The sequence below is a fragment of the Dipodomys spectabilis genome, unplaced genomic scaffold (assembly GCF_019054845.1).
Source record: "Dipodomys spectabilis isolate Male_0828 unplaced genomic scaffold, ASM1905484v1 ptg000096l, whole genome shotgun sequence".
NCBI lineage: Eukaryota > Metazoa > Chordata > Mammalia > Rodentia > Heteromyidae > Dipodomys > Dipodomys spectabilis.
This window is the reverse complement of record NW_024870773.1, coordinates 2,487,166-2,772,247: the sequence shown is the minus strand read 5'-3', so window position 1 is coordinate 2,772,247 and position 285,082 is coordinate 2,487,166. Positions and strand designations below refer to the sequence as shown.

The 285,082-nt window shown below is 47.8% G+C and overlaps 8 protein-coding genes across 10 annotated transcripts; 3 read left to right on the top strand and 5 right to left on the bottom strand.

Moving 5' to 3' along the window:
• The first annotated feature begins 53,449 nt into the window (after positions 1–53,449).
• Positions 53,450–69,500, top strand: Rab4a (RAB4A, member RAS oncogene family). Its single transcript, XM_042686040.1, has 8 exons — positions 53,450–53,557; positions 59,867–59,947; positions 60,136–60,250; positions 61,658–61,720; positions 63,160–63,314; positions 65,686–65,781; positions 68,134–68,262; positions 68,693–69,500. The coding sequence occupies exons 1-7, from the start codon at positions 53,527–53,529 to the stop codon at positions 68,247–68,249; spliced, it is 657 nt and encodes a 218-aa protein (XP_042541974.1). The 5' UTR covers positions 53,450–53,526; the 3' UTR covers positions 68,250–68,262; positions 68,693–69,500.
• Positions 69,501–78,593: 9,093 nt separating this feature from the next.
• LOC122113130 (centriole, cilia and spindle associated protein) lies at positions 78,594–96,692 on the bottom strand. Its single transcript, XM_042686078.1, has 3 exons — positions 96,297–96,692; positions 81,251–81,555; positions 78,594–80,252 (listed from the first exon to the last, which is right to left on the bottom strand). Exons 1-3 carry the CDS (start codon positions 96,625–96,627, stop codon positions 80,079–80,081), a joined length of 810 nt encoding a protein of 269 aa, XP_042542012.1. The 5' UTR covers positions 96,628–96,692; the 3' UTR covers positions 78,594–80,078.
• Positions 96,693–113,921: 17,229 nt separating this feature from the next.
• On the bottom strand, positions 113,922–116,349 carry Acta1 (actin alpha 1, skeletal muscle). Its single transcript, XM_042686017.1, has 6 exons — positions 116,209–116,349; positions 115,513–115,837; positions 115,189–115,350; positions 114,663–114,854; positions 114,236–114,417; positions 113,922–114,104 (listed from the first exon to the last, which is right to left on the bottom strand). Exons 1-6 carry the CDS (start codon positions 116,335–116,337, stop codon positions 113,961–113,963), a joined length of 1,134 nt encoding a protein of 377 aa, XP_042541951.1. The 5' UTR covers positions 116,338–116,349; the 3' UTR covers positions 113,922–113,960.
• A 6,581-nt stretch (positions 116,350–122,930) lies between these two features.
• On the bottom strand, positions 122,931–169,576 carry Nup133 (nucleoporin 133). The gene is made up of 26 exons (XM_042685934.1): positions 169,327–169,576; positions 164,952–165,070; positions 163,495–163,598; positions 162,460–162,567; positions 160,860–160,994; positions 159,544–159,714; positions 156,787–156,942; positions 156,271–156,341; positions 153,486–153,633; positions 152,365–152,512; positions 151,400–151,557; positions 149,748–149,839; positions 146,653–146,816; positions 144,855–144,949; positions 141,607–141,831; positions 137,963–138,085; positions 136,930–137,029; positions 135,980–136,231; positions 135,106–135,239; positions 132,139–132,297; positions 129,638–129,773; positions 128,699–128,817; positions 128,154–128,234; positions 127,438–127,502; positions 124,305–124,393; positions 122,931–123,119 (listed from the first exon to the last, which is right to left on the bottom strand). Exons 1-26 carry the CDS (start codon positions 169,506–169,508, stop codon positions 122,989–122,991), a joined length of 3,465 nt encoding a protein of 1,154 aa, XP_042541868.1. The 5' UTR covers positions 169,509–169,576; the 3' UTR covers positions 122,931–122,988.
• Positions 169,577–171,817: 2,241 nt separating this feature from the next.
• Abcb10 (ATP binding cassette subfamily B member 10) lies at positions 171,818–197,589 on the bottom strand. The gene is made up of 13 exons (XM_042686192.1): positions 197,157–197,589; positions 192,273–192,473; positions 191,280–191,482; positions 187,376–187,510; positions 185,846–185,992; positions 184,464–184,599; positions 181,696–181,791; positions 180,352–180,561; positions 178,646–178,725; positions 176,841–177,021; positions 174,834–174,877; positions 173,509–173,543; positions 171,818–172,868 (listed from the first exon to the last, which is right to left on the bottom strand). The coding sequence occupies exons 1-13, from the start codon at positions 197,587–197,589 to the stop codon at positions 172,637–172,639; spliced, it is 2,133 nt and encodes a 710-aa protein (XP_042542126.1). The 3' UTR covers positions 171,818–172,636.
• Positions 197,590–204,471: 6,882 nt separating this feature from the next.
• Taf5l (TATA-box binding protein associated factor 5 like) lies at positions 204,472–227,254 on the bottom strand. Of its 2 annotated transcripts, none has more exons than XM_042686259.1 (5): positions 227,041–227,254; positions 222,503–222,647; positions 220,179–220,283; positions 213,351–214,075; positions 204,472–206,410 (listed from the first exon to the last, which is right to left on the bottom strand). In XM_042686259.1, exons 2-5 carry the CDS (start codon positions 222,642–222,644, stop codon positions 205,613–205,615), a joined length of 1,770 nt encoding a protein of 589 aa, XP_042542193.1. In that variant the 5' UTR covers positions 222,645–222,647; positions 227,041–227,254; the 3' UTR covers positions 204,472–205,612. The 2 variants fall into 2 exon arrangements, with proteins under 2 accessions (XP_042542193.1, XP_042542194.1); XM_042686260.1 differs by lacking the exon at positions 227,041–227,254 and adding an exon at positions 226,661–226,750.
• On the top strand, positions 226,116–227,882 carry LOC122113221 (translation initiation factor IF-2-like). Its single transcript, XM_042686191.1, has 4 exons — positions 226,116–226,171; positions 226,616–226,812; positions 227,139–227,379; positions 227,438–227,882. The coding sequence occupies exons 1-4, from the start codon at positions 226,116–226,118 to the stop codon at positions 227,880–227,882; spliced, it is 939 nt and encodes a 312-aa protein (XP_042542125.1).
• On the top strand, positions 227,359–251,290 carry Urb2 (URB2 ribosome biogenesis homolog). Of its 2 annotated transcripts, none has more exons than XM_042686176.1 (10): positions 227,359–227,379; positions 228,746–228,884; positions 230,634–230,810; positions 233,161–236,488; positions 240,054–240,214; positions 241,958–242,068; positions 243,864–244,106; positions 245,065–245,152; positions 248,014–248,153; positions 250,890–251,290. In XM_042686176.1, the coding sequence occupies exons 2-10, from the start codon at positions 228,759–228,761 to the stop codon at positions 251,085–251,087; spliced, it is 4,572 nt and encodes a 1,523-aa protein (XP_042542110.1). In that variant the 5' UTR covers positions 227,359–227,379; positions 228,746–228,758; the 3' UTR covers positions 251,088–251,290. The 2 variants fall into 2 exon arrangements, with proteins under 2 accessions (XP_042542110.1, XP_042542109.1); XM_042686175.1 differs by lacking the exon at positions 227,359–227,379 and adding an exon at positions 227,717–227,946.
• Positions 251,291–285,082: the final 33,792 nt, after the last annotated feature.

The window sequence follows — 285,082 nt, the reverse complement described above, 5'->3', positions numbered from 1 at the left end:
CTGACCCTTGGCCTTGAAGGCCTGTCCGCTTTCTGGAACTCTCCCAGTTGGTGGAACCTCTAGCAGCATGCTTGTCTCTAACTTTCCACAGACTTCTTTCTCCAGCCTTGGCTCTCCCCCTCTTCCCTCCATCTTTCTACTTCCACGGGGCTGCTGCCCTGCCCATCACTGCTGCTCCTGGGTTTTCAATGAGGGTGATGGCCGCTGCCAGCTCCACTTCTGCGGCCACTCGGTGGCCACCTCTGCCATCTCGCCTTCATCTTTAAGCTCAGTCTTCCATTCATGGTTAAGATCAAACAAAGACAAGAAAAAAGCCTTCAAAGCAAGACCAGTGTAACAATGCCAGGAGCAGCACAGGAGAATGTCTAGCTGATGAGAAATGCTAGCCAACCAGGCAGAAAAGGGGCGTGGCAAGTGTGTTTGCATCAATAGCAGCACAATTCTTCATGGAAATGAACAACTGTATTCACACCAACCACAAGCCTTCTGCTGGACCAGCAGGGACAGTGCTCCCCCTCAGGTTGGGTAAAAAGATTGGCTGAGGCTTGTCATGGCAAAAGGCCCATCCCAAGTTGTTTGAAACATAGTGCCTTCTGGAACCAGAGCTGTGCCTCAGCCGTGGCAGCTGAGGTAGCTTCCTCACAGGCCTCCCTGGAATGTTCTAAGCACCTGGACTGACTTTAGGGCAGGTTCATCAGCTGCCAGTGTCAGCCCTCTTCCACTCGGGGAAACCAGACACCAAGGAAGAGTCTAACAACAGTCAATTAGGTATCAAATTGCCCTGGCCCCAACATCTTAGCTTATTTTAAATAAAAATATACGTTAAAGGGGACACTTTGAATATATGTCTATCCTTTTAATATTGATAGTGGTTTTATAGTATTTTAGCTGTGCTCTATTCTTCACCAAACAGCCCTGGAGAAAGTTAGGTTGTTTCATTTGTCTACAAGTAGCATCTGGAGCTTTCCAGCTTCTGTGTGTAAAACTGGGTTTATTTGGTGATTTCTATTTCAGAGACAATTGGGTTCAAAAATTTTTTAAGTGATAAAAAATGAGAGACCTCTATCCTCTAAGGAAGTCCTAAAACTGGTAGGAAAGCACAAAGGTGAGAAACCTTCTATTTCCAGACAGGCCTTGGAGCTCTGAGCACAGTCCAAGCCAGCCAGCTTGCTCAGCAAGCACAGTCTGTTCAAAAGAGAAGCCATGGCTGGAGCAGAAGCTCCGCCCATTTCCTCTGAGTAGCACAGTGCTTGTACAAGTTAAGCAGTCAGGAAGGCAATTCCTAGATTGCTCAAGTCAGTGAGGGGCCAATGAATGAGGCAGGCAGGTATTAAAGGATAGTAGATAACTGGGAGTTAGCAGAGGACAGCTTCTACTACCAATACTACTGACAACCGATGGCCAAGACCTTGATAGCGCTTACTGTCATCAAAATTCACCAAGAACATCACTTCATTTGTGTTCACCACAGACAAGAAATCAGGACCACACAGGCTTCATTCACCACCAACATGGCACCGTGGCATGAAGCACCAGGATCACCATGACACAGCATGCAACCAGCAAGCCGGGCAGCCTCTCCACAGAGCAGGAGGGGCCTTCTCTTACCCACACTGAGAAATGATAAAGCCTGCAGACAGTACCCTGAAGTTATTAGACGTGACTGGGGTTGACTGGATCTCTTCCCCCAGCCTGCTCTATGCCCTGTCCCCAAACTCCCCTCCCTGTCAAACTTGTCCAGTCTTTACAGCCAGTGACTCATTCTGGGCTGTGGCCAACACTGCCCTACACAGACTTCACATAAGCTCTTTCTCTCATTAAAACATAAACATTGTGCAGGACAAGGTGTCCATCCAACATCTGCACGGTTTGTCCCTTTGGAAGTGCTCTTGCTGGTGACCAGACTTCCAGTGTCTACTGAAAAGGCCCTCCTTAGAAACCTCTGATGAAGTCAGCACCTCTGGTGGCAGCTGAGAAGAATGAAGGCTGAGAGTTTGATGACGCCACCCAGAGCATCTCAGACTGTGGCACGCAGGAGGGCTTCCACTCATGGATGATTCAGTCTCAACTAGGAGGTTTAATTTTAGGATGGAGCTGAGTTCAAGGGCAAACTCACCTGCTAACTCAACTTTGGAATGAAGGTTCCTTTGCCAGGTATCCATCCTGAGGCCAAGCCAGGCTTCACATGTAGAGTGTACCCCCAGCAAGACCCAGACCTGAGAGCAGGGACCATAGCCTCCCAGCAGACTGGCCTGCTCCCACCAAGAAGAGTCAGCAAAGATGGGAGGATAATGAAATTCTTCACCCCGATTACTAAAAGCAGAATGAAAATGAGCTATCAGGGAGGGGGAGGCCAAGAGGACTTGTATGTATGACTCCATACACACAGAAGGATGGCAGTTACTCCACATGTTGTTCCTGGATGTTTGCTTGGTTAAGCGTGGCTGTTTTCTTAGCCCAAGAGGATTCTTCTCTTTGGTTGTAGGTCCTGCACACATCTCCAGGGGTCCCTGAGAGCTTCTCAAAGCTACGGAAGCCATGGTTGTAGTCTATGAATCACAGGGAGAGGAGAGAGAGGGAAGGTGGGGAGGTTTGACTGACTTAAAGGTCAGAACAAATTCCACAAGTTTCTAATATTATGTAGTTCTAAAACTACTTCTATGGGCTCAATACTGTGTTTCCTCAAAATATGCATGTAGAAACCCTGCCCCAAGGTTAGGAGGGAGGGTCTTGTGGGGTGCAGGGGTCTCAAGGGTAGCACCTAGGGATGGTTATGAAAATCTCCAGAGAGCCCCCCTGCCTCCTTTCCCTGCATGAGGATGCAGACAGGAGATACTATTAAGAACCAATGAACTGACCCTTGTCAGACACAAGACCTGCCATGCCATGATTTTAGATGACCAGCCTCCAGAACTAGGACCCCTGCAGGCTCAGGCTCTGGGTAGCAGCAGCACAAATCAATCCATGACACATTGGCAAGTAGATGCATTTTTTCCTGGTGTCCTCACAGTCACCCCCATGTATTTGTGCCTTAATCTCTTCTACTAGGAGCCCCAGTTACATGGGAGCAGGGACCACCCACATGCATTTCAACAAGCACTCTGAAGATCCCCTCCAAACAGAGACACCCACTTGAGCTGCAGAGGATCCAATGACTCATACTAAGCCCTCTCTAGGCTAAGTTCTCATCCACAGAATGATCCTTCACAAAGGGATCCTACCCCAAAGAACAGTCTCTCTCGGGACGCCATCCCATCTGGACCCCTTTCTCCTGCCACTCCTGCCTGTGACCAGAGACTTTGGACATTTTCTGGGGTCCTTCAACCACCCAAGGAAAAATTTGAAGGTACTTGCTTTCCTGAGGTGAAGGGTAAGTCACTCTGCTAGTTCCCGTTCTGTTGCCAGTGTTCACTATGAAATAACTGCCATGAGAAAGGATGTTCTCCTGAGCTAACAAGGTCTGGCTAACAAGGTCTTTACCCCTTCTTAACAAGCCCTTATCTCTGATGTTGAAATACCACAATCACAGAGGACAGAAAGAAGAAGGGAGAAGCAGGGAACTTGCCTTATCTCCAGGCATTGAGAGACATTTCCACAGCACACAGAGAGCACTAAGCTCACCAGGAAACACCATCTGCTCATGAAAGCACCAGGACTATAGGAGCATGCAAGTATGGAGGACCTGCTGTGCCATGCCCAGGACCTGCTCTGCACATGCTGAGGACATCCTGTGCACTAGGTGAGGACATGCTGTGTACACACTGAGGATGTGCTGTGTGCATGCTGAGGACGTGCTGTGTGCATGAGGAAGATGTGCTGTGTACATGCTGAGGATGTGCTATGTACATGCTGAGGACATGCTGTGTGCATGCTGAGGATGTGCTGTGTGCATGCTGAGGACGTGGTGTGTGCATGCTGAGGAGGTGCTGTGTGCATGCTGAGGATGTGCTGTGTACATGCTGAGGACGTGCTGTGTACATGCTGATGATGTGCTGTGTGCATGCTGAGGACGTGCTATGCACATGAGGAAGATGTGCTGTGTACATGCTGAGGACGTGCTATGCGCATGCTGAGTATGTGTTGTGCACATGCTGAGGATGTGCTGTGTGCATGCTGAGGACCTGCTGTGTACATGCTGATGATGTGCTGTGTGCACGCTGAGGATGTGCTGTGTGCATGCTGAGGATGTGCTGTGTGCATGCTGAGGATGTGCTGTGTGCATGCTGAGGATGTGCTGTGTACATGCTGAGGACCTGCTGTGTGCATGCTGAGGATGTGCTGTGTACATGCTGAGGACCTGCTGTGTGCATGCTGAGGACGTGTTGTGTGCATGCTGATGATGTGCTGAGTGCATGCTGAGGACGTGCTGCGTGCATGCTGAGGAGGTGCTGTGTGCATGCTGAGGACGTGGTGTGTGCATGCTGAGGACGTGGTGTGTGCATGCTGAGGACGTGCTGTGTGCATGCTGAGGACGTGCTGTGTGCATGCTGAGGATGTGCTGTGTACATGCTGAGGACCTGCTATGCACATGCTGAGGACTTGCTGTGTGCATGCTGAGGAACTGCTGTGTACACACAAAGGATGTACTGTGTGCATGCTGAGGAAGTGCTGTGTACACACTGAGGATGTGCTACGCACATGCTGAGGATGGGCTGTGTGCATGCTGAGGACTTGCTGTGTGCATGAGGAAGATGTGCTGTGTACATGCTGAGGATGTGCTGTGTGCATGCTGAGGAGGTGCTGTGTGCATGCTGAGGACGTGGTGTGTGCATGCTGAGGATGTGCTGTGTACATGCTGAGGATGTGCTGTGTGCGTGCGGAGGATGTGTTGTGTGCATGCTGAGCATGTGCTGTGTGCATGCTGAGGACGTGCTGTGTGCATGCTGAGGACGTGCTGTGTACATGCTGATGATGTGCTGTGTGCATGCTGAGGAGGTGCTGTGTGCATGCTGATGATGTGCTGTGTGCACGCTGAGGACGTGCTGTGTACATGCTGATGATGTGCTGTGTGCACGCTGAGGAGGTGCTGTGTGCATGCTGAGGATGTGCTGTGTACATGCTGATGTGATGTGTGCATGCTGAGCATGTGCTGTGTATATGCTGATGATGTGCTTGCTGTGCGCATGCTGAGGACATGCTATGTGCATGCTGAGCATGTGCTGTGTGCATGCTGAGGATGTACTGTGTAAATGCTGAGCATGTGCTGTGTGCATGCTGATGATGTGCTGTGTGCATGCTGAGGACATGCTGTGTGCGTGCTGAGGATGTGTTGTGTACATGCTGAGGATGTGCTGTGTGCATGTTGTGGCAGAAGTCTCCTGTCCTTAAGACATTCTCTTTGACCTAGACAGAGGTCCTCACCACAGAGGAGCACCATTCAGTGATTTAATATTTTATTGAATCACAAAGTACTCCTGTGAATGCCTACAGAGTTAATAGTTTTATCTATGACTACATAATAATTCTATATATGACTCCTTGAGGAGTCATAGCATGCACATGAGAAATTACAGGTAAAACCTGTGAGAGTTTTGGGGAAGGTACACACAAGCAGTGAGTCTGGATTCTGTAAGAGTTCTGATATGAGAAGATCACAGAGCCTTGCATACAAAGCAAGGTTCATAGCAAGAGAGTGAGCAAACACAAGGTGCTGAGGCTGGAGTTCATTGGATGTCCACTGCTTCCAAAACTCCCATGTATGTTTCCTGCCATCATAATAAATTAGCACCAATAATGACATAGGATTATCATGTATTCTTTGGCTCCATTCAAATTCCAGAAATGTCTAAATGGCAAACGAATACTGAGTCATAATTATGTATCATCAGTCTCCATTGGGAGACAGCTTATCAGTTTTTGATTATAATACCTTAATATCACAGGGTGTTTATTTTATGTCATATCCTTCAGTGTGGATTTTCCTGGCATTTCCTACATGTAGTTTCAGATGGAGTCACTCTGGTGAGAATAGCACAGGAGCTTTCTTCTTATATCATGCCAGGCAACCCAGAATTTCTGTTAATAAGGAATGAGATTGAAATAATAATAAGATTCATTCCCCAAATAAGAGCCCAGGACCTGATAGATGCACTGATGAATCTACCAGAACTTTAAAGAAGAAATAATACCAGTGCTTCTCACCCTACTCCATTAAATAGAGAGGGGAAAAATGTTATCAAACTTACTCTAGTAGTCTAGTATTATTAAACCAGGTAAGTATATAACAAAAAAGAAAACAATAGAACAATTTTCTTGCAAAACAGAATTCCACAATACCTTAAAAAGAGCAAATTGATTCCACTCCAGGGATTCAAGTATTTTACATATGCAAGTCAATAAACATAATATAGCACATAAACAGAACGAAAGGCAAAAATTGCATTCTTGTCTCAAAAGAATCAGAAAGGACCTTGACAAAACAGTGTGTTCTGAAGATGACCACCACTTCATTCCTGTCTCGTGGCTCAGCCAGGGCTTCATCATCTCATTTTACTGGTGTCAATAGCTAGAACCAGAGAGGTCAAACTGCCTTCCCATTACACATCTACTAAGAGGGAGCCTGAAGATCACGAGGTGTTCTGGGCAGTCAGGTTGTGAGGCCCTAATCTAGGCCCATGGGCTGGAAGAGCTAGAGAGGCTGCATCTCCTGAGGTTGTGTGTATAGGGCTGGGTCTCCTGAGGCTGTGTGTACCTCATAAGACTCTGACCAAAATGTAATAAAGAACCACTACAAGCTACAAGGGGTGCTGCACTCAAATGCCAAACACTGACCTGTGGGTCCATTTCTGTCATCTGAAAAGCCATCAGTACTTCTGAAGAAAGAGGAAGGATCAAGAAGAGAAGGCTACATGAAAATGCAGAAGGCACAGTTGTGCCCACCACATAATACTGACAATACTGAGTACTTACTTGTGTTCTCCTTGCTGAAGGCCCAGCAGCCATGAAGACAACAGACCTGTCTCCTCCCTCCTGCACATGGCTGCCAGCAGCTCTATAACAGCGATCTGTGAGCTGTTGGGTGGGGATGGGTGGGCCAGGAGATGGGTGAGTGTTGAAACCCCACCAGGCAGCCCCTCTGTCCTCCTGCAGAGTGAGCGAATAAGCCTGGCATATGTCACAGAGGCTACATCCAGAACTCAGCGGAGGCTAGCACTGAGGACGCAAGGCAGGAGTGCAGGGCCTGCTAGGACGGGGAAGCCTGTGTATGAAACTCAGGGTAAGCACTCACCATGGGCCCGACACAGGTGGACTGACAGACCTGGGAGCCCTGCAGTTGCCACATCCATGCCTTTGGGTGGCCACTCAGTTCTCGTGGTGCAGGTCACGCAGGTTGAGGGGACAAGAAGGGAGTGTGCTCGCTGCGGAAGATTTGGGAAGCAGAATGTGAACAGAATGGTGCAGACCCAGAGACCCTGTTGTGGCCAGGAGCAGGAAAGCAGTGGCTGTCCGAAGCTGCCAGGCGGTGGGCACCCTCCTTTCCTTTGGCTGCTCAGCAGGGGGTGTGTGTGTGGTTTTCCTTTGACCTCTGACCCACCGTTTGTGAGGCTTCCCTTAAAAGAGAAGTGCCATCAGTGCACCACAGGGGTTCCTGTGGTGGAGGGCTCCTATTTGCACAGACCTGAAGCCTGGGGCCTGTCAGACGCTGGCGCACACCTGGGGGTCAGGGAAGGGGCAGGAGTGGGGAGGCATTTGTCACCTTCCAGCAGAGGGTCTGTTTTCACTCAGCGTGTGTGAGGTCATTATCCAGCAGCCTGGCACAGGACAGCAGGCTCCTGACATGATGAAGGACAAGCTCCCGAGGAAAACAAGTTGGAATGAAGGCTCCTCATCGTCCCAGCAAGCTACAACTCCAGCTGCATGTGATGAGCTACACAGAAAGTATCAGGACGCTACGTGAGCCGAGAAGCAGCCCTGTGCTAGGCTAGCAGGTAGCCCAGAGGCTAGCCTCACCAATGCCATGTGCTGTCCCTGCCTGTGACCTTGTCCTGTGACATTCAGCATAGGTTACAGTCCCATGTCATTTAACACTGGGGAAAATTTCTGAGATATCCATCTCTGGGCAAACAGCCTAGAATGATCCACACGAACCTGCGCAGTACAGTGGCTCGCTGGCTAGCCACATCTTCTCATTACAGTACTTCCGTAGCTCACTTAGCAGCTGTCAGTGCAACACCACTGGAGGCCACTGTTTTGGAACAGGCTTCTGAGTCCCCACAGACCAGAATAAAAGTCAACATGAGGCACCCATGCTAAAGTTCCACATCACCGAACAAAGTGCATTTTTATCTGATCTGCCAACACATTGGGACAAATGAAAGGTAACAGCCAACTTTTCCAGACTTCAGTTGGCAAGAAAATGAAGTTTCCTCTGCCCAGTCCTTCAGCAGAGCTACAGCCCGAAGCAGCAGTAGGCTGACCAGTCCATTCTCTGTCCCCTTCCTTCCAGTCCCCACCACAGAAGGAAGCTCACTCTGAAATGACCGCTTTGCTTTCTGTGCTTTGTTTCTGCTTTCTTTGACCCTTCTCTGGCTGCACAACCACCTCTCTGCTTGGCCATCAGAACCGTTCTTCTATTCTGTGGAACACGATGTTACCATAGTCTGGAATCACAAAGAAAGCCACTAAGATCTGTAAGTCATTTGTGTTTGCCCCTTGGGGCCCTCCATTCTTACCCAGCCTACCCAGCACAGAGACTGTCACCCTAGCAAAATAACATGGCCATGCCAAGCTCCTCCTGAGAACCTGCAGTGATTCTCACCAGCCTGCAGGGCTTTCTAAGTCCTGAGCCAAGGGGCTTCAAGAAGACAGTCCCCTCCCTCCCGAGGCTGCTGGTTTCTGCCTGCTTCACACCTGTTCCCTGCACTCTGCACTTGCAGGTGAGAACCATTGCCTGGAAGATTTCAGCCCCACCAAGGAGCCTGCAGAGAAGACCTCACCCACTGCACAGGCCGGAGGCCATGGCTCAGGTCAGGACCCCACAGGCTGGGGATATCTACCCTGGTGTCCATGAGCACACCCTAGATGATGTGGAGTCTGGACATCACTCCTTTAAGATTAGCTCATGAAAAGCATTATCCACGCAGAAAAATGTTGCTGGCACTGCAAAAATAATGCAAAAATGATGTAATATGTTTTTAGTTCCAATCAAACCACTTTTTTCCTCATCTGTTTTAAATTATCTGTCTTAGCCCTGGAGTGACCTGCTCTGGTCATGAAGCAGAGCTGGGCTGACAGGAGGCGGGGCGGGGGCGTTGCCTCCTGCAGCCATCATCGCCATGTCACATCGTCAGGACCAGTCTTCCTGGCCGCTGGAGTAGCCACCAGCTGGACCCACAGGGCACTGGGCAGCCTGTGTCAGAAATGCTGAGACACTCTGATGGGGAGGTGGAGCCAGTCTCCTCTACTCCCTCCAGGGCCGGGAGCACAGAGATGGCATGAAGAAGAAGGAAAGAATAAAATGTGACTCTCTAAGCCTGCGGTGCAGAAGCTAGGGTAAAGAGAATGTGGAGAACTCAGGACTGCCCCCACCACAGCTTGGCACCATGCTGCAAGACTCTCCAGCCCTGCAAGAGCACTGTGTCCGTGAGAGAAATCAAGGCACAGCTAGAGGCCAACTTTGTCTGCTAGGACAGTGCCAGGCACTCAGTGTCCACAAACAGAATCCACAGCCCAGAATCCAGGAAGGAAGCCTTGCAAGAAGTGACTCATGAATTAACTCTCAAGGGATTAGCAAAACTGAAAGATACAGGCACATAAAGTACAGTAAGGGGGCTGGGAAGGTGGCTCAGTAGTAGAGTGCTTGCCTTGCATGCTTGAGGCCCTGGGTTCGATTCCTCAGCACCACATAAGCAAAAAGAAAAAAGCTGGAAGTGACGCTGCGGCTCAAGTGGTAGAGCGCTAGCCTTGAGCTGAAAAGCTGAGGGACAGCGCCCAGGCCCAGAGTTCAGGCCCCATGACCGGACCCAAAAAAAAAGAAAAAAACTACAGTAAGAAAAGCCCAGAGGTTCTGAGGAATGCATCTTTTCACTGCCACAACAGGGGCCAGAGATGGGCTTATACTGCAGACATCCCGTCTCACAACTTGGAGGCTGAGCGCTGAGGTGGAGGCATCAAGGGCGGCTCCTCCTGAGTCCTCGGCCCTTGGCTTGCAGACAGCACGTTTCCTGTGTCCTCATGTGGTCATCCCTCTGTGTGTCTGTGTCCTAGCAGCCCTCCCCCCAACTTAATCACCTCTTTGGAGAGCCTGGTGCCACCATCTTCTGAGGCCTGGGGCTCAGGCATCTGGAGACACAGGTTGCACAGGTCCTTTGGCCTCACAAGGTACAGGGGGCCCAGGTTTCCCTGTGGACAGCAGTGACTAGAAGAGCTCAAAGGTCAAATGTAGATCTACATCTGACCATTGTCCAGACCTGGGAACATTGTCCAGACCTGAACAGTGCCCTCGGGGGGTTGTTGTGAATGCAAACTGAGCATGATTCTAAAGCAAATAGTGTCCTAGTAATTGACAGTCCACCAGGTGGGTGCAAGAGCCAGTGTGAAGGCAGCAAATAAGCAAAGGCCAGATACCCGCTGCTACCCAGGAAAGACAGCAATGGACTCAAACCAAGACCCCAGCCAGCACTGGGTACCTTCTCTTCTGAATGCCTCTCAGCAATTGCCATACAAAGTACATGGTCCTCCTGCTCTGCACATTCCAGTATGATGAGTAGCAAAGCCTTCCACCCCGACGGGCAGACAGTGGAGCGCCTGTGCCATTGCAGGCTGTACAGTGCACTCCAGTGGTCTAGACTTGTGGGAAGGTGCTAAATGCTTGTCTGCTTGTAGATGCTGATTTTGCTCCAGGTTCAACTAGTACCACCAAAAGAAGAAAGGAGGAGGAGGAGGAAGAGGAAAAAAGGGGAGGAAAGGAGAAAAGGAGGGAGTGAAGGAGGGAGGGAGGGAAGGAGAGAGGGAGGAAGGAAAGGAGCAAAATCTCGATGTCAAAGCCACCTTATCCAGACCCCTCCTGAGTATGTTCTAACGGCTCACCACACCTGAGTCTGTCTGACTACAAAAGGCTTCATGCAATCTGAGAAGAGGTGGCGGGGAGGCAGCCTCCTACCATCAACAGAGCACCCAGACCCCCAGGGACCATGCACAGGGTATCACCAGAACCGTCCACTCTCTACAGTCACTCCCAGGGCAGGAGGCAGGCTGAGACTCCCTTACACAGATGAAAAGTCTGAATGATCAGGACTAACAACACAGAAGCAGCCCATCCCTATGAAAATACACAGGTGAGTCTAATCCCTCACCCTCAGCAGAGGCACACATGCCAGACAGGGGTGTGGAGAAGCACATAGAGCTGTCCACATACCACCATGCTGGGCCGGTGGGCACCCTGTGTGTACTCAGCGACACTGGCAAGGACAGAGGAGTATAAGAGTTTCCTGGAGGGCCCAGGCAGTAAAGATTTTAAACCACACAGTCTTGGTTCCAACTACTGGATTGAGTCCTGAGGCATGTTTGAATTCCAATAAAACTACAAACAAAAAAAACAACAACAAAAAAAAACCGTGGGCCTGCCTTGTCTTATGCTAAGGCAGGTCACTTGTACTGTGCCTTAGGAATTCCTCCTGAGGCCCCGCAGAATGGAAGACTGCCTCGTTTGGTCCCCCTACCTCATCTAATCAGAGCTAGGTGGGGAGGGTGGACTACTGAGACTATGCCGAGCCAATCAGGGTGGAGAGACAGCTGTGGGCATCCAAAGGGGTCACAAAGAGCCAGATGGCCTCTGCCTCCTCTTAGCCCTTCCTGTGGGCGCTCTCATTTGCTGTGAGGGAAGACTTCCAAGAGGCCACAAAACTGTGAGGAACATCCAACTCATGGGAGGACCATGTCAAACAGCCATCCAACCAGCCAGCACAGCACAAGCTCTGTTCGTGTGCAGGTCAGAGCTTTCAGGGTGCTTGCTTCTGGCCAATTGAGACCCAAACATCCTGGGTCAGAGACCAGCCAGCTCATCTCTGGCCTTCCAAATTCCTGAGCTGCAGAATGTGTGAGGACAACAAAAGGCTATTGTATTAGGCAATGAATTTGGGTGTGAGCTTCCTGGAAAGCAATAGGTAGTTGGGCAGTTAGGAAAGGGCGTCTCCATTTCAGCATCATACAGATGATATGGCTGGCCTTGTTAGCAGGCCAGTACCTGCCCCAGGGGAGGCCATGGAGGTCCCAGTGAAGAAGGCTACCTTCAGAGAATTTGGAGCCATTTGCTGCAAGGAAAGAATCTAGGTTCTTCTTAGTTAATGTTAATTCACAGAGCCGTCTTAAGTTATTTATAGAAGACATCTCAATTTTTCCAGCTAGATCTGAAGTGACCAGAAGCTGAGAAGTATATTGTTCTCTGCAGCCCAGCCCAGAGCCCGTGGCTCCTCCCAGACCCCTCAGGAAGAAACAGTGAGGGCCGCTACTTGTCTCTGCCCACTGCTGCTGACCAGAAGAGCAACTGGCTGTTTAGATCAGGAAATGGGCAAAGCCAACATGTGGTCAGGAGGCCTAAGTTCAAACCAGGCTCCTAGCAACTACCACCTCCCAGGCCTGTCAAGAATCCACTTCTTTAAGCCTCCTTACAGCCTAAAAAAGGTGAGTTGTTTTGGCATTCAAATGAAGAGATAAAGGTAAAAAAAGCTTTATGAGTTAAAATCACCATGCAAATAAAAATGAAGCCTTATTTACCTGTTGGGTACATTTGAATAAGTTGCATTGTCTCTGGCCTCTGTGAAATGGGGATAACAGCATGGATTGCTTCTTGCCAGGATTATTGCAATAACTTCCTAACTGTTCTTCTTATTTCTATTTTTGTGCTTTTAAAAAACATTCTTCATGGAGCAGCTGGGCCATCTTTTTAATATGTAAATCAAGCCACATCCTTCTGTTAAAAATCCTCCAGTAACTTTATGCTTAAAGCAAATGCTAAATTCTAGCTTCCCAGAACCTGTGCAGCCCCCTACCATATGGCCTGGTCCACCACTCTGACCTTGGCCCTTTGGTCTCTGTCCTGAACTCCCTCTGACCTTAACACACTACAAAGTTTGTCTGTGTGCTGCCACACGAGGCACAAATGCAAGAAGCACATGGTAAGTGGGACCCCACTGGCCCATAAACCAAAAAGCACTGTGTGGCCAGCAGGAGTTTCTAAGGTGGAAACATCAAAGACGTGGAAATCTGACCCTTGACCAGCCCTTACTTCAACTCATACATAGTAACAATCCATGCATGGGAAATACAGTCATCTGCAGGAGAGGTGCTAGAGGACCCACTCCCTGACCTTGAGCACAGGGGCAAAAGTTTGGATAGTGGGTGGGATATCCCATAGTCCAAAGGGGAGAAAATGGCATCCCTCTCACTATGCACTTTGGCATGAATACTGAGAACACTTTGACTGCAAGGCCACTCAGTTAAAACTTCCAGCCAACAAACTGGACTCAGATGTATGCATCTCAATGGGAAAGAAAAAGGCAACATGACACCTCAAAGGTCAACTACACCACAGCAACAGACACTAAAGATAGTGAAAGGAAGAAAGTCCAAACAAGGCACTCAAAAACATGATTATTGGAATGATCAATTAAAGAAAAGTAAGAATGTGTAAAAAGCTGAATATGAATGAAGGGCCAAATGAAGTAAGAAAACAATGCAGAATATGAAAGAGGAATTCAGTAAAGATACAGAAATGCTGAAATAGTCAAACTGAAATTCTGGAAGTGAAATTTTCAATTAGTCAAATAAAAATGTCAATGGAGCCAGGCACTGGTGGCTCATGCCTGTAATCCTAGCTACTCAGGAGGCTGACATCTGAGGATCATAGTTCAAATTCAGCCAGGGCAGGAAAGTCTGTGAGACTCTAATCTCCAATTAACCACCAGAAAACCAGAAGTGGAGCTGTGGCTCAAAGTGGTAGAATGCTAGCCTTGAGCAAAAGAGCTCAAGGACAGTTCCCAGGCCCTCAGTCCATGCCCCATGACCTACAAAAAAAAAGTCAATGAAAAGTCTCTTCAATAGAGTAGATCAAATTTAGGACAGAGTATCAGGACTAAAGGACAAAAGAAATGTGTTAGAACATTTAAATAAAGAAACAGAAAAAGATTAAAAAATACACATGGAACATTCAAGACCTCTGGATACTATTAAGAGACCAAACTTATGAAATATGGGCATGAGAGGGGAAGAGGTTCAAGTTAAATGAATAAAAACATATCCAATAAAATAATAGGAGAAACATTCTCCCGATTTCCAAATCTTGAGGAAGGAATAGCATTTGGGTATGAGAGGCTGATAGGTCACTCCGCAGCCCATACCAGAAAAGAATCACTCTGAGTCACTCCAGAGTCCCTTAAAGGACAGGATGCAGCTCAGAAATGCCCTGATCTACAACTTAAGGGCCTTCCATGGAGAACAATGGTCTGTGCACTGGTCCTGAGGGTTCAGTAGTGGTCTCAGGAGGTCTGCCCGACAGACATGGCCAAGTGTTGTCTAACCCTAGGCCCATGCAGTTCCAAGGGGAGCCAATTATAACCCATCACTCATCTAATCCTCAAACCATGCACTACCCCTCCAGTCTCTGTGTCCTCCACAGACAATGCTTACAAGGAAACTATGTAGGGTCAGCCTGGCATGTGACTGATCACAAGGGGAAATGGCACACCTTCCCTCTTGTCAGTCATCAGTGTATATGAGAGGACAAGAGAGTTGTCCATTCAGATATGAGTGTACACTTACAAACAGACATCCCAGAGGGAGGCCCCTGAGCCTCACAGGCTTTGGTATTAGATGAGCAAGCATTCCTATCCAGTTCCTGCCACCTGCTCTCTGGGTAATGCTGGACAAAAGTCTTGTCTCTTTGTCAGAAAAACAGAGCTATTCAGTCATGAAAAAGAAGGAAATTGGCCTTCTCTCCAGCTCCTCTATGGTTATGTTCCCAGGAAGCCTCAATAGGAGGCAGCCACCATGGCCTATAAAAGGCCCAGCCCAGAGCAGCTGCACCTGCAGCAGACACAGCTGTATCAGAAGGAGCCAGGGCTGGTGCCCTGGCCTCAGACGTAAGGCCTGTCTTCCAGGACCACGTTGCTTTCCAGAATTTGATGGAAAGTGTCTGCAGACATGGGAGTGATTCGAGTCATCTTGAGGTCACCGGGTTTGTCCTCTGGTCTCCATGATGACTCAGTTACTTGGCTGGCTTTATTTCTAGATACTGGCATGAAGCGCAGCCCACAGAGCTGTAGGTCCCATCGATAGCCAGTGGGAGTGGTTGGGCTTGAGCTCCCCTTACCCAAGCCTGGGCCTGACAGCTCTGCGGCTGCCTCCCTGGTTCCTGAGTGCAGAGTGGGTGAACAAACAACACTACGTTTTCTCACAGGAATGCATTGTTAGTGTACCTGGATTCCATATCAGCCTACAAGATCCAGTATCCTGCCAGAACAGCATTAGAGCCCAGCCCAAACATGTTTGTCCGCATGTGCCCTTAGAACCAGGAACTGCTGGAGGCTCTGAGCTCCTCCATGCACCCCAGAAGCTTAGGCAGCAGGAGCTCCCAAACTCAGCCTAAGCTTGTAGAGCCTGGTCCTCTAGGGGCTCAAGTGATGCCTCTGCTGCTTGTCTGAGGATTTCTCAGTGGGAACAAGGAATAGAACTCAGAGCTTACAGCAGAGTTCTGGACAAGTTATGCATTCCAGGAAAGGTGTAGACTGGCAGGAGGGCAGAAACCGAGAGATGAGATGGTCACTAGTCATCACTATACTGAGGAGTTTTAGCTTTGGGAGAGAAGCAGGGCATGGACAAGACCTGACCAAGACCTAGTTGTGGCCATGAAACCTGCTGAAAGAGAATTTCGAGGACTTCTTTGCTCCTCAACTTGCCTCTTGTTGGCTTAGACCATCTCTAGCCAGCAGCCACTCCATTGTGGTTGAGCAGAAAAGCAGACGCTGACATCAAAGAGCACAAGATATAAACTAGTCCAGCTCAGGGCTGGCAGGTTTTGCTGGACTCCCCCCCGAGGGAACTACCAAGCCCCAGGCCACTGGACACATATCTGACAAGGGTGTGGGGTGGGGCCCTGCTTCCCTCTAATCTCCCACCCTGACTGTGTCAAACAATGGAGCCCAGACAAGCACTGCACAGAGCTCACAAGCCTCAAGATGCAGCTCAGATGCACAGTCTAAAGTGTAGGTTAGAACCAGAATCCTAACCGAAAAAAAATAAGCATGAAACAAAAGAAAAGAAAATGCTAATGCAAACCATTTCAGTTGTTAACTTAAGGCTGTTCAACCCCAAACATTACTAATGGAAAAGCCAAGATTAAAATGGGCCCTTTGGGAGCAGAGTAGAAGGGAGGGATTCCCAGAAATGGATGGAGGCTGCATCACATTAACATTTTGAGGATGTAGAAGGAAAAAATGGTCCCCAGGGTTTCCATGACCTCTGACAAAAGGGGCTTGGAGTGCACAGCCCCTCCTCTCTGTGATTCCAAGCTCCAGGGGTTCCGTTTCTCCCACTTGCTTCCTTTCCTTTGTTTCTTGGTAGCGTGGGACAGTGTGAAAAGTGGGAGGCACATGCTAGTGAGGAAGGGCTGGAGAAAGAGGGAAGACTTCAGGGTAAGCAAGGGGCAGCCAAGCACCCTGACCCTGAGGAGGACAGGCTCAGAACCGGTCAGTAAAGCCAAGGCACCACGATCGTGGGCCTTTCAGAGCAGTGGCTGCATTCTCACTATACTTCATGTGGAAGCCATTGGTACAAATGCCCAGACTGGGCAGTGAGCTGGGCTGGAAAGCTTGCAAAGCTGTGGGAGTTTGGACCTGAAAGTGAATGTGCTAACACAGAACTATTCTTTTTCTCAGGGAGTTCATATCCCAAAGATGGGCAGCTCCCTAGAAAACTGCCCTTACCCACAATTCAGTCCCAACAGGACAGATGCGAGCTGCCTGGTGCACACGGCAGGACAGACTGCCACTCTGGAGCCAAGGGAGAAACTTGATTTGGAGAGAAGGAGCATACAGCATCCTGAAAACACTGAGCTTGAGAGAGTCTGTGGACACTGGGTGGCCAAGGGCTTCAGGTGGCCACGGATTCATAAACCGTGGCACCCCAGACTCAGAAAGGAGACAAGAGCAATGGAGCCCAGACGCAGATAGGCCAGATAGCACTAAGAGGAGGAGCTTCCAGGCGGAGCAGGAAGCATCAACAAAGAAGCCAAGGGTGCTTGTGTCTGATGCACTGGCCCAGGCGTTCAGAGTACCTCAGCCCAAACATCCAAAGTGGCTCATTTTGTTCTGGGATTTGGACAGTTTGGGATTTCAGATCACTGACTTCTGTTCAGAATCTGAAAGACTCAGGTCTGTAACACGAGTCCCAAGCATCCTGAGTAAGAACACCCTGTTCTGTGTCCCCTGTAGCCCACCCATTCACTGAGGGTAAATCACCCCCAGACAGGAAGGATGCCAGGAGGGTCTATAAGTCCTGAGAGGGGCTCAATCCACCAGTCACAAACACCTCCCAGACGCACAGGGACTGCTGCCAGCTAGTTGAGGCCCGAACTCTTGTCTGGAGACATGATACAAGAAGTCCTCTCAAGTCAGAAATCAAGCTCTGCAGGCAGACAGCTTTTCTGAGTGAGTCTTTTCCAGACTGCTTCGAACTAGAACTTGAGGCGAAAGGGCGCCAGTGATCATCACAGCTTCTTGGGGAGTTTGCGTGAAAGTAGAGAGTTTATATGAGAGGTCTGGAGGGAGAGGGTTGCATAGCAGCAATGGGGACCATCATCTCTGAGCAAAGGTCAAACAGGAGACTCACACGAGCCCTCTGCTTGCTGGCTTGTCCTAAGTCACAGGCCCGCTTGGACAAGCCTCAGTGGTGGACGCCCCATCTTGAGCTCCCCAACCTCCCACCGAGGGTTTGAAATACACCTGTGGGCATACAGATTCTGAAAGAGACCTTAGCGTGTCAGTGGCTGCTTGGATGCTGTTCAGGCTGACGAGGCTGTGTTGGCACAGCAGATCCCTGGGTGTGGCCCTCTAGGACATGCAGCCATGGAAGCAGGCTGAGGTCTTCCTCCTGTTCTGCTTTTCTACCCTCTACACCCTGCAAAACCTTGGAAGGCCTTTCTGCATGTGTCCACTCTGTATCTAGCAGAGGCGTTTTGTGCATACTTTCTTTCTGAAAAATCAGAAAGACATAAAACCCATGTCTTCCCCCTCATCTACCAGGGCCACCTGCAGCAGAAGGCTCGGAGCCCATTCCTTGCTTAGGTCAGGAGAGCGTGATGGGAAAGACATTCCTCCCAGCGTTCAGCAGGCATCACCCCGCCTTGCTTCACAGATGCATGGACAGAGCCCACTGGGAGGTAAGGTGCTCCAGACTCAGCTGCAGGTGTCACTCTGTGGGTTGTCAGCACAGGCAGCTCCCGCTATGCTGCCAGCCCAGGTCTGCCTTGGTCCCATGCCCACACTGCAAACCTAGCAAAGTAGGGATCCGACTTCTCCCAACCCAGGCTCACTGACCTGCGGCTGTGGAAGGCCTCCACTAACACACCACAGCCGCCCACAGGCACCTCGGGCCAGCCAGAGGTCTGCCACAGAAACTGGCTGTGGGGCTCAAGGCAAGCTCCCAGAGGGAAAGTCTCTGCCACTAGAGACTTTGCAGGCAGCCACTGGATGGGTTCCCACCTGCTCACAGGAATAACTGGGTTCCCCTCATGCCCTCATTCAGCCCCGGGCCAGCAGAGGGACTCCTGCTTGGCTGGACTGCTGCATTTTCAGTTCACATTTCCTCCACAGACACTGCAATGCACTTAAAAGCAGAAAATAAAACAACATAAACCACAACCCAAATAAGCAAGTTTGTTAGCCTTTGGAAAGGACGGGTGCCCCTTTCTATGCTGCTCACATTTTGTGCCAGTGTTCATAGGCTCGGGCCTTTGGGAGCCCGTCCTGTCTAGCGATGCTGGGGGTTCTCAGCAATGCTGCTGTAGAGCGCACTATAGTCCAGGCGTCCCTTTGCAGGCCGGCACATCATCAGGGGGATGCTACATCCTTTGGACCTGTGTTCTGAAATGCAGTGTGTGATGAAAACAGACACTGGGCAGAGGGTGCAGGCCCACTGCAGAAGGCCCAGAAAGCCAGGGCCAGGCAGGAGAAGAATGAGGGGAGGCCTGAGGAGGACATGGAGGCTCAGAGGGGTCAGGGCCAGCCAGCTCTGTATCACCCAGTTTGAATTACTGCAGGGATCTGGGCCCTGGGACTGTCTGTCACCAGGCTGTGAGGTGGCAGTCAGGGGTCAGAGACCACAGTGCAGCAGCCCAGTGTGGAGGAGGGCTAGCTCCGCACTGGCCGGCTTATGTGGGGAAAGTGTTTGGAGAACACATCCAGACCACCTCTGAGACCATCCAGTCAGCAAGGTGCAGGGGTCAGAACCTCAGGATACAGGAGACAAGGAGCCACTGACACAGGTACTGCTGCTCCCAAGGGCAGCATAGCCTGGCCTCCTGCTCCTGAAAGGGTGGGCTGGGACCTAGGCAGAGGAGGAGCCTGGGCACAGGAGGGGCTGCCCTTGCCAGCCTCAGAGTTCAGCACAGAGGGTTCCTCCCTAGTCCTCCTCCATGCCCCTCAGTGCTCCGCAGTGCTCCCTAATATTCTCTATCCTCCCTAGTGCTCCTAATGCACCCCAGTCCTCCTCCATGCCCTGGAGTGCTCCCCATCCTCCAGTGTTTCTGACTATTCCCCAGTTCTCCTCTGTGCTCCCCAGTGCTACTTAGGATTCCTGAGTGCTCATGAGTATGTCTCAGGCCTCAGTGCTCCAGAAAGTGCACACTGCTCTGTGTTCTCTGGTGCTCCTCTCTCCAAGGGTGGCCTGACTCAGACGCAGCTGGTCCAACACTAGACACCCCTAGGCTCATACTTGCACCTGTGCCCCACAGAGTTCACACAGCGTGACCCCATCTGGGAGTGTGCATCCCGCGTGTAACTTCATGTCCTTAACACTTCCCACATTACCAGAACTCCTTGTGAAAGGCACTAGCCTACAGAGCCGCCCACCTGTGTCTTGGTTCTGTGCCAGTCCCCAGGAGGGGGAAGGGCAACCAAAGAACCCAAAGCTCTCCTCTTCCTGATGCTGCACAGAGGTCCTCACATCTGCAGCAGGGCGGCTTCAGGACCTCTCAGACCCCACAATCCAAGGGTGCTCAAGCCTCAGATAAAACAGCACAGGATTTGCATATAACCTGTGCACCTCTAGAGCAACACATGGAAATACTATGCAAATAGTTGCTAAACTGTGTTTTCATGTGTATTGCCTTTTGTTACTGTATCGTCACCTTTTAATGTTCGAGTACTTTTTCGTCTGTGGCTGGCTGCATGCAGAATGCTGGTGTCCGGGTGCTAAGTGCAGACACATCTAATGAAGCAGGATTCAGAGCCAACTGCTGAAGATGGCAGCAGTCCAATAAAGCTTCATTTGCAAAAGTAGATTTGGCCGCTATTCAGAGCTTGTGCCCGCCCCCCCCCCCATCCCCACTGTGATCTATAACACTAAAAAAAAAAAAACCAGTGAGGCTGCTCTGCAAACACAGCCAAGGTCCTGCTCCAAGCCCTCTTTGTCAACAGTGCGGATGCCCCTGTCCTGCAGAGCAAAGCCCGCACCAGCTGAGACCTCTGTGCCTCACTCAGGGAACCCCGTGGCCAGGGGAAGAGGGCTGGGAACACTAAGCCAGTCCTGGGGACAGCCAGAGAGCAGAGGGCAGCTAAGTCCTGGCAGCTGCTCAGAGAGGAAATCAGTTTTCTGGTCTTTCTCCAGAGAAGTGTATGGATAATAAACAGATCAAAGCCAATTAAAACAGGAAGAAAGAGCTGGCTCTGTCCCAGTGATGAGCTGGGCAAGATATTCTAACTGGAAACCCCTGCTAGCAGTGGGGGGGAGGGGGCAACAGCCCTCTGGGACCCTGAGTGGGAGGAGGCGGAGGAGGAGGCATAGTCCACTGGGACCTGAGTGGGAGGGGGAGGAGGCACAGCCCACTGGGAGCTGAGGGGAGAGTGGGGAAGGGGGAGGCTCAGCCCCCTGGGACCCTGAGCAGGGCTGCCCTTCGCAGGAAAGCAACAGAGGGGAGCACCCTCCGGACTCTGTTTCTGGGAAGGACTCCACAGTCTTGTTTCCTTGAAACTTTCAGGAAAATCAGTTTCCACGGAGTAAGAGAATGACAGGAATAAGAGGGCGGGAAGACCCAAGGGCAAACTCCCCTATCATTTCTCCAGTGCTATTGAGACCATTATTAAGACCTAATGAGGCTTATTTTTTTTTAATTTATTATGAATTTGGACCAGATCTACCATCTCAAAGTAACTGAGAAGGAAACAAAGATTTGAGATGACCTGTCTAAATCTTACAGCAGGGTGAAGGGCTGGGGTTGAACCCAAGAACTCAAGCTGTGAATGAGGTGCGATATTTTATAATATAATATAGCCACACAAGAATGCATTGCATAATTAAAACACACACACAGTGAGAGACGGCGTACTTCGTTTCAGGGACTCCATAAATGTAGACGCCTGAGATCTGCGTGGCAGGCCCTCATCTTGGAGACAGGAAGAGATGCTGCTGCACTGTGAGCTCAGAAGCTATCTGCTGGCAGAATTCCTTCTGCCTTGGGGGACACTCGGGTTTTCACCTACGTTGCCCCAATTCCATTGATTTAAGTGGCAATCTTATCTGGAACACCTCACAGAAGCATCTAGACAGTTACTGGCCAATCCCCTGTATCCAGAGGCTCACAAATGGACACATGAGCTGGCGGTCTCATTTCCCACCCCAGCAACTGCATTGCCTGAGCTCACTGGAACCCCCTGGGACCTGCTGAGTCTGAGTCTGAGTCCACTGAGGATGGGAAGGGCTAGAAGCACAACAGGACCATGGCCTCTCCTGAAGCTGAGTACACACCCCAGCCACCACTCCAAACTGAGCATGGTACGCCATGAGTACACACACTGCAGTCACCACTCCAAACTGAGCATGATGAACCATACAGATCTATTTCTATCAGTATCAAATTCACAGTATTTTTCTTGGCCCCTATGTACTAAAAAAAAAAAAAAAAAGGAACACAGAAAAGGATCCAAGGTCAAAGCCCAGGGCTTCAGAGCTCAGGCAACCCCTGCTCTACAGCACAGTGGCTGACCAGACAGGTGTGTGTATTTAGTGAGTTTTTACCCAGGTAAGACAAGCTAATTGTCATCTGGCCCAGGTGGCTGGTGAGTCTGCCTGATAAGACTGTGGGAAAACCTGCTGCTCACCATGGGACTTTCAAGAATAAAAAAAAAAAAAAAATGTTCACTAGGATGAGACCCAGAAGATGGCTCAGTTAAAACAAAACCAGGCGCTAAGATTCCCAGGGTAACCGAGCACCGTAAGTGCCAAGAGACCCAGGCCTCCCACTCACCTCACTGAATCTGTTAGAAAGGTTCCAGATGGTGATCTAACAGCTCTGCTCATAGAGCGATTCCTTGAAGGGTCCACTGGAACTGATCTCTGCTCTCTGGTCTGAGGGCTCTGTGGAAGCCCTGATGTCAGGCCAGTCTTCATTTAGTTTCGTTCGTTTAGATTTGTTCATTTAGCTTTATTGTTGCTTTTTGTTTTTTAAGACAGGCTCTTGCTATGTCACCCAGGCTAGCCTCAAACTCAAAATCCTCTTACTTTTATCCCCAAATTCTAGGATTACAGGTAGGTGCCACCACACTCTTTGCCCTTAGGTTCAGACAAGGAAATGCCTGGCCAGCCTCCCCAAGGAGGAGGGAACAGCCCTTTCAAAAATGCCCAAGATGTACCGTGCCCTGCTGGGGAAGCCAGTAGCCAGGCACGGGAAGGGAGACTCCAATCACTGGTGCCCCTCTGGACAGGCAAGGCTGAGTCCAGGAGGGAAACGTGGACAGATCTGGGGAGTGCCTGGGTAAGCAGAGAGGAGGAGGCCAGAGGGAAAGAGCACTCAAGAACTCGACTGGATGGGCATGGGCGGGGCTGCAGACAGAAGGAGCTGCTGACAGAAGGGGCTGGGGCTCAGCTCTGCTTTTTTTGGCCACCCAAACTCAGCAGCATATGGAAGGATTTTACTTCTTCTCAAATGTTAATGCTAATTTTGAAATCCTTCTAACAAGACATAACTCCATAATAGGAGAACATGCAGATTGATTGCTACCCAAGCACGGTTTTCAGAAGTGGCACCCGCATGTTCTCTGCTATGCTGTACTAATGGGTGCCTGGGGCTACCTCGGCTGTCCAAGCTTAGCCCCCAGCTCAACCTAAGTCTTCACACCTATATCCAAACACTGAGAGGTTAAAGGTCACCCTAGACCAGGGAGGAAACCAAATGGCAATGTCTTTTGACCATTGGGACCCCCCCCCAGAGTAATTCCCAATAAGTGCCAAGCAGCAGTGGGGGGGAACCTCGTAAACTGGACCTTGGTCCCCACAAATCGCACTGGACGTTCTCCTGGGTGTCAGCGTCGCATGCAGGGAAGGAGTGAAACCTGGACAGACCTTGTCAGAGCCTCAGGCCTCAGGGTGCGCTTTGACTCCCTCAGTGTTCTCCTTCTGTGGTAGAGTGGCTGCCCAGTAGACCGGAAGAGCCCTGCCGACGTGGCTCTTGTGCCCCACTCTGGGCCTCCTCCTCCAGCCAGGTTTGTGACCACAGCCTGCAGAGTGTCCCCCTGCCGCCAGGCCTCCGCGCACTCCTCTTCCCAATCACACTTGCAAGCGAGGGGTGAGCCCATGCCCACAGCATTCAGTGCCCAACTTGGGCACAGAGTTACTGACCAGGATCAGCAGACTGCACAGCCATCGTTAAGACCAGCATCCACAGAAACAGCCTTCAGCAGAATGGGAAGCTGAGACACCTGCTCTCCAGAGGCTGACAAGAAACAAACCCTCTCCAGCCTCCTCCGTCTCTAGAGACCAAGACACGAGGCATCAGCCAAAGCACGTGTCCCCACACAGCATCTCCTGCTCTGGATGCCAGCGAGGGGCTTCCCTGTTCCTACCCACACTCTGCCCTAGGGAGTCCCCATCCCGATTCCAGACACTGCCTTCGTAATCTTGAAAAGAAAAGGATGTTACAGTGAAGGCATAAAGATCACCCCTGTGTAGCCCATCTTCAGCTATCCACATCTGCAGTGGGTTCCTGAAAAGGAGTGCCAGCTCAGGACCTTAATGACACCTGAAATATTGAGCCCATATGCAGAAATGTCTCAAAGCCAGAGCTCAATCTTCTTGATCCTGCACTAACTCCTGGCAAGTAGCTACTGCTGCTCAGCTACAGGCCTGACCTCAAGGTGCATTCTTAGACTGCCCCACAGATGCTGGGCCGTGCGGGGCTGAGTCGCAGCTGCTTTTCCCTTGTCCTCAGCTTCAGTTTGCCGCTTGTCTGCCTTCTTGCTCGGGTCTCTGCCAGTTCTCCAGCCCCAGCCTCTTCCCCCAGCCAGTTCTTCAGCCTAGTCCTTTGTCGCCAGCCTAAGCTCTGACCCAACCAGTTCTGCAGCCCAGGCCTCTGCCCCTGCTCAGCTCTACAGGTCCTCTTCAACACATCCCAAACCTAACCCTGTCTCCTCAACTCCAGATCTTTAGGTCTATAAAAACCCACAGTGGGCTCTCTACTGTCTCCTGTTCACTCTCGGTTCAGCCTGGCTACTGTGGGAGCAGAAGAGGTCATGGAGCAAGGCTGAAGCAAGCTCCAGACAGCTGAGTCTGATGCCACTTCCCCTTGGGACCGGCTCAGTAATTGTCAAAGCACTGCACATAGTGACCTTTGTCATTTACTCTTCCACAGTCCTGGGAATGGACATGAATACTTATTTTATGGTAAAGAAATGAAAGCTCAGAGAAACTGAGGAATGTGTTCCACGTGGCAGAGTGTGAACTTGAACCCAGGTCTGCTGCTGTGGTCTTCTGCTCTGTTCTGTGCACAGAGTGGCCCTGCTGTGGGAGGCAGGGCAGTACAGCACAGAGGGCAAAGCCAGGTACACAAACTCTCTGTGATGACCCCACACTTTGCTCTGGTGTGGGCCCAGGGACCAGATAAAGAGAATCAACTTTCCCACATGACCTCTGCAACCCATGAGAAGGGACCACAGCCAGGGGCAAGAAGCCAGAGTAGCTCACACTGACTCCTGGCAAGGACACGTCACCTGCTGGGGAGCTGCTGAGGCAAAGACCCAGCTGGAGAGGCCCAGGTGATGTGTCTCAGAAGGTGACCTACATCTGCCAACATCAGGGAATATAGGAAAGCCATCAAATGCAGACGCCAAGGCCAGGCTGGCACCAGCACACCAGGTTAGAGATCCTGGAAGGTGAGTAGAAGGGTCCCAGCAGTAACTTTCTTTAATACCCTATTTGTTTTAAAGAAGTGTAATAAGGCTGTCCAGAGAGAGAGAGCTAACAAGATAGGCTGGTGCAATACTGAGCAGAAAGTAGAGCTCCCTGACAAGCTCACACAAACAGCTCCCTACGGTCAGCACCCAAACCAGAGTGCTGCATCTGCCACAACCAACCCACCCATTGTCACCACCCACAGCCTGTGGTTTTCCACGAGGGTCTTGTGATACAAGCCGTACAAATGCCTTAATTACTCCAGATCATCATTGGAATGCCATACAGAGCTTCATGTCCTGAAACCCTCCGTGCTTTGCCTGTTCACCCCACACTTCCTCTGGCCTCTGGCAGGCATGGGTTTTTCTCTATCAACACAGTTCTGCCTTTTCTAGAATGCTACAGAGTTGGAATCATATAGGGTGCAAACTTTTCAAATCACTTCTTTCTCTTGGTACTATACATCCAAAATTTCTCCATATTCATATCCATAGTATTGTAAGATAAATCCAATCAGCACGATACAGAAAAGCCACATTTGGAGGGGTCAAATTGGGAGTCTTTATTAGAAAGCTGGCATCTGCAGATGGACTCCTGTCGCAAAGACCTCCAGCCCCGGGAATACACTTAACACTGTTAGAAAACTGAGCCATGCGAGCAGGAGAGGAAAGAGCAGAAAAACAATACCAACAACCCATATCAACCCCAGTGGAGAGCCGAAGTGTGACGCCATGTTGACCAGAGGAGAGCCAGGAGACAGGACACAGCTCACGAGGCCTGGCATAATGGTGTCTGAGCTGGTCTGACCCTAAAATAAGGTGAGGTCAAGGGGCAGGGTCACAGGAAACTGGAGTCTCCCAAGTTCAAGGCACAAGACTGACAGGTCCAGTAATCTATCATCCAAGTCCTCACCCCTGCCTCTCCAAAGTTGGCATGGCCATTACCTGGAAGGTGGGACTTCCTCTTTCTCCACCATGAAGACAAGATAGCACCAGTTAAACCCAATTCCCTATCCAGCAAATGACCAAGATGGCACTGGTTAGACCCAGCATCCCAGCTTCAATAGCTGGGTTCATTTCTTTGTATCACACATAATATTACATTGTTTGGATGTACTACAGTTCATTTATCCATTCATCTACTGAAGAGCATCTTGGTTACTTCTGAAATTTGGCCATTATAAATAAATTCATGTTATCTGGGCACCAGTGGCTCACACCTCTAATCCTAATTAGGAAGTTGAGATCTGAGGATTGTGGTTCAAAGCTAGCCAGGGTAAGAAAGTCCATGAGACTCTTATCTCCAATTAACCACCTAAAACCTGGAAGTAGAGTTGTGGCTCAAAGTGGCAGAGGACTAGCCTTAAACAAAAAAGCTCAAAGGACAGCCCCTGGGCCCTGAAGTCAAGCCCTACAAATGACATAGATAGATAGATAGATAGATAGATAGATAGATAGATAGATAGATAGATAGATAGATAGATAGATAGATAGATAAATTCAGGTTAAATATTCATATTCAGGTTTTTGTGTGAACATGAGTTTTGTTTTGTTTTTTTTTTTTTGGTTGGTTGTGGGGCCTGAACTCTGGGCCTGGACGCTGTCCCTCAGCTCTTCAGCTAAAGGCTAGCACCCTACCACTTGAGCCACAATACCACTTCCGGCTTTTTCTGCTTATATGGTGCTAAGGAATCGAACCCAGGGCCTCATGTATGCAAGGCAAGCACTCTACCACTGAGCCACCTTCCCAGCCCCGAAAATGAGTTTTTAATCCCTTTGGGGAATCCCAAGGGATATAACTGCTGGATCATATGATGAGAGTCTGTGTAGGTTAATAAAAATCTGCCGGATGGTCATCCACAGTGGCTGCTCTATTTTGTATCCATGAACAAGAGACCCTTTGCTCCAGATCCTCCCCAGCACTGGGTGTTGTCACTGTGCTGGATTGTGTTCATTCTATAAAGTGTGTAGTGGAATCTTGTTTTATTCTCCAATTTCTGATAACACATGAAGTGGAGCATTCTTTCATATGCTTTTTCCTTTCTGAACATATTACTAGTGAAGTGTCTGTCCAACACTTTTAGACATTGTTTCATTGAGTTGTTCATATCCTTACTGCTGAATCTTAGGAGTTCTTCATATACATTCACACACGCAAACACATACACACACACGTGTGTGTATGTGTGTGTGTGTGTGTGTGTGTGTGCGCGTGTGTGTGTATGTGTGTGTGTGTGTGTGTGTGTGTGTATTTGCCAGTCCTGGGGCTTGAACTCTTGGTCTGGGCACTGTCCCTGAGCTTCTTTTGCTCAAGGCTAGCACTCTACCACTTGAGCTACAGCTCCACTTCTGGCTTTTTCTGTTTATGTGGTACTGAGGAACCAGCCCAACCCAGCCCAACAATATTATCTTTATTTCTTAAAACTTAGAGTAAGCAAAATTCCATTGTGTACATATACATTTTCTTCATCTATTCATCCACTGAGAAATGTTTTATATACATATATATAAATTTGCTCAGCCATAGAAAGAGTGATATTGTACCATTTGTAAAGAAATGGAAAGATTTGGAAATCATATTAGGTAAAGTAAACCCAGAGAAACAAAGTCAGTATGGCTTCCTTCATATATGGTAGCTAGAATGAGTGCATCAATCGACAAGTGAACACATTGGGTGGTATGCAAGTAGTCTCAAATGTATTAATGAAATAGGGTAAATTCAAGAGAGAACTCAAATAGTGTAATTCCTTAGAAAGGCAAAGTCCAAGTTCAGCAAAATAAAACACCAGGAAATGGATACTTACGGGGAGGGGGGGGGGGGGGGTGGAGGGTAAGAGGAAATGAGTAGACAAAAGAAGAAGAGAAGAGGAGCATGCAGTCAAGAATTCAACTTATACAGTACAAAATTAAGAAAAGTAAGGGAAATGTTGGGCCAGGCGGGTGGATAAGAATATTGAGAGAGATGATACTGACCAATGCACTGCATTTATAAACTGCTTTGTTAAATGGCAGCTTTTGTACAATTACTTAAAGATGTGGGAAAATACCTCAGATTCGTTTTTCAGATGCTTTTTTTTGTCCATGTATTTGAAGAAAACACCTGGCTCCTCCTTCCTGCTTTCCGTTGCCGTCCCTTCTGCCTGTCTCTTCTCTCGGGCGCTAGCCGGGGGCTGCTGGCTGCTCCTGCCTTCACTGCTGTGGAGCTGCATGCTTTTGTGAATCTTGGGCCTGGTTCTGGCTTTATTTGTGCCATGGGCAAAACTAATTCCTTCTTTCTGGGAGTTGCGGCATGCTCTGGAATGTTTGGAGGGATGACAGCCATAGGACAGGCGTTGGCCTGGCATACGAGGGTCCCTGTGGCCAAGGCGATGCAAGCAGGACAACAGAGAAACACAAGATCCTTTCCTTTTCTTTCAGCCATGTCTGAGCTGGGAGAATTCTAGTCAGAATAAAAACAATCCCAATCCACCCTGTTATCTCTATTTCTCCCAACTATCTTGAGTAACTCCAGGGCCTGGCTAGGGCTGGGATACAATAGGGGGCCCAGAGCCTGCCACCCCCTGATGTTTCCTCCCTCCTCCACCGCCTGAAGGGTCACCCTGACACCACATGCCCAGGTGGCCCTGGTTCCAGGGAGGACTCTGACACTCTACCTTTGGTTTCCTAGCCTTCTGTTTCCACTTCAGGCAGCTCCCATATCTGCATGAAGAGATGAGCAGATGTGGCCTGCAGCCCCCACATCTGCATGAAGAGATGAGCGGATACGGCCTGCAGCCCCCACATCTGCATGAAGAGATGAGCGGATGGGGCCTGCAGCAACATCTGCATGAAGATATGAGTGGATGCGGCCTGCAGCCCCTACATCTGCATGAAGAGATGAGTGGATGCGGCCTGCAGCCCCCACATCTGCATGAAGAGATGAGCGATGGGGCCTGCAGCCCCCACATCTGCATGAAGAGATGAGCGGATGCGGCCTGCAGCCCCCACATCTGCATGAAGAGATGAGTGGATGCGGCCTGCAGCCCCCACATCTGCATGAAGAGATGAGCGGATGCGGCCTGCAGCCCCCACATCTGCATGAAGAGATGAGTGGATGCGGCCTGCAGCCCCCACATCTGCATGAAGAGATGAGCGGATGCGGCCTGCAGCCCCCACATCTGCATGAAGATATGAGCGGATGCGGCCTGCAGCCCCCACATCTGCATGAAGAGATGAGTGGATGCGGCCTGCAGCCCCCACATCTGCATGAAGAGATGAGCGTATGGAGCCTGCAGCCCCCACATCTGCATGAAGAGATGAGCAGATGCGGCCTGCAGCCCCCACATCTGCATGAAGAGATGAGCGGATGCGGCCTGCAGCCCCCACATCTGCATGAAGAGATGAGCGTATGGAGCCTGCAGCCCCCACATCTGCATGAAGAGATGAGCGGATGCGGCCTGCTGCCCCCACATTTGCTCACCATGCCTGCAGCTGCCAACTCTCTGGAAACTATAATGACTACGATCTCCTACTGTTCCTTCCTGCTCCCTTCCCCTCCACATACTTGAAGGTCATCCAATTCTCATGGTCCCTCCTGGACTTCCTAGAATATTCCGCAAACACTTGCAGGTTAGAATGGGAGGGTCTAATGGCTTTTCTGTCCCACGAGTAAAAACCTGGCCAGGCTTGCCCCTGAGTTTCACTAAGAAGGACACATGGGGACACATTGGCGTACAAGGACCCTGCTGCACAGAAACAGCCACTGGCCCAGATCTAAGGGTGGAGGGAATCAGAAGAGCTTTATAAAGGACACAAAGCCACTAGGATGAAGATCCCAGCCAGAAAACAAGGTAAGACTAGGAGAGGGGCCATCCCTATAGGGAAGTCCCCACTGGTGACATGTTAGTAGAGTGAAAATCTGGGGGAGATGCGGGGCCAACTATTGGAGTGCTGAGGTCGGGGGTTATGTGGTACTACCAGCTGCACAGGCCTACAGCCAGCAGTATCACTTTTCAGCACTGGAGTGTGGCCTGTGTGTCACAGTGCCTGGGTGATACCAGGGTACTCCCCCTCCTGCTAAATCTCCCTTTGTAGCTCTCAGAGTTCAGGACATGCTTAGAAGTCTCTGGAGACAGCCTGGAGATGGATCTGTCACCTTTGACAACACAACTAGATGCAAGCATTTATTGAACATCTATAGTAGACAAAGGCAATCTGCAGGCTGTGGCGCCCTGTCAACCTCTCTAGGGGACAGGGATGTCTGTGTCTTACATCTAGATGTTCATGGGGTACTTTAGGAAGCACAGGGCTTGTGCTGTGTTGCAGCCTAGTCTTTGCAGGGAGTGAAGCCCCAGGAGGAAATCCACATTCTGAATCCGTGAATGCTCCCAGCCTTCCTGCTGCCGCCTACCCCTTCTCCCCAGGCACCCACAGCACTGGTGGCTCCTTCCCTGCCCATGGCTCACCTACAAGCTTCATTTCACTGTATGGTCACTGTCTCCCCAGCTTTCCTTGGGTAGACATGGGTAGAGTGACTATATTGCAGATTGTGTTACCAGGAAGCATCTTTGACATACAGAGGACTCTTTATTCTCTTCAGTTGAGCACTCCAGGTTTACCTTAAACCTTTCTGTTTTGCTTATTAAGTCAGACCTCACCAGTCCTGATGACAGCCCACACAGGAGACCATCTGGGAGCTAGAGCTCCAAGAGCTGTCGCCAATGCAGGCCTGGGAGCTAGAGCTCTGGGAGCTGTCACCAAGGCAGGCCTGGGCTGTCTGCAGTCTCTCTGATGCTGTTACCATGTAGAGATACTAGGACATAGGAATGCCTGAGCACCCACAGCTGGCTTGGGGGGGTGGGGTGGAGCAGGGCAGGAAGCAGCTTCCATTGTACAGTGCAGCTCCTAGACACCAAGTTTTGTGTGGGCAGAGTTGGCTGTGTGTGATTCTGCCTGTCTGGGCAGCCCCAGGTCCTCTGTTTTGGGCTGCGTGGCAATCCTACGGCCCCCTGCCCTGCTGGGGATCACACACGCTTAACTGGACAGGACTGTCCTAATAAGTGAGGGTGGGGATTCGGCCAATTCCAGTTGGCCCTCAGAACGATGGACATTTCACTAAAAGGAGTTTCAAAAGGTGGAGTGTACCTGTGCCAGCCTTGAAACTTCTGATTTTAGCCTTTCAGGTAATTTCAAATTACTTGAATGTTTTAGTGTTTTAGTTCTATCTGTAACACCTCATTTGCATGTAAGAGTCTAGGTAAAGGCTACACAGCCACAGTAGAAATCCTGTCGTGAGCTGGAATTCCCCTTTTACAGAGCTTCAGTCATGGTGGCCATGCCTGTGAGCCCCGCACTCTGGAGACTGTGAGTTCTGAGCCAGCCGAGGTGACATGGTGAGACCCTGTTTCACACACACACACACACACACACACACACACACACTCACATACACATATACACCACACACACACACCAACAAGGGCCAGCACCTTGGAGTTGTGGGATCCCTGCCTCCCAGTCCAGGGTCCCTTGCCCTGGATGGACCATGCATGGTACAGGCAGAGATCTCGGCATTTGCCAAGAATAGGGTTCCTGATAGGAAACTGAGGCAGAGCACTCAGCCTAGACACCCTGAACTTGGACTCTTGTCCCTTCCCTGACCTTCCGCTAGCAGACCACACCCTGCAGGAGCCGAGCTGTCCATGGTAGGGCCTGTGGGTTGATGGTCATGTGAGGGCCGGTGGCAGCGAAGGCCTGTGAGCTGAGCCAGCTTGGTCTCTCCTTGGAGATGTTCAGAGTTCACTTCACAAGTGTCTATATAGACAGTGGGCTGTTGCCAGTGCAAATGAATTTTTAGAACTTCGTTTACTCTCACCTTTCAAAAGCACATGCACCTAATGTGTGTGCAAATGTGCATGTGTGAATGATTCAAATGAGAGCAGCTTGTCAGTGGCCTGGTGACTTTGAGAGAAATCTCCAGGTGTGAGATTAGCCTAAGGATGACCAGGGTGGAGTCATGAGTATAAAGTGAGGCCGCCTGGAAAAGAGAAAGGCAGGGCCACAGCTTCTGAGAGCTGAGAGACTGCTGGGGAGAAGCCTGGAGGTAAACTGGCTGATTGTGGGAGGCCATGGGAAGAGGTGTGGATTGCAACCTGTGCTTGGAGCAATAAGTGTATGACTTAGAGAAAGTAATGATGCAATCTGCGTTCTAGAAAGCCTGGGGCTCCTGGGTATGCCGTGGGCAGCACAAGGTGGACATGGGTCCCGTTTTCAGGTGGTGCTGTGGTGCTCGCCTGCAGACACACCAAAACAGGTCAGTCCTCTGTGAGTGGTAGCTGGGGGAAGGGAGCACACCTGCCTCTAGCCAAGTTCCCACAAACCTTGTGGAAAGAGGAAACACACTTATGGGTGAGGCCAGGGCACCTGAGTGGAGCACTTGCTCCATTGTCCGGAGGTAACTGGCTCTGGCTCCCGGGAGCCTCTCTGTTTACTTGTTTCATCCTTGCTGGTCCCCAGATTAGAGCCCTGGATGAGAGATATGCTGCTCATCCTGCTCGTACTCACAGTTTGGAACCCTTTGACACCCTGTTTAAACCATGAGCCCTGTGAACTGTGAGATTAGAACCTTGACTATCTGGATGGCATGGCGATGCCCAGAGACACCAGGGAAGGATGGCTAAGGGACACTGAAATGGGAGGGGCAGGACCCTGTCTCCAGTCTGCTTCCAACCATACCCACAGATATGGCCTTGTCTCGTGGAAAGGAAAGGCATTTGTATAAACTGGGCTTTCAGAAAAAAACTCCAATGTAATTTGGAAAGTCAGAAAGGACAAGAGCACGTGGCGATGGCTGGCACCACACTCCCGCACAGTCCTGGCCCGGTCCTGGTCTTTCTCAACACCTAGGTCTGGGATAAGGGCTTCTTCTTCTTCTTCCCCAATCAATCTATTCGAGATGTGACCCAGGTCTCTGTCTCATCACCTGTCAAAGATTCCTCACAGTTCATTTCTAGGATGGTGACATATTCCTTGGGACAGACAGGACCCACAGACTTTCTTTCCTAACCACTAGAAACAAGAGAATATGGGACCGCTCAGCCCCAGATTCACAGGTGTCAAGGAGGCCACCTCCACTCTCTGCATGTCACAGGGACCAGCCAGAGGAGCAAAGACCCCATCCCAGGCCCACTGATGGGTGCCAGAACCGCATGTCCTAGTGAAGCATCCCACAGGACAAGGCTGCAGAAAAGGCTTCTCCGTCGAAAGTGGCTCTGAGAAACCACAGAATGTAGAGCTCTCCAGCTCTGCTCCCTCAGGAAGCCACAGTATCTGCATTCTAGCTTCCATGTTTGCAGGAGTCATTCCCTCCCATTTCCCAAAACTCAGGAAAGAGTGTCTCGTAACTCACTACTTTACAAAGTAACAGTATAAGGTAAGTAGAAACAATTCATACCTGGCATAAAACATCAGTAAGTTATTTAAAAAGTTAGGCACAGATTGGGAAAGGATCTTTACCAGCTATACATCAATAAATGCCTAATATCCTGAACATACAAGGATCTTAAGAAGCCAAACCCCTCAAAAACTAGTAACCTAATCAATAAGCCAGGTGCTGGTGAGTCATGCCTGTAATCCCAGCTACTCAGGAGGCTGAGATCTGAGGCTCCAAGTTCAAAGCCAGCCCAAGCAGCAGTCCCTAAGATTCTTATCTCCAATTAACCACCAGAAAACCAGAAGTGTTGCTATGGCTCCAAGAGTAGAACACTAGCCTTGAGCAAAAGAGCTCATAAACAGCACCTAGGCCCTGAATTCAAGCTCCACAACTGACTAAATAAAGAAAAATAATAATAAATGGGTAAAGGAACTCAATAGAAGAGAAGGAGGAGGAGGAGGAGGAAAGGAGGAGGAGGAAAAAGAGGAGGAAAAGGGGAGGAGGAAGAAGAGGAGGAAGAGGAGGAGGAGGAGATGATAGCCCATGGAACATGTGAGGAAATGCTCACCATCCCTAGTTATAAAGGAAATGCAAATCAAAACATTGAGATTCCATCTTATTCTGGTTAAATCGGCCAGCGTGGAGAATTTGAACCATAACAAATTCTGGTGGGGATGCAGAAGAGAGGAGCATGGAGGGGAAGGAACTCTTATTATACTTTTGGTGGGAATGTAAACTAGCACAACTGCTCTGTAAGGAGGCTTCCTCAAGAAACTAAACATGGAAGTGGTGCTGTGGTTCAAAGTAGTGGAGTGCTAGCCTTGAACAAAAGAGCTCAGGGATAGCACCCAGGCCCTGAGTTCAAGCCCCAGGACTGGCAAAAAAAAAAAACCTAAGCATGGAACTGACCCAACTGTACCACTTTTGGGCATCTACCCAGAGCATTACAAGTCTGGGTACCATAAGGACACTTGCACACCCATGTTCACTGCTGCACTATTCACAATAGCTAAGTCATGGAAACAGCCCAGATGCTCTAAAATAGATGAGTGGATCAAAAAATATATACAATATATTCACTCATTAGGAAGAATAATATGTCATTTTCTGGGATATGGATGAAACTAGAAATAATTATATTAAGTGAAATGTCAGGCTCAGGGAGACAAACAGCACACTTTCTCTCACACATGGATGCTAGATCTAAAATAGAAACATAAACGATGCTCTACGCATACACACACAAGCTGACTAAAGAAGAGTACACTTAGGGGAAGAATCCAAAGGTATAACTTCTCTGAATAATTAATGTACTGTTTACCAGAAAAAAAAATACCAGGAAGTGGAAGCAGGTCTTGGGAGAAGAGCAGGAGGGTGGGCAAATGTAGACATTGAATTCAATGTCCTCATGTAAAGAACGAACTATGTAACTTGAGGGTAGAGATGGAAGAGGAAAACGGGAAGAATGATTGGAAGGGAAGACACTGATCAAGAAGCATTGCACTCATAATCCCACTTACAGAATTGTAACCCCAGTGTACAACTACTTAATCATAATAATTTTAAAAAGAAAATACAGTTAAGCATATATGAACAATAACAGACACACATCAGCCTCACTTCCTATGGGTACACAACTGTGTTGTGGGCTTATTGCCAACTTGTGGCCTCCTGAGCCTCAGGCAGAAGCCCTGGTCTGTCCAGACATGTCCCTGTGTCACCAGGCATTGTCATCTTCCCACCTGTGTGCCCTGAACTGGTACAGACTAGTCTGGGTCAGTCTCATTTCCTCCCAGCACTCAGCTCAGCCTCTCCCTGCCCCCCTCGCCTGGTTCTTGGGGACAGACTGGCGTCAGAAGCTGTTCAGAACTTTGTTGTCCCAGCTCAAAGTTCAGCTGTTGCAGTACAGGATCTTCCATAAACCCATGGCATTGTCTAAGCTGGATGGCACGCTAGTGGAGCCTGTGGCCTGCAGGAAAAAAAGGCCTGTGCGCCCCATGTGTGCATTTCCAGGAGTCTCTTAGGACCATCCACCCCTAGAGGATGCCACTCGGACCCTGTCAGTCTCAGGAAGCATGGTCCCATGCAGTCGGGAGTCATTTCCTCTTATTTCCAAAGCACAGGAAGGAACTGGTTTGTAAAATAACCATCTACCATGGCAAGGGACTAGGAACTACCTATAAATCCTGGCAACCTTAGAAAAGGCTCCACTTCATGTCACTAAGAAGCTATGTGTCCTCTGACCACAGGTAAGCAGGGAGGGCCTACCATTTCTCAGGCCAAACTCTGCAGGCTGAGCAGGTGGAGGTGAGTGCTGCCTTCCCATAATCCAGGCTCCATGGCACCTTCTAGAAGTTGCACTATAGCATAGCCCAACAGAGGCAACAGGAAGCAACAGGTCTGGTGGAGCAACTTGTTTAATCTCTCATTTCTGTGCCTCAGTTCACTCAGAAAAACATACCAAGCAGATCCATGAGACCATTCACAGGGGAAGTGCCTGCACAGTGTATGAGGAAAACCATCAACCAGTGAACACAGCACACTTCCTGGAGAGGAGACAGCCCGTGGGCGCCTCCAGGTCTCTGACAAGAATCCAGGCTCCCTGATAAGCGTTTTGTTGACAAAGATTGGTCTTTACACTCAGCTGCCAAAATTAGAAGCTATGCTTTGTTCTCTGTCACAATAACCCTGGTGCTTAATCACCAACCACACAGCAGGGGAAAGTATCCTCCAAGTGTGGAGGTCACTGAACAAGGAGGGAACACTCATTCCCAAAACCCTTCTGTCCAGAGACTGTTTTCCAGACTTGAGTGGAAAATCTGCTGTCAAGAGAGGAAATGACCCCAGGGAAAGAGGAGCAAGCTTGGCCTAGGAAGTCACTCCAAAGGGATGGACAGAAAAATAGAGGGGAGGGAGACAGGTGGGCAGAATCAGACAGAAGAGGGGAGATAGAGAGAAACAGCTGTAGGGAGATGGAGAGAGACAGAGCTGTAAGGAGAAGAATGGAAAGAGAGGACTGGTGGTGGGCAGAGTGTCAGGGAGACAGGTCAAGCTCCTGGGCTCCATAGAGAAAAAACTCTCACCCCTGGGTTCAGTCAGTAACAGCACTAGATCCTGTAGGGTCCTGCTGTTTGTGGACTGGATCCTGAAGGGCCCTGCTGTTTGTGGACTGGATAGGCAACCCCAGAAACCCCTAAATGATCCACATAACTTCTGTAGGTGGAAATTTCTGCCTTTGGACTCCTGCTGCTCAGGACTGTCTCTCAGCAGGGAAGTGAGTGGTAGCTGTCCTCAGAGGAGCGGCTGATGCCCGCCCCCTGCTGGCTGCCCACAGGAGATGAGCCACCCTGCTGACCGTGCTGGCCACCATGCACGCTTGTGCGGCCCATGCTGGAGGCCATGGCTCGGGGAGTGCAGTGCCTGGAACACACAGTCCTGGAGGTGTGAGAGGAAGGAAGAAGGGAGAATCAGCCTGAAGTGGCAGGCAGAGTGGTTAACACGGCCTAAGCTAAAAATGCAAAGAAGCAAGAGATCCTTGACTACTGTGAGAACCACAGGAAATGTTACATGAACACAGAAATTGTTAACAATGTAACATTCGCAACTCATCAAGTGTCAGGCACTGTTGGAAGGCACTTTGCTAATTCACTGGCTCTCCGCAGCAAGCCTAGGGTCTATTGTTCCTCAGCTAGGGAAAATGTGGCACAGAGATGCAAAGTAGCAGAGGTAGATAGTGGTGAGCGAAGGCGTGCATGCAGGAGACAGATTACATCATGTAGCCTCTGCCTGGGTGATGTGCAATATGACGTTGTCCCAGGAGCAAGGAGTGCCTGGTTGTCTAGGGCCTTCTTTATCCCTCCTCCTTGGGAACCAAGGACTGTTATGTCCACGGAGGTGCAGAGGAAATCCAGACCTCTGGGGTGGAGTTTCTGCGGCCCGCACCTGGAGCAGGAGCCCTGTCCAAGCCATGCACAGACATGGCTCATCCTGGAACTGACCGTGTGGGACATTTCACTGTAACTCATTTGTCTGGGTTTTAACAGGAACTTGACTTTCCATGAAGGACAAGGGATGGTGGCAGAGTGTCAGACACCTAAATCTTACTCCAGTCAGCAGAGGAGGCATTTCTCCTCCTGCTCTCTCTGGCGAGGGTCTCTGTGCTGCCCGGCTGCCTGAGGCCAGGGAGCTCAGGGCAGAGATCGGTCAGAGGCCCCATGTCCAGGCGCTGGCACGCTTTGGAAGGCCCCCAGGGTGCCAGGGCCAGGTCCCCAGCCAGCTGGAAGGAGACGCAGCTGTCCTGGAGCAGAGTGAACAGGATCCAGGGGATGAGTTAGGACCTTGAAACTGAAAATGCCCTGGGGACTGCAGCCACAGAGGACCAAGCTTCTGCCTCCAGAGAACCAAGCTGATCATTGGGCAGAGCCAGTGCTGGGCAGGGCTGAGCTAAGGCCGGGGACAGGCAGGGACACGGTGTGCCAGGCACCTTCCACTAACAAAGCACAGGGGCCGAGGAAGAACAAGGCAGCCTTGTCCCTGACACACTGAGCCCCATTGTTTCACCTGGCACAACAGAATTTACTCTATTGGAATCTCCTTGTCACCACCGCTGTCAAGTCAAGTTTCTCCAGACGAGGAGCCCCAAGCATTCTGTGGGGCCCCGAATTTCCTGCAGAGCCCCGCGTGCTCTGTGGCTCTGCTGGAAGAATCCTAGAGCTGCAGCAGAATCTCAGCTACTCACAGCCAGCAAGGCAGGTGGCCACAACCTCCACCCACCCCCTTAAGGGAGACTCTTTCCACTCTTCTGAGCAGTGTAGGAAGAGGTCCCAAGACCAGCCAGCAGGGGGGCAGTTGGTGTATGAACACCCGTCTAGGGCAGATGACAGCAGGCCCCTCCCTCCTGTTAATGCAGGAGCTCATTGGACTTCAGCGGTGATAACTGCCCCGCCCGGGCACTCTCCACTGCTTCCCAGACACTACCAGCCGCTGCTTAGAAAATATACCAACTTAAATAGCACCCCAAATGGAAACAGAGACTTAGGAAAAGACAAGTGGAAAAACAGCTCAAGAGGCCTTATTCTATTGTTAGACTCCAAAGTCAATACCTGCCACTCCAAGCAGAATAAATGCTAAATAACTTTAAGACACAAATTCTTCTTCAAACAAATTCTACCACCACTTGAAACCTGCTGGACAAGAGGAATTTTCCAGTTACCCAGGGCTCTGAGTACCCATTATTTTTCTCTCTGTCATCACATGTCAGACCAAACACTTGAAGTCTGTCCTTTGTAAAAACAGAAAAGGAAGAGGAGGAGGAAGAAGAAGAGCAGGAGGAGGAGCAGCAGCAACAGCCCCATCATACCAGAAAAGCTTAATTTTATTTAGGAACACCAAAGTAGCTGGCTCTCCATATGGTAGCTACAGTCAAAGGCACAGAAACACAAAACAGATAAACCTGGAATCAGCCGGGAAATGAAACCAGGCTGGCTAGAAGCTCAGAAGCTTGGAAGGAAGTAGTGTGAAGTAAAAGGAAGCTCGAAGGTGATTTCTGCTCTCATCAGAACTGCATTACTTCACAGCGGATGTCCAGGTGAGCATGCAGGTGTCAGATGCTGTCCAGTAAGTACTTAACATTCTCCCACTCTGAGCCTGGCATTGTTGGAATCAAGAATTTACCTTTGTATTATCTTGGCTTTCCAAGACACAGATCACTCTTAACGTGTGCATGACTCTTTCTTTTCATTTCTTGAGATATAAAAGATTCTGTCCTGAGCAGGAAGGCCACGGACACACCGTGACCCACAGACCCAGCAGGACCAGCAGCTCAGTGCTGCAACAAAATTGCTCAACCAGAACCATGAACTCAACAATGCTATCCACCAGGAGCACAGCAGAGACCCAAACAAATCCTGCTTAGTCAGAGCACAGTGTTGAGGAGAGTGAAAAGAATTGTGTGTGGGAATGGTGACCTCCTAAGAGAAACAGGAGAGATGAGGACAAGACCCAGCCCCAGAAGCAGATGGTTTGCTCCTTTGGAATGTGTGATGGAACCCAGGTACCACAGGCCTGAAGCCATTCGGAGATCTGGTCACGAGAGGCCACGCTTCACCTGGACTGTCCAACGGCATCAGGCACAGCCTCTGTCTGTGTTCCTACACGTTACCAAAAGACAGTGCAAACCCCGTGCTCCATTGGTGCCCTTTCTTCTAGACAGCACAGAGGCTGAACGCCAACAAAGTGCTCCTTTTCCTCCTGAGTTTGCGTTTCAGAAACGGCTAGCACTTCCCATGGAAAGCCCTCCCTCTGTCTGAAAGACAGAAGCTGGCTGGGAAGTAGGGCTGAGCCACCCCATCACCTTCTGCCAGGAAGAGCTGCTATTTCTTTGGCAGTCATGAGAAGTTGGGAGCATCTGCTCAGACGCCATCTTCAATGTGGTTGTGTCAATACCTAAGACTCCCAGTCAGATGGCCTGGTCTCATGGTAAGTGTTAGGTTTACCCAAGAAAATGGCCCCTTTGTTTTCTCTCCATGCAAAATTGCATGTTCCCCTCCCTAGAAGTCCCTGTCCAGCACCTGTAACCACCAGGTAACTGGTCAGTGGCACCTGTGCATCAGTGAGGCCACCTCCTTAGACACTCTGGTCCCTCCTACTTCTCATGGTGAACCACATAATCTCTCCAACATCAGTCTGAGCTGCTCCCAGAAGCCACGGGGGTAGGGGGGGTGGGGGTGCTGGAAACCTCAAGAAGTAAGGCCTAGCTGGGGAGGTACCTCACCAGAGGCTGGCCTTGTCTTGTTCCTGGCTCTCTTCCCCCCTTCCCTTCCTCCTCCTCTTCCTCCTCCTCTTCCCTCTCTCCCTCCTTCCTTCCCTTCCTCATCCTTCTTCACCTCCACCCTCCTATTCCCCAGCCTACTTTCTGCCTGCCATGAGAACCACAGTGGATCCTTCTACCTCATGCTCCTACTACCATGATGTTCTGCCCAAGCACACAGCTCACTCTGACCCCAGAACATGACAGATGTGCATTCACCAAGGACACACCTCTGCACACTCACAGCAAGGTCAAACACAGGAAACAGCACAAAGAGCCATTAACACGTCCAGGCAGACCGCCTTGGGAATTAAAGAACTGATTACCCTGGGAAGGTCTGCAGGTTTATCTGCTGGGCAAGGTGCTTACATTTCACTAGAGCTCTTCTCTTCCTGCCTTTTAAAAGAGCAAATAAGCACATTAAAATGTACAAGCTCACCAACAGAGAGAGGGGGGCAGGGAGAGGGAGAGAGGGAGAGGGAGGGAGGGGAAGCAGGAGGAAGAGAGGGGAGGGAGGGAGGGCCGGAGGGAAGGAGAGAAGGAGGGAGGGAAGGAAAGAAGGAAGGAAGGAAAAAAGAAAGAAAGAAAGGAAGGAAGGAAGGGAAAGAGAAAGAAGGAAGGAAGGAAGGAAGGAAGGAAGGAAGGAAGGAAGGAAGGAAGGAAGGAAGAAGATACAATACTGATTTGAATCCAGCTCAGGTAGAACATAGTAATAGAAAAAAACGTTTTATCAAATTGTGGCAATGCAGATATTTAAATTTTCTGCTTTCTGTATATGTATATTTAAAAATGAACATCTGTCAATGCTGGAGTAAGAAGAGTAACACAGTTCACTGTATTTAATAACATGAAGAAGTCAGCTGAGAGCTGAATGAAGCCAGGCCAACACTGGGAGGAAGGCTGCCTGGCACAGCTTCTCATCTGCCCCTTGGATCTGCTCCATCCTCCTCCTGAGTGCCCTGCTCCAGCTCCTCCAGCCCTGAAAGTCTCCTTGGGGGAAACAGGCCAGGAGGAAGAGCTCTGATGTCCTTGTAGATGGCTGGAATGAGAACCTGCTCTGTCAGGGACCCAGTGCCGGCACCATTGCTCCATTATACAGTGCTCTCAAGACTCCTGTTCCAACTCCCACAAAATTAAGATAATGGTAATATTTATGATTATATTGTAGGGCTGATGTAATTATTGAAAGAGGGCTTAGGAAAGTGATTGATGACAGATAGATAGATAGATAGACAGATAGATAGATAGGCAGGTTACAGATAGAGTATTTAGAACGCCTGTCTCACTATAAATATTATATAAGTGAAAATGATGGTGGTCGTGTTAGTGGAGGTGGTGGAGGTGATGGTGTAGTGGTGGTAGATGGGTGGTGGTCATGGTAGTGGAGGAGGTGGTGGAGGTGATGGTGTAGTGGTGGTAGATGGGTGGTGGTCATGGTGGTGGAGGAGGTGGTGGAGGTGATGGTGTAGTGGTGGTAGATGGGTGGTGGTCATGGTAGTGGAGGAGGTGGTGGAGGTGATGATGTAGTGGTGGTAGATGGGCGGTGGTCATGGTAGGGGTGGAGGTGGTAGTGGAGGTGATGGTATAGTGGTGGTAGATTGGTGGTGGTCATGGTAGGGGTGGAGGTGGTAGTAGTAAGATGTGACAATGGTTCTGGGTGACTAAGATAAATGCCGCTTATTATTCTAAAGCATAGAGATGTGATCTAAGCCCGCCCAAAATACAGGGATAGTAAGTGAGTTTTAGGACTTCCCTTTGCCACATACACCTTTGATTTTGTCGCTTTACCCAGCTTACAGCTGAACATCACAGAGAAGACAGATGTTCATAGCCAATTCTGTACCCAACTCTTGTTACTTACCATCTAAAACTGGGTGGTGGGAAGGCACCAACTGCTCTAGAGTTTTTCTGGTTTTTACTTCCTGTTTCTAATTTCAGATCTGGTCCTTTTAATACTTTTTGCTTTTAATTTTTCTGTTTCCTCATCTATCTAAACTGCTTCATAGAACAATTTCAAACCCCCAGTAGTTGGAGTCCCAAAAGGAGTAAAAGGAAATAAAGAAAAATGATCTAAGGCCTAATGCTCAGGAATTTTCAAAGCTTATTTTTTTTTTTAAAAGCCACAAGTGGAGCTGGGAAGGTGGCTCAGTGGTAAGGTGCTTGCCTTGCATGCATGAGGCCCTGGGTTTGATTCCTCAGCACCACATAAGCAGAAAAAAGCTGGAAGTGGAGCTGGGCTCAAGTGGTAAAGAGCTAGCCATGAGCTGAAGAGCTGAGGGACAGCATCCAGGCCCAGAGTTCAGGCCCCACAACTGACAAAAAAAAAATCAGAAGTTCAGAGCAGGATGGACATGAGAATCACCTATCTGAGTGTGGTCAGACTGCTGAAAACTCAAAGATACTGTAAGGAAACCCAATCAGGAAGAACAAGCCTAATACAAGACTGGCTTCTACACAGAAGCATTGGGAGCCAGCCAGAAGCAAAGTGACATCTTCACAGCACTAGAAGGAAAACCTGCTGACCTAGAATTACAGGTTAAGAAAAGCCATCGTTCAAAATGAAAGCAACATAAATTTTTTTAAGCTTGCAAAAGCCGAGAAATGTATTGCAGGCATTCCTTCTCTACAGAAACGTGCAATCAAGTTCTTCAGGGAGAAGGGAAATGCTGCCAAATGGAAGAAGAAAAGTACCAGATATGGGAAGTATGTGGGTAAATATTTTCACATCTGGTGCCCTCCGATGTTCTTAGCAATCTAAAGCAGGGATACATCCTGCCTGCTATCTGCCTTTGTACACAGAAAGCTTTATTTATGTGTTACTTTCACTGCTTTGTGCTCCTGATAGGCTTGAACAGTGCAACAGAGGTTCTGTGGTCTCCAAAACCTGGACTGGATATCATCTGGATAATCTAGAGATTGTGCCCCCTCTGTTCTAAAGCAGAGACCCGCCATATGTGTTTACAACACAGCAGATACAGATTGTGTGGGCAGAACAGCACAAGGGATGGGAGGCAGGAATGAATACTGCATGAAGTATAGTTGTACCTGAAGATTGGCAGTGACAGGTCAAAGAAGTACATTATAGACCATAGAGAAACCTCTAACAATAAAAACAGAGTAAAGAGACATATCCAGTGAACCAAGACAAGAACTAAAATGCAACTCTATAAGTGCTCAAGCCAAGAGAAAAAAAGACAAAAGACAGCAGAAACTAGCGGGGAAATGTAAGATCTTACACTGACTCTTGCTGTATCACCAATCATGGTGAACACATGGTCTAAATATTATGAAGTCTTGAGGGGTGGTTCTTTTTTTAACCACAACAATCCCAAAATAGACCATATCTAGCTATACACTATAATAATTTTAGGGCTGGGAAGTTGGCTCAGTGGTAGAGTGCTTGTCTTACATGCCTGAGGCCCTTGGTTTGATTCCTCAGCACCACATAAGCAAAAAGAAAAAAGCTGGAAGTGGCGTTGTGGCTCAAGTGGTAGGGCACTAGCCTTGAGCTGAAGAGCTGAGGGACAGCGCTCAGGCCCAGAGTCTAGGCCCCACCACCAGACCAAAAAAAAAAAAAAAGAAAAGAATTTTACAGCCAGGTGCCAGTAGCTCATGCCTGTAATCCTAGCTACTCAGGAGGCTGAGATCTGAAGGTCATGGTTCAAAGCCAGCCCAGGCAGGAAAGTCCATGAGACTCTTATCTCCAATAAATCACTAGAAAACCGGAAGTGGCACTGTGGTTCAAATAGTAGAGCGCTCGCCTTGAGCTGAAGAGCTGAGGGACAGCGCCAAAGTATAGAGTTCAAGCCCCATGACCAACAAAAAAAAAAAAAACAAGAATTTTACTTTAAATGTAAACACATACATTAGTTGACAGTAGAAGGCTAGGGAAAGATAAATCATACAGACATAAGTTTAAAAAGTTGAAGAAGCAGTATTTGCAGCAAGCCTGGCAGATATCTGGAAAACCAACAGTGCTGGTAAGGATGGCGTTGCGTTGTAATAGCAAGTCAGCACTCCAAGAACACAGGACAAAGTTAAAAGTATGTGCCACCAACAACAGCCTTGAGATGCAGAAAGCAAACACTGACAGGGAAATGCAGCAGTGATTCTCACTGGACACTATGTTGAAAATGAACCATACAACCTGTGGGTAGGGACAGGAGGAAAAAAACTGGGAGAGGGTGAGGGAAGGGGTGACGTTGTCCAAAAAGAAATGTACTCATTGCATGACTTGCACAAGCTCTAACCCCTCTGTATGTCATGCTTATAATAAGAATACAAATATTTTTTAAAAACTGAAAGGGAGAAGAAATAATTGGGCTGTTCCAACATTTGTCTCTCAGTAGTTGATAAGTGCACAGAGTTGGTGAGGATGTAGAAATCTTCAACACCAGTGACAAGGTCCTACCATCCGACAAGTACAAACCCGTGTTCTCCACAGGTGCCCTGTCTCTGGGAGACTCCATGCTGGCCTGTAATCAGCCACCAATAGATGCTAAAGGAAGGGCTTCATGAGAAGTATTTTCTGATCAGAATAGGATTAAATTAGAAGTCAGCAGTAGAAATGATGCTGGCCTGTGTTATATGGAGTAGAAAAAAATTGTATTTCATTCACTGTGGATGGACGGTCAGTCAGCACGACCTTCTGAAGGTCAGCAGCTCCACATGCCAGGAGTGTAAGATGTGCATTCTTATCTAGCTGGCCCATGTGGAGAAGTTCCTGCTGAGGAAGTATCATGGGTGTGGCTAGAGGATTAGGTATCAGAATGTTCAGCACCGTGCTATGGCTATGGACAAAACATATTTTTGAAATAAATGTTTTATAGTAGTAGATTAAATAAATTTTGACATATTCCTGTAATAGACATTTGAAATATGTAGCAATTAAAATGTGTTACTGAAAATTACTACCAGACACTAGTGACTCACATCTGATGTGCTCGTTACTTGAGAGGCTGAGATCATTAGGACTGTAGTTTGAGGATGGCATGGGCAGAAGGAAAAGGCTCACAAGATTCCTCCTCAGTAAAGAGCTGGATGTAGTGGTACATTCCTGTTAGCTACCAGGATGACCAACAGAGGCAGGTGGCATCCCGGCCTACTTTGGGGCAGGAAGTGAAACTATCTCAAGAATAACAAGCAAACAGCAGGGACGGGTATGTGACTCTGAGGTAAAAGTGTCAGCTTAACAAGGCTCTGAGTTCAAAATCTAAGTACTACCAAAAATGTAGATAAATACTCGCATGAAAATGTTCATGAGATATTAATATGAAAGAAGCAGACTGTTAAGTAATAAGTGTAGTCTGTTCCATGAGCAAGTAGAAGCCTGTCGTTCCCTTCTCTCAGAGAACAGCAGCCCTGGCAAGTAAGCTGGCCTCTGGAGGTCACCCCACTGGGCCTTCCTGGACCCTCACCCTGGGTAGTTTCAGATTGCTGCACTTTGGGGTGAAGTGCTGTTAATCAGTAGCTAACCAAAACAAGAAGGGAGGAAACATGGATTCATATTGCTTTCATATATACCTCCTCTGTATGTCTGCCAGTGGCAAAAGCCAGGCCTGTGTTACAGGCCTGCTTGGGGCTCTGCTGTCAGAAAATGCCAGGCTCTGCTGTTAGCAAAATGCTCACACACATCACCCTCATCAGAATCCTAAGGCAGCAGAACACTTACTTTGCTATTTCTCCGTGGTGCAGTTCATAAACTGAGGCTCAAAGATAAAGAGATTGGAAGGATTTGTGCAAGGTGGCTGAAGTTTGGTTTCTGGTCAGCAGAAACCAAACCAATCCTTGCTCCTAACTCAGAATCTCTATGTTCTCTGCATCTCTCTTGCATTCACCTGCTGGGGCTACGGGAACAAAACAGCTTAAACAATAGGAATGTGGCCTTGCAGATCTGAAGGCTGACCTCCAAAGTCAAAGCATGGGCAGAACTGGCTCCTGTCAGGGATGGATGGCCCCCAGCCATTTTCCAGGCTTCTGCAGCTGCGGGAGACCCAGCACACTCCACTCCATACACAGATCCATCACTCCAGCCTACACTCCTGCCTTAACGCAGGGTCCCCCTCTGTGGCTCTTCCCACCTTAGGAAAACACAGGTCACCCTAATGATCACATCTTCCCTTCTTAATTACATCTGCAAAGACCCTCTCTCCAGATAAAGTCATTCTTTGGGAGGTACACAATCCAATCCACAACACTTTCATAAATTACATTCCTCTTCAGCCATGACAGAGGTGGGCAGATCCCTCCCTGCTAGCCCTGGATGGTTCAGGATAAATCACAGCCTGGAAAAGGCTCCTGCAAAAGCACAACCCTGGGCCAGCAGAGGGGGCCACAGGACCAGAAAAGTACCCATTTTTATCACGTTCCCTGGATAAATTCTCTCCTTAACTCTGTCTTTGAAATGGGGATCTTCAATTTTGATAATTTAGAGAGATTTGAAGATTTCCTAACTTCTGAATCCCAACGACTTTTTTGTTGTTTGATTTTGTTTTAACTGTATTTTTTTTTCAATTTGGTACCTGGGAAATCAAACCCAGGACACTGCACTTGGACACTGAGCTATGTCCCAGCCCCCAAACAGCTTTTAAATCCACCTTTCCAGGAGACTTTCTGGGGTTGCAGGGAGCTTGCCTCACTCATGGTCTAAGCTCCACTCTGAGCCCCATTCCAGTGAGGTCATGCATCCACCTGCTAACAGGTTGAAGAGTGATCAGCCAGCCTGGGGCAAAGGTCCAGCTCCATCCCTGGGAGTCCATTTCACACTGAGGCAGGGTGAGGGACATTCCAGGCCCACCTGAGTCACCCATAGGAACCTATGTGGTGGCCTTCATAGACCTTGGCTCCTGGGAGGAGCCCTGGTTCTCCTGTCTCCCATTCCAGGTTCTTTGGGCTGATGACCTGCACTTTCACTCATTCATTCCACAAACATTGCTTTCACCTAATATGTGTCTGACACTGGGGAAGGTACTAAGAGGAGGAAAAAGAGGAGCAAAGGCCAGATCTCCGCCCTCAGAGCATTTGTCGACAGCCAGAGACCATGTGCTCCTCACCTGGCCAGGTAACTCTATTAGAGAAGAAGGGCAAGGGTTAGAAGGAGAATCCGTGAGGTGAGCTGTAGGAAGGAAAGAAGCCATTCCAATGGGATGTGGGGTCCAAGAAGAACTATGACTCTCTCCAGTAAGGCATGGTCCCTGAATAAGGGACCACCCAGCCATCCCCACGGGCTCCTGGGGCAGGGTCCTGGCTGTTGAATCCTCCCGGAGAGAGAGATGAGGATTACAATGTGACCCCAATGTGCTTGCTGACCATGCACACTTGTCAGGATATATACAGCGCTTGTGTCAGTATTATCGGCCCTTCCTCTAAACCGGGAGCATGCCTGTATGGAGGAGTGCTGGGTGCTGGGGAGAAGGGAGAAAAGCAAAGCAGGGAAGGACAGGAGTGGCTGTTTGATGAAGATAATGAGGCAAACACAGAGCCAGAACACCAAGCTATGGGTGGGTACCAGGAACAGGAGCATTCAAGAAAGAGAAGGAGCATGCGCTAAGGTTCTGAGCCCAGAGACAGCTTGAAAGAAGAATCTCCATGAAACAGGTGCTTAAAAGCTGCTTTTCCGGGCTGGGAAGGTGGCTCAGTGGTAGAGCGCTTGCCTTGCATGCCTGAGGCCCTGGGTTCGATTCCTCAGTACCACATAAGCAAAAAGAAAAAAGCCGGAAGTGGCGCTGTGGCTCAAGTGGTAGAGCACTAGCCTTGAGCTGAAGAGCTGAGGGACAGCGCCCAGACCCAGAGTTCAGGCCCCACGACTGGACCCAAAAAAAAAAAGAAAAGAAAAGAAAAATAACATTGTATTTAAAAAAAAAAAAAAAAAAAAAGCTGCTTTTCCAAAAAGCACTGACTACGTACATGGTCCATGAATTCACTAAAAGCACTCACTATGTGTGTGGTGATTGAATTAACTCAGCAGGAGAAAAGCTTGACATCTCTGCCTCCATTTTGTGGGTCCTTTAATCATTCTCTGTACAGTCGCTCTGCATTCACCTTAGAATCTGGGACCACGCCTAAGAAACAACAGAGCTTCCACAGCACAGAGCACCCACCAGGCAGCAGAAGCTTGTTTTCTGCCTTCAAGTAACAGCCTCTCTGGAACCTCTCCCAAAACAAGGACTGAAACAATGATCCACCAAACTACATTTTGACCAGGAAGTCCCAGGGCCCCCAGCAGGTGCTCACCTTTCTGTGGTCCCTGTTACATGCAGGCTAAAACAGGAGGTGCAAGGCAGCCTCAAAACAAAAACAAAAACAAACACAACTTCTGCTGCTTGTGCACCCACTCAGCATCTGCATGGCCCTATGTTCAATCTCAGCACCGAAGAAAATTGTTCCAAGCCCACTAATCACAGTGACATACCAAGGAATTGTATTGAATTGACTGCTTTTGAAAACCACCAAAATATATCTTTAAAACAAGATCTGAAGGCACTGGGCACCTTCTAAGCAACTTATGTACAGTTCAGAACAAAGTTCAAACATAATTTACATGTCTCAAAGTAAATGTCTCCATGTCTGGCCTTCAACAAAATGTCAGCCAGCCAGCTTGTAAAGCAGGAAATTCTCCCATCGTGAGGAGAAAAGGCATCCAGGAGAAACTAGAGAACCACATTGCGTACACTGAAAGCTACCAGGGAGAGCAAGAACCAAGATGCACACGCTGAAGAGAGTCACAACAAGGAAAATCCAGAAAAGGCAAGTACAGTGCCCGGAAGAGCATGCACCATGGGAAACAGAAAACACTTAAAGGCAAAACTACAGGAATGACACACAAGTGAAGACTAACCAAAAGTGAGGAAAGCATCCATCTTCTAGGAAACAAAGTCAAGTGACCTAATACAATATACAGCGGAGTGGCTAGGAGAAGAGAGGAGGAGCGAAGAGTTTGAAGAAACAAGTGATGGTCAACAAAAAGTCCAAATCAGATGAACACTATAAACTTGAAGACTGACATTTGATGAAAACTAAGGACAAGGAGCATGAAGAAAAGCAGTCCAAGGAACAAGACAAACTACTTAAACTCAGTGAGAAAAAGAAAATCTTAAGAGCAGACAGAGATGAAAGCCGAACAACAGTAAACACTATCTTTTTATCAAAACTGAGCAAAAAAAAAATCATTTAAAAAGTTGGGATTAAGACCTTTTTAAGCATAGAAAACTGGAAGACTCTAACATATTCAGCTTCACGATTGGTTAAAGGAAGCCCCTTAGGCAGAATAAAATAACACCAGGAGCCCTGGTGTGAGACCATGTGGATAGTATAGGTTTGTTTTTTTCTTATTGCTTAAATCAGTTTAAAAGAACTGGCTGAAAACATGGTACATATATACAACACATCGAATATTATTCAATCTTAAAAAGACATCCTGGTGCATGTTGCAACACAGTTGAACCTTAAGGACATTGTTCTGGGTGATATAAACTCATCACAATAGGACAAATGCTGTCTGATTCTACTTACCTAACTTCCTTAGAATGGTTGGATTCAAGGCAGAAAGGAGAATGGGGTCTGCGGAGACTGGGAAGAGGGAGGGGGAAGTCAGTGTTAATGGATCAGATTCAGTTTTGCAGGACACAAGTTCTGGACATGGATGGTGGAGATGTAGCTGCAGCAATGCTGAGGTGGGAGATGTAGCTGCAGCAATGCTAGAGTGACAGGGAAATTAGCAAACATATCAAAATAATAATAGGAAAAAAAAACAGAGAAAATGAGAGAAGAGGTGACATCGTTCAAAAAGAAATGTAGAAGCCAGGTGCCAGTGGCTCACGCCTGTAATCCTAGCTATTCAGGAAGCTGAGATCTGAGGATCGCAGTTCAAAGCCAGCCCAAGCAGGAAAGTCAGTGAGATTCTTATCTCCAATTAACCACCAGAAAACTGGAAGTGGTGATGTGGCTCAAGGGGTAGACTGCTAGCCTCAGCCGAAGAGTTGAGAGACAGTGCCCAGGCCCAGAGTTCAAGACCCACAACCGACAAAAAAAAAAAAAAGAAAGAAATGTAGGGGCTGGGGAGGTGGCTCAGTGGTAGAGTGCTTGCCTAGCACGCATGAAACCCTGGAGTTGATTCCTCAGTACCACATATACAGAAAAAGCCAAAAGTGGCACTATCACTCAAGGGGTAGAGTGCTAGCCTTGAGCAAAAGAAGCTCAGGGACAGTGCCCAGGCCGAGTTCAAGCCCCAGGACTGGCAAAAAGAAAAAGAAAAAAAATGTACTCATGATCTATGTAATTGTAACCCCTCTGTACATCATCTCTAAGAAGAAGGAGGAGGAGGAGGAGAAGGGGGGAGGAAGGGGGAAGGGAGAAGGGAGAAGGGGAAGGGGAAGGGGAAGGGGAAGGGGAAGGAGAAGGAGAAGGAGGAGAAGGAGAAGGAGAAGGAGAAGGAGAAGGAGAAGGAGAAGAAAGAAGAAGAAGAAGAAGAAGAAGAAGAAGAAGAAGAAGAAGAAGAAGAAGAAGAAGAAGAAGAAGAAGAAGAAGAAGAAGAAGAAGAAGAAGAAGAAGAAGAAGAAGAAGAAGAAGAAGAAGAAAGAAGAAGCCGCCATTACTGCCACTGCCAGGTCCAGGAAACTGGACCTAGGATCAGGAAATGTCTGAAAAATTTCCACTAAAAGCCCTCCCAAGGACAATACAACGCAAATGTACTTAACGCCACTGAACTCTGCTCTCAAAGGTTGACAGGATACATTGTGTTAAGCCAGGCGCCGGTGGCTCACGCCTGTAATCCAGCTACTCAGGAGACTGAGGCCTGAGGATCACGGTTCAAAGCCAGCCCGGGCGGGAAAGTCCGTGAGACTCCTATCTCCAATAAACCACCAGAAAACCGGAAACTTCAGTGATAGAACCCTAACCTTGAGGGGAAAGCGCGAGGACGGCGCCCAAGTCCTGACTTCAAGCCCCAGCACAGAGACGATCACAAGGTGGGACAGTGCCCAGCACAGCAAAGCCCGGCGTCCGTGCCGGCCGGGGGGCGCTGCGCCTGAGCGCCTTCCGTGGACCACCTCCCTGGCGGGTGAGTCGGGACGAGGGAAGCGACGCCTCCTGAACTACGGAACCCAGAGCCGCCACCCCGCGACGTACGAAGAGCCAGACCTCCAGACCCGCGCGAGCCCCCGAGGAGGCGCCCGCCTCGCCTGCAGAGCGACGGGGAGCTGAGCTCCTCCGCTCCGCTCCCCTGGTCCGTGGGAGCCGCGCGAGCCCCAGCTCCACAGCAGCCGCACCCAGCCGGGTGTGATGCTCCGGACAGCTGGTTCCTGCGGCCGGACGCCCCGGAGCCCAGCCCGCCGCCCGGCCGGACGCCCCCGAGCAGGCGCGGGTTCATCGCATCGCCAGGACCACTCTGTCCGGTGGCAAATGGCAAACGGGCCGGAGGCCTCCGCAGTGCCCCACGAGCCCGCGAATGGGCATCGAGGTCCCAGCGGCCTGGGCGTTCGAGCACCACCGCGTGCTCAGAGCCCGCTCCTCTGGGCCCCCAGCGCCCCCTCCCAGCCGGGCTGAAGGGTCCCACGTCGTCCCCCCCCCAGCCGGGGTGAAGGGTCCCAGCGCCCCCCCAGCTGGGCTGAAGGCCCCCAGCACCCCTCCCCAGCTGGGCTGAAGGGTCCCACGTCGTCCCCCCCCCAGCCGGGGTGAAGGGTCCCAGCGCCCCCCCAGCTGGGCTGAAGGCCCCCAGCGCCCCCTCCCAGCCGGGCTGAAGGGTCCCACGTCGTCCCCCCCCCCAGCCGGGGTGAAGGGTCCCAGCGCCCCCCACCGAGCCGGGCTGAAGGGTCCCACGTCGTCCCCCCCCCAGCCGGGGTGAAGGGTCCCAGCGCCCCCCCAGCTGGGCTGAAGGCCCCCAGCGCCCCCTCCCAGCCGGGCTGAAGGGTCCCACGTCGTCCCCCCCCCAGCCGGGGTGAAGGGTCCCAGCGCCCCCCACCGAGCCGGGCTGAAGGGTCCCAGCGTCGTCCCCCCAGCCGGGCTGAAGGGTCCCAGCGTCGTCCCCCTCGCCCCCCACCCCCAGCCGACGCCTGTCTCTTTCTGCCCCGGACACGAGCTCGCCACGGAAGCGCTTTAATCAGGAGCAGTCGACTCTGCTCAGGAGCCTCAATCAAACCAAACGGAAGACAAAACAAGAAAGCAACCGACTCTGGGAGCCTTGGGCGAGAAGTGGATATAAAATAATTGTAGAAATTGGGATTCTTGCAGCGCTTCAGGAGCGGGCTGCTGAACCGTGCGAGCCGGGACGCCCATCTGCCCGCCCCGCCCCGCCCCGCCCCGCCCCGCCCGGCTCCCCTAGCCCCGCCTCCTCAGGCCCCTCCCCATCTCTTCAAGCCCCGCCCACCGCGTCTCCTCCAGCCCCACCCTCTCTTCCAGCCCCGCTCCTCCCACGACCCCGCCCCACCACCTCTAGCCCCGCCCACCCTTTCTCCCCCAGCCTCTCCCCTCCTAGTCCCTCCCCATCCCCACTAGCCCGCCCCACCCTCCCCTCTACTTCAGCTCCGCCCCTCTCCGTTTCCACTAGCCCCCCCTCAAGCCCCGCCCCTCCCTCCCAGCCCCTCCCCGTTTCCTCCAGCCCCCGCCCACCTGCCTCCTCCAGCCTCGCCCTTCTTCGACCCCTCCCCTCCCAGCCCCTCCCCGTCTCCTCCAGCCCCTCCCCTCCCAGCCCCTCCCCGTCCCCTCCAGCCCCTCCCACCCACCTCCAGCCCCGCCCCTCCGGCCCCTCCCGGCCTCCTCTAACCCCTCCTCCTCAGCCCCTCCCCACCGGGCCCGGCTCTCCAGGGCGCTGGGCCTGGCCGCGGGGCGGCCGTGCGCGTGCGCGGAGCTGAGTCCGGCTGGGCCGCAGCCCCGTGGCCCGCGCCAGCGGTGGGCATCGGACGGAGCCCGGACGGAGCCCGGCCGGGCCGCGACACCGTGGGATGGCGCAGACGGCCATGTCCGAGACCTACGGTAGACGGCTGGGCGCGGGATCCGGAGCGGGGCCGCGGGAGTCCCGGGAGGTCGGCGCCAGGGCGGGGACCGGGGTCGCGGGTCCTGGCCAGGCCTGGATTTCTGGGGGCCCGGGAACGAGCTGGGCTCTGGCGGTCTGGGTGTCCGTAGTTGGGCCGGGATCTGGGGGGGTCTGAGCTGGGCCTGGATCTCGGGGTGTCCGGGATACGGCCGGGTTCTCGGAGTGACTGGGACAGGGCCAGGGTCTCATGATGTCTGAGCTGGGCCGGGATCTAGGGGTGAGTGGGGCAGGGCCTGGATCTCGGGGTGTCCGGGATACGGCGCGGATCTCGGGGTGACTGGGGCAGGGCCGGGATCGCGAGGTATGGGGGGGGCAGGGCCGGGATCTGGGGTGTCTGAGCTGGGTCGGGATCTCGGGATATGGGGGGCAGGGCCTGGATCTCCGGGTGCCTGGAGCAGGGCCGGGATCTCGGGGTCCCGCCCGGCGCGGGGCCAGGCTGGGCCAGCGCTGTTTCAGGTTTTCTCCTGCGTTTGCCAGGTGTTCCAACCTTGTTTTCTCCGCGTCCTATTTAAAATCTCAGGGTCTGGGAGCTAGTGTGGGGACAGGGTACCCCTGGCACCTCTGTGGCCTGGGAGGAAGGCGTGGGCCATGCCTGCATGCCGGAGTGCTCTGCAGACACCCCTCTTTGCCTTTCCTGGCCCGGAATCTCTCTTTGCACTGGGATTACAATGAGTCGCAGACCGAGGAGGCCTCTCCCTTCCCAGGCCTCTGGCTTCACGGTTCTCCCTCTCCCCCATGGCTCTTACTCCTCCTCTCTGGCTTTTTAGCCTGATCTAGGTTGCATTATGGCTATTTATAAGCATACCTCCTTTTCGTGACCATAAAACTTGGAAGCTAAAGCCTGTTTTATCTTTGTTCTCCCAGCTTCGTGTGTGTGTGTGTGTGTGTGTGTGTGTGTGCGCGCATTTTATACATGAAGCTTCCCAGTACACGTACACGTGTGGGATTGCTTTTTCTTATCCCCTGCGTGGTAAGAATGACTCCTATCAGAGTTGAGACCCATCTGCTAGCTGGGTTTTAGGTGCATGTACATGTATCCTCAGGTTGGGACTTTGATCTGCAGGAAGGCTGCTTTGTGTTGGACCTCAGAACTGGGTGTGGTGAATCACTCCTATAATCCAAACTACTTGGGAGTCAAAGGTCCAGTGGATTGTGGTTCAGAGTCAAACCTGACAAAAAATTAGTAGGACTCCCATCTCAATAAGACAGGTGTGATGGTTCACAACTGTCACCCCAGTTACTTTGAGGCCTTCTGTAGGAAGATGGAGGTCTGATACCAGCCCCTGGCAAAAACAGGGAGTGCTACTTGGAAAGGAAAAAGGGTGTAGGACATGGCTCAAGTGCAGAATACCTGTGTAGCCAGCACAAAGCCCACAACCATACACACACACACACACACACACACACACACACACACACACACACACGAGCAGATCAGCCCCCTCTCTCCTTCCAGTCCTGTGTGCGGTTGGTACTATGATGCCAGGAGTGCTCCAAGCACTGTGGCTCTGGGAAGCCCACAGTCTAGAGAGGAGTGGAGTGTTAATCCAGTTGTGACACTAATGGTTGAATAATGAAAAACAAGGTGGGGGCTCGAGGGGGTTCTGAAGGAATGTGGTCTGCCCCAGACCCCTCAGGGAGGGTAGGGTCGGCAGGCAGAACTGCAGTAGCTTCCTGTGGGGTGTGGGTGGCCCCACAGCCAAGAAGGGGGGAGCAGCGGGGCCTTGGAAGCTTGGAATTTGAGAGGTAGGGTCCCCAGGAAGGGTGGGTGCTGAGCACACACTCCAGGTTCACCCCACCCTCCCACTCCCTCTGGTGACATGGGGCGTGACACCATGTCCACTCATGCAGAAGAGCTGGTGACTGTCGGAACCATAGTGTCCACCCTGCCAGTGACCTTCAAGTGGTCAGACACTTCTACGGAGAACCACAGTCATAAACGTCACTAGCAAAATATGCCCTTGAGCCATTTTTATTTTATTTCACATTTGCACTCCTTTCCTTTCACCTGCTTAAAGAACACTAAGGGTAGAAAGTCCAAGCAAGAGATCAGGTCAGGTCAGAGTTGAGCACCTAAACTTTCTTGCAGGAAATGTAATGCTGTAGGAGGCCTCAGACAAATATCACAGACCAACTAACTACTGATCATGAGGCTCTGGACATCACGTTCTTAGTTTATGGTGCCTTCCACATGTGCCTTTACCTTTACTAATTCTGAATCTCATCTTTTCTTTCAATGGAGAAAATTGAAGAGAACTTTTAAAAAAAAACCACAAACTAGTAAAAAAAAATAAAATAAAATAAAATAAACCCAATTAAGCAGACTTTCTACTTACTTTCCAGCCTTGGAAAGAATAAGTGAGCCAGGCACAGTGGCTCATGCCTGTAATCCTAGCTACTCAAGAGGTGGAGATCTGAGGATCGCAGCTTGAAGTGTATAAATATGTTCTCCAAGAACCATCGGAATAACAACAATAGACACAAAAATAAAGAATTGTCTCAGCAAGGCAAGATTTGCTTCTGCAGAAGAATGCACCACCAGCCAAAAACCTGGCCAGCAAGCACACAGAGCAGACAAGCTGTTCCATATTTATCTCTAACACAGCAGGCCCCACTCCTCTGCTCAGATTGGTTGAGCTCAGGTTCACAGTCTGCTGGTGATTGCCTAGTCTGAATAGCATAAAATGTATTGACATAAATAATAGTGCACAAGTAATCTCAAAATGTATTTGCACCCTCTGCTATTTCTTGAATAGTCTGAAGTGTGTCTTAATTCCATCTTGAAAAGAAACCAGTTTTAAGACAAAACCTTACATTTCAAAAATCCTTCCTTATCCCAAAGCATTTCCTCTTTTCCTTAACAAGAGCCTGGTCACTATCCAAAGCAGGAACTTTTAAGCAGCACCCTTTGATAAAAAACACATTTTTTTCTCACAGAAGGCCGGAAAGTCTGTGAGACTCATCTCCAAAAGCACCAAAAGCCAGAAGTGGATCTATGGTTCAAAATGATAGAGTACACAAAAGCTCAGGGACAGCACCCAGGCCATGAGTTCAAGCCCCAGGACTGGCATGGGGGGAAAAAAAGTGTATGACTATTGAAGCTGCCAGCCTACCAAAACCATGGCCATGACTGTCACCTTCACTTGTCATTGGCCACATTTGCCCAGCATTGGTCCTCAAAACAAAACAATCTGGTTCACTCCTTCCAGACATTTGCCTCATGCTTGGCTAAGGAATGTTTGCCTAACCTTTAAGTTCCTTTGTACTCTGGTGTCGTTCTCTTTTCTCATTGTCACTCCCGCAACAGCACTCCTGGACCTAGTCTTTCCTGTGACAGCATTCCTGGACATAGTCTTTCCCGTGACAGCACTCCTGGACCTAGTCTTTCCTGTGACAGCATTCCTGGACCTAGTCTTTCCCGTGACAGCACTCCTGGACCTAGTCTTTCCCGTGACAGCACTCCTGGACCTAGTCTTTCCCGTGACAGCACTCCTGGACCTAGTCTTTCCCATGACAGCACTCCTAGGCTCAGTCTTTCCTGTGACAGCAGGCTCAGTCTTTTGACTCTTTCTACTTAGGTGATCTGGACTAGAATTTCAGGAGTGATATTTAGATGGGATAAGGATGGATGCTATTCATAAGGTGCTAATAAATTATGAATGTGAGAACTATTTTAGAGAGAGGCTTATCATCATTTCATATATAAATTTTTAATCGCACAGAAGAGCAATTTGAGACTTAAGAGCCAAGCATGTCCTGTCTCATAACTGGGAATAGTATATCTAGAATGCATGTTTAGTGATGCCATGGTTTTCTCATTTACCTGCCCAGACCAGAGATGATGGGTGTGACCACCACATAAATGCATATCTGTGCATAGCCTGTGGTGCCTTTTACAGATGTCTCATCATTCAAGACCAGAGGAGAAGGCTCTTTGGGGAGCTGGGAGCAGCTTATCTTAGTAACCTTCTGTTCAGTGCTCTGAGCAGTCCTGAACACGGCTAGCCTCAGGAATGCTGAACCAGGCTTTGATTTGATTCTGTTCAAGAAGTAGTAGATCCTCTTAGGTACACAGTATGAAACAAAAGGCTAGAATAGGAACTGAGAATCTTGTATGTTCTTTATAGTAGAAATCAGAGTGTATTAGTATAAATGCAAGTCTAATTGAAATTCCTCTATTGATTGCCCTGTCCATACTAAAGAGGTCATACAGGCGATCTCTGGGCTTGAAAGTAAGGAAAAATCTCGGGGCTAGGAATGTGGCTTAGTAGAGTGCTTGCCTAGCATGCATGAAGCCCTGGGTTCAGTGCCCAGGCCCTGAGTTCAAGCCCCAGGACTCGCAAAAAAAGAAAAAGAAAAGAAGGAAGGAAGGAAGGAAGGAAGGAAGGAAGGAAGGAAGGAAGGAAGGAAGGAAGGAAGGAAGGAGGAAGGAAGGAAGGAAAGAAGGAAGGAAGGAAGGAAAACTCTGGAACCAACTCACCCAGGCCTCAGGCCTCAGCGGAGTGGGGCGGACCGCCCAATACTGTGCTGTAGACTTGGCTTCAAGGGCCATGTGAGGACCCATACTAGCCCACAGCCACAGCTCTGCTGTGAGCAGAGGACACGGACAGCTCATCTTTCTCAATGAGGGCGTTTTGCACAACGAGCCACAACATCTCAGCCAGACTTGGATGCTGCTGGAGATGAAGGACATTCACCTAGGGCATTGCTTGTGTTTGTAGGCACCCTCCTGCATCCTCTGCCCTGCCACCGTAAGCCCCTGGCAACCACGGACGGCTTGCATTTCCTGTAACTTTGTCATTTCAAGAATGCTACATTAGGGCTGGGAAGGTGGCTCAGTGGTAGAGCGCTTGCCTTGCATGCATGAGGCCCTGGGTTCGATTCCTCAGCACCACATAAAGAAAAAAGCCGGAAGTGGCACTGTGGCTCAAATGGTAGAGCGTTAGCCTTGAGCTGAAGAGCTGAGGGACAGCGCCCAGGCCCAGAGTTCAGGCCCCACGACTGGACCCCCCCAAAAAAAGAATGCTACATTAAGGGAAACGTGAAGTTGTGGTCTGAGGAAGCTGGCTTTCTCGCTCAGTATGCTTCCTATGAATTTAATTGCCTACAAACATTTGGAAATAATGAGAGACTGAATGGCTTGATGTCTGTGTGGCAGTGGTCATTCTGAGCACTGATGATGAGGCTGGGCCCGGGGCCAGTCGCTCTTGTGTCTTACCTGCAGGGAGGGAGGCCAGGGTCTGAGGAGCCTTACTCTGTTCCAGGAAACTATCTGGAGATTATACCTCACGGTCAAATGAGGGACTGCTGAGCAGGGCCTCACAGCCTCAGGAGCAGGGCAGCGTGGGCAGGGGTGGTAGATCAAGAGATGAACACAGCAGTTAGTCCAAGGGAGGGAGAGCTGGCTGTGCTGTTCCAGAATGAGCAGAACAAACATTGTAGGTGAAGACAAAGCGAAGCAAATTGCTGAGAACAGTGTGTGTCCCCAGTGCTGCTTTGTAGTGGAAATAAGACCCTGAATTAGCTATGTGATTGTGGGTGAAGAATTGAGTCAGACGTATTGCATGGAGCTGAACTTGGCCTGGGCTGCTGTTCCTACAGTGACCAATAAGGGAAAAGACCTTGACCCTGCAGGCCTGCAGCGCGGGCACTCACTCGTACCTGCATGCCTGCAGCTGGGAAACTCATACCTGCAGGTCTGCAGCACGGGAACTCACTCCTACCTGCAGATCTGCCATGCGAGAACTTGCATCCATTTCAGAGAAGAAGAGGGCTTCTTTCCTGTAAAAAATAACAGAATTTTCTATGCTGATTTTGCTTGCTGCTTTGTTTGAATAGTGGCTATTAGGCACAGTTTTATCCATGAGCAGTATTCAGCTTTCCAACTTCAAAAGAAGTTGTTCAACAGCACAGCTTGGGAAAAAAATCTCTGAATCAGGAATATAAATGAGATGTGAAGAAGTAAAGTCAATTTTATTGTTTTTACTCTTCTCTTATACTAACATAAGATTTCATTAAATTCAAGACTGGCTCCAGTGGGTAATGCATATAGTCCTGGCTAATCCAGAGGATCTTGGTTTGAAGCCAGCCCTTGCAGAAAAGTCTAAACAACCTGCAAAAAGCTGGGCTGAGAGCCTGGCTCAAGTCCCCTGCCCTGAGGTTAATCCTTGATTAAAAAAAAAAAAAAAAGAATAGATTTGTAGCACCCATTTTAAAGTTACATCTCACAATCTCTCTTTGTCTTTCAGATTTCTTGTTTAAGTTCTTGGTTATCGGAAATGCAGGAACTGGCAAATCTTGCTTACTTCACCAATTTATTGAAAAAAAATGTAAGTAATACCAAACGGCTACTTGTGTTTTCCTTGAAAGTGAATAATTTTGCCAGCATCTGACAAAAATGAGAAATGAATGGGTAAAGAAAGTTGACAGTGCCCTTGATTTTGTAATGTAACTTGTTGAACATGAGCCTGTTACCCTAATGTTGCAAAATTATATTCTTTGTTGTTTTCTTTTTTAGTCAAAGATGATTCAAATCATACAATAGGAGTGGAATTTGGTTCAAAGATAATAAATGTTGGTGGTAAATATGTAAAGTTACAAATATGGGACACAGCAGGACAAGAACGATTCAGGTAGACTCTTCTCTTAAGTTGATAAAGATATTGGAAATCAATGTATTCTCTCACTATGTAAAATGTCAAAGCCTTCCCCTGGACTAAGTTCAGACACCAGCCTGGTGAGCTGAGTGTGTACAGACACATCAGGAGTACTGGGCACACACTGCTTTTAGACTGAAGCCAGAACAAAGAACTGGTGCAAGTGTTTTTGTTTTCTACACTTTCTTTCTTTGTTTGTTTCCATTTCCTGGAGTTCATTAAGATAATTACTATTTTCTATGATCAGAGGCACAGAGGTCTTGCACCTTTGTGTGCCTCCCCTAAGAATGCCACCTTTGGTCTCACTGTATGTGAATGCCTAGAATCCTGTATCTTTTTTCTTTTTTTTTTTTTGTCAGTCCTGGAGCTTGAACTCTGGACTTGGGCGCTGTCCCTGTGCTCTTCAGCTCAAGGTGAGCACTCTACCGCTTGAGCCACAGCACCACTTCTGGTTTTCAGGTGGTTTATTGGAGATAAGAATCTCACGGACTTTCTTGCCCGGGCTGGCTTTGAACCTCAGATCTCAGCCTCCTGAGTAGCTAGGATTACAGGCCTGAGCCACCGGTGGCACCTGGCTGAGTCCTGTTATATTTAATTTAATCTGTGTGTGTGTGTGTGCGCATGCACACGTGGGCACACGCATGCACACATGCACCAATACTGAGACTTGGGCTCAGAGCCTTTTACTCTGGGTTGGCTTTTCCTGTGCAAGGCTGGCACTCTACCACTTGAGCCATGCCTCCACTTCCTATACTTTCTTTCTGAAGATGAATTTTTAAGGTGCTCCTCTGGGGATGTGTTCAGCTAACTGGACCACATTCTGTGGCCAATATGGATCCCAAGGACCTTCTCCCCCCTGTGCTTTTGTGACAGTGCAGGCAGAGCAAGGAGGGAAGGGGAGCATGCAGGGCAATGTGACTGGGGCGCCGGCTAGAGGCCAGGCAGCTCCTCTCTGGGTCCCCCCTTTGCCCTGAGCAAGGTGGGGAGCAGCACAGGGCACAGGAAAGTGGAGGCTTACAGAGAAGCCAGGAACTTACCCAGTGCCCTCCTAGCACGCGGGTCAGCCTCTGGTCACCACACACCTGGCCTCCCAGTGCCCTCCCAGCACACGGGAAAGCCTCTGTCCACTGGACACATCTCTGTCCACTCCAAGATGCCCTCACTTGAGAGGAAGCGTCCTGCTTGCTGCCACCTAGCATGGCCTTCTCCCCATCCTCACTGTGATACAACTTTTCCAGAAAACACATTGATGTCGATCTCTTGAGTCAGTTCTCAGTGCCCGTCCCTATGTTGTGGTTCATGAAGAAAATGAGGTTTTATGGGTGTGGAACACTGGAGGATCTTGACTGATTGAAAACAAAACCCACGTCATTCTTCCTCCAGGTCTGTGACAAGAAGCTACTACAGAGGAGCGGCCGGGGCACTCCTGGTCTACGACATCACCAGGTAAGCCAGCACGGTTGCTGAGGCCCCCGGGGGTCTGTGTCCCGCCATCTTGGTGAGAGTCCCTGTACATGTGTATTGTGTGGCTAGCGCCCTTTTGGTGATGTCTTGGAGGTTTTTAGTTAGTCCTAACCACCATTCTGCAAGGGAGAGACGTGCTTTGAAGCTGCGGGTAGACAGAGCACTCCTGCTTTTTTATACTTTATTCCATGCTGGGCACTTACCTTGAGGTCCACAGAGCTCTGTTATAGGAGCGGACCCAGGGGCTGAGGACACAGACGCTGGGCTTGTGTGGCTGGCTTCAGAGTCCAGCTCTGGTCACTGGTTCTGGGACCCCTGCTGGCTGGGCCTCAGCTGGATGGACTCAGTTTCCTCATCTGTAAGATCATCTGTAATAATCATGTTATTACCATAGCTAGCGGTACGCCATATTAGAACCATTATAACTGATGACCCTGGAGGCACCACAAGTCTCAGATGGTAGCTAGAAAGTGTACATGTCGGTGCCTGTCAGCAACATGTGACAGCTTGATGGAACTAATGAGTAATATTAAATGTCAAGCCTCGGCTGCTCTGGCCACATTTCCAACACTCCATGCCCCATGTGGCTGGTGACAATGGGACCAGCTTTCACACAAAGTGGGGTTCCTGCCCACGAGGAAATCCCACCCACAGTGCTGACCCAGATTTGTGACACTGTCCTGGAAACGTCTGGTCCTTCCTGGAGAGAGCTGTCCAGGAAGCAGGCGGCATATGGCTACCTTCTCCAGAGAGGTGGCCACTCCTGGCACCTGCCTCCTGCCCTTCCTCGAATGACAAGACTTGCTCAAGTATAAAGGCCTCTGCCATCACTTGTGCCTGTCTTAGACACAGGAGGCCATTCAGCAGGTCCTGCCAGAGTCAGTCCTGTAGTGGGCAAGCCCTGTCAGCCAGTCCTGTAGTAGACAGGCCACATCAGAGTCAGTGCTGTAGTGGACAAGCCACGTCAGGTCTGCCGAGCTGACACTGAGGCCTGCCTGGGCCCTGGCATCTGAGAGCCGGGTTGATGATCTGTCACTGAGCCCCACTGGAGCTGTGTGGAGCGAGCAAGGTGCCTGCACATGCACAGGCCTGCCAGGTGGCAGTGGTCAGCATTAGCACGTGTCCAGCACAGGCCTCAAGCACTCAGAGAGATCTGGGAACAGATAATGATTCCCTTCTTCTTTGGAACTCTGACTGGGCAGACAAAAGCAAAGCACCTGCCTTAGCATCATATTTTGCTGAAAAGGAAAGGACACACACCCAGCAGTATGGCCTATGTATGTTCAGGTTGCTGGTTTACCCCTGAGGCATTGCTGCCCTTCTAGGAGACATTGAAAGTCAGTGTGCATAGTGAGAATGACTGGAAAGAGTTGCTAGTTTATAAAATACATGTATTATTTCCACAATCTTATGTCACACAGCCGAGAAACCTACAATGCGCTTACTAATTGGTTAACAGATGCCAGAATGCTGGCCAGCCAGAGCATCGTGATTATCCTGTGCGGGAACAAGAAGGACCTGGACGGGGACCGGGAAGTCACCTTCCTCGAAGCCTCCAGGTTCGCACAGGAGAATGGCAAGTGACCTGCCTCTTATAGCTTCTGAAAGGGGAGATTTGGGGGCCAGGCATTTCGTTGGCTTTAAAACTCCTCCTGGTGTTTGGGGATTAAATTATATTAGAAAATGTGGAATTTCCATCATAAATTTAGGCTTATTGAGTGTATTTACATTACACTGCCTTGGGCCTACAAAGTTACTATACACCAGGTGCTGGTGGCTCACACCTGTAATCCTAGCTACTCAGGCTGAGATATGAGGATCACAGTTCAAAGTTAGCATAGGCAGGAACATCTATAAGATTCTTATCTCTAATAAACTATTCAGAAAAAGCTGGAAGTGGTGCTATGGCTCAATGGTAGAATGCTAGCCTTGAGCAAAAGAAACTCAGGGACAGCGTGTAGGCCCTAAGTTCAAGCCCCAGGACACCACGAACACACACACACACACACACACAGACATACACACGTGCACGCGCATACACACAATATACTGAAGAAAGCAAATGCATTAACATTCTTTAATGACTTTTCAGCCTAGAATCTCTGGATACAGAGGTCTTGGGACAGAGCAGTTTTTATGTAGTTTGAAACCAAATTGGTGAAATATTCACCTTAAATAGAAAGGAAAATAGTTGTATAAACTTGGATGGGCGGCTTTATTTTTCTCATGATGCCAGCCATTTGGTTGTACGTGACTTTGAAATTTTCATTTTCCATTCGGAATAGACATACTGCCACATAAAATAAGTGCTTGCTAGGGAGAGCAGAGTGATTTAAAATTCAGATGTCTTAAATAACTTTAGGAAGTAGAGGAGTGGCTGAAGGGATAGATTGTCAGTCTTGAATGGAAAAATTACCTAATTAGAGTGTGAGAGCCTGAGGGCAAGTACCAGTAACAGGACACAATAACAACAGCTTTCGTTCTGAAAGTACTCCAGAACTAGAATATAATAACGTCAGTTTTGATTGGACTCTGGGGTAGAATTGGATCTTTCTGCTCAACAGGTTTTCTGCTGACAGGAGAGTGGTCCATACCCCTACAGCTGTTTACATGGAGGCATTGCGAACAGAGCCAACACTCATGTGAGAGAGTTGGGAAGGGCTGCTTCTGCCAGGCAGGACTAGAGATCGGGAGGCTGTTCACCCCTGCTCTGGGGATGAAAGGAGAATTGGTTTTGTAAGGCTTCCTCATGTGCTGCATGGCAAATGGCATCACAGCCCCCCAGCAAGCGTGAATGCCATAGGTAGTACAGATCGTTGAGAGAAGGAAATTAGGGGCTGGAGGCATAGCTTGGTTGGTAAAATGCAAGCCAGTGAGCAAAAGTGTAGGGAGCAGGTTCAAGTCCTAGCCTTGGAACTAAAGAGAGAGAGAGAGAGAGAAGGACATTATGGCTGGATATAAATCAAGGCCTTAGATTGCCATTTCAGCTAGCCTCCTTCCTGACACGCACTGGCTTATGAAAGCCAGCCTTTCATCTTGTCCACAGGTTGGGCCAAGCACAAAGCAATAATTACTGATCAGAAAAGGTTATATTCCCTTTAGCGTTTCTTAGAACAAATTGAACGTTCACCAGCTTTGTGTTTATAAAAGATGGGAGCTGGGCACCAGTGGCTCAGGCCTAATACTATCTACTTGGGAGGCTAAAGTACAGAGCACTTTGGCTTGAAACCAGCCCAACTAGAAAAATCCACAAAACTCCATCTCCAAAATAAAAAAAATAAAACAGCAATATCCCAACTACCCAAAAGGTTTAGCTCTGATAATCAAAACCAGCCCAGGCAGACAAACCCAAGAGACTCAGCATCAATTAGCCAGCAAAAAAGCCAGAACTAGAGGCATGGTTCAAGTGGAAAATGCTAAATGTGATCAGAAAAACCCAACCAAAAGTATGAGGCCCTGAGGTAAAGCCCTACCACTAGCACAAAACAAACAAGACAGCATCAGGTGCTGGTGGCTCATGCCTGAAATTTACCTCCTGAGGAGACTGAGGACTGAGGATCATGGTTCAAAGCCAACCTAGTCAGGAAAGCCCATGAGACTCTTATCTCCAATTAACCACCAGAAAACTGAAAGTGGCAATGTGGATCAAGTGGTAGAGCACTAGCCCAGAGCAAAAGAAGTCAGAGACAGTGCCCAGACCCTGAGTTCAATCCCTACAACTGACTACAAAAAACAACAGCAGCAGCAAAAAGCCAAACTGCCTTAGGAGGTAGAACACCAGCCAGCCAACCAAGTCTGAGGCCCTGAGTTCAAACCTCCAGACCAGACAAGCCAGTGAGGAGAGGGTTTGGGGTGATGAATTCTAGTCTAAGAGAATGATAAACAGCCTCTTTGTAGTTAAAAATCTTGTAAACATGCCTCCATGTCTTGTTTGGTGTCCCCTTTAGAGCTGATGTTCCTAGAAACCAGCGCACTGACAGGAGAGAACGTAGAAGAAGCTTTTATGCAATGTGCAAGAAAAATACTTAACAAAATTGAATCAGGTAAAAAAAAAAAAGCCTTTTTCTGGACACTTTCATGTAGGTTTTCTGTGGTTTTCTGGCCATGTATGTTACCTTTGGCACTTTTCCCAGCAAAGCATACTCTCTCTGCACCTGCCAGTCTGAAGTTGAAGTGACAGGTTTGAGGGTCCTGTGCCCACTTGCCAGGACAGCTTCTACAAGGGACATGGGTTCACTGCCTAGGAAGAGAGCATCTGGGCTGGAGCCCATGGGGCAGGCTTACCCTGACAGCCACGTCATTGGGTGGTCAGTCAAGAAGGAAGAGCAGGTGGCTGGGCTGCCACAATGTTGATCCCGTTGAAATGGTCACCTTTGAGGCAGGGTCGGCTGGGCAAGGCTAGGGAGGGACTACGGCACTGGTTGCTGCAAGCTGGGTACCACGGCTGTGTGGTTGACAATAACTGTTGTTACACTAGCCAGCGGGCTTCAACTGACATCTCATTGTTGCTTCAGTGGGAATGTTTGTTGTCGGTCATCAGGCCTGAGCTCAGGACCTGGCCACTGTCACTGAGCTCTTTCACTCAAAGCTAGCACTCTGCCACTTTGAGCCACAGCCTCACTTTCAGTTTTGGGTTTTCTGGTGGCTCATTGGAGATCAGTCTCACAGAATTTCCTGCCTGAGCTAGCTTTGAACTGTGATCCTCAGATCTCAGCTTCCTGAGTCACTAGGATGACAGGTGTGAGCCACCAGCGCCCGGTTTCAGTGAGAATTTTTAAACAGTCTGTCAGTGGTCAGCTAACAGAGTATTACATGATTGTCACCCAGTAACTTGGATTTTTTACTTAAATGTTGCCACAAGTAAATGTGGGCATTTTAATGTCCTCACATATTTGAGCACCTCTGGAGGCAGTGCACCCCTGAGGTCCCATCAACTTAGGGGGCTGCCAGACCACTTGTGCCCAGGGGTGTGAGGCCAGCTGGGCTGGACCGGGAGACCCATCTCAACAACACGCAGCTGTTCGTTGCCACGTGTTATCAGAATGAGAAGTCACAACCTTTGCCCTTAAGAAACTTTCATGGGAGAGACAGAGTGCTGCGAGGAGGGCAGCCTTCCGCAGACAGAGGATGGAAGTCGCCCAGATAGGGCAAGTGTGAGGAAGAGAACAGCCCCGCAGGTGAGGGGCGCAGGGACACTGGGCGACAGCGGCCAGCCTGGGGAATGGAGATCACCTTCCAGGTCACATTTTCTCAGCCTGGCTGTGCGGCAGCCACTGGGTGTGTTGATAGTCCTGGTCCCCAGCAGCCCCTGGGTCGATGCTGCAGAATCGGTGGGGCTGGCAGGTCAGTGTTTCCGGACACTTCCACAACTGCTGTCCATGCAGGGGAAGCCTCTGAGAACAGGTAGGGGCTGGGGAGCCAGGCTGGCAGCTCTGTGAGGACCAACTACTGGGGGCAGGTGCATGGATCCTGGTATGACCAAGGAAAGCTTGGGCTGCCCTGTCTACCTAGGAGCATGATGAGCTGAACAAAGCTAGGCACTGGAGGCTGAGATCTGAGAATCACGGTTCAAAGCCAGCCCAGGCAGAAGAGCCCATGAGACCCTTATCTCCAGTTAACCAAAAAGCTCGTAGTGGAGCTATGGCTCAAGTGGTAGAACATTGGCCTTGAGCAAAAGTGCTCAGCGACAGCACCCAGGCCCTGAGTCCAAGCCCCAGGACAGATTAAGCTGAACCCAGGGAATGTGGTCCTCGAGGAGGGGCTGGTAGGGCTTGTCCCATTCTCCCAATCATGGCTGCACAGAAGAGCAATGTTCAGCGTGTACTAACAGAACTGCTTCTAGTGGGGGAACAATGTTCCGCTTTGTTTAATTTTACGTTGACTTTTTTGTGTATATATAACATATTCATATTATGAATGTATAAATGCAAACAATATGAAGAGTATGCAAGCCAGGCGCTGTTGGCTCACACCTGTAATCCTACTCAGGAAGCTGAGATCTGAGGGTGGCAGTCTGAAGGCAACCTGGGCAGGAAAGTCCATGAGATTCTCATCTCCAGTTAGCTGTGGCTCAAAGAGCAAAAAAGCTCAGGGATAGCACTCAGGCCCTAAGTTCAAACCGTACAATGGACCAAAAAAGAGTATGCAATAAAAGTCCCCCTCGATTGCTTGCTGCCCCCTCCGCCCCCCACCCCGCCCCAGCCTCGCAGACTCTTTGAAGTGGGATGGGTCACTGGTCCTGTGACTACCCCACCACCACCAGTGATACATAGCTCCCACACAAGCACAGGTTTGTGTTCTTCCTCTTTCCTCCGTGCCTGGTGCTCTGAATCTGCTAGTTTGGGGACCACAGCATTTGTGACCATTCTTGCTAAAAATGCTTGTGTGGTCCTCAGGTGAGCTGGACCCTGAGAGAATGGGCTCTGGCATCCAGTACGGCGATGCTGCCCTGAGACAGCTGCGGTCCCCCAGACGCACACAGGCCCCCAGTGCACAGGAATGCGGCTGCTAGGCCGCGACGCAAGGTGGGTGCCTGACTGAGGAGGAGGAGGAGGGCGGACAGGAAGCCGCCGGGACGGGAGAGGACAGTGTGAGCACGGGACTTACGCTGTGCAGGATGGGAAGGCAGGATGGGCAGCCTGGGCCAAGGATCTTAGGCTGGAACCCTCCTCCCTTCACGGAGGAGGCCTCCACGAATGGCTTCTTGCTAAAACCAACAAACTTTCCATTTAACTTTTCAAAGCTTCCTCTTTTCTATTTATTGCTATGGACTTCTTATAGTTAGCATTATCTAGCATGTGTAAGTAACCATTCAACAAGAGATGTTCATTAATTCAGGCTCCGGCTATCTATCTACATACATACATATGTATGTATGTATGTATATATATATATATATATATAATTTTGCAGTTACAACCATACAGAATTCTAATTGTTGCTAATGTTTTCCAGTTTCTACCATGGTATCAGGACATAGCTGCTGGAAGGTGAAGAATCTGATGTTTTTCCTGCCATCTTTTTCTACTCTGTGCAGTAGATCATTGTGAGGAAACAGCAATGCCCGCTGGAGGATGGCCCGGCCTCTGTGTAATAACTCTGACTCGATGGACAGTATCATCAGATGTGTACATGTGTGTGGAAACTCAGTGGACAATTCTACTAAACATGTTCATGTATGTAACCTGTATGTAGAACTCTGGCCGCACCTTCCCTCCCACCTGACATTTCCGTTGTAGCTCTGTTCCAAACACATCTTGCACATTTCCAAGGCATGTATCTGATATATGATAGGATAGAAAATTGCGCTAAATGTTTAATTTTTTTAATCACAGGAACTGAAATTGGTGAGTGAGGTGTGTTTTTTTTCTCAGCGTGTTGGTTATATTTATGACCTGATAGGTAAGGACTCTGGCACCACTAATCAGTGCACTACTTACTTAATTCTGCTTATTCCATTCTACACTGTTGGTGTGTTCCACACTCAAAACGCCAGATCAGTAGTCACTGGCTAGCATCCAAAATGCAATGGAAAGTGGGTTTCCTGTGAACTGTCTTATAAGCCAGCTGTAAGGAGACCACAGATCCTGTGTTGCACTGTGTCCTCCTTATCCTGTAACCAATAAACAAATGTTGCTGGACGCCAGACCTCAGTGCCTGCGATCAGTGATGTCCCCACCTCGGAGAAACAGACGGAAGTGGTTTGGTTTTGGACAATTCATGGAAAATGTATGAATACATCCTACAAAACATTACATTTTCAAAAACCTCTTAATGTCTCCTTTAGGAGAACTAATTTTCTAGGAAAAGGTTATAAAGGTCATTTAGACTTGAGATTATAGTTTTTTTAGATCCACACATGTGAAAATGAGAACATCATAGTTTGGGATCTACACTGAGTTGGTTGAAAACACAGCTTGCAGCTTCTTGAAGAGTTTTCGGGATCATTAAGAACATGGGTAACTGCTTAAAGACTCATGCTAAAATTCAATTTGTATTGTGGCATGGAGGATTATGGTTCACTTTCTTTCCCTTTTTTTTGGAAGAAATAATTAGAACTTTTAAACACCTATGAACTTTTTCTTTCTTTTTTTTTTGGGGCGGGGGGGAATCCGGTTGTGGGGCCTGAACTCTGGGCCTGGGTGCTGTCCCTCAGCTCTTCAGCTCAAGGCCTAGCGCTCTACTACTTGAGCTACAGTGCCACTTCTGGCTTTTTTCTTTTTGCTTATGTGGTGCTGAGGAATCGAACCCAGGGCCTCATGCATGCAAGGCAAGCGCTCTACCACTGAGCTAGCTTCCCAGCCCATGAACTTTTTCTTCTAGTACCAAGCACTGAGCTACATCACCAGCCTTTTTGTTTGCATTTTTGTTTTTGAGATAGAGTGTCACTAACTTTGTCCAGGCTGGCTTCAAAGTCCTGATCCTCCTGCCTTTACCCCCTAAGAAACTTGCGATTACAGGTATGTGCCACCACATCCTGCTACCTGAGAACTATGAATAACTTTGTCAGGTGAGTGTATTTCCTAATCTAGGTAAATACAGAGCCCAGCTTGTCACAATTGTTGCTTAGTTACCTCCCTAACTGTATTAGCAACTTTAAGAGTTGTTTTTAGATCTTTTTAAGAACATTAGACTAACTTTAAGTGAGACAGTGGCCAGGTTGTCCGCCTCACCTCAAATAAGAGGGTTAATTTTCCTGTCTGAAATAATGTAACCAGGACATGTTGATTGTTTTCTTTTAAAATAGCATTGTGGCCCTACATGAGTGGTTCACACCTGTGATCCTAGCTACTCAACTGAGATCTGAAGATCGGGATTCAAAGCCAGACCAGGCAGGCTAGTCCATGTGACTCTTACCTCCAGTTAATCAGCAAAAAAGCCAGAAGTGGAGCTGTGACACAAGTGGTAGAGCACAGGCCTTGACAAAAAAAAAACCAAACAAACAAACAAAAAACCACTTGGAAACAGCACCCAGGCCCTGAGCCCAAGCCCTAGCACCGGTGTGTGTGTGCGCGCACACACACACACACCCTCATGTGTTCTTCCAATTTCAGCTGTGGAGATTTTCAGGATCCAGACTGCAGCTGTGGCTTTGGGGCCCCTGTGCCTCCTGGCCACCTCAGGTGCTCACACCCCCCTCCTCTCTTGAGTGTCTCCACCTCTTCATACATAGTCATCGGAAATCTGCCGTTTCCCCCAAAATAGTTCAGCACACATATTTTAACTTTAGGAGTTCCCATACCATCAGGAGCCCACAAGGCCAAACTGATCTACATTGGAAAGGCAAGGTTCTCTTCTTTCATAACATACTGGGGTTTTTCCAACATGTGGCCAGTTGTGCTGGGCGGGCAGGCCATGGTTTCCACAGGAGAGAGAATGTGATGTTTGGCTTTCTGAGCATGACTCATTATGCTTAACCCAATGATTTCCAGTTTCATTCATTGCATGTGACATGACTTCAGTCTCCTTTATGGCTGAATAATTCTCCATCATGTATAAATGCTACATTGTACTTATCCATTCAGCTGTTGCTAAATACTCTTAATAGGCTGACTCCTTAGGTGAATATTAATTCACGGTGCTGCCACATACATGGGTGTTCAGGTCTCTGTAAGCAGCTGACTTTCATTCCTTCTGGTATATACCCAGAGGTGGTGCAGCAGTATCCTATGGTGGGTCTAATTTTAGTTTTTGAGGAAGCTCAGTACAGATTTCCCTCCTGGCTGGACTAGTTCACATTCCCACCAGCTATGTACGTGGGTCCCTAGTCAGCATTTGTTGTTTTCTTGCTGGTTGCATTCCGACTGGGATGATGCAGAATCTTAGCGTAGTTTTAATTTGCATTTCCCTGCCGGATGAAGATGTGGAACATTATTTCATATAGTTGTTGTCCTTTTGGACTTCTTCTCTTGAAAGGTATCTGTTCGGATCATCTGCTCATTTTATTTTGCATCCTAGGTTTGAGAGAGTTGAATGTGTGCTGTGTGGATCTGTGTTTCTTGGGAGTTCTGGCGTGGGTCATGGCACCTCCACAGTAGGAGCCAGCATGTGTGAACGTGTATGGTCTGTCCTAGAGAGACCTTCTCTCCGGGATCAGGGAGCTTCAACCGCACAAGGAGCTGCTGGGAGCTCCACTGAGGACCCATGAAGGACCCACCAGGCCTCACAGGAACCAGTGGGACTCAAGTTGGACCCATACAAGGCTGCGCCAAGCCCACGGCCAGTCTGCTGTGCAGTGTGGTATGAGGAGTCAGTGCTGCTCCTCAGCTTTGCCAGTCTCTCGGGCACCACCACAGCCAAGTCCCTGTGGTGAGCCCACAGAGTGAGGGTTAAAGAGTGAAGATGAGTGACAGCCATGTCCTCACAGGACTGACCGAAGGAGTGGCAGGTGTTTATTTTCCTACCCTGACTTCAAGATTACATAACTTCACCTAAAACTGGCTCTGTGATCTACTGAGTTGGAGAGCATGTCTTCATCTACTTCCCAAGCTTTACCCCATCCTGGTTACTCCTGTACATTAGAGATCCGCTGTGAGGTCTCAGAGCCTCCCCCTGTCCTAGGTACTCCTGTACATTAGAGATGTGCTGTGAGGTTTCAGAGCCTCACCCTGTTCTAGGTACTCCTGTACATTAGGGATCTGCTGTGAGGTCTCAGCCTCACCCCGTCCTAGGTACTCCTGTACATTAGAGGTTCTGCTGTGAGGTCTCAGAGCCTCACCCTGTCCTAGGTACTTCTGTACATTAGGGATCTGCTGTGAGGTCTCAGCCTCACCCCATCCTAGGTACTCCTGTACATTACGTGATCTGCCATGAGCCTCAGAGCCTCACCTTTTTTTTTTTTTTTCACAAGAAGGAGTATTTCCAATTAAAAACAATAACTTTAGTGCTAAATTGTGAAAACTAGGAATATTGTTACAACCTGCAACTCTGATGATGGGTTTCGGTAGGTTGACACTATTGCACATTGGAAGTGTATAAATGGGAAGTGTGCTGCCTTCACTGTGTTTCCACACCAGGCGTCTCTGGGGCTGTGCGTCTTTCCAGCTGAGCCTTCTCACCTGGCATCCCTGGAGCAGCATGACTATGTGTTCAGTACTCCTGAAATCCTTGCTGCCTTTTCCTCTTCCTCACTTTCTCCCTTTCAGAGTATCTGGAGGCAGATGACCAGGCTCTGTCCTGTGTTGTGTATAACTTATTTGTCATGCTCACATGGATGGATTGGGGAAAATTCCAGAGCACAGCTGCTAATTCAAAGACACTCGACCTTTTAATAAAGTTAAAGCTGACTTGCCCTATATAGACCTTGTACCAACTTATACTCCACACTGTCCAGCTATTTAAATCCACAGCTTTTTTGTAGTGGTTTAATTAAGCATTTGTCTTCGTTAAATGTTAGCTGTCAGTCCATGGTAACTGAGAAGGCAGCGTTCTCTCCTGAAGAAGACTACGTCCACGAAGCATTAATGACACCAGACTCCTGGGGGTGTCACTGCCACAGAAGTGAGAGTCAGTGGAACTTGGGTTGTTTTAAAAACACCTGTGGTCAGTGTGACTAGAGAACCACAGCCTGGAACCAGCAGCAAAAGGCTTTTCTCTCTGAAGAGAGGATGTCCACGTGCGTGTGCATGTGTGTGCGTTTCAAACACATTAGGCTCACACCAGCGAAATGGCCATCCCCACAGCCACTTGTCTCACTTCTGCACTGGAGCCACAGGCTCCGACGCCCCTGCAGAAGTTTGTGAGGCAGACTCAGGTGTCACCTGACCCTTCCCTGATTTAACAATAGGCAACACCATCCTCTGGGCCTGGGCGCTGCCCCTCAGCTCTTCAGCTCAAGGCTAGCGCTCTACCACTTGAGCCACAGCGCCACTTCCAGCTTTTTTCTTTTTGTTTATGTGGTGCTGAGGAATTGAACCCAGGGCCTCATGCATGCAAGGCAAGCACTCTACCACTGAGCCACCTTCCCAGCCCGACACTACCATCCTTATACGTCCTTATACCATCCTCCACCCTGCTGCACTCGGAGTGCCTTCTTAGTCTTCTTGAATGTTCTGTGGAGACATGTCTCCTTTAACCAAATCCTTATAGGTTAATAACTGACTCATTTCCATTTCTCTCCCAAGATGGTCCAAGGCGGTTTGGTTAATGGCGCCATTGCTAATTTCTCAGTCTTTCTCCTATTTTCCCTACATTTGTTAGAAAGCCTTTTCTTCCAATTCCTGTACATAGTAAAGAGCCAGCTTGTACAACAAATGTGCAATATTGGGGTTTTTCCCCTTTGTGCTGGTCCTAGGGCTTGAACTCAGGGCTTGGGTCCTGTCCCTGAGCTTTTTTTGCTCAAGTCTTAGTACCACTTGAGCCACAGCTCTGCTATCCAATTTTGGTGGTTAATTGGAGATAATGAGTCTCAGAGACTTTCCTGCCCAGACTGGCTTTGAACCATGATCTTCAGATCTCAGCCTCCTGTGTAACTAGGATTACAAGCATGAGTCTTTAGCACCCAGCTTGCAAGACCTTGATGAAAACTTCAAGACCTCACAGAAATAAATGTTAAGAAGCCAGGCACCAGTGGCTCACATCTGTAATTCTAGCTTCTTAGGAGGCTGAGAACTGAGGATCATGGTTCAAAGCCAAAAAAGTCCTCAAGACCCTGTCTCTAAACCAGCAAAAAGCAGGGCTAGAGACATGAAAGTTCAAGTGAGTAGACCATCAGCTGAGCAAGCCCTAAATTCAAACTCTAGCACTACCAAAAAAGAAAAAGAAATACAGGGAATCCAGCCTAAATGGAGATATGGTACAGTGGGGGATTAAAAAGAGCCAGTTTTATAAAGACATCAATCCTCTAGAATTATTCAGTAAATCCAACACAGCTTAACAAAACTCAAAAATGAAATGTTCAAATAGTGCATATAAAAAGAAAATAGGCGAGAAAAGGGAAAAAGAAGTGGGCATGGAGAGACTGGCCCTGCCAAATATGAAAGTATAACACAAAACGAGTAAGGTGAAATAGAGGAAGGCTCAGGCACAAGCCAACACAGCAGAGTGGCAGACACCTCCCAGGTCTCGGGGAGGGGTGGAAAGAACTAGCTGGAGTTGCACTTTTCTGGTTTTGTATTCAGCTTTAGTGATTTCTATTTCACCTTCATCATTCTTTTTTTGTAGTACTGAAGTTTGAACTCCGGACTTTGTATCTGCTAGGCTAGCACTCTACCACTTGAACTGTTTCTCTAGCTCTGCCTATTACTGGTTATTTTGGAGATGGAGTCTAGCAACCTTTTCTATATAGGCCGGCCTCTAACCACAATCCTCTGGAACTCAGCCTCCTGAGTAGCTAGCATTATAGGTGTGAGCCACCAGTTCCCAGCTTCTTCCTTTATTCTGCTAGAGGTGAGTTTACTGCAGCTGCCCTTTTCCAGAATTACGGATCCGAAACCTTTTTTCCTAGTAAAGATTCCTATGTGATAAAAATTTTTTCCACACTACTTTATCACTGCCCACAAATACTAAATTTATGATGTAACTTCATTTCACTTTGGAACATTTTCTAATTTCTTTTGAGACTTTTTCTTGTCAACTCATGAATATGTTATTTCCAAATAACATTACCAGTTACTGGTTTCTACTTTAATTCCGTCATGGTCAGAAACATACCTGATCTGCCTGCCTTCGATGACTTGAGCTTGTTAAGGTCTACGCAGCAGGGTGTGGTCCGGCCTCTGACAACAGTGCTCACACGAAGCCTGTTTCCAGGTGTGCCTGATGATTCGTCCTGACTCCCCTCCGTGTATTTTGCAGTCTTGGTCTTCATTTCAGAAGCCATGTCAGCTGGCCCACAGGGCTGCTGTTCCTGTTGAAACCCCACCCATTGCTGGCAGGGAACATTTGCTCAGCTCTGCCTATGGACAGGACACTCACACACCAGAGGTCCTGGAAAGGCCCCCGCATCTGTGTCCTGAAGTCAAACAGGGTGATCCGAGGTGCGCATTCTTGGTAAACTCACCCCCTACTTTTCTCTTGTTTTTGTTTTTTTGGTCCAGTCATGGGGCCTGAACTCAGGGCCTGGGCGCTGTCCCTCAGCTCTTCAGCTCAAGGCTAGCGCTCTACCACTTGAGCCACAGCGCCACTTCCGGCTTTTTTCTTTTTGCTTATGTGGTATTGAGGAATCGAACCCAGGGCCTCAGGCATGCAAGGCAAGCGCTCTACCACTGAGCCACCTTTCCAGCCCCCCTACTTTTCTCTTGAGTTAGGGTCTTGGTAACTTTACCCAGGATGGCATTCAACTTGGTATCCTCTCTGGCTCTTAAGTAGCTGGGATTATAGACATATGCCACCAAGCTTGGCTGTGAACTGACACTTCTTAATATACAATAATCCCAATTCACCAAGAAAGCATTCAATAGAAGGTTGATATATTTGCATTTTGGCTTATCTTGGTTCCATATTTTGCTTCTCTGCCTTCCTTTAACTGCAGTCTTTTTGAGTTGAGCTTTTACTTCTTTTTTTGTGCTGGTCTTAGGGCTTAGACTCAGACCCGGGTGCTATCCCTGAACTTCTTTTTGCTTAAGGTTAGCACTCTATCACTTGAGCCACAGCTCCACTTCCATTTTTTGGTTTTGGAGGTAAATGACTCATGGACTTTCGACTTTCCTGTCTAGCCTGGCTTTGAATCATGATCCTCAGATCCTAGCCTCCTGAACTGCTAGGATTATGGGTATGAGCCACTGGTGTTCAACTAGGTAGAACATTTTTATATAATGATTCTGACTATATATTTTTGTACATTGCTTTGAAGGAGAAATTTATACTTAAAACCAGCAAATTTTATCATGTTAATTGAAACATGGAAACACTGCCACCAAGTGGATTTCTCTACCCACTCCCTTTCTGTGAAAACTATCATTACATCAACACATTGAAATCACTATCAATGTTATGTGTTGTTTTTTTTTTCTTTCAACCACAATATGTTTTAAAGAACTCAAAAGCCAGGTATTACTGGCTCTTATCTGTAATTCTAGGTACTCAGGGTGCAGGTCTGAGGAATGAGGTTCAAAGCCAACCCAGACAGACAAATCCTAGAGACTCTCATCTCCAAGTAACCAGCAAAAAGCCAGAAGTGAAGCTGTGTCTCAAGTGGTAGAGCACCAGCCTTGAGCAAAAAAGCCAAGAAAGAACTGGAGGCATTAGGCTCAGTCCCCAGTGCTGACTTGTGTACACACACGTACACACACACACACACACACACACACAGAATAATCCATTTACTGACCCAGACAGCTACAGCTTCTTCTTTTTCTCCCTAATTTCCCCATGTCCTGTGTCTGCTCTTTTCCTCACATCTCAATAAATTCCTGTAGCAATTTCTGAGGAGTTGTTCTTCCTCTTTAACTAAGCTTAGTTTCCCTTCATTTAAAGCTCTTTATCTTGCCTTTGTTCCAGTGCTGGGGCTTGAACTCAGAGCCAAGGCGCTGGCCCTTAGCTTCTTCCCTCAAGCCACCGCTTTACAACTTGAGCCACATTTTCACTTCCAGCTTTTTGCAGGCTAATTGGAGATGAGGGTCTCATGGATTTTTGTGCCTGGACTGGCTTTGAACTGTGATCCTCAGACCTCAGGCTCCCCCCCCTTTTTGCCCCTCCCCCCCAGTAGCTAGGACTGCAGGCCTGAGGCATCAATACCTGGCTTTCATTGACTACAAAAGCAGATGTGCCAGGTAATCCTGGCACACCTGTAATCCTTGCTAATCAAGAGGCTGAGATTTGAGGACTGTGGTTCAAAGCCAGCCCAGGCAGGAAGGTCTTTGAGACTCTTATCTCCAATTAACTACCAGAAAACCAGAAGTGGAGCTGTGGCTCAAGTGGTAGAGCACTAGCCTTGAGCAAAAGGGCTCAGGGACAGCACCCAGGCCCTGAGTTCAAGGCCCACAACTGGCAAACAACAACAAAAACATAGATGTATTCAGAAATTTTGCAGGTCACCAAGCACAAGCTGTCTTAAAAACTAAAAATACTCATTTCTTCTCCTTCACTTCAGTCCAACAGATGTATGGGGGCATTCTTCGTTCAATAACCTACTACTAATTTTTATCTAAAAATAGAAAAACATTTTTAGGGCTACTTGTTTTTAATTAAGAACTGAAAACCAAATTTAAAAGAGACCCTTATGTAGTATATATTTTAAATGTCACTGGATTATTAATTTTAGGCTTTTCCATCCTGAAAGGCAATTTTAAACTATCTCGCTGTCTTGCAATTTGTCCCAGGAATCAGGAACATGGTTACAACCACATTAGCTCCTTGAATAAGAAAAAGAGTTTGTTAGTAAAACAGAGTTGTTTCAACTTTAAGTTTTCATAGGGTATAATCTTCACCTTTAAAAAAAACAAAAAGGGAAGGAAAAGATACCCTAGGGAGTAAGGGCTGACAAGAAAAGTGAGTGACAACTTGTTCATACTGATTTATTCATTGCACATGCACATTAAATTTCTTCTAAAATCTTGTTCATTTGTCCTCAATTTAATTAAAGAGGAGGAAAAAGTAGCCAGTGTTGCCGTCTCTGTGTGTCTCTGTCTGGAGTTTTTGGTGGAAAAGGCCTAGCTGCTCGGTCTGAAGAAGTCAGCATCCTGGCTTCTGGCCAGCTGGGGCCTGTGCCTCCCACTCATCTTTCTGAGACTGTCAGATGCAACCTGACATCGAGTTAAATGGAAAGAACAGACTTACGAGTCCTGGCTTTGCATGAGTAATTCTCACAATCCTATCCATCCCACCCGTTCATGGGAACTTCAGGACCTGCAATAATTAAAGATGGTTAACACTAAGATTCACCAGAATCATTAACAAGGTTGTGTTGGACAACATAGAGAATTTCCTCTTTTTTAATATACATTTCAGTGATTAGGAAAGCTCTCCACATAAAAGAGACTATACAAAACTATGCAAATATCTTTAAATATTTTTTTAAAAAACATTATTCTTCAAAATGCATTTCCAAAGCTTAATACAGTTACAATTTTATATGGAATGAAACCAGTTTGTGTTCTAAGAAGTGATTATTGACCTGTAAGACACAGAATAAAAACACCAAGGAAATGTTCAACCTGGTGTCTAACACCAGATTTTCATCCAACATCTTCAAGTCAGAGCTGGCAAAGGGCAGCTCTCTATATGCAAAAGCATGTAACACTCATCCTTCTAGAAGAGTCTTCTCTGCAGGATAGAGAAGAATGCCTGACTGAGGGAAGCCTGTATTCTCTAAGACCCTAAAGGCAAGTGCACTAAAGAGTGAACCACTGTTTAAGTACATCTGTCCCACCAGCTAGCCAGGAATCAAGTGGTAAAGTAGACAGCCTAACATACAAACATCCATCATCACTGAACTTGCAGTACACTCTGCAGAGAAATCAGGTGGCCATGCCTGTAACCCAGAACCTCTTCCTGACAGGCAACAACTTCAACTCATTAAATGTAATTTCAGATTACAAATTCTAAACGTCATTGCCAGCTGTTGAAAAAGAGGCAGGTGTCCACAGGGAGTGTATGGCAAGCAAAAGACCAGACTAACAAGTAGCTGACTACCTCATATGTTCTAAACACAAATATTGCAATTAAAAAAAGTTGAAACTCTGACTCAAAAGAAACCTCGTTAGTATTCTAACCCACTGAACTTACTTAACTCACCAGAATGTATTTAAACTATTAAACTACCACATAAATGCCTAGATGATCATTTAAAGGGAAAGTAACCCTTGCCTTGCCCAGATATTACAATCTACACAGAAAGTGATGCAATCTGAAAAATAAATACATTGCTTAATTTTTAGTAGCTACCAAAGTTCTAGTCTCATTACAAATGGAATCAATTATAGTAATGAAAACCATTTTTCACTTGATACTCCTTTGCAAAGAAAACTACATATAGTTAAGTAAAAAATAAAATAAAATAGAGCCCTGTGCTGCAGGATGGAATAATCCCACAAACAATGGGATGTGGCAAGGCTCAGAACCTGATGAGAGGGGCTCTGCTACACTAAAGGAGATGTCTGTCAAGACGCATCTGTAGCCATTTAAGGGCATTTGGTGTATCTTAAAAGATAAAGATGTTTTAAAATTCTTACAAGAATATCAGATTAGAGACTTGTCTTTGTAAGTAACTGAATGTCTATGGCTTTGACTCTCTCCCTACTACTGAGGTAGGTGACCGATATTCACCAAAATAAAATGACCTTCTGAAAATTCCCTAAGAAAAGCCTTGCATGTTCAGTGTTTCTTCAAACCACTGGTTTCATTTAATAGTTCTCGTTTTCCTTTCTCTTCTGTCATGAGCACATTCTAGAACAAGCAGTTCCTAGGCCCTTGCTGAGTAACAACGCATGTACTCCGTCATCCACGGGTTCTCGGTGGAGACCTTCACCTTCCTGCTCTTGTCCACATCCACGGAGTGAGCACGCTGCCTTTGAGCAGCCAGTTTCCTTTTCTCCACCTGTCTTCTGTTCTTGGCTCTTAATGCTGATTCGTGAATCTAAAGAAAGTTTGAAAATCAAGTTTAATAGCTTAAGTATCTTTATATGAGCTCAAGACCACCTGCAATGAAGCCAGACACCTACCGCCAGGTTCCTGAGACAGACGGGAGTCCTACTTCTCCATCTGCAGGTCTGTATAGAATATCCCATGGGGATCACACTTCACGCTACAGCTCACCTATTACTAGAGTTTCTGGCAAAACTGAGCAGCATAAAATGAAATGTTACATAGAAATGGTATGCAACTAATTTGCTTCTGGAGTTGGCTCTAGAAAACTTAACAGTGCTCCACATTACAAACAAGAGAAACATAAAACAGTACACTAAGTACACAAGAGAGTTTACTGTCGTTTATATCTGACAGGATAAATCTTGTTATGCTAGCCCTGGTGATTTGTCAGGTCCTTTGTTAAGAACCTCCTTGTCTCAAATTTCACTCCAAATAACACCATCTGCTGGGCCCAGAATCTGCTAGGTGAAATTTCTGGCTTTGTTTGTTTTTGCTCAGTGGGTTCCTTCGTGTGGTATTTAAAGGGAATTCATGGTGTGCAGCATCTCTCTCTGCCACGCAGAAAGACGTCTCTGATGGCTATTGGGCAATCACACAGACACGTCAACACCGCAAGCATCAAGGACATGGTTACCAAAGTAGAGGAGACCGGAGATGTCTCCAGAGACTGGGAGCCACAGCCAGGCTGTGCAGCTCGGTGCCCTGTGCCCCAGAAACCAGAGAGCCATAGTGGCACCCACCACCCTTCTCTGGCTCATCTCTAACTACCAGCCTCGCCCCTTGTCCAGGTGACTGTGATTACCGAATCTCCTGCTGAGAACCAAGTGCTGGTTGGAGCTTCTCTGGCCCCCAGGCCATCTCAACCCCATGGCTCACAGCCCACTCTCCCCCAACCATGGCACCCAGTTCCCCTCCCCCAGCTCCCCCGCCTGTAGGGGCAACGCTAGCAACACCCCAGTCGACTCCTCTCTTCCAAGGCAGACGCACCTCGTTCACAGAGGCAGACGCACAGACATTGTGGGTCTTCTGATTCCCTGTATCCATCTGTTTCTCTCCCCAGCCATAAAGAGCAAATGGGTGCTTGTTTTCCTTTATTTGACTTGATGACCTCTGCGGACTTCTGACTGATTTCTTATTCTCTAGAGCAAATAAGGCACTTGGTTGCTGTCCAGGCTTGATGCTGGAGGGCAACTTGTCAGATGTGTCTTTTGTTATGGGTTCTGGTTTGTCAGATGTATCTTTTGTTCTGGGTTCTGGTTCTGGTTTTCCTTCTCCATCTTTCACCAGTAGTGCTTTTAAAAAAAGAGGATAAAACAAGATGAAAATACTTTAAAATTGGGTTTCCATATAACTACTTTATCTGGGTTAAAAAAATAATGCTACATCAAGTCAGCAACATTTTTATCTATATAGCTCACCTCACTTGAAGCAGACATAAAGAAATCCACTTGTCCTACTTTAGAGTTAACAACAAGGCGCCAATTGGACCAAGCCAATTCCAATGCAACCAAGATTGTTGTCCTCTGAGACCCATCTTGATGACCCTGAAGAGCCCCGCAGCCTAGGGGTCTTCCTACCCTGCCCCCGAGGTAACTCAACCATTACCAGGCCAGCTGCATGGGCAGAAAAGCTAATGTTGTTTTCAGGTTAGACACTCAACATCTCGGGGGCAGTCGACAGTCCCTGATTCTGCCAATGCTGTTCTGCTCTACCAAGAGCCAGTGGCCACTCTGGATATAAAACCCTGCTGCAATGGGAGCCGTCTCCATGGCTTCTCCCCCAGGTGCCAGCTCTGCACCTCTAAAGTGAAAAGAGAGAGAGAGAGATGTCGGGACACAGTGATTCTTCACCAGTCTGCACAGCCCAAATTCTGTCCGCAAAGCTGGCGAAATGATGGAAAATGGGGTAAGGCGGGATCCCGGCCTGAGGTGAGCATCAGGAATAAAGGACACCCTCCAAAGTCTCTCACATTTTCCTGTTACCTTTTGGGATTCTTTCCATCCAGTTATTAAAATACTGTGTAATAAAACATGACATTTTGTATTAACCATGGGAGAGTCTACTGAGAGGCACACTGGAGAGAGTTCCATTTGAGCTGCCCATCATCCAAGAGTCCTCCGGGCCGTCTTCCCCCAGCTACCACAGAACCTGGGTCTTCCTGGTGCCGCCACATGCATGGCAAGCACAGACTCTCACCCTGCAACCTTTGGCTATGGAGCCTGCGTGCCCCTCCCCCCCCCCTCGCCAGCAGAGCAGACTCCAGGTAGACAGTTCCGCAGGACCGCACCTGGCCACGGGACACCTTTAGGTTTCCCTGCCCTGGTTTCAACTCTACCAAACATCTCCCTTGTTGCCAAGCAGCTAAAGAATAATGATCCAGTCTGATCCTGTGCCCAGCTCTGTAAACCCCGCCATAGAACCATGTGGGGCTGACAGGAGGTGCCAAGTTCCACTTCTCTTTAAAAATCTCGAGCTTCACTCTGTGCTGTGTCTACACCCTCTCCTCTCCTTCCCTCTCCTGTCCCCTCCTGTCCCCTCCCCGGCCTTCTCCTCTCCTCTCCCCTTCTGTCCCCTCCCCTCCTCCTCTAATCTCTTCTCCTTGTCTCTCCTCAGGAAGAGGAAAAAACAGACCCTTAGAGTTTAGGTTAAAAGGTAAGGAGGAGGCCAAGGAAGATCTATGCAGTTACAGTGCTAAGAATGAGGAAGATGACAGATCAGTTCCTTGATCCTTTCCCTCCTCTTCCTCTCCCTTTCTAAGTGTTTGGCCTAGATCTCCGGGAAGATGCCAAGAGAGGGTCATAATAATTCTGTTTAAAAGATAAGCTGAGAATCCAGGTGCCAGTGGCTCAGTCATAGCTCCTTGGGAGGCTGAGATCTGAGGATAGGCATTTAAAGCCAGCCTGAGCAAGAAAGTCTCTGAGCCACTTATCTCCAACTAACCACCAAATAGCCAAAAACGGAGCTGTGGTTCAAGTGTTAAAATGCCAACCTTGAGTGAAAGAGCTAAAGGATGGCACTCAGGCCCTGAGTTCAAGCCCAAGTACCTGAACAAAAATAAGAGACAAGGGTAGGGCTGGCCGGGAAGAGCAGAGAAAGTGCCAGAAAGGGGAAATAGCTCACTGAAACGCAAAGAGGGAAGTAGGGATAACAGTTCAAAATGACAGACACACAGCATCTAAAGGTGAGAGTCCCAAGTGGGTAGCATGAGGAAAACAGACTTTCTGTGCTAAACTCAAGAAATGGTAGAAAATCACTAACCAATGTTAAGCCGGGAGGTGGCACAGTCCTATTCGTATCTTAGGAATGAGGCTGTAGTTACACGTGTGAGGACTGGGTTGCATCAGAGAGTAAGTAGGCCTGAGACCAGTCAAGAGAAGCCAGCACCATCCTGGTGGCTAGGCCATGTGGAAGAAAGCAGGTCCACTGAGGCTGCAGGTGCTGATGGCCCTGGGCCACTGCAGGGCAGACACTCTCAGCCCCGTGAGGGAAATGGGTAGCAAGGGTACTTTTAATGAGCCTGCCCAAGATCAGACATCCGAGCAACACTGTGTGAGACTGAGAAGCAAGATCAGCTGACATGGTATGGACACACCAGGGAGCCGGGAGGACCAAGGGCTCCCACGGGGTTTTGAGTGGATGGTCCAGTGCATCCGCACGGATAGAAAGGCCCCTCGACGGTGAAGAAAGGTGCCGGGCAGAACAGACCTACAGAGCGGACACTGCTGGACACGGACTGCTGGACATGGACAGATTGTGGCTTGGGAGAGATGATGCTGGAGATGAGGGTGGCCAGAGTGGGTGGGTACAGAGGCTCCTGGTATGAACAGGGTCACCAGAAGAAATGTGGAACCAGAAGCAAGAAGGGCACACTCAGACATGGAGCTTACTGTTATTTAATGTGCAGGCAGAGAACTTGAGAGGAGAATGGAAGGAAAAATGGCAAGAAAAGTTGAAAAATAACCAGAAGAGAGGATAAGGACAGAGGTGTGAGAGAAGTAAAGCACCATCACTGGTGCAAACACCATGGAAAAATTAGTGTGGTGGGGGCAGACAGAGGGTTATGTGAGTGCAAGAAGGGGAGATGGGGCAGGGACCAGGCCACCAAAGGCTGAGCAGAAAAGAGTGGGACCTTGGGTCCTGGTCACAAGGAACCCACTGTCCTAGCAAGTGCCACAAGAAGTGGCCCCTGGCTGATGGTCCACAAGCACTGGCACAAGGACCTGTGATCTCTTCCGGGATCTCAGATTCCCAAATGAAACAGCAAATAACATTCCGTCATAATTACCAGTGTGCCATAGATGCCAGGCACACAAGACAAAAGGAAACAAGGGAGGAGGAGCAGCTGGAACAACAGACTCAAGATCCCAAAATTATCACCTGCATATTATGAAAGACGGACTGGAGATCCTGAAATTATCCTCTACATACTATGAAAGGATTGTGCTTATACTCTGTACTTAAGGAAAAAAGCATGCTTGAAAATCTGTACCAGGAGACAAAAAGAAAAAAACAAAACAAAAAGAGAGGTAGAATATATCATTACTGTAATTTTAATATTGATGAAACTCTTAAGATAGTGCCTAGTACATGCTAATTATAACTAAATATATGTTTTTAAAATTCTACTTGAAAGAATGAAGTTTAAACACATTCTCAATACACAGTGTTCCACACCAGTTAGGGGGAAAGACCATATTGCCTCTTCCAGTAAGAGTAAATATTAAAATAAAAAAGTTTCAGCCTTGATTTAGAATGACACTATCCAATATAAGCTGCTAACCACACATGACTATTGTATGTAAATCCAAGTAGATAAAAAAAAAAAAAATGCCAGGTACCAGTGGCTCACACCTATAATCCTAGCTACTCAGGAGGCTGAGATCTGAGGATAAAGGTTCAAAGCCAGCACTGGGCAGAAAAGCCTGTGAGACGCTTATCTCCAATTAACAATGAAAAAAGTCTGATGTGAAACTGTGGCTCAAGTGACAGAGTAGAAAAGCTCAGGAACAGCACTCAGACCAAGTCCAATCCCCAGGACTGGCACCAAAAAAAAAAAGTAAACAATGCCTACAGGCACATGCCTATTTTCCCAGTATTTGGGAGGCAAAGGTAGGGGATTTCAAGCAAGGGCAGCAAGAAAACAGTCTAAAAAACACACACACACATAGAACAAGGGGCATAGCTCAAGTAATAGACTGCCTAGCAGGCATAAGGCCCTGAGTTCAAACCTGAGTAGCGCCAATCCATCAATCAATCAACCAAGTGAGAAAATAAGAGAATCATAAGAGAATCCACCCCTCAGTTCTGCTGAGTAAGCCCCTGAGTGGTACAAACAGAGAATACATATCACCTCAACAAGTCTTATTACTTTTTTTAAATATGTAAGCCAAGTCAAGAAACTTGACCTAAGGGTCTATACAAAACAAGTGGAGACAACGGAATATTATGCAGCCATTAGAAAGGACAAAATAACGGCATTTGCAGGGAAATGGATGAAACTAGAAGAAATCATGTTGAGCAAGGTAAGCCAAGAGCAAAGAGACAAATGGCACATGGTCTCCCTGATAAGTGGATGTTAAATCCAAAATGTTAGGTGATACGACAAAGTTAACAAGACTTGAGAAACAAAGGACTTCCACTCATCTGGTCAAATCACTACTAAATAACCCCCTGCTGCTGGATCACACATATAGTATATATGTGCACACCGGAGGGAAACAAGGAAGACGACACAGAACTAGAGGGAATCAGGGAAAAACATACAACAGCAGGACCCATCAGCTGCATTGGACATTGATCAAAATGAACTAAGCAACTCAATGGCAGCAATGGGAGGGAGGGAACAAGTGGGAAAGAGGGAGCATCTGATGCTATGCAAAACAAAAAATATGTACATATCACCCAATGTGGAAGAAATAACTGTATTGCAAAGCTCATAGAACTCATAAATGTTATAGACTGTGATAGACAATTTGCTCCATGAAAGTTAGAATGTCTTTGTGACTTTAAGCATCACTATTCCACAATACTGTGAAATTGGTGAAATTATGTAATCACTTAACCACAATAAAAAAATTTGAAAAAAAATCTAGTAAAATGTGAACAGCAGACTAAATAAAAAAAGTAAAAAGCTGGGTGCCAGTGGCTCACGCCTGTAATCCTAGCTACTCAGGAGGCTGAGATCTGAGGATCACGATTCAAAGCCAGCCCAGGCAGGAAAGACCATGAGACTCCTATCTCCAATAAACCACTAGAAAAACCGGAAGTGGCACTGTAGCTCAAGTGGTAGAGCACTCGCCTTGAGCTGAAGAGCTGAGGGACAGCGCCCAGGCCCAGACTTCAAGCCCCATGACCTACAAAAATAAATAAATAAATAAATAAAAATAAAAAAGTGGAGAATGTGTACTCTCATCAAACCTAAGTGAAATATTTACAAGACTTTCCATTTCCAGACACATAAAGCAAATTTTAACCCATTTACACAATTGAAATGATCTAGACTGTATTCTCTGATCACAGGATAATTAAGATACAATTTTTTATAATAACTTTTAAATATCTCTTGCAGGTGGGTATGAGAGTTCAGGTAGTCCCTATCACCCAGAAGGCTGAGAGGCTAAAGCAGAGGGATCACCAGTGCAAGGTCAGCCTGGGCTGTATAATAAGACTATGCCCCCCCCCTCCAAAAAAATACTCTTCTTTTTATGTGTTTGCTAGTCCTGGGGCTTGAACTAAGGGCCTGGGCACTGTCCCTAAGCTTTTGTACTTAAAGCTAGTGCTATAGCACTTGAGCAACAGCTCTACTTGTGGTTAGTTGGAGATAAGATCATGAATGCTCTCAGAAGAAGAGGTAAAAATGGCAAAGGAACACATAAGGAAATGTTCACCATCCCTGGTTGTGAAGGAAATGCAAATAAAGACAACCCTGAGATACCACCTTACCCCAGTCAGAATGGCCCACATCCTCAAGTCAGCCAACGACAAATGCTGGAGGGGATGTGGAAAAAGAGGAACCCTATTACACTGCTGGTGGGAATGTACACTTATACAACCACTTTGGAAAGCAGTCTGGAGGGTCCTCAGAAAGCTAAATATTGACCTCCCTTATGACCCAGTCATACCACTTGTAGGCATCTATCCTGAACAACAGGAACCAGTATACAAGGACACATGCACCTCCATGTTTATTGCAGCACTGTTCACAATAGCTAGGATATGGAAACAACCCAGATGTCCCACCACAGATGAATGGATCCAAAAATTGTGGTATCTATACACAATGGAATATTTTGCAGCCATTAGAAAGGACAAAATAATGGCATTTGCAGGGAACTGGATGGAGCTAGAAGAAATGTTGAGCGAGGTAAGCCAAGTACAAAGAGACAAATGGCACATGGTCTTCATGATAAGTGGATGTTAAATCCAAAATGTTAGGTGATACGACAAAACTAACAGGACTTAAGAAACAAAGGACTTCCACTCATCTTGTCAAATCACTACTAAATAACCCCATGCTTCCGATCACATGTATGGTATATATGTGCACACCGGAGGGAAACCAGGAGGACGACAGAACTAGAGGGAATCAGGGAAAAACATACAACAGCAGGACCCATCAGCTGCACTGGACATTGACCAAAATGAACTAAGCAACTCAATGGCAGCGATGGGAGGGAGGGAACAAGTGGGAAAGAGGCTACAGCTGATGCTATGCAAAACAGAAGAAATGTACATATCACCCAATGTGGTAAAAATAACTATCGCAAAGCTCATAGAACTCATAAATGTTATAGACTGTGATAGACAATTTGCTCCATGAAAGTTAGAATGTGTTTGTGACTTTAACTAAGCATCACTATCCCACAATACTGTGAAATTTGGGAATTATGTAACCACTTAATCACAATAAAAAAATTTTTAAAAAAAGATCATGAATGCTTCCTACCTGGGTTGGCTTTGAACTGCAAGTCTCAGATCGCAGATCTCAGAGTAGCTGTGATTATAGGTGTAAGCCACTGGCACCCGGCCCACTCTTCCATTTTTGACACCGACACATTTCTAAATAATTATGGGTCAAAACCTAAATGTAATGATTGTAAAAAATCAGGGAGACACAGTGCTAGAAATTGTATACATTTAAAAAGTAAAAATGAGAAAGGCATTAGTGGCTCACCCTTGTAATCCTAGCTACTCAGGAGGCTGAGATTTAAGGATCACAGTACATGGTCAGCTTGGGCAGAAAAGTCTATGAGGCTCTTATTTTCAATAAATACTCAGAAAAAGGCAGAAGTAGCACTGTGGCTAAGTGATAGAACACTAGCCTTCAGAACAAAGAGGCTCAGGGACAGCACCCAAGGCCCTGAGTTCAAGCCCCAGGACTGGAAAAATAAAAGGTTAAAATGACAAATTTATTGTATATATTTTACCACAAGTAAAAAAATGTCTAAACTAATGAGGACTGAAGGTATCCCTTCCTTAGTTTTGATCTTATGGACACAATGTTTCCAAAATTACCCTCTGCACTAAAAATTTTCAGCAGCAGGATACTAACAAAGGTTTTTGATACATAGCTTTTTTTTTTTTAAATATAGCGGGGCACCAGCGGCTCACGTCTGTAATACTAGCTACTCAGGTCTGTAATCCTAATTACTCAGGAGGCTGAGATCTGAGGATCACAGTTCAAAGTCAGCCTGGGCAGGAAAGTCCCTGAGACTCTAATCTCTAATTAACCACCAGAAAACCAGAAGTGGTGCTGCAGCTCAAGTGGTCGAGTGCTTGCCTTGAGCTGAAGATCTGAGGGACAGCACCCAGGCCTAGAATTCAAGCCCCATGACCGACAAACAAAAAAAAATTAAAAAATATAAATGTTTCCTTATCTGAGTACTATACATAAACATAAATCTTCAATTTTTGCAACTTCTAAAATCATAGCAGAAATTAGAAAATATGTTAAAATGCATAAAAATATTACATGACAACGTAGTATACATGTATGGAAATGCCATGGTGAAATCTCCCTTGTACAACCAATATATGCTAATAAAACCATCTTAATAAATACAAAATGTTACGACAAAATTTGCATGATGCAGCTAAACCCACTATATCAAAAAAAGAGAGGCGTGGAAAAAAATTGGTGGTACGTATCCATCTCAAAAAGCATTAATGAACAGAACTAGTAAGAAAGAAATAAAGATCACATAATGATAAAAAGAATCCACGCTGTCAATAGGTAATTTGAGAAAAAGACTAAATGAACTTAAAAATCTCTGGAAGTCTGATGAAGAAAAAAATATAAATAAAGCAGATGGAATAAATAAGCAGATGGGCTAAATAAGTACGGAAAGTATGTTTAGGGTCTCTCTGTCCCCACACCCCACTAGGAAAAGATGCAAAACTGCAAGGACAAATGACAAGGAGACAATGACACGCAAAGGCGTCAATAAAATACAGGAAGCAGATGAGGATGCTGTACTGAGGCCAAGAGAAGCCTGGTTTCCCGGATCACCAGGCTCAGATGAAGCTGAGCCTGGGAGGAGTGAGAGACACAGACCCCTCAAAAGCTGTGGGGTGGGTAGTTTGCCAAAGGTCCATCCCAACCAGCCCCCAGCCCAGTGCCCTCTGCAGCAAATGCGGACACACCTCTGCTGAGAACTGAGGTCATGTCTTCCCCTCCGGATCTGCAGACATCTCTAACTCCCAGACAGACACAGGAGGGGCCTCGTGCTGTCTGACCGGCAGAGAGCTCCCTGTGAGGCGATGGGCCCTGGCCAGCTCCAGCTGGGCACACAGTGGGTACACGGAGAGGCTGTACAGGTCAAGCTCAGCAACAGCCCAGCTTGGTCAGGAGCAGAAGCCTCCCTAACAAGGCAGCAGCAGCACCAGTCAGACAAGGAGTCCCGGGGCAGGAGCCAGCTTCCAGCACGGGACCCAAAGCACTCCGGAGGTGGGAGGCACTGTGAGCCACAGTGGTTAGGTAGCCAATAGGGCTTCTTGGGAACTCCTTCCTCTAATCCATGGGCCACTGCCCTCCCTCTCTGAAGGCTGGCTGCTGGAGGGGCCTGTACTTGGGACCCCAGGAGGACTAGGCAACACTTTCAGAACACAGCAGGGCTCCTGATAAGGAGGGCAAGCTCTTCAGGGTACTCCCCTTGCTCTCAGCATGTGGTATCCTGGCTTATGCCCTGGATGAGTCAGGAGGCACCATCTGGGGAAGGGCACACAAAACACATTAGGATTAACGACGACTACCCAGAAAAACAGCAGGGCGACCACACAGGTCCCCAAGGGCACCTTGGAGCTCCTCTCTTAAGTGTGAGCAGACAGGCTAGGAGCAAACACTTACGTACATTTCTTTTGTTTTTAAGAAGGAAAGGAGAACTATGTCTCTGGAAATCTGCCAGGCCAGTTGGCAGAAATGTCCAAGGGACTCCATCTCCTTAGAGGAAGAATGAACATGGAAGTGCATGCCTATAATGCCAGCAATAAGGTCCAGAAGCCTAAAGTAGGTGGGTCAAGACTTGGGCATGACCAGGCAAGAAGTGAGACTCTATCTTAAAAATAACTAGCAAAATCCTGGAGGCTGATCTCCCAGTACCATGAAAGAAAGGAAGAAAGAAAAGGAAGGAAAGAGGGAGAAAGAGATGGAAATTGAAAAGGAAAAATTAGAAAATTGGAGGAGATATTTACAACCTCAACAGTCAATATGAATTGTGAAATAAAAAGGGAAAGGAATAGAAGATGAACCATACATCAGAGCAGAGGCTAGCTCTCAGAAAGTCTGCTAGACTTTTTTTTTTTTTTTTTTGGCCTGTCTGGGGCTTGAACTCAGACTGGGCACTGTCCCTGGGTTCCTTTGCTTAAGGCTAGCACTCCACTATTTGAGTCACAGTGCTACTTCTAGCTTTTTCTGTGATTAACTGGAAATAAGAGTCTCAAGGACTTTCCTGCCTGGGCTGGCTCGGAACCTTGATCTTCTCAGCCTTCTGAGTAGCTAAGATGACAGGTATCAGCTACCTGCACTGGGCTGTAAGACTCTTGCTTCCAATTAACCACCAGAAAGCCAGAAGCAGAGCTATAGCTCAAATGGGTAGAACATTAGCCTTAAGCAAAAAGGCTCAAGGACAATGCCTAGGCCCCAAGTTCAAGCCCCAAAACTGGCACAAAATAAGAAGCAAGCAGGCAAGAAATCCAATTTGAAAATGGTCAACTGATCTAAATATCTAGGTTAACTGACCTAAGTATCTCTCAAAAATAACAACATGAGAAGCTCAACATCCCATAATCAGGGAAATGCAAACCCAAAATACAACATCACTTCCTTCCAGTTAGAAAAATTTATTGCCAAAAAAGCAAGAGATGGCAAGTACTACTAGGAGTGAGGCAAAGACAGACCCGGAACACGAGTACGGCCATGATGGAGGACAGTGGGGAAGTCCCTTCTTGCCAAATTAAAGTACTTAAGATGTTAAAATATATACATATATAAAATGTTTACAATATATAAGCATGAATGTGTTATTTGTATTTTATGTAAATATATAAACCAATATTAGGAAGAAAGGAGGCCGGGAGGAGGTAAAGGGAGGCAGAGAGACCCAGAAAACAATGTTTTATATTTCTATTTTCTATCTACACATATTTACATCATAAATGTATTTATATAAATAAATATTAACCACCAGAAAACTTGAACTGGTGCTGTAGCTCAAAGGGGTAGAGCACTAGTCTTGAGCAAAAAGAGCTCAGGGACAGTGCCCAGGCCCCAAGTTCAAGCTCCAGGACTGCCAAAAACAAAAAACAAAAAAACTAGAACTACCATACAACCCAGCAACCCCATTGCTGAGTATTTATATCTGAAGGAATGAAATCCACATGTCAAACACATGAACTCCCATGCTCACTGAAACACTATTCATAACAGTCAAGAGACAGAAACAACTTCTGTCCACCAATAGACTGATGGCTACAGAAAATGGAATACAATGGAATATTAATCAGCCACACCAGGAAGAAATCCTGTCCTACTGACATGGATGGAACTGGAGGTTGTCACATTAAGTGAAATACGCCGGGCACAGAAAGACAAATGTTGCACAATCTCACTCATACTTGAGCTCTAAAATAGTTTGTCTCATAGACATTAACAGTAGAACGTGGTTACCAGAGATTCGGGGCAGTAGTGGGAAGGGAATAATAGGAAAAAGTTGGTCAGTGGGAAGGAACTAAATTACAAATAGAATAAGAAGTTCTGGGGTGCCATTGTACAGTAGAGTGTCTACAAATAAAATACACTACAGCCGGGTGCCCGTGGCTCACGCCTGTAATCCCAGCTACTCAGGAGGCTGACATCCAAGGATCGTGGTTGAAAGCCAGCCCAAGCAGGAAAGTCCATGAGACTCTCATCTCCAATGAACCACCAGAAAACCGGAAGTGGCGCTGTGGCTCAAGTGGTCCAGAGCTCACCCTGAGCTAAAGAGCTCCGGGACAGCACCCAGGCCCAGAGTTCAAGCACCATGATGGACAAAAACAAAACAAAACTACAACTACAACTACAACAACAAAAACAAACCATGAGTTTGAGTGCTGGGACCCACTGAGTGACCAGCAGGGTGGAGAAAAACCAGGCATAGATGGATTTCAGACACAGGGGAAAAGAGTAGATTCCAACAACCCCGAGAGAACTCATCATCCACGAAGGACAAGAACCAGAAACCCTGACACACGGGAACCACTCCACCAGATGCCTCAGACATGGTGACTTTTGACCCAAGATTCCACACCTAGCAACAAACTCACAAATTGAAAGGGTGGAATAAAACCATTTTTTGACAAAGGTCTCAGAAACGCGGCCTCTTGGCCTTCCTTTCTTAACCATCTGGAAGAGAGCTCCATTAGGGAGGGTGTAAATAGGGAGAAATGTCACAGCTGGGTCGCCCACCTGAGAAGTCAGAAGCAGGGAAGAGCATGGCCAAGGATCCTCCCGGAGCACCCAGCAAGCAGCCAGGGCAGACCCAGGCAGGTCAGAGGGGGGTGAAGATGGGAATGGAAATGATAGGGAGCCATAGGCTGTTGCCTTTTCAAGAAAGAAACTGGAATCATGATGCGAAATATAGCTGGCTTTGAGCAAAAATCTCCATAGGCTTGCTGTGCTGAACAGTCTGGTCTGACTACTGAGATGGAGTGGAGATAGGCTGTGTGTATGTGTAGCAGAGTAAAAATGATTAAATTCAAGAGACAATGCTAAAAACTGGAAGCGGGGGGAAGCTAGGTATTGGTGGCCCATGCCTATAGTCCTAGTTACTTAGCAGGCTGAAATCTGAGGATCATGGTTCAAAGCCAGCCTGGACAATTAATTTCAGGAGACTCATTTCTGATCAACCAGAAAGAAATGGAGGTGTGGCTCAGGTGGTAGAGCACTAGCAGGGAACAAAAAAAGCCAAGGTGAGCACAAGAGGCCCTGAGTTCAAGTTCCAGTACTAGCACAAAGGATCATTTGAGCCTGTAAGTCCCAAGTAAACCCAAGGAGAGAGGGAGACAGGGAGAGGAGAGAGAGGACAAGAGGGGATTGGGTTAGGGGAGAGGGGTGAGGAAAGAAGGGATGGGGACAGGGACTGGGGAGAGGAGAAAAGGGATGGGGACACAGGATAGGGGAGAGGGAAGAGAAGAGAGGGGCTGGGGACAGGGGACAGGGGGCAGGGGAGAGGGGACCAGGAGTTGGGAACAAGCACTCAACAAGCTGGACGGGGAGCATGGGAAGTGCGGTGCCCTGCGGGAGAGGCCCAGGCTCTATAGGTTCAGAGCTACAGGATTCCGTGTGTGAAATGGCAGTCAGAACATGCTCCACAGCCATCTGCTCTAGGGTGTACACATCCACTTGAAAACGCTGTCTCGTCCATGCGGGAAATAACCACGGGTGCTGGAGCACGGGAGTCATGCTTTCCCTTGAAGCAGAAATCCTGATGGAGAAACTGGATCTGCGGGGAGAATCCGGATCTGTGGGGAGGATCCGCATCTCCACAAAAGCCAAGCATCAGGACCCAGCAGGTGCATTCTTGCGTGTGGTGACGCGTTCTCTGCACGGTGGGCACCCGGGGAGACGCGTTCTCTGCACGGAGAACACCCAGGGTGACGCGTTCTCAGCACGGCCGGCACCCTGGGTGACGCGTTCTCTGCACGGTGGACGCTCAGGGTGACGCGTTCTCTGCACGGTGGACGCTCGGGGTGACACGTTCTCTGCACGGTGGACGCTCGGGGTGACGCATTCTCTGCATGGTGGACGCTCGGGGTTACACGTTCTCTGCACGGTGGACGCTCAGGGTGACGCGTTCTCTGCACGGTGGACGCTCGGGGTGATGCGTTCTCTGCACGGTGGACGCTCGGGGTGACGCGTTCTCTGCACGGTGGATGCTCGGGGTGACACGTTCTCTGCACGGAGAACGCTCGGGGTGACGCGTTCTCTGCACGGTGGACGCTCGGGGTGACGCGTTCTCTGCACGGTGGACGCTCGGGGTGACGTGTTCTCTGCACGGTGGACGCTCGGGGTGACGCTTCTCTGCACGTTGGACGCTCGGGGTGACGAGCTCTCTGCACGGAGGACACCCGGGGTGAGGCGTTCTCTGCACGGAGGACGCTCGGGGTGACGCGTTCTCTGCACGGAGGACGCTCGGGGTGACGCGTTCTCTGCATGGAGGACACCCCGGGGTGACGCGTTCTCTGCACGGTGGATGCTCGGGGTGACGCGTTCTCTGCATGGAGGACACCCCGGGGTGACGCGTTCTCTGCACGGTGGATGCTCGGGGTGACGCGTTCTCTGCACGGTGGATGCTTGGGGTGACGCCTTCCCTGCATGCAGGCACCCGGGGCCTCGGTCTGGGCGTTGACCGCTCGTAATACCCCGCGGGTCACTGACGTCCAGCGTCAGGAGTCAGCCGGGAACCTTCGGTGACAGGGCTGAGGGCGGCGGTGCAAAGGGCGGCAAGCAACCCCGTGACATGCCCAGCTTCTGTTTCCCCGATGGTCGCCAGTGTTGGCGGAGAAAGCGCTTGCGCCCCGCCCGTGGCTGCACATCTCCGGGCTCTCAACACAGAGTGCCTGTCCGGGGCTCTCCGCACCAGCCAGGGACGCCCGGTGCAGGGCGGGAAGGGGTTGGTCGGGGCCCGGGCCTGAAGCGGGCAGGTGCGGGGCGGGACCGCGGGCACGGGGTGGGCAGGCTCAGCTCCCGCACACGCATCCCAGGGGTGGCGCGGCGGCCCCGGACGCACACGGGGAGCCGCGGAGCCAGGACGGCGGCGCCTGCGGGGCCTCTGGGCTCGGGTCTCCTCCAGGCTGGAGAGCTGCTCCCATCACGGGACGCGGAGCGGGATGGCGGCTCGCCAGGCCGGTGGCGGGCGCAGGGGACCCGTGCCGCCGAGACCGGGGAGGACGGGGCCTCGCCGCCCGGGGGCAGTTCGCCCACCGGCAGACGGAACAAAACACCGGGAAGCGCCGCCTACCGGCAACGCGGGGGCGGCCGACGACGCCAGCGGCGCGCGCAGCCCCCGCTCAGCCCCGGCTCTCCGGGCAGACCCGCGCCCACCCCGCGCCCCGGGGAGACCCTGCGCGCCCCGGCGGCCCCCGCACCGCCCCCACGCGCCCCGGACAGACCCCACGCAGCCCACGCGCCCCGAACAGACCCCACGCAGCCCACGCGCCCCGAACAGACCCCACGCAGCCCACGCGCCCTGGACAAACCCCACGCAGTCCCCCCGCGCCCCGGCAGACCCCACGCAGCCCACGCGCCCCGGACAGACCCCACGCAGCCCACGCGCCCCGGACAAACCCCAGGCAGTCCCCCCGCGCCCCGAACAGATCCCACGCAGTCCCCCCGCGCCCCGGCAGACCCTACGCAGTCCCCGCACCCCGGCAGACCCCACGCAATCCTCGCGCGCCCCAGTAGACCCCGCGCAACCCATCAGACCCCATGTAGCCCCCGCGCTCCCTGGCAGACCCCCTCGCCCACGCCGCGCGGACCCCCGCGCCCTCCGGCCCGTACCTGACTGCGCCGCGTTAGGCTCGCCCGTGACTCGGGGGTCCCCGGCCTCCGCGTCCCGCCGCTCCGGCTCCTCCTGCCCCGCAGGCTCTGCAGGCTCGGCGGACGCGCACGGGGGCGCGGGGCTGGCCGAGGCCGGGCTGGACGAGGCCGAGCTGTCGGAGGAGCTACTCGGGCCCCAGGCGTCCCAGAGCCAGGGCGCGTGCGCCTGCTCCAGCAGCCGGCGCCCCAGGCGGTAGCGCCGCAGCTCGCGGTAGCAGGCCGCGAACTCGTCCCAGCGCGGCTCCCGGTAGCGTTTCATGTACTCGCTCTTGATACCGCTGCCTGGGGACATGGCGACGCCGGCGCCCGCTCCGCACCGCCGCCCGCGGGACCTCACGACACAGAGGCCCGGCCCGCCGCGCCGTTCAAACCCGGAGCCCCGCCCGGGCGGGGTGGGCGGGGCGGGGGCGGGGGCGGAGGTGGGGGCGGGCGGGGTCCGGGCTGACGGGAGGGCGCGGGACGGGCGGGGTCCGGGTGACGGGGGCGGCGGCGGTGGGCGGGGTCCGGGTGACGGGGGCGGGGGGGCGGGGGGGCGGGTGACGGCGCGAGGGAGACGGGGGCAGGCAGGGTCCGGGTGACCGGGCCGGCGGAAGCGCGCCGCGGCCTTCGGGTCCACGCTCGGAGCTGCGGGAACGCCACCCGGCGGCGGCCGACCGCGCGCGGCTCCTGCGGGGAGGGCGGAGGCTTCCTGGGACCCAGGCTGAGCCGGAACTAGGCGAAGGCCCCGCCCCGCACAGATGCCGCCCCGCCGTCAGCCGGGCGCGGGCACGGCCGGGCACGGCCAGGCCCGGGCCGCCAGCGTCCTTCCGCGGGAACATGGGGAGACCTCCGGGCCCGGGGAGCCGCGGGCCTCCACCTGCTGCCGATCTCCCCTCTGTTTACAGCGGGTCCGCGTCTGTTCGGATGTCGATCATTCCCCAACACCGCGGCCGCGGCGTGGACGGCGCCGAGCCCCCGCCCGGAGGCCGGCCCGGTGCCTCGGGCGGACCAGACGGACCGGAAGGGAAGGAGCGCGGCGTATCCGCCGGGGCCCCGGGGCGGGGGCGAGCGGGCCGCCGGCCTCAGGCTCTGCACCACAGCCACCGACTGATCAATCGTGTGCACGGAAGTGCACAGCCGGACTTCCGGGAAGCCTGGCCTGGCCTCCAGCCTGGACTTCTGCCACACGACTGGAAATACCAGCCGTAGCCTCTCTGCGTGCAGACGTCTGGCTGTGTCCATGCACATGTCCAGCTATCTCCATGCAGATGTCCAGCTGTGTCCATGCACATGTCCAGCCACTAAAGTTCCCTGTGACCTTCCGAAACGAGGGTGTTCCGTGGGGAATTCTCCCTCCGGGAACACCCGCACTGAACACTAGGGCTCTGTCCAGGAAGGACTTCCTCCCTCCCAGGGGACCCTGGGCCTTCCCCCCCTCCCCCGCCCTGAGGCCTTTTTCTGAGCCCCCCCTCCCCCCCACCTTCATCCTTCCCTTCCCCTTCTGCTTCCCTTCTGTTCCATTTCCTTTTTCTTCCTCCTTCCTTCTGCCTGGCTCCCTGTCCAGGCCTTCTTCTCAACCCCCTTCTCTCCTCCTCCTCTCCCTCCTCCCTAGGCCTCTTGGCAGGTATCTCTGCCTCCTTCGGAAAAGACCCCCCTTCCTTGATGTTCCCACTCTTGGAACTATTAAAATTCTCTCCAATTACCTTGACTGTTAGATAATATGCTATCAACTGAAGAACAGTGTGATCACCATGGCAATTTGTCAGAACACAGAATGCTCTGCGTGGGGCTGGGAAGGTGGCTCACTGGTAGTGCTTGTCTTGCATGCATGAGGCCCTGGCAGAAAAGCTAGAAGTGGCGCTGTGGCTCAAGTGGTAGAGCACTGGCCTTGAGCTGAAGAGCTGAGGAACAGCACCCAGGCCAAGAGTTCAAGCCCCACAACGAATGCTCTGCATGTGTCAAACGCCTGCTTGAAGAGCCAGCCCAGGTGCAAGCTTGCAGCCCTCCTTGGCAGTGGATTGCTGCTGTAAGCATGAGCCCCTGCTGAGCCTGGTCCTGGCTGCGTGTACTTCTGAGGAAAATGCTCCATCTACCTGCCAGATCAGGATGTTAACCTTCCTGTGGGCTTTGTGCTTACCATGAAAGGATAGCCATTTCACTGTCCATCTGGTTAGGCAGCATAGAAGATCTAAGCCACTCCAGCTATCCCCAGAGGATCCAGCCTCCAACTCTATTGGGAGCAAGAGAATAGTTCTCATGGAGGATTGCCTGAGGGACAGAACCTGCTTCATTGTGGAGGCTTTCCAGATTTTAGAATTTCCCTTGCACTGTAGCCAGGCCACACGACTGCAGCATGGCCTGAGGGACCCCTCACAGAGCAGCTCTTGCTGAGTCAAGCTGGGCTTCAGCAAAGCTCTGCAAGAAACAAGCAAGCAAGCTCTTGCCACAGAGCTGGGAGTGTACTCTGAGTTGTACAGGTTGCCCGTGTCCTTTAATATGAGATTCCTTCTGCCTCAGCCTCTCCAGAATTAATGTGAAAGGTAATCGTTATTTTAAAATATTAAATATTAAAATATTACACATTCAGCAAGAATGTGTAATATAAAGCTGGACAGATCTCAGGTATATACTATAGATACATTAAATGTATCAAGACAATTAAATAACTTCATTGGAAATTAGTGAATGTACTTCAGACTTTCGGGGACTCGGGTATGTCCAAACTACAAGAAATTGGGGGAAATAAAAATGAATGGATTGTGTTTCTATTCTTTAATTTATTTTTTATTTTTTGCCAGTCGTGGGGCTTGAACTTAGGGCCCAGGCACTGTCCCTGAGCTTCTTTTGCTTAAGGCTAGCAATCTGCCACGTGAGCCACAGCGCCACATAAACAGAAAAAGGCAGAAGTGGTGCTGTGGCTCAAGTGGCAGATTGCTAGCCTTAAGCAAAAGAAGCTCAGGGACAATGCCTGGACCCTGAGTTCAAGCATGCTAGGCAAGCACTCTACCACTGAGCCACCTTCCCAGCCCCGTGTTTCTATTCTTTATGCATCAGCTGCTGTTATTTCAAATACTCAAATGAAGTCAAAGAAGCAAGAAAGGGCTGGTTGTGTAAATAGTCACTCCTCCACCTGTGCTGTCAGCACTGTGGGCGTTTGTGGAGGATAGCGGGAGCACCAGGGACCGCGCTGTCTGTGGCTTTGGCAAGACTACTTCCAGTAGGGTTCAAGTCCATGCACAGCACAATGAGCCTGTTGTATACCCCTACATTGCTGAGGGAAAGAAGTATAAAGGACCCAGATGCCCAGTAAGCACAAGGCCATAAAATAAAAGATTTTGTGGGGAGGAACCTCTGTCGGGATTTGAGAGACATACCTTCCCATCTGCCTCCCATCATTCTATGAACAGTCCTTTCCATTTGCTGGTCCCTCCATTATGAGTTAAATTCACAGTTGGCATGTGCTTATTCAGATACACTGTTTCAAACATAATGTTTGCCAATCCAGGCACTGATGGCTCATACCTGTAACTGCAGCTACTCAGGAGAGGATCAGGATTCAAAGCCAGCTCAGGCAGGAAAGTCCTTGAGATTCTTATCTCCAATAAACTTCTCAGGAAAAGCTTGAAATAGTGGCATTGTGGCTCAAGTGGTAGAGCACTAGCCTTGAGCACAAATAGTCTCAAGGACAAACCCAGGACCAGCACACACACACACACACACACACACACTACATACTACTAAGGATGTAATTAACTAGCTTCCCTCTCCCCAAGTATAAAATAATAATAAAAAAAATACTGGCCTTGGCAAGCTCACCGAAAGAAAACTATTCTGAATGTGCAGTAAAGATCTTGCCCATGCCCAGAGGAAGGTGAGCTTTGCCCTCACCCTGGGATGGGAGCAGTCCCTAAATCTTCAGATTAGCCTTTGTTATGACAAGAGCACACCGCAAGGGGAGCCAAAGACCCTGGGACCAAGGGCCAACACCGCCTGTCACAGATGATCCTACAAGTACCGTTGCTGAGTGTGTCTTCCCTGAGGTCAGTCCTTCCACCTTTTCCTCGTCCTGTACAGGAGGTACACCTAATAGAGTAAGCCACAGGAGGAAGACCCTGTTGAAATATTCGCTACAGGCTACATGGTGAGTTTTGCCTTGAGATAAAGACTTTTTTAACAGATTAGGAGGGACCAGACCTGTGACGGGGTGTTCTGCCAAGAGAAGGCTGGGGCTTCCTCTGGAGTTAGGCAACCCGGATGGACAGGTAGCCCTTGGTTTGCCTCATAAGCTGAGTGCTCAGCACTTGGTAAGTGCAAATGGAACATAGCGTTTGCTTGGTTTACCTGTCACCCATCATCTGAGGCAACGTGTACCTTCCACCTTCTAATCCAGGGACAGCACGGACCAGTCTTCTCCTTCGGGAAAGGAGACTTGCTCGTGACAGTGCTCAGGAGGAAAGCGGATGGTGGGCAACTTTAAACAGCTATGTCACAATGGGTCTGCTCTACTCTCCACTTCTCTTTCACGTAAATGGCCAAGACGTTCCTCATTGTTAAAACGGACTGCCATCTGTCTTGCCTGGCATTTCACTTGATGTCTGCTGTCCAGGATGTCAAGCTTATGAGCTGTGTCTGTCACCACATGTAATCTTCCCTACCAGATTTACACTGTCTGCAGATTTGAACAGCAAGTTTTCTGTTTCCAAAGACTGAGCCAGAACAAAATGCACCATTTCCCATTACTATGGCAATCTAATCTTTAAAATGTAATTGCTCTAACAGTCGATCTTTGCCTGCCTGGTCTCGATACCACCCAATCCATATTGCTCTATTTTATACATAAGGTCTTATATCAAATGCCTTACGAAACTCTAAACTACTCTACTGTATTCCTGTGAGGTTTAGCTGAGTGTTGCCATCTACCGTGGTCAGGGAGTGGCTAGCGTGTGGCCTGGCCTCATCTTTTAGAGGCGCAATCTTTCTCTGCCTCCTGTCCCAGTGCTCACACACCGTACATGTAAGTATCAAGCCCAGGCATTTTGGGGAAGCAGTGCCAGACATTGATAACTTCTTAGAATCTATTAATTTTCCCTTTCAGAAAAATACTTTCCTGCCTGAAATCTTTGTGGTCCTTCTACAGCTCTCTGTGATGCCTTAACAGTTAAAGAGTTGTAAATTATGCCTGTCAGCATGAAGTCTCTTCAGAGGGCGGCGCTGGACATTGCCAAGCCAACGCTGTAGCTCAGCTAGACTGTCTTGCTTTGCCTTAAGTTCTTGCTGTCACTGGAAGGAGAATGGCACAGTAAGACTCTAAAACAGGTGACACTTCTTTAAACACAACTAGACAAAGGCACCCATTTAGGGGTTCCTCCCTCTCCAAGCCTAGCATGTGTTAAGACCCAGACATCTCCAAACCTACCAGCTGGGGGCCTCAGGGACTGAGCCTTTGGTGAAGCCTCCCCCCTCTCCCCCCCTGCTCTCCCTCCTCCCCCCCCCCCCCAGCAGGTGGATTAAAGGGAAGGAGTGTCACAGCCAGTCTCCTCTTCTCAGACTTCTAGCTCTGGGTAGTGCCCTTGCCAAGGCTGGTGCTGGGTCAGGCTTATAAATAGACCACATCCTTGCTGTGGTTCAGGATGTTCCTGAGAATAAAGGGCACCTCCAAGATGAGAAACAGGAGCATTTCTGAATTTATTTCCAGTAGTTGGTTTGCATGAAATAAAAATTTAGTCAAGCCCATTACCTAGTTCTTAGATTAATTTCTTTTGGGACTTAGATCTGGAATTTATTACCACAAAATTCAGACAAGCCTCTGGCCAGAAAACTCCTTAGAGGTAGGAAAATTGGGGGTCGGGAGTGAGCAGAGGGTAGAAGGACTGGGAAGGGGCTGCTAAAAAGAATAAAAGACTTTGTTCCTTTTTAATTTAATTTAATTTTATTGTAAAGGTGATTACAGAGGAGTTACATAGTAAGGTAGTTAGTATATTTCCTTTTTATTTGCTTGTTTTTATTTTTTCCCATTTATTTCATGAAATCTCAGTCCAGGTTTTTTTATTGTGAAAATGTTGTACAGAGGGGTTACAATTACATGGGCAAGGTAATGAGTACATTTCTTATCAAGCATTGTTGCCTCCTCTTTTGTTTCCCCTTTTCATCCCTTCCTATCTCCCCCTCCCCCCTTTTCCTCCCCCCCCCCACCAAAGTTGTAAAGTTTGTTTTTCGACATAACGACTTGTACATCTCATTGTAGCAATGGGTCCACCTGTAAAACAATTTGTTTTCTCCCTTCCCCTCCACACATTATACCAACATCAAATACAGTGTAAGCAGGGGTTATACTGTGGGGGAGGGACATACAAAGCAACAAAGAAATAATCTTATAAATATGTTAGAAACAATCACAAGAAAGAAAAAAACATTTGAATACTTATCTTGGGGTTCATTTCGCCTAACATCAATTTATCTGACCTTTTTTGCTTGTCTCAGACATACACTAGTTATTGCAAATAAGGGAAACCATGGGACCTATGTTTCTTTGTGCCTGGTTTACTTCACTTAATATAATTTTTTTAAATGATTACAAACAAGACCATACTAAAACTACCAGCACAACTATGTTTATTGCAGCATTATTTACCATAGCTAAGATATGGAATCGACCCAGATGCCTCTCAGTAGATGAATGGATCAAGAAAGTGTGGTATATATACACACTGGAATTCTATGCCTCCATCAGAAAGAATGGCATTGCCCCATTTGTTAGGAAATGGAAAGACTTGGAAGACTTTGTTCCTAAAGACTCAATTTACTGAGAAGAGGAGCACTGTGTTGCCGCTTCCAGAGTGATCCCTTGACAGCTGATCCTCCAAGATGCTCCAACACCTGAGAGGCTTGGCAAGGAACCTCCCCAGGCATGGACCGGGCCATGGGCCTGAGACACAGAGGTGGGCTTATCTCACTTGGGGCATGCAGCATGGATTCTGAACATGGCAGCCTTGCCTGACTGCATAGCACCGAGCCCAGGCAGGAGATATTCAGATATGGCTTTTAGGGTTTGAAATAGGCTCTCATCATTTATGTCAGCTTCTGGCATTCACGACGCTGGCACGCTGCTGCTCGGCATTCCTTACCCCGGAGAGTCAGGCCAGTTGCTACTGAGGGGTCGGCAGGAGCTGGAGCCTATAGCCTCCTGTGTCTGTGGTTAGGACTCTGGGTCAGCCCTCATTAGCCAGATAGCATCATGAAGGCCGGAAGTGCCAGTGTGTAGAGAAGGACAGGTTGCAGTAATTAAGGAAAGGACAGGTACAGAAAAGGATGCAAAGAGACCCAGAGCTCCATATACACATGCCAAGTGCTGGCCAGCTGCCCCTCCCCAGGCAGGACTCTAGCCCTCAGGGACCACTGAAGGCCCAACTCAGGAAAGTGAGGTAGCCAAAACAGCTCTGTGCATCTCGCCAAAGGGCTACCTGCTATTTTGTCTGCCCCACCTACAACTGCACTCAGCGCCAACTGATTATACCTTTAGGGACTCAATGGAGCACTCACGTAGTAACAGCATGACTTTAAAGATTTTTTTAAATGTTATAAGTGCCAGGTATGGTGGGAAAATCTGCTGTGGCTTTGGGGACACAGGCCTAGCCCATCCGACACTCTTCCACTGGGAGCACTTCTCTGTTGGTAAAGACTTGTCAGGACACTTGGGAGGTCTGGTGACTCCTAGCCAAGCAGAGAAGGAACAGGATATAATCTGTTTGGATATTCTGTTCGGAATTGTAGGCCACTAGGAGTGGTGTGTAATGTGCCTGACATTTTTTAAAATCACACACATAAACACACAGACACACTGTGTTTGTGCATATATGTGCAAGATAAGGCTTTGATAGAACAGACTGAAATAGCAGAACAATTTCATGCCCAACAATTTCATTTATTTATGTATTAATTCTGTGAGTTCCACATACTAGCTAAACGCCAGGTGCACAAAAAAAAGCAGACCTGATCCTTGCCATTTGTATGCAAGTGAAGGAAATAGACAAAAGCAGAAGAGGAAGCAAATGCCCTGTGTTCTGAGGAGATGGCATGTGCTCGAGACCCTATGGTGACTTGTACTTTCTACGTTCTGGAGCTCTGACATCGGGAGACCTGGGGACCCAGAGGTTAGCCAGTTCCTAGAAATAGTTAACACTCCCTTCTTATGCAGACCCACCCACCCCAGCCCACAGCCAACCCCACAGAGCTTACACATTAGACCGTGGTCTAATCATCCAGAAAAAGTGAGACCACCCAGGGGCTGACAGCCCTGCCAGCGCTCACTTTGTCCCATCCTAAGCCTGCCGGGCCTGCCGGGCCTGCTCCTTGTGGAAACACAGGGAAGATTCCTGTTCACAGACCCTTCCCTTGCCTCCAGAAGCACCCGGTACCCTGTCCATGTACCCTTACTAGATGAGTGAGGCACAGAGAGGTGCTGTGGAGGAGCTGTGAATGCTGAGAGGTGGAGGGAGCCCGGATCAAACCCAGACAGCTTAGAGCTGGGTGGCATACTCATGTAATCCTAGCTACTCAGGAGGCTGAGATCTGAGGGTCCTGATTTGAAGCAAGCCTAGGCTGGAAAGGCCATGAGACTTATCTCTAATTAACCACCCAAAAGCTGGATGTGGAGTTGTGGCTCAAGTGGTAGAACACCACCAAAAAAAAAAAAAAATCCCAGAGATAGGGCCCTGGCCTTGGGCTCAAGCACCGGTACTGGTGTGTGTGTGTGTGTGTGTGTGTGTGTGTATGTGTGCACACACACACACACACACACACACACACACTACCAAAGCCTATGATTACACCACAGCCATCTCTTGCATGATGGTGCTAGGACAGCAGGCATGAGCATCTATACCATCTTTTATTTTTGTGGGGGCGGAGGGGGGGCATTCAGTTGTGGGGCTTGAACTCTGGGTTGGGGCGCTGTCCCTGCACTCTTCAGCTCAAGGCGAGCACTCTACCGCTTAAACCACAGTGCCACTTCCAGTTTTCTAGTGGTTTATTGGAGCTAAGAGTGTCACGGACTTTCCTGCCTGGGCTGGCTTTCGCAGCCTCCTGAGTAGCTAGGATTATAGGCATGAGCCACCAGCGGCCGGCATCTATACCATCTTCTTAACCAATCCCCACCCTGGGAAAGGTCTGAGAGTACTCCACATCACTGTGCTCACTTATAGGTGTTACTTTTGTGTTCTGGTTTATGAAGCAAAATTTCCACAGAATTTCCTTTTTGTAGTACATGAAAGGTCCTGAGGTTGAGATCCACTCCCGCGTGCCCCTCTGCCGAGCAGCCCCTGAGACTGAGATCTGCTCCTGCGTGCCCCGATCCAGAGCAACCCCACCACGAGAGGCTCCAGACCACCCTGGGCCCTTACCCGGGACTGTCGGCTTAGGGAAGGGACCGACCACACAAAGTGCTGGATTGCTGGTGTCACTTCAGGCCAATCCCAGAGCCAAATGAGGAGCCCTGGAGATCACGGGCACACGCTGCACAGACAGGATGGCTCAGGGCTCGGGCCGCTCTGGTTCCCTGCCTTGCAGGGCAAGGCAGCATCCAGGCAAAGAGATGAGATCCAGGCAGGTGGACAGCTGGGCTCTAGAGCAGCTCACTGTGAAGGGGACCATAGTCTCACCAAGGTCTGCATGTCCTCACAGGCTCTGCCCTGGCCAACATTCACCAAAACCAGGTTTGGGCCCGGCCCTGCGGCTGGAGCCCTGCCCACCATGAAGGGCCAACTTAAGGCCCTCTGCATCAGCCCCCTGGGGCTCCTGCCTTGTCAGCTGTCTCTGGGGCCCTGTGCCAGAGCCTGGCCCCCTTCTGGCTGGGTGAATACAGGAAGGGGTTGGGTCTGCTTGCCAAGATGCCCGTGATGCTCCTCACTGTCCTGGGCTCCCCACCCTGGGCACCTTCATATGGGTACAGGGAGAGCAGGCAGCCCCAGGCCGGGTGTCAGTCATGGTGGGCTGGGCCCTGGGTGGCATGGCTCTGCAGGGACAGGGCCCCCCCAGTCCCAAATTAAGACTCCTGGTAATGACATTAGCTGCCTGGCAAACACACCGGCATGTTACCAAGGGGAGAAGTGAGCAGGCCCTTGCTGGGGGTGCCAGGTTAATTTACAGGACAGGGAGGAAGCACTTCCAGGTGTCAGGGAGGGCACTGAGGGACACGGACCCAGGCCAGCATCCAGGAGCAGCAAGAAGAGGCACCAGAAGAACCCACGGGCAACCCCAGTCTGATCTGGAGAAAGTGCGAGGCCTCCAGGCCGGGCTAGGGGATCCTGACCAAGCTTGAACTCGGGGTCAGCGCCCTGCATGCTTGGAGCCCCCACCCCTGCTCCCCAGGCTGTGGAATCCCTGGGACCTAAGAATACACGCAAATCAGAAGGCAGGCCACCAGCCTGGCCATGCAAGGACAGGGAGAAAGCTGACACCTGTCCTGGCTGTCCCCTGGTCTTGCCCTGAAGTTGCAGGGCTGCCCAGGGCGGCAGCGCCTATATTGAGAGCATGAGTGTGCTGGGGGGGAATGGCCGGCATGTGCCCAGCTATCCCAGGCCCCACCCACCCTTCCACCCAGACCTGGGAGCCCACCACAAGTCTGGCCCTGGCTCTCATCCAGTTGGGACCAGGCGGCTGCAATCAGGGAGGGGAGGGTGCACATACCTTAAACTTAAACTGGCACTTGGGGGAGGAGGAGAGTTTAAAGCCTGTCTTTAGCTGACCATGTGGAAGTCTGACTGAGTCAGCCCAGCCCCCACACTGTCATTGCCACTGCTTTCTCCAGAGTCCTACCCCAGGACCATGGGGCTCAGGGACACAAAGTCAGCAGTAACAGTCCCCTGGATGCAGCAGTATCAGTGGTTTGATGATGTTAGGATCTGCCCCCAGCCTTGTTCTTCAAACCTGGGAAGTAGGAATGCCCGCAGTGCCCCAGGGCAGCCCTCTGGCCTAGGTCATGATGAGCAAAGACACCCCCCACCCCCATGTCCCTGGCCCTGGAGAGAGGAACAGTGTGGTCTCCCGGGACCACATCTCGAGAGACACTTGGTCTCCACTCTGCAGAAGCCCCTGAGATTGAGACCTGGGCCAGAGACTGAGGCTGAATGGAGTTTGGTCCAGCAGCCCCAGGCAGGATCAGGTAAACCAGCACCTGTCCCGGGCTGCTCTCACCTGTCCATCAAAGGAAGAGGATTGGGACAGTTGGAGATCAGGCCCCAGCACTATTCCGGACTACACTAAGAGGCATGGAGAGGTATGTCCAGGCCACAGTGTCCATAGTTTCCGGAGAAGAGTGGAAGAGAAGGGAGGGAAGGCAGAGTGACAGCCAAGCACTGGGTTCCTGGGTGAGTCTGGTCTCCTGTCTCTCCCAACCCCTGGGCGGTGCCCACTGCAGCTGCTCTGAGTCCCAAGTGTGCGTTTTGAGATATAACCTAGAAAAGGAGAGGGGCGAAACCAGAACAGACCAGATTATGAAATGGTAACCCCTCTCTACAACACTTTAGTAATAACAATAAAATGATTTAAAAGCAAAATAAAATAGGCTGCTTGTCAATGCTTCCTTCTCAGGCCTGGCAGCTGTTGAAGGAGAGGTCAACTAGCCAGGAATCCCCAGACCATGAGGCCTGTATGGGCAGTGGGCACCGATTGCTGTGGGCCTAGCTTTCAAGGCGGTGGAATGGCCTTGGGGGCCTGACGGTGCCTCGGTGAGCATGCAGGCACTGTCCATCTCAACATCTAGTCACCAGGAAAGACTATGCCCGCCTCTCCTCCATCAGAACCATGAGCTGGCAATAAGCAGCAGCCAGGGTCTCTCCAGGGTCTGAAGCACATATTGGCGCTGGCTGTCTACACTCCCTGGCATGACAGGAAAAAAGTACTGTGTTGTTGCTGGCTCAGCTGAATATCTCCCAGGAAAAGAGAGGCCTCAATTGTCCTCTGAGTAGCTGCTGGGAGACACCAGGGACAAAGCCACTAACATGGAAAAGCAGGACCCAGCCAGGAATGCTGTAATCCCAGAATGTAGGAAGTGGAGGCAGGAAGGCGAGTGAGTTCAAGGCCAGCTTAGGTTACATATGAGGCCCAGTCTCAACAAATCAAAAAATAAGAGCAACAAAAGCAAAATAAGAAGGAGGTCCCACATAGCACCGTGAACGTTTAACCTTAGAAGGGGAAGAGATGCCATCTTGGAGGTCTCTGGTCTTTGAGACAAGAAGAGTGAACCCAGACGGGCTCCAAGTTCTGGCCTAAGAATAGGGCAGGGCATTCGTACCCTCAACCCTTTCAGCATCTTTGGAAGGTCGTCCATGCTCAGCACAGGCCACAGACGGGCAGTGTCAACCCCCTCAAAGGCCTGTGGCTCATTCCCCGGGGAGGGGCTATCTTGGTCAGGTCCCTAACATAGGTTCTGGTTCCCCTTTCAGGTTGCTGTAATTCTCTAGCCCCCAAAGCTGGCCTGAGAGCCCCTTTTTTTGGTGTGGGGGCTGGGACTCAAAGCTACAGAATGATCTGCACAAGGCAGATCATTTGCAAAAAGGCAGCCCTGAGTCTTTGGGGGTAGCAGCACAGTTATTTCTTCTGGCCATCCACCTTGTCTCAGTGGGTGTTTTGGAGCCCAATCATGCTGTGTTATCTATGTGCTGAGCCCCTCAGTACCTGCCTTTGGTGCCTGAGTGGGCTACTGTTCTGGAAGGTTCTCTAATCCCTTTCCAGACCTACCACTGCACCAAGAGCAGCAGCTCTGTAGCACAGCCTGGTTATTCAGAAGGCAAAGAGATCTTGATAAGAGAGAATCACTTTACAATTCCTACTTCGACTTCCAAATTGTTCCCTCACCCTCTGCCAGCAGACTCCCCTCCACCAGCTGGAAAGCTTATTTAACATCAGACACGAGCAGGCACGGATATAAAAATAGAGGCGGCTGTGGGCGCTGTGAGGTGACTCACCGAGGCAGGCAGGCAGGAGAGGGCTCTGCAGACAGCTGCTGCCTGTCCCCCTCCTCCCATCCCTCTCCCCATTCCTAGGCCTCTCCTTTCCTCCTACCCCTGCCTTTGCCCTTCCTCTTCTCCTGGCCCTGCCCTCCCACTATCCCTGCGTACTCTCTCCCTCTTCTCTTCCCCTCTCTTCCTCTCTCCTGCTCCCCCTTGGCTTCACACTAGGCCAGGTAGGCTCCATGTACCTTTGACATCTCTGCATTGTTACAGGAGGCCAAGGCAGCAGGGACCCTCACCCTCCTGAGCTTTCTTGGACTGTCTAAGGAGAATGCTCTTGTTCCAATGATCCTCTCTGCTAGTCCCAAGGCTCTGGAAGACTGAGAGGAAATGGAAGGTTGCTGGGCCTCCCTCTAGCCCTCCTCCCCAGGCAAGAGGCCCCAGCGTGAGAGGAGCCCAGCTCAGCCTTGGCCTGCTGGAGCCCATTCCAGTCACCTCCAGCCTTCTCTGGCCCTCCAGGACCCCTCCCTACATGGGCAGGGCAGGGTGCCCCTGCCCCTGCCCCTTCCACGTGTGGGCTGGGGTTCAATTAGCATCCACCTCCCATGTGCACCTGGAGTCCAGGCAGCCAGGACCCCCATGGCCACAGTCCTGATTCTTTTGTGACACTCTTGTATCTTCTGCATACTGAAGGCGCTCAGCAAAGGTTGTTGAATCAATGAATAGAGGCCTAGAGCCTTGTACCCATAAGCAGGAAAATAAGCACAGGGGTTCTGGATCCCTGGAGCATGAGTCAAATCAAGATTTGAGGTGTCTTGACTTCCCAGGTAGAGGGATCTACCTGGAGACACAAAGCCAAGAGTCTGGTGGAGGAGAAAGGGACAACAGACACTTTGTTGGCTAGAGTCTGGGAGTCTCTGGGGCCTGGGGAGAAATCTATTATTCCCTCCTCTCTTCCATGCCTGGGCACCCTTTTAAAGAGCAGGCCTGAGTTCAGGGCTGGGACTCTGGAAGCAATGGCTCCCACCTCCCTGCTGTATCTCAGCTGGACACTGTGGGGGGGGGGGTGGAGGGGAGAGACAGAGAGAGAGAGGGAGGGGGGAGAGGGGGAGATAGAGGGAGAGAGGGTGAGGGGGAGAGAGAGGGAGAGAAAGAGGGAGAGGGGGAGATACAGGGAGAGAGGGAGAGGGGGAGAGAGGGAGAGAGGGAGAGGGGCAGAGAGAAGGAGAGAAGGAAGGAGAGGGAGAGAGGGAGGGAGGAGAAAGGGAGGGAGGAGAGAGGGAGAGGGGGAGATGGAGAGAAGGAGAGAGGGAGAGAGGGAAAGAGAGAGGGAGAGAGACAGAAAGAGAGAAAGAGTGAGAGGGAGAGAGAGAAAGGGAGGGAGAGAGGGAGAGAGAGAGAGAGAGGGAGAGAGAGAAAGAGGGAGAGAGGGGGAAGAGGAAGAGAGGGAGGGAGAGAGGGAGGGGAGGAGGGAGAGATGGAGAAAGAGGGGGAAAGAGGGAGGGGGCCAGCTGAGCACCCTGGTTTCTGGAGGACACAGGGAGATAACACAGTCTTCGAGAACTTCCAGAGGAAGCTGGGGGGGGGGGGGTGGTCAGGGAGAGGACCAAGACTCTCCTCCCCTCCTACAGACACTTCCCACCCTCTACGGCCTCCAGGAGTCATTAAAACCCAGCCCTGGCCACCTTAGGTGCCTTACTGGGGGCCAGAACTCAGCTCCTTCCCACTACCGCTGGCTCTGTGCAGAGACTCATGAGAGGAGCAGGGGCTTCCTCGTGCCTCCCAGCCCAGCCCCACCTCCTCCCCCTGTCCACTGCTCTCTCTGGGCAGCCAGTGCTGGGGGGGAGGGGGTTGCGGGGTCGAGGAGGGGGCGGTCCTCTGGGGCTCAGAGATCTACCCAAACTTGTCCCTTACTCTGGGAGTAGAATCAGGGCCTTTTCTTTCTGTTATTTATTCATTTGTAGTTTAATATGTAAACTGCCAGGCCAGAAGCTGGTGGCTCACACCTATAATCTTAGTTAATGAGGAGGCTGAGATCCAAGTTTGAAGTCATCCCAGGCAGGAAAATCCATGAGACTCTTATCTCTAATTAACCACCAAAAAGCTGTAAGTAAAGCCATGGCTCTTGAGCAAAAGTGCTCAGGGACAGCATGCAGGCCCTGAGTTCAAGCCCCAGTACTGCCACCAAAAATAAAACAAACTATTAAGAGGACATATTGATTGATGATATCAAGTTAAAAGAAACAGGAAGTATAAAAATGACAGAAAAAGTCACCTGTCTTCCTGGCTACATTTTGACCTATTTTCTTTATCCCTCTGCCCTTTGTTCTTTTTTTCCCTTCTGTTTTTCAGGGTTTAGCTGTGGGGCCCAGGCACCAGCTCCCCCAGCCTCTCAGCTGCGCTCTGTTGTCCTGGGGCTGGCCAGACTCCCTGGGTGGTGTTTAGGTCCGTGGAGAAGACAACAGCTTTAAATTTAGACTGTGGGTTCAGGGGAAATTCCTCAGGCCACCCTGTGAGAGTAGAACAGTGTTTCAGAGATGGCAAAAGACTCTTCTGAGAAGCAGGGACCTTGAGTGTTCTTTAGAGAACAGGCAAGACTGGCTTCTTCTCCTCCTGTCCTTCTTTTTCCTCTTCCTCTTCTTCCACTTCCTTCTGAACAGTGCTAGAGATACTTTTTTCTTGTCACTATTCTCTCAACAAATTTGAGAGACAAGTGTAGATTCTCAGAGCAGTTACTTCATTCTCTCATTAGACCCCAGGCTAACACATGGGTAACAAGTATTTGTATATGTTCTAGGCTTTTGTTCGTTCTTTAAGATTTACTTATTGAATATTTTTGCTGGGATCAAGCCCAAGTGCTTATAAAATTAGCACGTAAACTAGGATAAGGTAAGCATTCTCCTACTGAGCCACATTCCTAGCCTTTGTCTTTGGTTCTGGTTTCAATTTTGGCTTCTTGAGACAGGATTTTGCTGTGTAGCACAGACTGGCCTGCAACTTGAGGCTCTTCCCCTGCATCTACCTCTCAAGCACGGGGGTTACAGGGCAGTGCTACCATACCAGTTTGAAAGATTCAGTTCTTTCCACACAGCACTGCGCCAAAAATTCTTTCAGACCTCATTAAGTAATGCAATTTATCTACTGCATGTTAGCATGACCTACTTGAAGAACACAAATGTGTGATGCTTGTTTCCTTTCAGAATAGTATCAGAAAAGGAAAGATCAAGCATATTTCCAGCGAAGTCATGATTTTTCCTGTATTATTCATGATTTTTGCATATTTTCAGCAGAATGCAATGCCAAAGGTTAGGCTTTAGATACTGATTGGTGCTCACAGACATACTGCCAGTGTCTACTCAAAGATCTTCCAGCTCTGCAGAATCTGGGGTCACTTACAGCAGTGGACCCCAGCACTAAGCTACTCGGCAAGTTCCAGTCTCAGTACCGATGAGGAGGTTCTGGCTTGGCTAACTCACTGACGCTTGCCCAGGCTGTTAGCTGCACAACTGTTGAGGCTGTGTGTGCGTGTGTGTGTGTGTACACACGTGTGTGTTTATGAGCGTGTGCTTTGCTCCAGTGCTCCAGCAGTTACATATAGCCCTATCAGATATCCTTGTAACTGTTCAGTATTATTGATAAACTCTGGGTATTTCTGATAATGTAGTCCATGTTAAAACTTTTGTTCACGTTGGGTAGAGCCCACACGAGAGCCTGGTGCTCAGGGGATATGGGGTCCACACTGGCTTTCTAGATGGCCAGTTCTTTGGATAAATGGCCAGTTGTTTCCTTAACTGGATTGGGCAACATCTTTACCTCGGAGGCTTCAAAGACTCCCGAAGCTTGCCAACAGGCAGGCCGGAGGGAGGCGGGCCCGCTGCTGTGTGGCATGGGCACAGGTGTGTGGTGTGTGACAGCGTATGACATGGACACAGCAGCATGACACAGGTGTATGTGACAGACACAGCGGTGCGACACTCGCACCTAGAGCCTTGTTTCTGGGTGTTTGTTCTATGTGTGTGGCTTAGCATGCTGGGGGCCTTGGCTGGGATGCCACCCTGCGGTCAGGAGCCCCCTTTTCCCCCCTCCCCGGCTGACCCCCTGGCCTCGTTGGCGGCTGAGCTTTGGGGGCGCCACCCCCCCCCCCCCCCGCAGGCCGGGCTCCTCCTCGGGCTGCAGCCCTGGGAGCCGGCAGGAGCTCCAGCCGCGTCCACCTCAAGGGAGAGCGGGCCGTGCCGGGCAGCACCGCGGTCAGCGCAGCCGCTGGCGGGGGCTCTGCCTGCCGGGGGGCGGGGGGGGCGGCGTTCCGGGGGGTGGAGAGGGGAGCGGCGTTGGGGGGGGGGAAGAGGGGAGAGGCCTTCCTGGGGGAGGGAGGTGGGTGGCGTTCCCGGGGGGGCCCCGTTTCGGGGGGTGGAGGCACTCGGGGGTGCCCCCCCCCCCGGCGTTAGCCCGGCGTTCCAGGGGCAAGGACGGACCCATAGAGGACGGCGCGCAGGGCGGACGTGGCTTCACGCGGGGCGGCCCCGCTCCCCCCCCCCCCCCAATAGAGACAGCGCACGCTCCCGTGCAGCATCAGAAAGGCTGGCTTTAATACTCAGGGCTTCCGGTTCCATCCAGAGGGCTTCCGTTTAAAAATAACAAAATGAGGTAAACCAAGGAGCGAGTGTGCGCGACGCAGCCGCCGCCGGGCGCGCGCGCGCGCTTAGAAGCACTTGCGGTGCACGATGGAGGGCCCCGCCTCGTCATACTCCTGCTTGGTGATCCACATCTGCTGGAAGGTGGACAGCGACGCCAGGATGGAGCCGCCGATCCACACGGAGTACTTGCGCTCCGGGGGGGCGATGATCTGCGGGACAGGAGGCCGGGTGAGCCGCAGCCCCGCCCCGTCCGGGCCCCGCCCCGCGCTCAGGCCCCGCCCCGCGCTCAGGCCCCGCCCCGGCCCCGCCCAAGCCCCGCCCCGCGCGCATCGCTGCTCACCTTGATCTTCATGGTGCTCGGGGCCAGCGCCGTTATCTCCTTCTGCATGCGGTCAGCGATCCCGGGGTACATGGTGGTGCCCCCCGACATGACGTTGTTGGCGTACAGGTCCTTGCGGATGTCGATGTCGCACTTCATGATGCTGTTGTACGTCGTCTCGTGGATTCCCGCCGACTCCATGCCTGGGACCCGCGGAGGACAGTGGCGTGAGGGAGAGCCGGGCAGGGCTGGGTGCCGTGGGGATGCGGGGGCGCCGGGGGGTCCGCGGGGGACAGAGGGCCAGGGGGCACCGTGGGGGGCAGAAGGCCCGGAGGTGCCGGGGGCAGAGGGCCTGGGAGGTCGCTGGGGGCACGGAGGGACCCGGGGGGCGCCGGGGGCCGCCGTCGGGGACGAGGCCCGCGGCGGGCGAGGCCGGCGCGGGACCCACCGATGAAGGAGGGCTGGAAGAGCGTCTCCGGGCAGCGGAAACGCTCGTTGCCGATGGTGATGACCTGCCCGTCGGGCAGCTCGTAGCTCTTCTCCAGGGAGGAGGAGGAGGCGGCGGTGGCCATCTCGTTCTCGAAGTCCAGGGCCACATAGCACAGCTTCTCCTTGATGTCGCGCACGATCTCGCGCTCGGCTGCAGGGGCGGCAGCGACCTCAGTGCGGGGCCCGGGGCGGGGACGCCCGCTGACTGGAGCCCCGGACCCCCGGACCCCGACCTGGCCCGGATTCCCCGGCCGGCCCCGCCCCCGGCTGCGCCCTGCCCACTCCGCCCGGCCCCGCCCCGGGCTGCGCCCTGCCCACCCCGCCCGGCCCCGCCCCGCGCTGCGCCCCGCCCACCCCCGCCCGGTCCCGCCCCGCGCTGCGCCCCGCCCACCCCGCCCGGCCCCGCCCCGGGCTGCGCCCTGCCCACCCCGCCCGGCCCCGCCCCGCGCTGCGCCCCGCCCACCCCCGCCCGGTCCCCTGCTCACCCGTAGTCACGAAGGAGTAGCCGCGCTCAGTGAGGATCTTCATCAGGTAGTCCGTGAGGTCGCGGCCGGCCAAGTCCAGGCGCATGATGGCATGCGGGAGCGCGTAGCCCTCATAAATGGGCACGTTGTGGGTGACGCCGTCGCCAGAGTCGAGCACGATGCCTGCGCGGGGCGGGTGGCGCGTGAGCCGCGGGGCCGGGGACCGGGGTCGGGGCACGGAGGGGGGGGGTAGGGAGGGATGGCTGGGGCGGGAGCGGGGCGGGGCCGAGCAGGGCGGGGCCGGCGGGGCGGGGCGGGGCGGGGCCGGGCCCGGCGCCCACTCACCGGTGGTACGGCCAGAGGCGTACAGCGACAGCACGGCCTGGATGGCCACGTACATGGCGGGCACGTTGAAGGTCTCGAACATGATCTGGGTCATCTTCTCGCGGTTGGCCTTGGGGTTCAGCGGGGCCTCGGTGAGCAGCGTCGGGTGCTCCTCGGGCGCCACGCGCAGCTCGTTGTAGAAGGTGTGGTGCCAGATCTTCTCCATGTCGTCCCAGTTGGTGATGATGCCGTGCTCGATCGGGTATTTCAGTGTCAGGATGCCCCTCTTGCTCTGGGCCTCGTCGCCCACGTAGGAGTCCTTCTGCCCCATGCCCACCATGACGCCCTGCGGGGACACGCGGCACCGGTGACGGCGGCCCGGGCTGGGCGGCGGGAGGCGGGTGGCGGGGACGGGTCGGGGACGGGACGGGGCGAGGACGCGGACTGGGATGGGCAGTGGGGTCGGGACGGGGCGCGGACACGGACGGGCGGCGGGGATGGGGACGGGTCGGGGACGAGCGGCGGGGACGGGGACGGGACGGGGACGCCGACGGGCGGCGGGGACCGACGGGGACGGGCGGTGGGGACGGTCAGCGGGGTCGGGGACAGGACGGGGACGCGGACGGGCGGCGGGGACAGGACCGGGACGCGGACGGGGATGGGGACCGGACGGGGATGGGGACCGGACGGGACAGGACTGCGGGCGGGCGGGCTGACCTGGTGCCGCGGCCGGCCCACGATGGACGGGAACACGGCGCGGGGCGCGTCGTCGCCCGCGAAGCCCGCCTTCACCAGGCCGGAGCCGTTGTCGCACACGAGGGCGGTGGTCTCGTCTTCGTCGCACATGGTGTCGGGTTACTACGAGACAGGGCGCGGGATGCTGAGGCCGGGCCGCGGGCGAGCCTCCGCTCAGCCGCCGCCGCTCCGGGCGGCCTTGGCCTGGCGGGCCGCGGGCCACACCGGCCCCTCCGGGCGCGGGTCCCCGGGGCTCCCCGCCGGTCGCCCGCAGGAGCTGGACCCCACACCTGCCCCGTCCCATCCCGTCCCGTCGGAGGAGGCCTGAGGCCCTGGGCCGGCTGCTTGGATGGAGGACGCGTTAGGCCCAGGAGACCATGACGTCCGGACTCGCCTGCTGACCCCCGGGCTCGGCGCCGGGTCCCGGCAACACCAGCCTTGCCTCACGGACGGCCCCGTCCGCCCCATCCACCTCGTCCCGCCCCGTCGGTCCCAGCCGCCCGGTGCACCCCATCCTTCCCGACCCGCCCGCCCCGTCCGCCCCCTGCCCCGCCTCGGCTACCTGCTGCACGCGGGCCTGGTCGGCTTGGGGAAACGGGGCAGAGCGGGGCGGGCGCGGGCTCCTGGCAGTGGCGCTGCGCGGCCGACCTGCCTTTTGTAGCCGCGGCCCACGGCCCCGCAGGCCATATTTGGGCGTCGATGCGGGAGCCCCGCCCGGCCCGGGCTGACCAAAGAAGGACGGTCGCCCGCCCGGCGCCGCGACCGGCCGTATAAGGAGCGGCTCCGGCCCGCGGCCCCTCCCGCCCGGGGCAGGGGTCACGGCCGCGGGGTGGGGGGTTGGGGGGAGAAGGCGGGCGGTGCCTGCGGCTCCCGCTGCACCTGCTCCCAAGGTCGCCCAGCCTGGCTCCCAAGGGGCCCATGACCTGCGAGGAGTCCGAGGCCTGAGAGGGGCCCTGGCGTGCGAGGGTCCCGTGGCCTGCGAGGGGCTTGGGCCGGCTGCGAGGTTCCCCCCCCCCCCCCCACCTTGGGCTCCGGCCCAGGCCGCAGCTGTCACTGGGCGGACAGCTGGCCGCGGAGGGGGAGGCCTGGGGGAGGCCTCCTGGGCCCTGGGCGCTCCTCGGAGCTGTGGGCTGAGTCCTCCCGGGCCTGGGTGCTCCTTGGGGAGCTGTGGGCTCAGTCCTCGTGGGCCCTGGGTGCTCTTCGGAGCTTTGGGCTCAGTCCTCCCGGGCCTAGGTGCTCCTTGGGGAGCTGTGGGCTCAGTCTTCCCGGGCCCTCGGCGCTCCTCGGAGCTGTGGGCTGAGTACTCTCGGGCATGGGTGCTCCTTGGGGAGCTGTGGGCTGTCCTCCTGGGCCCTGGGTGCTCTTCGGAGCTTTGGGCAGAGTCCTCCAGGGCCTGGGTGCTCCTTGGGGAAGCTGGGGGCTCAGTCTTCCTGGGCCCTGGGTGCTCCTTGGGGAAGCTGTGGGCTCTGGGACCCACAGCACCCGGTGTGGGGGCACTGGGTACCCCTCTCAGGGCAGAAGGAGCCACAAAGGAGCCCAGAGGTGGGTGAAGACAGAGGTGGCCACGAATGCCCCCCTGGGAGGGGCCAAGCCACCATACCAGGGGACCTATCTTCACACTTAGAGGGTGATGTATGCCAGTCACCTTTAGAACCACCACCTACTGGAGGGCCTCCAATTGTACTGCTCCTCTGTGAGGACCTGCCTTTCAGGTTTCTAGAAGTACTGAAGGTAGGTGGGACAGGGTAGTAGCTGGCAAGAAAGCCCCAAGGAGAGGACATGAAAGTGTGAACCACAGGGGACTTCCTGATGTCATAAGTGCCTCCAATACAGCTAAAGTTCATATTTGGTGGTGGAGCTATGCAACCTGGACAGGTGTAGACTTTTGCAAAAACAATTAAGTTTGTGGAGCCCCCAGCCATATCATGAACAATTCCTGGCCTGGGCCAGTCAGTCAGCTGACAGCCATTGGCTTCACCTTGAGCTTCTGTGATTGGGTCTGTCCCTCCCTCACTCCTGCCCCACACCACTGGCAACTTCTGTCATGACAAGCCTCTGAAGCTCTCTCTGTGAAGAGTCAAACTCATCAAAATTCTAGGAACAAATGCCCACAAGCTTCAGGACAGCTTACTTCTGGGCAGTCAGCTCAGCCACACAGGGCTGTCCAGGTGGAGGTAATGAGGCAGATGACCAGGCCCCCGACCTGGTAGTAAAGGCACAGGTAGTACAGGATATTCTAACATACATTTCAAAATAGGACCATGTATTAAGAAGTATTCTCCCACATTTTTATAATTTTTTTTTTCCGGTCCTGGAGCTTGAGCTCAGGGCCTGGGCACTCTCCTTGAGCCTCTCTGTGCTCAAGGCTAGCACTCTACCACCTGAGCCACAGCATTGCTTCCCTTTTTCTGTGTATGTGGTACTGAGGAATCAAACCCAGGGTTTCATGCGTGCTAGGCAAGCACTCTACCACTGAGCCACTTTCCCAGCCCTTTTTGTAGTATTTTAAAAGCTATGTGTGGTGACACATACCCATAATCCCAGCCTTCAGGAGGCCAAGAGAGAAAGATCTTGATGTAGTCCAGCTAGGACTACATAGTATGTTTTTTGAGAACACGTCTTCAGTATTTAAAATGATCTCTAGTCTGTCTCCTGGAGCAGGTGCCACAAGCTGAGAGCACTCAACCTTTTGGAAGTGTTTCTTAGGCCATGTGTATAGATGGAAGAGGGGAGGCAAGTCAGAGGGGGCTGGATATGAAGGGCTGGAGGATGGCGATGCCACTCGACTATCTGGCTTTTAGAGACACTGGGGCTGAAAGGCCCAGAAAGGCCATTCATTGAACACCAATGCCTAGCTCAAGGAGAGCTAGAAAGGCTCAGCTTCAGAGAAATACAGACGATAGCCTTAGGAAAGCTTTGCATAGAAAATGCTCCAATTCTGCTTTGATTACCTCCCTAAGTGGCTTGAATCACTCATCTCTGAGTAATCTCTAACAGTTCTGCTGGTACCTGAGCTTGTACCTGAGCATGTCCATGTAAGGTCTGCTTTAGTTAAGGCTTGGTCTCCACCGGAGCCTGTGGTTGTCGTCTTTAAAAGCTTTCGTGCAAGCTTTGTTCAGGCTGCTGGTCTTTGTGACAGGAATCCACCATGCAGTACCAGCCTTTTAATAAACCTCTCACAATGTGGCTTCTGTTTTCTTGCCTTCTAACAGCTCCTGCACGGGTGGGGGAGCCCAGACACTTCCCAATTTGGCTCATGAGAAGGCAGCTCTCCTCCTTGTGGCCAGGGCATTTCTGGGGCACCAGGCAGCCCCCACTGCTCTATGAGCTGAGGGGTAATAGTTGTTCACGAGACCATTACTTTGTATTTTGAGGTATCTTTGGCTTTTCACTGGCAGAGACCACTGTGGGATCTCTCCCAGCTTTGGGATCTGTGCCAGTGTTGCAGAGAGGCGGAAGGCAGTCCTGGCCCTGTACGGGACCTGGAGTGTGCTGCCAGCCCAGCAGGCTGTGCCTGGCAAAAGAAGGTGAAGTGAGGAGGCTGAGTCTAACTACTCACTGCTACTTGGTGCCTTGCTGGATAGAGGGGGCTTTCCACCCATCTCTGAAAAGCCTAGAGGCGAGACAGGCCACTCATGGAATTGCAGACGTCACGTTGTCTAGCCTTCTTTTTTTTTTGGGGGGGGGGGGGGGGGTCCGGTCATGGGGTCTGAACTCTGGGCCTGGGCATTGTCCCTCAGCTCTTCAGCTCAAGGCTAGCGCTCTACCACTTGAGCCATAGTGCCACTTCCGGCTTTTTTCTTTTTGCTTATGTGTGTGCTGAGGAATCGAACCCAGGGCCTCAGGCATGCAAGGCAAGCGCTCTACCACTAAGCCACCTTCCCAGCCCCGTTGTCTAGCCTTCTAAGAGCTTGTGCTACACAAAGAAGGCCGACTGGCCTTTGGCTTCACTCACCTCAGAGGATATCCCCCTACATGGAAAGGCTGAGGCATATCTTCCCTAGATGGAAAAGGTCTGCTGGTACCTGAGCTACTTCCTTATATAGTTCTGAAAGTTCTGCTTGCACCTGAGTATTTCCATAGGTTTGCTTTTGTTAAAAGCCCCAAGCCTATGCTTTTTGTCTTTAAAAGCTTGGTGCAGGCTCTATTTGGGGTACAGGTCTTGGTGACAAGGGTCAACCTACAGATGACAGCTCTCCAATAAAGACTCCCAGTTTGATCGCTTAAAAATAAGGCTTTTCTGTTTTCCTGCAACCGAGTTATGGTACAACAAAGGCAAAAGAAAATGGGTGAACAGTACCTGTCCTAAATGATATACGAGAATCTGTTTATAAGAAAGCCACTGCTGACTGTCCCAAAGACCTGCAGCCCATAAAGTAGCTAGCACAAAGCTTTTTTTTTTTGGCCAGTCCTGGGACTTGAACTCAGGGCCTGGGCACTGTCCTTGGGTGTCTTTTGCTCAAGGTTAGCACTCTACCACTTGAGCCATAGCACCACTTCCAGCTTTTTGTTTATGTGGTACCAAGGAACCAAACCTAGGGCTCCATGCATGCTAGGCAAGCATCTACCATGAAGCCACATTCCCAGCCTAGCACAAAGCTTTTTTTTTTTTTTGGGGTCCGGTCATAGGGCCTGAACTCTGGGCCTGGGCGCTGTCCCTCAGCTCTTCAGCTCAAGGCTAGCGCTCTACCACTTGAGCCACAACGCTACTTCCGGCTTTTTTCTTATGTGGTGCTGAGGAATCAAACCCAGGGCCTCATGCATGCAAGGCAAGTGCTCTACCACTGAGCCACCTTCCCAGCCCTACACAAAGCTTTTAAAGGCAAAAACCACTCATTTGGGGTGGGGTCCAGGCCCAACAAAAGCAAACCACATAGTGAAACAATCAGAGGTGGGCATACATCTAAGGGAATAATTGGATGAGCATTCTTTGTAGCAAAATCTTCCTGGGGCTGAACAGCATGACACACCTGCATATTCTCTGGAGCAGATCTTTCCTGAAGCTGGAGAACAAGATGCATCTGCAAATCAAAGAATGGCCTTTTGGAGACTGGGTGCAAAGCCTCCACCCATCAGGGTGGCAAGACAGCAGTGAGGGCAAGGCAGTGCTGCATAGACCCAGCACCCTTACTTCGCTTTTGCCTCAGAATAGTGAAAAGGATTCCATGAAGGCCTTTCTTCAAGTGTTTTACCATAGGAAACTAGAAAAGGCTGAGCCTGAGCAGGAGTGGAGTGGGTGAGGAGTGGAGAGGCAAAGTGTGGTAGAAGGGCACTGTCAGCGAGCCGGGATTGGCAGCATGCGCCTGTAATCCTGGCACTCAAATACTGAGGCAAAAGAATGGTAAATTCAAGGCCAGCCTGGGCTGCAGTACAGGTGACACCATCGCAAAACAGAACAAACAAAAAGCTTAGGAGAAAAATTCTGGAGCTCCAGCTGCTGACTAGGAGACAAAGCCCGCTCCCAGGGAGCCACAGCCCGCACAGCAAACCCACAGGGCCTGGAGTCTGAACTCTGACAGTTAATAATGTCAGTATCTTGTTCTGATGGGTCCTCTGTGACCAGACACAGCTGCCCTTCTCAATCTTTCTGGTACCCTTCAAGGCATTCTCAGCCTGGCTACATCACCTGCATGAAAACAGATGGCTAATTTCCTTCTTTGGTTAAAACAAACAGCTTCATTAACCTACTCTTCCAAACAAGGCAAGGGCTTCCCTGGAAGCCAGGGCGAGGCACAATGGCTGGACTCTGAAACCAGGGAGCCTCACCACATTTAACTCCTGACCTCAGCTGTCCAGGAAGCTGGCTAGGGTGGACTGACTGACTGGGCCAAAGTATGGATATGCCAGCAATGCCCTGTCTAACCCTCTGCTTTTTATTTAAGGCCAGAGTACATGGAGTGATGGATGATTGGTCAGGACAAAGCAACTTTGAAAGAACATGGCTTTCAAGATCCATATTAGGAGAACCTACAGTGGGTCAAACATTACGCATTACTGTGACTAGGGCAGAATGTGGTAAAAGTATAGGACTGTGAAAATCATTTTGAAAACAGGCTGAGTGAATTCCAGTGCTAAATGATTATACCTAACACTGGTACTATACTTACAAGCAGTGACTATAGGTTGTCAGAAAACCACAATGCCACCTGACTCACTAAACCATTTTTGCAGTACATATTAATTATTTAGGTAAAAAAGTTAATAGTTACCAAACTCTCATGAATTAGGCCCACTGTTTTTTCAGTCTCGTAAAATTTGACATTTATCTTGTTTCATAGGTTATTTCCCCATATCAAACACCTCAGATTACATTGGGCACACTATCTAGTCTTGAGCAAATGCAGAAACTAACTGGGTAACCTTACAATGTTTAAGTGTTCAGGAACAGAGACCTAAAAGTGACCTGTGCACACACAGTCGCAGCACCAGGAAGATACATGCCCCTGGACCAAGCGAGCAGAGCCCCTGGACCACAGGTAACTCAGTCCAAGTAAACTCAGGTGGGAAGAAAACCAGAAACAGTTGATTACTATTTTATGTTAGCTTCCAAATAAGTTAGAGAAAGAATCAGCTGTACACACTATAAAATGATACAAACTTGTACTTTACTTTGCTAAGTAGCCTAGGGTAGCCTCAAACTGACAGTCCTGCTGGGATTACAGGTATGCACTACCACCCCATCACCCCCAGCTAAGGCCAAACGTTTTTATAAGCACGTTTTATTCAAATCTTACAAACGATCATTTTTAGAAAATGTTACATTTATCCTTGGACATAATATTCATAATTGGCTTTCAAAATGAACTCAAAATATGGGTTGGATTTGAGGCTTCCAAGCTGGTCTGCTTGCAGCAGGTCCTTCACCTCTGGTAAGTACTCATTGAGTTGAATGCCTGCAAAGAGAGTCAGTTCTGAAATTCCTCAAGGGAGTGCAGGTGACTCATAAACACACTTCTGTTTAGGATCTAAGTATTACACTGTTCCTGAGGTTTCTCTATTACACTGGGCACAGCGCCCTCCAGAGGCCATCCGGGGTTTTCCCAACGGACAAAACCACCATTTCAGAGAGGTCTTCAGTAGATCTGAGACAATGTCATTTGTCCTAGCACTTTACAAATGCTTCGATGTAGACCTTAGAAGCCAACAATCATTTGAAAACAAGTATTCTAAGAACGTGTTCCCTATTTGGGAAATAATTTAGTAGAAATGAGATCTTGCTATGTAGTGCAAGGTGGGCTCAAACCTTCAGCCTCTACCTCCCCAGTGATGGGATTATTTATATATGTGCTGTCACACCTTGTTAACATCTTTTATTTACATAAATGTTTCAATTGGTGTTGACCTTTGTATCTTTTTTTTTGTAAAGTCACAACATTAGTCTCTTTTTCCATTTTATAATATAATAAACCTCATAGTCATCCTTAAAAACTAATGTCTGACATTTCAACACAATTCAGTTCTATGGCACTTTTACTGGAAACATAGGACGGAAAGTGTACGATTTGGATTCAAATGCTTTCCAGTAATTTAGCAGCTCTGATGGAGAGTGGTTCTGGCAAGCACATATCCAGAAGTGAACACGTCCATATAGCCATATCTGAATTTTTAGCCCTTTCTGTATTTTCTTTTGCTATATCCCTCTATTTTTAAATTTGACAACAAGATTTAACTAATGTTCCTGTTAATTCTAATAAATTACCAAAAAAGATAGAAGTTTTGGAACTGTGGCTCAAGTGGTAGATTGCTACCCTTAAGCACAATAAGTTTAGGGACAGGGCCCAGGCCCCATGTTCAAGTCCCAGGACTGGGAAAAAAAAGGAGCAATAATTCTAGACTTTTAGCATTATAGCTAGTGTTTGTGCCTACAGGTGGCCGTGCTACCTGGAGAGATGGGTGACAAGACAGGGACACATGGCTTTGTTCTGACATATGCTTCTCCAAATGCAGAGGCAAATGTGTGACTATGGAGATGCTACTGCTGCATCTCGCACTTCCCTGTCATCTGACATCTTGGTAATAATCATTACTGTATAGTTTCTAAAACAGCAAATAATTTCTAAAAGTAACAAACTACTTACCGTCTTTTAAAAGTTTCTGTAAGATTTTCACAAATACACTGTCTTTAGACACTTCGATTGGATCATCTTTACCATCTGAACTGGACCAGCTAGAAAACAAAATCATCAGAAAGAAAAGTGTAGCTGACAGAAACAACTTTTTTTTTTTTTGGGGTCCGGTCATGGGGCCTAAGCGCTGTCCCTCAGCTCTTCAACTCATGGCTAGCACTCTACCACTTGAGCCACAGCACCACTTCCAGCTTTTTTCTTTTTGCTTATGTGGTGCTGAGGAATCGAACCCAGGGCCTCATGCTTGCAAGGCAAGCGCTCTACCACTGAGCCACCTTCCCAGCCCCCAGAAACAACTATTGTTTGTAGTTTCCTCTCATGGCTTTGAGAGTAAACTGTGAAGAATGAGGGTGCACCATTGCCTCAAACTACCCGAGTGAAGAAGGGTCATGGGCCACAAGCCTTATACATGGGTGGCATTCACCGGCACCACCACACATCCAACTACAAGTCTTATACATGGGCGTTCACCCACACCACCACAAATCCAACTACAAGTTTTTTGTTTTTTGTTTTTTTTTGGTCCGGTCGTGGGGCCTGAACTCTGAGCCTGGGCACTGTCCCTCAGCTCTTCAGCTCAAGGCTAGCACTCTACCATTTGAGCCACAGTGCCACTTCTGGCTTTTTTCTTATGTGGTGCTGAGGAATCGAACCCAGGGCCTCAGGCATGCAAGGCAAGCGCTCTACCACTGAGCCACCTTCCTAGCCCCCCAACTATAAGTCTTATACATGGGCGTTCAACCACACTACCATACATCCAACTACAAGTCTTATACATGGGCGTTCACCCACACCATCACACATCCAACTACAAGTCTTATACATGGGTATTCACCCACACCACCACACATCCAACTACAAGTCTTATACATGGGTGGCATTCACCCACACTACACATCAAGCAACGATGTCTTATACACGGGCATTCACCCACACCACCAAGAATCCAACTACAAGTCTTATACACGGGTGGCATTGACCTACACCACCACACATCCAACTATAAGTCATACACAGGCATTCACCCACACCACCACACATCCAACCAAAGTGCCTTCCTACCCTCCTCTGATTTGTTTTCCTCCTCCAGCCTTCCTTCCCTTCTTTCCAGTCTCTCTCCTTCCTTCCTTTTTTTTGTTCTGATACTGGAGCTTCATTGAACTCTAGGCCTTGTGATCTTGGTTAGCTTTTTCTGCTTAAGTTGGCACTCTACTACTTGAGCCACATTTACACTTCTGGCTTTTTGGTGGTTAACTGGAGAGAAGAGTCTCATGACTTTTCTTCCCAGGCCAACCTCAGCTTCCAAAAGCTAGAATTACACCTTTTTGAATGAAGAAAGTGCTGTAAATAACAGATCTAACAATGGTTACAATGCTCTCTAAACCCTGTCTTCCTGGAAGCAAACACACCAAGGGTCTGCTGGAGGACAGAAGGAGGAGCTTTCTTTCCTTGAAGAACACCAACACAGAGCTGTTAGAAGCTCTAAAATTTCAAGTAAGCAAGGATAAGGAGCTCCAGTCAAAATGACAGCATCTTTCTGAGACTGGACTGGGACCAATGGACCAAAGAGGCACAGTACTAGTACCCTAGAGGATGCCAAGATCAGGCTCAGCAATAACCCTACTGCCTGAGAATATCAGTGAGGAACAGCTTCTCACTGAGGAGACCAGGGAAGGGAGCAGTGCAGAAAGCATCTCAGCACACGGGCTCATCTACATACAGCTCTTGCCCTCAAGTCTACCGCTGCCAAGCCTGAGGTGGCCTGAGCTTTAACCCTCCCGAAATGGAAATTTTCCTCTGTGGAAAGCTGATGGATATGAGAATAAGGAACTCACACTTAAACTACCTTGTGTTTAGAACATAAGTTGTAGTTTTTGAGTCTCATCTGGCATGTTGGGTCCAACTTCTGTAATATTAAGGAATACACACATTTCTGTGCAAAGGGTCTAGACACGATCATCAGAAACAGTGACTTATGAGCTCAAAGCCCAAGGCTCTGAATTCAAGTCCCAGTCCAAAAACAAAAGGCAGGCTGGGCACCAGTGGTTCATACCTTTAATCCTTGCTACTCAGGAGGCTGAGATCTGAGGATCACAGTTCAAAGCCAGCCTGGGTAGGAAAGTCTGTGAGACTCTTCCAATAAATCACAAGAAAACCAGAAGTGGTGCTGTGGCTCAAGTGGTAGAGCACTTGCCTTGAGCTAAAGAGTGCAGGTACAGTGCCCAAGCTCAGAGTTCAAGTCCCACAACCGAAAAAAAAAAAGAAAAAAGGCAATAAAAACAAGCAAACAAACAAAAACTCCAGTTATTTAGCCTGGTGTGGTGGTCATGTCTGTAATCCCAGCACTTAGGTGAATAGTGCTTCCCCAACAAGTGGAAGCCCTACATTTAATTGCCACAAAACAAAACAAAAAAACTACCATCTCTCCCCAAAAGCATGGTCCTAGGTCTTAATTACCAATTTAAAAATGAAGGGTCGGGCTGGGAAGGTGGCTCAGTGGTAGAGCGCTTGCCTTGCATGCATGAGGCCCTGGGTTCGATTCCTCAGCACCACATAAGCAAAAAAGAAAAAAACTGGAAGTGGCACTATGGCTGAAGTGGTAGAGCGCTAGCCTTGAGCTGAAGAGCTAAGGGACAGCGTCCAGGCCCAGAGTTCAGGCCCCACGACCGGACCCAAAAAAAAAAAAAAAAAGAAGGGTCACCAGTTCAACAGCTACAACATTCATGTCAGAAAACAACTAGAAGTCTGTATGACCATCTGTCATATGATCACAGCTGACTTGGAGAAAGCCATCTACACGGCACCTGAGGTCCCATCAAGAAAACTTACTTAGCTGGGCGCCCCTGGCTCACACCTAATCCTAGGTACTCAGGAGGCTAAGATCTGAAAATCGTGCAGTTCAAAGCCAGCACAGGCAGGAAAGTCCGTGAGACTTTTATCTCCAATAAACTACTCAGAAAACTGGAAGTGGTTCTATGGCTCAAGTGGTAGAGCACTAGTCTTGAGCTGAAGAGCTAAAGGACAGTACCCATGCCCAGAGTTCAAGACCCACAACTGACCAAACAAACAAAACAAAACCTCTTACTTATCTCTCTGTAGCGCTCGGCAAAGGATTTCCAGTTTCAGATCATTTATATTTACATCTTCCTCCTTCACAGCAAAACAAAACACCCTGGTTAAATCCTGACTTTAAACAATGAATACATGCTAGTAGGTCATGTGCATGTATGAAAATACAACAATGAAACCTGTTGAAATTCCTCTAGGAAGGGAGTAAAGGGGAAGGAGACTGATTGAGAGAGGAGACTGGAATACAATTAAAATTCAAGTTACATCACTTCCTAACCCTGCATAAACACTATGACCTTGCTTTAATTCAGAAATTAACACTTTTCCCCTTCTTGAAGATGTATTCTTGGCTAATGTGACTTCAGGAACTTTGAGAAGTAAAGAAAGATGTTTAACCTAACTTAAAAACTCTAGCAAATGACTTCTGCTTACATAGCCAGATGACACTGCCTGTCTCACAGAACATGCACTGTGGTTTCTGGAAAGCTGGGGGGCAGCTTGTCTTAGGGTGAGCACTACAGAACACACTCACCCACCCCCTCAAGCCGCCACTTTCCACGTGTGAGGGTTATCAGGAATTTAAGTCTCCTACTACTTTTTTAAAGAGCTACCTACCTTCTAAGAGCCAGTGGGTAGCAAACACAGCAGTACTTTATGAGCAAATGTTGTAACTGACTTTAGTATTTCCCCACTTTCTGTATGTTTTCAGTGCCCAAGCCCTCCTTTACTTGCCTCATCAATATATTCCAGCAAGTCCAAAGCTTTCTTGAAATCGTATTCATTAGCTCTTCTGTTTTCTTCACATATGTACAGCTGTGGCAAGTTATGAAACGTAGATAATTAATTACAGAGCTAGACAAATTTATGAAGAAAAGAGTCATTATTTCTTCTTCTAAGATGTAACAAGTGATTTCTGTAACCGAAAACAATGTTACATTCAGGAAGTATGTTCTATCTGTACCTTACAATAAACTTTCTAAAAGTAACATCTTGGGGAGACAGTTATGTCCTATACTAGAGTCAGACTATACTAGAGTCAGACTACATTTCTGTTACCAGGATGAATGCCTTAAAGGGCCAGATGGAAGGATCTCAGAAAACCAAGGCTGGGTAGCTGCTTCCTGTTAATACCTTTCTGCTCCCAAACAGCTTCCAATCTGTCTTTCTAGGGGGAGGTTCTCAGGACAGTGGGAGTCAGGGAAAGGAGCTTTGCCACAAGGCCCAACAGATGCTGGCTGGTTCTGGGTGTGGGAAGAAGGGAGGGAAAAGACACCTACGCTAATGAGCTGCGGTGCGGTCAACACAGGCATGGCGCTGAGACTCAACTGCTTCTCTGAGAGCAACTGCTCAGGCAGGGTTTCCTGGTGCAGCAGGAAGCGCTCCTGCTCAGCCATTGCTGGTATTCAAAGACAGGGTAGAATGAGGAGACTTTCATTTTTGCTGACACAAAACAAATACAAATTATAAAAAAAGCACTCTACAGGTAGTCCTATCCATATTCAATAATTTTATGCTTAATTAGCTTTATTTTCTTGATTGAAGATTATGCTAACAATATTATTTATGGTTATTTATTTTAGGCATATGTATGATACCCTAATAGCTGATTTTAGCACCTTGTGATAACCAGTTACTCACTGTGGTTATGAAATTATTTTTGTTACTCATACCACATTTCTGTTATCACTCTATAAAGGAGCATTTCAACAATACCTCCCCTCTTGAGTATCAGTGTGGATTCATGGTTTTTTCTTCTGTGTTCCAGAAATATGCAATACTTCACCAACATTCTTTGAGACATTCAAATTATTCTGTCCCTTAGGCTCCATCTTCTACTTTCTTGCCCAAGACTCACTGGGCCATCTTTCCAACGGCCCTCAATCTCTTCTATAGGTTAGAGACCAAAATGCAGAATCCATGGCCCTTTCATTAGAAAGAGCCACAATATACTTTAAAAACAAAAACCCACCAGGTTTTTACCTGGTTATTTCTAATTAAAATATGTAACATATGGTTCTCTTTTCCTTTCTTTTTATATTAGTATCTTCCTTCTTGATTTTCAGAAATAAAACCATTTTTATTTCAGGATGACTGCACCATTACAATCATCTCTAACAAGGCCCTATGAAAGGCCAGGATTCCTCTGCAACTTTTTTCACTTTGGAATATGTAATACACTGGTCATCTACTACTCAAATCCTTTCTTTTTTTTTTACCTTCAATTTTCTCTTGCAATGTATCTTCTGATAGGTCTGAAGCTAGTGCAGCCAATTTACTCAAGCCAAGAAGGGTCTTTTTCTTTGCAAAGTAACGAGTTTCCATATTTGCTAAGCCCAGAAGTGTGGCATGAGCCTGCAATAAACAAAACATGAAAATGGTATTGAGTTGGTCCTAGACACCAACTCAACCTGGACATAAAGGTGCAGTACCTTCCAACTTGCCTTCCACTAAGCTCTATCAGTGAGACACACAAACTCCAAACCAGACCAGTACCAAAACACTAATATAGGATGCAGCTTCAGTCTGATACACAGCACAGGAAAGGCCTGTGTATTTTTCTATAGTACATGTCTATCCCAATACCCTGCACCAAGAGTACACCTGACTTTGCAGTTTTCACCAACACTTTAAAATACATAGTCATCGTAATAAAAGACCAATGACTTTTACATAAACATCAATTAAATGTGCATTATTATAATAGTAGCCAAAGGCCTACAATTATTTATTTTAGAAGTAATGAAAGGGCTGGGAAGGTGGCTCAGTGGTAGAGTGCTTGCCTTGCATGCATGAGGCCCTGGGTTCAATTCCTAAGCACCATATAAGCAGAAAAAGGCAGAAGTGGCACTGTGGCTCAAGTGGTAGAGTGCTAGCCTTAAGCTGAAGAGCTAAGGGACAGTGCCCAGGCCCAGAGTTCAGGCCCATGACGGACCAAAAAAATAAAAAAAAAAAAAAGAAGTAATGAAAATACTATCATCATAAAGAATCCTCTATTTAAATTTTGTGCAAGGACAGGAGGTATACATTGTATACATGTTAACCATTTATATGTGTCTTCTAACTTCTTGAAATTTTACTGTAAGTGAACAAATTATTACTATAGATACTTGAGTGAAAAGTGAGGTTGTGCTACATGCATGCAATGTACAATATATAAACCTAATTAACCTATCTTATCACTTCAAAATTTGTCCCTTGAGCAAGTTTGAAATACATGATAAACTATTGATAACTAGTTAATACCCTGTACAATGTATCTCTTCTTCCTCCTGGTTAATTCAAGTTCTGAACCCTTATACCTACTTCTCATTTCCTTCACCCTAACTCCTAGAAACCTTCCACTCTGTACCTATGAGCAACTGTTTGAGATCCCACATACAAGCGAGCTAAGACAGGGTTTGTTTTTCTGTACCTGGCTTGATTTACTTAGCTTTGAGCCATGTTGTTGTAAATAACAGAAGTTTCTTCTTTAGAAAGGCTGAATATTGTCTCTTTGTGTGTGTATATGTTTGTACATATGAATGTGCAATACAATAGATGATATATACATATACCATGTAAATAAATATAGATACTCACTTCTTGAAGGATACTAAGATGAATTCCTTAGCTTTGATATTTGAATAGTGCTGCAATTATGTAAGAGTGTAGATGTCACTTTTGACATACTGGTTCAAAATGTTTGGATATACAGAAGTAAAATCTTAACTTCTGCTGTTGTAGTTTGTTGGTTTTTTTGTCAGTCGTGGGGCTTGAACTCTGGGCCCAGGAGCTGTCCCTCAGCTCTTCAGCTAAAGGCAAGCGCTCTACCACTTGAGCCATGCCACTTCTGATTTTCTTATGGTTTATTGGAGTTTCTTGCTTGGGCTGGTTCTGAACCGCGGATCTCAGCCTCCTGAGTAGCTAAGATTACAGGCGTGAGCCACTAGTACCTGGCTTGATGTTGTAGTTTTATTTCTAGTTTTCTAAGGAGTCTCCAGTTGTTTCCAATGTCTGTACTAAAATATATGCTTATCAACAGTGTTCAAAGTTTCCCTTTTTGTTATACCTTCAGAAATACTTGTTACTGGGGCTGGGAAGGTGGCTCAGTGGTAGAGTACTTGCCTTGCATGCTAGAGGCCCTGGGTTTGATTCCTCAGCACCACATAAGGAAAAAGCCAGAAGTGGCGCTGTGGCTCAAGTGGTAGAGTGCTAGCCTTGAGCTGAAGAGCTGAGGGACAGCGCTTAGTCCCAGAGTTCAGGCCCCACGACCGGACCCCCCCCCCAAAAAAAAGAAAGAAATACTTGTTACCTTTTACTTTTTTGGTGCTGGTCTTCCTGGAGCTTGAACTTAGAGCTTAGGTGCTGTCTCAGCTTCTTTGCTCAAGGCCTAATTTTCTACCACTTGAGCCATAGCTCCACTTCCAAAAGTTGCTATCTTTATCTTTTTGATAAAAGACATTCTGATTGGTATGAGTTAATTTGCTTTTTTCTCAGTGATGTTGAGCATATTTCAAATAACCTACCAGCCATCTACCTGATCTCTGAGATAATGCCTGTTCAAGTCTTCTACTCATTTTTAGCTATTTGTTTTCTTGCTGTTTAGCTAAGTCCTCTATTTATTTTAGAAATCAATATCATCACTTTTATGGCTGTAAATAATATCTAAAAACCAAAGAAATGAAAGATATCTAAGTAAACTGCATATATCTGCTTCATACAACTGAATCTTTCTTACCTTTTCTAATTCTTGGCTATTAATTTCATGTAACCAACTGAGATGTTCATGGGCTTGCAAAAAATTGGCCAACTGTCCGTGCTGAGAAATGGGCTGAGACAATAATTTACCCCGCTTTCCTTTCTCCAGATACCAACGGAAGAGAAAGTCTGAAAAATTCTACAAAGAACAAAACCAAAAATTCATTAATATTTAGTAATAGTTCCTCTTTACTTTTCTTTGTGGTACAGTGTCTTACTACAACCAAAGGCTGGCCTCACAGGCATGACATGATCTCAGTCCCCTAAGAGCCAAGATTATAGGTATGTATCACCACATCTAGCTAATAATAGATATTTAAAAAAACCTTTTTTGATATTCACTTTCCCAAGACCTCAAAATAGGTATCTTCTTGTAAGCTTGCATTTTCCTATTCTAAGAATACACAGAGTTCTATGTTAGTCCATACTGACAATGATGGTCACATCTCTAATGACCTCACCTTATAGCTCAGCAGAATACCTGCTCAAGACTGCTGGTGTCATTGGGAGAGCTTAATGTGCACTGTCCAATGGGGAGCCACTCACAGGCAGCTGTTCAATGACTCCATTTCCTAAGGCATACCAGCCACGGTGTGCCACTTATGTCCAGGTCCCACCTGGATATCATGCAAACAACTTCCCAATAGAGTTCTAGCGGCAGCACAGAACTACACCCAGGTGAGAGGTCTGCAGTGCTGTGCAGACGCCTGCAGGGGCTCATGTGATACACTGGAGTCTAGGGCACCCCAATGCCAATCAGTGTGGCTTTACCAACAGGACATGTGCTGAACTTTGGAGTGCTACAGAGGCTGAGGAGAAAAAGGAAGCAGGGATCCAGCTATGAACATGGTTGTTTCTCCAAAAGAACTGGGAGAAGTGAACTGGATATGGGAAAAACTGAGACCCAGCCTGGCCACCTTGGTTCTGGATGTCGCAGGCCATCTGCTTCTCATTTGAGTTGTCTGAAAGAAGGGTCCTCCCAGAGATAAGAAAGACTACTTCCCAGTCTTTTTAGTTCTACCAGTCCTGGGGCTTGAACTCAGGGCTTGGGTGCTATCCCTAAGCCTCTTTGTGCTCAAAGCTAGAGCTCTACCACTTGAGCCCTAGCACTACTTCCAGCTTTTTCTGAGTAGTTTATCAAGAGATAAGAGTCTCATAGACTTTCCTGCCTGGGCTGGCTTTGAACTGCAATCCTCAGCTCTCAGCCCCCTGAGTAGCTAGGATTACAGGCGTAAGCCACTGGTGCTGGCTCCCCCCCTCTTTTTTTTGACAGTCCTGGGGCTTGAACTCAGGGCCTGGGTACTGTCCCTGAGCTTCTTTTGCTCAAGGCTAGAACTCTACCACTTAAGCCACAGCACCACTTTTGGCTTTTTCTGTTTATATGGTACTGAGGAATTGAACCCAGGACTTTATGCATGCTAGGCAAGCACTCTACCACTAAGCCACATTCCCATCTCTCCCATTTTTACTGTTCTTTTATATGTCCAAAACAATTACATGACATAAAGAGCAAAAAAAAAAAACCTTCACTAGTAAGCAACATAAAAGCAGGAAACCAAAGAATACAAAAATGACCAGAATGTGAAGCCAGCACAAAAGAACTTTACTATGATGAAGAAAACAAATTGCAAAAAATAGATTAAACATATAAAAAGAATTTTTAAAAATCATGGTTTTTGGCTCACATCAATTTTAACTATTCAGGGGGCTGAGATCTGAGGATCACAATTCAAAGACAGCCCAGAAAGGAAATTCTATGAGATTCGTATCTCCAATTAACTATCAGAAAGCTAGAAGTGGTATGGTGGCTCAAGTGGTAGAGTGCTAGCCTTGAGCACCAAAGTTCAGGGACAGCACCCAGGCCTTGAGTTCAAGCCCCACTACTGACAGAAAAAAAAATAATGTTGGTCATAAGCCAGGCACCACTGGCTCACACCTTTAATCCTAGCTATTCAGGAGGCTGAGATCTGAGGATCACAGTTCAAAGCCAGCTGGGGTAGGAAAGTCTATGAGACTCTTATCTCCAATTAACCACCAGAAAAACCAGAAGTAGTTCAGTGGCTCAAAGTGGTAGAGCGCTAGCCTTGAGCAAAAAAGCTCAGGGACAGTGCCCAGGCCCCAAGTTCAAGCCCCACAACTGACAAAACTAAATAAATGAAAAATTGGGGCTGGGAATGTGGCTCAGTGGTAGAGTGCTTGCCTAGCATGCATGAAGTCCTGGGTTTGATTCCTTAGTACCACAGAAAAAACTGGAAGTGGTACTGTGGCTCAACTGGTAGAATGCTAGCCTTGAGCAAAAGAAGCCCAGGGACAGTGCCCAGGCCGAGTTCAAGCCCTAAAACTGGCAAAAAAATAAAATAAAATAAAAAAATTGTTGGTCACAAAACATTTAGAGTGATGGAGGGGGGACTGAGCCAGAGGCACCGGGCACAGAATAGCCACATTAAAATGACTCTTCAGAAGCGGCATCCTCTGCCTCAAGCGTCACCCGTGTCCCGCAGTAAGTATCCTTCTAACTAATAGGAAAGAAGTGAAAGATCAAACACTTCAAAGAGAACTACTCAGCAGTACTGACACAGAAAGCACTGCTTGCCTGGTAGAGGAATGGGGAGTAAAGGTAAGCAAATAGTCATTATATTCAATGCATATATTCAGTGTGAAAGGGGAACCCTATACCTAGAGGACATGGGTGGGACTGGGAAGGGGGAGAACAGTGGAAGGGTGACATGGATCAAAGTGCACTGTACTTATAAACTAATCTGTTGAGTTGAAACACTTTAATACAACCACTTAAAGGAAAAAAAAAGTACTCTGCCAAATGACAAAGAAACATTTAAATCAGCAACTCATTTATCTGCAAAAAAAGTGTATCCTCCCTCCAAACCCCACTGACATTCTGGAAAGAGCCAAGCCTTTCCATAGTGGCCTGTGGCCCACATGTTGTTACCTGGTCAGCAAACTGAGTCATGTAACGCTGGAGTCTGGCCTGGTTGTCCGTCTGCTCGCACATCTGTACGAGAATATCAAAATCACAGTACTTCTCTGCTAGAGAGGCAGCCCATGCATGCTGGCCTGAGGTGACTGCACAGACAAGAGCAGGCAGGTGAGCTTCTATTCACAACCACTTAAATACACAATAAAAAACCACCTGAACCAAGAGTAGTAATAGGAAGTCTTCCTATTGCATTTAGCATTGTATTTAGCTTCATGATCTATATCAACCTGTTAAAGATGCAAATGGAGCACACTGCTCTGTTGATCTCCCCAGTGCAAGTCTCTTCCTTCTTTTTGGGGGGTGGGGTCCGGTCATGGGCCTGAACTCTGGGCCTGGGCGCTGTCCCTCAGCTCTTTAGCTCAAGTCTAGCGCTCTACCACTTGAGTCACAGCACCACTTCCGGGTTTTTTCTTTTTTGCTTATGTGGTGCTGAATAATCGAACCCAGGGCCTCAGGCATGCAAGGCAAGTGCTCTACCACTGAGCCAACTTCTCAGCCCAAGTCTCTTCCTTCTTGTACTAGCAGACAAGCTCTCCTGATCCCCACTATGAAGGAAACGACCCCTGTGCTCAATGGCCACACTGGGCTGTCTGAACAATGTGACACTTATTTTTAAATCAACTGCAGAATCTTACAGTATTTGTGCCTGTTAAGTACTGAAGACTGTATGAACAGAGAAAGCTGTATGTGTTTCCTTGAAGTTTTGCTTCATGGCTACAGCTGGATAATGCTTTCACACTGACTATCATGTATCAGCTATTCACCTGCTTCTTCCACTTCTCTCATCCCAGCACACCAAAGCCCCTGCTGACCACCATGTACGCACGCAGAAGGGAAAGGAGATCTGATCTTTTCTGCAGGTACTCTACTTCTAGATTGGTGTATCTTTCCTGGTTGCTGGGTTTGTCTAGAGACCTCAGCTGCAAAACATAACCGTCCAGGAAGCAATCAATCAATGCCACCAGCTGCTCTGTCACGATGTTTCGGAGATTGCTATCCGCCTGTGGGTACACTGTTTTCAGGATGACTCCATGCTGGCGCACAATTGCTGTTCGGATGCCGGCAGGACCACTTGTGGCTGTAAAGCAATTTGGCAAGTAAGGGTTCTGTGATGGCCAGGGAAGAGAGCAACTGTACAAAATTTATGCTCCTTTACCACTCAGGAAAAATAAATTATTGTTCAGTTCTAGCTGCTTATGCCTGCTTGAATCACATCTTCCCTGTGCTGATTTTCTTAACACAAAAGTTCTTTTCTCTTTTTTTTTTTTTGGTCCCTGTGCTGATTTTCTTAACACAAAAGTTCTTTTCTCTTTTTTTTTTTTTTTGGTCCAGACTGGAGTGCTATCCTTGAGCTCTTTTGCTGAAGGTGAGCACTCTACCACTTTGAGCCACAGTGCCACTTCCGGTTTTCTGGTGGTTAATGGGAAGTAAGAGTCTCATGGACATTCCTGCCTGGGCTTCAAACCAGTGATCCTAAGATCTCAGTCTCCTGAGTAGCTAAGGTAACAGGTGTGAGCCACCAGTGCCTGGCTTCTAAGTTTGTTTAATGTTATCCTACCTTTTTTGTGGTAGTAACATAAAATATGGCTCATTCCTTGGGGGCCAGGACTTGCTTCTATGAACAGCTATTTGCACTAAAACAGTAGATTTAAATAAATTAAAGGGAAGTCTATAAATATATCTAAGAGAATAAAGCAATTTTGGCAAGAACCACTCATTTTCTTTTCATTTCGCTTACACACCTCTACTAAGGGAGTAACTGTTAATATGTCTTACCTGTCCATGGAACATACTCAGGTTCTTTCCCTACTGGTTCCTCTCGCCTATACATGGAACTTCTATTCTGGCGATAATGAGTAGCAGCCTGCAGCATATCCTAGAAAAATGGAATGGTACTGTCACACACGGAAGCAATGATCACTTTGTTTCTGAAGATTCTGAAATACCAGAGGCTACTGATAAGAAAAATACTGGGGCTATAGCTCAGTGGTAGAGCACTTGTCTAGCATGCACAAGGCAGTGACTTCAACTTCCAGCACTATAAATAAAATACATGGATTTTTTTTTTGGGAGGTGGGATTTCTGCTTCTGAAATTTGGTTCATTCCACAATTTAACTGCAAGCTTGGAAATTGAGTATCATAAAGTATAATATGTGAAATTAAATTAAGTACTTTAGTTAAAAACTAGCAAGTTCTAGGTAATTAAAAATAGAAGCCACGGGACTGGGAAGGTGGCTCAGTGGTAGAGTGCTTGCCTTGCATGCATGAGACCCTGGGTTCAATTCCTCAGCAACACATAAGCAGAAAAAGCTGGAAGTGGTGCTGTGGCTCAAGTAGTAGGGTGCTAGCCTTCAGCTGAAGAGCTGAGGGACAGTGCCCTGGTGCAGAGTTCAGGCCCCACAACCAACCAAAAAAAAAAAAGTAGAAGCCAGGCTGTGGTCTTAGCCACTCAGGGTGCTGAGGCAGGAGGATTGTTTAAGCCCAGGGGTTCCACATAGAGACCCCACTGAAAGAGGGAAGAAGGGAGAAGAGACAAAAGGAACAGTTACATCAACATGAATACCTTTTCAGTGATATAAAATCTATCTTTAAGTAAAATGTTTATCTTACCAAACAGAAACTTATGAATATACACAAGGCAATTATTCAAAGCCTTTGTTAGCTGACAGAATGAATGCTATTCTTCTAACTTTTGGGAATTAACAAATACCAGACCCTGTACTGCACTGGCTCTGTGGACTGGGGAGAAGGAAGCTTCCTTCTTGTCCCTTCCTCCTAGGGTGTAGAACTGCCCTGCGCATGTGATACCTTGAGGATGGTATTGACAGAGATGGCCACCTCCGCCCACTCAACCGAGTCCAGTGGTGCATCCCTCAGGACCTGCTCTTCGTGTTCCAGCAGACACTCACAGACAGTGTCCACCTGAGACACCTGAGGACAAACAGAGTCAAGAGTCACTCTTATCATCAAACAATGGAGATGGCTTCATGAAGTTACATCCTCAGACCACTAGACAGTTAATGGTAAAAATAAATGTAAAACAACAAGAAAATGAGCATCTTCTATTTATAAGATTGAATGTCCAAATAACTAAATCTCATATATGGTCAAAATCTGAATGGTTATCAAGTAGATTTTTAAATTTAAATTCCACATAACTAATATTAATACATGATTATTTATTAGTGCTCAATACAAGCTTCAAATAAAAGTTACAACTGATTGTCACATTAAATGTTAAGACCTTAAACTAATTCACTAATTAGGATTAAAATAATGACCCAGACTAATCAACTTGTTAACTTTCTCTTGAGTAATTCCTCTTTTAAACACCACAGAAGCATTTGCCAAATATCAATATATACAAAAACCATGATCTGAATATGTGACTCCTAATTCTTCTCTCTTTTGGTCATGAAAACATGGATGGGCTGAGAATGTAGCTTTAGTGGTAGAGCACTTGTCTACCATGAAGAAAAACTTGGGTTTGAAACCCCAGAACTGCAAAAACAGTAAGAAAACCCACATGAGATAACTGCAGAAAGGCACTGAAGCTCCTTTCCAGTTTTAGCATACAATTAGGCTTTTCTTTTAGACTTTGCATGTCAGCACAGAAGCACACAGGAAAGAGGAAGGAGAAATCAGATCTTTGTCCACTAGGAGCTCATAAACTAGTTGAAGGAAATAGACATGTGTAAATGGAACACTTGTTTCAAACAAAACCAGGCTCTTACAAACTTGCCCTTGCTGTTATTTCTGGTGTTCAACAAAGGCATCCCAATAGCCCAAGCACTTTTTCTACTGTTACCATGAAAAATGATGAAGTCTATACAGCTGTCTGTCTATATGCTTGAGATCTGCATCAACTAACTGAGAATAAAATGCTGGAAGAAAATGTTCCAGCATTGTAGGAGCATCCTGTGTAGTTAGGCCTGTAACAGACCTACTGAACATGTACCATTTTCTTTCTTGCTACTGTTCCCTAAATAATATAGTGTAACAACTATTCACATAACATTTATATTGTTTTTTTTTTAAGTTGCAATATTTATTTCAGTAGAAGAAGTAGGATCTAATATATTGAGTGAAAAAAGAACCATTCTAACGATAGAACTGATACAAATGGGAAGAAGTTGGGCAGAAAAACAGGTACTAGCTCAATTTAAGCCAAATTTTATAATAGGGATGCCTTTGAACATTTATATTTTATTAGGTCATCTTATGTGTTCTAGAGATGACTTAACAGTACTCAAAAAAATGTGTGTCGGTTACATGCTATGCCATTTTCATGAGGGTGGTGGGGTGCTGATATCAATGGCCGGTGGATATTGAGGGATACATTACAGATGCTGGGTGGCAATAGCTAATCCTAGCTACTCAGAAGGCCAAGTCTGGAAGACTGCAGTTTGAGGTTACCCTGGGTAGAAAAGTTCTCTAGACTCTATTTCCAGAATAACCAGCAAAAAGCAAGGTTGAAAGTGTGGCTCAAGCAAACAGTAGAGCACAGGCTGGGAAGTGGAAGTCCCTGGAGTTCAAACCGCAGTAGTACCAAAAATAAGAGAATATGGGTCTGGGAAGGTGGTAGAATGCTTGCCTAGCATGCATGAAACCTGGGTTCAATTCTTTAGTACCAGATAAACAGAAAAGGCTGGAGATAGCACTGTGGCTCAAGTGGTAGAGTGGTAGCCTTGAGTAAAAAAAGCTCAGGGTCAGTGTCCAGTTCCCTGGACACTTCCTGAGTTCAAGCCCCAGAACTGGCCAAAAAGAGGAGAGGGAGGGAAGAAAAGAGAGAGAGAAAGAGAGAGAGAGACTGAGAGAGAGAGAGAAACTAAAAGGCTGAAAAATGCTAAGTCCTCTTGTCACGTGCATACACTATGGTTTCAATTTCAAGTATTGTCCATAGGTTGTGCCATCAAAACCTGAGCCTGGGGATAATAGGTCTCTTCCCAAACTAAACAAGAGACAACGTGGGGATGATACCACCAGAGCCCATCCTGTGTTGTTTCACTCTCCCTGCAAGCTACTAGATCAAACTACAGCTCTGTATGACCTACCAGGTGGACTGGCTGAGGCTAACCAGTTCTTCTTATTTTTAATAAACTTTCCTATCACTTTTACTATAAAAAATAAAAATATACATCTAAAGTACACACATTTATGAGGTAAACAAAAAGCTGAAACTGAGTTACAGCCTACTAAAAACTAAGAAAAGGAGCTCTGTCAGCATAGCACCTGACATGCCAGGGAACAACCGAAGCAAGTAGACCTAGAGACCCTGGCAGTGAGAGGTTCCTCAAATGTACAGGAAATTCCACAGAATTGAGGACACAGGTGGCCCTATGTGTAAATCAGATATCACTACCAAGAGAGAAGGGATCATTCTCACTAAGGACTGCATGTTGCAAAGCAAGTCGTATGCATGAAGACTGTGCTTAGACTCGCAGTCTCAGCCTGCAAAACTGCTGCTCAAGCCCTGGATCACTTCTCTAGTGAAGTGGGCCAAGTCTTCCCTGACACCTTAGCTTATCAGGATGTGAGACATCCTATAAGGATAAGAATTATGTTCTTACAACAACTGCCACCTTAGCTAGTATCTTAGTATTTCTCCCTTTAAAGTTTAGAACAGATTTTTCTTTCCCTCTGATTTTGAAAGTGATGGCATCAGTGATGCTACAAGGGAATTGAGAGCGGTTCAGTGAAGGGACTATTCACAAAGCTGTGGCAAGAGTGAGGGTCCATCGGGGATAGCCTACACTCTAGGGAGAGTATCATCAACTCCGAGGAGGTAAGTGGACGAGACAGCCACTGGAACACAGAGGGGTCATGCACAGGAGCTGTGTCTCTGACAGGGGCACAGCCAACATGTGAGGAAAGAAGCTGGAGAACAGCTCCTCTAACCTCTGCCCAAGCAGGAAGCCAAGGGCCTAGGAGCACATGGAGTAAGGAAGGCTCCTCAGGCAAAGTCAAGGAGTGAGGGAGAACCAGAATAAACAGGGACCCCTTCTTAACTGACTGTGAGAGCCCTATTTATAGGACAGGTGATAAAAAGTGTGGTGCTTTTCTAGAAGAGAGAGTCCAATTTAAAATCTCAGCTGGGTACTGGTGACTCATACCTGTAATCCTAACTTCTCAGGAGGCTGAGATCTGGGATGATGGCTCAAAGGCCAGCCAGGCAGAAAAATCCTTGACATTTTTACCTCCAATTAACCAGTACAAAAGCAGGACAGTAGGCATGGCTCAAGTGGTAGAGTACCAGCCATGAGCAAGAAAGCCAAGTGTGACTGCAAGTCTCTAAGTTCAAGCCTCTGTACCAGAAACGCTCCCTCTCGCCCCCCCCCCCCTCCCCGCCTCCAAAATCTCAACAAGACCTTCTAAATTTAGTCTTCTCACTCTGCCAATCCTATGCATGATCAGCACACGGTACAGAATGCATGAATGAGAATTCATCTGACCTCGCGAAAGAACACATCAGCGGGGGTCAGGCTGGATGGGACCTCACAATCCCTCTTGTTCAAGGCCATCAGGATCGCTGTGTTCACAAGGTCTGGCAGACGCGAGTGGTGGTTCTTGAGAGCGATGGCAGCTGACAGCTTTTCTGCATGTTCGCAGAGCAGGAGCCGGGTTGCCATCAGTGTCCCTCTGACTGGAGAAGTACCCAGACGCTCGAACAAGCCAACCTTGCAAAAAGATAAGCACATGGTCTCAGAAAGCACAGGCAGTGGGATGGGAAGGTGGCTCAGTGGTAGAGCGCTTGCCTTGCATGCATGAGGCCCTGGGTTCGATTCCTCAGCACCACATAAGCAAAAAGAAAAAAGCCAGAAGTGACGCTGTGGCTCAGGTGGTAGAGCGCCAGCCTTGAGCTGAAGAGCTGAGGGACAGTGCCCAGGCCCAGAGGTTCAGGTCTCCCCCCCCCCCCAAAAAAAAAAAGAAGCATAGGCAGCAAGGTACTGACAAGTACAGCCACGAGTCCCCAGAGAGGTGGCTTCCCCAGTAACACTCTTCCAGTGGCTCCACACACTGGTGTATACATGCTAGCACACAGTGTGGACCTTACTGTTACCCCACAACTGGTGTATACATGCTAGCACACAGTGTAGACGTTACTGTTAGCCCAGTTTCTACCCATGACCATTGGCTTTACCTATGGTGTTGCTTGAATTGCTCTTCATAGTTATCAAAATGATCAAATTGTTCTTTTGCATCTTCACCAAGGAAGACCTTTTAGAACTAACAACTCAGCACCTACATCTTCAAGGGCTGTTTGCAGAACACGGGCCATGCCAGAGGTGTCATCAGCCCTTTGTATAGCCTCCTTGCCAATGACCACTTTTGGTGGATTATGAAGGTCTAGTCTTTTTTTGTTGTTGTTGTTGGTCATGGAGCCTGAACTCGGGGCCTGGTCTTCCTCAGCTCTTCAGCTAGTGCTCTACCACTTGAGCTACAGTGCCACTACTGAGCCACCTTCCCAGCCTTGGTCTAGAATAAAACACTGCCAATACTCACACATAAATGTTGAATACTTTTCCAAACTGAAATATATAATTTCTTTCATTAATGAGTAACCTGATTTCACTGCTTCTGTAGATGCTAGCAAATTACACCCCCCCTTTTTTTTTTGGTATGCCATAACTGAACTTGAACTTAGGGGCTCATGCTCTAACTTGACTTTTTAACTCAAGGCTGGCCTTCTACCATTTGAGCCATTACTCCACTTATGGCTTTCTGCTGGTTAAATGGAAAGTCTCAGGGACTTTTCTGCATCAGCTGGCCTCAAACCTCAGTCCTCAGATCCTAGCCTATTCAACAGCTTTACAATAGGATTACAAACATGAAATGCCAGCCCCAGCACCAGATACCTTTCTATTAAACACAAAAGGGCACGGCAGACATACTGTTCTAAACCTAGCTTCATTTGAATTTTTTATGTTTTCTATACTATTTAAATAATCAATGCTTTTAACAGTGCTGGAATCTTTTACTGAGTTGATCTATCTTTTTTTTTTTTTTTTTTGGTCTGTTGTGGGGCTTGAACTCTGGGCCTGGGCAGTCTCTCAGCTTTTCAGCTAAGGCTAGCACTCTACCACTTGAGCCACAGTGCCACTTCCAGCTTTGTCTGTTTGTGGTTCTAAGGAATCATATCCAAGGCCTCATGCATGTGAGACAAACACTTTACCACTGAGCCACCTTCCCAGCCCTGAGTTGATCTTAATTAATTCAACTTGTTCATATGATGATTTTTAAAATAAAAGTTATGCAACCTTGTGATTTCATTTGGATTCACTTTCTGGTTTCAAGGTATCTGGAGCACAGTTCTGTGTGGTTCCAACCCAGGAGGGAAGATAGCAGTTCTCTATAAAATTCTACCTTGGGGGGCTAGGAAAGTAGCTCAGTGGTAGAGTACTTGCCTTGCATGCATGAGGCCCTGGGTTTGATTCCTGAGCACCACATAAGCAGAAAAAGCTGGAAATGGCGCTGTGACTCAAGTGATAGGGCGCTAGCCTTGAGCCGAAGAGCTGAGGGACAGAGCCCAGACTCAAAGTTCAGGCCCCACGATTGACAAAAAAATAAATAAATAAAAATTCCTTTTGCTCCACCATGCTCAAAGCAGTCATCTCCCTTCCTGCACCCTTCAGGCCACGCATGCATCCTCACTGAAAATGAACAGGCATGAGAGAGAGAAGAGCTCCACCTACAGAAGCACTTCCCCAGACAAAGCACCTAGCCTTGGAGATTTCCCATAATTAATGTGAACTCTCTCTAATCAGTGACATAGCCACAAAGATGAAAGAAAACAGAAATAGAAAGGCACTGCCAGAATAAGGTCTCTAGATGCAGCCAGAGGCTGTCAGCAGCAGAGATTGTCAGCGTCTACACCAGAGGACCTAGGCCAGAGATGAAGCGGCTCAAGCCCTCAATAGCTATGGCCTCTGATAAACTGTGTCTGCATGTGGCACATAACCCCCACCTAACACCACACCCTCTGTGTCTGCAGGGGCACATGCACCCTTCCTACCTAACACCACAGTCTCTCTTGATATGACTTTTCCCTCCCCCAAACAGAAGGAAGATTCTTCTAATCCCTTTCATTTAGGCTTTTCTGCCACTTGGTTAGTTAATGTCAGTTTTTTCTTTTTTTTTCTGTCAAACATAGGGCTTGAACTCTGGGCCTGGGTGCTGTTCCTCAGCTCTTCAGCTCAAGGCTAGAGCTCTACCACTTGAGCCACAGCACCCTTCCGGTTTTCTGGTGGCTTATTGGAGATAAGAGTCTCACAGACTTTCCTGCTCAGGCTGGCTTTGAACTGTGATCCTCAGATCTCAGCCTCCTGAGTAGCTAGGATTTCAGGCATGAGCCACCAGCACTTGGCTTCAGTTCTTTTTTTCTAACAATAAAGGGCAAATCATGAAAATCAAAGTTTTCACCTAAAAGTTCACAAAAAATTTGAACAAAATACTATGTTTTAAAGGGAACAGGTCACATGGAGATGACAGCGTTCAAGCTAAAATGACATTTCTGCTAATATATACCATTTTTCCTCTCTAAATCTTATTTCCATGCAGCTTCCACAAAGTCCCTGAACTCTTCACTTTGGTATAAGCACTTGAAGCGGAAAACATAAGAAAACACCCCAGATAGACAGCAGGCATGGGCAACTGGGATGGAGAGGGTAAGGAGCCACGGGAGCCCCACACAGGATCTTACGTGGTGAAGAAAGTCTATGAGGAGGCAGTGGGCTTTCACTTTGTCCTCTAGCTGGTGGAGAATGATCAGCGAGGTGTTGCTGAGCCCGGGGGCCTCTGTTAGAACACAGCAGGAGATGTATGCTCAAAACAGTGTTTTTTAACAGCTGCTGCTAGCAAAATAGAGCTAAGATCTGAAAAGAGCAGAGGACTAACCCTAATTAAATTATATACATGGCTGAAAAGTTTAGATAAAGTTCACATTACATTTACTTAAAATAAAAAGACTATATGGTTAGTTTAGTCCCAATTCATATGGAACTCAACAACTCAGAAAGACATGTGGCTGGTACTCTATCCCCTAATGTTCCTAGTGAGGTTAGCAGACATACTGATGTAGCATTGCTGGGCGGAAATAAGTATCTGAGTTAAGTCCCTGGTACATAAGAATGTAGAGTGAACTGAGGGGACAGTGTCCTTGGACAGGCAGTACCATAAGATGTGCTCACTCTGTTCCCTCCCACTCTGAAGAAACAATGTAAAACCCCTACTAGTCACACACACTAATGATGCCAAAAATATGTTAATTTGAGGCTGAGGTAAATGCTAAATGCCTACTTATATCACCAAGTTCCAGTTAGAAAGAAGATGTCCACCCAGAAATGGAAACAAGGGTGTGTGTGTGTGTGTGTGTGTGTGTGTGTGTGTGTTTTCGGTCATGGGGCTTGAACTCTGGGCCTGGGTGCTGTCCCTCAGCTCTTCAGATCAAGGCGAGTGCTCTACCACTTGAGCCACAGCGCCACTTTCTTTGTTGTTGTTTTTTCTTTTTTGTCTTGTTTATCTGTCTTTGGGAGGATAAGAGAGGGCACAGAAATGAAGGGACAAAAGGTGAACAAACATAGCTGTGGTACTCATTAGACACTATGTTGAAAATGAACTACACTACTTGTGGGGAGAGACTGCAGGGAAAAACTGGGAGTCAGGGAAAGCGTGACACTGTCCAAAAAGAAATGCACTCATTATCTGGCTTACGTAACTCTAACCCCTCTGTACATCACCTTTACAATAACAATTTTAAAATTAAAAAAAAAGAAAAAGAGGAAAGCAAAGCAATTTGTCCAGAAAGAATAATTAGAGCTTGCCCTAGTGTCCTCTAGAATCTACCTTAACATCTATAATATCATCTTTTCTCAGGTCTTTTCAAAATCTATTAAGAACAGTAATTAATATCAATTACTTGAGAAAGTAAAAAAAAAATTTAAAAAAAATTGTCAGTTGTAGGGCATGAAACTCAGGGCCAGGGTGCTGTCCCTGATCAAAGCTAGCATTCTAACACTTTGGGCCACAGTGCCACTTCTGGTTTTTTGGTAGCTAACCAGAGATAAAAGTCTCACATTCTACCTGAGCTGGCTTTGAATCGCAATCCTCAGGTCTTAGCTTCCTGAGTAGTTAGGACTATAGGCATGAGCCACCAGTGCCCATCTTAAAAAAAAAAAAAAAAAAAAAAAAAAAAAAAAAATATATATATATATATATATATATATATATATATATTTTTTTTTTTTTTTTTTTTTTTTTTTCAAGCAGGAAGAAAAACTCGTTTATTAACAGAGAGCAGCCCTTTTTAAAGCCAAAAAGGAGCAGGTGGCATGGCAGGAGAGGAAGAGGAACCAATCACTGTCAAGGTCACACCCTATCATGTACCTAAGCTTTTAAAATATATTTTTTGAGAGATACATTGAACACATAACCAAATACTCTACTTAAAACAGATTATTTCAATATCACTCCCAATACTCAGGTAATCAAGGTCTCATTACCTTCAGGGACAGACTCTGCCCACCGAGGGTCAGAAGCTGGGTAGTCATCCACCAAGTCCACACTGATCTGGGTCACAGCCTTGTCTAGTTCAGAATCAGAACCCAAGTCAGAACGAGAGGAAAACAGCTCATCAACCATCATTTGAGCACGACCTACATCCTTCCTGCACAAAAAGAGGCAAAACATTTCAAAACTTATCACAGAAAAGAATATGGAATTAAGGTCCCATGTGTTAAGTTGTAGCCCAAGCACTGTGTGTAACGTTTATGTAACTAAAAGGATAAAGCAGCCAGGTACTGGTGGCTCACACCTGTAATCCTAGCTACTTAAATCTGAAGACTAAGGTTTGAAGCCAGCCTGGGCAAGAGGGTTCGTGAGACTCTTATCTCCACCAAACTACTCAAAAATAGCCATAATTAGAGCTGTGGCTCAGTGGTAGAGTGCTACCCCTGAATGAAATAAACTCAGGGACAGCACCCAAGTTCTGAGTTCAAGACCCAACACTGGCATATACATACACACACAAATTTACTGTGCAGTCTTAATTCATAAAATATTGGGTCTTTACAGCATGCTAGGCTCTGGACACCGAATGCTGAAGTCAGTCCTAGACTTTATAAAGTCTCAGACAACTGGAAAGCAAGGGTACATCTGTGAGAAGCATGAGGACAGGTATAAACAGAGGGCTACAGAGCACACAGAAGGGAAAACAAACTGCCACGAAGTCCTTGGAGAAAGTTCTGTGTATACAAGGCTTGATGTAGAAGAAGAGACCAGGGGAAGATGGGGAGAATGTGGCAGGTATGCACTTGTGCCCATCAGCTCTCAAGGAAGCTGTGCCTCCGAAACCTGAAGCAATCAATGAAAGAGGAACAGATCACGCAGGAAGGACAGTCTAGAAGAGAAATTCTAGGTCAACAAAGTGAAGGACAGGTAAGTTCTCACAAAGGAGACGCTTTAAAGTTGAAACAAGGTAGAGCCAATAGCAGACAAGGAGAGTGCCAAGCGGAACAAGCATGACTCATATTCAGAAGGGACAAATCAGAAAATCACAGCACATGATACCCTGTAAGCCACAGTGTGGGGTTTACAATCAAACCCAAGGAACCTTTGGAAAGACTAGGGGATTAGCTATCACAGTCTGTTCTGGTTTTCCCAAAGACCTTTCCAATTCTATGATGTATGGAGAAGGTTAGATGGCAGACAAGGCAGGATAAACAAAAACCCAGTTAGGAAGTTCCTACAGAACTTGGGGCTGAGAATCCATTTCAGAAGCAGCATGACCCTCCTATGAAGATTCTGCGTCCCCAGCAGTGGCATGAATGTGGCTCGCAGGAGTGAAGAGCACAGCCATGCTAGATGTCTTGTGATGCTGCTTCAGAGACTGCTCACAGATGCAGGCTGAGACCATGTCCCTGATGGAGACCTTAAGCTGATGGCACTGAGTTGAACAGGCTACCACACTCACCACATTTATGCCCACATTTAAAGCCTTAAGAGGCGAGACCGGGAATGAGGACTTTTGTAGACAGGATTAGTTAAGAAGGATTTGAGTGGGCCCTAACATCTGATGTCTAGTCCTAATAAGGTTATGTGATGACAGTTACAGTTTGCAGAAGTCATGTGACAATGGAAACAGAAGCAAGCCACCTACAAACCAAGCAGCCAGGACAAGTGGGAAAAATTCCCCCCCCAGGGTCCAAAAAGAGCTGACCCCCTTATTTCAGGCTTTGGTCTCCAAAATTCTGTTGTTCTAATTCAGCTTATGGCAATCTGTTTTGGTAGCTACAAGAAACAAATTTAAGAACTATATACTTGCTACATTGTTAATGAGAATGGTAATTAAAACATAAATGTGCAATTTAAAAAGTAATCCAATTTTTAAAATAAGACTGATAAGTAAAAAAAACCAAAAAACAGCCGGGCGCTGGTGGCTCACGCCTGTAATCCTAGCTACTCAGGAGGCTGAGATCTGAGGATCGCGGTTCAAAGCCAGCCCGGGCAGGAGAGACCATGAGACTCCTATTTCCAATAAACCACCAGAAAACCGGAAGTGGCGCTGTAGCTCAAGTGGTAGAGCGCTTGCCTTGAGCTGAAGAGCTGAGGGACAGCGCCAAGGCCCAGAGTTCAAGCCCCATGACCGACAAAAAAAAACAAAAACAAAAAACACTACTAGTACTTACTGGGTACCAATGGCTCACTTCTGTAATCCTAGCCACTCAGGAGCCTGAGATCCAGAGGATCATAGTTTGAAGCTAACTAGGGCAGAAAAATTCACAAGACCTCATCACCAATTAGCCAGCAAACAATTAGGTAAGAAGTGTACCTCAAGTGGTAGAGTGCCAGTCAGCTAGCAAACTGAGTAAATGTGATGTCCTGCACTCAAACTGTGTAACTGGGAAGGGGGAAAAAGAAGTTTACAATTTTTTTTTGGTCAATTGTAGGGCTTGAACTCTCTACTACTCACCACTCTGAGCCACAACTCCACTTCCAGTTTTCAAGTGGTAAGCTAGACAAACTGGAGATAAGAGTCTCATGGGTCCTTTTCTGCTCAGGCTGGCTTCAAACTGCAATCCTCAGATCTGAGTAGCTAGGATTACAGTGTGAGAAGTATGAGCCACTAGCACCCAGCCACTACTTGTGTGTGCACACGCATGTGTGTATGTGCCAATACTGGGGCTTGAACTCAGGACTGAGACTTCTTGTCCACTTTTTGTGCTCATGGCTGGCACACTACCACTCAATCCACACTTCTATTTCAGCTTTTCTGGTAACTGGTGATGGAGTCATGTGAACCTTTCTGCTCAGGATGGTTTTAACCATGATCCTCTGGATCTCAGCGTTCCTAGTAACTAGGATCCAAGTAGTTAGGATTGCAACCAATGCCTGGCTAAGACTGCTACTTAATAAAACAAAATCACTTTCTCAGGCAGAAAACTTAACAAGGTAAAGTTAAACCATGCAGGCACTCAGAGCCTAACTTCAGTCACCTCAGTAAAGAGCTTCTATACACCATTCACCAGTTTATGGGGTCAGGACCTGAGGACTGGAGCAGCTAAGATATTACATGCAAACAAACCAAAACATTATGTACCTGCAGTACTGCAGAAAAGCAGCTTTCAGTAGCTTCGTCTTATCTTCCTGTGCTATAGTTTCCTTCTTCATGGAGGTCTCAAAAACTATACTCTGCAAAGAAACAAAGAGGTGAACATCCCAGAATATTCCCAATGCTGAAGAATTAGACTACCCAAGAAGGAAGATACCCCTACAAGCTGTTAGCCAAAGTCTACATGACTTTGTTTATATACTCAGAGAAATGTAACAATGTATCAAAGTACCAGACAAATGACCAAAGACCTATAGATAAGGCAATAACTCAGGGATTATACCATGAGTAAAACTGTTTAGGGATTTACTTCATCATGATCAATATAACCTTTCAAATCTTTCATAGGCTTTCTATTATATAGCTAATTATAATGTATACTATAAGCATTTTGGATGATGAGATTAAATAGCGATTTATAAAAATTTTAAATAAATGGAACATTTTAAGACAGCTTTAGAACATGCAGGAGAACAGCTATAACCACATGATTACAAAACAAACTTTTAAACACATTGCTTTGGCTGGCCCCAATGAGATGTGCCTATCATCTTGAGTTCAGGGCCTTACTACTACACAAAAAAAAATCACAGGAGGCTGAGATCTGAGGATTAGGATTCTAAGCCAGTTTGGACAGACAAATTTGAGAGACTCTCATCTCCAAACCAGCAAAAAACTGGAACTGGATGTGTGGCTTAAGTGGAAAAGTGCCAGCCATGAGAAAAAGTTGACTGAGAGCATAAGGCCCCCAGTTTAAGCTCCATTAGCACATACCCTCCCCACCAACCCAATCAAGCAACAAAAAGCCCTTTACTTTCTGTAGAAATGATATAGAATCATTTTAATTTTGAGTTACAAAAATAGTCTACATACGTTGGGGTCAGTATATTGGGGTATTTTTCATCTGAATAGATTTTGAATAGGTTTTCCTATCCAAGCTGGCTTGAACCTGCATCTTCAGATCTCAGTCTACTGAGTAACTAGGATTACAGGCATGAGTCTCTAGTGCCTGGCTAGAACTGAGGTTTTCATTCCAAATCTCTAAAACTGTCAGATTATGTGAAATATATGAATAAAGTACTGATAAAAAAATATTAAACAACTAGGCGCTGGTGGCTCACACCTGTAATCCTAGCTACTCAGTAGACTGAGGATCAATGTATAAAGCAAACTGGGCAGCAAAGTACGTGAGACTCTTATCTCCAATAAACCACCAGAAAACTGGAAGTGTCAATGTGGCACAAGTGGTAGAGCACTTGTCTTGAGCTGTAGAGCTGAGAGACAATAGACAATGCCCAGGCCCAGAGTTCAAGCCCCATGACCAACAACAACAAAAAGTTAAACAGCCTGGCACCAGTGGCTCATAACTATAACCCTAGCTACTCAGAAAGCCCAGATCTGAAGATTGTGGTTCAAAGCCAGCCCAGGCAGGAAAGTCCATGAGACTCTTACCTCCAAGTAACCAGCTAAAAGTCAGAAGTAGAAGCTATAGCTCAGAAGTAGAAGCTATAGCTCAAGTGGTAGAGCACTAGCCTTGAGCAAAAGAACTCAGAGATAGCACTCAAGTCCTGAGTTCAAGCCCCAGGACCAGTGCATTAAAAAGAAAATAACAGTTAAGCAATCTTATGGAAACTTATTACCTCATTGCTGGGTCCAGCAATGGAAGACGCCAAGGACTCTTCTAAGTCCTCTGCCAACAGGGACATGCTTTCCCTTGAGGTGATAGACACTAGACCATTATTTCTAGAGAAAAGGACAGGAACACCACCATAGGAGCCAGCACCCAAAATGCCATCTCCTGGAATAGAAAAACAAACAAACAAAAAGAGGACACAAGTAGCACAACACACTGTTTAAAATTAACCAAGTGAGAGGGCACCTATACATGTGCGTGCGCACACACACACACACACACACACACACCCCAGAGGACAATCTGCTGTCTAAAGCACACACACACACACACACACACACACACACACACCCCAGAGGACAATCTGCTGTCTAAAGCGCGCACACACACACACACACACACACACACACACACACACACACACACACACACACACACGACAATCTGCTGTCTAAAGCCCAACTCTCTTTCTCTCTGTCTCTCTCTGTCTGTCTCCATCCCACCATCGAGGCCCCATGCAAGAATCAGACTCCATGGGCTTCATTCTGTGCCCACACCTGCATTGCCCTCTGCATAGCCCCTCTGAGCAGAACATCTGCTGGACTTGTCTGAACTACCCCCAGCTCCAGGTCCAGGCATCTGGGATTTCCCTTGCTAGGGGTCTAGACCACATAGGTGAGGAGAAAGTCAACCTCACCAACTAGGATAAACCATTACTTCTTTCAGTGTCATTTCTTTTCTTCTTGGTCACTTACCCTGGGAAAAATGTTACTATTTTGCCCATAAGTGTAAAGGTTTGGGAACCCTTTTCCCTTTGGTTTTCAGATGGGCTGTGATGTCAACAGTTGTACCCTGGTATTAAATATCACCATGGCACTTAAAAAGAAGTAGGCCTAAAGCAATGCCTATGGGAAGATAACAAAACGAACAGGAATGACTACCAATCATGCCTCTGAAAAGTGGCTACAATACCTTGTGCAGTGAAGACAATTTTCTCTGGGGGGAGAGAGGACTTCCCAGTCCCCGTAGAGCATATATAAACTGTATTCTCAGTGTATAGGTAGGCTGCCTGGCTTGAAAAATTTGGGACCATCAATCGACATGTAATGAGATCTTCAGACTGAAAATTAAATTAAGATTATATTTAAGAGAAATGAAATATACGGCAAAAATAAAGGAGGGGGTAACAATGCTTGATAATATAATTTTTACCTTACTCATGTAACTGTAACCCTCTCTGTACAGTATCTTTACAATAAAAAATGTATATTAAAAAAGGAGAAATGAAATAAAATACTTACATGATTTTATAGTCACATTTTGTCATGACACTACCCCATAAAACATGATAAAATGCTAAGTCACTGATTCTCCTGTGAAAACCTAAATACTACCCAAAGTGATTTATAAAATAAGAGACAAGAGACTTGCAAATATTGCACAGGGAGATTTGTATATCTTCAAAATCCCTATGCTGAAACCTACTCTCCAAAATTCCTAGAGGATGTATTGGCAGGTGGGGTCTTGAGAGGAGGCTGTGAGGCCTCTGCCCTAAGCAGCATTAGTGCTCTCAATGGGCATCCCACAGAGGACAAGAGAAACTTCCTCCCTGTGAACACACACAGCGAGATTAATCTAGGAAAGCAACTAACACCAAAAGTAAGAGAATTAGCAAAACATGGGTTGAAGGCTGGGAGGCTCAAATGAGTCCTACTAAGAAAAAAGATTTAAAAAAAAAGAAAAAAGAAAAAAGATTCAAGACAATCAGTCAGACACTGTAATACAAACCTAAATGCAACGAATGAATGACAACTACCACCTTGGCCTCCCTCATGAACATGGGTCCTTAGCAACATACTCAGTTGCTGTCCACAGCTCACCTCATGAGTCTGCCTTCTCAGCTTAGAATATCTCTGAGGAGTTCCTAGCACCAATGCCTACAAATACAATCCCTTTTTCTGTAATACACAGGGCTCAAAACTGAACCTTGTAGTATTTCCAAGCCCTGTAGAGAACCTCAAAGAGCATGACCTCCGAGAGTGCGGAATGGTTTCAGCAGTCAGTGTGTTGCTGACTTTTGTGACTGAACTTACCTGAAAAGGTGGGCTATACTGGGTGACTTCAACAGTGACTGCATCAGACTTTTGGGAGCCATTATCTTCTACAGTTATCAAGGAGTAGTAGATGAGGCAGGGACTGTCAGCAGGGTGCCAAGCTGCTGCCAAGACCAGGAGCCCATCACTAGCCAAAAACAAAGAAAACCACAGCCTCTTTGGAAACAGCCTGGAAGTTCTTACAGACTTAAAAACACACTCACCACATATACTAACAATCTTACTCCCAGTTTCTAACCCAGTGGAAGCAAAAGGTCTGCTCAGATGAACACATACTAAACTGAGAAAACCTAATGTCTTTTTTTGTGAGCTGTTCTTGGGGTTTGAACTCAGTGCTTGGGCATCGTCTCTGAGCTTTTGTACCACTTGAGTGACAGGTCTTGTGGTGTTTTATGGGTTAATTAGAGATACAAGTCTCATGGACTCTACTGCCTGGGCTAGCTTCCAACAACAATCCTGAATCTCAGCCTCCTAAGTAGGTACAATTACAGGGGTGAGGCACCAGTGATGGGCTAACCCAACATTTTTCAACTACTGAATAGATAAATAAGCCTGGTGTACTCACACAATGCAATACTATTTGGCAATGAAAAGAAACACATTATCAATTTCAAATGCACTAAGTGAAAGAAACCAGACTCAAATCTGTAATTCAACAGAATTCAAGAAAATTTTTTCTCCAGTTTGGAATGTGTTGCTTGTGTCCTAAAGGCCTATAAGAACACTGCATAAGGAATGCTGGAGTGGGGTCTCAGAGGAAGGAACCCTGGGGTTTCCCTTCCCACATAGAGCACTGGTCAACCAGTCCTGAAGTGCCTATGAAGGCACTGTGTGACAACCAGTAAGCATGGTACCATGCATCGTGCTACAACGCAGAGACACAGTTAACAAATAACATCCTTAGAATGATGTGAGGACCAGTTTTCCTTGACATCTTTGTAAAACAAAACAAAACAAAAAGCCTTATTTGAAAGTCATGAAGCTGGGCTGAGAAGTTGGCTCAGTGGTAGAGAGCTTGCCTTGCATGCATGAGACCCTGGGTTCGATTCCTCAGCACCACATAAGCAAAAAGAAAAAAGCTGGAAGTGGCGCTGTGGCTCAAGTGGTAGAGCGCTAGCCTTGAGCTGAAGAGCTGAGGGACAGCGCCCAGGCCCAGAGTTCAGGCCCCACGACCGGAGCCCCCCCCCCCCAAAAAAAAGTCATGAAGCTATTTTAATAAAATTCTGAGAAGTAATAAAGGTGATAAATTTATGATAAAAAAGTCCAAGGTTTAAAATGAAAATACCTATGTGGAATTTACCAGTATTTAGTAAAAGAATTTATAAGTCTGCACACTGAAATATAGATTCAGGCTGTCAGATTGTAGCACTGGATAAAATAGGGAACACTGTTAACACTCAGGACAGGTATTGCTCCCAAGCAGAAGACACTCACACAGGGGTTGAATTCTCCATATGTCTGACCACAGACCTTAATAACCTGAGAGAGCAGACTCATATTAGCACAGGTAAAGAAGGTTTGAGGAAAAATCCAAGCTTACTAAGACTGAGGCTGTCACAGGACAAGTGGGAAGCAAAGCTCCCGAACAGCAATTCCTAAGCACAGTTTGTTCTGTCCCCCATTTTATCTGAACACTCACTGTGAAACCCACAGGGGCTATGTATAAGCAGCGTGCTTCTATTTCTAAAAATCCACTACAGATAGGTGAAAACATGTACACTGTAAGTAACCAAAATGTTTGTCAAGGGAAGTAAACACTACTATTTCAGCTCTCTGGTAACTTTTAGAAGGCTTTCAGACTAAAGAAGGAGGCGCTGGGGGTTTAGCCCAGCGGAAGGGCGCGGGCAAGGCCCTGGGTTCGGTCCTCAGCCCTGGGGAAAAAAAAGAAGGAGCACAATGGACTGGAGATGTGGCTCAGTAGTAGTGCCAGCTGTGAGCGAAGGAGTAGTACATTAAGAGCCCAATAGCATAAAGAGAAACTCACATAGAGGTAACTACTATGCTATCCCTGCATGCAAAATTAGTTACTACACTAAATAAAAACACAGTAAACATTGTTATCAAACACATGAAAAACAGTCTTTGATTTTTTACTTTTTCTGGAGACAGTGTCTCACCATGTAGCCCAGGTTTAACCAGTACTTGTTATCTTCTTGCTTGGCCTCCCATGGGCTCCCATGTGAGCCACCACACCCAGCCTCAGCATCGTTTATAAGAGGAATTCACTGTAAGCATAAACCATGACCAAGTTCTCACTGTACTATCAAGACAAAGCCTAGTCCCATTCTTGGCCTGCTTAGCTTAACCATCAGCTAAGCCACCAGAGCTCCCTCAGAACACAAGTGCCCAATGTCACCACAAGACATAGACTACAGCTTGGAGCAGTCACAAGGACAGCAGAAGGGCAGTCTTGGCGTCACCTGAAGACAAAGTGAGGAAAGAGCTGCTCCAGCTGAGAGTAGAGAAGCGGCAGTTCTTATAGACAGCCGCCCTGGTAAGAGCATACTGCTTTCAAGTGGGAAAGCCTCCGTTCTCGGATGAACCAGTGCCTAGGTGACAGCAAGACTGCGCAGGAGGCTGAGCAGGGCTGAGAATGGTACTAGCAGCTAGCATAAATGACTTCTCAAGTAAGTTGCTATGGCTTAGTGCTTATGTTTTACAGGACAGGTGTTTGAAATCTGGCTTCCCACTTACTAGGTAGGCACTTCACTGCTGAACCATCTAGTCTGTAATCTAATTTCTTTACAACAAATTCACTGCTTACCAGTTTTGTTTCAAGTCCAAATAGCGAATGTTGACTCCTTCTTTAATAGCTTCATAGTTGCTTTCAGATCCCTGGATGGGAATATCAAAATGTAAGGTTGCTAGGACAGACTTTTCACCTCTGCATCCTGGCACCCAGGGAGGTGCCACCACAGCTGTGGCAGCAGTTGTGGAGAGGAACATACACTTGAAACCATAATTTAAACAAGTAAATACTTAATCAGTAAGTTCCAATATAGGTTGGGATTGAACCCCCTACTACTTCTGCTTATTTGATGGTCCTACCCTCTCAGATTATATAGAAATGTGTTCAGATAGATAAGGCAGGAGGACTGGTGTGGTGGCATATACCAGTAACCCAGCACTCAGGAGAATCATAAAGTTGAGCCTAGACTAGGCTAATTAGCAAGATTATAAAAAAACAACAAAAAAATAAGCAAACAAAACAAAAATAAGGAAGGAATATCATCATACACCATAAACATGAGCCAGAAACATAAACATTATTGTTCCTCACCCAAATAGCATCAGTGATGTTTTCCTTTAGAGCTCGATGTACATCCCAAGTGTGTGCTAGTTTCTCTGAGGAGTCATCCAATTCCCATTTACTGATGTTTGAGTTTGTCAGACTATAGAAGCTCGAGTTTCCTTTGTCCCAAAGAACACCAGCCAACTGCACAGTGAAGGGAAAATGCTTACAAATTGGATTCTAGCTGGAATCTTGAATTTCATGCTTTATGGCTATGTAACTGTCATCTCCCCAGAATCCCTCACTCAGGATTTGAAGAAGTAAAGTTCCTGAAATAGACCTTGAAAACAAAGTAGGACCTCCACATGCACAAAGAAACAGAGCACAAAAGAATCAGGAAGAGAAGAGCTGGGGGATGGTCAAGTTACCATGTCCATCTTCAGGGAGCAAGTCCTGTTAAACCGGAAAACAATAAGGCCTCTTCCTTTAAAAATTAAGAATGCAGTTTGTTTGCATGCATAAAAATACAATAATGAAATGTTAGAATTGATTTAGAAAGGGGGAGAAAGGTAAGGGAGAGTGATAGAGAAGATGAGATTGAGTGGAATACATTGTACACATGCCTGCAAATGTCACAATAAAACACCCATGTACCTCCAATGTATGCTAATAAAAAAATAAGAGGGGCTGGGAATGTGGCTTAGTAGTAGAGTGCTTGCCTAGAATGTATAAAGTCCTGGGTTTGATTCCTCAGTACCACATAAACAGAAAAAGCCAGAAATGATGATGTGGCTCAAGTGGTAGAGTACTAGCCTTGAACAAAAGAAGCTCAGGACAGTGCCCAGGACTTGAGTCAGGACTGGTTAAAAAAAAAAAAACCAGGGCTGGAAGGTGGCTCAGTGGTAGAGCGTGTGTCTTGCATGCATGAGGCCCTGGATTCGATTCCTCAGCACCACATAAGCAAAAAGAAAAAAGCCGGAAGTAGCGCCGTGACTCAAGTGGTAAAGCACTAGCCTTGAGCTGAAGAGCTGAGGGACAGTATCCAGGCCCAGAGTTCAGGCCCCACAACTGGACTCAAAAAAAAAAAAACAAGAGAAGGATGGGCAAGAAAAGTAACTGGGATAAAGGGTGTTCTCCAAGTATGCACAAGGTTCTGAGTTCATTCTCTAGTTCCAGTAAAAAAAACAACTAATTAAATACATATGGAAGTAAAAAAAGAATGCGAAATTAAATATAGTAGATTCTTGTGTGTAAGACTATAAACCCAGTAAACAAGCAAGTTGTTGCCCATGCCTTTTGAGCAGAGCTGTTCTTAAACAAGTCTGGGGGGAAGGGGCATGTGTGAAATTTGTCGTGTGTGATGTTGGCTGACGGACTTACAAAGTAGTAACTGACTTATGAAGCAGATATGTGTTGTCTAAGCTGGATGTATACAACAGTCCTGAGCAAAGGAAGGTCTTGTCTCTATATCTGTCTCCAAAACTCTGGACAAGGATGGGGAAAAAAGGGCCAGCAGTAGGCAAACTGGACTGGAACAGGTCCCTGGGTAAGATTTACCAGAGTGCAGACAGGCATACAGACAGGAACAGGAAGCCAGGGTGAAATGAGCCGTGAAGGAAGCACCTGGCGATTGACTGAGGCACTGTACAGGAGAGGGAGACCCAAAGAACAGTGTCATGGCTTTAAGCCTCATCATCAGCAAACTAGACACAGACTGTATACTTCATAGCCTGTCATAATGATTACGAGAGGGCAAATGCAGAGCTGCTCGAAGAGCAGACACTCCCCAAAGCATTACCCCATTACCCTCCCTTCCCCAGGCTGAGTGGGGACAGCAGTCCAGTCAACAGGTATAAATGCAAGCCATTTTCAGAAGGTCTGGGAGGAAGGATGTATTTCACATGAAGGCTAAAAAGTCAAATTAATCTTTAAAAAACACACTCTAGATTTTACATGATGGCTTTGATTTGTATGGAGCCAATGCCAACTTCCTTGTAGCTTTCAACTTACTGGCTTTACTTAGAAACCAAGTTTTTTATTGTAAGCCAGATATATTTTTTTGATGGCATTCTTTTTTAATTTAAATTTTATTGTAAAGGTGATATACAAAGGAGTTACAGTTACATAAGTTAGGTAATGAGTACATTTCTTTTAGAACAGCGTCCTTCCCTCCCTCACTTTCTCCCACTTTTTCTCTCTTGACTATAGGCACGAGTGCCTATAGTGCTTATCACTGTAAAATTGGTTCACTCTTTGTCCCACCATTTCTGTGATTTACCTTCCCTTCCCCAAATCAGATAAACTTAATACAAGACAAAGGGTACAGAAATAAAAAACAGTGACAACAGGGAATAAAACAAAGGAAAAAAAGAAATAACTGAAAACAGTACAATAAAAAACCTTGTTTCCATTTCTTGGAGTTCATTTTGATAAGAAGACATTCTTCATTAGTATTGTATTTTATTTTGTCAGTCATACGGCTTGGACTCTGGGCCTGAGCACTGTCCCTCAGCTCTTCAGCTCAAGGCTAGCACTCACCACTTGAGCCATAGCACCACTTCCAGTTTTCTGGTGATTAACTGGAGCTAAGAGTCTAACGGCCTTTCCTGCCCTGGATGGCTTTGAACCTTTATCCTCAGATCTCAGCCTCCTGAGTAGCTAGGATTATAGGCGCGAGCCACCGGTACCCGGCTTCATTAGTATTTTAGGGAAAGCTCTCTACTCCAATCTTAACAAACTACCCAAACTGGTACCTCTTTCCCTCCATTCACAGAAGATAAGCGTAACCAGACATTTTATACTTACCATGAGGTCACTACTTGGAGACAAAATTCCAAAAAGGGAAGAAACACGGCGACCGATTCCTGAGAGCATGCCATGCCCCTGGGGCAAGGTGTGCTGGTGAATCTTCCCAGAGCTTTCAGGTATCAACCGGATCAGCTGGCATCCAACTGAGGACAAAATAAAACTTCCTCCCTGTAAATAAATAAGGTGAGATTAGTTTAGAACAACAACAATAAGTTCAGGAAAACAATTATGATCATGAGAACTAGTGAAAAAATGGTTATAGTGCTTGAGGCATAGCTCAAGTAATAGAATACTCACCTATCAAGTGCAAGGTCCTACCTTCAAAATCCATACCAGAAAAAAACTTCAATTCAGAGAAAAAAATATTCCCATGTTATACAAATCTAAATGAATAAACCCCCCACTATTAATAAAATATTTTAAGAACTTATTCTACATATAAAAATTTCTATATAACTAGTAAAATAACTAATAAAAATAATGTAAGCTGGATGGGGGGAGGGGGGTAGAATGGAAAGGGATGGGAAGGGGAAACAAAGAGGAGGCAACAATGCTTGATAAGAAATGTACTCGTTATCTTGCCCATGTAATTATAACTGCTCTGTACAGTATTCTCACAATAAAAAAAATAAAGAAAGAAAAAAAAAGAAAAAAATAATGTAAGCTAATTTAAAAAACTACAACAGAAAATTTCCTATTTTCTTTTTTCTTGACATAGGGCTTGAACTCTGGGCCTGGGCGTTGTCCCTGAGCTCTTCAACTCAAGGCAAGTGCTCTACACTTTGGGTTTTCTAGTGGTTAATAGGAGATAAGAGGCTCATTGACTTTCATGCCTGTGCTGGCTTTGAACTGCAATCTTCAGATCTCAGCCTCCTGAGTAGCTAGGATTACAGGCTTGAGCTACCAGTGCCCGGCTTAAATTTTCCATTTTCTGAATCTGATTTTTAAAATTATAGGTGGACCATATTGCAGCTCAACAAATTAAATGTTTTATTTCTTTGGTATAATTAGAGTAGATGCTTGCATGCATGCTTTAGCGTCTGTTTCTAAGCTACTCTCGTAAAGCAATCTTAAGGAGGTTAACACCGCTCTCTTCTACTGGACAGGGTCATGTTAATCCTATGAGGGAAGCCCGAAGCCCCTTTCACCTAGCTGCTCTCAATCACAGGCCTTCATTTTTCTGTTCCTTGTTCTTATTTAATAGTCTATCCTTCCCTGGACTCCTTGGCCAGAACCCCTATTTTCAGTCATTCTAATTTCACTGCCAGTCTGAGCCATGGCTTTCCCATAAATACAAGGAATTTCCCCCACACCTGCACTGCAGTCAGAAACATGCAAGTCTTATCGCCCCCCAAATCCACACAGGTCTCCGTGTAGGTGTCCTCTCCAGCAAGGCTTGGCCAATAGCGGATGGATCCCTCTCTGGTGGCAACCATAACAGCCACAGCCTGAAAACAAAATCACAGTCCAGTCAGTAACCACATAAAAGAAGGCTCTACTACCTGGGAGTCTGACAACAGGTGATATTAGACACAAGAACTGTTTCAAAACTGGTAAAAATAGTCTAATTGGGTAATTGACTTTCCCTCCTTTGCATGGTTCTATGAATTTTAACATGTGGAGTGTAATTAACCGCATACCATAAGGGTATTGAACAGTCCCGCCATCCCCAATCCCCTTAGTGCTGTCCCTTGTAATCATGCCCTGACACACCTTAACCCTAGCAATCCAGTGCCCACAGCTGTAGCCCTCTCTGAGGACACAGAACAGTGAGATCACACAGAGGAGCACAGCAGTCAGACTTTGCTCCTTAGCCGAGCTGAGACTCATCAAGGCAGCTGTAGCATCTGAGGTCCATTTCATTTTGCTGTTGGTGTCACCCATCCCTTGAGTGTAGCTTGCTAAAGATCTGTGTAATTCCTAGCTTTGGTACCACCTTCACGTATAGTTTTGTGTGATTGAGGATCAAAATTTGAAGCCAAACCCAGCAGGAAAGCCTGTCAGACTCTTACCTCCAATTAAATACCAAAAGAGCCAAAGTGGAGCTGTGGCTCAAACAGCAGAGAACTAGTCTTGAGCACAAAAGTACAGGGACAGCGCCCAAGCACAGAGTTCAAGCCTAGGATCAACACAAAAAATTCCATTGTGGGTGTCAAATTTTCTTGGTCCATTCATCCACTGTAGAGCATCTGGGCTCCTTCTATAGCTTGGCTACCATGAATAACGCAGCAAGGAATATAGATGTGCAAGTATATCCTCACCTGTAATATTCTGGATGCTCAAAAGTGGTATGGCTGGGTCACAGGGTAGTTCTATGTTTTTTTTGCGGAATCTCCAAACTGTCTTTCAAAGTAGTTGCACTAGTTTATGCTCCCAACAGCAGTGTAATAAGGTTCTTTTTCCTGACATCCACAGCAGCATTTATAACAATAAATGTATAATGATAAATTTGTATTCTTGATGATGGCCAATCTTACTAAGATGAGATGGAATCTCAATGTTCTCATTTGTATTTCCTTTAGAGATGCTGAACATTTCTTTTTGTGTTTACTGGCCATTCTTACTTCTTCGACGACTGCATTTAACTCCTTTGCCCATTTATTATATTTGGTTTATTTCTTCTTTGAGAGTTTAGTTTCTTGAGCTGGCTATTAGGCCCTTGTCGGATGTATAGCAGGTAAAGATCTCCCATTCTTTAGGCTATCTTTTTAGCTTGGTAACGATGTACTTTGCTGTGCAGAAACTTTTTAGCTTGATGCAGACTCATTTGTCCATTTTCTCTCCAATCTGTTGAGCCCTTGGAACTCTACTCAGGAAATCCCTGACTGTGATAACAACTTCTAAAGTTTTTCCTATTCATTACTGCAGTAGCTTTAAAGGTTTCATGTCTTGGTTAGCTTTTAGACCACGTACCTGAACCGAATGTGTTTCACCTGAGGCTGCAGAGTAAGACAGGGCCACCAGGTCAGTGCTCAAGTGGAGATCACTAAGTGGCAGCTGAAGCTCCTTGCAAACCGACAACTGCAGAATCAATCAAACAGAAATTCTTTCACATTAATGCTTGGAAGGCCAAGATATTTCTTCCCCTCCATCATAAGCCATTCTTAGAGGCTCAGTTACCAGAAGTGGTCCTCAGGACCTGCAGCAGCTGAATTTCACAAGATAAACCATGCCTACCCAGCCCAGCCATGCCCTGCTCAGTCCCCTGCTCTCCCTGCTCTGATAATAAAAGTAGCAAGGGGGCTTGGGGGACAAGAGGGCCCTACTGTTGCAGATTTCCCAGGGCCTTTGAGAGGATGAGGCTGGTTAAGGAGAATGGGTTGGTCCATGACCAAAGTTCTGCCAGTGGGGTGGTATACAAGAAAATAAAGCATCATGAAAAGGGCTGCCTCTGCTGGCATCACTTCCACAGACATGGTGGGTATTAAGTATGTGGTAGGACCAAACAGAGTAAATGCACAGGAAAAAAGTCTCTGTGTGGGGGTTGGGGATTTAGCTCAGTGGGAAAGTAGTTGCCTAGCAAGTACAGGGCATGCATGTGCACGTGTGCATGCATGCGCAAATACACACACACACACACAGCAACTAGGACCCTATGTGCCTAGGTAAAGTGGTATGTGACAGGAAGCAGAGGAATGCAGTGGATAGACTAAGTCCATTTTCCAGAAAAGGCCAAACTATAAGGAAGAAGATGCTAAAGCTTGGAGCAGGTTAAGCTCAGCTGCAGAACCAAGAGAATTCACCTGGTGAGAAACTCAAGCTTCATCTTTTACTATGAAGACAGTGACACCACCGAATCTGGTGCTCTGGGGTTTTTGGAAGAGAAGAAACTACAGATGTCCATTTTAAAAATTATTAAAAGAGAAGACACTTTTTCTTACCAACATACAAATCTGTATGCATACTCAGTACCTGACATCACAGATAATGCATAGACTAAGCTTTTACCTTAGTCACAGGTGACGGAGTAATCTTCCAAATGAGGAGTTTCTCTTTGCAAACCAGATAAGCCCATCCACTTTCATCCACAAAGACAGACAGTGGATCGTCAACTAAAAGGGAAAAATGAGGTATGCAATTAATCTTAAATTGCAACTGTTTAAATTTCCTTATAGCACATGCTTCAACAGAACAAGTAATAAAAATGCACAAAAAGATTAATTCACTACAGCCAGATGTGGTGAGGCATGCCTCTAATATCAGCTACTTGGGAGATTGAGGCAGGTGATGGAAAGGTAAGTGCAGTCCAGGTAAAGTTAGTGTGAAACCTTCAACAAAATACAAAGGAAATGGATATGTGGTTCAATGGGTACCTCCCAGAATGTGTTGAGGCCTTAAGTTCAAATCCCAGTACTGCTCAAACATGAATTACAAAAAAAAAAGGAAAAAGAACATAGAAAAGCACTATTCCAAAAAAGCACAAAGGACTAGAGGTGAATCCTTAATGAAAGAACTGAAGCAATGGAGGGCACTCGGCACTCGCAGTCTCTCTATTCTTACTCTTAGGCACTCTTTTTAAGTTTGTGTTCACTGCCCACCCCCAACTCCTACACCTAGTTCTCTGTCAGCAGAACGTTCTAAGTAGTATGAACTGATACACACAGCTCCTAAGATACTACATGGAATATATTAATGAAGGTGGAGCTCCATCTTACTCTATTATTGCTTTTTTATTAGCTTACATTAGCTGTACAAGGGCTTCATTGTAACATTTTCACACAAATACAAATCATCTCTCTCCCTTAATGCTCTCCCTTATTTCCCTTTCTTAAAATAGTTTAAACTGATTTCATTGTTCAATTTATACATTAAAAAACAAACTACTCCAATTACATTCCTCCTCATTCATTCCCATGGTTAGCTACTCCTTTCCAGTTATTTACCCTTACTGCATTATTAAACCAATAATGCAAAGCACTAGGCTTTTGGCTTTTTTATTTGTTTGTTTTGCCAGTCCTGGGACTTTTACTTAGGGCTTAGGCACTGACCCTGAGCTTCTTTTGCTCAAGGCTAGCTCTTTACCACTTGAGCCACTGTGCCAACTCTGGCTTTTTTATGTGGTACTGAGGATCAGACTCAAGGCTTCCTGCGTGCTAGGAAAGAACTCTAACCCTAAGCCACATCCCCTCTCCCTGCCACACCTGTTTTTGTTAAATAGTTAATCTTATACCTGATCGACTTTTGAAATGGTTCTGAATTTTGCAGAAATGACACAACCATTAAAAACTTAATGTGTTGTGTTAAAATAATTGATTCTCAAATTTATATCTCAATTGAGTGAAAAATTAGCTAGATTCCCTGTTCCTCTCCATAGGTGAAAGTATCCCGGAGAAAGGCAATGGTCAACCTCTATGCCAGACCCAGGTTTTGTCTGAATTGCTAATGGGAGCAAAGATGCCACTTACCCTCAGCCATTGTTAGGGCTTCCATGACTTTCACAGGGAGAGATGATCCAAATGTTTTTACATCATAGTTCACAAACTCCATTATGGACTGGTGTGGGACTGTCCGTGTAGGTGTTCCTCTAAAGAAAAGATGCCATATCAAATAACTCTACTCACATATTGACATTTTCTACTATCTTAGTCTTTATGCATGTGATCACAGATTTTTGGTAACAAAATGATGCAGTGTACCAGTGAGGAAAAAGGATCATGTGTATTGTGAATACCTGGCTTTCAGATCCTATGTTCAGTCATTGAAATGTATAAATATGTCTCTTCTCAGGAAATCAGTACTTAATTTTCTGCCAGTACTGGAGCCTGAACTCAACACACTCTCATTGGGCTCCCACCCAACCCACTCTCAGCTGATGCTCACCACCTGAGCCCTGCCTCTAGCTCAGCACTTTGAAGAGCACTTTTCTAAACACATGGGTATAGTATATTCCCTTATAATCCTTCTTCTTTAAAGGACTGAATAATTTTTTCTTTCTTTCTTTCCCTCCCTCTCTCTCTCTCCTTTTTGCCTTTCTTTCTTTCTTTTTCTCTCTCTCCATTCCTTTCTTTTCTTGTGCTGGTCCTAGGGCTTCAACTAAGGGTTCAGGCACTTTCCCTGAACTATTTTGCTCAAGGTTGGTGCTCTACAACTTGAGCCACAGTTCCACTTCTGGCCTTTAGGTGGTTAACTGGAAATAAGAACCTCACAGACTTTCCTGCCCAGGCTGGCTTTGAACCACAATCCTCAGATCTAAGCCTTCAGAATAGCTAGGATTACAGGTGTGGTCTACCATTGTGTGACTGAATAATTTTTATATATAAATTTTAACAGAAAGTCAAAGACTCAACATTTGTTGTTTTCCTGTAAAGAAAATTTACTATTGAAAGATGAGCAGAAGAAACTAATGAGGAACACATGTTACCTGCTTCTGAAGTTCTGGATTAGTTTAAACAGGAGGAAAAGCAAAATTCCATTAGTCATATGGATTGGTGCTCCTACTTGTTCTTCAGAAGACTTTTCCCCATAGCAGAACTACAAAGTTAAATTTTATTGCCAAAAGCCCTGCAATTACCAATAAACAGTCCCAAAATAGTTGTGTATCAGACCCTAAACAATTACTCAGGGGCTATGAGATCTGTTCTTTTTGCATGTGTGTGTGCCAGTCCTAGGCCTTGAATCTAAGGTCTGAACACTGGCCCTGAGCTTTTTGCTCAAGCCTAGCACTCTATCACTTGGGCCACAACTCTACTTCCTGCTTTTTGGTGGTTAGTTGGAGTTATGAGTTTCAGGACTTTCCTGCCCAATCTGCCTTCCTTCAAACAGCCTTCTGAGTAGCTAGGATTACAGGTGGGAGCCACCAACACCCAGTCAGCTTTTTTTTTTTTTTTTTTTTTTGATGGCACTATTTCAGTTTGAATTCAGGGCCTCACCCTTGCTAGGCAGGCATTCCACTACCTCTATCTAGGCTTTTTTCATCCAGGTTATTTTTTAGATAGAGTCTTGCTGCTTCTTCCCAGGGATACAGCTAGATGTCAAAATGCCCGTTTTAGGCTTTCTGTGGTAGCTGAGATGACAGGTGTGTACCACCACACACAACTTTTTTTGTCCAGGTGAAGTCTTGAATGCTTAGCTGTGGCCTGACACAGTCACTCTCCCATTCTCAGCCTCCGAAGTAACTAGAATTATGTAGGTTTGAGCAACTAGTACCCATGAAGGCTCCCTACAAGAGGTCATTTCTCCTTCCTTATTTGAATTGTTATTATTATTTTCTCCTGTCTTACTGATGCCAAGGCATTCCAGAACAATACTAAGAGTATGAAGAGTGGGCTGGGTACCAGTGACATACACCTGTATTCCTAGCTATTCAGGATGCTGAGATCTAATGGTCTCTCTCTCTCTCTCTCTCTCTCTCTCTCTCTCTCTCTCACACACACACACACACACACACACACACACGACCAAGGTAATGTGAAGGGTTTTATTTCATTTTAAGTAACTGACCTTCAAAAAACAGATTTTGTCTTTTATCCAGACAATTTTTCATATTTCTACTTGATAAGGTATAGTGTACAAAGATGAAAACATTTTCCTCCCATTCCTTGAGAATTTGGAAATTAAGCGTATTTCTATTATGGTAACATAATTATCTGTATTAAGGTTCTGTAAGAATCTGCTCTCTTTGACATAGGATATAATAGAAACAATGATATTACCAAGACCTTGGACTTGAGGATATACATACATATCTGAAGAATGCCTTGTGTGCTTTCTTAATCTTGAGAAGTTTAAAAGGTGCAATTTAAGCTGGGCACTGGTGGCTCATATCTATTAATTCCAGTTACTCAGGAGGCTGAAATCTGAAGATCGCAGTTCAAAGCCAGCCTGGGTAGGAAAGTCTGTGAGATTCTTATTTCCAATTAACCACCAGAAAACCAGAAGTGGCACTATGGCTCAAGTGGCAGAGTGCTCGCCTTGAACTGAAGAGCTAAGGGACAGCGCCCAGGCCCAGAGTTCAAGCCCAATGACTGACCAAAAAAAAAAAAGGTACAATCTGAGATTGCTTAACAAAATTTCCATCAAGGGTTAGAGATCAGAGTAGAGTGCTTCTCTAGTGCATTTACTTTTGATTTGATCTCCAGCATTGAAAAAAAGTTTCATCAAAGGCCAATCACTATTCTTGCTGCCCTTATATAATCAGGTCTAATCTGATGAGAATGAAGTCATTACTCTGATTATCTGATAGAAGTAGGAGAGAAAAAAAATCATTTTTGAAGAAGAACTTGCAGTCTTGATAACTTTCTCTTTCTTTCTTTCTTTCCTTTTCTTTCTTTTTTCTACCTGTAGCCTGGACAGGATCCTGAATTTTCTAGGTTCTATCAGTCCAATTTTCTTCATGGGACCAGGAATAATTACTATACTCCTAAGGCCCTGAAACTGGACAACTCAACATAAATCTCAAATTAAACCATCCAATGTCATAACCAGAGACATTTAAATTGCAAACCAGGATAAAAAGTGGATCATAAGGGGCTGGGAAGTTGGCTCAGTGGTAGAGCACTTGCTTTGCATGTCTGAGGCCCTGGGTTCGACTCCTCAGCACCACATAAGCAAAAAGAAAAAAGCCAGAAGTGGTGCTGTGGCTCAAGTGGTAGAGCGCTAGCCTTGAGCTGAAGAGCTGAGGGACAGTGCCCAGGCCCAGAGTTCAGGCTCCACAACCGGACCCCCCCCCCCAAAAAAAAAAGTGGATCATAAATCATGCTATGGACAGCTTTCCCAAGTCCTCAGAACAAGAAGCCTAGCACAATGAGAGGCTTGCCAAAGAATTTTCTCTCTTGTTCCTATTATTAACAGGAATATGCTGTGTTCTAAAATCAGGAGTTTCTGCAGATGAGATAAACTTTGAAACATTAAACTCAAACCTTTACATGACTTAAGACATCCTTTGGTCCACCTAGTGGGTAACTCTAACATCTCCAAGGCAGCCATGCAATCATTCAAATTGTACTCGTGGTCGCTTTACAGAGTTAAAACTTCTAGGCCCATTTGTTCAATATTCTTCAATTTAATCCTGTTTGTGGTACACTGTAAGAATTGCTAGGTAGGCTAAAACTTTAACTCAGTGATACAGTGCTTGGCTAGCATGTACAGGCACTAGGTTTGATTCCCAATACTGCAAAATGAAGGAATGAAAATTTCTACCTAGTAAACAAGGAAGAAACTGCAGTTGCGGAGACTCTAAAGTTTTCACGAGGATTTTAGTGAAACACAGGGTCAAAGGGTTAAGGACCCATGTAAAAAGGAGAAACATTTCCGGCTCCTCATGCAGGAAATGGAAGTTAAAGATGCCTTGCTAACACTTCTTGTTGCCCACAGATAAATACACTGGGTATCTTACAAGCTGAGTTGGAAAAAGAAACACGGAACACAGTCTTCATTTAAAACAGATTGCTCATCTGGCTCATTCGGAGATGCGTTTGGTTCGTGGGCTACCGGCAGGTAGCCATCCATCAAATGTCAAACAGTTTGGATAGAACAATGACAACCATAACAAAACACCACAAAGAAACGTGTGATCATGATTGCACTGTCAACTGTGGACGACTTATTAAGACTAGAACACCAGAAAGAGGGTAGTAGCATAAAATGCCTGCATTTTGCTCTCTCACCTAGAGAGAGCTTAAGCTGAACTAGGAACTGGAGTTTCTGACGCAAAGAGCTGCGAGTCAACCGATAACCCAGTCCAAGTAAAGCCCCGTATCCTTCCCAGTGCCCGCCCCCGCCACGCACGGGCGAAGGGCCGAGTCCGCAGGGCGAGACCCGGCCAGACGACCACCTACCTACCTGGAGCTCAGGGAGCTCCGCCGGCCTACCGGCGAGAAGAGCGCCGGGGAGCCGCCGGCAGCCCCCACAGGCAGACCTCGCCTGCCGGCCGCGCGGGGTGTGGACGCTGGCCCAACTCCGGCCAGGGGGGCTCTCCTGGGCCCGGGGCCCGGGGTCCGCGGAGAGGGGACAGCCGGGAACATGACTGCAGAAGGCCGCGGCGGACCGCTTCAGCTTCACCACAGAAGCGCGGGCCTTGCGCGCTCGGAGTTGAACGTCCAGGGGGCGGGGAGGCGCTTGCCGAGGACTTTAAGACGTCACACGTCAAGACGTCACACGTCAAGACGCACCGCCAGGACCCCTCCGCGACGCGACGCTCCAAGCCGGGGGGGCGTGTTCCGAGGGGGCCAGCGAGCGCACAGCGATGACGAAAGCACCGCGCCCGGTCTTTGAGGGAGAAGGAGGACGCACAGCGTTGATGTCAAGAAGCGTCGCCGCGGGGCGTGGCTGGGATGAGATGGGCGCGCTGGAGCGCGAAAGGCCCAGCTCTTGCAGAGCGAGCCCGGGGATGTCAGCGGTCTGCAGTCTCTGCGAGGCTGTGGGTCTCGGGGTCTCCGGGGTGGGAGGCCGGGGTTGTCGTGGGGTTTCTGGGACGGAGGCCGGGGTTCTCTCGGGGTCTTTGGGACCGAGGCCGGGGTTGTCTCGGGATCTCTGGGACGGGATACCGGGGTTGTCTCGGGGTCTCCGGGACGGGAGGCTGAAGGGGCCTCGGGGGTCTCTGGGACGGGAGGCCGGGGCTGTCGTGGGGTCTCCAGGACTGGAGATCGGGGTTGTCTAGGGGTCTCTGGGACGGGAGGCCAGAACTAAAGCACACCTGATTTGGTCTAGTATCTTCTCTCTCTACTCTACCTGAAACTGCACATACCCTCAATGCTCATTAATTCACAACTTGCCTGTGCTTATTTCCTCTTCTGTAAAATGAGACAACTCACAGGACTCTCAGAGCAGCAAATATGGTGATGTGCAAGCACTTAGAAACCAAGTGGTGCCACAACAGTGCTCGCTACAGCACTTTTGTAGCATTTGACTATTGTTACTAATTTTGCCTAACTCTCTCCCCCACCCCACCCCACCCCTCAATACTAGAAGCGCTTTAAGGGGAGTCCTGAGTCCTGTCATCAGCTCCTGGTCCCTGGCAAAGGTGGCTGCTAAGTGAAACAACTAGACAGCAAACACTGGGGACCCAGCTATCTCCCACTAGGAGGAAGGGGTTCCAGCTGTGATCCCTACTTGCTTTTGTTAAATTGTTTCTTTATTCCCAAATCTCCATAGCAAATTCCAATAAGAAATAATATGGTATGAAACTCGTAAGAAGGGACAGTCATAGATAAAGTTCATTATAAATTTTAATCAGTGATAAAAAATGTTAGACACAAATAATCTTACATTAGAAAACAAAATAGAGTGATCAAATTCAATGTTGTACATATGTCTGTGGAACAAAGGGATTCCCCCCAGACTAGCTGTATTTAGTTTGCCTTCCAAAAACCACACTATAATGGCAAAACTATATAAATACAGGTACCAGTGGATCACGCCTGTACTCCTAGCTCCTCAGAAGGCTGAGATTTGGGGACTGCAGTTCAAAGCCAGCCTAGTAAGGAAAGGCTGTGAGACTCTTACCTCCAATGAGCCACTAAAAAGCCCAAAGTAAAATTGTGGCTCTAGTGATAGAGCACAAACTTCAAGTTCTCAGGACCTGAGTTCAAGCCCAACACATACACACACACACAACACAGCTTCTTAAAATGCTTGTCACAGATGTGGTATTTACTAAACATTACACACTAGGCATCAGTGGGTCACACCTGTAACTGATTACCCAGGAGGCTAAGAGTTGAAGGATTAAAGGTCAGAACCAGCCCAGGCAGAAAAGTCCTTGAGATTACACCTCCAATTAGTAAAATGCCAGACTGGAGATATGGCTCAAGTTGTATATGCCAGTCATGACTGATGAAGCTGAGACTTCAATCCTTGGTACGGGCACAAAGAGAAAAAAAATTAAAAATCACTATGCTCACTCACCCATTGAATCCTTTTAACTCATTAATACACTCCCTCCTGTAGAATAAAATGTAAAACTCCATTAGTCCCATGAAATCGTAGTTTCTTCCAGTGTAGTCAGGGACAGCGGGCCTTAAGGGCATGGCATAGGCACCAACCAAGTCTCCCTAAGGCTCCAGCATCGTTAGTACAAGAAAGTGCTGTTCTGGAGGCAAAAGCAAGTCTGCAGCACTCAGACCTTTACGAAGTGTGAAGCAGAAGAAGTTTCTAATGTCCTTTTAGGACATTAATGTCCTAAAAGTCAGGGCCACAGTAGTAAGGACGTAGCAGCTATCCTCACATGTCTTAAGGCTAAAAATTGGCGCTTGTATCCAGATACAATGAAATTTCAAAAAAATTGTAAAAACTGGGTTTTTAAGCAGAAATTTTCAGAATACATGCCTCCAGCAACTTTGAAAAATTCATTTTTATCCATCTTTCTTAATAATACTGGTTTATTTATGCCTTGGTTCCCCAAAGTAGTCATAGAAACAAATATGTGAATAAAGGAAAAAAAGCTTTCCCATTCAAAGGGTGGAGATTCTTCCCTTTGTAAATGCAGACTTTTACCTGCCAAAACGTTGGGAACTGCACATACTTAAACTTGTCCATCGCCCACAGGATCCTGTATCTCTGAAGACACTGAGGCAAAGGGACCGACAGCCCCTTCTCCATCTGACCAATTCACTGTTGCTGCTGGTATGTTATGTAGTTCCTGTTGTGAGCTGCTTGGGACACAATCCGGGCTTACATCTTTACTTCTCATTACTCTGCCAGAAAAAGTAGGCCCTAGGTAGGTGAGCCCCAGTGAATGGTAAACCAGCCTTCAATAATGAGGCTTTATTTATAATGCCCTTTTAAAAGTTGCCAGCTTCAATCTATTACAGCAGGCATAAGAAAATGAGGTGTCATGATGTATTAAAATGTTCCAAGATAAAAACTATAAGACCTAAAAATACCTTCAGTGCTATAGATGTTTACAAAGTTACAATTATTAAGACTATGAATAAAGATGTCTTAAAGACAGTATATTTTGAAACAATAGTTTACGTTCTTTGGGGAAATAGGCATGTTTCAATAATCTGTGAATAATTCACAGATTGCATACAATCTCTAAGATTTTTTTTTTAAGTTGGAATCTTGCTCTGTAGCCTAGGCTGGCCTCAAACTGGCAAGCCCCCCTGGGATGACAGGCCATGCACCCCAGGCCTCTGCAGCAGCTGCTTCTTTATGCTGATATAGGATTCTGCTTGTTCATTAGTTTTCTGTATATGCCATCTGGTTTTGAAAGCAGTTCTTCATGCTTCCCATGTTCAATGATTTTTCCTTGGTTGAGAACAGCAATGAGGTTAGCATTCTTAATGGTGGACAGACGGTGGGCAATGATTAGCACGGTTCTTCCCTCCATCAGTCGATCCAGAGCCTCCTGGACCAGGTGCTCATTCTCAGCATCTAGTGCACTGTCACGGACAGGTCACATATGATAGGAGGCAAAGCGGTCAGTGTCATGCATACCATTTGCTCACATGCCTCCTATCCCACACTGAGCAGTGTCTCCTCTGATTGAAATTCCACTGCTGTATCTGAGGATGCTGTAAAAAGGTAGCGTGGAGCATGTTTGTCTATATATTTATGCTGAAATTGGGCCACAAAGGCTCACCACAGGAGTGCTGACTGCCGCCGATCTGGACCAATCAGGGTAGGCCTGACCCTGAGCTCAAACCCCTCATGACCTGACTGCCACTGCCCTCCTGTCACTAGTGACATGTAGGGGAACACATTTTCTATTGTACCGCCTTGAAGGGGAGATTTACAGTTCTGGTAAAGGGAGAACATGGTTAGAACAACTGTAAATATAAGACATCCTCTAACACAGTCACACATGTGGTAGAGATTCCCTTTAGCCACACATGTCAATGATTATGTACATAACGGGGGTGCCTCTAACACACAGGAGACATCCTTGCTGAGGGGCCTCTAATACACTAACATGGACATGTCACTGAGACATCTCACTGTGGGGCCTCTAATATGCTCACACGGACTTGTCACTGAGGGGCCTCTAACACGCTCACACAGACTGTGTCAGAGACATCTCACCTGGTTGCTTCATCCAGGAGTAGAATTTTTGGGTTCTGAAGAAGGGGAAAAAAGAAATGACCTCATTTGAAAGACATAAATTCTTGGCAATAAGCAGTGACATTCTGACACACGGTACCAGGTTGCTGAGCATGGCAAACACTGTGTTGCATGAAAGCAGCCAAGTCTGTGCAGCATCTGCATAAAGCGTCTGAAGCAGGCAAGTCAAGAGCAGAAGAGCCTGGGACCAACAGGGGAGGAACAGGAGAGGAAGGCCTTGCCTGGGGTGCTCCACGGCACATGGTTTGAGGGGCACACTAACATACCATATACGCAGTTCACTGAACAACATGCGAATTAGGAAAGTATAGCATGTGGATTATTATTCAGTTTTAACAAAGAAAAACACAAACTCTTAAGTGCCTGGGACAAACACATGATAAAAATGCTGGGGACAATTTCAAGTCATTAGCTCATTAGCAAAAAGAAGCTCAGGGACAGAGCCCAGGCCCTGAGTTCAAGCTCCAGGACCAGCACTAAAAAAGAAATGTTCAGAAGCTAGATTATGGAGACAGATGATAGTAAATTTACTAATAGTCACTGAAACACATTCTTAAAATGGTTGAATTTTATGGCATGAAAATAATGCTTCAATAAAGCTGTCTTAAAAAATTCATATAATGAGGGGGAAGGTATCATGACCTTAAAAATAGAATGTCTACAGCTGGGCGCCGGTGGCTTATGCCTGTACTCCTAGCTACTCAGGAGGCTGAGATCTGAGGATAGAGGTTCAAAACTAGCCCAGGCAGGAAAGTCCGTGAGACACTTATCTCTAATTAACTACCAGAAAACTGGAAGTGGTGCTATGGCTCAAGTGGTGGAGCACTAGCCTTGAGCTGAAGAGCTGAGGGACAGTGTTCAGGCCCAGAGTTCAAGCCCCACAACTGACCAAAAAAACCCCAAAAAACAAAAAAAAAAACCAGACTGTCTGATTTTCAGTATGGAAAACTCTTCCCTCTCCTTCCAGAATTCTCGCTGACTGCTTCAAATTTGCACTACTAAATTAGACAAAAATGCACATACATGGTACTGTTTTGATAGTATGAGTTAATAATAATCAGTCTGTTTCTTGATGAAAAGTCCATGTTAAAACTTTCCTCCCTCTGATCACAACCCTACAATATGGGGCTCCCAATACCCAAGATATACTCATTAAATGGGGAACTCCTACCTTATCTTTTACGATTGTCAGCCATATGCCACCCTTCTCCTCCACCCACAAGAGCCTGTATGTTAAAGTTATAGGTTCCCAGTTAAAAACATCAGCTGGATTGCTTCAGGTTTACCTTAAGCAGAGCACGGGCAATCGCAATCCTCTGTTTCTGTCCCCCTGACAAAAAAAAAAAAAAAGCTTAACAAAAATACTCTGGGATAGGCTCTACTAATACTCAGGAGAGGCTTTTCTGATAAGATACAATAATTTAAAGACAGCTTCTTTTAGCTAGTGATGGATTATGAATGGCAGAGGAGAAATATTACATTTTTAACCAATAATCTCAAAATTAATAATTATTATCATAGCTAACATTTACTGAGATTTCTTATATGCCAAGCATTTTGTAAATGTGTTTGTGTGTGTTTGGGGGAAATTGAACCTAGGTCCTTGTCCACGCTGGGCAAGGACTACTACTGAGTGAGCAAGCCTGACCACGTAAATGCACATGCTATGTTTTTCAGTCTTTCAAAAAAATGCCTTAAGGCAGACCCTATAACTCCCATTTTACAGATGGAACACTGAGGTCCAAGGGCGGCACGTCTAGATTACCTAGCTAGTGAGTAGCACAGCATGTCCCTGAAACAATGTGAAAAATTACACATCTGGCATAAGTTGTATGCCTCCTCTTTTTTTTTGGTTGGTCATGGGGCTTGAACTCTGGGCCTGGGTGCTGTCCCTCAGCTCTTCGGCTCAAGGCTAGCGCTCTACCACTTGAGTCACAGTGCCACTTCCAGTTTTCTGAGTGGTTTATCAGAGATAAGAGTCTCACTGGACTTTACTGCCCGGGCTGACTTTGAACCTGGATCCTCAGATCTCAGCCTCCTGAGTAACTAGGATTACAGGCGTGAGCCACTGGTGCTCGGCTGTGTGCCTCCTCTTAACAGAATGTCCAGATGAAGGTAACAAGGAACCTGAAGAGAATGCAAGGTTTTGGTACAGCACTCGAGTGTGGGAGCCCAGGGCTCTAGGAAAGGCTAGGGTATGCACTTCCAATGCTTCCTGTGGCCACTTTGGTCCCCAATCATTCCTCTCCCACGGTGCCTGCTCTCCAACCTGGGAGTACTCCAACACACACACATACACACACACACACACACACACACACACACACACACGCACGCACGCACGCACGCACATGCACACGCACGCATGAAGCTGGTGGCCACCCAAATCCCCTCCTCTTTTTACCTCTACTTCCACTCACAAGAGAATGAGTGGGGAGTGTGGAGACACAGACTTGTGGCCTGCAAGTCTACTCTTTATTTCCCCTCTCCCTCCAGAGACTCTAAGCCAGGTGCACTTGGAATTGTCCAAGACTCACACCTCCTGACCTGGAAGTCCAATCTCACTTTTGACGAGAAGAGCATTTTTGTTTGCTTGTGGAATATCGCTACAGCACCTGGTAGGCAGCATACCCCCAGATGTTCAATGAACTCTGCCCTCACACAGGCACCATCACGAGGGAGGTGCAAAGAAGCCTTTCTCCCAAACTTGCAGCATGGGGGTCAGAGTGTGAAGAGGCACCTGCCCATGTTGTCTGATCTGTCTCTCTATAATTCTCTAGAGTTTCTGGAGGTGAGAAAAATGCTTGCTGTTTCTGGATACTGCTTAGAGGCAGTTTTTGGTAGAAAGTAAACAGGTATTGTCCACATCACAGGAGATTTCAGAAAGTGATGAGGTTACTTTTCCACTCTGGATGAAAACCGTATCCACAGGGAATGATGGATTTTGGAAATGTGTGGAGAGCTCCCTGGAATAAAGCCCTCCAGGGACAAGCGTTCACCCCACAAAAATAGGCAAAACAAGATGCCGGGTACTGGTGGCTCACGCCTGTAGTCCTAGCTACTCTGGAGGCTGAGATCTGAGGATCACGGTTCAAAGCCAGCCCGGGCAGGAGAGACCGTGAGACTCCTATCTCCAATAAACCACCAGAAAACCGGAAGTGGCGTTGTAGCTCAAGTGGTAGAGCGCTCGCCTTGAGCTGAAGAGCTGAGGGCCAGCACCCAGGTCCAGAGTTCAAGCCCCATGACCGACCCAAAAAAACCCCCAAAAATAGGCAAAACAAAACAGAACGTACCCGAGAGGAGGATGCCCTTCTCCCCAACCACAGTGTGGAAGCCCTGGGGGAAGCTCCGGATGAAGGAGGCGGCATTGGCCACTTCCGCCACCCTCTCCACCTGCTGGGCTGTGACAGAGGAAGGGCTAGCCGCACCATAGGCGATGTTCTCAGCAATGGAGCAGGAAAACAACACCGGTTCCTACAAGGTGGAGATAAAACAAGCTTGTCACAAATTCCAGGGCAGATTTCGAGCAATCACTGTAAATGCAGAACTTGGACTAAGAATGACTGCCACTGTCCCAAGGGAAGGGGCTCTTTGCTGGGCTGTGTCCTCCTTTATCAGCTTACCCAAGAGAGGTCTAAATATTCTTAATTTACTATGACCAGGGCTGATCTGGCCATCTCCATTCCTCACCATGCCTGGGAGAAGGAGACATCACAGAAGAACCCTGAAGGGATTGGCCCAGGTTAAGAGTGTCAAACCGCTCTCAGCTCTTTCCTTCTCAGCTCTTTCGCAGCTCTCTCTTTTTCTCTCTTTTTCCCAGCTCTCTTTCCCACCTCTTTCCTAGCTCTCTCTTTCCCAGTGCTTTCTCTCTCTCTTTCCCAGCTCTCTCTCTCCCAGGTCTTTCCCAGCCACGTGGAGGGCCAACATGGCCTGGTGCCAGCCAGAAGAATGAATAAACCTACCTCTTACCTGAAAAAAAAAAAAGTGTCAAACACCTGGGCCTTCCTTTAGGCTCCCAAACCCTGAAGGCTCAAGTCCAGCTACCTGCCTTCCACCAAGAATCTGCTTCCAGCTACTATTTTGAGACACACACAAGTCAGGTGGGACCATGAAATTCCGAAAGGAAGCAAACAGTGCCCACTTGCTGATGTTAGCCAGCTCCTTTCACTGCACTCACGCACAAGGGAATACCTATCAGAGAAAGGCCCGAAGCAGGTGGATACACTGTGTCTGCTGAGCCTACCATGTGATAACAAACCTGGCTGTGACCAAGCTTCCCTGTCCCACATGGGATAGGGAACAGCCTCATCAAAAGGATAGCTGGGAACCGGTAGCTCACTCTTATAATCCTAGCTACTCAGGAGGTTGAGATCTGAGAACCAGAGTTTGAAGCCAGCTTGGGCAGAACAAATCCTTAAGACCTTTAATCTCCAGTCTCCAAGCCAGAAATGGAGGTGTGACTCAAATGGTAAAGTGCAAGCCTTGAACATAAATGTTAAGGAAGATATCCCTGGCCCTGAGTTCAAGCCCCAGTATCAGCACATACATACATACACACGGGGATGGAGGGGGGGAGAGAGAGAGAGAGAGAGAGAGAGAGAGGAGAGAGGGAGTTATTTTCCATTGCAGTAAGGTTCTGCTTTAGAATCTGCAACTTCCCTGCCAGGTGCCCTAGCTCCCAAGAGACATTTGCTTGCAATACCTTAGGCCACCATGCAGGATAATAGCTGTGGCTGGTGATGGACATGGGATCAGAGAAGGGCCATGGAGATTGATTTTTCTTTGCATCTACTCAATTATCTGTGTTGCAAAGAAATACCAGTTCCACTCTGGAGAAAAAGCCAGTGGTTTAGCTGGTAATATGCTGAGCATCAGAAAACAGAAAAAACTTTTATGTGAGAAGAGTTTAACACATCTGATAAACTTCATCCTTCTCTATCGAAAAGTGTGGGGATCAAGAGAAAAAAATAGGGCTGGTAGCTTGACTGGAGTGGCAGAGCATCTGCCTAGCAAGTACATAGCTCTGAATTAAAACCAAACAAGCAAATGAAAGTAGGCTAAAGGAAGGGTGAGGTGAGAGGGAATCCTCTCTGGTTACCTGGCTTACTGTCCCAATCTTGGATCTCAGCCAGACTGGGTTTAGCTGGCGGATGTCATAGCCATCGAGACTGACTGACCCTGTGGAGGGAAGCAGAGGTCACTCACTGTCTGGGCCAGTGACTCAAGAAACTCAGAAAGGCTGAGGGAGACAATTCCACATGCTTGGTTTCAAAGATTGAAAATATTATCAGGGCTGGGGATATGGCTCAGTGGTAAAGTGCCTGCCTAGCATTAACTACAACAGCTAAGTGGTTCCAGGATAAAAGCACAATGTTTTTCCAGGCTCCCACAGCAAGCACGTGGACAGAGAGCAACACTCCAGTCCAGTCAGCTGTGCTATACAAGGAATGCTCCACAGCACACAGGCACCTTCTCTGGGCTGCTGGGCACCCCGGGCACTGGTGGGCAATGTGGGGCACTGCTGGGTGCCCTGGTCACAGCTGGGCAGTGCTGAGTACTCTGCGCACAGCCTTGCCACCTTCCTACCAGCAGGGAACACCTATGGAGGAGCTGTGAACATGGAGAAGTGGCCGAGTTCTGTACTTGAAGTGGCAGGATTCAAGCCATAAAAAGCTCCCTAAAATTTGAGGCAAGCTGTGTCCTTAAGAGTCAATCACACACCAAGCACCACCAGTGGCTCATGCCTGTGATCCTAGCTACTAAGAGGCTGAGATATGAGGATTCCAGTTCAAAGCCAGCCCAGGCAGGAGAGTCCATGAGACACTCTCCAATTAACCACCAAAAAGCAAGAAGTGGAGCTGTGGCTCAAGAAGTAGAGGGCTAACTTTGAATAAAAAGCTTAGGGACAGCTCCCAGGCCCTGCGTTCAAGACCACACACACACACACACACACACACACACACACACACACACACACGTCTTCAGGCCCTGAGTTCAAGACCACACACACACACACACACAGAGTCTTCAGGCCCTGAGTTCAAGACCACACACACACACACACAGAGTCTTCAGGCCCTGAGTTCAAGACCACACACACACGCACACACACACACACACAGAGTCTTCCTGGGCAGTAGCCCACACACACACACACACACACACACACACACGTCTTCAGGCCCTGAGTTCAAGACCACACACACACACACACACACACAGAGTCTTCAGGCCCTGAGTTCAAGACCACACACACACGCACACACACACACACACAGAGTCTTCCTGGGCAGTAGCCCCCCCCCCCCCCCCCCACACACACACACGTCTTCAGGCCCTGAGTTCAAGACCACACACACACACACACAGAGTCTTCAGGCCCTGAGTTCAAGACCACACACACACACACACAGAGTCTTCAGGCCCTGAGTTCAAGACCACACACACACGCACACACGCGCACACACACACACACACAGAGTCTTCCTGGGCAGTAGCCGTTGGCACTGGCAGGTCCCTGCAATGTGAGGACACACACACACACACTACAGTCTCTGGCAGGTCCCTGCAACGTGAGGACACACACACACACACACACACACACACACACACACACACACACACACACACACACACACACACACACACACACACACACACACACACACACACACACACACACACACACACACACACACAGTTTTCCTGGGCAGTAGCCGTTGGCACTGGCAAAGGCTACTGGCCTCTCCAGACAGGCAGGTCAGTTCAGGAGCACCCCTGCCCATGGGATGCTGAGCCCCTTACCAGAAACAGGGTCATACAGCCGCAGCAAAAGTGAGACAACTGTGGATTTGCCGGAACCGCTGGAGCCGACCAGCGCCGTCACAGAGCCTGCTGGGATGGAGAGGCTGAAGTCTTGAAACACAGGCACCTCTGGGCGAGCTGGATAGGCGAAGTGTACGTTCTTAAACTCCAATGCACCCTGGAAGCTCTTCTCACTTAGAGTGGCCCCCTCTGAGGTACAGGAAACAAACCACACAAGGCAGAAGTCACACAGTGCCCCCAGCATCCTGGGAGCAGGGAGAACCCTGACAGAGGGGGCGCTGTACAGCACCCCAGGAGCAGGCAAGGGCCGACCCTCCATCTGCCTTGTGCAGAGCACACTGTGTGCAGTCCTGTTTGATCTTCCAACCCTGACCTCAGCACTGGAACTTTTCTAAAGACACTGCAAGCCACAGGCCATGGGCTACTCCAGCGAGGAGTTAGGGTCTGCCACAGGGCAGCCTGGCGGCACCCCAGGAGCCTTTCCTGGTGCCATTTCTCTCAAGTAGCTGCTGATCAGGATGATCTTATCTACACCAAAAAAAACATTTTGGAAGCACAGTGATGGACAAGGGAGCACTGTATGACAGCCATGAGGCCAGAGGTCTGCTGTGCCCTGGTGCAAACTTGCTCTGGACCATGGGAGACATGCCTGTCTTCTTGCGGGGCTCTGTGCACTGGTTTCTGTCATGCGGGAGAAGGTGGGCCTCTGAGGGCTGCCAAACTGAGGAGCGCTGAGCTATGAGAGTGCTGCAGCCCCAACCCACCACCTGTCACCAGCCAGGAGGTGACAGACCGCTCAGTGTCAGCATCTCCACGCTGCCCCGAGAGCCTTGTCTATAGTAGATTCTCTCCTTCCACACCAAATGCATTGTATATAGTAGATTCTCTCCTTCTACACTGAGAGCCTTGTCTATAGTAGATTCTCTCCTTCCACACCGAGAGCCTTGTCTATAGTACATTGTTGCCTTCCACACCGTCCCTTACAGACATAAATCACTAAGGAGGATCTGTCTGGATGGGCCTCCCATTTGTGCCCTGTCCCATTCTTGCTTCTGTCCTGCCCTGGCTGGTAACCACTGGCTAAAGGGGCCTTAACAGCAAAGATGTGGTCAGCACCATGCTTCCACAAGGTGGGCCTACAGTAAGTAGCATCCCAGTAGCCATCACAGCTTATTACCTTTTTTTCACAGGCTTCTTCCTCTACAACGTGCATGAACCACATTTGTATAGCTGGTCCCTTCAGAGGCAGGACAGGTGCTGGTCTGACTCTCGAAGGCTAGCATCATTCAATCCCAGGAAAGAACATTCCTATCTGAGACTCACCATTGAAAGGGAGCTGTGGCTGTCTCTCTAGCAGTTCCCAGAGCCTCCCGCCGGCGCCCAGACCTTTCATCAGCTCAGAGTAAAAAGAGCTCAGACCTGAGGATGAGAAGACTTGGCATCTATCAACAAAACCAGGAAAGACCACTGATTGTCCTCCCCGCACCAGGAGTGAAGACAGCAATGTGTTTTCAATGCGAAAATTTGCTCCTTTCTGGAAGGAGTTGAGGCAGATGCCCAGGAATTGATACTTGCTTTTCCTTCTGTCTTATACTCTCACATTTCCCTCTTACGCCCAGTTTTCCTTTAGCTTCTCCTCCCAGTGGTGTAGATTTCTAATTTATGAAAGATATAGTTAGCTGAGCAGCAGTGAATGAGTTGGATACCACAGACGAAGTCCACCATGAAAAACACAGTGTTGTGAGATGTAAGCTTATCATAACAGGGATACAAATATTTCAATGCTGTGGTTCTTTCCTTGCTGAGGCAGCAGCTCAGATGTGCTCAAGATTCAACTCTGCCTGTCATCCTCCTTCCCACCATGCCTGTGAGTGAGGAGCCTTTGTGAAGAGCCCCAAATCAACCTCATTAAGGAGACTGATGACATTAGGTGAGCAGACAGCCCTCTGTAGAGTTACTGGGAGGGCAAACCTGTACTGCAGTCTGTAGTTGTGCAGGGGTTAGGGCCAATAGCAAAGAGTCCTAGACTGAGGACATCCTCAGAGAGAACTTCAAATTCAAGAAATGAACAAATACAAAGTCTGCTCTTAAAAAAAGAGAGAGGTTATGCCAATCTCATTTAGTTACTGTTGAATCATGATTTAATAAATGACTCAATACTGTAAGTGCAATGATCTGTATGAAGTATGAGAACTTACATTGAAACATCTGCCCTCAGGTGGGAAGGTGGATGGGAAGGGCGAAGGAGTGGGAATATGAAGTACTTCATATGCATATGTGAAAAAGAAAAGGAGATCTGTTGAAACTGCTGTAAGAAGGGAGAAATTAGGGAGAGGAGGAGTGAATTGATGGGATTACATGCATGAATGCCAATGTCAGAATGTCACAAATGAAATCCTTGGACAACCAATATAGGCTAATAAAAAACCTTTAAAAAGCTATCCAACTGGGCTGGGAAGATAGCTCACTGGTAGAGTGCTTGCCTTGCATGTATAAGGCCCTGGGTTCGATTCCTTAGCACCACGTAAGCAGAAAAAGCTGGAAGTGGTGCTGTGGCTCAAGTGGTAGAGTGCTAGCCTTGAGCTAAAGACCTGAGGGACAGTGTCCAGGCCCTGAGTGTAGGCATGACCCTGCCTCCACACCTTCTCCCCCCCAACCAAAAAAAAAAGGTTAGGGCTGGGAAGGTGGCTCAGTGGTAGAGCGCTTGCCTTGCATGCATGAGACCCTGGGTTCGATTCCTCAGCACATAAGCAAAAAGAAAAAAGCTGGAAGTGGCGCTGTGGCTCAAGTGGTAGAGTGCTAGCCTTGAGCTGAAGAGCTGAGGGACAGCGCCCAGGCCCAGAGTTCAGGCCCGATGACCGGACCCCCCCAAAAAAAAGCTATCCAACTATCCAACTATCCTTTTTATGACACATGGACAATAATGCAAGGTATACAATTAAATTCCTCACCTATGTGACTGATATAAGCCAAAAATTATGTAAAATATAAAAAAGATTTACACTGTCCTCATGCCTGGATGAGTGGCGTCCTTCCTGAGGGAAGATGCTGCAGTGAAGTTCTCATACTCACATGGACCTTTATATTTATAGTCTCAGGCATTAGTTTAGTTGAATTTAAAATGCACCAAGTACAAAACAGACCCATAGGGTTGGAGATGTAGCTCAACAGTCAAACACTTGTTAGTATATACAAGCCTTGGCTTCTATCCCTAGGCACGTGTGCGCCTGAGCACACCCATAAACACACCCCACCAGCACCACCTCCAACAACAAAAAAGATCCACACTAAAGTAGGGTGCCAGTGGCTCACATCTGTAATCCTAGCTATTCAAAAGGCTGATATCTGAGGACTGTGGTTGGAAGTCAGCCTAGGCAGGAAAATCTGTGAGACTTTTATTTCCAATGAACTACCTAAAAGGCTGGAAGTGGAGCTGTGGCTCCAGTGGTGGAGTGCTAGCCTTGGGCAAAAAGGCTCAGGGACAGTGCCCAATCCTGAGTTCAAGCCTCAGGACCCTCATACACACACAAAGGCTTTAAAGAAAAGCAAGCAATTCTGTTCCATAGACTTCACAATTTATAAATATTTGTATTGCTCATTTGAGTATGACTTCATATGAAAGAAATTTTATTCTCCAGTGACTTGCTAATAATGAAACCACTGAGTGTGTGACCACCTTGCTCAACCCTTCCTCCTACTCCTTCCTCCTCCCCTTCTACCCCCTCCTCCTCAATCTGCACATCAAGTGAAAGAAATGTAGTTTCTAAGTAACACTGAGTTGCAAGAGGGCTGGGCGCTGTCCATGAGCTTTTCTGCTCAAAGGTAGCACTCTACCTCTTGAACCACAACTCCACTTCTAACTTTTTCCATGTTTAATTGGAGATAAGAGTTTCATGGACTTTCCTGCCCAGGCTGGCTTTAAACTATGATCTTCAGATCTCAACCTCCCAAATAGCTAGGATTACAGGCATGAGTCACTGGTGCCTGGAATCTTTTTTTTTTTTTAAGCCCAGCACAACTATGTAAGAAACATTTGTTCAGTTGAAAACCTGATTTTTAATATGCATCCCAACCCAACTTAAATTATATACCTCCAATGCTTAATCCAACCCAGAAAGCATACATTAGGAAGGAAGAGAGTTCACCCACTGTCATGTGGGCGGTGTCCATCAGCAGACCTCCCTTGTACAGGACCGCCAGCACAATCAGGTTCCCGGAGAGGCCGGCCTGTTGGGTGAAGGAAACACGGGAGTCAGGTGCAACTAGAGACTTGTCAGGTGCAAATGCATGAGTGAGGCCTCTGGCTTCCTTTGCTCGATATTAAAGTTCATCTGCATGTTAAAAAAGTTTTGAAATATTTGTAACAGCGAAGGAAGTAATCTCATATCATGGAAATCTAGCTACTCAGGCACTCAGAGCCTATTTTACCCAATCCATTCAGCCTGCAAAGGAAAAAAATTAAAGTTCTTCTATACTGAGAGGAAATGGACAAGAACCTGCTGTGTTCACTTGTAGTGGAGTGTTCTCTATGCTGAGGCCAGCAGCCTGCCTCAGCGCCCTGCTTGTCTCTGGCCAGTGCCTTCCCCAGGCTGCTGTCAGTAATGGCAATGACTTAGCCACCTCTGAGGCTCTTTCCAGTTCGGACACACTGTGAACTTGTCTGTAGGGCCATTTTCTATTCAGGGTCCTAGTTGAATACCTTGTGACCAATTTCTGAGATTTCTTTTGTTTGTTAAAATGCCAGTCCTGGAGCTTGAACTCAGGGCCTAGATGCTTTCCCTGAGCTTTTTTATTCAAGGATAAAGCTCTACTACTTGGCCACAGTTCCATTTCTGGCTTTTTGAGGGTACACTGGAGATACAAGTCTTAGGTACTTTCTTGCCCAGGCTGTCTTTGAACCATGATACCCAGATCTCAGCGTCTTGAGTAGCTAGGCAACAGTATGAGGCAATAGTGCCTAGCTGGTATTTCCTTCTGGAAAAGTACCAAAGTTGCCTACTCTTCTACAGGTTTTGTCAAGTTGGCTTGTATCAGGAGGCCTGTCCAACACCTGATGCTGCCTCAGCCTCTGAGGTCCATGTAGGGCTGAGAACCTGCATGGCTGTCCTGCAGCAGGAGAGCCAAGAGCCGCGAGGCTGTTCTGCAGCAGAGCCAAGAGCCGCGTGGTTGTCCTGCAGGAGAGCAGAGAGCCGCGTGGCTGTCCTGCAGCAGAGCTGAGAGCTGCATGGCTGTCCTGCAGCAGAGCTGAGAGCCATGTGACTGTCCTGCAGCAGAGCTGAGAGCCATGTGACTGTCCTGCAGCAGAGCTGAGAGCCATGTGACTGTCCTGCAGCAGAAGCTCACAGAGCTTCCCAGCCCCTCCCTAAAGACCAGTGCCTGCACTTAGCACATACTGCTTTCCCCCTAATCACACATACTTTTCCATTTCTCCTCACAACCATACTACTTACACCATCAAGAATTATCCACTTACTGCTCCAAAGAAGCCGGCCCGAGCAAAGGCCTCCTTCCTTGCTAGCTGTAGCACATGGTCTACTCCACCAGCATACTTGTCTACTTCTGTCGTCTCCTTCCCAAATGCCCGGACAGTTCTTACATTTCCAATGCGTTCCTCAGCTAGCTTGAGGAGAGCAAACACACAGAAGAAGGGCATCACACTTCAATCCACAAGCAAAATTAAAATCTGACTACCATTTAATGCACATCTATGGAAAACTCATAAAACAACTAAATCAGAAGACGGCTACAAAGCAGAATACACCAAAAATTCTATTAACACACACACACAAAAATATATATTTAAGTATGCACACGTAGAAGAGACAATGACAGCTTATAGGCAGAGATGATGATGGGGACAAACATAATAGATTATAGATACAGACAGAGAATAGATATAAGCAGTTATAGGAGACAGATGACAGAAAGGTGGGTAGATATAAATGATACAGGTGATAGGTGAGTAGGTACAGAGGAATAGATTTAAATAATAATTGATGACAATAGATATAGATGGTAGATACGGATGGTAGATGATGATGACAACAGGTGGGTAGATATAATAAGTGGCAGATAAGATAGGCAAGTAGGCAGACAGGCAGAAGGGCAGACAGATAGATGTGTAGACATGAACAGGGCAGCAGAGGTAGAAATGTTTATACAAGGGCTAGGGGCATGGCTCAAGTGGCAGAACACCTGTCTAGCAAGTACAAGGCCTTAAGTTCAAACCCCACTACTACTAAAAATAAAACAAAGACAAAACAAAACAAGAGAAATGTTTATGCAGAGAAAAGCAGATCATGGTTTTGTCTCTTTTTTTTAAATAATATTTTCACTTTTTGTGTGTGTGTTTGAAATGAGGTCTAACTCGCTGTGCTGTCCAGATTGGTCTAGAACTCTGTGCTCAGTGGGTCCTCCTGCCTCAGCCTCTTGAGTAGCTGTGATTACAGATGTGCTCAACTTACTTGCACATTTTTTAGTGATGCACAAATATAGTTTTTGCAACATAACAATGATACCTTCAGTTTTTATTCCATTTATTTTTTGCTGGTTTTTGGGCTTGAACTCAGGGCCTGGGCAATGTCCCTGATCTCTTTTGCTCAGGGCTAGTGCTCTACCACTTAAGAGCCATGGTGCCACTTCAACCTTTAGTTTGTAAAAAGATAGAATTGAATGGTACCACAAAGCTACCTTTATATATGTATCAATGAAGGAAATGGTTGTCTGGAAACCATTTCCAAGCTACTTTTGCTTGTCCTACCAGGGGCAGCAGGAAGTTGGTGCAGCTCTGGGGAGAGGGGACCCACTCTAGTGAGAACTGGTCTCAGAGGTGAAGTACGTCTTGTCTGGACCATGGACTCTAACATGAAGAAAGGAAGGCACTGTTGTGGTTTGTTTTCTGGCTCTGGGGTTTGAAAGGAAGGCATTTCAGCAGCCACACATCCCATTTCTGCCCTGTGGCTTTGCCCCTGCCCAGAAGGAACATGTTCAGAAAAGCCATTACCTGTGTAGCTTGAGCCAACGAGTCCTGTGTGGCTTTGGACAGCTTCCGTAGATATCGTCCATAAATCACGGCCAGGATGGACATCGGAGGCACCACACTCAGAACAAAGGTGGCCAGACTAGGTGAGACAAAAAACTGCCCAAAAAAACCAGTCAAGAGTGTCATGTGGAGATGCACACCATTCTTTTTTTTTTTTGTCTGTCATGGGTCCTGAACTTTGGGCCTGGGCGCTGTTCCTCAGCCCTTCAGCTCAAGGCTAGCGCTCTACCACTTGAACTACAGTACCACTTCTGGCTTTTTCTGCTTTTGTGGTGCTGAGGAATCGAACCTAGGGCCTCATGCATGTGAGGCAAGCACTCGACCACTGAGCCACCTTCCCAGCCCGAGGCACACCATTCCCACCACCCCTGGGCATTGGCAAAGGCGAGCTGGGAGGCAACTCCGAGCTGCATACCTCCTGTTTGGGCACAACTTTTCAGATCAGCTGTGATCTTCTTAAAGCCTCAAGAATATGTAGCATACTATAGAGAACAGCACAGCAGTGAGCTGCTGAAGACAAGATGGAAATGACTCACCCTCAGATCAACCTTACATTGCCAGACCACATTGTTCAACAGCATAGGGTGAAGGACAAGCATCTCAGACCATACCAGGGATTCTAAACTCAAGTCTGGAACACTCATGCTCCTATGACCAGAGCAACATGTCCCACACCAAAAGGACTAACTCCAAGGAGCCATCAAGGCCACCTCAGAGGGCAGCCCAGAGACACTCTAGAAGGATGGGGGTGGGGGGTGGGGGGGCTTTTTCCATGGCCCAGCAGCCTGGAGCTTGTGGGTCTGTGTCTTGTTCAGAACTTCTAACAACTGCCATGATTTCACACAAGAACCAGCTTCAAGAAGTATCAGAGAGGAATTCTGTCAACTTGGCAATTGTTTTAAGTGGTACTAGGGATTCTTCAACATGTTAAAATAACCAGTAGTACAAAAGCACTACAGCCTGCAGTGAAAACTGATGAATGGATAAACCAAATATTTATCTCTCCTTCCTTCCCTCCTTCCTTCCCTCTTTTTTTTTTTTTTCTTCCAATTCCTGGCTTTGAACTTAGGGACTTGCTCTGCCAGAGTTTTCTCTCAAGGCCAGCATTTTACCCTTGAACCACAACCCCACTTTTGGCTTTAGGCTAGTTAACTGGAGATAAGTGTCTCATGGACTTTTCTTCCAGGGGTTGGCTTTGAATCAGATCTTAGGCTCCTGAGTAGCTAGGATTCCAGGCATAAGCCATTAGTTCCCAGCTTCTTTTTGACTTTTTCTTTCTTGGTGTTGGAGATTGAACCCAGAACTCTATGCATGCTAGGCAAGTGCTCTACCACTGAACTACAAATAATCTGAGTGCCAGCACAAAGCAAGTACTGTCCAGGCACTTGAGAAACAACTGTTGGTACATGATTCATGAGTCAGATAATACACAAGGAAAAGAGAGAACAACTTCAGGTTGACCTAGTCTCATAGGCCTCTCTACCAAGGGGAAAGAGCAAATGAAAAGAGGCCTGGAGGCAGGAAACTGCTGGGCCCTTCCCAGGAGCAGCAGCTGTGACTGGGGATGAGCCACAGTGAGGATGTTCTCTAGGGCACCGCGATGACCCCCTGGGAGAGGTCATGTGATGTGTACTGTACATTAGGGCAGGCAGTCCCAAGAACCACCCCTGGTCACGGTGAGCTTCCTCTGGCGGCCCTGGCCCTCTACTCTGCCTCTAGGCTAAATGAAGAACCTGGCTACTAATGCTCCATCCTAGACTGGAATGAAGCATCTGCAACAACAAAAACAGGTCTTCATGAGTAGGAAGGGAAGGAGGAATGCAGTGCCCATGAACTGCCAGTGTAGTTCATGGGGTATGGGCAGAATTAGGTTCTTGTGATGTCAGGCCCAGGCTACAGGGAAACAAAGCTACCTTCAGTTTCTCCTTGATCGAGGTGCCTACCTCAGTGATGCCACCAATGGGTGGGTATGGATATCCCCAAATTTACAAGCTCATGCCAACGGCCACGGAGACTGCGAGTACAGACAGCTCTTAAAGAAATAGCTAAGGGTGAATAAAGTGAAGGTGGGCCATGGACTGTAGGGAATCCCCACAAAGAACATTCTCCTCACTACCCACACTACTACAAAGTAAGATGCCCGCCAGCTACCTGTAAGCCAAGAAAAGCCCAGAATGGCCTTGGATTTCTGCTCTTTGAGCTCCCTGTCTGTGATACCTGGCCCTGGTAACCTCAGCTGGCCGTAATGGGGCCCTGCAAACCGGACATATTAGTACATACTGAATTATCACTCACTGCTATGAGAAGTTCCTCTAGGGTAGGCTTTTCCTGACATCTAGACCTGTTCATGTTGGGAAAAAAGAGTTGAGTTCAGAGAAAGTCTTCCAGAGGTTTCTTTCCTTCCTAGCTAGGAAAATGAGATTTCAAAGCTGCCTTCCATCCCTAGCAGAGAGACTCACCAGGCCCTTCTGCCCCAGGCTTTTGCCGCACAAGATCCTAGCTTTCTTACTCATGAAAAGGTTACAGGAGATGCAGCCCACCAGTGCAAAACTACACTGAAATGTGGGGGGGTCTGATAGAGAAGCTGAATTTTTACTTACTTTTGCTTACTTTAAATTTAAAAACCAATACTTCACTCATTTACTGGCCAACTTAACTCTGCCTGAAAACTTGGGTATAGCAAACTGTTTCACAGTTGTAAACTTTAGCAAATCAAGAATTTCTAATGAAATTGTGCATCCAGCCTGAGATGTCTACAAGTGTAAAATATACACCAGGCTTTGAAATCACAATATGAAGAGGGCACTGGAAAATGTTGCTCTAGTAATTTTTTTTTAAATTGGAGTCTTACTATGTGGCCCGCACTGGTCTTAAGGCCACTGTTTTCCTCCCTCAGCCTCTGTAGTGCACACCAAATCTGGTTCATTACTCATTTTAATCAATTGCATGCTGAAATATTTTGCATACCCTGGGTCAAATAAAATATCCAAATTAACCCTGTCTGCTTCCTTTCACTTTTTGAATATGAACAGTGAAGACTAGATTGCATTCCCAGCTTTTACTTTTTGAATATGAACAGTGAAGACTAGATTGCATTCCCAGCTTTTACTTTTTGAATATGAACAGTGAAGACTAGATTGCATTCCCAGCTCATGCTGTTGCCACAGAGAAGACACTGAGCCACTTGGTGGAGGGAGGAAGACCATGGTGGCTCAGAGACACCCCACCCCACCCGCCTTGCAGGAGCATAGCCTGCACAAGGAGGAGATGGGATCTCTGTTCCTCTGTCCCACTGCGAGACACCCACAGGGCTCCTCTATCTGACTTGAAGCTTCTTCTGTTTTGTTTTCTTTCCTCTCCCTCCTTCTCTCTTTGATGGTACTGAGGTCTGAACTCAGAGGGCCTTTGCTTCCAGGCAGGTTCTCTACCACTTGGGCCATGCCCCAAGTCTTTTTAGCTGTAGGTTGTTCCTTAGAGGTCTCATGTTTTTGAAGAGAGCCTCAGAACATGACCCTCCTATCTACATCTCCTAGGGTAGTTAGGGTTACAGACATGAACAACCACACCTGGCGGGCCTGTTCTGCCTCTGGAGTGGCGGGGGCTGCAGCTGGAGCTCTCCAGGCCTGAATCAAGATGCTCTTGATGCCTAAACTCCCTGGGCCCACAATCCTCAGAAAGCCTGGGACCAAGCAAAGGCCATTATGGAAAGAAACAGCCCGGGAGGCCAAGCAGGAAAGGCAAGCCTTATGCCCAGCCTCCAGAACTTACAGAAAGACAGAAATAGCTTGCCATGAATCTTTCCACACTTCCAAGTCCTGGCTCAGGATTCCCAACTAGAAAGCACGGAGGAAGGAGGTGGACGTACCATCATGCCGATGCCAACCGAGGCCTGGGCCCCAGCCCTGAGCCCATCTGAGAGGTTTTCTGTCACGGAGCGCCCCAGCAGTGCAGTGTCTGAGGAGAGGCGGTTAATCAGTTCTCCTGTGCGGGTCTTGTCAAAGAAAGCAACCTCCTGCCTCAGAATGGAGGAGAAGAGCGACGTGCGCAGCCTGTTCACGATGCGCTGACCTGTGGAACACACAAGAGGGCTCCTGGTTCACTTCTGGGTGGACCCAGCGGGGCGGCTGCCCACTCACCAGCCACCTGGCCTGGGTGGAAGCCCCCGAGCGGCGTGCCTGCTACCGGGGTCTCAGCGGTGGGACGGTGGCTGGCCCTGCATGCCAGCAGCCTCACCTCGGTCAGCACCAAGATACAGTTAACCAAGTTACAGACTATGGATGCCAAAGAGAAGAGATGTGGTAAAATGAACACATCAGGACTCGGAGACCTTTACAGAGTATGAGTTACCAAGAACTTTTACAACGTTACTTTCCAAGAGTTGCTTTATTCAATCCTGGCAGCCCTGTTCTGCACTGGCCCAGCCAGGTGGGCTCGGGCTGAGTGCCCTGGCCTCACTCCGCACCGAGAGGGCCACCTGCTGCTCACAGGCCTCTCCAGAGGGACAGACATTGCAGCCCACCCTTGCTGCATGGTACAGGCAGATGAACACATCCTTGTGGAAGTCCAGGACTCTAACCCATGGCTAGTGCCTGTGAAACCTCTTGTAAGGTAGATGTGGGGTCTTCTCCATGGGTTAACCCTATCTACACAAAAGAATTGAGAAGTCTGACCCAGGAAGGTAATCCATACTATCCGGCCAAACACTGGATGCCAGAAGAGAGGGAGATACCAGATCCTGAAGTAGTGAGGTGTAAGGTCCCCCAGCCCCCCGGGGGTCTCTGCATGTCTGAGGTGAGAGGTCCCCAGATCCCTGGGGGCCTCTGCATGTCTGAGGTGGCTTATCCCCCAAGAGACTGACCTGAAGACTGCATGAGGTAGACACGGACGGCATTGGCAGCAGCGCCACACAGAAACACGCCGGCAAGGCCCAGGCAGAGGCTGGTCAGGCTGCGGCCGTGGTCCACAGCGGGGTCGGTATAGATGACATCGATGATCTTCCCGAGGAAGAAGGGGGCAGACATGGTGACCACACTGGACACAGCCAGAAACCCAACAGCAGCTGCAAGGGAGGGTACATGCTCACACTCGCAGCAGAGGGGAGGTAGGAGGGGTGTGTACTCACACTTGCAGCAGCGGGGAGGTGGCAGGGGTGTGTACTCACACTTGCAGCAGAGGGGATATGGGAGAGGTGTGTGTGCTCACACTTGCAGCAGAGGGAAGGTAGGAGAGAAGGGTGTGTGCTCACTCACACTGGCAGCAGAGGGGAGGTGGGAAAGGGGTATATGTGCTCACACTTGCAGCAGAGGAGAGGTAGGAGAGAGGGTGTGTGCTCACACTGGCAGCAGAGGGGAGGTAGGAAAAAGGTGTGTGTGCTCATACTCGCAGCAGAGGGGAGGTAGGAGAGAGGGTGTGTGCTCACACTTGCAGCAGAGGGGAGGTGGCAGGGAGGGGTGTGTGCTCACTCACACTGGCAGCAGAGGGGAGGTGGAGAGAGGGGTGTGTGCTCACTCATACTCGCAGCAGAGGGGAGGTGCCTCAGTGGCCAAGGCTTTCTTCCTCCTGCCCTGGACCCTGCTAAGTGAAAGACCAGAGGGCTCCAGGCTGAGAAAAGGCAGGAGGGGGAGAGGAATCCATGAGACTCATCTCCAATTGACTGAAAAGTAGGAGGTAGAAGTATAGCTCAGCGGGCCTTGAGTGAAAAAGCTCAGAGACAGCATTCAGGCCTGCGTTCACCCTGAGCTAGCCCCTCACATTTATTTAGTGCACATCCTGTTTCTTCAGTGTTCTGAAGTGCATTTTACCCTTGGTCAAGTTCAACCAACCACAACTGACAGCTCAGCAAGAGAGTGTTACAGTTTTCTGACACAGGATCTGTAGCCCATGGATACACGCATGGATATATTGGACTCCCTAGGGCGGCTCCCACTCCAGAGCCTTCTCCTCCCCATCCCTCAGGCCCTGGCTAAGCCTGGGGCCCCAGCAATCCAAGCACTGTCCCATCCATTCCTTGCTCTGTTTACATGATCTTTGTGAAAGCCACAAACTCTGAAAAATAGTGTAGAAAGACAGTAGCTTGCAAGAATGGTCAGCTCTCAGACCACACAACCCTTGTTCGTAACTCAAGGGAGAAGCAGCCTCTTGGGACCTCCTCGCTGGTCACCTCTTCTTGTGCAGGGACAGTGTCCAGAGGCCCACTGCTCACCAGGAGGGCTACACCCACCGAGGCCTCCTATCTGCCACAAACAGGGCAAGCCTCACCAAAGACCTCCTGTCAGGCAAGTGCACACCCTGCTCCTCCCAAGGTTCCTAGTGGCCAAAACGATAAGAGGAAGAGTTATCCATGCAAAAGGGCTCCAGGTGTCTCTGCAGGCCAAGGATAAGCAGATAGTTGCAATCCAAGGAGCAGGGTCGGGGCAGCAGCAGGCCCTCCTGGGAGACATGCAAACCATGCACACCTTGTTCTGCTGACATTTCAAACAACAGACTCTGGTCTTCAAGTTTCTGACACAAATTACTTCACATAAAAGTTTCCTTACCATACTGTTTGGGCTGCAGACCCAGCAAATTGCTGAAGTTGGATGGAAAGGTCATTACTCAAATACATTACTCAAATACACACCCACACTTTGGGAAAAGGACTTGTGGGTTCTCTAAAAATTAACAAACTACTGCTGAAATTTCTGGTCTTCTTCGTTTTTGGGAGTCTACTTAAAGACACAAAGAAAAACAGATGCTGCCACACAACGGCTGTGCAGCATTTCAGAGGCTGCCCAGTACCAAATACTTCCCAGTGATTACAAAGTTGAAGCCTTGGGAGCTTAAGCGGTAGAGTGTTCCCAAGGCCCTGAGTTCAATCCCCAGTACCACAAAAGGTAAAATAAAGGTATGAAAATCTATATACTGTAGAATGTACAAATATGCCTCACTGGAGGGCACGGCTAGAGGTAGAAGCACCTGCCTAGCAAGCACAATTCTGGCTGAGTTCAAACTCCAGTACCACCAAAAAAGAATTTGCCTCACTTAAAATTTTTTAGAAACAGTGACACCCATTTCCCCTAAATCTCTCATTCAGAGTGACTTTAAGGTTAGGCATAAATATGACTTCTTTTTTTTTTAACTATTTTTTTTATTTTTATTATTTGGTTTTTTTTGTCGGTCATGGGGCCTGAACTCTGGGCCTGGGTGCTGTCCCCCAGCTCTTCAGCTCAAGGCTAGCACCCTACCACTTGAGCCACAGTGCCACTTCCGGCTTTTTCTGCTTATGTGATGCTGAGGAATCGAACCCAGGGCCTCATGCATGTGAGGTAAGCACTCTACCACTGAGCCACCTTCCCAGCCCCATAAATATGACTTCTGAGGAAAACTTAACTTTAGAAAGAATTTCTCAGCTAGGCACTGGTGGCTCACACCTGTAGTCCTAACTACTCAGGAGGCTGAAATCTGAGGATCATGGCTTCACGCCAGCCTGGGCAGGAAAAACTTTATGAGACTCTTATCTCCAATAATCCACCAGAAAACCAGAAGTGGTGCTGTGGGTCTACGCAAGCCTTGAGTGAAAAAGCCCAGGGTCAGTGCCCAGGCCCTGAGTTCAAGCCCCATGACCAATTAAAAAAAAAGGATTTCTCATCAGATGTCTTAAAAATAGAACATGTATTGGTTACCTGTTTAAAAATAAAAATCCTAGCACCTGGGAGGTAAGATGGTCTCAAGCAAGTGCAAGGCCAGCTTATGATACATTTTGGGAGAAAAAAATGTAAGAAAGAAATTAATGTACCAGCTTTAGGACTATTTTTCAGATAACTTCAGGGGTTGGTTGAAGGGCTTGAACCTTGAACTCAAGGCCTGGGTGCTGTCCCTGAGCTCTTTTGCTCAAGGTGAGCTTTCTACCATGTTGAACCACAGCTCCGCTTCCAGGTTTTGAGTGGTTACTTGGAGATAAGAGTCTCACAGGGACTTTTCTGCCCAGGCTGGCCTTGAACTGAGATCCTCAGATCTCAGCCTCCTGAGTAGCTAGGATTACAGGTGTGAGCCACTGGTGCCTGGCTTATTTTTCAGATTTTATGCTCAATATTTCACCAGTACAGCCCAATATGGTTCTGACACTGAAAGCAGAGGTCTTAAGGCATTCTGTCTGGCAGGACATGTAGGGACAGGTAACAGGTCACAGGGACAAAGGTCATGGATAAGCAAGACCTGAAAACCACTACATCTTAGTTTTAAAAACAGAAAAATGGGTTTCCCCACAGACTTCTCCCATTCTGGGCATCTAGTGTTTAGATTGTATCTGAGCCTGGCAGAATTCCATCTATTCCTCTCCCTCGGGACTCCAGACTTTGCAACACACAGACCAACAGACAGACAGACACACACACACACACACACACACACACACACACGAACGAAGGAGTCAGGACCAGGAATGAGATGCAGCTTGCCTCAGCATCCCAGTGCCATGAAGACCACCATCTCAGAGTCTTTAAAGACAGCAGAGGAAAGGTTCCCCTTTTCCATCAAAATCTGCAACCACAATCCAATGGTTAAGGTTACTGACTCCCTTTACACCTCAATACACACCAGGGGTGAAGTTATCCTGCCACAGCAGTGGGCCGTGGGCCCTGGGGTCCTCCTCTGCAGAGGAACTTGTCCCCAGGTCCTACCTCTCCCTGGGAGGACGAGTTATGAGTGGGCTCTCTCACATCGGACTGGGACAGGACAACCTCCACAGGCCCTCTTTCAAAGTTTTCACTGGGATTTTGGGTTTTCTCTCCAGTTATGACTTCCTTGGTGTTCCTTCCCACGGTGGCCTGGGGGGGGGGGGGGAGGGTTCTGCTTGACTGCATAGCCACATAGCAGAGTGCAGCCTATCTTCATGAAGATTCATAAGACTTTCAAAACTCTAGCTCTGGGTACTAGTCCTTACATTTAAGCATCAATCCAATTAGGGTTAAAATGAGCTGTACAACGTATTTTATTTGGATGCTGTTTCTAGAACCAATCACCTGATTTCTTTATTACATAAATTACTGCATCATGATAAGTTGGGTTACAATTTAATTTCTCCCTGCAGGGGCAGGCCCACGGTTGACTGGTCACTATTTAACAAGGTGACAGATAGCCTGTCGACTGCCAAATAAGCTTTCCTAACTCTAATTTTTAATTTTTGGTACCCATCCTAGGGCTTGAATTCGGGGCCTAAGCACTGTCTCTGAGCTTTTTTGCTCAGGGCTAACACTCTATACCACTTGAGCCACTGCTCCACTTTCCACTTTGGTTGGTTAATTGGAGATAAGACTCTCCAGGACTTTCCTTCCCAGGCTGGTTTTGAACCTCCATCCTCAAATTTTAGCTGAGTAGCTAGGATTACAGACGTGAGCCACCGGGGCATCGGCTGTGTGTTTGTTTGTTTGTTTTTGTAGTAGTATAAACCAGTAAAATGAAGAAGGTAGCATGCAGTGGTAGAAAACGACCTCGGGCAGGTTTGACCGTGAAGTTGGGGCCAGGAGTCAGACCCCAGGCCCAGACCCCAGACCCCAGGCTTCAAACCCCAGAGCCCAGGCCCAGAGCTCAGGCCCAGACCCAGACCCCAGGCTCCAGATCCCAGAGCCCAGGCCCAGAGCCCAGGCTCCAGACCCCAGAGCCTAGGCCCAGACCCCAGCCCCCAGCGCGGGCCCCTCCTCGGCGGTGCCGGCGCTCCTGCCCCGACGACGGCCGTGCCCCGCGCGCCCTCGCTCGCGGCTCCTACCTGACAGCCTTCCGCGCTCGGGACGCACCAGCCCCAGAAGCCTCCGGGCTTCCGAGCGCCGCCGCGAGGCGTCTGCGATGTCCCCGGCCTCGGCGGCCGGGCCGGTCTGCAGCCGGGCGCGCGGAGGGCACGGGGCGGGACGTGGGACGAGCGCCGCATTCCGGGGGACGCCGGAGGCCCCGGCCCACCGTCCCAGCGCCCGCGCCAGGCCCACGCCGCCCGGCTGCCCCGGCCGAGGCGGTGGGGCGGCCGGGGTCCAGACGCGGGCGGCCGGGGTCCAGGCGCGGGTCCACGCTCGGGCGGCCGGGGCCCAGGCGCGGGCGGCCGGGATCCACGCTCTGGCGGCCGGGATCCAGGCGCGGGTCCAGACGCAGGCGGCCGGTCCCGGGCCCAAGAGCAGCAGCGGCGGTGCCCAGGCTGCGGGGCCGGGCATGGCGCCGCGTCCTAACCCGAGCGCCTCTCCCTCCGGGCCGGCCGCGCGCCCAGGACGCTCCGGGCCCGGCCCCGGCTCGGGGCGTGGACGCCACGCAGCCCGCCTACCGGACGCCGCCCGCCCACCTGCGCCGCCCGCCCACCGGGCCGGCACCCCGGGCCTCGCCCTCGGCCCAGCGCGGTCCGACCCCTGGCGGCGATTGGACGGCGCTGGAGCCTCGCCGCGGGGCCGCCGCTCCTCCGGCTGCGCCCGGAGCAGTCCAGCGGCGGGCGACACTCGAAGCCGGGGACCGGCCCGGGACGGTGGCCCGACAGCGGGCGTCGGCGCGGTAGGGGACGGAGCCGAGGGCAGGCGCGGCGGCCCCCGACGCCCGGCCTCGAGCTCCCGGGCCGTGACTGCCAGGGCGGGGCCCAGAGCTCGGGCCGTGGACCGCTCCACCCGCCGCTGCCTGCCTTCCGACACTGCGCGCCTCGCCCGTCCCCGACCCGCCCGTCCCCCGACTCTGCCTTCAGCCTTGGCTTCCCCTCACCCGGTCCCTACAGCCCCAGTCCCCCAAGAACCGCAGCCTCGATCCCCGCCCAGTCCTCACCCAGTCCCTGCCCAGTCCTCACCCAGTCCCCGACCAGTCCCCAACCATTCCTCGCCTAGTCCTCACCCAGTCCCCACCCAGTCCCGACCAGGAAACTTCTTACAGGAATGGGCAGTGGGGCTGGAAGGTGGCTCTGTGGTAAAGCGCTTGCCTTGCATGCATGAGGCCCTGAGTTTGATCCCTCAGCACCACATAAGCAGAAAAAGCCGGAAGTGGCGCTGTGGCTCAAGGGGTAGAGCGCTAGCCTTGAGCTGAAGAGCTGAGGGACAGCGCCCAGGCCCAAAGTTCAAGCCCCACAACAAAAAGACAAAACAGGAAGTTAGTACTTCTCTTCAGTTTACTGGTCTGCTTTAAAATGTTAGTTTATATTACTTCTCACCATCACTGAACCTTTTCAGCACGTCCTTAAATTTTACCCCAGGCAGGTGCCTCTGAGACGGGACAATCGCAGCAGGGGGAGACCCCTCAAACCAGTCTAGAACAGACCAAGAGGTACGACCAGGGTCCCACAGAGCCTAAGTGTAGTGTGGTGGTGACTCTATGGCTTGATCCTTTGGAGGTAGATGTCACCATGGATCATCTCTGCTCCTTTTGAAGAAGTAGAATATTCCCCACACAGCAGCACATCCTGCAACTGCTGAGCCCAGCCTAAAACCAACCTTAGATGGTGTCCGTAAGGTCTGCACAGAGACACCTCCCTACCTCTTGGCTAAGTTTCTGCCCAGTATCTGTCACCTAGGTAACTGGCAGACCTGGAAGCAGTCACCTTCCCCTCCTGCTAGGTCACATCTTGGGCCATCTCTGGTCACATGCCAGTCACTGTCCAGATCTAGTGTGACCACACCTTTCCCCCACCTGGCCACACCTCTTCCTGTCCCTGGCCTAGAAAAGTCCTGGCCCAGGGGTCCATCTGCCTTTTCAGCCATGCTTCTCCACCATGAACCGCGCTTCTCCATCATGAACCGCGGGGGCAACAGTTCGGTAAATTTCTTCTCCTGCCTGAATAGCGCATGGTGTTCTCTTCACCGGCTACCTAATTAATTTAATATACCTTACAGTGTCCTCTTGGCTGGAGAAAAAAAAAGACCATTTTTAAAACTCAAATCTAAGTTTCCTCTCCTTACATTGCAGAGGGCCAGGGGATGGGACTGTCCTTTGACACACCCTTCTCCAGCATGGAGTATGCCAGGCTCTCTCAGCTCTCAGCAAAAAGTTGAAAGTAGAGGTGTGGCTCAAGTGGGAGCATGTTGGCTTTGAGCGCCCACCCTCTCCCTGCTCACACCCAGTGAGACAGGTCCTGAGTTCAAGCTCAACAAAACCAAAACATGTTTGAAGTGGTGATATTTACCTGTAAACTCTAGCACTCAAAAGGCTGAATTGGGTGGGTGTTCAAAGCCTACACAGTGAGTTCTAGGCTGACCTGGAGTACATAGTGAAACTTGGCTTAAAAAAAAAAATTCCTTGGCCTTTAAAAGGGTGAGGGGGCTGGGAAGGTAGCTCAGTGGTAGAGCGCTTGTCTTACATGCCTGAGGCCCTGAGTTTGATTCCTCAGCACCACATAAGCAAAAAGAAAAAAGCCAGAAGTGGCACTGTGGCTCAAGTGATAGAGTACTAGCCTTGAGCTGAAGAGCTGAGGGACAGCGCCCAGGCCCAGAGCTCAGGCCCCACGACCGGACCCCCCCCCCAAAATAAATAAATAAAAATAAGAGTGAGAAATACTTTAAGATATGTTAGGAAACAGAGAGGCAAGCTGCTTAGACACAGTTGGGTTAGCAAGACAAAATACCAGAACACAAGGAAGGGCTGTGTATCAATGTCCTTAGAACCAAGTAGAAGTCCTGCCCACAAGAGGAATAGCTAACCCAGAGGTAAAATCTGGTCCTAGGTAAATAGGTGCAGATTGGGCCACAGGTGTGGAATTGGGACCTCTTGAAACTTGAGAGCAGTTTGGTTACTTCCAGAGCATTCTGCTTGTGCCAGAGACTCTAAAAGGTCAAAGGACAGCAAGGTGGCCAGCCCAGGTGGACAAAGGAACGACTGGTGGAACCAACACACAGAAGGCAGCAGCAGCTGGGTAAAGCTGGGTAAACACAACTCTCTCAATCCTTTTTTGTTCTTTTTTTTTTTGTATTTGGCTGTCTGAAGGGCATTTTCTTTTTTTTTTTTTTTTTGTGAAAATACTGTACAGAGGGGTTACAATTACATGGGCAAGATAATGAGTACATTTCTTATCAAGCATTGTAGCCTCCTCCTTTGTTTCCCCTTTCCCATCCTCTCCCCAGCCCCCAACCAATCCTCCTCCCCCCACTCCCCCCCACCCAAAGTTGTAAATTCGACTTGTACATCTCATTGTTGCAATGGATCCACCTGTATCCCTATTTAAACAACCTGTTTTTTTCCCTTCCCCTCCACAAATTATACCGACATCAAATACAGTGAAAGCAGGGGTTATACCGTAGGGGAGGGACATATAAAGCAACAAAGAAATAATCTTATAAATGTGTTAGAAACAATCGCACGAAAGAAAAAAACATTTGAATATATATCTTAGGGTTCATTTCCCTAACATCAACTTATCTGACCTTTTCTGCTTGACTCAGACATATACTAGTTATTGCAAATAAGGAAAACATGGGACCTATGTTTCTTTGGGCCTGGCTTACTTCACTTTATATAATTTTTTCCAAGTCTTTCCATTTCCTAACAAATGGGGCAATGTCATTCTTTCTGATGGAGGCATAGAATTCCATTGTGTATACATACCACATTTTCTTGATCCATTCATCTACTGAGGGGCATCTGGGTTGGTTCCATATCTTAGCTATGGTAAATAATGCTACAATAAACATAGTTGTGCTGGTAGCGTTAGTGTGGTCTTGTTTGTGAACATTTGGGTAAATGCCCAAAAGTGGGATTGCTGGGTCATAGGAGAGCTCTATGTGGAGTCTTTTGTTCCAAAGTGGTTGAACAAGTTTACCTTCCCACCAACAATGCAGTAAGGTTCCCTTCTGTCCACATCCCCTCCAGCACCTGTTATTAGAGTTCTTGATTATAGCCATTCTAACTGGGGTGAGGTGGTATCTCAATGTTGTTTTGATTTGCATTTCTTTTATGGCTAAGAAGGTTGAACATTTCTTCATGTGTCTATTGGCCATCCTTCTTTCCTCTTCAGAGAAGTTTCTTTTTAAGTCTTTATCCCACTTATTTATTGGGCAGTTGTTTCTTTGAAGATTTGTTGTTGGGGGATTTAATATTTTGAGTTCCAGGTATATTTTAGATATGAGACCCTTGTCCATTGTATGGCTAGTGGAGATCTTCTCCCAATCCGTGGGCTTTCTATTGATCTTGCTATTTCCCTTGCCATGCAGAAGCTCTGCAATTTCATGCAATCCCCTTTGTCCAACCTTTCTTTGATTTGTTGTTTCTGGGTCTCTATTAAGAAAATTTCAACCTATGCCAAGGAGACTCCCTCAATCCTTTTTAGTACCTTTCTCTTGCAGTAACTTAGGCTCACAGCTCATGCTCTGGAGGGCAGTGAGACACCAAGCAGAAGTGTGCCCAGGCTGGCTTTGGACCATGATCTTCCAATCTCAGTCTCTGGAGCAGCTAGGATTACGTGTGAGCATAAACACCAACTGTGTGTATGTGTGTGTGTGCCAGTCTTGGGGCTTGAACTCAGGGCCGGGGTGATGGAAAAATGACTTGAACTAAAGATATTCACCTCTCCCCTCCATATCTTAAAAAACCAGCACGCATCATCTCCCATCCCCTGCCCTCTCCCCACATATGTCCTGCAGCTGTAAGAGACAACCTGTGGACACTACTGCACAGAGCCCCTTGTTTCCATTATGCCCACTTCCTATGACTGACTCACTTCACTCTCAACTCTTGTTAGAGGGTGTGCCGTGGCTTCTCCAGTCTGCCTGGAAGACTAGTGTCCCTCTCAGAATTTCACCCCTGAAATGAGTCTGTTGGTCGGTTGAGTTCATGTTTTGCCCTTTATTCTGATACTGATGACTCAGTTTCCTTACATTGAGTGCTGTCCTTGAGTATTTGTGCTCAAGGCTAGCACTCTACCACTTTGAGCCACAGCTCTATGCCTGACTTTCTAGTAGTTAACTGGAGATAAATCTCAGACTTTCCTGCCTGAGCTGGCTTTGAACTGCAATCCTCAGAAATCAACCTCCTGAGTAGCTAGGATTACAGGTATGAGCAACAGGAGTCCAGCTTTGCTTGGCTTTCTTGATCATGGCTAGTACTCTACCACTTGAGCCACACCTCCAGTCTCACTCTTTGCTGGTTAATTGGAGATGCATGTCATTTTTCTGCCTAGGTTGACTCTACCATAATCTTCCAAACCTCAGTCTCCTGAGTAGCTAGGACTACAGTGTGAGCTGTTCATGGCTGTTTTTTCTTTTTTTTTAAATCACGGATTTAGGGCTTTGTGCTATGGTGCAGGTCTTTCCTTCAAGGCCAGCATTCTACCACTTGAGCCACATCTCCATACCCAGTGAGGCCTTTGTTGTGTGTGGAGGAATACAGGATGTAACAATGTTTTTTGTTTTTAATGCCAGTCCTTGGGCTTGAACTCAAGGCCTGGGTGCTGTCCCTGAGCTTTTCTGCTCAAGGAGGAGGCTATTCACTTTATGGTAATCAGGATGCAGAGATGGGAAGAGGACAGAGTCCCTTCAAAGACATCTACTTCCTCCAGCTGGGCATCACCTCTAATAGTCCACTCAACTAAAACAAATCAGCACTGATAGCAGACCCCTCAGCTGCACCACCAGCTGGGAACAGAGCCTTCGACCCAAGCCTTTAGGGTCATTTATATTTGGAGACAATACCTTTAATGAGGCAATTAATGTTAAATGGAGATTTTAGCATGGGCCTTAATCTGATCAGCGTCCTAATGGGAGGAAATCTGGACACATGTAATACACCCAGATGACCATGTGAGGACACAGGGAAGACATGTCATGTTTGCAAAGCTACCTCCTCGCTGTGGTGCCTTGACTTTGGATGTCCAGTCTCCAGAACTGTTGAGGAAGTTTCTGTGGCTCAAGCTGGTTGTGTGTACTGTGTGTGATAGGCCAGCAAACTGAAACCAACTGGTCAGTTATCAGCCTGCTTTCACTGGAACTTGCATGGACAGCAATGTATGTTGCCAAATCAAGAGAGCATACTTCCTGTGTCCTGAACGCAGGAAGAGCTGGTACCAGCTTCCAGCCAAAGACTTCCATCACAGCAGAGCCAGGCTTGGTTTTGCTGTTACAGGTGCTTGAACTGAGAGCCTCTTGCTCTGCCTTGATTTGCTCACCTGAGCCACTCCTCCATTTCTTTCTTCCTTGTTATACTGGTTAATTAGAGATAGGAGTCTCAAGGATTTCTCTGGGCTGGTTTTGTAGTGCTTATGAGACAAATTACCAAAGTAAAGATGTCTGTGGGATTGGGTTGCAGATTTCAGGAGTTTGGGAATCTGGGCTCCTGTTGAACTAGGAAGCAGTGTCCTCAAGGTACTTTCAACTGTAAGGGACAGAAATCTGTGCCAAGTGCTATTGGGCACAGCTGGATGGGATGCCAGCTGCCTTATGAGCAATATGAGACAGAAAATAACTTCTACTAGTCCCCCCAAGGCCCTAAATCCTGCCAGCCACAGGAGTGAACTGGATGCAGATGCATCCTGAGTGGCTAGATTACAGGTGTGAGCCACCAGGCCAGGCTCAAAATAATTAAAAAAGGAAATGGATGCGGTTTTACTTATCAGTGCTATTTCTCAAGTATATGTATATGTGAGCATTTCAATGTAGAAATGAAACCATTATTCCACCGCAAAAAGAACTATTATTTCTCTAGCAGGATTAAAAGGTACATTAAAATTTCTGACCCAAAGCAATGTATTTACAAAATATTAGTCAATTTTAGCTTTGGCATCCCTTAACCTTTGAATGCTTTATCTGGAATAAACCTTATGAATTTATTAGTCAGTCGTTATGCTTTTTACAGGTTTTACAACTGTGAGGTAAAACCTTACCCTACCAAAAAACTAAATAGTAAAATATATGTTGTCGTCTCTAGTCAGAGGTTGGCAGTCCTGAATGTCAAAACAGAATTACTGCCACCAGAAACCCAGTGCACACCAGGAAGATTTATGAAATACACTGGGCAGTGTATTTCAGACCCAGTACCTTGGGTCTGGTCAGATGTGCTGGCTGCTTCCCCGAGACAGCCCAGGACAGCACACTACCATGCCTGGCCAAGACTACAAATGACAGGCTAACACTTTTTTTTTTTTTTGGAAACTAAATACATTTTAATAGAAAACAAAATACAAAATAACTCTTTCAGAAAACAGAAATATCCTTTTCCCACACATTGGAACTTGCTTTGCCCTCAGAGTGCATCTGAGACACATGTGTGTGCATGATTCATCCCCAGCCTCTTCATCAGACAGGTGCTGTGGGGTGGAGTGGGGGCAAATGATCATAGGGGAAAAAAGACCCCACACTTCTGAATAAAGTCATTTAGAAACTAAACATTTCCTAAAGCTACCTGTGATTAATCCCAAATTACTCTTCAGCATAATCTCTTTTTGGTGTTAGGGATGAACCAGAGCTCATGCATGCTAGGCAAGCGCTGTACCACTGAGCCACATCCCCTGCCCATCATAATTCTTTTCTTCAGGGGAGAATTACTGGCAGATGTGCAGCTGTGCAAAGTCTTTTCCACCACCACTTCAGCTGCCCGATTCCAACTCACCCGCCCACTTCTAGAAACATGTCATCCTGGTTCACCAGGAGTGAACCCAAGACTTCCCATTTTCCTAATCCACGGTGCCACCAAATTATCTGAATTCCCTGAACCTCGAAATTCCAAGTATCATTGCCAGTGCCAGGAGTCAAACCTGAAAGATAATCAGAGAAAGTCCTCTCTGCCAGTGCCAGGTTTCCTCTTCTCTATAATTATAACAATGATATAAAAAAAAAAATCCTGGGTCTCTTATCTTATGGAAATGGAAAGAATTTGCAAGATTATCCCTTCCTTTTCTACCTGCTGACCCACTTCCCCCATGAGGGAAGCAGGGACATCCCTCTCCGCTGCCCCGGGGAGCCTCTGCAGCTGCCCCAGTACCTCCCTGGCTGCCCTGCCCAGCCCAGCCCAGCCCAGCCCAGCCCACTGGGGAGAAGAGAAAGCATTACATCCAGGAGGGTAGGCACGTTCTCTGAGAACTGACATCTAGTTCTCACCCAGAGTCTAGACGTCACCTGCCCCACCATCCTGGGACACTCGGGCTGTGTGCTGGAGCTGAGCAGGGAGTATCCAGGAGGAAGGGAAGGGTTGGTTCTTCCACAATCAGGGATTCAGTCTCAGTATGCTCATGACTGTGGCCAGAGGTCTCCTAGCCTCACCAGCCCACAACCACCAAGATAAAAAATATCAGTGTTCTTGATTTTCCTGTGTGATTCCAGTCACCAGCAGTAGGTTGCAGGCCATGAACTGCACACTCAGGACGTTGCTCATCTGCCCTGTGTACACACCCACAAGCTCACTGGAGGACCCGTCAGCGGGCGCACTGCAGCATGTGTTCCTGATGTCCCAAACACGTACAGAGTTGTCCATGGAGGCAGAGGCGACCAGGCCGCTGTCTGGGCTGAAGGCCAGGCTGGTGATGCTGTCTGTGTGGCCTCTCAATTCTTTAAAAAGAGTCCCAGAGGCCAAGTCCCACAGCTTCAGCCGCTGGTCCTCGCCTGCAGAGGCCAAGTACTTACCATTGGGAGAAAAGGCAAGGGAGAGCACAGGACCACGGTGCCCTGTGAAGAGCCGCACTGAGTTCCCCTGCTGGGCACTCCACAGCCGGACTGTCTTGTCAGTTGAGCCAGTGGCTAGGTAGTTTGAGTTAGGGTGAAATTTGACACAGTCCACATCTGCCAGGTGCCCTGCATATATCCTCAGGGGATACGTCCGGTCAAAGGACCACAGCCTGGCTGTTCGGTCATGGGAGCCGCTGGCAAAGTACAGGCTATACGGACTTATGTCCAGGTCCCACACAGGGTAGGCATGCCCTTGGTACAGCACAGTGTTGGTGAAACTCCCGAGGTCCCAATATCTAATAGACATGTCTTCAGAGCAAGACAGCAACCCAGAGCTGTCTGCAAGAAACCGTGTGCTGTACACTGGTCCACAATGGCCCCGCAGAATCTTCATCTCTGTGCCCACGCTGTCATCCTCGTCCTCCTGCACATAAATATAGCAAAGAAAAGATTTAGCAAGCAGGGGAAATCGTGTCCATGACAGGGAAAGACTGAGAGCAGGACTGCCTGGGAGTTCTATCCATCAAACGATGGCCATCTGGCCCTCTGAAGTCAGGCTAAAGATACAACAGAAAGCAAGCTCTTTATAACCTAAAACTTGATATTCTTGAATGTGCTTTGCAGCAACATCGTTTCAGAGACACAAACACAACGTTTATTTTAAATTCTGGCTGTACACTTGTAAATCCCAATTCCTAGATTGAGGACAAAAGGTAGCCCAAGGGAACATCTGTGTGTATTTTGATGGATGTCATTTGAAAAGAACCACTCCTCCAGTTCCTAGGTTTATTCTCTATGATACCGTCTTCAGTGTGGTGCTGTCTTTGTAAGGCTGTGTTGCTTCCTGTTATTATGACATGAAAAGAAATCCAGAGGCAAGCATGTTGCACATCTCTAATCCCAGCGAGTCTTAGGCAGGATGATTTAGTTTGAGGTAGCTTGGGCTATATAGTGAGTCTCAAAAACAAGGACTGGGGGTGTAGGTCAGTGATGGAATGCTTAACCAACAGACACAAGTCTAGGTTCCTGGACAGGTTCACGACTCCTACAATAGGGCTAACAATGAGAGCATGAATAGGTCACATGACACCCCACAACTTCATAGACACAACCTGCTTGTAACTCAGAAGCAATAAAGACAGAGGACTCAAATGTTTCTCCACACCGAACAAAATAAGGCACATAGTTGTAGACTTGCTTAAACAGGGCAATTAACTCAAGAGATCGTCGCTGATGGTGCTTGGGAACAGAGCCTACGCCCACAGCCTGCCCTGTCACAAGGACACTGCTGCTTCCTTTAAATCCACTTCCCTGATCACTACTGTGGTGTCCATCCTGGAGATACGTCTGTGGTAGGTTTTACTTGAACCCAAAAACTCACAGGCCACATGGCCTTGTAGTTGTCCTATGGCTTCCCTCTAGCAGGGCTGAGGACATTATTTCTGTCAAGGGCCCTCTGGACATCTGCAACATCATTTTTGGGCCATACAAAAAGCACATGAGAACATAGGTGTCTGCCCTATCACGTGCCGAACACCTCCTACCTTGGCTCTACAGGAAAACAGCACCTTTTATTTCAAGTCACAAACTACTCAAGTCCAAAGAGCTCCAGGGTGCACACATTTGAGGGCACCAAATAGATGCTGGTGTCTGTGAATACTCACAATGGCTATTTACTGCCCCCATTAACAAGACAGAAGCATTTAGAATTCACTAAACCTTCCAGAGATTACGGTAATGCTTTGAATCTCACATGACTCATTGCTCTGCACCAGAAAGTGTATATTAGGACTGTGTGTGAGGGAGGGAGGGAACGATCCCAGGTGAGTTACACAGTGGTTTCTGTAGTGTACTGCAGACCCGAAGGATGACACTGTGTGAGGGTATATGATCTCCACGTGGAACCAGCAGCTGCAGAAGCAAGCCTTCACCTCTGGGGGCATCTGCCTGGAGATGGAGTGAATGTGCCACAACTCCAGCCAGAACAGTGCCCAGTAGATGTCAGAAACCAAGAAATGGAGATACTAGAACTTCTGCTCCTGCTGGCTATCATTACCAGATCTCTGCCAGGATTATAGCTCAAAATAAACAAGTCCATTTGTTAGCATGGCTCAACCCCGTCCCACAGGAGCCTTACACCATTCTGCAGCCAGCACACAAACCCCTAGCCTAGCGGTCCTGGCTCCTGTCTCTTCTATGGGCAGTGCTGCCCTGCAGAAGCCAAGCATGCATCCAAATGTGAAACTTTGATGTGTGAAGTATAATCATACTGTGCAATTTTAAACATGCCTAAAAATTTAAAGATTAAATACAAATCTATCTGCAAATATCACTGTACAGCCGCTGGTGCTGTGGTGTGCTGATATCAGCTCCTAAGTCACCTATGCTATGGTTGTGTACACTATACATCTCAGAACCTTGAGTCTTACAGCACTCCCCCCACCAGACAAAAACTTTTGGGGTCTGACTTTAGTTTTGAGCAGCTCTCCAGGACTATCATGTAAGGGTACCTTTGGCTAGGCTAAGTGTGCTAAGACTTGGGAACATAGATCACTGCTAAACATGTAAGAGATGGCAACAACTTGAATTAAGAGTAGAAAACGTGACTGCTAGCTAGCATGGGCTGACATGACCCATCAGATTTCTAAGACTTAAGACAAAGACAAGTGTATTGGATTTCACAAACGGCAACACTGCTTGCATGCTGAGATAAAATTGTCCGTGTCAGATTACAAAATACATTAAGGGGTATGGGCATGTTCATGTGTTAGAACACCTGCCTCACAACTGTGAAGCCCTGAGGTCAACCCTTGTACCACAGAACAGCAGTAATCAAACTATTAAAACAAACCGTGACAACACTAAATTAAATGACATACATGGCTCACAGTATGGGCCAGGGACAGCACTGACTTCAATGAGGCTGACATCATGGATTTTAGGGGCTGACATCATGGATTTTAATTCAAGATTAAAGCACAGCAGACTGGGGAAGTCTCTGAATTCACATCTGACTGCACCAAACATAGGGGCAGGGCAGGGCACAGCTACTCATGCACGTATACACATGCACACATACACACATGGGTAAACACCAGAGCCAGACCTGGCCTGGGCATCTATAAGCAGCCACTCTGTACAGATGACCAAAAGACACAGTCCTCATCCTCAAGAGTAAGGGTTGGACATCCTTTCTTACGAGCAGGATGGGAGTGGAGGTCACACAGTGTGTTAGAGCCGGGGCACTGCTGTGCTGAGTCAGAGGCGTGCCCTGCTAGGCCTGCAGCCACCTTCAAACTAACCCAGTGCCCTCTAAAGGTTCAGGACAGCAGTGAAAACCCAGCTTCCTTTGAATTAAGAGGGGAAAAAGTGTGCTTTTGGCTATTGTTTTGTTTGTTATTATTATTTTTGTTTCCCTTTAGTGCTGGGGTTTAAACCCAGGGCCTTTCAGGTTGCAAAGCAAGCACTCTACCATTGAGCTGCATTCCCAGCCCTGTTTTTCTTTAAACTGAGACAGAATTCATAAAGTTCACAAAAAGTTCATAAAGTACACAACTCACTGACTCTGGTACACAGAGTGTGTAACCATCACCACCGTCTAACACAGGTTTTACCACCTCACAAAGAAATCCCATGCCTGTCAGCAGCCAGTCTAATTTCCTGTACACAGATCCTGGCAATTTCTCACTGCCAGACACTTCCCAGGAAGTCAGACAACATGTAGCCTTTTATTCTTCCATCTTTCAAGTGGCAGAGTTTTTAAGGTTGATGTACGCGCCAGCATTCCAATCCTTTTCACAGCTGAATAATATTTTGCAGTTAGGAGAGACCATATTTTGTTTATTCTTCTACTGGTAAACACTTAGGCTATTTCTAATTTTTGGTTTCTGTGGGCAGTAGTGTTATGAACATTTGTATACAACTTCTGGTACAGACATATGATTTTAATTCCTTCTCCCCACCACCCCTTGCCGGTTCTGGGACTGGAACACATGGCCTCAAGCTCTCTCTGGGCTTCCTGCTCACAGCTGGTGATCTATCACTTGAGAGGAACACCTCAGTCCAGCTTTTTTTTTTTTTTTTTAACTTTTGGTGCTGGTCCTGGAGTTTGAACCCAGGGTCTAGGTACTGTCCCCGAGCTTTCTGCTTAAGGCTAGTGCTCCACCACTGGAGCCACAGCTTTTTTTGATGCTTAATTGGAAATAGAATCTCCAGACTTTTGTGCCTGGTCTGGCTTTGAACCATGATCCTTAGATCTCAGCCACTTGAGTAGCTAGGATTACAGGTGTGATCCACTAGTATTTGACTCAATCTTTCTTGAGAAGTAATTTGGAGATAAGAGTCTCAGGGACTTTTCTACTCATGCTAGCTTCAAATTGTGATCCTCAGATCTCAGCCTCTTGAGTAGCTAAGACTAAAGGCATAATCCACTGATGTTCAAATTTAATTCTCACATATATGTGTGTATGTGTGTGTGTATATATATATATATATATATATATATATATACACACGTGTATATATATGTATGTACACATATATATAAAACAATTTTTGGGTTTGAGCACTGACCTACTAAAATATTATATCCAACTGTTACAGATGGCTCATGTCTGTAATCCTAGCTACTCATAAGGCCGAGATCTGATGACTGTAGTTCAAAGTCGGAGCAGACGGGAAAGCCCATGAGTCTCTTATCTCTAATTGAGCACTAAAAAGGCAGAAGTGGCACAGTGGCTCAAGTTGAAAAGCACCAGCCTTGGGCAAAAAAGCATAGGGACAATGCTCAGGCCCTAAATTCAAGCCCCAGGATTGAAAAATAAGATTTATCATTGCTTTAAAGGATTAGAACAGAAGTGGCGCTGTAGCTCAAGTGGTAGAGCACTCGCCTTGAGCTGAAGAGCGAGGGACAGCGCCCAGGCCCAGAGTTCAAGCCCCACGACCGACCAAAAAAAAAAAAAAAAAAAAGGATTAGAACAGAGATTTCAAACTAAGGGTGTGTTTGTGCATGTGCACACATGCCAGCCAGTACTGAAGTTTTTAACTCAAAGGCCTCTCACTCTCGCTCAGCTTCTGTGCTCCGGGCTGGTACTCTATCACTTCAGCCACATGTCAACTTCTTTGCAACTGTGTTGATACAGCCTCATGGACCTTTTTTGCTTCCTGTCACCTCTGCTATCACAGTGGCTTCAACATTTACTTTTGAGTCTTGCATTAAAAGTCTTCATTTTGCTTATAAATATTTAAGAAAAAAAAATCCAAATTTTCACCAGATTAACTACCTGAGCTAATTTAAAACATTGCTTCCTTCCAAAATGCTCCTTGTCAGAAAATTTCCCCAAAACTGCTAAGAGTGCAGAAGCACCAAGCAGGAAACTCTCAGCAACAAGGCAGTCATCCCAACTCCAGTGCTGAAGTTAGGTTTGTTCTTAGTGAGGCAGAGACAGAGTCTGCAGTATTTCAATACGAGTGTGAATAAACTGGAGGGCCAGACAAAGCTGTCCGAAGACAGCCTTTCCCTGCTACCTTTTGCTCAGGCTCGAGAAAGATTCCCTTTTCCTTCTAATTCAGCAACTGACTTGTTTCCACTGTTTCTTTTTCCACTGCTACTACCCTAGCTTATGCTACCAAAATTGTGCAAGACAGCTCTAGTTACACTTAATTTCTTCATTCTCTTGAGTTCCTCACACTACTTAAATCTGAGTCTTTACATTTCCTTTAGAACCCAAGGTTCCTTTATTAATTAATGCTCTAAGTAATCTCCAAAGTCTGAATCATCAGGGTAGCAGGAAAAGGTGTTTGTTCAAAATTAACAAGGGCAATATCCCTCAGCTGTACCTGAAACAATAGCTACAGTGGTCTCCAGTGCAGTCTGAAAGTTCAGACTCAGTGAAGAGCAGGAGTAAATACTTTGTAGGGTTTCTTCAGACTCCCAGAAATCAGAGCTGTGCATGGGAATCCAGACTACTCACATAATGGACCCCATTACACTACCTCAGTTGCCAAACATAAGTCCACAGGCCACAGGACCCAGAACAAGAAAGATCAGATCACAGCTCTCTGGTGTGTACAATATTCCCAAGACCCTCACTAGCTTCAATCTCCATACAGTGATTTTCACTCTAGTGTTTTCACATGCCATGCACAGCTACCTGAATTTCAGCAGTGTAAGGACAAAAACACATTGGGCCCAGACTTTGTGGCTGCATAGGACACAATGACCAGGAAGCCTATCTCCTTCAGCCCATGTTCTGCAGGTAATTGCAGTGAATGACAACCAGTGACCACTGACCCTTTCCACGACACCTCCACCCACACATGTGGCAGTCACTGCAAGACTGCGGGGACACTCTACCCTCTCTAACACATCACCACCTGTGTGTGCACACACGTGCGTACCTGGGTTTGAACTCCAGTCTTGCCCTTGCTGGCTGGTGCTCTAGCAGTTGAGCAACTTCAGTCACTTATATGTTTGTGTGTATGCCAATCTTAAGGCTTGAACCAGGCCTGGATGCTGTCCCTAAGCCTTTTTGCTCAAGGCTAGCGCTCTACCACTTGAGCAACAACTCCATGTCTGGCTTTCGGTGTTTAATTAGAGGAAAGAGTCTCATGGACTTTCCTGCCCAGGCTGGCTTTGAACTGCAATCCTCAGATCACAGCCTTCTGAGTAGCTAAGATTACAGGCGTGAGCCCTCACTGCCTGGCTTGTCACTTTTTTTTTTGTTTTTTGGTGCTAGTACTAGGCCTGGGTGTTGTCCCTGAGCTTTTCTGCTTAAGTTTAGTGCTTTACCACTTGAGCCACAGCTCCACTTCTGGCCTTTTTGGTGGTTAACTGGAGCCCCTTCTGGCTCTGAGCAGCAATCCTCAGACCTTGGCCTTCAGAGTAACCAGGATTGCAGGTGTGACCTGTGCACATGGAGCACGAGTATGGCAGTGGCCTTGGATGGCGCTGGCCCTGGATGGCCAGTCCCAGAGTCCTCACTGCTGATGCAGCTGTGAAACCACAGACTTTTTGCAGGTGAAGACACTACTTATTAGTTTAAATGCAGACCTTGATCCAGCAGTCCTGCTTATGACCGCTGTGCCTGTACAGTGCATACACATCAGTATACTACTTGAACTGGTACACAAATACAAACCTGAGCTAAAGTCAACATCAGATGGAGATCTTTTAGTGGGGCTCTGCAGCAGAAACTGCTTTCTGGGCAGTAATAAACACTGACTGCTGGGAGGAGCAGTTTTACTACCTAATTAGGTACGAGCAGGACCAATAGCTAACGTAGAGGGCTTGCATTTGGAGGAAAATACGGATGCCCATTCTCCACAAGACCTGTCAGGTGTGGAAAGACCAAGTGGAGCCCTACCTCCTCCTCTAGAGCGTCACAAGCCAGGTGGATGCGGGAGGCGTCTACATGGTGGGGCTCTGACTTCAGTTTCGTGGACCGCAAGCTCCACAGCTTGATGCAGGAGCTGTCAAACCCAGCAGCAAGCAGCTTGCTATCAGGAGAGATTTCTGCCGTGTTCAGCAGCTGCTCTGTGTTATAGAAGGCATAGAAGCAGATGGTGGTGAGGGAGGGAGGCCCGTCCTTAACACGCTTGATGCTCTCCTGTAAGACCTCCAAGGCAGCTTCGTTCTGCAGAATAGGGCTGGGCATCTCTGGGGGCTCCAGGCCACTGCTCTCACTGCGGGAGGAGCTGCCACTGGCATAGAGCTGGTAGTCTGTCCTCTTGGCAGGCTGCACGTCCAGGTGAATGTGCACAGTGAGGACCTTGCACAAGGCAGTGTTGTTGTCACTCTGGAGGTAGCGGATCAGGTAGTTGTAGCTGTCTTCTTGGAGACGGACCACATACTTGTTGTCTAGGAATGCCCGGAGCTTGAAGTTAGACAGGATGTCCTGGATGGTCTGAGTGGTCTGCAGCTGCTCAATGACGTCCTTCTGGCTTGCGTTCTGCAGGAACATCCCATGGAAGCGGCTGTAGAAGCTTTCCACAGTGCTCTTTGGGCTGCTCTGGACCAGGTTGAGATGGAGGTAGACAAAGAGGGGGTAGAGGAGAGGCATCACTTCATGGCTGTGTTGGGAGTCAGAGTCTGCAAAGAGAAGAAAGGCTGACACTCAGAAGACTTGTATGAAACACAGGTGCCCTCCTGGGAGCCCCACCCCTAACTCCTTCTGGTCAGGATCCTTTTCTGCAGACAGATCAAGATACCAGCTTTCATGGAATTCTGCAGTTCCAAAGTTTTCTGAGAAGAACGGATTCTGAGGCCTGAGGTCCAGCCCAAGAGTCACAGAGGACTTGCTCTCACCCCAAAAGAACTCAGCAGCTCTTGTGCCAAAGGCTTTAAAGTTCAGCATCTTCCCCAATATGTGAGCAGTTTTCAAATCACTTCTGATGGCCCTTAGACACACTCTCAAGGCATCGTTAGCCTCTGCAAAAACTTTCTAACTTGATTATAACTTTAAAAGCAATGAACAGAATATATCCAAAATGATACGGATAGTACACTTAAGAGGAAGTTTTGACAAGAGATCTTAGCCTGTAAAATCACAGCACATACAGTGGGCTTCCCTGACACATCAGCTATCCCGGCTGGCTATGCCTTAATGAGATGACACTGCTCATCCCAAGTTGTTCTGCCAGCATTCTCATTCTGACCTTTTTAAAAGCAAAAAACTTCTCTTTTGCAGTGGCAAGTTAGTTATAAATGAGACATTTTCTGGTCATTAAGAGATATGTAAAGCATGTCTATAATCCTGACACTTGGGAGGCTGAGGCAGGAGGACTCAGTCAGCTGAGCTACACAGTAAAATCAGTCATAAGCCCCAGAAAACCCTAAAGCAAATACAAGCCAATGGATTGGGAGTGCAGTTCCAATGTCATGGTAGACAAGTGCAGGGCCTTGGTTCAGTTCGCAACATCACAGAAAGGATTAAAAAAAAGAAAGAGAAAAGATGAGATTCTACTAATGTAGGACAATAATGCCACGAAACTGGGACAATGAATGTTCACAAACAGCCAGCTGTAACTGTCACAGATTAGCAGGAAGATGCATGTGACACAGAAGGACAGGAACAGGGCCCGAGGTAGTTTGTGACAGTGGGAGTGGGTGGCCCGGTGGGACACTAGCACCAGGGCTAGCCCACCACTCACCTGTCAGTACCAGTCCAGTGCATGACCCCAGTGCCATCTAGATACCTGCTGGCAGTAGCTGGTTCTTTCCACTGAAACCCACCTAGTTTGTCCTCTTTTACATCTCATTGCTTTTGTGGTTTTGCTTTGTAATGAGTTTGGGTTTTTTGGTACAGAAATACCAAAGATATTTAGTGTGATGTTTGTGCAAATTTAAATAAGTTAAATGCTTTAAGCCAGCTTTCATGTTCTGCTAGATTTTTTTTTTTAAACAACAAGAAGGAATTAATGCAGGACTCAGGAACAGTGAAGTGGAGAACCTAGACTTTTCTTTTTGGGGATACTGGGGTTTCAACTCAGACTAGCACTTGCTAGACAAGCACTTATCATTTTATGCACCCAGCAATTTATGCTTTATTCATCAGGTAAGACCTTGTGCTGTTTGCTCAGACTTGGTGGCAGGCTACTTCCTGAGTAGCAGATTATAGACATACACCTACCGCACCTAGCTTACTTGTTAAGATGGGATTTTGTTAACTTTTAGCCAGAATGTCCTTGAAGTAAGATCCTCTCAATCCCTGCCCTCCTCAGAAGCTGAGATTAGTGTGACCACTGAGCTTGGCTTGCTTACTAATTACATAATACCAGCTTACTATTTCTGCTGAACAATCCACTTTATCATGAAGCAACACAATCTGTGTAATAGGTACATGTAGAATAAATGTTCCTTCTTCAAAGCCACAGTGAGAAGAGGAAGTTAGTGACAAGACGTGGCCTCACTGAACTGCAAGCTAAAACGAACCCTGCCTGGAGGCCCACAGGCAAACAGGGAGTCAGGGCAGGCTGGAGTGGCTGGTCCTTACCACCCAAGAGATTCAGATACTGCTGCATGCTCACAGAGGACTGAGGAGGGACAGGCCCGGTCTGAGACTTACTACGTGTCTCTCAGCACACCCTGGGATTGGTCCATGGACCGCCACAATGACGCAACCAGGCAGGAATATTAATGGCCCAGATCCTCAGGATGAAGACCTGGGTCACTCACCAGGTGAAAACCCATGGGTAGACGAGGCACTTGCTGACGACAAGAGGAATGTGGAATGAGTAGCAAGACAGGGTGGCTATGAACAAGAGCTCCCATCACATAACAGAGAAAGAGGGCCGCGGTGTTCTGAATTCCTTCTGCACTTCCTTAGGAATGTGTGTGGATGTATACATGTATTGAGCAAACCCATTTCCCTCTCCCTGTGACTATGTATCTTAGGATGAACAAACTTTCTGTCATAGCATATACTCATTACTAACTGCATCACATCACAGCTTAAGCTGTGGTCTGTGATGCAGGGCACACAGAGCTCAAAGGCACAGCCCCTCTTCTGTCTGCAAAGGATGGCAGGGTTGTGCTAGGTAATCACATGGTGTTAATGTTTGTCTTTACACACTCCTTTAACTGTCTATAGAGATTAAACATATGATACGAAGAAGCCACATGTGCCGAGCTGATGATGGGTAGTCTTTGGTGAGGTATTATTTTATATAAGCTGTGAAGGTTTCCTTCAAAAGAGATGGGAAGTACGTAGACTTGAAAAGCAATAATCTTCCACAATGTTGGAAGGACTTAATGGGAAAAGACTGAGGTCTGCTCATGAAGAATTCTGCCAACAGATGGCTTTTAGGTTTGGAGTGCAATATCAACCTTCTTTGTTCACTAGTCTGACAGCTGTCCTGCAGATTTTAGATTTGCCAACCTCCATCACTCCATCAGGCAAGCCCTCATATCCCTCTCTATATAAATGCTCTGTTGGTTCTTTTTGTCTGGCAAACCCTGACTAATCAAAATCTGACTAATGCTGATGTCAATATTTCTTTAACATCTATGCTGTGGAGAACTTTTGGAAAATTTCTTTTCCAAAATATCAAGATATGACATACAAAGAACAGAAAGACTCAGCTTTTACACACTAGACCTCCAATACATGCTTAGTTTTCCAGATGAGAAATATTTTAAATTTAGGGGGAAAAAACTGGCAGGAGACAGTGGCAGGAGCTTCTCTGCTTTAAAACAGAGAAGTACATTGCTACTTTGACACTACTCTCCCTTGTTTGGAGCCAGGTGAGCCACCTAAGATAGGCTTGGAAGAGGGACAATTTTATTCCCACTTCAAATTTTGTTCCCTTGCAATAACAGCCATCTGTGTTTGGCTGAAAGCATACTCATAAAATATCCTACCACACATAAAGTACGCCCTTTCCTCCAACTGTCCATCCGCTGTATATCCAACAACTGAAAGCTCTGTGATGCCAATTCTGTGGCTGAGCAGCTGCCTGGGGTGGGGTGGGGGTGGGGGGTGTGGTTGTGTGTTCAGCTCCTGTGATGTGTGGTAAAGTTGTGTGGGGTGGGGGTGGGGGTGTGGCTGGTTTTGTAGACAGCCTAAGAGGAAGGGGACCTGGAGGTGGGAAGCCAGGAGCTAAGGGAAGGGCAGTAGCTGTGTGCAGGAACTCAAGAACAGGCCTGTGGGGAATGGGGCTCTCCCACTGGGGGCAAATGAACCCGAGCCTGAAGGCAGGAGGGAGGAAGCACCAGAATGCATCTCACACCTGTTCAACAAGTATCTACTCATTTGATTTGGTTCTGCTCTTTGGAGACAAAAGGGTGGAGAAAATGTTCCAGGAAAATAATCCTCTAAATAATCTGACAGATGGACTAAAGAAACAAAATACGGACAAAGTCACAGAGAGCCTTCTCAATTCTGAAACTAGATTAAACATCCTAAGGAAAGGCTGATGGGTTACAATCTGCTGGAATGTAAATTTCAAGGCAAAAACCCCCCCAAAACTGTAAGATGAAAATAAGGGGGGCTGGGAATGTGGCTTAGTGGTAGAATGCTTGCCTAGCATGCATGAAGCCCTGGGTTCAATTCCTCAGTATATAAACAGAAAAGGCTAGAAGTGGCACTGTGGCTCAATTGTTAGGGTGCTAGCTTTGAGGAAAAAAAAAAAAAAAAAAGCTCAGGGACAGTGGCCCTGAATACCAAAAAAAAAACAACAGTGCTGTCAAATACAGAGATTCCCCCTCAAAAATATTTAAGAAAAACACTGGGAGCCAAGGGGTCAAATGGGGAAAGGGATGTAAATATAAGGTCATATATACTGTGCACTTGTCTCCAGCTGCACTTCTGGGATTAAAGATGACGAAACACCCACATAAAGCACTGGAGCCACACTCTACAGACCAGCATGTCTCCTGCTCTAACAGTACACGCTGGTGCTGCAAGCATCTGGCGTCCTTACTACTCCATGTGAGACCCTGTGAATACAGCCATGTTAGGACACTCATGGCTTCACCACTTGGGTACAGGCTGACTCAGCTGAAAGCAGGCTGCAAGACCTCTGCCATGAAAGCAAGAGAACACTTTCATGGAATGACAAAAATGTCATCACACCAAAAATCCAGTAACTTTCTAAAAATGGCATTGTTTTAAACTTTTCTTTTTGGGTTTCTTCTTTGGGGTTTGAACTCAAGGCCTCCTGTTTGCTAGGTAGGTGCTCTACTACTGAGGTATGACCCTAGCCCAAAGTTTTCATTTGGCCAGCCCTGGGGCTTGAGCTTGGGGCCTGGACACTGTCCCTGAGCTTTTCACTTAAGACTGGCACTCTACCACTTTGAGCCATAGCTCCACTTCCATCTTTGTGGTAGTTAACTGAAGAGTCACATGGACTTTATTGCCTGGGCCGGCTTTGAACTGCGATCCTCAGATCTCATCTTCCCAAGTAAGAGCTAGAATTAATAGGCATAAGCCACAGGTGTTTGGCTTAATCCAAAGATTTAAAACTAGATTTTGACATTCACTGATGTCTAGTAACTCTCAATACCTTGAGGGCAGAGAAAGATTTCCAGTTCTTTCAGGTGTTTTGTGTACGGAGAGTCAGCAAAATACCTTGATTAGTAACCAGAATTAATGTTTCTCTTATTGCGACTTCCAGCTTTAAGTTGTAATTAGTCATCATAGAACCAAAAAAGATGATCTGGTGTTCCAAATGGTTTCTTCACATAGTATGAGACAAAACTGGGATACCAGAGAGGTTCCAGGACTCATTTTTCTTTTCTTTTTTTTCTAGTACATTCAGATTTTATTTTATTTTTTGGGGTCCGGTTGTGGGGCTTGAACTCTGGGCTTGTGTGCTGTCCCCTCAGCTCTTCAGCTCAAGGCTAGTGCTCTACCACTTGAGCCACAGCATCATTTCCGGCTTTTCTCTTTTTTGCTTATGTGATGCTGAGGAATCAAACCCAGGGCCTCATGCATGCAAGGCAAGCACTCTACCGCTGAGCCCTACATTCAGATTTTCTGAAACTGTGTATTATCACAAATCATCCAGGGACAACATTGATAGGAATGTATAGTCATAATTTATAATTTCAGTTATCAAACTATTTGTCCAACTTTACCAATGGCATATACCATATGTCCCTGTAACAGGTAGTTCAGCAAAAATCACAGATAAAAAATGCTGAGAACACAGGTTAGTGAATGTAATCACATTCAGTTTTGTCATATGCTATTATTAACTTAACAGTATAAAAATGGCAAGTCTTTTTATTTTTAAATTATTGCTTTCAGGACTCTCATTTTTCTGATTGATTCATTTTCAAAACCACAGGGTGAGTTGAAAGAGATAATTGGAATGCACTCTACTGATTTTGTGTGTTACCATGAACTGGTCTAAACAACTTTGAATTCCTACATCTGCTGTCTTGCACTTTGGGAAACGAAGGGCCAAGACCATCTTGAGATATATAGTCTTGTTATCAGAGATACCAACGTACGTTTCAAACCACTGCATTTTGTTTTTCTTAATTCAACATGGGCCATGGAAAATCAGTCAGTCAACACCAGAGCTCTCTGCATTTTTGTACACTTCAACCTTATGACCTAACTCTCAGGAATTCCAAGTTTAGAAGTATGCAGTATCTCTGACTCCCTCTTACCTGACATAACGTAGCCTCTCAGTGACATTTGCATTGCTCTATTTCTTAAAAAAAACTTCCTGTGTCAAGGACTTACCTGTGAGAAAACTCCGCAGTCGTCCAAACTGTATTTCATATTGCTGGGGTTCTGCCTGGCATGGGGCTGCAGACACCACATTGGCACAACCAGATTCTGACTGGACTGAGGGAACAAAGACAGAGATGCACAAAGATAATTAATATCCAGAGTGTGGCAGCACAGAGGGTTTGGAGCACCAATGGCAACAGACTCTCTAGGGAAGTGGGCGTCCTGGTTGCTAACCTCCTCCATGTGTCCCCTCTCTCCTGACACCCCATAAAATGCACACAAAGAATGCAACAGCAGAAAGCATAGGACAAAGAGGTGGACAGAGTACAGACAGTATGTTCTTGAGATTTGGAAATATCTGGTGTCTCGACATGTTTCAGTGCATGTGGCGTGGACCATCCCAGATAGAAGAGCCCGAGAGACTATCTCCAATTGACCAGCAAAAAACATGAACTAGAAGTATAGCACAGGTAGCAGTGCACCAGCAATGAGCAGAAAAGGCCTAGTGAGAATATAAGGCTACAGTTCAAGCTCTAGTATTGGTAAAAAACCCACAAAACTTTTTTCCATTTTACAAACAAGGAACACTTCTCCCAGGCCCCTCATGGTGCAAGAGAACTCTTAGGGTTATGGGAATGTGTTAGTGGTGGTTCATCACACACGGAGTTTCTTCTCTTTTTTTTTTTTTGGGTCCGGTCGTGGGGCCTGAACTCTGGGCCTGGGCGCTGTCCCTCAGCTCTTCAGCTCAAGGCTAGCACTCTACCACTTGATCCACAGCACCACTTCCGGCTTTTTTCTTTTTGCTTATGAGGAATCGAACCCAGGGCCTCAGGCATGCAAGGCAAGCGCTCTACTACTGAGCCACCTTCCCAGCTAGACGGAGTTTCTTAAAACCAGTGTTATTTGGTCTTTTGTCCTCAGCAGGCCAGAATTTTTCTGGGAGCTGAGCAGAGAGTGAAGGCCAGAGTGTCAACACTCAGCATGAGAATGTGTACTTAATTTCAGTTCTGTGAGTTTATGCTTCATACAAAGAAGATTCAAATTCTCTCATCCTTTTTGTAGGGGGCAAAAAGATGGTGGGGAAAAGCTACTTTCAGTGACTAAACAAAACTCAAATACAGCCAGACATTGGAGTATGGTTAGAGGAATGACAAAACACAGTAGGGCTGAGGGGCCACCACAAGTGTATACAAGAAAGAAATCAGTGCACTTCAGCAGGACTCAGGTAAAGAGGAGCTTGTAACCTGCTGGAAGGCCAAATGGGGGAGAATGGATTTCCTCTGTGCCCTTCTCAGCCATGAATCCCACAGCTTCTTACATTACCCTCTCCTCTCCTTCCCCTGCCCACTCCTGACCTCACTTCTCACTGGACTGTGCCTTTTACCTGACCTGATCCAAGCTGTGGTCACCAGTGAAGCTTCATAACCTCAACAACCCTCCTTCCACTTGACACTGGGTAAAGTAAACTGTGCATGGTTTCTTTTGCACTCAGCTCATTCCTTCTACCATTTCAGGAGGAAGAAGAGGAGGAGGAGGAAGAGGAAAAGGAGGCAATGAACCACTAAGCAGAGTGAAGGGGCTAGAGCTGACCACTGCCACCACAACAGAGGGTTGGAACAGCAAGAAACAGTAGTGGAAGAGCACAGAAAGCACAAGAAGGACCCACTATGAGCATGTAAGAGGGGGAGCCAGGGCAGGGTCCCAGGAAACATTAATTCCAACCCCACCCAGCCATTAACGTATTTCATTATCACCTAATGCATGGCACAAGAAAATCACATCACATAAAACATGAACTCATAATAGTTACTTGCTACTCAGATGGAGGCATAATTAGGTTTGCTATGAACTCTGATTTCCACACAACCATAAGAGAAATGTTAAAAACTGCTGAGCTGGGTGCAATGGCTCATGAGTTATCCCAGCATTTGGAAGGCTAAGGTAGGGGGAGGATCAGAGGTTGAGGTCATTCTGGGCAACATAATGAGATCTTTTCTTCAAAAAATAAACCAATAAAAATCTCAGGAAGCATGTGTGGAGTACCAGCATTTACAATCAACTAATCACGAAGTACACATTCAACCATGGGTGAGGCTCCATGCCAACAGAGAGAGGCCCTGTCCCTCGGCTAGGTCAGGGGTCCCGTGGAATAAGAGTTGTATATGCCATCACACACAGAATAATCTAGACACTCCAAGGAAGGAACTGTGACTCTGGCTTGGGCCTCAAGGGACTAGAAGTGACAGTGAACACAGCTTTGAAGGACACAGCTGGGGACCAGACCCCGGAGGGCAAGCAGCTCCTGCCCCGGCCATGGACAGGAGGCCTGTTACCTGTGAGGTTGGCAGCCATCTCCTCAGCGGTCTGTGAGAGTCGCAGACCTTGCTTCAGGGGGCCGTCTGAGTCCACGTACTGCCGGCGCTTGAGGTAGCAGGACACTGCCACCTGGACTTGCTCCGTGCGCACGCGTTTCATGACCTGCACGAGGGTGCAGAAGATGAATGTATGAGCGGCAGAGGATACATGCGAATCACAGGGTAAGACAAGTCACCAGCCACTGACTTCCAAAATACAAATTCAAGTTTCCTGATACCAGTGTGCCACTCTTTCATTTTAACTTTTTTCAGAGATCATACAGCCAACTGTTTTGAGGGAGGGGGAAACTGCGTTTTTGAACTCAGGTCTTTGCACTTGCTACCCAAGTGCTCTAAGCCCCATCCACAGCCCTTTTTTGCTTTATGTTTTTGGATAGGGTCTTGTGCTTATGTCCAAACCAGCCTTGACTGCAATCTTCCTCATGTTCCCACAGAGATCGGATGGCAAGTGTGTAGCATCATACCCAGCTACTGGTATAGATGGGATCTTAAGAACTTGTTGCCTGAGCTGGCTTGAGCTGTGATCCTCCTAAATCCCAGCCTCCCCATTAACTAGAGAATATAATTTATTCTATTGCCTAAGTATATATATATATATATTTTTTGCTGTTAGTACTGAGTTAGAATTCAGGCCTTCATATTGTTGCTGAGCTTTTTTGCTTAAGGCTGGCATTCTTCTACTTGAGCCACACCTACTGCTACTTCTTCATTTTGCTGGCTAACTGGAGATAAGTGTCTCTTGGATTTGTCTACCTAGGCTGGCTCTGATCCTTCATTTTCAGATCTCAGCCTCCTAAGTAGCTAAGAGTATAGGCTTGAGCTACCAGTGTCTGGCTTCGTTTGTTTCTATCTAATTCTTATCTGTTCACACTTTCTTTTCATGTATAATGTGTAGTGAATAACCAAGCCCACATTTCCCCCAGCTACTCATGAACACCCTGTTCCCAGACCACCTATAAATACTCTTCTTCCCAACTGAAGGCCACCTTTCAAGACCCCCAAATGTACACAAAGGGAAAACAGAGAAGGCACACACAAAAGCACTGTACATTACAGACAAATGGTTAGGATTTCATAGCCATGGGATGTTAACTTATGACAGACACTGTACTATCTATGCATTTCTTTTCCAGATTACCACAAAGAATACAAAATACTTGCTAGGAAAAGACAGCACTAAGTATAATGAGGTTGTGATTCAACAACATAATGAAACATCAGAAGTTCTAGACACTGACCTCCATTCACACTATGACAGTGTATTAGCCATCTTTCTTATTCATGGCGAACACTAGGCTGGCACTCAGAGTAGTGTCCCTGCTCTCAGCATCATTCATCCACCAATGAGGATGAGTTGTTTCAGTGGCCACTGGTCAGGATGATATTGCTGTATCAATCATCTGTGATGCTCTAACCTGGCTATTCAAGAATCCCGTGAGAATCAGAGGAAAAAGAATGAAAAAGTGGAGTTCACTGGCTGCATTGAACCTTGGTAAAAGTGAACTATGTAACTCATGGGTGGAGATGGAAGGGAGGGAATGGGAGAGAATGAGGGAACAGATGACGAAAGGAAGTGTACTCATTACCTCACACACGTAAAGGTGACCCTGCTGTATATCACCTCTAAAACTACAATAAATTTAAACAAGGAAAGAAGAAAAAAGAATCTCCAGTGAATGCACACATGTATACCTAACCTTACCCTGGAGATTCTCAGACTTTTTATGCCAATCCTGGAGCTGAACTCAGGACCTGGGCACTGTTCCTGAGCATTTTTTGCTCAAGGCTAGCATTATACCACTTGAGCCACAGGGCCACTTGAGGCCTTTTCTGTTTATGTGGTACTGAGGAATTGAACCCAGGACTTCATGTATGCTAGGTAAGCACTCTATCCCAGCCCAGGAGATTCTGATTCAGTGTTATATTTAAAGGAAAAAAATTGAACGCAGACAGACAGAGGCTGTAATGGTACTGCTTTTTCCCAGTGTGGACAATCAATGCAACCAGCTTTCTTTGCATCCTATACTGCCTGCTAATGCTTTTAACTAGATTTCCAGGGTGCTTACTCTCAAAGTCTCCCATACCAGCCCTATTCTATACTTAACCAAGTCTAAGACCTTTCCAGATTTTCCACTGTGATCTTTCATTGACATGGGAACATACACATGCCCCCACAAGCATCCCTGAGCATGCTAACCAGGCCCCTCTGACGTGAAAGACATGAGAATTCCAGGAGAGAAGACAGGAGGCAGACCTTGCAATACCAGCAACCTGAAATGCATTGATACATGCAGAAGGCCACAGAGGAGGGAAAATCAATGCGAAACCTATACAAGAGTAAACAGCAACAACAAAAAATAAAAAGAAACCATCTACAGATGCTGATGATAATGAATATGCCTCAATTCTACTCCAAATGGAAGTAATTTGAATCCAGTCACCACTTACAAGGTGTCACTATTACAACAGAGGACCACTGACCAGGGCTAATTATCTCAAGGAAGGGAATTGGCATTAACACTTCTGTAGTCACGTGGAACTTAAATACCAGAGATATGATCCAACCAACTTAGCTGATTTTTATTCTAATGTACACATTACAAGTGAAATAAAAAACGGAATGAGTTCCTAAGGGAAATTAGAACCCTTCTGCCTGCCACACACTGACTTAAACTTATCAATGGAGGCAGAAATTACTGTTTGAAGATACACTAACCTAATTTATGGTTGATGATAAGCAAAAATGCCTAAGACAGCTGGGAGCCTGTGGCTCATGCTTGCAATCCTCAGTAGGCTAAGATATGAGGATCATGATTCCAAGCCAGCCAAGGCAGGAAAGTCCATGAGACTCTCACCTTCAATTAACCACCAAAATGCCAGAAGTGGAATTGTGGCTCAAGTGATAAAGAGTGCTAGCCTTGTGCAAAACAAGCTCAGGGCCGGCACTCAGGCCCTGAGTTCAAGCCCCTGAACCTGCGGGGGAAAAAGAGATAGAAAAGAAAAATGCTCATCTTTTGATTTTCTGGCTACTCATTTCTATGGCAGGAAGGACTTATGTATTATTCATAATGAAAATTAGCACCTGGTGCCTGGGGCTTATGCCTGAAATCCTAGCTATTCAGAAAGTTGAGACTTTAGAATCACAGTTCAAAATCAAACTAGGCAGAAGTCTGGTTAATTGAACACAATTAACCAGAAAATACAAGTGGCAAGTGTGGAACAATCGTTAAGAGTACCAACCTTGAGCGGAAAAAGCCAAGTGAGAGCAGCCTAGGCCCTGAGTTCAAGCCCAAGTTTTGACACAGAGAGGGAAAAAAAGATTAAAGTTAGGGCTGGGAAGATAGCTTAGTCCTAGAGTGCTTGCCTAGCGCGCTTGAAGCCCTAGGTTCGATTCCTCAGTACCACATACTCAGAAAAGGCTGGAAGTGTCGCTGTGGTTCAAGTGGTAGAGCTCTAGCCTTGAGCAAAGCAGCTCAGGGACAGCGCCCAGGCCCTGAGTTCAAGGCCCAGGACTGGCAAGAAAAAAAAAAAATAGCACACATTATATTTAGCACACAAACTTATGCTTACAATGAACCTTTCGGGGAAAGCAATTACAGCAGCCACTAGTGTCATGCTGCTTCCAACGTAAGGCATCTGTATACACAGATCTTTTCCGGCTCCTCTGGAAGGGCACAAACTGAGACCCAAAGGTCCCGCTGGCCGCTGGCTAGGGCTGGGCGTCCTAACGGGCGATGGCCGGACCTCCTCCCCACGGCCGGGGCGGTGGCCGGACCTCCTCCCTGCGGCCCGGGCGGTGGCCGGGCTCCACCTGAGCGCAGCCGGGCGGTTTCTCAGGCCAAGCCACTCACCTACGCTCAGCGCAGCGACTCCACCCGGAGGGCCGGCTAGGTGGGGCCGCGCACGTGCGCCCCGGGACGGAGACGCGCCCTGCCGGGCTCTTCCCAGCTCGGCTCTGCCCTGCCCGGCCCGCCCCTTCCCTGCCTGACCCGGCCTGGCCCTGCCCGCTTAGCCTGGCAGCGCTCCCCCGCCCGGCCCTGCCCGGCCGGCCCCGCGGCGCTCCCCCTGCAGGTGGGTCACGGCGGTGCGGACGCGGCCGCCGGCCGGCGGACTCACCTCTCGACGCCGGAACCACAACCGCCGGGAGGTCCGCGGGGCCGCGCCTCACCGCCGGCCGCGCCGCGCGGGGCCCGCAGCCCACTTCCGCCGAGCCGGGCGCCGGCGAGAGCGCGCCCTGCTTCCGCGCGAGGTGGCGCCGGCGCCGCCACGTGCGGGGCGCCCTGACCCGCGGGGAGGAAGGCCGGGCCCGCGCAGGTGCCCGCGCGGGAGGGCGCGGAGGAGCGGGAGGAGCGGCAGGGGCGGCGCTCGGGGTCGCCGGCCGCCGAGGCCCCGCCCCTGCGGCCCGCCCTCCCTCCGCCTCCCCCCTGCGGCTTCCCCCCCCCACGCATTTTCTTCCCCCCCTTCCCCTCCCCGCCCGCCCGACCGCCCGCGCTCACTGAACATCCCAGGCGGCTCCCGCGGCCTCGCCACCGCCCCGGTACCCGCAGCTCCCGCCTCCGTCGCTGCCGCCGGGCTTCGTTTCGCGGCTGACTAGCCGAGGCCCCGTGCCTGGGACCCCTCGGCTCTGGGCGGCCGCCCCATGACGGCCTGAGGGAGCGGGCGCGCCGGGCTGGGCAGCCGACGCGCAACACCGCGGCCGGGGTGCACTCGGCGCTCAGCTGGCGCTGCCTGCGCCTCCCGCCCCGCCCCGCCCCGCCCCGCGCCGCGGCGTCGGCGTCGGCGCCGGCGCCTGCCGGAAGCGCCGCCTCCACGTGCGGCGCGGACCGCGGAGCCAGGTGAGCGCTGTCCCGGCGCCGGCGAGTTGCGGGGCTGTCCTCCCGGCGCCTCGCTCAGCTTGGCCCTGGGCTCTGCTCCCCGCTCCCGAGTCTCGGCCCTTGGCTCTCCGCCCTCCGCTCTCCGCCCCCGGGTCCCGGCCCTCGGCCCCCCTGCTCCTCTCCCCGCCCCCGGGCCCCGGCCCTCGGCCTTCGGCTTGGCCCTCTGCTCCCCGCGCCCGGACCCTGGCCCCCGACCCCCGGCTGCGCCTCCTTGGGCCCGACCGGGTTGGGGTGGCGCCGTCTGCGGGGGCCCAGCGCGCCAGCCGGCCCCCGGGCGGCTGTTTCCGGGTGTGCGAACCCAGCGCTCCCCGAGGAACCGAGCCCCGACGGGTTCTGAGAAGACGCCGGCGGCGAGCCCTGAGACGGCGGGTTCTGCCCGCCTCGGGGTGCGTCGGAGGAATAGCGGGGCTGCCACGCTTGTCCAGTTACCGCATCCTGTTGCTTTAACTCCGTTCCGGTATTGAGTGCTCTGTAAACTGAACCTCTTTATTACGGCTTTACTCAGAGCTTTGCTCCTGTGTTACTGAGGTGTGTCTTCCTATTCCTTTGCACAGTGAATGTTTTCGGCAGCCTTTTTGGAAGCAGCTATTTGCCTGGTAAACATGTACACGAGTGAATGAGATAAAGTCACAGTGGGAAGTTACTGCTGGGGAAATAACAGTATTGCAACTGGGATTGAGTAACGCCTTCTTTCCCTTGGAGAAGCATTACTTTCTCCAGTAACTGCGTTGCTTATTTCTTAGGGATATTGGTTCTAATACATAAGTATATTGTAGAAACTATGCAGAAACTTACTTTCATCCCAAATCATGTATGATAGCCGCCTTTGCATAAGTAATCTGCACATTTTTATTTTGCCTGAATTCCTTTGTTCGGTCATAACAGTAATAACTATCTACCTTCTGTCTGATTTTGTCAAAATTCCTTCCCAGAAAATCCATGGAGCAAGCATCTTACACATTATCACCAACAGTTTACTGATGTGTTTTAATTCATTAAAAATTTAATTATAAACAACGTACATACTGTTCATTTTCTTGTTCCTATTCAACCAGATTTTATTTTTTATTATTATTATTTTTTTTGGTCCGGTTGTGGGGCCTGAATTCTGGGCCTGAGCACTGTCCCTCAGCTCTTCAGCTCAAGGCTAGTGCCCTACCACTTAAGCCACAGCGCCACTTCCAGCTTTTTTCTTTTTGCTTACGTGGTGCTGAGGAATCGAACCCAGGGCCTCAGGCATGCAAGGCAAGCGCTCTACCACTGAGCCAACTTCCCAGCCCCTCAACCAGATTTTAAAATATTGTTTCTCATTGCTTTTTACTTGTAGAGACAGTGTAGCAATGGCTGCTGTTTATTCTGGCATTTCCCTTAAACTTAAGAGCAAGACAACCTCTTGGGAAGATAAACTAAAGTTGGCTCATTTTGCTTGGATGTCCCATCAGTGCTTTCTACCAAATAAAGAACAAGTAAGTTTAGTATGAAACTTGCATTTTTATGATCTAAAATAATCTGTACAAATCATATATTGACATTTGTTAAAAGATTAGAAAGAAAAGTTGGAAAGGAAATTTCATTGGAAGTTAAAAGTAATAGATTGAAGGTTGGGAAGTACAGATGTATCAGTATTCATATTAAGCCATGTTGGAAATTTAAGTGGACTTTAGGAAGGAAGTTACTCTTGTATTAATATTTCTCAAGCTTATTTTGCTAAGAAGTTAATTCAGGAAATACTAGGATGACAGGTTCATGAGATGGGGTTGATATACATCTCAAGGTTGATGTTAAGAAAGGAAGCATAAGATATGTTAAAGATGGATTATAAAGCATGGTATGTAGTTTTTATATCTACTAGTGCCCACATGTAGTGCACATGCCTGGAATGGCATGAAATGGGTGAGATGGTGACCTCGGCTGGCAGTTTGAACCATATTGTTGCTGTTCCTATCCTGAGAATTGCTCCTGTTAGCATTAGTTACTCCCCATACTATTATTGATAATTCTTGTACCAAGCTGAGGCCATGGGTTGAAAATACAGATCAGCTGTAGAGTACTTGCCTAGCATGTTTGAGCCCCTGGTTTCCATCCTCAGCCCACAGACATACACATGAGCAAGCTATGAGGATGACTGAGGTCTCATCACCTCTCCTAAGTGTGTGGTGCTTGAGAAACATGTCACAATATATGTGTGCAACTCTTTCTCACGCAGTACTTGTGTATCAGTTTGCCTTAACTCCTTTCTCCTAAATGAGGGAGTTTAGAGGTTAAACTACCTTTGACCTGGGAAGCCAGCATATAGATTCTAGCACTCTTACTGCCTTTTTGCTTTGTTGTAGAAGATCCATTCTGTAATCATTCTGAACATTTCTTGTGTCTCTCATTCTAAGAAAAGAGGGGACAATGGGGCTGGGAAGGTGGCTCAGTGGTAGAGCGCTTGTCTTGCATGCCTGAGGCCCTGGGTTCGATTCCTCAGCACCACATAAGCAAAAAGAAAAAAGCCGGAAGTGGCACTGTGGCTCAAGAGGTACAGTGCTAGCCTTGAGCTGAAGAGCTGAGGGACAGCGCCCAGGCCCAGAGTTCAGCCCCCACGACCGGACCCAAAGAAAAAAAAAAAAGAAAAGAGGGGACAAGACATCTAGAGCTTCACCTGAGACTAGGAAAATAAAGCTAGTGTTTTCTCCTTTTTGTTCTTTACAAAGAAATATTTTAAAATTCTGAAACATTCTTGTAATATTGTCCAGGTGAATTTCTGTTTCATTTTAAATATTTAAATTTCAATCCAATGTGTCAATTTATGAGTAGAATGCATCTTGGTCACTATCTTTCTTTTCAACGTTCACCCTTCCATAGATCACATGGGTGAACTTTTAAATTCGAAATGTTTCCCTTGTAGTTGGTTTTTGTCATGGCTGAATGACCCCATACTGTCCAACATCTTTCCTTTTCTGGGGGGGGGGGGGGAGGGGTCGGTCGTGGGCCTGAACTCTGGGCCTGAGCACCGTCCCTCAGCTCTTCAGCTCAAGGCTAGCGCTCTACCACTTGAGCCACAGCGCCACTTCCAGCTTTTTTTTCCCCTGCTTATGTGGTGCTGAGGAATCGAACCCAGGGCCTCATGCATGCAAGGCAAGTGCTCTACTACTGAGCCACCTTCCCAGCCCCAACATCTTTCCTATAAAAGAAATTCATATGTTTTTACAATATGTTTGCTCCAAATGCAGGTTTTGCTTGATTGGGCAAGACAGTCGTTGGTTGCATTTTATAAGAAAAAACTTGAGCTGAAGGAAGATATTGTTGAAAGGCTTTGGGTCTATGTGGATAACATTCTACATAGCAGAAAATTGCAGAGTCTTCTCAAGAAAGGAAAGACAGTCAATCTTCAAGTTTCCCTTATTAAGGTAAATTAGTGGTTTCTTCTGTTGAATTGTTTGTGTGCCTCTTAATCTTCAGTTACTACTTAAGCTTATTTATTCAGGACCAATTATAGGAAAATGGAGGAAATTTCAAGGTGAGGAGAAGGAAGTAGGAATACTATCAGAATTATAAGTTTATTGAATGAACTAGGCACTGATGGCTCATGCCTATAATCCTTGTTACTCGGGAGGCTGAGATGTGAGCATCACGGTTCAAACTTCAGGAAAGTCTGTGAGACTCTTATTTCCCATTAAGTATCAGAAAACTCGATGTGGTGCTATGGCTTAAAGTGGTAGAATACTATCCTTGAGTGAAAAAGCTAAGGAACAGCCCTCAGACCCTGAGTTCAAGCACCATGACTAACAAAAAATAAAATAAAAATTAAATGCATGTCGTATGGCTTATATTGTGATAAGCACTTTATATTTTTTGATGGTAAAGAAAGGCTTAAAACCATTTCTTTTTTTTTTTTTGGGTCCGGTCGTGGGGCCTGAACTCTGGGCCTGGGCACTGTCCCTCAGCTCTTCAGCTCAAGGCTAGCGCTCTACCATTTGAGCAATAGCGCCACTTCTGGCTTTTTTTCTTATGTGGTGCTGGGGAATCGAACCCAGGGCCTCATGCATGGAAGGCAAGCGCTTTACCACTGAGCCATCTTCCCAGCCCCTTAAAACCATTTCATAAACAGGTTTTTACTGCTTTTTTACTTAGGGAAGATGGTCAGCAAATTTTGGCTAATTGTCTGATTTCCCCCTTCTACACCCTTTCTCTTGGTCTTGAAGGGAGATCAAAGGCCAAAGTCTGGACAGGAATCTTTTCAAAGGTTTTTGTCTGAGAATGATTTTTTGGAAAGTTTCAGATCAGAAAGTATGAAGTTCACTGTATTTTGAAAAGATCAACTTATCACAATGAAAAATACTACTAAAAGCATTTAGTGTGTGATGGCCTGAGAAATGCTAAGTTGCTTGCCTTCTGTCATAATATTGATAAGTAGCAGAAGTGAGGTTTTAGCCTAGATGAGCCTGATTGCAGAGCTTGACTGACTAGCATCACCTCTTAGGTACATTGAAGGAGAGAAGTAAGCAGAGCAAGGATGCAGGTGAACAGTGGGTGGTCCTTGAGACTGCCTTATCTATTGTGTTATTTTAAAAAATACTGGTCATTCTGAATGGTCCTTCAGAACATTGCAGGAAGATTTAGAACATAAGGAATACAGTAAGTATATGACATAAATTACAGTCCCAGTATAAATTTATAAGACTTTCATCAATGAGTTATATAAGTGAAAATACAGAGCCCACTGGTGGTGTGTTGATATCTGAGGACCTAGTGTGTTTGTCACAGCTTTTCTAGCAAAGCTCTGAAACTCCAAGGCAGCACTTGAGTGGAAATACTAATGCTCGTCTCACAGGGCTACTAATAGCTTAGAATCCAGGACAGATTAGATTCCTAAATGCCACTAGGCTAGGAGCAAGTTATTCAGCCTATCAAGTGAATTTTAGCCATCTGGCTGGCTCTCAGGTACAATGTTAGGGCCTCACACTTGATGGACTGGCAGGCACTGTTCCATTTGAACCACACCTCCAGCCATGCTTTTTACTGATTATTTGGGAGATCCAATGATCTTTTCTGTCTGGATTAGCCATGACCCTCCAGATTTCAGTCTCCCAAATAGCTTGCATTACAGGTGTGAGCCACCAGCATCCTGCTCAAATTTTGGAGGCTTTAGAACAATAAACAATGGGTTAGATGAATAATAAATGAATAGTAACTGACAGCATTTGCTTTCCTTTTTATAGTGTCCTTACTTTGGCTTTTTTCCTTTTTTACTAAGAAAAGTGTAATTGAAGTAAAAATGTATGTTAGTCATGCATGGTCTCAGTGCCTCTGTCTAGCCACCTGGTCACAGCTGAGCTGAGTTAGAGACTTGGGGTCTAAGTAGTGACTACTAACATTTGAACCTTACAAACTGTTTTTACAAAGAGTGCAGACCTGGAGGTGTAACTCAAGACAGCAACAGCTGTGAGAAAGCTGAGTGAGATTATAAGGCCCTGACTTGAAGTTCTAATACCAGCACACAAACACACCAAAACAAAAATGGTTGTCAAACTTCAAAAGCGCTAATCCTTTTTGGAACTGAATGTCAGGATATGAAGGAATTAAAACAGGGACAGAACTTTGCTTTCTTGATGTGGTAAGCCAAGTCCAATTCCCGCAGATTGATGATCTGGGCTTTACCTTTTCATTGAGATGGGAGAGAGGACCACTTGATTGTGTTCCATCTTCTGTATATGTGTTGGTTCACAGCAGTCACCTGTCTTCTTTCTTAATACGCAGATCATAAATGAGAGGATAGCTGACTTTGCTCTTTCGGGTCGCCATGGAAACATCTGTGCTGTTCTGCGCTGCTGTGAGGGGATCCTCTCGACACCCGCCCTTGCTGTCATCTACACAGCCAAACAGGAGCTGATGGTGACTTTGCTGAGCCAACTCTGCTGGTCAGCCTGCCAGCAGCCAGAAGGAACGGTGACAGCTCATCTGTTCAAGGTCATTCACCTGGCTCTTGGCCATTACCTCTTGCTCCAGCAGCAGCAGGCCAACTCCAGACGTGTCTTTGGGGATGTGACTGGGCACCTGCTCCAGCCTTGCCTCATTTTGAGGCATTTGCTCTCTGGGGGCACGTGGACACAGGCTGGTCAGGGCCAGCAGTGGCAGGTGCTGAGCCGGGATATCAGGAATCAGATTGAAGCTGTGCTTCAAGGTGGAGTTTTTCAGCCTGATCTACTGTCATCTTACAAAGAGGAGCTCTTGGACCAACAGCAAAATGACAAAAAAATGGGAGCCCTGAAAAATCTTCTCACTCCAATGGACACTGTGATCACTCAGTTGATGGATATTGGTAACTCTAAACAAGACCTTCATGCCTCTGTTGTGGCCAGCGCAGTGGCCTTGCTGTATAGGCTCTTTCTAGACTCGTACCTCAAGGAGGGAAACCAGTTTCTCTGCTTCCAGGCTCTTCCCAAACTGTTCGGCTGCTTGCGACTCTCACACCTTCAAGAAGGGGAGATGGAAACTCTATCCACATCAGATTGGACCACCGAGCTTCTAGCTGTGGAGCAGCTTCTAAACTCAGTGGCTACCAATAACATCTACAATGTGGCTGCTGATCGGATTCGGCACGGGGAGGTGCAGTTCCTCTTCTACCGCCGTGTGGCTGAGTTGTTAATAAACAATTTACAAGCACCTGTGCCAGCCTGGTTCCGCTGCCTCAAGATTTTGATTTGCTTGAATCATTTGATTTTGGAGCCAGACCTGGATGATCTGTTGTCTTCTTCTTGGATTGATGCAGAAGTAACAGAGTTTCGAACCAAAAAAGCCCAGGAGATGCTTATTCACACCCTCTTCCAGACATATGCCAAACTCCGACAGGTGCCACAGCTGTTTGAGGAACTTCTGGGGGTGATCTGCCGTCCAGCTGCTGAGGCATTGAGGCAGCCTGTGCTAGCCTCAGGCCCCTCCATGGCCCTCTGTGAATGCCTTCTGGAGCTTCCACCAAATCAGATCCTCGACACGTGGTTGCTTGTGCTAGAGAAGTTCCAGTCTTTAGTTCTGCCTAGTTTGCAGAGTGATGCTGACATGCCCCTAAAGGCCTTGTCGTTGAGCTCACTGCTACACTGCATCATGTTCAACATGAGGAGCCTGGATAGTGGCATGCCCCTGCCGGTCATCAGACGGACACAGCACATGATGGAGAAAATGCTTGGAGAGCTTGTGAAGCCGCTGTTGGCCTTTCTCCTTGATCCTCCAAACCCAGATCCTGAGCTGTGGCAGAAGGTGTGTGATTCCACATTCCTCCTGTCTTATACCTGGGCCCAGGTGGATGCCACTTTCAGTTTGAACTGCAGCCAGTATTGCTCTGTGGCTGGGCCCCTGACTGGAGTTGCTCTGGATGGCTCAAATCTTCCTTTGTTGCTCCCAGGTGTGGAAACACAGCATTGGAAGAAAGTAGAGAAGTTTATGGTACAGTCCAACTCTCTCAGTAGATACTGCTTAGAACAGCTCTACCTGCAGAAAATGAAAAGAACTTTAATGCAGATTGGTTCTGGGTGTGAAGAGACTTTTCAAATTTTGAAGCATGATGCTGCCTACATTCTTGATTTAGGCAGAGAAAGTTTGAGTCAGAGGACAGCAGCTTCCTGGGATGGGCAGATAGGGACTGTGAGTGCATCCACATACCCCATAGCACACTGGCACTTGATTGTGTCAAATCTCACAGTTCTCATACCCTGCCTTTGTCCAGATGATGTGAGGTACCTAGCCAGTGTCCTGTTAAGAACTCTACCAACCAACAAAGCCCAGGAATGCCTAGCAGATGAAGAACCATTTATTACCCTTGAGAAAGTATCCACATCCCTCCTTCACAGCCCTCTCTTTCCAGAGATGCAGTCTCTCCACTCTGCCTTCCTGATGTGCCTTGTTGCCAGGTGTTCTGGCATTTTGTGTTCTGGTGCCCACCATGACTTGGATCTTCTCTGTCAGCAGCTGCCCTGGCTTCTTGAAAAGGACAACCACACAATTGAAGCTTATTGGGAAGCCAGATTTGCAAAAGTTGGGCCTGAAAGTGTAGAACCAAGAGGAGAAGTTGCCCGGACCTTACTCTTCTTTGTCAAGAGGGACTTCCCCATCCAACTGGAGGAAGGACAACTAGAAGGCCTTCTGGGTCTCATGGAGGTCATCTCCACCCTGCACTTGGACAGCCTCACTCCAGCCTATCATGTGCACTGTTTTACTCTGCTACTGTCCATGGCTGTCACCACACTGAGGTGTTCTCACTCTTCCCTGGCCCTCCGGTTCTTGGTGACTTGCTATCGACTTCTTAGTGGCCTACAGAATGGAAAGAGTGCCCGCTTTGTGTTTAAAGTTATGTATGTCAGTGATATTTTTGAGATTGTGTTGACCTCACTGTTTCAGGCCAGTAGTAGGCTTCTTGTTGAGGTGGATGACCCATGTTGGTTGGAGCTCCTTCAGGAGGTGGGGACATTCTTGGAGCAGCTAATGCAGATGCTCATCCAGCTAAAGCTGAGCATGGTGCTCAATTTTGGGAAAATTGCCACATTCCTCTCAAGGTGCAAACTGTACCCTGAGGCAACTTCCACCAAACAGTTGAAAATCCAGAGCCCTCTGGGAAGCCAGCTGCTTCTGGTATCCCTAACCAAGTTGTGCCAAATTCTAGGGCCTTTTGTCAGTGAGCAGAGGCAGCCTCAGGAGACCCCGGCAGTGCTGCCTGAGCTGCTGCAGCAGGCCATGATGCAAACAGGCACTGTGCTGCAGCTCTGCTCAACGCCAGAACTGGGGGGCTGCCACCTGCCCTCAACTCTCTTCTCTGCCATTGCCACGGTCTTGGAAGTGGACCTGAGCCAGCGCCATAGGGATGGAGGGCCCGAGGTGGCACAAATGGCAGAGAGAGCACTGCCCTCCCATACTGCCCTGTACCAAGATGTCTATGCTCGCCTGCTGTCAGAGCTGGTGGCCCTCACAGGGAATATGCCATCTTTCCAGGCAGCCTTGCGGTTTCTAACTCTGTTCTTTTCAGCTCCAGAGCTTCATCCCAAGAAGGGATCTGTTTTCACCTCCATGTTTCATTCTGTGAGAAAACTTCTTGCAGGTAAGAAGTTTCCTCTTGAGTCAATTCTGTACTGCATGCCCAGGTCAGCAGGGGCCCAGCAGCTGCTCACAGGGTTGCTGGGCCTCCTCCTCACTTATGTGGGACATCAGAGGATGTCCCATGGGGGCTGTGGGATTCTGCCTCTCTGTCCTGGTGTTTGGGACTTCATTTTCTCTCCTTCCAGTGGTATATGTGAGTTTATGGCTTTCCTCACCACCCTACGCACACTGTAGTCTTTTAGGTATGCCTCTCTGGTCCATGGGTCCTCACTTGTTTTAGAGATTGTCCTGTATGTGTTTAAGTTTGCAGACTTGTTGTTGGCCTTAAGCTCACCCTGGCCATGGACTGGTTATTCATGAGGATAATTCCATTCTTGCGAGACTTCTCAGCATCAGGCCTGTTTGCCATAGTTTGACATCTTTAAAAAAAAAAAAAAAAGACATAAAAAATTCAAGTCGTTGGGCTGGGAAGGTGGCTTAGTGGTAGAGCGCTTGCCTTGCATGCCTGAGGCCCTGGGTTCGATTCCTCAGCACCACATAAGCAAAATATAAAAAGCCGAAAGTGGCGCTGTGGCTCAAGTGTTAGAGCACTAGCCTTGAGCTGAAGAGCTGAGGGACAGTGCCCAGGCCCAGAGTTCAGGCCCCACAACCGGACCCCAGAAAAAAAAAAAAATTCGAGTAGTTTAATTCCTAGCAAGCCTCTTGCCTTGATCAGCTCATACCCAGTGTGTTGCTAGGCTGCAGGGTGAGGTGGGGCATGTTCATCCAGTCTCATTGTGGTGTCTAGTGGGTGTCATCCTGTTAGCTAGCCAACAGGACCTCTAATAGCCTGGTATGTTTGTGCACAGTTGATCTCTAAGTCCTCCAGGTCAAAAGTTATGGGCTTCTATGGAGCCATTGAACGACTGTTCAGAAAAAATGGTGTTAAGCAAAAAATCTACATTACAAAAATGTTACTACCATGATTACAACTGCATTAAATGTACATGCATATTTAAGATAATGATTGTATTATAGTGTTGACATTGTTGCTATGTTCTTATAGTGTCTTCATTTTTAATGGTTAATATTCTAAAGTATTTTAATCATTATAAATCAATACTTTTCCATAATTTAATTCAATTACTGTAAGAATGGCGAGGTTGATACTTTTGAATGTCTGTAAAGAGCCTCTGTACTCTAAAAATGGCTATATTTAGATAATATAGTGAATGGCCGTTAGGATTTGTATGCAACCTACCTTTACTCTTCCCAGAACCAAAAAGGTTAATATTGATGTCTTCCCTGTTCTAAGACAGCAAATACTACGGTGCAGAGTTTTCTTTCAGCTGTGGCAGCTGCTGAAGAGTTACAGTAAGAGATAGGAAGGTCTTTAGAGGTGTCCATAACACCTCAATATGGAGGGCTAGTCAGCCCCTTGGGAAGTGAGGCCACCTAGTCTGCCTGGGCTGCTGCCAGCCAGACCTGGGTGTGTAGCCTGGACAGTGCTGTGGTTGTCTCCTTGTCAGTGACCATACTGTCTTGAGCTCAAGTGTGGATTAGGCAAAAAACTGACGTGACATTTTTCATTTTAACTGTGTCAATGGTTCTTTTAGGGATTGTTGTTCCCCTTAGTGGGGCTGAGTCCTTTGTTAAGGCTAGGGGCCACATTCTCTGTGAGCATCCTGGGGAGTAGCTGGCATCTGAAGCTCTGGTCACTCCCCCTTTGGTAAGCAGAGCAGTGTGTCTCCTTCCCACCTAGTCCTGATGAGCCTTGAACACCATGCAGTGACCATAGGTTCATCTTACTCAGTACAAACTGAGTGACTGTGTGAAAGATCCACTAGCCAAAGTCCGCCTTTTAGGATTTAGAAACAGATGTTCCCAATCAGCATCCATAGCCCTGAGGGGTAAAGGTAACCTGAAAGCCTGGTCTGAAGGCTTGCAGCCAATCCAGAGCTCTTAAGTTCAAATTGTTCAGCCTTGAGCTCTAACTTGTGGTACCTCTGACCCCAGGAACAGAGTGTCAGCCCTGGTAAGGCCTCCGTGAGCCTGGGCCCCTCCACCCATTCACACACCTGAGCTGTCAGACTGTCTAGTTGACTGTGGGTGGTGAGGGGTAGGAAGGAATGCCAATGCTGAGGCTCCTAAGGTGCTGGGGAGGTGGGGGTATGAGGGTGATCATGCAGTGCTGTGATTTTCCCCAGTCCTTGGGGAATTTGGCTTTTACATGGTAGCTTTTAAACTGCAGAGCATTCCTGACAGTAGAACATACAGCTTCAGTCAACCGTGGGTGCCAGTGCTTTAGAACTGGCCCTCTGAGTAGGATTGTCCCCTGCTGTGGAGGAAAGCCCTGCTGTTTTGACCTAATTAACAGATAATCTGTATGGATCACAGGGAAGTGGGCCTGCGAATGCTAGAAACCCAGCTAGACCATGGGCTGGGTTGAGATGGTGTATGCAGGCCACCTGGTGGCTGCAAAAATGGAGATGGAGAACCCTCCCAGAGAGAGTTCTTGAGGTGCAGATGGAAAGCCCTCCCCGAGGGGGTTCTTGAGGTTTAGATGGAGAACCCTCCCGGGGGCGGGGGGCTCTTGAGGTGCAGATGGAGAACCTTCCAAGGGGGGCTCTTCCTGTAGGTGCTGCACCCTTGTCTTACTTGCCACGGTTGTTGGTTCTGCTCTACCCATCTCACTGATGAGGGAGTTGAGGAGAGCTTGTAGGGTCCGGGACCTCCAACTTGATGGCTCAGAGTCCCTGGCCTACCCCAGGGGTCGTCACCCTGTTGTGACGACAGGTGACCAGGAAGTGGAAGAAGCTGTTGTGGTGATGTGGAGCGGTCTGAAGGGCTGGCCAGAAGCACACCTGGGATTAGTCATGGAGGACCTTTGGATGCTCTGACTTAAGGCTTTCTTGTGAGACCACTGGCCAGAGGCCGCGGGGTGCCAGAATGCCTGATGACTCAACCAACGGTCCTAGCAAGTTCATAGGCTTGTTGTTGTTGTTGTTGTTTTAAATCTTTCTAGTATCCTAGAAAGAAATAGCCCCTTCCTGTTGAAACTTGATTTTATAAGGAAATAGGAGAAAAAGAGGAAGTTACAAAATAACAGTCACTAGTCTGCCATGGCCCAGCAGTAACTGCTCTTAAGCATGCTGTCCTGTGTGTGTGTACAGGTAGATCTGAACGAGAGGGTCACCAGCCATTGGTGTCTTCTTGGTTGCCAGAGTTGCTTATCTGACCACCTCCTCGGCTTTTTTTTTTCTTCTGTTATTGAACTCATAGCCTGGGTGCTGCCCCTGAGCTTTTTTTGCTCAAGGCTAGTACTCTACCACTTTGAGCCACAATTCCACTTCTGGTTTTCAGGTGGCTAATTGGAGATTAATTGGAGTCTCAGTTTCCTCCCTGGGCTGGCTTCAGACAGCGATCTCTGCTCAGATCTCAGTCTCCTGAGTAGCTAAGATTACAGGCATGAGCCCTGGTTCCGTTCTCAAATAAGGGTTTTTAGTGGCTGCATAGCTGTTCTGATAATACAACTCATCATGGCTCACTGTGTCTTGTCTGCTATGCTTTGGTTTCTTTTCTCACAGATCCAGACATTTCTGCACAGGTCACTCAGGAAATAGAGTCTCACTTGGAAGCCCTGTTCACCCAGATGTTGGAGGCTGGGACGATGGAGGACTTTGGGCTGGTGATGCAGTCTATTCTCAAGGGGCTGGACGTTAGTCATGCATGGAGAGCAGACCTACAGGCCAGTTACCTACTTCTCCCTTTACAGAGGCCCATTGGGGGTCTGCTCCAATGATAAGGCTTGTTTAGGATTCCATGTCATCTCTAAAAGTAATCCAGACAGATTCCCACTGAGTGAAGGTAGAACAAGGAGTCAAGGGGAAAGGAGCCTGGTTGGGGGCTGGCTACCTGACCTTGGCTTTATATTTTCAAAGGGGAAGCTGCGTGCCAATGGCTTATGTCTGTATTCCTAGCTACTCAAGAGGTTGAGACTGGAGGATTGTAGTTTGAAGCCAGCTTGGGCATAAAAAGATCAGTGAGACTTGTCTCCCATTAAGCAGCAAAAAACTGAAAGTAGAGTTGTGGCCAGCTTTGAGTAGAAAAAGCCAACAAGAGTGTGAGGCCTAGCACATATACACAAAATAGACACTTGAGATTGTAAACCTGTGCTTTTACTACCTGAGATGCTAGATATTACACATTCATAATATTGACCCAGGAAAAAGTCTTGTTCTGTTCATCCACTATATGTTTAGGGAGCTACTCTTGATTTGTCCATAGCTATAGTCTAGCACTTAAGCATGTGGGCTCATGAACTTGCTGTATTTTCTATATAGTTCTTAGAAAGTCCTTCATAAGGTTATCTGTATAGAATGCCTCAGCTAGGGCCCACACAAGCTGAGAGTCTGCTCCTCTGGATGGTACAGGAGCTTGATTGGTCCAGTGCTCTAGAGGACGAGGGCTCCTCAGACTTAGACCAAAGTTCTTCTACCTCATAGTGGTTTCTGGCCACAGAAACTGGCTCTGGCCAGTTTACAGCCAAGAATTGACTTTGAACTGTGAGCCCAAAGTCTGGGCACTTGTGCTACCCCTACCCACTGCTTGCCATGCTTTCCCATCTCTTTGAAATAGTGTGTTTCCTGCATGATTGGGCCTGAGCTTTGAGAAGGATTCTAGGTTTTTTAGCTTTTTTTTTTTTTTTTTTTAAGCAAGTGCCAAGTTTGTATTTAGATAGTAATCAAGGAAGACTCACTAAGGAAGAGGTAGAAGCTTGAGTTGAGAGTTGAGAATGAAGGATTAAGGCACACAGCACATGAGGATACTTGTCTGTTGAAGGGTAAACAAGTGTGAGAAGATGACAGGCACAGAGTCCTCCAGATAGATGTTCCAGCAGATGTGTGGGAGAGCAGGAACAGACAGGCTTGCAGACATGTATGGTCAGGGGAAGAGAAGAGAAAGGCAAGGCAGGGCACAGGTTAAAGGCCAGGGTCAGGGCCTGTGCTGTGGGGCTTCACAGTGTTAAAAGAGGAGGAAGTTGATGTGAGACTGAAAATGAAGGTGTAAAATGTGGGACTGACTGACTGGGACGATGGTTTTAGTAAACACTTAGTAAAAGTGGGTTCCTGCAACTTACGATCTGGTTTTAACCTGTCAACTGTGACCACACCTCACCTAACATTCTCTACCAACTCTTTGATCAGTACCCATGTGTGATTCTTATTGAGTAAACAGATAGTCCATGCATCTGTCTCTCTCCCTGAGATCGCTGTCCCAAGCCATTTATGGACCTGATTTACACAGACATTCCAGAAGCCCCTGCTCTGCCAGAGCTCTGCCGTTTCCCCGTGTCCCTGTGAAGGGTGTTGTCATCTGACAAGGCCATCTAGGGCTTTGTCACGTCAGCACCAATGAGAAGCCCTTTCCCCAGGGATGTTCTCCCTAAGAGGGTTGACTACTTCTATGCTAAAGTCCTTTCTTGTTTCAGGCTGTGTTGTCTGCTGTCAGATTGCTCAGACTGCTGCTAAACTGCCCACTCAGCGGAGAGAAAGCAAGTTTGCTGTGGCGTGCAAGTCCCCAGATAGTCACGGCTCTGATGGTGAGTGACCAGCCTGTGCAGATGTGCCTCTATCTCTCTTCCTCTATAAGATGACAACTAGCTGAGCAGGGTGGTGGGTTTGTGTCCCATCCACACACAGCTTGACAATAGCAACCTGGCATGGTGATGGCAAGGAGGTACAGATAAACTGAGGGAGGCTGGTGACAACAGGTTACTTGAGACTGTGTGACCAGAGGAGATGAGGGGGATCCCAAGGTTTTCTTTGTCCTCATAAAATGCTATGGCCAGGTTAGTGTGCCTGTGTTTGGAGGGGCTTGTGTGTATATATATAATGCCTGTGATACAATGAGGGACAGCCCTCTGGAGGGTGCTGACACTGTAGACAGGTTACTGTCCCATCCCACCCAAGTATTGAGTTTGTGTCCAGCAGTCACTCTGTTACACCTGAACAAAGCATAGTTTTGGTGGCCAGTGTGTGTCCCTGCTCTCCAGTGGGTCTTACCCTACTGTTCTCATTTGGGCTGCAAAGAGGCAATATCTCCAGTCTTGATTCTGACTTTTGCTGTCTGGGAGAATTGTCTTGGACCAGTATATTGCCAGAGTAAAAGGCCTGAAAATTAGACTCCATAGGCTTTTCTGCTCCACATTTGTTGCTTTACCATTTCCTGAGCCTTTGCATCAGTAGCTGAAGCCTGTCTCTCATGCAGCATGTGTGTTGGTTATCTGAGGTGGCAGGGTATGTGAAGCTGATGGCTGTAATGGAGTGTATGTTGACTGTACTGGTACATCAGGTTGGGTCCCACATGTGGTAAGTTGTCTGTACACCCAGGATGCCTGTAACAAGGTGGGCAGTGTGGATCAGGACCCAGTGGTCTCCTTAGTGTCAGGTAGAGACCCCCATGTCTCTTTGGTCTCTTTGGTGCCTAGGGAACATGTGGAGCTCTTTCTCATCTTGAGTCTGCCTCTTTGTTTTCCTAAACTAATTAAACATCTTTAGCTAGATATATTTATAAGAAATTGAACAAGTGATTTGTGTGTGATTGTGCATGTGTGTGCACACTTGCACATGCGTATGTGCGTGCGTGCATGCATGCATACATGCATGTGTGCCAGCCCTGGGACTTGAACGCAGGGCCTAGGTGCTGTTTCTGGCCTTCTTGCTCAAGTGGTCTATACTTTGGGTTTTTTTTTTTGGCAGTTTATTGGAGTTAAGAATCTTAGATCTCGGGCTGGGAAGGTGGCTCAGTGGTAGAGCGCTTGCCTTGCATGCTTGAGGCCCTGGGTGTTCGATTCCTCAGTACTACATAAGCAAAAAAGAAAAAAGCCAGAAGTGGCGCTGTGACTCAAGTGGTAGAGTGCTAGCCTTGAGCTGAATTGCTGAGGGACAGCGCCCCGGCCCAGAGTTCAGGCCCCACGACCGGACCCAAAAAAAAAAAAGAATCTTAGATCTCAACCTCTTGAGTAGCTAGGATTTCAGGTATGAGCCACCAGTGCCCAGTGAACAAGTGTTTAATCACATGCATGTAGAATTAATCTTTGATGAGAAAATAGTATATGTTCCTGACATGCAGCTTTCTCATGAGAAATTAGCTTTGTCAGCTCTTCACCAGGTACTTGCTTCTCTTCATACCAAAGAACCAACAAAAGTATGGACTGAAGCAGCCAAGTCCATAGTAGGTGGCCCTTGGAGGTGGGAGTTGGCCTCTTAGTCCCTTTGAACTTGCACATGGCCATGGCAGCTAATTTTGAGGAATGGAATGCCTGGTGCTTTAGTGTTTGTTATTTCATTGAAGTGTGGCCTTCACTTTTTTCCTTCACTCCTCCTGCCTTGTAGCTGCAACACCGAGAGGCCTGTCAGGAGCAGCCGGTGGCTGTTGCTGTGGTTGGGCCTATTCTAGATGTCCTGGCTGCCCTGCTGCGACAGGGAGAGGAAGCCATCAGCAACCCTCACCATGTCAGCTTGGCCTTCAGTATCCTGCTGACAGTCCCTCTGGACCACCTGAAGCCACCAGAGCATGGTCACATCTTCCTGAAGATGCACAATGTGCTCTTCTCCATCCTGCAGTGCCACCCTAAGGTGAGGGGAGGAGTGTTGACAGCTGCCCAGGATGAGCCTAGACCACTGTCTCCAGAGAAGCAGTCACAGGGCTCAGAAGCAGAGCACTACCTACTTCAAGGGTTCAGAGAGATCTTTGGGAATGTGAAATAATTTTTGCAAAAATGACTTCTTCCTGAGCATGCTGCAAAACGTCATAAGACATGAAGAGTTTTGCTAGGGCAGTATGGCTCAATGATAGAGCACCAGATGTGAGTAGAGGAGCCCAGCAAGGCCCAGACCTCAAGCCTTCACTGGCACAAGAAAACTCAAAACAAATGAGAGAATTCTTCTGACCTTTGTTTTATTTTTTGTTCTGTGGGTAAAAGCAGCAAGAAGTACCAGAACTGCCAGCCTGGCTACCGCTGGCCTTGGGTATCTTTGGCACTAGGAACCGAATCTTTAATTTTATTCTAACTAGTTTAAATGTGGTAGTCATGTGGGCTCATGGGTTGGGTTTGACATGGTGAGGAACTTGAATACAAAAGAAGCTTTTTTTTTGTCATTTTAGTCTTATCTGTCAAGACAGTCCCAAGTAGACCCTTTTATCCCTCTTAATTGAGCACTTTTGGTCCCCAATCTAAATGAATTTATGTAATATTTTTCTCTCATATCAGTTCTACTTGAGTAAGTGGGTTACTGCTGTGCCATTATGGTTTATTTCTGCACATGCCCAGCATAGATTAGAACCAGCTTAAGAGAAAGCACAAACTGGGCATGTTGTGAATTGGATTGCCCCACATATTCTGGGAGTTATGCCACGTGGAACTTGTACCTTAGGCTTTGTAGCACAGGGTGGGTGAGCAGTCACACTGCAAGTGAGGTGTGAAGTGTCTGTGTGGGGTAGCTGGGTACACACTGTTTTGTGTCCTGCTAGGCAAAGTTAAGGAGTCAAGCAGATGAGTCACGCATCTTTGTGCTTTTTTACCTGTCTTTGCAGGTAATGCTGAAGGCCATCCCGTCTTTCTTGAACTCTGTTAATAAGCTGTTATTTTCAGTTATGCGTGAAGGACGGCAGAAAGACAAAGGTAATCCAGACTAACACTATAGGGACACAGTTGAAAGTATATTTATTATATCACTGTCCTCAAATAGCACTAAAAAGAAAACTACTTCAGTTGGGTTCAAATGAGAGAAATGTTCAGATTATCGATGAGTATTCAAAATCAGTTTTTAAAAATTTCACCTGTTGTAGATGCATGAAATAACTGAAATAGTTATTTTTCTGAAAAATACCTAGAATTCAGGAAATTTTTTTTTTTTTTTGGTCCGTTGTGGGGCTTGAACTCTGGGCTTGGGCGCTGTCCCTGTGCTCTTCAGCTCAAAGCAAGCGCTCTACCACTTGAACCACAGCACCACTTCCGGTTTTCTAGTGGTTTTTTGGAGATAAGAGTCTGACGGACTTTCTTGCCCAGGCTGGCTTTGAACCATGATCCTCAAATCTCAGCCTCCTGAGTAGGTAGGATTACAAGCGTGAACCATCGGCGCCCGGCTGGAATTCAGGAAAATTTTATCGGACACATAGCTTATACATGAGATTTAAAAATGACAATAGTCAGAGTAAACAAAGGAGGAGGCTACAATGCTTGAAAAGAAATGTACTCACTATCTTGCCCATGTAATTGTAACCCCTCTGTACAGTATTTTCACAATAAAAAAAAAATTAAAATTAAAAAAAAAAGACAGTAGTCATGTTCCTACCCTTGAGTAATTTATGGTTTAGTAGAAGACAAAGGAAGAGGTGCCACAGAACTTTGTCATTTTAACCAGAGACTACATTGCCCTACCTTGTACTGCCTACTGCCCTTCCAGTTTGCTGGGGCATGGTCAGGCTTGACCAGCAAACAATTGCAAGCTGCCACACAGTTTTTGTGCACACATCATTTTTGCTACATCTCTGAGTTTTGGAAAATTCTCATTACTAGAAAACTAAAATGCATTGGTTTGGTTTCTTTGTTTTGCTTTTCTTCTTTTTAATGCCAGTACTGGGTCTTGGTCAGGGCCTGGGCATTGTCCCTGAGCATTTTCACTCAAGGCTGATACTCTGCCACTTGAGCCACTGCTCCACTTCCCAGTTTTTTTTTAAGTTGGTCATGGGGCTTGAACTCAGGGCCTGGAACTGTCCCTGAGTTTTTGCGCTCAAGGCTAGTACTCTACCACTTGGAGCCACAGCACAACTTCCAGTTTTCTGGTGGTTAATTAGATATGAGTCTCATGGCCTTTCCTGACCAGGCTAGCTTTGAACCAAGATCTCAAATCTCAGCATGCTGAGTAGCTAGGATTCAGGTGTGAGCTATCGGTGCCCAGCCCACTTAGAGCTTTTTTAGTGGTTAATTGGAGGTAAGGGTTTCATGGACTTTCCTGCCCAGGGTGGCTTCAAACTATGTTCCTCAAATCTCAGCCTCTTGAGTAGCTGATTTTACAAGCATGAGTCACAACACCCAGTGTTGCATACTTTTGAAGTTGTACCACGTAAGTGTCAAACACAATAATGAGTTCTATTAGAGACCAGAGGGGTTATAAGTGATGAAGGGTGTCATGGAAGACCATGGCAGTTGTGTATAATGTCCATCTTCTTATGAAAGGACAAATTACAGTTTTTGGAATTTAGAGAATCAAAGGTGTTATTTTGGGTGCCTTTTAAATGATTGGTATCAGTTAGTCAGCCACTTTTTTCTTGATGATAATTTTCTATTTAGCCTGCTGTATATAAATATCTTTTTAAAGTAATAGCAATTCTAATTTTATTTATTTATTTTTTGGGTCCGGTCGTGGGGCCTGAACTCTGGGTCTGGGCGCTCTCCTCAGCTCTTCAGCTCAAGGCTAGCGCTCTAACACTTGAGCCACAGTGCCACTTCCGGCTTTTTTCTTTTTGCTTATGTGGTGCTGAGGAATCGAACCCAGGGCCTCATGCATGCAAGGCAAGCACTCTACCACTGAGCCACCTTCCCAGCCCCAGCAATTCTAATTTTAAAGTAATAACAATTCTAAATTCTGAAAAGAACCTTGATTTTTCTAGTTAGGTCCCTAAAAATATTTATAGACTTCAGTATTCTGTCTTCTTCCTTTTGTTATGTGGATACTTATTTGGTCTGTCTTTTTTTTTTTTTTTTTTGTGAAAATACTATACAGAGGGGTTACAATTACATGGGCAAGGTAATGAATACATTTCTTATCTTTTTATTTTTTGTGAAAATACTATACAGAGGGGTTACAATTACATGGGCAAGGTAATGAATACATTTCTTATCTTCTTATTTTTTGTGAAAATACTATACAGAGGGGTTACAATTACATGGGCAAGGTAATGAATACATTTCTTATCAAGCATTGTTGCCTCCTCCTTTGTTTCCCCTTCCCATCCCGCCCCCCCTCCCCCAGCCAAAGTTGTAAAGTTTGTTTTTTGACATAACGACTTGTACATCTCATTGTTGCAATGGGTCCACCTGTATCCCTATTTAAATGATTTGTTTTTTCCCTTCCCCTCCACAAATTATACCAACGTCAAATACAGTGAAAGCAGGGGTTATACTGTGGGTGAGGGACATACAAAGCAACAAAGAAATCATCTTATAAAAAGAAACTTCTGCGAAGAGGAAAGAAGGATGGCCAATAGACACATAAAGAAATGCTCAACCTCTCTAGCCATAAAAGACATGCAAATCAAACAACATTGAGATACCACCTCACCCCAGTTAGAATGGCTATAATCAAGAACTCTAATAACCACAGATGCTGGAGGGGATGTGGACAGAATGGAACCTTACTGCATTGTTGGTGGTCTGTCTTTTTTCCAGTTAAAGAGTATAGAAAAAGTAGAAGGCTTGAGCTAACTAAAAATGTAAGGGTATTTCTGAACTAATAGATGGAGGCTATGTGTTGTCTGTAGGAAGCATGGATGACCTGCCTGAGGCCCTGGAGTGTGCACGCCTGGTGGAGAGGATGTATAGCCACATTACTGCACGTGCTGAGGAGTTTGCCATGTTTTCCCCCTTCCTGGTGGCTGAGTATGTGACAGAGGCACAGAAGGTAAAATCCAGGAATTCCTGTTTCCAGGGCTCAAGCATGGCTTCTTACCTGAATGGACCTGCGGTGGGCCTGCTGTCCTGTGTGGGTAATCGTGGGTGGCCTCCTTGTGGAGTGGTAGTCAGGACCTCATGTGAAGGCCCAGCAGACCCCTATGCTAATGGTGCTCATATATCTGGTTCTACCACAAGCTCAGAACCTTTTCACTTGTCTCCTAGTAATCTGCTGAGGAAGTAAAATGTCATCCAGGGCCAAGAACAAGGAAGCTCAAGAACTAGGAAGTATAAGCAGTCAGGCAGGAGGGGTTCAGCCCCTGGCCTGGGCCTCCTGGCTGCAGGATCTCTTGAATCTGAACCTCTTAGGTCAGTCATCCATCAGTAGCACTCAGATGCTTAGAGCAGATGGTGAGGTGAAGATAATGGGAAATTTTTTTTTTCCACAACAAATTCTGTCCAAATCTAGTGTTCTGGATTATGAATTCATCTAAGAATTACTGTGCTTTGGGCAGGATATGGTTGGCTCAAGTCTTATTCCCAGCAATTTAGGAGGCAGAGATGGAAGGGTTGCAGTTTGAGGGCCAACTTGGACAAAATTTTAGCAAGACACCATCTTAACAAACAAGCAGGTATGGTAATTCACATTGGAAATCCCAGCTGTGGGAGTTAACGTAAGAGGATCACAATCGAGGTTGATCTGGGCAGAAAGCATGAGATCCTGTAAAAAGTAAAGCAGGAATTGAAGATATGGCTTAAGTAGTGAGTGCCAACATTGAGTGAAAAAACTAAGCAAAGAGCACAAAGTTCAATTTCAAGAACTAGCGACACATACGCAATAAAACTGAAGGAAAAGTGGTTCCATAGCTCCCTGACCAAAAAAAAAAAAGTTCACTCTGGAATGTCCATGTGCTATTATCAAACTTCCCTAAAGCTCCTGGTACCCATGGCTAGATCACAGGACTGCAGACTGGACCTCTGTCTACTGCTGTGGGAGGACCGCCTCTCACCCCTCTGCAGAGAAACCATCTCCTACCACACAACCACGCCTGCCAGAACCTCATCTTAGGTTTGTAGCCTCCAAAACTGATGCCAAGGAAGTAAAGCAAAAACAACAAAAAAGGAAATTGTTCAGCAGAAAAGAAAGGGTGGTGGTAAGGAAAAAGGGAAAATTTGGACACAGAAAATGCATTGAGGGAAGATGATAAACCAAACAGGATGAGAGGTAGGAACAAATTCCTACTCCAGCCTTCTCAAGGGAGGTCATATCACATCTTACCACAACTTGTTTTCAGACCTCTTACCTCCAGCACTACAAGACAATAAGTTTCTGTTAAGCTGAACCCCTCCATAAAAATGAAACAACAAAAACTGGACTGTAGAAACATTAGTTTAATTGAATATCAGTGTTAGATGCAGTATATAAGATACAACATCAGGTAGATAACAGTGTATTTGTGTGTAATTACTCCATGTTGGTCCACACCTACATTGCTTTCTAGGGCTGGGGACATGGCTTAGTAGATAGAGTGCTTGCTTAGCAAGTGTGAAAACGAGTTCAAGCCTCATTTGTTTCCTAATTCTTCTTCAAGGTGGGTGTTGGGTAGACCTTTGAGGGACAGGTAGGCAGCCTGGTGAGACCCTGTCGGGATAGGTTAGGCCCATTGTCTTGTGCTCTTCACATAGCCAGGAGTCCTAGCAGAAACTTGCAGGGATGTTGTCTTTATTTTCTTTTTTTTTTTTTTTTTTGGGTCTGGTCGTGGGGCCTGAACTCTGGGCTTGGGTGCTGTCCCTCAGCTCTTCAGCTCAAGGCTAGCGCTCTACCACTTGAGCCACAGCGCCACTTCCAGCTTTTTTTTTTTTTTCTTATGTGGTGCTGAGGAATTGAACCCAGGGCCTCGAGCATGCAAGGCAAGTGCTCTACCACTGAGCCACCTTCCCAGCCCTGTTGTCTTTATTTTCATCTTTCCTTTTACCCTCAGATTAAATTTACCAGCGTCCTCTTGCTAATTAGTATAGGAAGCTTGTACTACTTGTCTTCTCCAAGGAGGTTTGAAGTTGAGGAAAATTTCCATTCATTGTCCAGCAATCTTAGTGTTGTACAAACTCTGTCTTAGAAATAAGCCATCTTGGCCAGGTGCTGGTGGCATAGGCCTGTAATCCTAGATGCTCAGAAGGTTGACATCTCAGGATCGAGATTCAAAGCCAACCTGGATAGGAAAGGTAGTGACTCTCATTGCCAGTTAACCAGCAGAAAGCCAGAAGCAGATGATGTGTCTCAAGTGTAAAGTGCCAGCATTAGTGGAAAAGCCAAGTTGAGAGTACAAGGTCTTGTGTTCAAGCCCTAGTATCAGCACAAAGACAAGCTATCTGAAACCCAGAGATTCACAGTGGTCTTGCTGGTTGTAATGGTTGGTGAAAGGAGACCACCACACAGTTGAGGTAGAAGAGAGTTTATTAGGCTGAACCAAACCGTGGCCTACACCAGATATAGGTGTGCAGAGAGATCATAAAGGGAAAGGCGAGGAGGAGGTGTGGCTGCAGTGGATGTGGAAGTGATTTCAGAGCCTGAAGTCCTTTTGCTGACTCACAGTCAGGTGGTTGACAGTTTCAGGCAGGTGGTTTCTGGTAAGGCTGTGTGCAGTCCTCCCACTGGCTTCATGCTTCAGGTCCCTTTTGTACCCTGAAGCCCTCATGACACTCCAGGTCTGTTCCATTTATGCTCAGAACTCTGCCTTTGTTCCAGGTGACCTTGTACCCAGCCATAAAGGACCTGCTGCAGGAGGGTATCTACCTGGTCCTGGACCTCTGCACGGAGCCTAATATCCAGTTCCTTCGGGCCTCACTGCAGCCAGGAGCACGTGATGTGTTTAAGGAGCTGTACAGTGACTATCTCAAGTACCACAAGGCGAAACAGGAGGGAGAGAGGAGATACACTGCCTAGGCCACGTTGGAATATGATGCGGGCACCTTGCAGGGGCTGTGCCTTGTCCTCTTAGCCTCCAGGGTGAAAGACTTCAGATGTTCTCATAACAATGTTGATAACTGTGTGAAACCCTTGTGAGCTATACTGCATGTTTTTATGTCATGTAATGGCTTCTTTGTTGTTTTGGGGCCTTGTCCTGATAAACACTCATTTCTAGTTAACTACCTCCCTGATCCAATGCTTTTTTATTTTTTTTTCCTTGTGTTGGTCTTGGGCTTGAACTCAGAACCTGCGAGCTGTTCCTGAGCTTTTTTGCTCAAGGCTTACCCCCTGCCACTTGAGTCAGTGATCTATGTCTAGCTTTTTGGTAGTTAACTGGAGATAGGAGTCTCAAGGACTTTAATGCCCACATAGCTTTGAACACCCATCCTCAGGTCTTAGCCTCCTGAGTAGCTAGGATTACAGGCATGAGCCACAGATACCTTGCCCAATGCTCTGTGTGTGGGAAGAGGCGGGGGGTGGGGGTGGGGGGGGGTGTATGTTGTGTGTGTCTGTCAGTTGAGACTACCTTGCTGTATGTAGTTCCTCCTGCCTTTCCCTTGAGCTGGGCTTGTGAACTGTTGGCATAAACCACAGTCCTGCCCAGCGGGTACTGTGTTTGTATTTGAGTGTTGCATAGGAATCAAGGAAGTAGCTCCTGGAACGAGGAACATTCAGTGGGAACATTGCTCATCTTGTCACCATGTCATACACAGCTCAAGTCCTCTCCTAGCTAGTAACATTATAGATTTGGTGTTTTACATTCAATACTGGGTCTATAACTAACCCTGTTTACATTATCTGCCCTTTGAGTTCTTCACATATGACAGGAGGCATAGCTTCTGCTCTGAGAATGCTGATGGTGCTGGGGAAACAACCCCTGATCTGCTTAGCTGAAGGCAGGGAGCCCCATCTGGTCCTGCTGGCGCTCCTGTTTCAGTGAAGTCCCTTTTAGAATTCTTTTCTTTGATTTAAGAGATAATCTTTAAAAAAATAAATAGTTTGGGGATTTGCATCTGCCAGGCAAGGTTCCCTCTGCTGAGTCATACCTTCAGCCCTTTTTCTGCACTGGCTAATTTTTAGGGTTAGTCTCATTGTTTCCCCCTGGGCCCATGCTGGACCACAATTCACTTTATGCTTCCTGTTCTGTCTGGGGTGAGGGGCATGCACCACTAAACCCAGCTTCTGTTGAGTGGAGTCTTGAGGACTCTTCCTCTTGGACTGACTTGGAATTACGATCCTCTCAAAGTCAGCTGTCCACCATTCTGAGATGGCAGGTATGTACCACCATGTTCAGCTGTTGGTGGAGAAGTGATCGCCCCTGTGTGTTTGGGCTAGCCTTAAACTGAGATCCTTCTGAGTTCAGCCTTCCAGGTAGCTAGGATTTATAGGTATGAGCCACTGGTACCCAGCAAGAAATAATCTTAATTGTTCTTATTACCTAAACAATACATTTTCATTGTAGCAACCCAAGAATTTGAAGGGAAAGGAAAAACATTCACAAATATTCGAAAAGTATTCACTTGTGTTATCAGCTACCCAGACCACTTCTGTGTTCTGGGAGTGCCTTTAATTCCTGTGCTGTCATGTATATAGACATAAAATTTTCTATTAGCACAAATTGTACAAGGATTTCATTATGATATTTTTACAAATGTACTTTGATCAGATTCCTCCATCTATGCCTTTTTCCTAACTGCTCTGCCTCCTGCCTCTTCACTTTTAACTTCTTGATGAGAAACTGTTGTTTGTATACGTGTATACATAGGTGTACATATGTATAACATCTATAATCTTCACCCTGTTCCTTTCCCCCTCCTCCCTCTTACTGATTCAAACACATTTTCCTGTGTATTATTTCAGTGGTTGAATAAAGATACTGATGTATTTTTTTTAATTTTCAGTTATTTTTACTGAGAACATCTTTTGGCCTTTGGAAAGCAATGGGGATTTCATTGCCAGGCAGGATGATCCCCATCATACTTCTTTTGGAACCTGTGCTTCTTGTCTGCGGTGCTGAAACCTGGCCTATCCAGCCCCACACAGGAGTCTGGGCCATAGATACCAATGCTTGGGTCATGTTTGATGGCCTGATGGATGTGCTCCTGGATCGCAAAGCCAAAGTTTCCAGTGTATGAGTTGGTTTTTTGTTTTTCTTACTAATATTCCTGTACCTCCAGACCTTTCTCCAGGATTCTTCCTGCCTTAGCCCTACTGACTGTAGAGTGGATGGCAGGCTTTTTATTTCCCCTGAAGTCAAAGGATCTGACAGGTGTCTAAGCACTGGGAAACCCTGGGGTCTGCCCTGTGCCCAGGTCATTCCGTCTCCACTCTCCCAGCACAGATGATGAGGCAGAGCTTGTGGTTTGAAGCTCCTGCCTGGGGTTCTTTTTGTCTAGATCCTGCAGCACTGTGAGCTTTGTCCCCTTCTGCCTGTAGGTGGCAAGAGGTCCTGTGGGGTTGTAGCCATGAGTGGAGGAGGCGGATGAAGGGAAAGCAAGCCCATGTGCCAGGCACTCACCCTTCATGCAGCTTTTTCTTTTCTTTCTTTCTTTTTTAATACTGCATAGTAGTACACTGAATATACATGACTTTTATATAACAAGTCACCCACATTGTAACTTTAGAATCTTCCCCAATTTCTTTTAGAAATGAGGCTTGTGGTTGGGTTGTTTCCATAGCTGAATTCTCATGAACTATATTACCAGAATACTGTATCCAGTTTTATTCTTTTCCCTTTTTTAAAAAAAAAAATTGTTACTATAAAGGTGATATACAGAGAGTTTACAGTTATGTAAATCAGGTAATGAGTATATTCTTTTTGGACAATATCACCCCTTCCCTCATGCTCTCCCACTTTTTCTCTCCCATCTCTACCCAAAAGCTGTATAGTTCATTTTCAACAGAGTAGTGAGTACCACTGCTGCATTTGTTCGCCTTTTGTCCCTCCATTCCTGTGCCCTCCCCCCTACTTTCCCAAAGACATAAACAAGACAAAAAGAAAAAAAACAGGAACACTTTTTCCTTTTTTGAGACAGGGTCTTGAAAGGTAACCCAGATAGCATGGAACTCATGACCTTCCTGCCTCAGCCTCCTAAGGGCTGGCTTTCCAGGTGGATGGCACCAGGCCAGGCGAGCAAACCATATTAGTCTTAACTGACTTCTATAAAGGTTGATGAACTGCGATCTAGATGGTATACTAAGCTTATTTTCCATCTTGTGAATCCTTACCGATCAGATGGTTGGTCCCTGTCTACTCAGAAATCATCAGCAGGCAAAGAGAAACTCTTCTAGCTCTGGACCCTTGACTGCCTGAGGCCTGAGAGCTAGGAGCCTACTGCTTCGGTATTTAGAAGCCTCAGGTTGAAGGCTTATTGCTCTGGGTCATGGTACCAGCACTTGGCAGTCACTATAATCCTCAGCAGTGAGCATCAGCAGCAGGCAGAGTCCCAAACAGGCTCAGATGCTGGGACACCTGCTTTCTTAAGGTAAGTGTGGTAGCTCTTGGCCTTAGTGTCAAGACCCTTGAACTTGACCCTTGGCAAGCTCCCTGGAACTGAAGTTCTTGCCTGCCTTCTGTGTTACTGCTACTGCTGCTACCATCTCATTGGTGTACCAGCTCAGCTGTTGTACAGATGAAGTAGTAGTGAAGAAAAGAACACCCAAGAAATCTTTTATTGGGCTTAATGTGGCCACACCTGTTGGGGGGGGGAGGCAGGCGCAGCTGGCTCAAAAAGTGAACCTAGCATAGGTTCACATGAAGTATTTGCCCCAATATAACAATGATTCATACAAGTGAAGGACTGGCCAATTACAGGCCTTGTACTGGGCCATCAGAGGAGATTCTCCAGTGGCCTGGGTGAAAATGGCTGCTAGAGTTTACTGTGCCTGTGACTGCAAAAAGTTGAGTGCAAGCTGAAGCTGGGATGATGCCTCTGGGGACAGAGGTGAGGTTCAGCAAACACTGGTGGCTACAGTGCAGCTGTCAGCCAGCTGAAGGCCAGGTGATCAGCTCGGCTGATAGCTAGGATACTGGGGAAGGGTCTTACAACTGTCAGGGTCAAATCGACCCACTCACACCTTGACTCGTTTAAAGGAAAAACAAAAGTTGGCATGCTTGAATTTCAGGCCTTTGGGTCTTTATATCTGCCTCAAATCAACTTTAACATGATTGCTTTTTATTGTTCCTTGATAGGAGAGTCATGGCCATTTTGTTTTTAATTTTTTTTTTTTTTTTTGGGTCCAGTCGTGAGGCCTGAACTCTGGGCCTGGGCGCTGTCTCTCAGCTCTTCAGCTCAAGGCTAGCTCTCTACCACTTGAGCCACAGCGCCACTTCCGGCTTTTTTCTTCTTGCTTATGTGGTGCTGAGGAATCGAACCCAGGGCCTCAGGCATGCAAGGCAAGCACTCTACCACTGAGCCACCTTCACAGCCCCTGTTTTTAATTTCTTTACTGCAGGATTATACAGTTTTACGTTACCATTCTTATTTCTTATGTAAATTGCATAATAATTGGGGGAACTTGCTTTTCCTTATTTTTTCATTGTCTTGTGGAATTAAGTCTCCAGAAACCCTCTTTGCAGTCAATCATGAAGATGTAGTCTTTCCCAGCTGGGTATGGTGGCTTGACTGTAGTCCTAACTACTTGTGAAGATGTGCCAGCCAAAACATCTGTGAGCCCATCTCAGCCAGTGGCTGGGTCCTCACCTACCCAGGGAAACCAAGTGAGGCCCTACCTTGAAAATAACCCTACCTTGAAAATAAAAGGGGCTTGGAGGTATGGTTCAATTGGTAGAGCACTTTATTAGCAAGTGTGAGGCATTGAGTTCAATCCTCTACCAGGAAAAAAAGGGGGAGGGGGTTAAAAGTAGACTTAAAAAAAATAGTTTTAAGGATCATCCTTAAGGAAATGCCCTTCAATTTTTCCCTTACAATACTTTTTCAAGAAAGTGTTTGGCCAGGTGCTGGTGGCTCATGCCTGTAATCCTAGCTACTCAGGCTGAGATCTGAGGACCACAGTTCAAAGCCAGCCCCAGCAGGAAAGTTCATGAGACTCTTTTTTTTTTGTTGTTGTTGGTTGTGGGGCTTGAACTCTGGGCCTGGGTGCTGTCCCTCAGCTCTTCAGCTCAAGGCGAGTGCTCTACCACTTGAGCTACAGCGCCACTTCCGGTTTTCTGGTGGTTTATTGGAGATAGGAGTCTCACAGTCTCTCCTGCCCGGGCTGGCTTTGAACCGTGATCCTCAGATCTCAGCCTCCTGAGTAGCTAGGATTACAGGCGTGAGCCACCAGCACCCAGCTCATGAGACTCTTATCTCCAATAAACTACTCAGAAAAGACTGGAAATGATGTTGGTAGAGCTTTGACCTTGAGCACTAAGAGGCTCTGGGACAGAGCCCAGGCCCTGACTGAGTTCAAGCCTCAGGACAAAAAAAAAAAGTGTTTGGAAAAGACAATATAAAAAAAGATCTTTTGGATCTCTGAGATAGAGCCTGTGCTTCATCTGATTTTATCTCCTATACTGGCTGACTTGGAGAGAGATGGCCCTTGTCCTTCCTTTTGGTTGAGATAGGCCTTAAGATTCTTACAACTGGATATGGTTTGGTGGTGTGGTGACTTTTCATGTCAGTGGTGGTTTTCCTGTCCACATTTCCTGCAGGATCTCCAAGGGAGATTTGTGAACCTGGAGGTTGTTCCATTGTGCAGTGAGCAGGCAACCTTAAGAACACAGACTATGAACAGTGGAAACCAAAGAGCTGTGGTAATTCAGCCCCTTCTGGAAGGTCCCAGATCTATGCCTGCTATGTCCCCAACCCCTCCTGGAAAGTCCCAGATCTCATCCATGTTTGTGGTGTCCCAGGCTGCTACAGGTCCCGGTATGTCTGATCTCTTCCTCTTCAGGCAGGCACAGCACGTGCAGCAGTTCCTCAGATAACCTGACGGTGGCGCTGTGGGGCCACGGAGGCAGCTCATGGCTGATGAACTAAGCCTTGGGAGAAGGGACAGGATTTGGCTGAAGTCTGGATTCTGCAGGGTTCCCATTATGGCAGTGGCCATCAGCTCCTGGCAGTCATTTCTTTGTGGCTTCTACATCTTCCTTGGGGGGAATATCATTTTTAACTCCATTTTGCTGATTAGGAGAGCAAGAGAATCATTTCCTCATGGCACTTAATGGAAACTGTGCTGTGCTCATTCCTGTCCTGAGAGGAGACCCCACTGAGAGTCTGCCTAGGCGGAGGGGTTGTGGAAAGGATGATGGAGAAAGGCTGAACATTACAGACAGTTCGATGTGGACTTGCTGTGTCTCCACCCCCACCCTGGTCACCAACAGGTGCTCAGTCACCTGGAGCCTATTGCACAGGCCAGGTGTGGGATACAGCTGGTCCTCGGAGCCTGCTCTAGCTGGATGAGAGCAAAGCAGCGAAGCTCAGATCTGGGAGCAGCCACAGGGGGGAAGTTGCTAGCTCTCAAGGAGGATAGAAGAGAGGAGTGTTGGGGGCAGAGAAGTCTCTTAGCTGTTTCTTTACAGGTGCTGCCTTGGGCAGTCTAGACAGTGGTACTCAGGGGGTTGGGCAGAGTTTGGACAATAGCCTGTGAGCAAGTGGCCAGATGTGTGGGTTACAGGGGGTGGGTCTCTTGCAGTCTGTCCTCTGTGGCTTCTCTGACTGACAACAGAACCTTGTCTTTTCCCTCATACCTTCCTGCTTTGGGTCTTCAGAAACTCCTGAATACTGAGGACCAAGGTGAAAACCCAGAGAAGGCAAATTATGGAGGCATGCTGGCCCGGGGCTGCATGGCATTCATCTCCCGGCTTCTTAATCTGATCTTTGACATAATTCACATGACTACTCTGAGTTGCCAACAGACCAGGCCATAGTTCAGTCTATGGTCTAGCATGTTCACTCATTTTCATTCTATACCTTGTAAAAGCCACTAGAAAGGTGGCCATGATGTTGCTTCCTGGTGGCTCATTCTGTGGAGTATCTTCTGATTGCTCTTCCTTTCGGTCTCCTTCATCTTCCCTTTCCTGATGTTCTCATGTGTTGCTCCTAGTGCCCGAGGTATCTTGTTTGAGGCAGTCATCGCCCATGTCTGGACTGTCCTTGCTCCCTGGCTTCTCTTTCTCACCAGTGTTTTAGGCTGAGGTTCCTTGCTGCCTGTGGTGACTGAACCTGAACCCAGTCTCCTCTTCTGTTCCCTGTGAACATTCTGCGTTGCTTCCTCTGGTGTCTGCTGAGGGCTCCGCTGACTACTTGGCCTGGCATTTCAGGCTTGCCATCAGGTGCTAACAGATACTTTGCACTTGAACTTCCTCCTGTGAGGCCTTTTGGCTTTTCTCATCAGAGAGCCTATCCTCATGTTTGCCAGCAGAATGAAGGTCCCCCGACCCCCACCCCAGAGTGAGTGATGTGTTTTACTCTCCTGTTCTGTAAAAGCTGAAGTGTTCGGTCTGTAGAATAAGTAGATGAAGAGCAAGAAATGTGTGAGCATGGTTCCAGGCACTGCAAGCAGCTATGAAAAGCCTGCAATAGGAGGTGGCTGTTCACCCCAGCAAAGCATTACAGTGCATCACCACTGATCACCTGGTCGTGCAGTCTAGAAACTTGACCCTGGCAGCAGAGCTTTTCTGTTTTCTGATTGTCAGTTTCCAGACTTATCATCCCTTACCTGGCAGATGTCAGATGGCTGAGGCTTTATCACCTGTGTGCTGGTGCCTGGCTCCATCTTCCATGGGATCAGACAGCTCTACAAGACTTGACATTTGAATGTGGCTCTGTGACATGTCTGCTGTTGGCATGGCTTGGTGAAAATAAGAGACCCATGGCTCCATTTGCAGCAAAGCCCTGAGGAGGAGGAGGTTTCGGAGAAGTGAACATGTGTTCGGTGGCCCTGAAAGCCTAATGACTTCCAGGATCTCTAGGTGGCATCTGGATGCCACTGACTCAGGGAACTGAGTAAGCCCTGGGGCTTCCCCTCCCATGTGAGGATGCAGAGAATGTACTCAGTGTGGGCAGACTCCTGTGTGGTGTGCGTATGGACTCCTGTGTGGTATGGGGAGACTCCTGCGTGGTGTAGGTGTGGACTCTTAAGTGTGGGCAGACTCTTCCATGGTATTGGCATGGACTGAGCCAACACCTGTTCCCTCTGTGGGCATCTGGAATATGAAAGGTAGTGTCACTAATCTCTTTGTTTTATCAAGTGATCTTCATGTTTGTTGCTGAGATGCAAAGGGCTTTGGGGAAAAAGATGATGTAGACAGTGATTGGCTGGCCCTCAGTCAGCCGGGAGCTGATTACCTATCCTGAACAAGTCTCCAGACCCTCGCTGCTGACCACAGTAGCCACAGGCCACGTGTGGCTCTGTGTGTGTGTGAAGTTGGGCTGATCTGAATCAGAGGTATTGTGTACACATAGCACCCGTTTTCAAGACTTGGTGTGAAGGAATCATGTAAAACATCTCATTGGTAATTGGAGAACATGGTGTTGAAATCATAGTATTTAGTGAGTTAAACAGAACATTATAGCTAATAAAACTCCTTTGTACAACTACTTAAAGACTAATTTTTAAAATGTGGGTTCTAGAGTGTGTGAAATGGTGTATATGGTCCCTGTGGTATATTTATTGGATGCTGAGGGAAGCTGCCATGGGAAGCCCAAGAGAAGAGAGCCAAATTTGGGGCACTCAGTGAAATTTGGGGCAGTCATGTCATGAAAGAAAGAAAAGGTGAAGAGATTGCCCTAGATTAGGAAACATGTAATAACCAGACATTTCTGAATCTGAACTAGATCTCCAAACCAAAGCAATCAACCTCCTTTCTTTCCACCATCACTAAATTGAGAGCCAATTGCATACCTCAGAACCATCACTGCTGAAGGTAAGCAGGGAGCAGATGGTGAAGGAGCTATTGTGTGGTTCACTGTGGAAGCTGGACCTTGTAGAGGTTTGGCTGCAGTAGGATACTGGTATTCAGAGAGCTGGGTGCTAGTGAGGGCTAGAGACCAGACATGTTCTATCTACTGCTGAAAAGAAGCCCAAGGTAAGGAGAACTCAGAGAAGGGGTTTATGGGTGTTTGGGGAGACACAGAAGTCACTTTCCAAGGTCAGAAGTTGGCATTATGTGGAATGAGTAGTAATAAAGCACACAGTGAAGTTTCAGAAACCCCTTGGCTGCCCAGCCACACCCTCTGTGGTCTCTGCTTGGGTTGTCATGCTTGAGTTCTTCCCTTAGCTCCAATCAAACAGAGTGTTTTGGCAGAAAGGAAAGAAGACCTTTTTGGGCTCCTCACATAGAATCACAAATCCAGGCAGGGCTGATGCTGTCTGGACCAGCCCTTTGCAGGATTTGCAGGCGCTCCATCTTTATTTGCTGCATCTTCAAAACAGTTCAGTTTCTCCAAAATTGCTTCTGCTCCATTTCATTTTAGAAACTTCTAAAAATCAGCTGGTAGAGATGCCAGCTCTTCTAGGCTTCTTTCATCCAGATTACACATTTATTGAGAATAGCTATGTCTGTGATTTCCTCTGAACATGAAAAGATCGTTTAAGAAAATTGACAGGAAGGATGCTCTATACCTTTTATTATATTTGCAATGTATATTTAATTTGGGCTTTTAAAAATGAAGTTTCATTATTTTATTTGCATTGTATTGGTAAGAGATCTTTCCTTCTCTCCCAGATCAGAGATGCTAAACTAGAAATACTAAAATGTAGCTCTTTATTTTTATGGTATTATTCTGTTTATGGTTTAGTGCTAAGGAAAAGCCTTTGGGAATTCCTGTGCCTCCATGTGTTGGTGGCCTCAGAAAGTCTTCCTACCCTCAGGGGAAGCTGTGTGAATGTTCTGCCCTCCTAAAGCACGTATGTGCTTGACCATCACGCCAAAGCACACACTTGCGGGCTAGTGGGCAGGTTAGCTTCCGTAGCTGTGTGGAATACCCAGGAGAGCAGCTGTCAATGAGGGGGCTGTGGACTGGCATCATGCCCCCACACCTCAGAGCTATCACTGCTGAAGGTAAGCAGGGAACAGACGGTGAAGGAGGTGTTGTGTGGTTCACTGAGGACAATGGAAGCTGGTCCTTGTGGAGTTTGGCTGAAGTAGGATGCTGGTATTCAGAGAGCTGGGTAGTGGTAGTGAAGGCTGGAGACCAGACATGTTCTATCTACTGCTGAGCAGAAGCCCAAGGTGAGGAGAGCTGGGAGATGGGGTTTGTGTCCCCAGCACTGCCCCCATGCAAGCTGTGTCAGTAGGCCCGGCCTAGCGAGGCCCTTAGGGCCAGCTCAGAATACTGATCACCAATCAGAAAGGTTTGCCATGGGTGGGGTTTATCCGACTGCCAGGATGCCCTGCCGGAGCTCTGTGTGAAGGAACACCTTCTACCTACCTGCCTGCATCGCGTGGGCAGCTTCATGGTCCCCAGGCCCTCGGCACCTTCCCCTTCCCAGTGCACCACTGGCAGCTCTCCTCCTCTTCAAAATCATGTTAAAATGAAGGGACTGAGAGATGTGTAAGTCACAGCCTGCCACAAAACCCCAAACTTCAGTGTTTTAATTTCTAAATCGGCCCAAGAGTCTTACCTTGTGAATGACAGTGTTTCTGCACCTGAAGATGATCCCCAATCCTCCTTGCAGCTGGCAGGACCGAAGCCCACCTAATGAGAGCCTCTTCTCCTGGTGGCTGCCTGGGGAAGGAAGGGAAAGAAGAGGAGGGGTGTGGAGGTATGGCTAAGCCTTCTTTCTGCAGGACCACCACCCTGGACCACACAGATGTGCTTGGGAGATGCAGAGACCAGAGGGAGGCCCTGAGCCTGGAGAGCCAGGCCTGCTGGGATAGGCCGCAACCACAGCTCCCAACACTTCGGAAGTACCCGCCTCATGGCAACATACAGGGTGGTGCAGAACTGTGCTGGATGCTGAGGATGCATGTTCTGCTTCTGCAGCTGTGCAGGTGGGACACAAGTGAAGCAAAGTGTCCCAGTGTCCACTCACAAGCCTGCGTCATCCCTGTGACTTCCCAGGTGAAAAAGGTTGGTTGCACTGTGGTGAGTTTGAACCTGCAGGACACAGAGACAGCACAGCCTCTCTTCCCGCTCATTGTTGCGTGGTCTTCTATTGTCTCTGGGGTTTTGAGGAAGTGTGGGCTTCCTGTCAGTTCATAAGTACACTGCATCTTGATCATTGTCACCCCTTGTGTCATTAACTACATTGTTTTAATTCCAGGTAAAGCTAAAAGTGAGGAATTTGCATCATAATTTAAACATTACATACTTTTCTTTGCCATATGTCACATTGTTCTGAGTGAATCTTTTTTGGCTTTCATAATTAGTCTTATGAAGACACCAGCATTTGTCACTAGTCACCACCCACTTCCCTTATCATTAAGATTTGCACTTAATACATTCCACTTCTGCAGAACCCTTGGATCTTAGCCAATGTGATTCTAGCATGTATAATGAAAAACATCTCACAAGCAAAAACTATCACAGATGATTCTCAAATGGATTTAATAGTTTTGCTTTTAAGTTGAAACCCATGAATACATCTTGATGAGCCAATTTATGAATTCATCACTTTCTGGCAGTCAGCATATTACATTTCATTGTATTTCTGACTTAAATAGAAACATCTGACTATTTTGTTCTATATTTTAAGCTGCATGATGGCTATCACCTGGTTTGACATTCCAAGTAATATTTCATTTGACATCTTCATATATTTTGATATATGTTCTACTAATGCCTCTTCTTTACAACTTCACCTCATTCTGAATTCTTTTTATTCTCTTTGCTTTCTTTCTATACCTACTAAAAACTTTCATTTATAAAGCACTTTATTTCCGTTATAAAGAAGAAAAGTTTTTCAGATCACAGAACTTAATTACATGCTGTACATTTGTTCTCTCTGTAATTCTAACCATTATTTATAAATCCAATTTTCTGTTTACAATTAAGCAATAGGAGTGATCATATTTACCTTCAAGACAACTGAAGGAAAACAAAATAACATTGGGACCTAAATTTGAGTTTTAAATATTTTTCTTTTTTCGTGGTATACAAATTGAACCCAGGATCTTGAGCTGTGGGCCCAGCCCACTCTCTTAGTATTTTTGGTGGCACTAGGGATTGGACTCGAGGACTCAAGCTTAGGCAAGTGCACTCTTGGTTAAGCCATGCCCCAGCGTTTAGCTTATTTTTTAGATAGGATCTTGAGCTTTTGCCTATCCTTGGACCACAGTGTTACTACCTCTACCTCCCAAGTAGCTGGAACAGACATGCACTGTGCCACCAAAATGGCCTGCTTACAGTTTGTTTTTGTTTTATGTGGGCTGGCCTGGAACTCTGATCCTCCTGCCTCCCCACTCTTGTTTTGTTTTATTTTGCTTATACTGGGGCTTTCATTCAGGCCCTCACACATTTTGCTTGGCTTCTTAGCTCAGTGCTAGCATTCACTTGATCCACACCTACATCTCCAGTTTTCAGATGGTTAATTGGAAATAAGTGTCTGGTGGACTTTTTCTGCCTGGTTGGTTTCACACTGTGACATTTGAACGGCTTGTTTCTCAAAGTAGCCCTTGATGGAGGGGGTCTTTTCAGAGGTGTGTCTAGAAGGTGATTAGGTCATGGGGGCACCATTCTTGGAAAAGATGAATCTGGTGCTCTGGGAAGTCCTCTAGAGCGGGTCTGTGTCAATAAACCAACATATATTGGGTTGTGATATCTCTATAAAGCTTTACCAAAGCCAGGATGCTGGAGCCATGCCCTTGGATCTCCAAAACTATGAGCCAAATAAACTCTTTTCTAGCTTTGGGTAGTCTGTTATAGCAACAGAAAACAGACTAAGGTAAGTAAGTGGGTTTGAAAGTTGCTTGGCTGATATTTAGAAACAATATTATGATAGATAGATTCAATGGATTAGAATTAAGTGATTCCATTTAGGTAGAATTGGATAGGATTAGGGTGAGGTCGTTTGGGTTACCAAAGTACATCTTTACTACTTTCTTAGTTTTAACCTCCATCTGTCTGTTGGGCTCTGCTTTTTCCTTTTCTAAATTGTATAGGTCTTTCTGGTTAGCATATATTCTTTTTTATTTCTATCTATTAACTGTACAAAGGGGTTTGCTGTGGTATTTAGAATGCACATATTGTACTTTAAGCAGTTTAATCTCTTCTGTTGCTATTTCTCTCCCCCATTTTTAAGAGTTTTTGGTGGGTTTCACCACAACATACCCTGATGCTATTCAGCCCTGTCATCCTCTTTCCCTCTGCCCCTCCTAGCCCCCAACAGTCCCACATATACATACATACACATGGTCCTGCAGATAATGTACTTTTACTCTTCTTTATGGATTTACAGTCTATGGTGTACGTATACCACCTGTCCACTAGAGAACACCAAGGCTGGTTCGGTAGCTAGGCTACCATGAATAGTACTGCAGTGAACATGGGTGTTCAGGTGTCTCTATTATGTACTGACTTACATTTCTTTGGATATGTGCCTGTGGTATAGCAGGGTTACAAGACGGTCTTAGTTTCTTGAAAAGACTTGTACTAATTTCCATAGTGGCTTCACTAATTTACATTCTCACCAGTGGTGCATGATGGTCCCTTTTCCCGACATTCTTGGCAACATTTCCTGTTTGTATTCTTACTGATGCCCGTTTTGGATAGGGTGAGATGACATCTCAAAATTATTTTCATTGTGGACATGGGTAGTGATCATTTCTTCTTGTATTTATTGGCCATCTATACTCCTTTCAAGAATTATTAAACTCATTCTCCCATTTATTAATTGGATTATTGTTTCTTTTGGCATTATTTTTTTGATCTCCTATATATTCAGATCCCTTTCCAAATGGATATTTGGCAAAGATTTCTTCCCCTTATGCTCTCTTCATTCTCATGACTGTTTCCTTTGCTGTGCCAAAACTTTTTATTATTTTATTTTACTTTGGGTCCCGTCGTGGGCCTGAACTCTGGGCCTGGGTGCTGTCCCTCAGCTCTTCAGCTCAAGGCTAGCGCTCTACCACTTGAGCCACAACGCCACTTCCAGCTTTTTTTTTCTGCTTATGTGGTGCTGAGGAATTGAACCCAGGGCCCCATGCATGCAAGGCAAGCGCTCTACCACTGAGCCACCTTCCCAGCCCACGGAAGCTTTTAATTTGATGTAATATCATTTGTCAGTCCTTATTCCTATTTCTGAGCTATTGGAGTCTTACTTGGAAAATTGTTGCCTACAGTTATATATTTCCAGTGTTTTGCCTATATTTTCCTGTAGGTTTAAAGTTTTAGGTGTTACTAGTTTTTTATCCATTTTAAACATTTCAATATGGATCAAGAACTAGAGCTCTAGTTTCAGTCTTCTACATCATTTAATTCTAATCCAGTTTTCCCACTACACTTACTGAAGATACTGTGGGTTTTTTCTAATTTATATTTTTGACACTATCGTTTAAAAAAAATCAGACACTGTAGCAACGCAGCTTTACTTTTGGGTTTTTTATTTCATTCTATTGGTCTACAATGTTTCTCTGCCAGGACACATGGTTTTTGTTACTATGCTCTTTTTGCTCAGAATTATTTTAGCTATTTGCAGTCTTCTTTTTTGCTTTCTATAAGTTTTAGGGTTGATTTTTTAAATATTTCTATGAAGAATTAATTGGAATTTTGATAAGGATTTCACCAAATCTGTAGATACTTTTGTAGTGTAAACATCTTCACATGCTAATTCATGACCATGGATGTCTTTCCGTCCTCTGTGTCTTAATTTCTTTCTCCAATGTTGGCATTGTAAATGTCTTTCACCTTAGTTATGTTTATTCTTAGGTATTTTTGGGAGGCTATGGGAATGAAATCATCTTCCTGACTTTTTTTCCTCTGTAATTAATGATTTTTGTTTATTGAATTGCTATGTAGCTACTTTGCTGAAAGTATTAGTCAGATCTAAGTGTCTTTTTCGTGTAATTTTTAGGGCTCTTTTGGCATAGGGTCATATCATCTGCACATAGGGATAATTTTACTTCTGCGAGAGTGGTGCACCAATGCACCAATGCTAAGGAAGCAGGAAGGTGTCCACACCAGAGGGAGAACAGTGGCTAATCTTTCCCACCTGACGGTGACCTGTGAATGTCAGGCTCAGTGGAAAGGAAACTTCTTTCATTTTTTACTTATTTGTTCCTTGGCTCCATTCCATGATATAGCTGTCATTCCACAAGAAAATGTCACCGTCAAGTTATTTATTAACTGTGGAAAATATTTTTAAAAAACCATACAAAAGAATAAATACTTCTTTTCTGCACAGACTCAGCAGAGGCTCAAAGGAGGAGCAAATTTGTGAAAGGAACACGTTTCCTGTCCACAAGGGCCCATTCTCAGCTTGACGATAGCTCTGCAATCCATCTCACGCTGGCTCTGCCTGGTCTGCCTGGTCCAAGAACTCCATCTGGGCTCCTTCCAAGTTTCCAGTTCTGTGTCAGTGACAGATCTTTGCCCTGTATGGCTCTGGACTAGAAACTCCACATTCTATTTCCTTTTAGGGACACGAATCAGAAGCTAAGGAGACATCCATGTCAGACCTTAGGACACATTTTTTTCAGATGTTGTCCCTTGTTGTAGATGTCAGAGTTGTCATGTCCCCAGAACTGGGTGTCCACGGTGAGCGGGGGAGGAGCTCTGTCACCACTGTGCTAATCGCTGGTGACGAAGGTACACTGATGAGATGCCGCAGACAACACCTGGGACATCAGGTGTGTCTGGGAGGCAGGGGCCTCTAACTAGGAATCACATTTGTGCATGTTAGCTTTAATTCTTTTTTTTTTTTTTTTGGGGTCCGGTTGTGGGGCCTGAACTCTGGGCCTAGGCACTATCCCTCAGCTCTTCAGCTCAAGGCTAGCGCTCTACCACTTGAGCCACAGCGCCACTTCCGGCTTTTTTCTTTTTGCTTATGTGGTGCTGAGGAATCGAACCCAGGGCCTCAGGCATGCAAGGCAAGCGCTCTACCACTGAGCCACCTTCCCAGCCCCTAACTTTACTTCTTATTAGAAAAGATGAGAAACAGTGGCTCAGTGGTAGAGCGCTTGCCTTGCATGCCTGAGGCCCTGGGTTCGATTCCTCAGCACCACATAATCAGAAAAAAAGCCGGAAGTGGCGCTGTGGCTCAAGTGGTAGAGCGCTAGCCTTGAGCTGAAGAGCTGAGGGACAGCACCCAGGCCCAGAGTTCAAGCCTCATGACCGGACCCCAAAAAAAAAAAGAAAAGATGAGAAACAATGGGGACTGCAGGCCTCATTGTTCTCTGTGCCTATGGGAATCCTAGCCACAGGACCAGCACTTGCCCTCCCTCACTGTAGCATCAGCCATGTTCCATCCTTTTTTTTTTCCTTGAAGAAATCTCCTCAGTAAGCACAGAGTAGAGTTTCCAATGCATCACTGAGCATAGAAACCTGCAAGAGTATCCAGGTCATCTACAAGCCCTAACTTTCTCGAGGCCTTCGTGGAGTTGACATTGCAGCCATGGACCTGAATTTGGCATGTGTTCAGGGACAGGTATGGCTGTATAGCCCTTTGCTCCTTAAGAGTCAGGCCCCACAGCTGCAGGTGCTGAGCGGGATATATCCTGCATTTTCTGAGGGGGCCAATAGCACAGGAGTTCTTAGAGGAGAGACCGTTTCCTGCCTGGAGGAAACCACCAACGGCAGCACATGGAAGATTAGGCCTCTGTGGCTAGCCCTGGAAATAGAGGAAGAAGGGGAAGCACAAGCCACAGAAAGTGGGTGGCCCTACCTTCAATATAAACGTACTTAGGGTAAGAATAAATGCATAAAAATAGTAGATGATAAAGGATGCTGACAAGGAGTGTTTCGGGGACACCAGAAAAACAATACTAAACCACACTGGAAACCTATTGAGGCCAGAAAAAGGACTTTCTTTGAAAGTACCAAGTACAAGGTACCTCTTCTAGCATCATCCAGGCAGAGTAGACAAATGATGCCAATCCTAAGTCAGTTTGTTGTTATAAGATAAAAAATAACAGTGCAAGTCTGTTGAGAGAACTGCCTACTGTGCAGCAGTAAGCCTGGAACCCACAAAGAGTGGGGAGCCAGCGGTTGACCTATGCTCAGCTGGACTGGGGAAACAATGCTGGATTTAGAAGTTATGGAAAAAATTGTAGTTACTTCGTCAATGAAATCTATGGTGGCACGGCAACCATGCTCTATGGGGTTCCTTAAGAATGGCTGAAACAACCCACCATCTCCAAGTGTGATCTCAGTTACCCATCATCTCCATGTGTGATCTCATAGTTACCCATCATCTCCATGTGTGATCTCAGTTACCCATCTTCTCCACGCGTGATCAGTTATCTACCATCTCCATGTGTGGTCTCACAGTTACCCATCATCTCCATGTGTGATCTCAGTTACCCATCATCTCCATGTGTGATCTCAGTTACCCATCATCTCCATGTGTGATCTCATAGTTACCCATCATCTCCATGTATGATCATAGTTACCCATCATCTCCATGTGTGGTCTCACAGTTACCCATCATCTCCATGTGTGATCTCAGTTACCCATCATCTCCATGTGTGATCTCAGTTACCCATCATCTCCATGTGTGATCTCATAGTTACCCATCATCTCCATGTATGATCATAGTTACCCATCATCTTCATGTATGATCTCACAGTTACCCATCATCTCCATGCGTGATCACAGTTATCCACCATCTCCATGTGTGATCTCATAGTTACCCACCATCTCCATGCGTGATCACAGTTATCCACCATCTCCATGTGTGATCTCATAGTTACCCACCATCTCCATGCGTGATCACAGTTACCCATCATCTCCATGTGTGATCTCAGTTACCCATCATCTCCATGTGTGATCGCATAGTTACCCACTGTCTCCATGTGTGATCTCAGTTACCCACCGTCTCCATGTGTGATCTCAGTTACCCATCATCTCCATGTGTGATCACAGTTACCCATCATCTCCATGTGTGATCTCAGTTACCCATCATCTCCATGTGTGATCTCAGTTACCCACCATCTCCATGTGTGATCTCAGTTACCCATCATCTCCATGTGTGATCTCAGTTACCCATCATCTCCATGTGTGATCTCAGTTACCCACCATCTCCATGTGTGATCTCAGTTACCCACCATCTCCATGTGTGATCACAGTTACCCATCATCTCCATGTGTGATCATAGTTACCCATCATCTCCATGTGTGATCTCAGTTACCCACCATCTCCATGTGTGATCACAGTTATCCACCGTCTCCATGTGTGATCTCAGTTACCCATCATCTCCATGTGTGATCATAGTTACCCATCATCTCCATGTGTGATCTCAGTTACCCACCATCTCCATGTGTGATCTCATAGTTACCCATCATCTCCATGTGTGATCTCAGTTACCCACCATCTCCATGTGTGATCACATAGTTACCCACCATCTCCATGTGTGATCTCAGTTACCCACCATCTCCATGTGTGATCTCAGTTACCCACCATCTCCATGTGTGATCTCAGTTACCCACCATCTCCATGTGTGATCTCAGTTACCCACCATCTCCATGTGTGATCTCAGTTACCCACCATCTCCATGTGTGATCTCAGTTACCCACCATCTCCATGTGTGATCACAGTTATCCACCGTCTCCATGTGTGATCTCAGTTACCCATCATCTCCATGTGTGATCATAGTTACCCATCATCTCCATGTGTGATCTCAGTTACCCACCATCTCCATGTGTGATCTCATAGTTACCCACCATCTCCATGTGTGATCTCAGTTACCCGTCATCTCCATGTGTGATCTCAGTTACCCATCATCTCCATGTGTGATCTCAGTTACCCATCATCTCCATGTGTGATCTCAGTTACCCACCATCTCCATGTGTGATCTCAGTTACCCATCATCTCCATGTGTGATCTCAGTTACCCACCATCTCCATGTGTGATCTCAGTTACCCATCATCTCCATGTGTGATCTCATAGTTACCCACCGTCTCCATGTGTGATCTCATAGTTACCCACTGTCTCCATGTGTGATCTCAGTTACCCATCATCTCCATGTGTGATCATAGTTACCCATCATCTCCATGTGTGATCTCAGTTACCCACTATCTCCATGTGTGATCTCATAGTTACCCATCATCTCCATGTGTGATCTCAGTTACCCATCATCTCCATGTGTGATCTCAGTTACCCATCATCTCCATGCGTGATCTCAGTTACCCATCATCTCCATGCGTGATCACAGTTACCCATCATCTCCATGTGTGATCTCATAGTTACCCACCATCTCCATGCGTGATCACAGTTATCCACCATCTCCATGTGTGATCTCATAGTTACCCATCATCTCCATGCGTGATCACAGTTACCCATCATCTCCATGTGTGATCTCATAGTTACCCACCATCTCCATGCGTGATCACAGTTACCCATCATCTCCATGCGTGATCACAGTTATCCACCATCTCCATGTGTGATCTCATAGTTACCCACCATCTCCATGCGTGATCACAGTTACCCATCATCTCCATGTGTGATCTCAGTTACCCACCATCTCCATGTGTGATCTCAGTTACCCATCATCTCCATGTGTGATCTCAGTTACCCATCATCTCCATGTGTGATCTCAGTTACCCACCATCTCCATGTGTGATCTCAGTTACCCATCATCTCCATGTGTGATCACAGTTACCCACCGTCTCCATGTGTGATCTCATAGTTACCCACCATCTCCATGCGTGATCTCAGTTACCCACCATCTCCATGTGTGATCATAGTTACCCACCATCTCCATGTGTGATCTCAGTTACCCATCATCTCCATGTGTGATCTCATAGTTACCCATCATCTCCATGTGTGATCTCAGTTACCCACCATCTCCATGTGTGATCTCAGTTACCCACCATCTCCATGTGTGATCACAGTTATCCACCGTCTCCATGTGTGATCTCAGTTACCCACCATCTCCATGTGTGATCTCAGTTACCCATCATCTCCATGTGTGATCTCAGTTACCCACCATCTCCATGTGTGATCTCATAGTTACCCATCATCTCCATGTGTGATCTCAGTTACCCATCATCTCCATGTGTGATCTCAGTTACCCATCATCTCCATGTGTGATCTCAGTTACCCATCATCTCCATGTGTGATCTCAGTTACCCACCATCTCCATGTGTGATCTCATAGTTACCCACTGTCTCCATGTGTGATCTCAGTTACCCATCATCTCCATGTGTGATCATAGTTACCCATCATCTCCATGTGTGATCTCAGTTACCCATCATCTCCATGCGTGATCACAGTTACCCATCATCTCCATGTGTGATCTCAGTTACCCATCATCTCCATGTGTGATCTCAGTTACCCATCATCTCCATGTGTGATCTCAGTTACCCATCATCTCCATGTGTGATCTCAGTTACCCATCATCTCCATGTGTGATCTCAGTTATTCACCATCTCCATGTGTGATCTCAGTTACCCATCATCTCCATGTGTGATCACAGTTACCCATCATCTCCATGTGTGATCTCAGTTACCCACCATCTCCATGTGTGATCTCAGTTACCCATCATCTCCATGCGTGATCTCAGTTACCCATCATCTCCATGCGTGATCTCAGTTACCCATCATCTCCATGCGTGATCTCAGTTACCCATCATCTCCATGCGTGATCTCAGTTACCCATCATCTCCATGCGTGATCACAGTTACCCACCATCTCCATGTGTGATCTCAGTTACCCATCATCTCCATGTGTGATCTCAGTTACCCATCATCTCCATGTGTGATCTCAGTTATTCATCATCTCCATGTGTGATCACAGTTATTCATCATCTCCATGTGTGATCTCAGTTACCCATCATCTCCATGTATGATCATAGTTACCCATCATCTCCATGTATGATCTCAGTTACCCACCATCTCCATGTGTGATCAGTTACCCATCATCTCCATGTGTGATCTCATAGTTACCCATCATCTCCATGTATGATCATAGTTACCCATCATCTCCATGTGTGATTACAGTTATCCACCATCTCCATGTGTGATCTCATAGTTACCCATCATCTCATGTATGATTACAGTTATCTACCATCTCCATGTGTGATCTCATAGTTACCCGTCATCTCCATGTATGATCACAGTTACCTACCATGTCCATTGTGATCACAGTTACTTGATTGATAACTGGCTGGAAGGAAGCCTCCTATAGCCCACATCCCGTATTTCTGTGTGAGTACAAAGCCTCAGGCCTCAGGCCTCCACCCTGCCTGACTGTTGCAGTAGTCCTCTTGTGGCTACCAGTCCTGTGTGTTTCGTGTTACTTGCTACCCCTCAGGATGTTCTGGGGCCCACAGCAGCTCTAGGAGCTGGTCTTCCAGCTGGACCAGCTGCCGAGTTCTTGCTTCAGTGAGGAAATCCAAGATCACAGCCATAGACAAAGTGAGAAAGCCACAGTAAGAAAGTGGTTCAGCTATTTTGAAAGCCATGTAGATAAAACCAGCAGTAATTTGTATGTAGCCAGGTCAAGTCAGAAGGGCTGTGGATGAAGGTAGTTACAAGCCCTAAGCATCTGTTATCAGGTGGAAGTCATAAAAACCTACAGCAAGGGGCTGTCTCTCATTTACTTACAGCGCCCCAGGTTTCCTCATTAAAACACACCCCTCACCCTGCCAGACAAGCCACACTCATTTTCATCCGTGAGGATGTTAGGTGCTTGTGGGTTCTTGCTGGCATCACTTAGCACTGCTCTCATATTAGCTAGGCTATGGTATCTTTCCAGCAAAAGGAGCAACTCCACAGAAACAGATGTGTGCATTCCGAGTCTGGTGTGCCTTCACCCTCTGCTCTCCAAATCTGCATTTGGTCTGCCAGTCGGAGCTGCGCAGAATGACAAATGGATGCTGACGGTTTCAGAAGCTAAGACAGGAGTGCCATTTGGGGGAAAGCAATAGAGTCCTTATTAGCGGCTCCAGCAGGAGATGAGCGCCCAGTGCACACAAGCCTCTGAACTCAAGTGAGGTTAATTGTTTCCCATGCTGATCCCAGTTGCTTCCATCTCAGGAGATGGTGGTGGCTGAGTTTAATTAGCCGGCCTGACCCGGTCTCGTTGCCAGCTACATACAGGACATCACTGGCTTGTTCTCAGTGCTCTGGAATCTGAGCACACACATGTGTGCACATGCACATCACAGTGGAGGAGGCAGCTGGACCTGGACACACGAATGTGTATGTGTGTGTGCGCACATGCACACACACCAGATGTAGAAGCAGCTGGTCGTTCTCAGGCTACATGTCTGCCCCGGAGCACCTGCGGGAAGCAGTCCTTGGGTGGGTGGGCAGGTAGCTGGCAGAGGTTCTTGCCAGGCAATGCCTCAGGGATGAGGTTCTCTGCACCGTGCACCCAGAGCTCTGGGGCACAGGGTAGTGCTCTGGGGTCGCCCCCTAGGGAGGGCAGGGATGGAGGAGGATGCAGACTGACATGTAGTTGCAACAAATGGCCCAGGGCTCTCCCAAGGAAAAGTAGCACGAGGCCAACCATTAGATTATGGGCATGCCCAGGAAATGTGAGCTTGCACTCGCTTTGTTGTTTTGGTTGTTGTTATTAAGTTTCCTTTATTTCTGTAGATCTTGATGAAACATTCCATCTTTGCAAGTCATAGTGCTTTATTAACAGGTCCATGTGTTCTTTTTCTACTTCTATAATACAAAAAACCAGTCAATTATTTTCATCTGACTACATACAGGATTCATAATGATCATCAGACCAGTCATGGCAGTAGTCTCACAAGTTTATCTTCATTGTGCAAATACCAAATGCTCATAGCAACGCATGCTGCGTCACAACGCTCCAGGTGTGTACAACGGCCATAGCTTTGACTCATTCTGACAGGCCAAATTGCTTATCGCATAAACCAGAGCAGCCTCATGTACACAGCGGTACATATCATAAATAACCGGAGCAGCCCTCTATACATCGTGATACGTAGAGTAAATCAGGACACCTCTGGGCTCAGGTGCAGACTCTGGAAGCCAGCTGGGTCCCTGGCCTTTTGGGCCTACCTGGGAACACTCCCCATCCCCCCACCCCTGCCACAGGACACGCTGGAAACCTTGGCTTCCCTGAGCTGTGCCGAGCCTGTCCCGCTGCCAGTAGAGGAGGCTGACTGCCGGTTTCCGGGCTGGCCTGTATACTGCACTGTTGGAGAGTCAACTAGACACAAAGTGGCCTCTGCGTCCCCCATTTCCTGCTCTGCCATGACAGAGTGAGGACTGTTGCTCACTCTGAATTTCCATGGGGACGCTCCCTGTGTCTTTGTGGGTCTGGATCAGAGGCCCCAGGCCCCAGCATGGAGGGGGAGGAGACGCCAGCCAGGAGCCTGGCCGGGGTGGGTGGATGCATGCTTGGGGCGTGGCATCTTGGCTATACTCACCAACAACAGGCGGCCAGGTGGGCACAGGAACAGGTCTATGTCACCCTCACCCTTGCTCATTTTCACAGTCTGTCCTGTGGATGGCCGCCTCCCTTCCCCCTGCCTGGGCTGGGTTCCCTCTGGCCTGCAGCATGGCTCCCCCACCCTGCTTCCCACAGCAGCTCCCAAGCAGGCATTCCTGGCTCTCATCTTGGTCCTCCAGAGATAATGGCCAGCCTGTGTTTGCTCTCAGGGTGAGCTGACATTTGCAGAATTTCCCTCCAAAGTTAGATTCTCTCCCCACACAGACAAGTAATGAGCAGGCCCTGGTGTCAGGGAACAGCCATCCTCTCCCCAGGCTCCCGAGGGCATGAGATGGCATGTGCCCAGGTCAGAGGACCAGGGAACCCACTTCTCATAATAAGGTGTTCAGAAGCTGGCTGCCTGCCCCATCCAGGGACCCAGTGGGTCCTGGGGTTGTCTTCCCTTTAGAAGGGGCCTCCCCAGCACAGAGTCTGGGCAGGTATGTGTGGTTTCCTTGGGGGCCTCTCCCAGCCCAGGGTCTGAGCAGGACAGGTGTATGCGGTTTCCCTGGGGCTTCTCCCAGCCCGGGGTCTGGGCAGGACAGGTGTGTGTGGTTTCCCTGGGGGCATCTCCTAGCCCCAGGTCTGGGCTGGACAGGTATGCACGGTTGGCCTTGGCTACTACTGTTTCATTGAGATACAAACCGTCCTCCAGGGCTGTGAAATCAGGCTGTTTCAGGAGTGAGAAGGGAGAAATGGGTGCTGGATTCGTGGTATGATTTCTTCTCCGGGATTTCTTGTGGAGGAAAGACACACAGGACATACCATATGCACACACATACACTCAGTGCACACTTGCACACACACAGCCTGTTACATGAGATCTTAGGAAGGAGCTAAAGCAACAGGCCCCAGGCCAGAGCACACGGCGTGGGGCTAGCACCTCTCCTCTCCCACATCTCTTCTATTAACTTGTACTGCTGACTCCGGTAAGTCAATTAACCTTTGTTTCTTTTATTCCCTGACCTTTTAAGTGGAAAAGAACAGACACATTCAGCACAGAGGGGTGCCAAGAGATTAACCCTGTCTTCAAAGGGCTCATCATCATCAGAGTGCGCTAGCAGCCAGGTTGCTGTTATTTTTCCTAAATGCTGGATGACTATTCATGAGCTCCCTCCACCTCCCCTGGGCTGGCCTCGGCACTCCAAGGTTGAGCAAATGCTGTCTGCAAATAGCACTGGGTTGTGGCACGAGATGCTCTGGCAGCGGCGTGCTGGGAAAATGTCAGAGGTCCAACAGCATTTGGGTGTGAAACTAGACCAAACTTTCAAGGTGGAGGAGGTGGTGGAAGGGAGCTAGCGTTTAGTGAGTGCCAAAGTCTGCGCCAGCTCCCTGTCCACAGCAAACAGAACCAGTCTGCTGAGGAGTCAGCAGAGGCAGAGTGCCACCCCCAGCCCAAAGCAGCTCCTCTCACATGAGACAGGAAACACACTTCTTAAAGGACAAGCCTCCATCGTGGAGGAGTTCATAGTTGGCGCCCCAAATCGCTCTTGTGCAAGCCACACCTGTAGTCCGCCATATAAGAGCTCCAGTCCGATTGCTTCAAGTGGAGTAGGGGTTGCGTGTAGGTGTGGACACACCTCCCCATTAACAAATCTGGTAGCCATTTATTTCAACATCTTTGTGGAGACAAGTGAGCTGATTTTAGAACAGTTCACCCAGGCTGGTGAGGCTAGTGCAGACCAATGGCTATGAGCTAGCAGATAGAGGAAGGGTCTGTGGGCAAGGTGGTCTGAGGTAAGAGAGCTTTGCTTTCTTGTACTTCCGTTAGGCTGTGTGACAAGCTGGTGGTTTGCTAATATCATCACAATTTTGTTAGTCTGGTGATCAAAGTCCAGAAAGGCCAAATATCTACCCAGTACCACACAGCCAGTGAGCAGAAGACTTGGAATTTCAATCCGGTTGTTTTCACCCACAAACAGACTTGCAAGGACAATCTTTTGGGACAGCTTTCCTTATCTGTTTTGTGAAGTAAATCTTTTCACTGTCACATAAAAGAAAAGGTATGTTGCTTTTCCTTAGATCAAAGTAAGTCCGTTGTTAAGCCCTCTCTCCCCCTGGAGGTGTCGAGAAACCACTGCACCCTTCCTAGGACTTTTTAAGAACTCAGGGTCTGTGTGTTCTGTGGAGATGTTAGCAGGAGCTTGGCTCTTCCCTCTTCGACATCAGTGTTCTTGTGTGTGGCCCTGGCCAGCATCGGCTTCACTTGGAACTCGCAGGGACGCAGAGGCTCAGCTGACTACTGATCGGGACCTGGTGTAGGCGGTTAAGTCAGGACTTTAGGCTGCTCCGAAAATTCTTACACCATGTGGATACATCCTGACCATGGTGGTGCCAATGAGCTCCACCACTCTCTAGGGTTGATCGACTGATTCATTCATGTGTGCATTCATTCAGCATGTGCGCATGGAGGTTTCGTTGTATGGCAGGGTCTGGTGACAAGTAGAGAATGCAGCCGGGGCCCTGCCCTCCTGGAGGTTCTACTCAGACACGTGTACTGCTCCACATTTTCCAGCTGGTCCACCCAGAGCCTCTCTCCACACTCAGAACCACCCACTGCCAACAGGGTGCAGCTGTGGCCCCCGGGGGAGGCCTCCAGACTCTGTCCTGTCTTACTGGGGAATATCTCTTTCTATTCTCTTGCCATATAACTTTTTTTGGGGGGGCAGGGGTAGGAGGGCTAGCCCTGGGACTTGAACTCAGGGGTTGGGTGCTGTCCTTGAGCTTTATTTGCTCAAGGGTAGTGCTCTATCATTTGAGTCACGATGCTACTTCTGGTTTTTAATTAGAGATGAGGGTTTCATGGACTTTCCTGCTCAGGCTGGCTTTGAACCATGATCTTCAGTTGTAAACCTGCTGAGTGGCTGGGATGACAGGTGTGAGCCACCAGCGCCCTTTGCCTGTCAGATCTCTCTGTTCTGACTTACTGTTTTTAGGTGCTTACATAGTTGGGTTTACTGTATCTTCCTTTGTCAATAGAAAATATGCCTCTTTATTCCTGTAATACTTCTTGCTCTGCCATCTATTGTTCTGATATTAATATAGCTACTTGGTTATTGGGGTTTTTTTTTTTTTTTTTTTCTGTCAGTCACAGGACTTGAACTTAGGGCCTGGGCGCTGTCCCTTGAGCTTTTGTGCTCAAGGCTAGCACTCTACCACTTTGAGCCACAGCTCCATTTCTGGTTTTAGGGTGGATAATTGGAGATGAGAGTCTCATGGACTTTTCTGCCCAGGCTTGCTTTGAACCGTGATCCTCAGCTCTCAGCCTTCTTAGTAGGTGGGATTATAGGCTTGAGCCACTGGTGCCTAGCTGAAGGATATTTCTTTTAGCATTGTTTTACTTCTAAATTACCTGTGCTACTATATAATGCGAATACTACTAGGCTGTGAATGATGGTGTTTCAATGTTTATACATAGCCAGGAGGTATCTGACTTTAGATGGTAGTGTTTTGTTTTTCAGAATAGTTACTAATGTGGTTAGAATTAGGTCTACAGTGTTTCCACTTACTCTTTATTTGTCTTTATGTTTTCTTTTCCTATCTTTTTTGGATTAATTTGGTACATTTTCGTACTCCCATTTTTATTTCTACGATTGGCTTGTTAGCTGTTTATTTTTAGTTGTTGCCCTAAGACTTAAAATATGAATTTTAACTCATCAGAATTTTCTTTCAAATAATATTCTATTTCAAAAACTTACAACAAAATATGTCTGTTGTTCCCTTGTTATTTTTATACTATTGTTTTAATTTTACCTTTACATGTGTTGTAATCCTGTGCCATTTAGTCTTTAATGTGTCTGACACTGTTGATTACCTTTAAGGAATTTAAAAATAGGAAAAATGTCTCCTCTTGACTCAAGTGCTCACCGTCGATGGCATGTTTATTTCTTGAGTGAATCCAGATTTCCTTATGTCTGGAGAACTCTGTGAAGAACATTTTTCTTTGTGTAGCAGAAGTCTACTGCAGAGGGAATCTTTCAGCAGCACTTGCCTAGAAGTCTTTATCTTTGCACTGGGCGTAGCATTCTAGGTTGACAGGTTTTTCTTTTCAGCCTGTGAAAGAGTCACCAGACTGTCAGAGGCTTGCCTCCCTCTGGCAGGAAGTCTGCCATCTTTCTCTCTTTCCCTGTGAGGTGCATGCTGTTCTTCTCCATGATCTTGCTCCTCATCGCAGGCTTTCAGCAGCTTGCTGTAGTGTGCTGCTGAATGTCTTCCCTGTGTGTCTTCTACCTATAGGTTTTGTTAAGCTTCCCGAATCCAAGTCACTGCATACGCATCAAAGACGCGAGAAGGATTGTTGCACGGAAACTTAGACCTATCACTGGCGGCTGAGGTCATGAAATGTTACATACCTACTGAAAGAGCTGACATGTTGCAAATCGATAATTCCCCATATTGGAAAACAAATGTGAAGTGTCACAAGGCTCCCCTACATGCTGGCGGGAGTGTAAAATAACATAGCCATCTGGAAGGCAGCTCAGCGTGTTCTCAAAACATTACACTCGCTCACTCGTGGTAGCACCCAGAAAATCTATGTCAAGGTAGTTTTTGCTACAAAAATGAAAACTTAAGTTCACACAAAAACTTGTACATGGATATTTGTAGCAGCCTCACCGAGAATCTCCAAGAACTTGCAGGCTGGCTAATAGTTTTGCATGTTGAACTCTGTCTTTCCTTATCCTTTTTCAATGGAAAAATAGTAGAGGTTTAGCAAACACTTGGTGGGTGGATGGATGAATGGAAGAATGACTGAATGAACAAATGGATACATGGGTGAGTCTGCACGTGGGGCTTGACACAGCCCAGCTGAGCACCTGAGTCATGGACAGCTCCGAGGTGCTGTCAGGACCCCTGAGGAAAGGTCTCACGGGAGCCTCTGGTTGCATTCTTGTGATGTTCAGTTCTGTGCTCTCACATCAGCGTGGCACTCCAGAAGGTCCCTGAAATGCCTCCACCCAGTGCTCGGAGGAGAATGCTCTGTCGGCCTAGCTAAGCATTCCTCACAAATCCCTCTCGGTCTTGAAGGGGATGTGGAGGAGGAGCTGGGTGGCCCGGCTACCTATGACAGATGGAGGCACAGTGGTGGAATGTAAAGCTACAGAATAATAAAAACTCATGAAAAATAAATGTGCTCCGAGAAGCAGGCCTCTCAGTGCAGCCTTTCCACTCCTGCTTCTGACGGCCTGCCTAATCTGTGATGCAAGACCATAGCAATTCTTTCCAGCTTCCTGTGAGGGGCTGTAGATCTCTCCCTCCCGACCATGCGGCATGGAAGTTTCATTGCACACAGGGAAGCGGAGCTGAAGCCGTATGTCTTGAGCTGCCCCTTGCATGTCAGCTTTTGTAAAAGTGAATCCATTGGATGCATGGATGGGTGGCAGGGATTTTGATTAGGGACCCTATGAAAACCCCAAGCACAGGGAAAGAATGTGTTTGCCATCCCTGGTACCAATACTGGGGCAAACAGGGCAGCCTCAGCCTTCCTCGGGGTCGCACCATCTTCAGCATATCTGCCATCCACCAAACCTCCCCCGGGCCGTGGAGCTGACCTGTGGTTTCTCCTGGCTGGAGCGGTGTGTCGAGGACGCCACCCTCAGATGCATGCCTGCCAGTGGGGCTGGGAACGGAGCAGCAAGCAGAACCAGAGCTGTCACCGTGTCTGTTGTCCTTGTCCTGCACATTTAGGACCAAGACCAGTGAGTCTCTGTGCCTCTTGAGCCATCTAGCAGGGAGGAAAGAAGGGCCTGTGTCCCAAGCCTCCCCCTATGGCCTGCCCAGGGCATGGGGTAAGGGAAATAGTGAGCAAAGACTCATTTTCTTCCCATGAAACTACTTTTTTCCACCCCAAATGCCTGGTACCAGCCACCGTGGTACCTAGCATAGCACAGACTGCAGTGCCCTGCACTGTCTGCAGGCCCCCAGCACTGTCCATGGGCCCCCCCCAGCACTGCCCAGAGGCCCCCACACTGTCTACAGGTCCCCAGCACTGCCCAGAGGCCCCCAGCACTGCCCGGAGGTCCCCACACTGTCTACAGGTCCCAGCACTGCCCGGAGGCCCCCAGCACTGCCCGGAGGCCCCCACACTGCCTGGAGGCCCCCAGCACTGCCCGGAGGCCCCCAGCACTGCCCGGAGGCCCCCAGCACTGCCCGGAGGCCCCCACACTGCCCGGAGGCCCCCAGCACTGCCCGGAGGCCCCCAGCACTGCCCGGAGGTCCCCAGCACTGCCCGGAGGTCCCCAGCACTGCCCGGAGGTCCCCAGTACTGCCCGGAGGCCCCCACACTGCCTGGAGGCCCCCAGCACTGTCCACAGGTCCCCAGCACTGCCTGGAGTCCCCCAGCACTGCCCGGAGGCCCCCAGCACTGTCCACAGGTCCCCAGCACTGCCCGGAGGCCCCCAACACTGTCCACAGGTCCCCAGCACTGCCTGGAGGCCCCCAGCACTGCCCGGAGGCCCCCAGCACTGCCCGGAGGCCCCCACACTGTCTACAGGTCCCCAGCACTGCCCGGAGGCCCCCAGCACTGCCCAGAGGCCCCCAGCACTGCCCGGAGGTCCCCACACTGTCTACAGGTCCCCAGCACTGCCCGGAGGCCCCCAGCACTGCCCGGAGGCCCCCACACCAGCAGTTACCACACAGCAAGGCACGTGCTCAGCTTCTTCATTAGCTCACGTTTGTGGCTCCAGTCATCTCCAGATGATGTGCGTGGGCTACAGCACAGCAATTTAAATGTCGGCACAGCTGCTGCGCTCGATTTGCAGTCTGATTGCTTTACAGAGCTGAGGTTTGCCTCTGCTGGGAGCCAGGCTGGGAGCCTGGCTGCCGCTGATAAGAGCCTCAGCTGAGCCCAAGGGCTGGGACCAGGCCTCACTAGGCATCTGAGACTGCTCTGAGCTGACAGCAGTGTAATGCTGGAAAGGCTTCTGTCCTGAGGGCTGGGTCGGGGTCCCACCCTGGGCATCCAGAGCTGTGACCTGTCATTCCTCCTGGCTGGAAACTGGCCCCTTCCTCCCCACCGAGACCAGGGCTGCACCAGAGTTACATGTGTGCTCACTTCCTGGTGGTCTCTGCTCTCTGTGAGGGCTGCACCGAGAGGAAACTAAGCTCCATAGTACCGTGGCTATGCAGAGCTCCTTGTCATCCACACAGAAGCTCAGAACTCCTCTGCACATGGAGGGCAGACGGAGGGAGGGAAAGAGAGGGCTCCCCGGGGAGCCTGCCACACGCTCACACAAACATTTATACAGCACACACACTCGTACCACACACAGACTCCTACATACTCCTACACAGCACACACACACACACACATACACACACACGCGAGCACGCGCACACACAACCATCTGAGGCAAGCTGAAGATGGCGAGCTGAAGACTGGCAGCGGGACTGATAGACTCTGCTCTGTCAGATGACAGACCACAAGCCACAGCCTGGGGGTGGCAACCCTCGGTGATCTCAGGCAGCCAGGGCTCAGGCTCTGTGCTTTTCCAGAGCAGAGCCCCAGTGACTTCAGGGCCTCCCCCATTAGTGGAGCACCGGCCACCCTTCACCCCTCGCCCTGTTTTCCAGACTGACATTGTCAGGGCCCTCTCCCCATCTCTGGATAGTGTGTACCAGAGTCCCAGGGCTAAGCAGCCACTGAGTTCATCTCTGAGGCAGACATTGTCCCAGCCATGCTCAGCTGCCTTTGCCTAATCTGGTCATGCTGGACGCTGGTAACCCACAGGCCATCATGGCCACCCACTGCAGATGGGAGAAAGTCACAGCCTACGTTGTGTGCCTGCTCATGGTTCATCTACTGCCCTGACTAAGGCCCAGGCTCTGTGGTCCCAACAAGGGACCAGATGCCCCTGTCCTGATGAGCAACCTGGTCCCTCTCAGTCAAGGATTCAGGCTCTACTGTCTTGCCAAGGACACAGCCCCTACTGTTTGCAGTCCTTCCTCACAATCTGATTGGTGGATAAGCTTCAGCGTAGTTCCCATACCAAGAGACCTTTCTTGGTTTTATTCTGTTGACCCATGTAGGTGACTCACTTGCAGAAGGAAGAGGAGGAGGAGGAGGAGGAGGAGGAGGAGGAGGAGGAGGAAGGAATAAATGTGGAGAGCTCACTAGTGCCCAGTCCAGGGCGTAAGGACAGCCTCTCCCGGCTGGGCCCTTCTCTCAGGTCCAGGATCCCGGGGCCTGGCTCTGTGTAGGCTGAGGGCCCCAGGGTCCTCCATTGCTCTCCTCCACCCTGTCACTCAGCCCCTCTTGAACGCACACGTCTGCAGCGGCTCACAGAATAAATGACAAGGACTTGCTGTAGATGGAGCCTCGCGGGGGATGCACGCTCAGCAGTGGGGCATTTCTGCTGTTGTATTCTGATCACAAAGCCCTCAGGGAAGAGAGGCTGAAGCCCTGGTGTGGCTCTCGAATACCCGTGGGCTCGGGGGTCCTGGGCTGTGCCACTCATCTTTCTGGGGCTCCTTTGGACCTGCCTGTCTAGTTCTGACCATACCTTGCTCTCAGCACGCTGAGTCCCTGGTCCATGGTGGTCAGAGACTGGCAGGAGTCTGTTCGGTCCAGGTGGGTTGTGTGTGGGGCTCACAAAGCAGACATTCCAGGTGAGGAGCTCATCGTCAGGCCTTCCTGTCGGGCAGACGGGCAGGTGCTGCGATTCCAGCTGCCAGGCCATGGGAGCAGGTCTTACGAATTGACTGAACACTGCTTGTGCCTTAGTGCAATAGGCCTGGGCTCTGGATGGTGTCAGCTGTCTGGGTCTCTGGGATGCTGACCCCTCTCCTGGGGGCCTGGAGGCTCCTGGCTGCTGAACCTCTCCTGGGAGCCAGCTTCTTCTGGTTTCTTTATGTCTCATTTTCCAGGACCTTCAGTGCTTGTAGCTCATGACAGCTGCCTAGCCAAGGCTCCAGGCAGGGTATGCAGGCCTCTCCTTTCTGATGCCTGACTTTTGGCATGTGAGTGAATGGAAGAGGCCGTCTTCATGCTGAAGTGTGAGCAGACGGAAGGGGCTGGCTTTGTGGTCAGAGGGTGGAGGGCCAGCTAAGGAGCCACTGATCTCAGAACGACAAGTACAAGCCAGACTTGTTAGATTTCCTTGGTTGGCATTTTGAATTTCCACCACAGCAATCCTATATAGATGGTTCCCGAATTGGAATATTTGACCTAATATTTTGGGGCTTCTGCTGAACATGGTGGCATACACTTGTAATCCCAGCACTTGGGAGACTGAGGTTCTTGAAGTTCAAAGTTGTCCTGAACTACTTAGAGATTCTGTCTCAAAAGGAAAGGAGGAGGAGGGGAGAAGGAGGAAGAAGAAGGAGGAGGAGGAGAAAGGTTTTATTTTTTCACTTTAGATAAAATGAAAGCTGTATGCATCTGGTAGAAACCATGACCTTTTCCAAGGCTAGCAATGTTCTCTGCGATCCTCTTCCCAGATGCCGGTGGCCAGAGCTCCCAGGCAGTCTCTCCATCCAAGGGAAATTGCCCACATGCTATGCCCCTAGCTCCAGCTTCTAGCACCACAAGCCAGAGGAGACTGTTCTTAGAAGCACATTTTCCTTCCACTTCTCCCCCACCCAGGGCTGCTCCCTCTGGTCCACACCCTGCAGGTGCCGAAGGCTTCCAGTGTGCCGCATGCTCGCTTTCCTTCGTTAGCCTTTGGGCTGGTGGGAAAGTTTCCTAGCTCCCATCTTTCTCTACTTTGCCCCTACTCCCGAGGGCCAACCTGGGGAGATCTTTCTCTGCCTTTGCTAGGGCTGAGTACCCGGGGTGCTGGAGTAGGAGCTGGCTGCGTGGGTGTCATCTGGGGACCCTCAGGAGAGGATGAACCAGATGGTCAGTCTGTGCTAACCTGCCCTCCCATTTACAACTTCCATTTCTTGCTTACATCGCTGGACATTTATCTGCCACTCAACAGGAACTATTGTGCTTACAGTAGATATAGATGTTAACATCTCCGTTTGTTAAGTAGGTCTTTGGTCAGACACCATGCTGGACCCTTGATCTCCAGCGTGAACAGGAGAGGTTGAGTTTGTCTTCCTACTCTGCAGGAACCCTGGCACCCCGGGGATGGCATCCACTGCAGAAGGCTTGACTGGTGTTTGAACGACACCTACCTGTGTGGTTGTTGGTCCCATGTCCCAGTGAAGAAACGGGGTTTTAAGTGTCTGACCTTCCGCAGCAATCCTGTTGGAAGAGAGGAGTCCCTGTGAGTGCTTACCTTTGTGTTCCTTATTGTGTCTATCTACCTCTTGGCTGCCCCTGTGTTCATTTCCCTGTAACTCCCTGAAAGAAAGGCCAATCTGAACTTACAAAAGCAGAGGTTAAGGGAGAAATTTTCAGTTAAACTATTCCTGTTGGTTAACCCATTCCTTTCCCCATGGTGGTATTGGGAACGTTAATTATTTAATACTAAAATATTAAATATGAGCTCTCACTGCTTGCATTTCTTCATCACCCCAG

Excerpts from the sequence above, each read along its gene's own strand:
- Rab4a (XM_042686040.1), top strand. The coding sequence starts at position 53,527 with ATGGCGCAGACGGCCATGTCCGAGACCTACG. Across the intron at positions 53,558-59,866 it reads GGCCATGTCCGAGACCTACG|ATTTCTTGTTTAAGTTCTTG; the intron begins GTAGACGGCTGG and ends TTTGTCTTTCAG. Across the intron at positions 63,315-65,685 it reads CAGGTTCGCACAGGAGAATG|AGCTGATGTTCCTAGAAACC; the intron begins GCAAGTGACCTG and ends TGTCCCCTTTAG.
- LOC122113221 (XM_042686191.1), top strand. The coding sequence starts at position 226,116 with ATGAACCTTTCGGGGAAAGCAATTACAGCAGCCACTAGTGTCATGCTG. Across the intron at positions 226,172-226,615 it reads AGTGTCATGCTGCTTCCAAC|GTGGGTCACGGCGGTGCGGA; the intron begins GTAAGGCATCTG and ends CTCCCCCTGCAG. Across the intron at positions 226,813-227,138 it reads GGTGGCGCCGGCGCCGCCAC|CCGAGGCCCCGTGCCTGGGA; the intron begins GTGCGGGGCGCC and ends GCGGCTGACTAG.
- Abcb10 (XM_042686192.1), bottom strand. The coding sequence starts at position 197,589 with ATGCCCGGCCCCGCAGCCTGGGCACCGCCGCTGCTGCTCTTGGGCCCG. Across the intron at positions 187,511-191,279 it reads CGGTTGGCATCGGCATGATG|TTTTTTGTCTCACCTAGTCT; the intron begins GTACGTCCACCT and ends TTTTTTGGGCAG. Across the intron at positions 180,562-181,695 it reads GCCACAGCTCCCTTTCAATG|AGGGGGCCACTCTAAGTGAG; the intron begins GTGAGTCTCAGA and ends CCTGTACCTCAG.
- Taf5l (XM_042686259.1), bottom strand. The coding sequence starts at position 222,644 with ATGAAACGCGTGCGCACGGAGCAAGTCCAGGTGGCAGTGTCCTGCTAC. Across the intron at positions 220,284-222,502 it reads GATGGCTGCCAACCTCACAG|TCCAGTCAGAATCTGGTTGT; the intron begins GTAACAGGCCTC and ends TTGTTCCCTCAG. Across the intron at positions 206,411-213,350 it reads GTGACGCTCTAGAGGAGGAG|GAGGACGAGGATGACAGCGT; the intron begins GTAGGGCTCCAC and ends ATTTATGTGCAG.
- Nup133 (XM_042685934.1), bottom strand. The coding sequence starts at position 169,508 with ATGTTCCCGGCTGTCCCCTCTCCGCGGACCCCGGGCCCCGGGCCCAGG. Across the intron at positions 162,568-163,494 it reads CTCCGTCACCTGTGACTAAG|TTGTCGGTTTGCAAGGAGCT; the intron begins GTAAAAGCTTAG and ends TTGATTCTGCAG. Across the intron at positions 141,832-144,854 it reads TCATAGACTTTCTTCACCAC|GTTGGCTTGTTCGAGCGTCT; the intron begins GTAAGATCCTGT and ends TCTTTTTGCAAG.
- Urb2 (XM_042686176.1), top strand. The coding sequence starts at position 228,759 with ATGGCTGCTGTTTATTCTGGCATTTCCCTTAAACTTAAGAGCAAGACA. Across the intron at positions 240,215-241,957 it reads CATGGAGAGCAGACCTACAG|GCTGTGTTGTCTGCTGTCAG; the intron begins GCCAGTTACCTA and ends TTCTTGTTTCAG. Across the intron at positions 242,069-243,863 it reads AGATAGTCACGGCTCTGATG|CTGCAACACCGAGAGGCCTG; the intron begins GTGAGTGACCAG and ends CCTGCCTTGTAG.
- LOC122113130 (XM_042686078.1), bottom strand. The coding sequence starts at position 96,627 with ATGTCCCCAGGCAGCGGTATCAAGAGCGAGTACATGAAACGCTACCGG. Across the intron at positions 81,556-96,296 it reads GCCTAACGCGGCGCAGTCAG|CACTACTGGTGAAAGATGGA; the intron begins GTACGGGCCGGA and ends TTTTTTTAAAAG. Across the intron at positions 80,253-81,250 it reads CGTCTGCCTCTGTGAACGAG|ATTCACGAATCAGCATTAAG; the intron begins GTGCGTCTGCCT and ends AACTTTCTTTAG.
- Acta1 (XM_042686017.1), bottom strand. The coding sequence starts at position 116,337 with ATGTGCGACGAAGACGAGACCACCGCCCTCGTGTGCGACAACGGCTCC. Across the intron at positions 115,351-115,512 it reads CGCCTCTGGCCGTACCACCG|GCATCGTGCTCGACTCTGGC; the intron begins GTGAGTGGGCGC and ends CGCCCCGCGCAG. Across the intron at positions 114,855-115,188 it reads CTACTCCTTCGTGACTACGG|CCGAGCGCGAGATCGTGCGC; the intron begins GTGAGCAGGGGA and ends CCGCCCCTGCAG.